The sequence below is a fragment of the Carassius carassius genome, chromosome 46 (genome assembly GCF_963082965.1).
Source record: "Carassius carassius chromosome 46, fCarCar2.1, whole genome shotgun sequence".
Taxonomy (NCBI): Eukaryota; Metazoa; Chordata; class Actinopteri; order Cypriniformes; family Cyprinidae; genus Carassius; species Carassius carassius.
The window spans coordinates 14,304,457-14,592,814 of NC_081800.1; the positions used below are offsets into that span (position 1 = coordinate 14,304,457).

A 288,358-nucleotide genomic window follows, 5' to 3' on the forward strand; every position below is an offset into this window, starting at 1 on the left:
AAATGCACATGAAGTGACACAGAGCAGTTCTAGAAATTATGTTTATGTGCTCGTGTACTCCTATATTGAGGCAGCAGAGGTTGAAAACACTGCGAGCTTCAGTAGGCATGTGTAGTAAATGAAACCATGTCTTTGCCATTAATTTACAGGAGGGGCAGACTGGGGAAAAAAATTCAGACTGGAAAATTCAAACTCATACAAACAAATTCATGGACAAAACTGTATTTTTGTATGGACCTGACAAAAAAGGTTTAAATTTTTAATTTGGGGACATGCAAAATAATTAAAAGTTATCTCCTGAACTGCACCTTCACTTCCATTTTTCTCTTCAGTCTCTTTATTTTGCCCTGTTATCCATCTCTCTCATGACTTTAATACTCAAGATTGAACAAAACTACTTTACAATACAATACTCTACAATACTACAATATCTTTATAGAAAAATCCTAATACTGTACACGAGTCATGTTTTTCCCTTACAAAAGTTAAACATGCTTTTATTAGCCTATATAAAAGTAAAATAACATTTTTTTTTTGCAAATGGATTTGTATTTATTTTTAAATAAATACACTTGTAAAATAATTTTACATTTTTGGTTACCACAGTTAACCAATAGTAACCATTTCTCTGGATTTATAGGTATAGTATGTTAATTTTCGTAAGGGTTGTGTTGTTGTCTGTCAGTAGCTCCCCCTAAACCTATAAAAAAAATCTGATTTTTTTTCAGCTAAATTCCTACTGTAACATTACAACTGATAATAATGATGTCCTTTATATAGTATTTTGAGTGATGACTGATGAGCAACGTGCTGCTGCTTGATTAAATAAATAAAAAAACAAAGACAAAAAAGCATCTTTACAGATGAAACTGACCTGAAACCCTGAACAGGAGTTCTGCTTCTCTGCTCCAGCAGTCCACTGTATTCTCTCTCTCTCTCTCTCTCTCTCTCTCTCTCTCTCTCTCTCTCTCTCTCTCTCTCTCTCTCTCTCTCTCGCATTGATTACTCTGAGTCTGATCCAAACCGTTTGGTGGAGGCGCGGAGAGCGCGCGAGTCACAACTAACACTTCATGACTTATTAGAGATTTAATTATCAAATGGCGGATTCGCAAATGATCGCTTTAGTACATTCGGCAGGCAATTATACAATAATGATATTAAATAGTGGGGCAAAATCGGCTGCCAGGACTCCGGGAATTGTCCCGGTTCTCCCGATGTCCATTCCGCGCCTGATTTCCACAGACACGCAGATTGCATTTTTGGGGCTTTATATTCACAGACACTAGTCCATGTCATGTTTGATTCAAGTGTACTGACCTACTTTTGATTTAGTCATCCAAAATGCGGCATATTCCGTCCGCGTTAGGCATTCCATTTTTATGACTGGATTCTACGAACCAGACTGTATTTCCGCATCCGGGAAATTATTAGGGCGGTATGTCTCAGAATAGTCAGTGCAATTTGGGAAATAAATCAGTTAAATCTGTACGTGGATGTGTGTAAATATTCAAATGTAATCCCCTTTGTAATCGTTAAAAATTTCATAAGTAACTGTAATTTAATTACTCATTTTTTCTTAGTAACTGTAACTAATTACAGTTACAATAATTTTGTAATTAAATTACGTAACGCCGTTATATGTAACTAGTTACTCCCCAACACTGCCCAGAACACGCAAGGTTCAGAAACTTCCAGTAGCTTGATTTGAATTAGACCGTACTGTATGTGTATAGGAATAATGTGTAATGTAAGTCTGAACAATGAGTAAGCCTTTCCATTTGATTTGTTCAAATGGTGGTCTAAAGCTGATGACATGGATATTTGTTAGTTGCTGAATAAGGCATCAGGTGATGAGAAGCATGTAATGGGGCTGTTTTTATGTATGTGTTGAATGAGATGTGGGTTGTTGTTTGTGTTTTCCTTTGTGCTGGAGAAGCAGACAGCTGCTTCTCATTCTGCATTCTGGTCTCTCTTTTTCTCTCTCATCAGCATGACCACCACAGACAAGACTAAACTTAACCAAACCACCAGCCTGATTAGGCCAAGGAATGACAGCAAACAGGTAAGTCTCATTTTCAGCATCTCGGTATTTTGATGAAAAGCTAATTTAATTATGAACATTTTGATTCAGAACTGTTTGCATAAAACATTTATACCAATTATGTGCTAATGGTTTATAGTACATAAACATTTATTTATTTAGATATATTTTTGTTGTATACTGGATTATACAGAGGCCTCAAAAAGTAAGACACATAAAAACGAACAAAGTTCATTTTCAATTCCAGATACTGTACACAGCAAAATCCCCAGTGTTACAGTTAATGAGATAATTAAGTGATGATTGACCATTATTGAAGATGCCTGATGTTAACAAGCAGAATCACCAAAGGAGAATATAAAGAAAATATAAGTCAACATTTAAGATTTTTTTGGTTATTGTAATTGTGTTATAACAGTCAGACAAACCTGAGGGAAAGTGATAATGTGGTGTTGATTATGCTTTGAAATAATCATCATGTAGAGACCGGAATTACCGAGTTGTTTTTTTTATTATTAATTATGCCAACACCGTGAACAATATCAGATCTGGCATTTCTGGCAGTTTTAAAACCTACTTAAACTCCAAAAAAAAAATCTTTATAACTTAGACACAGATATCAAGAATCGGCATGAGAATCACAACAATGGTGACCATCAAAAAAAGTCCAAAATGATATATAAAAGCATAAACAGATTATTCCCACAGATGCTTTTGAACATTTGTAATGTTTTTAACTCCGCAGAGAAGCTGATTTGGGCAGGGTTTCCCCTTCCATTTGTGTTGAGTGTGCTGAAGTGGTCAGGACGGAAGTGGTGCTTGAGGTCAGATTATTAGATGGGACTGCATGTACCTTGTAGCTCTCAAATGATACTCCCAGCCCAGCCAGTTATCATAATATTTCCATGCAGTTTTCAATTCTGTGGTCTTTGGTTGAAACATGATCAGTGCTTGGCATCACACATCAATTAATGTTCACATTTCTATCCCAGATGATATCAAATCACACGATCCAAACCCTTTCATACATGAGTATTCTCTAATGTGCAAGAGTAGTGACACTGCAGTTAATGGAACTAATTTGACTTGCTTCAGTCAGGGACAGAAGGTACTCTAATAGGCAAAATTTAATATAAACCTTAGATTAAATCTTAAACTTAATTTTAACAAAATCCTAACCTAATCTTAATTTATTGGAATATTTTGTTTTAAAACAGAAAATTAAGATTAACATAAAATCTCATATGACTTACTGAATCTATGTATTTCAGTAATTAACGTGACCTCTGAGCAATACATGTAATAAGCCTTTTTGGCTGAAGTTTGGACGAGTTTGGATCTCTTTCATCTCTCCATAATTAACATGTAAAATCCACAGTTCTAGCTAATAAGATCCAATTTCCCTATTTTACAAATATCCACATCAAAGTAGTAAAACACATTTTAAGAAAGACAGTCAATCTCACGAATCTCACTTATGTAACATAAAACAACAATAAACTAACATATAATAAATTAGTAACCAAAATACAATAATTTATAAATGTAAAGTTTATCATATAAATACCATATTTATTTATAGGAGTTTTATACTGCAAGCCTTTACGGGGACAGTGAAAAAAAAAAATATTTAGAAAATAATATATAATTTTAAAATAAAATGTACAATTATATTACAAATATGCATTTCTTTTCCAAATTACACGCTTCAATATGAAACACATAAGAACTACTATTAGTGTAAGCACTGCGATAAGTCCTGCAATAAAACCAATGTGCAGAGTTTTTTTATCAGTCATACTTGAGGAAGCATCTGTTTATGAGGGAAAGCAAGAAATAGCAAGTCATACTGATGTCAATCATGTCATAAGCAAGCTGCATGCTTATTTTACATATATTTCTATATATATATATATATATAGGAATTTTTGTGATCTATTCTTACCCCATGTAAGGACCATTGGTTCTTGAAGACTGCTGTGCTTTATTTGACAGGAGTAGTTGTGTGTATGATCAGATAACAGAGTTATCACCTGAATTTGGTATGTTTGGTCATGATTTGGCAGGGAGCCTGTTGATATCCCATCTAAGACTGGCTGTCCATTAACCATCCACTCTACAGTGATATGTTTTGGGTAAAATCCCGTCACCACACAGATTAGAGCTCCAGCACGCTTATGACTGATCACAGCTTCAGGGCGAACTGTAAGCGCAGATGACACAAACAATAAAGATGATTACAAAAATACATTAAGCTGAGTACAATCTGTTTTTTTTTTTTTAGTAAAACAGCTTTATCAACCTGGTTGGTTGGATGCATGAATAACTATAAACAACAACACTGGATACATTTAAAGATACACAAACACACTTGCCTTTCTGATCAAGTATTGTTCTACTGTGTTTATAAAACTTCTTGAGTCGAGGAACACAATCACGATGAATGTATATGAGATTATTGTGATTCCAGAGCTCAAACCTGTCTAGAATGTTCTTAATGTCCAGATCCTGTGGCAAATATGAGTACCATTGAGGGCTGTCCATATCCATCGAGAGACTATACTCTCCGTCGGCTGAAAAATGATACAGTCCACTTGACGTTCCATTATGGCTCAGCTGACAGCCATACATTAACTGCAAGAGAGGACCTAATAATACAAAATCATCACTTAATTAGAACTGGAACCATTTTTAGGAATCTTTTTCATTCCTACTATGCAATATAATATTAGTGGAGGACTAATTTGCTGCAACGTTGCGGAATATTGGGCTTTATTAAAAATTCAGACAACAGCTATTGTGATTCTGAGCATGGTGACTCTCTAGTGCCCATTACACAGTCCTAGATTAATTTAATATTTGAAGTTATTAAATCTACTGTGGAGAAGCTGATAAATTAGATGACACTGGGTTTCCAGCTTTATAACTCTTGAATGACAACCATACTGTGAGCTTAAACAGTTATTTTATTTCTGCAATCAAACCCAACTAAAAGTTTTAAATTTACTATTGAATATTTGGAAGGTTATACAAGTTAAAACTCTTTTTCCTTTTTTATAATAGATAAAAAAGTGACTTTGATTTTGTTTGTATAATCATAGTTGTGAGAAACTTTCTTCAACATACATTTCTGTACTCATTTTCCTTACATAATCATTTTGTCATTTTATTAATATTAAAAAGTGTTTCAAGAAATCAAATGAGTAAAATTGCTTATTTAATCCCAAAAGATGTCTGATCAGATTGGTGCTGTCTCAAAAGGCCACGACACGACCTATTTAGTATATCAGGTATTCATATATTTATTTTACACTGGTTGATAGTTTTAGACAAGTTGTAGTACCAGAAAGACACTTCCAAACCTACCACTCAACCCCAAGGTTAAATTTGCATATCTTGAAAACAGGTTGAAATAGCCCGTTTTAAAGTTTGTGCAATCCCTGAGATCTCTCCAGACAGTGGACAGAGATTCCAGTTGGCCAAAGGGATGTGAAAATACATCAGAGGTGCTGTCATAAGTAAACACTCTGTAATCATCAAGCATGCCATATGATGAGTATTTAGGTAGATATTGATGACTGGGAGCAAATGTCACATATATGATCAAACTATGATGTCCTGTGGGGGAAAAACAGACAAGAAAAAAATTATACATTGCTCATGTGAAAAGTATTTTATAAATACTTTGCAGTGCTTATGAACTTTTGTGAAGCTTTGAATAGTGATGATTATCTCTCATTGATTGCTTAATCATAAATGTAACATGGACACTTGCAATTAGTGAAAAGGAAAGGACATTTGGCAACCCACCGGAGTATTCAGCATGCAAAGCCACCAGGGAGGACAGCAACAAGAACTGTAATAATATTCAGGAAAATGTGTAAACAGAATGAATAGAATGTAAATATATTAATTCTACTCATACACCTACAGTACCTCCTGCAAACGGATCTCCCACCAGCACCTTAGTTCTTATTAGCCATTAGAAAATTATATTGAAATTAATATATTAATATAGTACTGTTGAAGTGTTCATCTTGTTGTAAAGCTGATTGTTCGTACAATGTAATCATTTATTTTTTCTTCTTAGATGAAGCTAATAATATACAGCTTAACATTAAAACAGGCTAAATTTAAGCTCAAATCAATGTCATTATGTCCATGTATTTATTTATTTGGTAAGTAGCCAAAGAAAAACAAACCATCAAGATTTAAGACTAAACTTCGAAAAATCAATCTATAATTACGGAAAGGTGACAAAAAAAAATAGACAAGATAAGCTTAGTTTTGGGATTATTTTTAAAATGTAACATGAAAAAGTTAGACCCCATCATTATTTACGGCAGGTAGGTTTGCACAGATGCTGTCAGTGTCATCTGTTGTTCAGATATGGGAATAAGCTATCAAGTTCCACACAACACAATAGCTTATAAATCTGATGACATTTTGTCATGCTTTAGACTGCTATATGCCTTCTTATATATGCTAATACATACAATACATTTTATCAGGTATTTTAGTGGATTTGCTAAAAGGCTACATGATATTAAATTATTTAGGTAGCCTAACTTAAGTTGCCAAACCTGTTTTAATTGTGTTGACATCGTGTTGGAACATCCACTGCAATACAGATACTTTTGTTTTCGACGTCCCAATTTACAAAACACAAACTGCAGTTTTACCAGTCCATAATCTGGTAAATAACCTGAGACCGTTGGGACACTGATAGCCTAAACTGATAATCGCTCTGATGTCTTAACCACTGAGGCAGCTTCTAACCATCTTATAATAGCGTATAACAAGTCCATCCTGAGATGTTGCTTTGGTACAAAGTGTTGTTAGAAAGCAACCAGCGTCAACTTTTGCTGAAATTGTATTTGTCAAACGCTCTGGGGTGCGTTTCCCAAAATCATCTTTAGCCAACTATGGTCGCAAGTTCCGTCGTTACCAACGTAGTTCAACGATTCGGTGTTTCCCGTAACCATAGTTCAAACGAACATTCGCAAACGTGTGTCTTTGGAACGACAACTCTTCACCTGTGGTTAGAGGCATTGATTGAGCCGCCCCTGGGGTGTGTATGGCGAGTGGAATGTGCCATGATTGCATGCCGAAGTCGACAGTCGTGTTATGAAGTGTGGAGTCTGACAGATTTAAAATATATATATATTTTTTATTCAAGCAGAAATCATGCATTTCCACTCAGTTTTCTTTTACTGTCTATGGGTTTTTGAAGGCAGCATAGATGTATCCTTCACTGCCTTTGATATCCCACAATCCTGTGCGTTCCATTCTGTGAGAGTTAAGCCAAAAATTAAAGATGGTCGGTGGTCAGTTCGTGTGTAAATGTATGTTTCTGAACAACGTTTTCCACTTTTTATGTAATTTCTAGCGAGAAATTAATATTGCAGTAATGAAATATCCACTTAGTTATGACCAAAGCTCTCTATGTTTTGCTGTAGATCATTAAACCATTACTCCGCCTCAGAAGCCTGTCCGACATCAGTTTCGTGAGGTGCCTTCGGGCAAAAACGCTGCCTGTAAAGTCATTGCCTGATTAGACAGCAAAGTCACCTGCCTAAGTTTTCGGATTTGTCTCAATATACGTCGCCTCAAAAGACGGCTGATATATATACATCGTCTCAGTATACGTCGCCTTACACGAAATGTAAAGTTTGCATTACAGTAGATGTATTTGTAACAGGTTGTTACTTTTATTTAGATATTTCCCAAAAAGTGGCAATAGTGCATAATAATTACTGCATAATAAAGCCTATTTTATGTTTGATAAATTCTGTTTATCTGTTAAGTTGGTGTTGAAGTGAAGTACAGCACATTAATGTTCAGTTTGCTTGGATGCTACAAAAAGTAGGGGAAACTGAGAGGAAATGCATGATTTCTGCTTGAATTACATTTCTTTCTTGTTTCCTTGTGATCTTGACATAAAAGAGTGTAATTTTAACAGAAATAAAGTTGTATTTATATTAGATATTCTTTAGACATTCGATCTGTAACATTAAATTGCGTCGAGAACAAAGTCGTTCTAAGCAAACATGCTTAGGTTTATTCATTTATAATATTTGGGACGCTAAGGCTGTGATATTAATGTTGTCCACTAGATGGCGCCATGGGATTGATTTCAAATATTTTTCTCGAAGTTTTAATCCTTGTGAATTGAAACAAATGCGATGATCTACTTAATTTGCATAACTATGGTGCGCTTACAGTATAGTTTTATGTAATTACAGTACATAGAAATCTTTGAATTTTATATTTATCATTACATTAACTTTTATAGACATCCATAAGACATAAAACATTAAGATAGGATTAAATACAACCCCAAATCAGAAAAAGATTTTTAAAATGCAATAAAATCAAGATCTTATAATAAAAACGTAATTCTATTGTTTATTTGATTGGAAAAAGTGCAAAGAAAAGATTTTCAATGTTTTCACTGACCAAATAATTGGTCATCTGTACATATAAGATAACTGGGACAGAGACATGTTTAACACTGTGTCCCAGCAACTCTCTCTTTAATTACAATGTTTAATTGTTTGTAAATCGAGGATACTAATAGTTTTTTTTACAAGACTTAAGCTGCTCATCAGTCTGTGGTCATCATTGCCTGGATGTCCTTTTCATGATGGGTCATACATGTTCAATATAGGAGACAGATATGGACTGATCTAGCACATTCACCCTGTCTCTACCAAACCATGCTGTTGTAGCACATGAATGAAAGAAGGACAGAATGAGAGCTGGCGTTGTCTTTGTCTAATAACCATGGACTTCTCTTGAAAGATGTCATCTTGATGGCAGTATATGTCTCTGTACAATGCCAATGACATGTAATGCCTCCATGTCAGTGTACCCTTACACATGCCAGTCACCCATGCCTCTTGCTCTGATAAACCCCCATTCAATAACAAATGTTTGCTTTTGCATCTATCACTGGTAAAATTCTGGATGGCCCATTGGTCTTTGGGACTGAGAACTCATCTGTTTTTCCCAGTGGACTCATCTGAGCACATCACACATTTCCATTGTCTCTGACTATCTGAGAGAATCTGTGGCATCACTGCATATAATTGATGTCTTTCTGATGAGTCAAACCTGATAGCCTGACCTATTACCAATTTACTCTGATTATAGACAGTTTGAACCCTTTAAGCCCTGAGGCATCACCTCAGTGAAGGTATTGTTTTTGTTTTGACATACACAAAAATAATGACTCATAACTCAAAAACTGTAGCAAGGAGAGTCAAAAGGATGGTATCATTTGATAGAAATCTTTCTATATTTTTAGGGGAAAAAAATATTTGCCCTCTGAATATTCTCATGTGGAGAAATAGATGATAAAATGTAAGAGAAATTTGCGAGGTCAAGGGATTTTTTATATCTCTCTTATTTGGCATCCAATATCTCACAAGATAAATCGAGCACGGTGTTAGTCCAGTCAGGCCACAGAGGCAAGACTGTGACCATCTGATGCTGTCAGCTGTCAAATCGCTCCAATCACCACCTCTCTCCTATTAGACACGGGACATGGCACTACTGCTTGGTAAGTATGCTCAACGGCTCGCAACCCCCCCCCCCCATTATAAGCATGAGCACATTATTGTGCACCTTCTGGCTGTCGTCTTCTTTGTTTCAGATCACTAAGGCTTCCTAAATCTTAGCTGGTATGGACCTCACTGCGGAGAGACACCCATCTTCATAACCAGGCTACAGGATAGACATACCACTGCCACATCCACATGATTATCACTGTTTGCTTTAAAGACTTTATTAAAAGTCTTATTGTTATGTATTTCTAAATTCATGGTTCCAGGGGGTTAATGTTAAAGCTCTTGTATGTTCAATTATTCTGGGAGCAAGAACCCCCATAAGAACCATACCGCCAAAGATAAATTGTGTTCTATATACTCAAGTAAACTTGCCAAAGTGGTTCCTGTCTGAAATAAGGTAGGAGAAATTCATTTTTGGTGATGTTCTACATGATTCATTCATGTATGTGAATTACATTTTATGGTGATATCATGAAGTAATCAAAAGTCACAGCATTTGCAACCAAGGTAGCCTTTCTCTTAGTCCTTGACATTTAGACATTTTTGTTTTGAATTTCAAGTTTAGTCAAAGTCCTAAATAATTACACTTGTTTTATTTTACTATGAGACCTTTCAAATTACATATGAGAAAGACTAACTGAGCTGTATGATGTTTCTGACATATTAGGGTACATGGCACAAAAAAATAAAAGATTTTATTTCTTTAATTATATATAGTTATATAAGTTATATAAAAGATAAAATACAGAAACATTCTAGGTTTTATATTCTGCTTGCCAAGTGTTCAAAGGATATTTCCAACTGATTTCTGTAATTCATGGGTTTAGGTATTATTATTCACATGAAAGACGAAATGGGTTGTTTTGATTTTAGACTCATTTCAATCGTGAGAATCTGCTGTAAATAATGATATGACATTTTCCACAATCAGAGCATGTGTTATGACATGACCGGCATAAAAATCCATGAGAAAGTTACACAATGTGCACACTTGTAGTTTATAATTCGATGATGAATATCTTTAGATCTATGACAGATTATGGTAAACTCTTTTTAATCAGGAGAATTTCCTAAAAATAATGACATCCAATTATGTGCATGTTTCGAGAAGTTACGAATAAAAACTTGTAGCATTGGGCCTTTTTTTCTTTGCTGCGCCATATGTGCCCCTGTGGCCCCGTCTGATTTAATGTGTTATGCTTTATGAGGAATATCTATCTATCGATCTGATCGACTGATTATGGTAAATTTTTGATTATTAATCAGAAGAATTTTCTGAAAAGAATGTGCCATTTTTCAAGATCTATGCATGTTTGGCAAGAGTGCAACCTCTGATTTTTATTTTATTTTATATATTATTTAATAAATTTATTAATATTTTGCTCAGCTACATGTCATAATTAATTTTTATGTATTAAAGCTTTATGAGAGATATCTTAGGATCTAAATGATGGATTTTCTGCAAATAATGATGTTCCTTTTTCTATGATATATGATGTTTCATGAGGTTACAAACGAAATCGCCATTACAGATGCCTTTGATGTTTTTTTTTTGCCAAGCTCCTGTGTAGTTTAATGCGTGTTATAACTTCATGAGGAATATCTTTAGATAATGACGGATTATAGTGATTTTGGGCTCTTTTTAATCAGGAGAGTCTAAATAATGGTGTTTATTTTTGTTTTATGTTTTATAAAGTTATGAGCCAAAAAAAAATAAAGCCCCAAAAATAATATTACTTACATTCATTAGAGCTGAGATATTCTAAGCTTATAAATATTTTTTTGGTTATTTCATTCAGGGGTTACTTACTAATTTGGTTATTTTTCATGCAGGAGGTGTCTTTAATTTTTATTACATTTTTATTATTATTATTATTATTTTGCAGCCATCAAAATTAAAATGTGTTTATATTTACAAAATATATTTAATCTTTTAAACTCTTTTATTTGTACTTTTGTTAATTTAATTAAATTTAACAAATTTTAAAACAGTTAAAGATTAAAGATTTTATTGTAAAACATTTACAAAAACTCCAACCGATAAATATTTGTTATTAAATGATTAAACTTTCATCTGAAACATCACATGGTTTTCTTGTTGTGACTTTTACTCAAGTTTAAATATTTAATAACCATTTTTAAAAAATGTGTCTATTTTGTATTTAAGTCATCAAAACAGTTGGATCATAATATGAAAGTATACTTTGATTTTTATTCTTAGTTTTTTTTTTCATTTATCTTGATTTCTCTCAATCTAAAATTATGATTCAGTGAATTGTGATGGCTTTAAGACCTCTTCCCACAATATTAAATAAAGCAGTGTCAATTTTTTATGCTTTGCTTTATTCCATGAGCAAGCAGAGTACGAACAATGTTTAAGTAATGAAATCTGAAAACAGCAGAAGTCAACAAATTAAAATGGGGGGAAAAATACCAGAAAATAAATTGATAAACTACTAAAGTGACAAAGTGGCACTTCTCCGGGTGTGTGTTCACTGTACACTTCGGATGGGTTAAATGCAGAGCACGAATTCTGAGTATGGGTCATCCTTGGCTGTTTATCATGTTATCTCATCTCTTTTTTTTTCTTTTTCTTTTTTAAATGAGTACAAATATGATATGGAAAAAGTATTGGATTATAGGAAAGTCTTAGAATAACTTTTATGTTCCACAGAGGAAATAAAATCGTGCAGGTTTGGAAAGACATGAAAATGAGTAAATGATTACTCGTGATTACTTGATTATGAAGTTCTTGATTTTGGTGAACTATCCTTTAAGTAAAATACAAATACATCCCTTTAAGTAAAATCAAATACATTACTTTATGCATGAAAGTATACTTAAGATATTATTTTTACTTATATCACTGGATTATAGAAAAACATGTTCTCTTTCATTTTATTACTGTTTAATACTTGGTAAAATTACACCTCCGATGATGATGTATTATTTAGAGGGTAAGTGTGATGCAGAGATGTACTTAACAAATAATTTTTGTAAAAAAATTTTTTGGCAGACATCAGTTGAGGCGGCGTACTTATCACGCGTCAGTTGAGGCGGCGTACCCTTCTCACACGTAAAAGTACACGACTGTCGACTTCGGCAGGTAATCCTGTCACATTCCACTCACCATAGTCGTGTACTTTTGTGTTTGAGAAGGGTACATCACTTCAACTGATGTATGATAAGTACGTCGCCCCAGCTGACGTGTCGCCTCCACAGTGTGCCAAAAAAAATAAAAATTGTTGATAACAATAACCAAGGGTCCATCTCGAGGCCACGAGTTAGTATCTTGAGGCCACAAGATAGTTAGAATTATTATTTTTTGACAAAGTGGGACCAGAGGGGCTCCGTAGGAATCTGCAAAAAAAATAAATAATAATAATTCCTCCTCACAGTGCCTTCAAACAAAACCTACAAAACCCATATCAGCTTGTTTGGTGTTACTGACTATATTTCATGTGGCTTTGGCTATACAAGAAATTGTGACAATTTTGGATGTATAAATAAGGCAAAATTACTTTGCATCATTGCGCAAAAAAGGAAGTTCTGTTTTAGGACATTTCAAAGTAATCATGTGATTAGCCTACTGCTCAAGTGAAAATAGAGAAATCCGCTCTGATGACACAATATTGATTAATATTAATAATCTCTGTTACAACTATTTAAGGTATTTAGTAGGCTACCGGAGAATTGTGTGAAAATTGTTTGTTCATTTAAAAACAGTGTTTTATTTTACCATGAAAAAAAGAAAAAAAAATCTGGACCTTTGATTCTGTGTAGACTACTAACTACACTCCAACAAATTCTTTGCAGTACAAATTCCAGTTCACCAGAGGACAGATTTACACAGTGCTACATAAGTACAGTCCCCTAACATTACCTACTTAGTCTACTGTCTTTTTTGTGACTGAGTTCAAAGGAAGACTTAAGTATATTATGGTGTGAGTTTAATTTAGCATTTGTGCTTACCAAGAGGAACTTATTCACCAGGATCGTGAGGAGTCCTGACATCTCCGAGTCCAGTTTTTGTTGTCGCTTTGTTCTCTATTCCCTCCCCTCAGCAGGGTTCTTAGATATTAAATATTATTCTTTGTGAATAAGAGGCTGAAGTTTAGTGGATAGACCGGAGATACTCTCTCTGTACCAATAGATGGGAGACGTAATCTGTCCATTGCAGCATACTTCCTCTGTCAAACATTCCCACCCAGAGAAAAAAAAAAAGAAAAACGGTAAGTGGAACTTTTACTTAACATCTTTAATTATGCAATGTAAATGCACTTATTCATTTCATGCATCATTTGGTTTAAATGCTTTTATGTAATCCTAGCCTATATGGAAGCCAGTTTCCGCCACAGTTGAGAAAAATATGATTCTGTAGGCTAAGAAACTTTCTCATAATTATTACTTAGTATCTCGTTATATTGAAAAACTTTCTTGTAATATTGACTTAGTTTCTCATAATATCGACTTAGTTCCTTATAATAACGACTTTGTTTCTAATAATAATTACTTAGATTTTCATATTAATAAGAGACTTTCTCATAATTACTTATAATTATCTTGTTATATTGAAAAACTTAATTTCTCGTAATACTGACTTAGTTTCTTGCAATAATGAGGAAATTACTCACAATAATGACTTAATGTTTCGTAAGAATGAGAAATTTTCTTATAAAAATGGGAAAGTTTCTCGAAATAATACAGAGCCGGGACGTCACCTGTAGGAGAAAAATATATAATACCTGGCGATGTTCCGTCCCTCAGTTTATGAACCGTACTCACGAATTCTTAAACTTTTCCCTCGTTTAACAACCATACCCATGAATTTCAAATCCGAGCACTCAGATTTTGTAAACCGTACCTTCGGTTTTTGAATCCGTACGAATTCATAATCCGTGCACACGCTTTCGCAATCCGTGCACCCCGTGGTACTGCGCATGTGTCCACGCTCATCTGCAATTGAGTATACTTTTGGAAGCTGTGTAGACGCGGCTGTGCGTGAGATGGAAAGGAATGCTGAATGTGAAGTGTATCCAGGCCTTAAAGGGTTAGTTCACCCAAAAAAGAAAAATGATCCAAAAAGGAAAATGAAGATTAGAGGAAATTCAAAATGACCAAAAAAAAGTGCCCACCGAGCCTGCCTGGAGAGGAGTCTTTTGGCAGTTCTAATATATTCTACGTTCTTGTGATCGGTCCAGATGATGAAAGGTACCCCCGACCCCTCCAACCAATGACGCCACTCCTCCAATGCAAATTTTATGGCCAACAACTCTGTGTTACCAATTTCATAATTAAGTTCGGCAGGAGATAAACGATGAGAAAAGTACACGCATGGATGCATCACTCGGAGAGGGAGTGGAACGATGCGCAGCATTGGTTTCGCCCACAGGGCGGTCCTCCCGGAGAGTAGAGTCAGTACAAATGCCACCTTGGACTCCTCGGTATCAAATGTGCGAGGCTGCAGGAAGAAATGCACGGAACACTTATTCAAAAATGTTCTGCAGTAGTTGGGCTCACCAGAGTAGTTCTCCGGCACAGGAAGGCGTGATTCCGGCTGGTAGTGGGTTTCGGCGCAGCGAGAGTGGTCAGCTGTTGGATCTGCTGGGTGAGCTTGGACACCTGTGTCACCAGTGCTTGGACAGCGCGTCCAGCGTTGACGATGCTCTCCTGCTGCTGATCCATGCGAGTCACGCTGTGAATAAACTTGGAGAGTGATGTGAAACTTGCTGCTTCCATGATGGGTCAGAGCGTTCTGTAATGTTAAATGAAGGTGAGGAAGCAAGTGCAAGTAAATAGGATATTTAATAAACACAGTCAGAAACACGAGTAACATAAAACAGGATAACAGGTGGGTGAGGCGAAGTCCGATGGCAATCCGGGAAGTAACAATGTCTGATGGTGATCCAGGAAGTGGCGATGAGGAGATGCAGCAGGAGAGCGTGACACAGGAACTGAGATGAGCGAGCCGTGGGGGTGAGAGATATAATCCGTGGGTGGTGAGAAGTGGATGGGAATACAGAGACACAGACGATCCAACGAAGAGAAGAACACAAAGAACAGGAACGAGAGACCAGGCATAACACGGGGAACTGCAAACAACGCTCTGACAAACACAAGACGAAATACAGGGCAATAAGTAGGGATCAGGTAATGAGTAGCAGCTGGTGTAGATGAACAAACAACGAGGACGCCCACATGAAACAATCAGTGCTGACGCGAGACACACACAAACTCCACCCACATGCAAATCCCGAGGCCACGGTTTACCAACCGTGACACCCACATGTTAAAATGCCCAAATTTACAGCGGAAAAAAAACATGTTTACAGTCTAGAGGTCTGCAAGCACGTCGGGTCCCGACGTCCATTTGGGTCGGGCTCGGGCTTATTTAGCTTCTCTCCTTTTATTGTACCCATATATGCGCAGAGCACACATAGGCTACTGTATGAAATACTGTTATAATGATTATAGACTATTATAAATATTATACATCACCTATGCAATACGCAACACACATACACATGCATTAGCATACAGGTGACAGTTGACCATGCAGAGCATCAGGAGAAATTGGGAGCGTGGGGAGTTAGAAAAAGTTCCCAATGCTTCAGGAAAACTACTGGATATAGCAAACATTTATCTAGGTTTAACTTTGAAATATTAAACGTTATATGCTCTCTATAGATTTTATTTTAGGCAAGTCGTGATGATTTGAGGAAGCTAAATTGATCGAACATATACTGTATGATCTGGTTAGCCTACTGTCTGTCACTGGCCATTTTACACACACTACTTTTTTCATAATGTTTTTCGAAATAAACTTAATAAAAAAAACTAAACTAAATTTAATCACTTTGCCATTACATACAAAACTTAATATTTTTTGATAGCTGAAACAGGCTATAAGCTGTTTTAGGAGAAGGGAGGAAAAAAGGCAGGCTCGGGTTGGGCTCAGGCCGGTAATGCAAAAACTTTCGGACACAGGCCGGGCTCGGTCCTGAGCATCTCGGGCAGGGCCAGGCTCAGGCCTAAATTTGAGGCCCGTGCAGGGTTCTATTACAGCCTGATACAAAAAGTGGTTTTGGTGTGTATAGCTAATTTTGCCCTTCATGACAACTGTGAGGGGGGTGAATTTTTTTTTTTATAACTCATCTGTTTAAATTATATTAATCCATTAGGTTTTGCATAATTAAAGGCGTGACAACTTGAGTGACAGGTAGATTGTTGCTGCTGCATCGAGCTAGGTGGGCGTGGCTTCAGCAACCAGCTCCCGCCCTTTTGCCCATTTTCGATTATCCGAGAGTAATGCGCTGCCAAGATGGCGACGGCCCGCTCCGCCCATTTTGAGCTTCAAAAACACTCAGAAATCTGGGTGGTGGACTGTAAGGATTAGTGATGGAACTAAATCATCTCTCTTTAATTTCACTAACATTACTTATTTAAAAAGATTAAGTTTATCATCACTTTATTGTAAGTATTTCATAGCTTACCATAAAAATAACAGGTAGCCCATTTAAATGATATCACATTTAGTCCATCCATCTCATAGTATCCTACCAAAATTTTATTAACAGTAGAAGTGAAATCTTATTGTATTCTTCAAATTTGGGTACTGTCATATGTTTTAAAATCATTTACAGAGAAAGTTTGGTCCCATCAGGCTAATGACAGTCAAGACATGTGTGTGTGTGTGTGTGTGTATACAAGCTATATATTATACTTTAAGAGCTCATTAATTAAACACTATTTGGAATTCGCATTCACATTATTTTGTGTTGTGTCATTAGTTGTCTTAACTTGTTTAATAATTATTACAAAGATGCTATTATAAAACTACCTTTCACGATCTTATATTCTTCATTATTGTCTGTATTATTGTCTGTATTATTCCATCCTTGATATTACATATTGTTTTTGCTATTGTGGCAGACTGGATAAGTTCCCTCCCCTGTAATTAGAACGACAGCCTATCAGAACATGGTACTGCTGATATAAAGGCTGCAATTAGGCTACCTGGGATGCGTCATTTGCTAGCTCTGCCCTTGGTGTGTGTGGGTTCTGCTTAAAGCTGGAATTCCATCTGCTTTGCGGTGGTGTGTAAGGCTGCCATTATTCCCGGCTGGGTTTGAGTTCATTCATCTTCAAATAAACTGTTGAGAATTGTGCTGTGAGCAACTGTTTAACTTGTGTCTCCTGATGACCAAAATCTGGACTATCTTTGGGAGCATTCCGTCCTGTTGGGGAAATCACTTCCTTCATAAAACAGGATTACGACGACGTTGCTGTTTTGCTGTGTGTTTGTTTATTTGTCCTTCCCATTCTTGGCTGTAGCTGCTCCAACTAACTCCACATTGTATGTGTTGGGCTGGGTGCTTCGGCCTGCCCTCCCATCCTAGAATTACCAGCTTTGTATAAGCGTGTTTGTATGGTTTCTTTGGTTTTGGAGTTTGTTTGTTCCCTTTATACTGTTTGTTTTGTTTATTGTATTGGTTTCTTTATTGATTTGTTTCTTGCTTCATTTGATTTGGCTTATTTTGTAATTTACTTTTATAAACCCTCTGTTTGTGTATCTTTTTATTAAGTTACAATTGATTTTCAGCTGAATCTTGTTCATTTGTAATTTAAGAATGCCATATGTCTCCAATCAGGCTTTGGTATAACTTTGCTTGCATTTTGATTAATTGTTTTCTCTTTTGTTTTAGGCTTCTGAGCAGGGAGGCTAGTTCTAGTACCCTGGTGGTGGTGTTTGGAGCACAAAGTGTGGATTGCCGTGTGTGTGATCACTTATCTCACTGTGTGTGTGCGTGGGTCAAGAATAATCCCTCTACGGCTGGCCTACCCTGCTACAGTTAAGCCTTAGTCATTTTAGTTATGTATGTGGTGTACTGCGTTGTAGTTGTTTAACCCATAGTTATATCTTATTCTGGTCGTTTTAAAGTGTCTTATCTGATTATTGTGAATTTAATAAACATTTTGTATTATGATGCCCATGTCTCTGCCCTCCATGGTAACGAACCTGTGTGTCCGTGTTTAGTTCCCCTTACTTGAAAGGGGTGGCGTAGTCAGCATTAAATTAATTCTTGTTTATTATTCATTGTGCCATTTACTCCTCTGTGGCCACGCTACATTCTGGCGTAGTCGGCAGGGTTCTGTGTTCGGCAGGGGCGCGGGTATCGGTGGTGGTTTGTCGTTATTCATATTTTTTTGGTACTCCGGCAAAACAGCAGCGTATGTCTGGTGGATTCTGATCTTTGTTGTGGGTCTACTTAATCTTGTTATTGCAGTCAAAATTATGGAGGAAGAATTGCAGGAATTGAGGGAAGTAGTAGCTCAGTTGCGGGCAGAGAATGAGCGGTTGCGTCAGGAACGTCTCCCTGCACTACCTGGCCCTAGTGACTCTCCTATTGTTCCTGGTCCTTCTGTTGCCCCCCCACCTCAATCAAGTAACGCACCGGCGGTCCTGCCAGAAAGATTTGTCTTTGTTCCTCGAGACAGGAAATGTCCAAAATTTAATGGTAGGGTTGGTCTGAGTATTGACGAGTGGGTTGAAGAAGCCCGAGCTTGTATGCAGGCTCGCCACCTGTCGGTTTCTGATAGGGCTTTCTTTTTGGTTGACCATTTGGAGGGGGAGGCAAGGGAAGAGATTAGGTATCGTTCAGAGATTGAGCGGAATGATCCAGATAAAATAATTGCTGTGTTGCGAGAGTTGTATGGTTGCTCACAGTCATATGTGTCATTGCAGGAGGCATTTTTTTCTAGGAAGCAACAAGAGGGTGAGACTTTGCTGGAGTTTTCGCTCGCCCTGATGGGCCTCCTGGAACGGGTGAAGCAGCAATCACCTTATGCTATGCCAAATTCTCAAGTCTTGTTACGTGATCAGTTTATTGAACATGTTTGTGACCTTGCCCTTCGCCGAGAGTTAAAACAGTTAATACGTCATCAGCCCACATTAACGTTGTTAGAGGTTCGGAGTGAAGCTCTTAGATGGGAAAGGGAGGGTATGTTGGGGAGTACGAGGGGACGAAGTCATTCAGTTCCATCTGCCTATGGGATTCAGTATGGTGTGCAAGGCGAGTCATGTGTTGATAGATTTTCCCATCAATCTGAATTGGGTGAGCTGAGGGAAATGATGAGATCACAGCAAGAGCAGTTAAATAAGTTGACTCAAAACTTTGCTCGCTTGCAGGTCTCTCAGCCACGTAGTCAGTCCCCTCATCGTGGCCCTGTTATATGTAGGAGGTGCCAAAGACCTGGCCATTTTGCTAGAGAGTGTAATGGGGAACGTGTACTCCCTCGCCCTCAATTCCCTATGCCCGCTTCGTCAACTGGAGGTAGAAAGCCTGGCCCAACTGAGTTATCGGGAAACTAGTTCCCACCGTGTCGCAGGGCCAAGGCGCGGTTGGGGCAGTGACCGGCTCAAGTTTAAGTATGTCTCATTTAATGTCTTCATGCCCACATCTTGCGGTTCAAATTGGAGGAGTTCAGGTTCCATGTTTGGTTGATACTGGCTCCATGGTGTCTACAATTACTGAGAGTTGTTTTCGTGACCATTTTGAACCATGGGGTCAGGATCAACTCAAGTCGTGCCAGTGGTTGCAGCTTCGGGCTGCTAATGGTCTTTCAATTCCATATCTTGGTTATATGGAATTGGACGTTGAATTGTGTGGACAGGTCATTTCAAAGTGTGGAGTGCTTGTCGTCCGGGATCCTCCTGGTGGCATCTGTACCCAAGTCCCAGGGGTACTGGGGATGAATGTACTAAGTCGTTGCTACCGGGAGCTATTTGGAAGACATGGCCATGCTCTTTTTGATTTGGCAGTAACCGTTGATGCCCCTAGTTTTGTCATGCAGGCATTTCAACATTGTCACCGAATGGAAGATAGGGGTTCAGTAAGGCATTCTGATCTTGTTAGGTTGCGAGGTTGTAAGTCATGTCGCATCCCAGGTGGCATGATGAAGTTTGTAGCAGCAACCTGTTCTGAGAAGTATGCAGAGGGGGTGGTGCTGTTTGAGCCCCCAGAGTCTGGGTTACCCGCTGGCTTGTTGGCTTCTCCGGCACTGGTGCAGGTTATAAGAGGCACTGCCTATGTACCGGTGGTAAATGTGGGAACTGTTGATGTTATGTTGCATTCTAACACTGTCTTGGGAATGCTAAATAGTGTCTGTGTAGTTAGTCTGCCTGCTGGGATAACTGAAGTTAAGCCTGTTGCAGCTACAGTGAGTTCCCAAGCCATGACTGTGGCCCCTGGTGTACAGGAACAGATTGATGCAGTAGATTTGTCTGTTTTGCCAGAACTGGAACAGGGCCAGGTGAGAGCCCTTTTATACAAGTTCCAGTCTGTGTTTTCATCCCATGAGACTGATTTAGGATGTACCCATTTGATTTCCCATGACATCCCTCTGCTGGATTCTGTTCCTGTTCGGCAGCGCTACCGGCGGATTCCACCATCGGAATATGAGATGGTAAAGTCTCATATTAATCAGTTGTTGGAAGCCAGCATTATAAGGGAAAGTTGTAGCCCCTATGCTTCCCCTATTGTTCTTGTTAAAAAGAAAGACGGTGGTTTGCGTATGTGCATGGACTACCGTCAGTTAAATGCAAAGACAAGGAAAGATGCCTTCCCTTTGCCACGTATTGAGGAATCATTGGACTCCTTGACGGGGGCCTGTTGGTTTTCTACTATGGACTTGGCTAGTGGATACAATCAGGTCCCCGTCACTGAGAAAGATAGGCCTAAGACTGCTTTTTGCACCCCTTTTGGGTTGTTCGAGTGGAATCGAATGCCCTTTGGGCTTTGTAATGCCCCGAGTACCTTCCAGCGTTTAATGGAACGGGTGTTTGGGGATCAGCCGTGCAGATCATTACTACTTTATCTTGACGATATCATAGTGTTTTCTTCCTCAGTGGCACAGCATCTAGAGCGATTAGAAGTTGTCTTAAGCCGACTGGAACGTGAGGGGCTAAAAGCCAAATTGGGAAAGTGTGCATTCTTTCAACGTGAAGTGAGATATTTGGGACATGTGATCTCTGCACAGGGAGTTTCTACTGATCCTCGGAAGATTGAGGCTGTAGCTGAATGGCAGCGCCCAACAAGTGTGTCAGAATTACACTCATTCTTGGGTTTTGCCAGCTACTACCGCCGCTTTGTGGAGGGGTTTGCAAAGCTGGCAGCCCCCCTGCATAAGTTGGTGGCAGAATGGACGGCTGTTAAGCCTAGGACTCAAACAAGTCAGACTTTCTCTAATGCCTGGTCTGAGCAGTGCCAGCAGAGTTTTGTTGAGTTGAAGGGTAGACTTACTACCGCTCCAGTGCTTGCTTATGCCAATTTCTCACAGCCCTTTATCTTGGAGGTAGACGCTAGCCACGGGGGTTTAGGGGCAGTTTTGTCTCAGGAGCAAGATGGTAAAGTGCGACCCATTGCGTATGCTAGCCGTAGTCTACGGCCCACTGAGCGCAACATGTCCAACTACAGCTCCATGAAGTTGGAGTTTTTGGCGCTCAAGTGGGCCATGACCGAGAAATTTAGGGAATATCTGTTAGGGCAAAAGTGTATTGTTTTTACAGACAATAACCCCCTCAGCCATTTGACTACGGCTAAGCTTGGAGCTACGGAGCAACGTTGGGCTGCCGAGCTTGCAGTCTTCGACTTTGACATCAGGTATCGGTCAGGTAAAAATAACAAAAATGCTGATGCATTGTCGAGACGAGATCCCCCTGGCTTGCTGGAGGTAAGGGAATTGTTGCCTGGGACTGAGGTCCCAGCTGATGTAAAGCAAGCACTGGGGGCAGATAAATTTGCATCAGCGACTCAAACTGTGATTTCGGCCTTGCCTAGTTTTTCAGGTGACATGAGGGCCTTGCAGGAGGCAGACCCGGTGATTGGGGAGATTTTGGGTTTTTGGAGGCGGGGAATACGCCCTACGTTTGAGGACCGTAAACTGCTGTCTAAGACTGCTTTGGTCCTACTTCGTCAGTGGGGTCGGTTGTTGGAAAGGGAAGGGATTTTGCATCGTCGAATATTCCGTCCAGATGGGGGTGAAGAGATCTTCCAGTTGGTTCTTCCATCTGTCCTGCGGGGAGAGGTCCTGACACAAATGCATCAGGGACATGGGCACCAAGGTATTGACCGTACCACTGAGTTGGTGCAGCAACGTTGTTACTGGCCAGGCCTGACATCAGATGTAGTTCAGTGGTGTCGAGACTGCGAGAGATGTCAGGCTGCCAAGGACTCTCAGCCAGTATATCAGAGCTTTATGGGCCATTTGTTAGCATCTAGACCGAATGAAATCTTGGCCATAGATTTCACCCTTCTTGAGCCTTCCCGTTTGGGGCTGGAGAATGTCTTGGTGATGACTGATGTCTTCACCAAGTACACAGTTGCAGTTCCCACTCGGGATCAAAGAGCAGAGACGGTGGCACAGGTTTTAGTGATCGAGTGGTTCTATAAGTTTGGTGTCCCTGGTCGTATTCACTCCGATCAGGGACGCAATTTTGAGTCCTCCCTCATCCAACAGCTTTGCAGTCTCTATCAAATTGAAAAGTCCCATACTACCCCTTATCATCCGGCGGGTAACGGGCAGTGTGAGCGATTTAACAGAACCCTGCATAGTCTTTTGCGTACCCTACCAAATTCCCGAAAGGTAGATTGGCCTTCTGCGCTCCCTCAATTACTCTTCTGTTACAACACTACCCCTCATCAAACTACTGGCGAATCTCCTTATTTCTTAATGTTTGGCCAAGAGCCTCGGCTCCCTGTTGATTTTTTGTTAGGTAGGGGGCAGGAGCGTGGGTCCAGTAGTATAAATGAGTGGGTTTTAGAGCATCAAACAAGATTGCAAGTGGCATTTGAGGGAGCTCGAGAGCATTTGAAGGCAGCTGCAAATCGTCGTAAGGAGAAGCATGACTTGCGTGTTCGGGATGCACCACTGGGAGAGGGCCAGCTAGTTTATCTCCACAACTATGGCATGAGAGGGCGCCGTAAGATCCAGGACATCTGGAGCCCAGTGGTGTATCAGGTGATGAGGGCACCTAAAACAGGAGGTTCTGTTTATACTATAGCACCGGTAGATGACTTGAGGAGGGTAAAGCATGTCCATCGCTCTCTGTTAAAGACCAGAGTACAAAAGGATTCCCCTGTTCCTGGCCCTACATATGTGTCTGAAGTAGTTGAGGCACCACCACTGGAGGAGTCCCCATCGTTGGATGAAGTGGATTTGTGGGTATTGGTATCTGAAACTCCCCACTTGGGTGGTAGGGCAGTAATGCAGGACCCTGCATCTTTGGGTCCCGCTCCACCGCAGGATGCAGCCGAGGCTATTGGACTAGTTGCCCGAGGGGATCTGGGACCACCTGGGGAAAGGCTAGCCACTCCACTTGTGGTAGAGCCTGTGTCAGTGGATCAGTCCACTTCTAGTGAAGTTTCTGCGCGACGTACAGGGAGAGTTAATGCCGGTCAGCATTCTAACCATTACCATCTTCCACGGGCAGCAGGTGAAGTAGTGGGATTAGGGACAGAGACTTCTGTACTGAATTCTGTTTCAGCCCTGTTTAGGCCCTGGAATTGAGTTGTATGGTCTGGTTGGCATTACTCTATCATCGGGACGACGATTCAATAGCTAGGGGCAGATTGTGGCAGACTGGATAAGTTCCCTCCCCTGTAATTAGAACGACAGCCTATCAGAACATGGTACTGCTGATATAAAGGCTGCAATTAGGCTACCTGGGATGCGTCATTTGCTAGCTCTGCCCTTGGTGTGTGTGGGTTCTGCTTAAAGCTGGAATTCCATCTGCTTTGCGGTGGTGTGTAAGGCTGCCATTATTCCCGGCTGGGTTTGAGTTCATTCATCTTCAAATAAACTGTTGAGAATTGTGCTGTGAGCAACTGTTTAACTTGTGTCTCCTGATGACCAAAATCTGGACTATCTTTGGGAGCATTCCGTCCTGTTGGGGCAATCACTTCCTTCATAAAACAGGATTACGACGATGTTGCTGTTTTGCTGTGTGTTTGTTTATTTGTCCTTCCCATTCTTGGCTGTAGCTGCTCCAACTAACTCCACATTGTATGAGTTGGGCTGGGTGCTTCGGCCTGCCCTCCCATCCTAGAATTACCAGCTTTGTATAAGCGTGTTTGTATGGTTTCTTTGGTTTTGGAGTTTGTTTGTTCCCTTTATACTGTTTGTTTTGTTTATTGTATTGGTTTCTTTATTGATTTGTTTCTTGCTTCATTTGATTTGGCTTATTTTGTAATTTACTTTTATAAACCCTCTGTTTGTGTATCTTTTTATTAAGTGACAATTGATTTTCAGCTGAATCTTGTTCATTTGTAATTTAAGAATGCCATATGTCTCCAATCAGGCTTTGGTATAACTTTGCTTGCATTTTGATTAATTGTTTTCTCTTTTGTTTTAGGCTTCTGAGCAGGGAGGCTAGTTCTAGTACCCTGGTGGTGGTGTTTGGAGCACAAAGTGTGGATTGCCGTGTGTGTGATCACTTATCTCACTGTGTGTGTGCGTGGGTCAAGAATAATCACTCTACGGCTGGCCTACCCTGCTACAGTTAAGCCTTAGTCATTTTAGTTATGTATGTGGTGTACTGCGTTGTAGTTGTTTAACCCATAGTTATATCTTATTCTGGTCGTTTTAAAGTGTCTTATCTGATTATTGTGAATTTAATAAACATTTTGTATTATGATGCCCATGTCTCTGCCCTCCATGGTAACGAACCTATGTGTCCGTGTTTAGTTCCCCTTACTTGAAAGGGGTGGCGTAGTCAGCATTAAATTAATTCTTGTTTATTATTCATTGTGCCATTTACTCCTCTGTGGCCACGCTACACTATTATTCATCTATTGTTATTTATTTATTATTGTTGCCTATTATGCATATAATTTGTATTATTATAAATCTATTATATCACTTGCTTTTTATATTATTGTAACAACCGCACGGAATTCAGGGGGCAGAGATCAGCACACTCGGATGTCAGTAACACACAATTCTTTATTAACTGTTAAAACATGACACCATCACATAAAAACACGTTACCCCCCTTTTTCAGTGTATTGGTCCACAAGCAGACGAGCTCAACGTCCGACGAGGAGGAGACACAGAAAATCCCCTTCCACGTTTGCGTCACTCGACAGACACAAGTCAAGCAGTCTCGGCAGACACAAGCAGTCTCTCCAGTCTCTCTGTAGTGTACAGTTTATGGGTGCATCGATCAGGAGCTCTCCTAGCCGGCAGTCGTTCCCTAACTATCTGACACATTTACCCCCCACTAACTGTCTGTCTTCACCGCCGGAGACACTAATTATCCCGAGCGGCCGTCTAGCGTGTCCCCACAAGTGAGAGCTCCCCCGACTCTCTCTCTCGAGCAGCACTCAAAACGTCCTTAAATAATCCTCATCTCCTCCCACATCAGCTGTATACACTCATTTAATTACGCAACACTCATTCATTGCGATGAAGGGGGGCGTGTACATTAATTACCCCTAAATTCCCATCATTTATTTCTATTCATCACATTATTAAGAAGAAAAGAGAAAGCAATGAAACAATATAATTTAATGTACATTCAACTTATATTACATTTATATGTCACGACTACACTACATTAATATTAGAATTGTAAACCGAAAAATACCAACGAAATCCAGTAGTGAGACAAGTGTGAGCGTTCACAATTTTTTACGAAAATGAACCCCGTTTACTTCCTTTTCTTGCCCTCACAAACATGGCGGACGCGTTGACGTATCGCAGCAACGGCTCAAAGCGGCCAGTGACCGAGTTTATAATCATAGACATTATATACGTAGACGCCTCATAGACTGACGCTGCCTATTGGAGCAAACGTATCAGCGCGGCGCCATCTTGGATGGGTCCCCAATGCGCCGCCCGCCGCATTTATTTCTACTGAGGAAGGTGTATCCTCAACTACAATGATCATAACTCCCCGAGTTTTTACCGGATTTTCACACGGTTTGGTTTGTTACAAACGGCAGAGACTTAGTTATGATACAGGACGCTGTCACACATTGAAAAATTCTGCTTTCATGTTGAAAGACTTTGTATTACGCTCTTTAACAAAGACATATGGTAGACTATGGCACATTGATAAATGTATAAATGAATGAATTTTAAATTTTAATAAAGAAAAAAGTTTGATTGTTCATTTGAATTTATTTCTCTCTCACACACACAAACAATGGCATATTGATAAATGTATAAATTAATGAATTTCATATTTTAAAGTTTGATTGTTATTTTGAATTTATTTCTCCCTCACACACTCACACAGGAATATTGATAAATGTATAAATGAATGAATTTTATATTTTAATAAAGAAACAAGTTTGATTTTTCATTTGAATTTATTTCTCTCTCACACACACATACACTCTCACACACTCTCTCTCACACACACACACACACACACACACACGCACACACTATCACACACTCTCACACACTCTCACACACACACACACACACTCACTCACTCACTCACTCACTCACTCACTTTCTGTAACACATATACGTACAAGCTTCCCATATATACTGTACCAGCTCAGATTTTTTTTTTAGATTAGATTAGATTCAACTTTATTGTCATTATGCAGAGTACAAGTACAGAGCTAATGAAATACAGTTAGCATCTAACCAGAAGTGCAAGAATATAGTGTTTTATATACATAAAAGTGCAGAGTAAGTGAAGCTATGATATACAGAATGTACAGTGGAGTTGCTATATACAGTATTGAGCAGAGTATGTACAGAATATAAATAGGAATGCAAATGTAGAGATTGTATGTACATTATGAACAGAGCAATGTAGGATTATATATGCATTATGAACAGCAGCAATGTGAGAACAGTGATAATAAATACAGTTGGATGAGTGTGTAAAAGTATTGTTAAACAATGTATTACAGTATATACAGAATAACAGTAGTGCAATGATGTTTTTATAGAAATAGTTTACTGTGCTTTGTACAGTAACAGCTTTAGACAGTTTACAGTAATAGCTAGAACAGTGTGCAGTTTGTGCAAAATATGATTAGTGCAAATGCATGTGTGTAAAGTACTGTGACCAGTGCAGTAAAAGAGCAGGTGCAGGTTAGATTGGTGGTGTGGCGTTTAAAGGCCTAAAGTAAACGTTATAATTCCAGGTCATTCCAGCATTTTACATTACCCTGTCAGGCTTGCAACTGGGACTGGGGAGCTAAAATCCTTTAAAAAGAACTGTTTTGCACAGCTTCTTGCGTATGCTTGCACTCTGTAACTCCAGGATAGTTAATTTTGCGATGTGGTGCAGCCTTACTTTGTGAAATACAGACACCACAAATGACACAAGCATAAAATGATGGTTCTCAATTCCAAATGAATGTCAGTGAAAGAAGGTGTGTATTTGTTCATGTGTGTATTTATTTAATTATAACATATACTCATACACATATAAGTGTATGAGTATTTCTAAAAAGAGTTGCAGAAAGCAAGGGAGAGATTTTGATATGATGCTCACAGCTGTATGGGACATATCAAATAGCTTACAAATACTCACATCATTGGGCTGAGGTTCACTTTCAGGAAAATGCTGAGAAAGACCCAATGGTAGGCTCTCTTCAGCTTTCCTTGAAGTTTTTGTTTTCCTCGTTACTACAGGCTAAAATATAATAAACATAATACTTAAAAACATGTATTGTGTATTTGAATACACAATACATCACTAATACATGCTGAAATATCTAACGGTTTTACCGTTTTTGTTTTACATATGAATCATAGACATCTCTGTTAGCATGTAGAGTAAAACACACCTACTCTTTGGAGATGACATGGGAAGTTGAAGACAGATGGGGTCACACCATCTCGAAGCCTGACAATCTGACCCGTCCTGTCAAAATCATCAGGCTTGAAGTGTTCACTGCAGAGCTTTGACGGCTCAGTCACAACAAAACCCTCCCGTCTTATAGCAACTTCCCATTGCCTCCTCAAGCCTGTATCACTGGGAAACCTTGTGTGTGAAGAGAGAAAAAAAACAGGAAGAGATAATGAGAGAAAGTTACCAGTTCCTGCTGAACGTTACACGTAAGTAACGTTAGTTACGATGACATAATTGTATAAATGGTAAAATAACCTAAATTATTATTCAATCTTACTTGTGAAATGTAATCCCCATGCGATCTGGTATCAATAATGCGTCGGTTATTGCAACCATAAGCTGCACAAAATACGGGCATAATTGATCGCTCTCCGTTGACTCCGATTGACTCTGGTGCTAGCGTTGAGTGGAGAGACCCAACCAATATGGCGGCGACGCTGGATCACGCTCCAGCACGTCATGAGGCGTCTACGTATATTATGTCTATGTTTATAATAAGCTCTTTACTCCACTGATAACCGTTCTCTGAGCGCACCTGACACACTCAAAGACGATATCAGATCGACTAACAGAAGACATAAAGGCGTCTTTCAATATGACAAGTTGGATGATACATTGTGGATTTTAAATTGTAATAAATTGGCGTTTGGGGTTTTAGGACTGCAGTTTTACACCACAACGAAAAGAAGAAAACAATTAACGTTATTCTATAACTTTTTTTATTGTTTTATCTGCCACCATGGAGTCTAATAAAAAGGTAATGTTACCGTATATTGCCTTTCTTATAACACTAGTGTAGTGATAGTTTACCAGTATAGGCTACCTGAGGAATATAATTAGATGAAAAACAAATCCTAGTTTTGTCTCCAGCAATAAAGATGTCATCAGATTTAATCCCTTAAGTAATGGAAATGCGTAGTAAAACCTTCCAATAAGACCTCTGAATCCACAGCCTAGGAGAAACAGACCCTTTCTGTCATTGATATAAGACTCATTCATCTGGTTTTCCAGGAAAAGTGATGAAAGTACTTTGTACTTGATTAATGTGTATGCATATGCATTATTATGAACGATTTTGTTTTGTAGAACAATGACATTTGGTTTATTATAACTGTGCTAAAGGGAATTAGAAGAGAAGTGCTCTTAAATTGTGATAATTAAGATTTAAAGAAGTGCTGCTGTAAAGCCTTTGAAATCTAAACCCTTTTAATTCAGTGGCTTAGTTGGCCTTGTATTGCTTATTTTCTATATGTTTATTTTATCAGGAATGTTAAGCTTCTAAGGACTTGAGGATAATTTTACTCCGTGAACATTGGTAAATGCACATCCGTTTAGTTTTCTTATGCATGCATTTTTATTGCAACTGCAATTTATATAATGTATTAACCTATGGTTACATAATATTTAACAAGCTTTAAGTGTTACTTGTAAACACGAGGGCTGCAGTCTGTGGTCGAGTCAGAACTGTACCGAGCCTGACAGCCAGGGGGCGCAATTGTCCAACAGTAAACCTGCCATAACCGTTATTTTCTAATACAAGGAATATTTTTTAAAACAGCGTTTCTGCAGTAGGCAGGGGACAGATTAAAACACTACAAGGCTACTTATGTAAACCTTCTTAAGCTTTAGAATAACTAGTGTTTTCTACATATGACAGGTAGAAGGTTGGATTCCCAGAAAAATAATCAGGATATGTTCCTTATAGGTTTTAGTTGAAGGATTTTCGTTTTTTAGTACACGATTGTAGATTGTTACTCCTGATGAGAACAGAAGTGTTATTTAGGATAAGAATGCTTAGGGGCACATATAAAATCACATGCCGAATTTTACATTGTTAATCCGACCCTTCGTGCTGGATTTCACGATGAAGTCGTTATCTTTGAGCATGTTATATAAAGTCCTGTGGTTGTTGGAGTGGATTGGAATAAGAGGCTGGCGTAGCTGGGGTACGTGTGCATGAGTAATAGGATCATAATCAACAGGGTTTCCCTCATTCAGCATCTTACATGTTGCTGCTTTGTGGGTCTTCAGTTCTGTGGAATAAACCATTGTTCTTATGTAGGTTAGGAAGAAATGTAAAAATAATTTGAACTTTTTTTTAACCAAACAGCAAAGCTGTGAAAGGAATGGAAGGGCCATATTAAATTGACTATTGTTGTATACTGACTGAGTGAAAAAGTACACAGCTATGAATATATATATATCAAGTCTATATGGAAGCCTAAATAAATAAATAATAAAGCTCATTGTAACTTTGTATTTCACTATTCTGACTTTTTTTCTCACAATTCTGAATATATATTGCAAATCTACATTTATATCTCACAATTCTGACTTTTTTTCTCCAGAATTCCTAGTTTACATTTCACAATTTTTATTTAGTTTCTGCCACAGAATATGTATATATATATATATATATATATATATATATATATATATATATATATATATATATATATATATACTATTGTGGGTTTATAACTTAAATTTATATTTTTTTTCTTAGAATTGCAAGTTTATATCTGTTATATATATGAAGAGTTTGGTTCCAAAATGCAATAAATCCATTTTGATTCATTTGAGTAAAAATGTGTTTTCTTTACCAAGAAAGTGGCAAGATGAAAATCACTATTTTCTGTTTCAGACTTTTACATAGCATCTTTAGGTTATAATAACATAAGAAATTCAAATATAGGTTTTGATTTTCAAAGATTTATTATTACCCCCCCCCCCCCCCCCCTCCCAAAATGCAATAAATCCATGATACTTTATTTTTTTCTCAAAATACATGAATTCATTGAATCAATATGAAAGTTATTTTTCATATTGAAACTGATGAAAATACACAACCTACTAAGTTGATCCACATATGACAATAGTGTTAATTTTTAAAAAAAGGATACATTGGACATGTACAACAAATGGACACTTTACCATTAGCATACAAATCCCAGTCATTTCCATAGATCTGGCAAGCCCTATTATCAACAAAAGGTAATATTAATGATAGATAAAACATCATCTGCTGTCCTCTTTATCAAGTCAAATCAAGTCACCTTTATTTATATAGCACTTTAAACAAAATACATTGCGTCAAAGCAACTGAACAACATTCATTAGTAAAACAGTGTCAATAATGCAAAATGATAGTTAAAGGCAGTTCATCATTGAATTCAGTAATGTCATCTCTGTTCAGTTTAAATAGTGTCTGTGCATTAATTTGCAATCAAGTCAACGATATCGCTGTAGATGAAGTGTCCCCAACTAAGCAAGCCAGAGGCGACAGCGGCAAGGAACCGAAACTCCATCGGTGACAGAATGGAGAAAAAAACCTTGGGAGAAACCAGGCTCAGTTGGGGGGCCAGTTCTCCTCTGACCAGACGAAACCAGTAGTTCAATTCCAGGCTGCAGCAAAGTCAGATTGTGCAGAAGAATCATCTGTTTCCTGTAGTCTTGTCCTGGTGCTCCTCTGAGACAAGGTCTTTACAGGGGATCTGTATCTGGGGCTCTAGTTGTCCTGGTCTCCGCTGTCTTTCAGGGCAGTAGAGGTCCTTTCTAGGTGCTGATCCACCATCTGGTCTGGATACGTACTGGATCCGGGTGACTGCAGTGACCCTCTGAACTGGATACAGACTGGATCTGGTGGCTACGGTGACCTCGGCATAAGAGAGAAACAGACAAATATTAGCGTAGATGCCATTCTTCTAATGATGTAGCAAGTACATCGGGTGTTATGGGAAGTGTTCCCGGTTCTGGTTTACCTAATTAATGGAGCCTAAAAATCCTTTAACGGATCTGGATATTAAAAGCATATTAGTATGTTATGTGTAAGCCAGGTTAAAGAGATGGGTCTTTAATCTAGATTTAAACCGCAAGAGTGTGTCTGCCTCCTGGACAATGTTAGGTAGGTTATTCCAGAGTTTAGGCGCCAAATAGGAAAAGGATCTGCCGCCCGCAGTTGATTTTGATATTCTAGGTATTATCAAATTGCCTGAGTTTTGAGAACGTAGCGGACGTAGAGTATTATAATGTAAAAGGAGCTCATTCAAATACTGTGGTGCTAAACCATTCAGGGCTTTGTAAGTAATAAGCAATATTTTAAAATCTATACGATGTTTGATAGGGAGCCAGTGCAGTGTTGACAGGACCGGGCTAATATGGTCATACTTCCTGGCTCTAGTAAGAACTCTTGCTGCTGCATTTTGGACTAGCTGTAGTTTGTTTACTAAGCGTGCAGAACAACCACCCAATAAAGCATTACAATAATCTAACCTTGAGGTCATAAATGCATGGATTAACATTTCTGCATTTGACATTGAGAGCATAGGCCGTAATTTAGATATATTTTTGAGATGGAAAAATGCAGTTTTACAAATGCTCCATTAATGCTCCAGTTCCATTAATGCCAACAAAGTGTTCAAGTCAGAACTATTAGAGAGATACAGCCACGATTAGATGATAAGAGCAGGTCATTTGTAACTCTAAGGAGAGCAGTTTCAGCACTATGATACGGTCTAAATCCTGACTGGAAATCCTCACATGTACCATTTTCTTTAAGAAGGAATATAATTGTGAGGATACCACCTTTTCTAGTATCTTGGACAGAAAAGGGAAATTCGAGATTGGTCTATAATTAACTAGTTCTTTGGGGTCAAGTTGTGGTTTTTTGATGAGAGGTTTATTAACAGCCAGTATCACATGTCTTGTATACGAAATGCAGATTAAGGGCAATCATATTTCATTGAAATATATAATTATGCTATATTCACCACAATATCATGCGCTCCCAGGATCAATTTTCTGAGCAAGATCTCTACACAATAAAAAACAAAAAACAAATAATTTAAACCAGATAGATGATACAACCAGTGAGACATTAAGCTGTACAGGCTATAGGAACGTAGCCAAAATATGACACAATCTAACACGTGGTATTTTAACACTCAATTATTATGATGGCCTCTCTGTAATGTCTGACTATTAAAATGTCATACATCTCAAATGACATTATAAAACCATGTCGAAAAGAAGAGACATACTCATAGCATGTTGTGGGGTAACTTGAAATAGGCATACTATAAGCATGTGACAGTTAAAACATTACGATTATTTTAACTTAATTAAAAAGGAAAAACTGAGTAAGGATCAAGCTTTCACAATGAACTTGATTCACATTTGATACTCACACTCTGATTGTCATCCATCTTCACTGGTCTTCTAATTCAGTAGGTGGTATTGTCACTAAAAACCTAGGTCCTAGAAATGCAGTCCTAGGACTGCGGCCCAGAAAATGAAGCCTCCGTTTTTGCAGGCAGATGCTACTCCGAGTTATTTGTTGATCTCAAAGATACAAAGTAGATGAGGAAAACTAGGATGCCGGGTGTATTCAGAGCGCCACCATTACTGTCTGGAGTAAAAAGGGAGACTGGCGTTTATCACGGTTTGGACATTTTTTTTTTAAAATATGACCATATAAATGGTGTTTATCACGTTTTAGAATCAAACTCTTCATATAATGTTACTTATGTACCTTTTTTTATTCTGTGACAGAAATATGCTTCCATGTTTTAATAATACAATTCTATAAACAGGAAAATTATATATATATTGTTCCATATAAATCAGAAGGATAACATTTTTAATTTGCGAACCAAATTAAAATATTTCTTTATAGTTTGAACTGAAATGCCGTTCTTGTTTTACAGCAGTTGACGCTTCAGCTGCTGATGGCTGCTGGGACCGCTGTGATCGGCTCCTTGCAGTTTGGCTACAACACAGGAGTCATCAATGCCCCTCAGAAGGTGAACAATTTTAAACGTGTAACTACAGACATGGCACATAATTTGTCATAAGCACAAGTATCAGCATATGGCTATTTGACAAATGGATATTTGGGTATTTTCCCCCATATAAATTTTTACAGTATTGTTGCTGTTTATATGTTAGTGTTATTATGTAATACATCTTATTTTTGATTAGCTGTATACTGTATGCTGTATTAATCTTCCTTCCAGCATTGCCTATTAAGATATGCTGATTTAACACGTGCAGAGCATTCTAATAATAGACCAGCACTACTTCAGTAGTAGGCAAATAGATTTCTCTTTTACATTTATGTTGATGTGGAAGTAATAAAACGTCATTAGATTTGCCTATAGTTTGCAACAAATATATTAGATTTTTTTTTTCCGCCATGAACAATGAATTACTAAATGACTTTGACCTCTTAATATACATCAAGTAAGGGTTCTGGGTAAATCCCACATATACTTGAATGAACTCTATATAGAGTGGAAATCATGTGGCATGGTTTAGCTAGTCATTTAATGGGATAAATGGAAAAAGTCAAAAGTCTAGGACAGGTAATGACATCATTACTGTGAAGTAATACTGTGACATTAAGATTATTAGTACACTGCAAAAAAATTCTGACCTCTCCAACTCAAATTTTTCTATTGACTGATCACATCAAAACTTTTCAATTGGCCAAATTGAATTAGTTATTGAAATTTATAAATTCAAACTTTTGAATGGTATTTAGTTCACATATTCAGTGTAATAGCATGCAGAAAATGTTTAGGAGTGAAGAGGTTTAAATATTCTTTTGTGTGCTTTTTTTCTTGTTTCTTTCTATTGTGGAAGAAAGTGTTAAGTCTCAACAATAAGCCTGTGTTTAATCTATCATAAGCCTGTTTTTGCAGTTTTGTATGTTTGATGATTAACTTAATCAAGCTTAATTAAGCAGCTTCTTATGCAGTCCGTTCTGACGCTCCTCTGCTGACTTTAATGTAGAACTGCTGGAGCAAATGACTGTTGACTGAAGTCTGAAGTTGCAATGTCAAATAAAAAAATCTGAATTTATTTAATAATAGAAATAATCCTCCTCCCTAATGATTTTTTCATGCATAGATCATCGAGACTTTCTACAATGAGACGTGGCATAAGAGGTATTCAGAGTACATGCTGTCGACAACTCTAACTACACTCTGGTCTGTATCGGTGGCCATTTTCTCAGTAGGTGGCATTTTCGGCTCCTTCTCAGTTGGGCTGTTTGTAAACCGCTTTGGCAGGTAACTTGACTATTCAGCCAGAACTTTACAAATACTTTACCTTTATCCTGAATTCATGTGTCTTTAAACTTTCTCTTTCTGATCATTTAACAGGAGGAACTCAATGCTCATTGTTAATGTTCTGGCCTTCATAGCTGCTGCATTAATGGGCTTTTCCAAGCTGGCTGAATCCTGGGAGTTGCTTATTATTGGACGCTTCATAGTGGGCCTTTACTCTGGCCTTTCCACAGGCTTTGTACCAATGTATGTCGGAGAAATTGCCCCAACTTCATTACGTGGGGCACTGGGCACACTTCATCAGCTTGGCATTGTCATTGGCATCCTCATAGCACAGGTTAAATAAATAGTTTCCTTTATTTTAAGAACACTTTTAGCAATCATCAAAACTTTTACATTTTATAGATAGATAGGACCTTTGTGTTTTTTGTGTACTTCATTTGGAAACACTCCTGCTTTGTTTTGTAGATTTTTGGTATGAAAGAAATCATGGGAAACCCTACAATGTGGCCCTTCCTACTTGGCTTTACTTTCATCCCAGCCTTATTCCAGTGTGCCCTGCTCCCCTTCTGCCCCGAGAGCCCACGCTACCTCCTCATCAACCAGAACGAAGAGGACAAAGCCAAGACTGGTCAGTTTTTAATACTCAACTTAAGATGTTTCCTAGGTTTTCTCCAGCCAGCCTAACTAACTGATTTCTACAGTGCTGAAGAAGCTCCGTGGCACTGATGACGTGGCTGCAGACATGCAGGAGATGAGGGATGAGAGCATGCAGATGATGAGGGAGAAGAAGGTCACCATCCCTGAGCTGTTTCGCTCATCACTCTATCGCCAGCCCATCTTCATTGCCATCATGCTGCAACTCTCCCAGCAGCTCTCTGGTATCAATGCTGTACGTTTTCTTGTCTATTTCTTTATCTAGGATTTATCAGTAGTTCCATCTACAGTATCTACCTTTTCAACCAAATTCTATTGCTTGTTGTATTAGAAATACCAGCTACTGAAAAATGATTAATCAGAGTTTACCAATATGCCAGTTAATGCGAAAAAAAAATAAAAAAATAAAAATATATATGTCGGTCAAAAGTTCAGAATAGATGGGATTTTTTTATGTTTTTGAAAGTGCCTATTAGAATGATTTGTGATAATGTAACACAGAAGACTTGAGTTATGGCTGCTGACAATTCAGCTTTGCCATCACAAGTATACATTACATTTTAATATATATTCTAATTGAAAACAGTAATTCTAAATTGTAATATGTCACAATTTTATTGTTTTTACTGTATTTTTTCATAAAACAATTAACGTCTTGGTGAACATAAGATACTTTGTTTCAAGAACATTAAAATCGTAATTATTCCAAACTTTTGAGCAATAGCATTTTTAAGTAATGCTATACTACTACAAAAAAATTATGCTTTATGGTTTTATTTAATTTTTTTTAATTCAAAGATACATGCATACTTGCATCCATAAGAAAGCATTTGTTTGATCTTCAGAAATAGGATATAGTGTGTATCAAATAGCTGTAGAGGCAAGAGTGATCGGATGGAAAATTACATTAACTTGTTCATGTGATTTGCATGTTAAGTGCTTGATATTGTGCTTTTCAGGTTTTTTATTTCTCCACTGGTATATTTGAGAAAGCAGGGGTGTCTGAGCCAGTCTATGCCACCATTGGTGCTGGAGTTGTTAACACAGCATTCACAGTTGTGTCGGTAAGTTAGAAACAACATGTTTCCTGTGATTTTGGCCTTTGTTGAGACTCATGACAGTTTTATGGTTGAAAATCATTGTATGCCTCTCTAATTTAGCTGTTCATAGTGGAGCGAGCTGGTCGAAGATCATTACATCTTATAGGGCTGATGGGAATGGCTGTGTCTTCTGTTCTAATGACCATAGCTATGGCGCTACTAGTATGTATATGCTTACATTGATGTACTATATTTCTGATAATGTGTACACTGGTGTTTAATACTGTTTATTCGCTAACTGTCCTTTGCAGGATCAAGTGAAATGGATGTCGTATGTCAGCATCGTAGCCATCTTCAGTTTTGTGGCATTTTTTGAGATCGGACCAGGCCCAATCCCATGGTTTATTGTGGCAGAACTCTTCAGTCAAGGTCCCCGGCCTTCTGCCATCGCTGTCGCTGGTTTCTCCAACTGGTTTGCTAACTTTTTGGTGGGAATGTGTTTCCAGTATGTTGAGGTACGGAAACATGAACACAGTTAAAGTCTTTCTTTTCTCATTGCTCTCAAATCTTTTTAAGTACTCAGTTTTTCTGTTGATAGGAACTGACAGGCCCGTACGTTTTCATCATCTTCACTATCTTCCTGCTGATATTCTTCGTCTTCACCTACTTCAAAGTTCCTGAGACTAAAGGCCGGACATTTGAAGAGATCTCTGCAAGCTTCCGCTCAGGGGCAGAGAAATATTCCCAAGATGATCTGAACACACTGGGGGCAGATTCCCAGTTCTGAGCACTACAGTAATGTAATAAACTAACCAATTGAGTGTCCTCAGCTATAGCATGGTGGATATGTTCAAAATTGCAAACTACTATATTACTTCTAATAGGAATCCAGTAGGTTATGCAATGTTTACTATGCACTTGTGTTGTCACGATACTGGAATTTCTAACTTTATGATACCTTGAAAAACATCAATATTCATAAACATTTTTTGATACCACGGGGAAAAACTGCATAAGATTTTTGATTTTTTATTAAAAGATAAATATGACAATGCTAGAACATGACAATTAGGTATATTCTTGCATTAATGAAAACTTCTTGAGGTGGTAAAACACTGGAGACAAGCTAATGGATTTGCAAATGTTCACTTCTTTTTTGTCATGAGAAGTATTATTTTTGGCATTTTACAGTATTACCCAGAATAGGGTGGTGTGAGCATTATGGAGTGCTATAAACATGTCAAGTCAAGTCATTTTTATTTATATAGCGCTAAACAGATTGTGTCAAAGCCAGCAAGGAACCAAAACTCCATCGGTGACAGAATGTAGAAAAAACTTGTGAGAAACCAGGCTCAGTTGGGGGGCCAGTTCTCCTCTGGCCAGACGAAACCAGCAGTTCAATTCCAGGCTGCAGCAAAGTCAGATAGTGCAGAAGAATCATCTGTTTCCTGTGGTCTTGTCCCAGTGGTCGCCTGAGACAAGGTTTTTACAGGGGATCTGTATCTGGGACTCATCTAGTTGTCCTGGTCTCCGCTGTCTTCAGGGCTGTAGAGGTCATTTCTGGTGCTGATCCACCATCTGGGCTGGATAATTACTGGATCCAGGTGTCTGTAGTGACCCTCTGATCTGGATACAGACTGGATCAGGTGACTACAGAGACCTAGGAATAAGAGAGAACAAATATTAGCGTAGATGCCATTCTTTTAACAAAGTAGCAAGTACATCTGGTGTTATGGGATGTTTTTCCGGTTCCGGATTACCTAATTAATGCAGCCAAAAAATCCTTTAATGGATTTGGATATTAGAAGTGTATTAATGTGTATGTGTAAGCCAGTAATAAGTAATAAGCAAGATTTAAAAATCTATACAATGTTTAATAGGGAACCAGTGCAGTGTTGTCAGAACCGGGCTAATATGGTCATACTTCCTGGTTCTAGTAAAAACTCCACCTGCTGCATTTTGGATTAGCTGGAGTTTGTTTAATAAGCATGCAGAACAACCAGCCAATAAAGCATTACAATAATCTAACCTTGGGTTCATAAACGCACAGTTCCTAAGTGATGATGAAGAATTGACAGAGCAGCCATCAAGTCTTAGGGCCCTATCATACACCCGGTGCAATGCGACGCAAGGCGCAGCGCAAGTGTGTTTGCTAGTTTCAGTCCGGTGCCATTCGCATTTTCCCGTCCAGCACCACGTCATTTAATTAGCAAATGCATTTGCGCCCATTTGTGCGTCCATGGGAGTGCTGGTCCAAAAAAAGAGGTGTGTTCATTTAAACATTCATTTAATGTTATTTAAAGAGCGCGTTGGTAAAAAATGCGCCTCTGGGCGGGTCCACAGTGCGCGTTGATTTTGCTTATTTTTTTATTAGCAGCGAGCTTTTATTTTCCCCGTCTCCTGACTTCATTGTACCTTTTTTGGCATTGTAAAGCCGTTTTTCTGATGCCAAAAGACGAGGACACAATCACTGCTACTTCATCCCACAACTTCTTCAGCTCGGGAAGCTTTTACTGCCAGAAGCGTTCAACTTTTCCGCCATGTAAATAGCGATCTGCCCTGGCGCGAGTGCATCTCGCTCTTAAAGGGAATGGGAGATGACACTTTGATTGGTTTATTGAACGTTACGCCCATTACTTATTAAGAGAATAGGGACAACCCATTCCAAAAATGCGTCCCGGCGCACGGACCGTTTTTCTGCAGTTAAAATAGTGGATTTGGACACGCCCTGAGTACACCTGTGCCGTGCGCTTCAGAGCATTAAAATAGGGCCCTTAGACAGTGTTCTAGGTTACTACATGTAGAGTTTTTAGATCCTATAATTAACACCTCTGTTTTTTTAGAATTTAGCAGTAAGAAATTACTTGTCATCCAATTTTTTATATCGACTATGCATTGCCGCGAAGAAATATAGAGCGGAGTGAAAGCTAAACCGTGTTTCCTGATGATATCTCCCAAGGGTAACATGTAAAGCGTGAAGAATAAAGGCCCTAGTACTGAGCCTTGAGGTACTCCATACTGCACTTGTGATCGATATGATACCTCTTCATTCACTGATAAAAATTTATGGCAGTCAGATAAATACGTGCAATTACCATGCAAATGCACCTCTATTAATCCCAACAAAGTTTTCTAGTCTATGCAAAAGAATGTTGTGGTCAACAGTGTCAAATGCAGTGCTAAGAGCACTAATAGAGAGATACAACAATCAGATGATAAGAGCAGGTCATTTGTAACTCTAAGGAGAACAGTCTCAGTACTATGATACGGTCTAAATGCTGACTGGAAATCCTCACAGATACAATTTTTTTCTAAGAAGGAATATAATTGTGAGGATATTTTTGTGGAATGCAGCATAGCATTTAATACAGTATAAATACTGTAAAATAATATATTTTCTGCCCCATTCTGTGATGTTGTGAAGTGAGTTTGGAGTTGGTATCAGTTTATCGATACTATGGAAAAAGAGTTCTGAAACTATGCACTTATGATTAAAGTTGTTTTAGATATTTCAGTATTGATATGTATAGACAAATAATACATATTTTTGACAACAGTACTATGCAGTTTTCTATTTGCATTGAATGCTCATATGACTTACTACATTTACCAAACTGCAATATTTGACCAGTACACACTGCTTTTCAATAATTGCTCATTATTTCACTGGACTGACAAAAGTATGAATATTTGTATACAAAATTGTATTAAACATTGCAAAATTACCATATTTATTTCTAAAATTGTAACCAAAAACCCCTCTAATGTAAAATATCAGACAATAAGACAGCAGTGTACCATACTCCAGTTTAAAACTTTTTTTTACATACTGTACTATTATTTTTTACATATTATACTGTAAAATAATATGTAGTATACAGTATGGTTTAGCATGCAGTATGCAGGATTTTAGTATTCCATTCTGAATGTTCCCACTGTCTTCAGATACAGTAGACGAACAGTGACACAGGAAGTCCTACTTTTTTGCTCGCACCAACTTAAATCGTTTTCTTAATTGTTTATTTTATCATTCTGAAATGGAGAATATTATCTAAAACATAATAATCACAAATTTCTACGTTTCCATGCATATAAATAAGAAGATGAGTCTACATTTGTTTACTATTTTACTATTTGAATAATTCAATTCACACAATTCAGCTTAAATATATATATATATATATATATATATATATATATATATATATACAAATTTGTATTCATTTAGAATTTTAGAAGGTTTTCTTTGGTATTGTCCGGTCAACACATGATGATTTATGATATATTATGTCTACTGCTGTTATATCAAGTATAATAATGTCAGAAATGGATATTGCTACATTATAGTGTACGATTATGATATACGTGTATTAATAGTTGAACTGTAGCTTTACAAATGAGTATCAAGAGATAAACTACAAAAATAATTCAAACTCAAACAATTTTTAACATTTACATTGCTGTCCTTCTTTTTCAGAAGTGTCAATTAGGGTTCCCTTTCAGTCGGTCACTCTCGACGCCATGTCGGTGACCGACGCAAAAAGGGATATCGCTTCGATAGACCAATCTACTTTGACTGTAAACTAAACGAGCCAATGCACATTGGCATGCAATTATTGCATCCAGCTGCCTCTGATCACAGCGTGAGTATAAGAAGGCAGCTGGTGAAATGCATACCAGCTTTTCACTTCGAAGCCGAGTGACAGTACCGTTCTGCTTACCTCAACTGTGTCTACTGTGAACTGCGAGTTCAGCACGCTCTGGGAAGCTTCCTGTGTTGGCGAGACGGCGTTTCTGCAGCGGTCATTCCAGTGTCGAGTGGGTTGCACACTTCAGGCTGCACTACCCCATGTCGTGTTGCAAGCGGCCATCTTCCCTGTGCGCCTCAGCACTAAAAGAGCATTTCCTAAGAGCAAATTTCCTCTAAAAGAGCTCCACGGGTGCGTCTTTATAAAGACGATGGATCATCCTTATAAGAATGCCGTTTCACCCATGCGTTTCTGGATGCGGTCGTTACCTGGCACCGGGTGATGGTCACGATCGCTGCCTCTTGTGTCTGGGCATCAAGCACGCTGAGGTGGCTTTCGTGGATCCGTCATGTTCTCATTGCGGGAACATGACCATCTTGGAGCTGCGAACAAGGCTCCGCTACCTTCAGAGGGCACCTTTTACTGCCAGAAACTGGTCGGTGGGCTCCTCCTCCCTCACCACCTTTGATGGCGGTGTAGCGAAGGGGTATTCGGGAATCCCGTCGGTGGAGCGGAAAGTAGTGATGCAATTGTGTCCTAAGTCCGCATCCTCCTCGTGTGGAGACCCGGTGCTTCCTTCCCAGGCCTGTAGGCACTCGTCGGGTCTGACTGGCAGTGCCTATGTGGCTTGTGGGGAAGCTGCTTCCGCCTTACACTGAAGGACCTGCACGAGGGTGGTCACAACCCAGTTCTAAAGGAACTCCGAAACCGCCACTGACCTCGAGCTCCGAGCGAGGAAGGTCACCGCGAGTTCCCTGGGCCGTGCGATGTCCACGCTTGTGGTCCAGGAGCGCCATCTCTGGGTGTGTCTGGCAGACATGAGGGACACCGACAAGGTCCGGTTCCTCAATGCCCCTGTGTCTCAGACCGGCCTCTTCAGCAACGTGGTCGAGAGCTTTGCCCAGCAGTTCTCGGCTACCCGGAAGCAGACTGAGGCGATACGACACATCTTGTCCTGGCGGGCACCATCTGCCGGCCACAGTGCCAGGGGGGCACGGAGAGTTGCGGACGGCCAAGCTCCAGACCTCACTCATCCACCTCCCTCGCCAGATGGCAGCAGCGGGTGGTTCGAGAGCGTCAACAAAGGCACTACTCACGCACCGTCTGCCAACCCGTAGAACCAGGAGAGCCCTGCACCCCACACGCACACCACACTCCGGCCTGCTCACAAGCCGCCCGAGTTGGGTCCCTGTGTTCCACCTCGCTGCCCCACTGTGGGTATGGCTGTGGTTCCGCTAGTCCCGCTTGTACGGTTTTTAAGCGCCTGGTCAGCGGTACCCAGCCTGTCTCGCTGGCTTCTGCGGACCATCAGCCTTGGGTATGTGTTTCAGTTCGCCCAGCGTCCCCCCAAGTTCCGCGGTATCTGCTTCACTACAGTGAAAGCGTCCGATCCCCCTGTTTTGCAGGAAGAGATTGCAGTCCTACTGGCGAAGGACGTGATAGAGCCTGTCCCTCCAGCTGATATGAGGACGGGGTTTTACAGCCCTTACTTCATTGTACCCAAGAAAGGTGGTGGGTTACGACCGATCTCGGATCTGCGAGTTTTGAATCAGTCCCTTGACCGGCTACCGTTCAAAATGTTGACACAGAAAGGAGAAAGCATTTTCAGGTGTGTCTCACCCCAAGATTGGTTTTCAGCGATCGACCTGAAGGACACGTACTTTCATGTATCCATCCTTCCATGCTACAGACCTTTTCTTTGGTTTGCGTTCGAAGGACGGGCATATCAGTACAAGGTCCTGCCCATCGGGGCTGACCCTGTCTCCCCATGTCTTTACGAAAGTCATGGACGCAGCTCTTGTTCCCCTCAGAGAGCAGGGTATGACGGGCATGCAGTCTAAGGGGTTTGGACGGGCCCGCAGCTGCAGTGGCACATCAATTGCCAAGAGTTGTTAGCAGTGCACCTTGCCTTGAACCGTCTCAAAGGTCTCTTACGAGGCAAGCATGTGCTGGTCCGAACGGACAACACGGCGACCGTTGCGTACATCAACTGACAAGGTCGGAAGGTTCTGAGGTCACTTCGTGCCGTTCACATTCCGGGCCTGCTCAACTGTACAGCCGACGAGCTGTCTCGAGCAATGCTCCCAGGAGAATGGCGACTCCATCCCCTCCATACTGACTCAGAGACGGGGCACCATTTGGCACCTGTGTCCAGACGTTTGGAAACTCCATGTCTGGTCCCTGGAAGGGATGCTGAGGTTCTAGGTGACCTACCCCAAGAGGTAGTGAAGACCATCACTTTGGCAAGAGCACCATCTATGAGACACGCTTACGCCTTGAAGTGGAACCTGTTTGTCGAGTTGTGTTCTTCTCGTCGAGAAGACCCCCGAAGATGCCCGATTGCGGTCGTGCTTTCCTTTCTGCAGCAAGGGCTGGAGCGAAGGCTGTCCCCCTCCACCCTCAAAGTCCAGGTTGCCGCTATTGCTGCGTACCATGACCCCGTGAATGGGAAGTCTTTGGGTAAGCATGACCTCATCGTCAGGTTCCTAAGAGGGGCCAGGAGGTTAAATCCTTCCCGGTCCCCCTCTATACCTTCTTGGGACCTGACTCTAGTGCTTAAATCACTACAGCCCATTCGAGCCTTTGCATTCAGTTGAGCTAAAGTTTCTTTCATTGAAAACTCTGCTCCTGCTTGCACTGGCCTCCATCAAGAGGATGGATGCATGCATTTTCGACTGGACACAAAGCTTCAGGACTTCAGACCAGCTCTTTGTCTGTTACGGAGGCCGGCAGAAGGGGAGCGCCGTCTCTAAGCAGAGGATGGCCCACTGGATTGTGGATGCCATAGCCCTGGCTTAGCAGGCTCAGGGTGTGCCCTGCCCGTTCAGGTTGCGAGCTCACTCAACTAGAAGTGTTGCATCCTCCTAGGCAGATATTTGTAGAGCTGCGGGCTGAGCGGCCCCTAACATGTTCGCTAGGTTCTATAGCCTTCGTGTAGAGCCGGTATCCTCCTGTGTTCTCACCTCAAATGTGTAGTGGCTCTGAGAGGCCCTGGTTAGTGTTGGCTTGCTTAAACTGCTCCAGAGTGTCCATACTGTAGACCCTGTTGAGATCCTCCATCACCCTAGGCAGCTGGACTCGGCGGAACATCCGGCGCCAGGCCTTCATGATGAGTCCGTGAGAACCATGGATGGCTGGGTTCCATATTAAGACCTAAGTGGAACTCATATGTGTATAGTCCACATTATAGCCTTAGAGCAGTGTTTCCCCGGCAGACTTCTGCCTTCCCAAGAGGGTTTTAATCACCTCAAATTTCTCCATATACTCCTAAACAGATGCTATATGTGTATTTGCCCCCGAGACCTCCTTCGGGAAGGATGGGGCTTCCGCAGCATCCCTGTTTCAAGCGGAACGGGTACGTTTTCCCAGTGTTATCCAATCTCACTCAGTGAGGTAGTGCTTTGACAATGGTGAGTGGAACTACTTGTTCCGAGCCCCGGCCTACACCTAATAGGGGCACAGGTGGCTCGCACAGGGCACTGGAAGGGGCAGCACCCATGGCGCTTTGGTAGATCCCATTTTGCGTCAGTCACCGACGTGGCGTCTCCGTTCCCTCCTTCAGGGAACGAGGGTTACCATACGTAACAGAGACGTTTCCTATACGATGAGGTTTAATATCCAATCATATTTTGACCTCCAGTAAATGAACTCAACTAATATATTTGTTAACCTATGCAAAAAAAAAAAAAATATATATATATATATACATATATATATATATATATATATATACATATATATATATATATATATATATATATATATATATATATATATATATATACAGTACAGACCAAAAGTTTGGAAACATTACTATTTTTTATGTTTTTGAAAAGTTTCTTCTGCTCAACAAGCCTGCATTTATTTGATCAAAAATACAGAAAAAACTGTAATATTGTGAAATATTATTACAACTTAAAATAATAGTTTTCTATTTGAATATACTTTAAAAAAAAATATTTATTCTTGTGATGCAAAGCTGAATTTTCAGCATCATTACTCCAGCCTTCAGTGTCACATGTAACATCCAGTCTATCACATGATCATTTAGAAATCATTCTAATATTCTGAATTATTTTTGAGTGTTGGAAACAGTTCTGCTGTCTAATATATTTGATGAATAAAAGGTTAAAAAGAACTGTATTTATTAAAAAAAAAAAAATCTAATAATATATATTCTAATAATATATTTTCTTTACTATAACTTTTTATCAATTGAACACATCCTTGCTGAATAAAAGTATTGATTTTATAAAAAAAAAAATGACTGACCCCAAATTACTGACCAGTAGTGTTTATTGTTATTACAAAATATTTACATTTTAAAAACATAGCTTCTTTTTTTTTTTTTTTACTTTTTATTCATCAAAGTATCCTAAAAAAGTATCACATGTTCTGAAAAAAATATTAAGCAGCAGAACTGTTTTCAACTTTGATAATGAATCATCATATTAGAATAATTTCTAAAGGATCATGTGATAATGATCCTAAAAATTCAGCTTTGCATCACAGAAATAAATGATAATTTAAAGTATAATAAATTTAAAAACAATTATTTTAAATTGTAATAATATATCACAATATTACATTTTTTTCTGTATTTTTGATTAAATAAATGCAGGCTTGATGAGCAGAAGAAACTTCTTTCAAAAACATTAAAAATAGTAATGTTTCCAAACTTTTGGTCTGTACTGTATATATATATATATATATATATTTCAGCTTTGTGCATAATGTTTAATGTGTGTGTGATGAGGAGATTTTAGTATTGTTCATTTGTCAGAACTGCAATAATTGTAGACATCCTGGCTATTTATTTCACATATTGCTAAGAATTATGAATGAAACAGGCTTCTACTATTTCTTATGTAAAGATATATATTTATTTTTTGTGTAAGAGTGTTTTCAATTAACATGGCATAGATTGACACAGAGCCATTCATCCAAAGGATGTAAATATGTTCAGGTTTACTAAAGCAAATTGTTTTAATAGATGTGCTTATTATTTAGAATTTTTTTTAAATCTTTCTAAAAGATGAGATTTGGTTTCGTTCGGTGTGTCAGAGAAAATGTATTAGAAATCCTAGAAAAAATGTGCCAAGACATGTACTTGCTGGGTATGCTACTTTTTCTAAATAGTGAATTTATAGTTGGAAATAAATCATATAAACAAAACTGCAAAGTGTCATTCTTGTAAATTTTCTGTTTGGATCATTGCTTAGCAGAAATGTCACATAAAGGTGTTTAAAATGCATAAAACAACAATTATGCTCGACCAAAAGATGGCAGCATTTCTCACTGCAATAGTACTGGCTTTTGATTGTGGAATGTACAAGAAACATTTGGTTCTTCAAAGGAACTGATTTGGAGAATTTTAACATTACATCACTTGCACCAAAGGATCTTCTGCACTCAATGGGACACCATCAGAATGAGAGTTCAAACAGCTGATTAAAAAAATCACAGAATAAATTGTGAGTGCATTTTCAGCAAATTTACATTTTTGGGTGAACCATTCCTTAAATGTACAACCCATAATGCAGGAAAGCATCGCAACAGAAATCCTCTATCTTGTGATGGAAGAAAACGTGTATTTGGACCTACTGTACAGTTTAGTTGCCAGTCTGCCGATTGCCACCAAAATCCTATTAATGTAATGGACAGAGAAAAAACCATCGGGTGTCTTGTGATTTTGCCATAAAGCGACAGATTGCAGCATCATGCCAGAATAATAATGGGATGTCAACAATTTTATTGGGAACTAAATATTACATTATAAAATCCAACAGTTATCAACGTACCGTGAATTTCCTCAGGGATAAAAATCAATTAAAAACAGAAAAACTACTGTCCATTCTATGCCATATTAAAGACAAAACAAAGCATAAACATGCAGACACTACAGATGGAATGCTGACATAGTGTACATAACCTGAATTGATTTTTCCAAATAAAATAAAAAAAACATGAAGAAGAAATCCATTAGTTTGCTTGCTGTGCAGTCATGCAGACACAGTCTCCTGAAGAGATTATTAATTGCTTTTTCTCTCCAGCTCCTGTTCTCATTTTCAGCTCCACTCCATTTAAAATAAGAGCATCGTAGCCAAACTCCCACCACATTACAGTTTCATAGCACCGGAAAATATTTTCTCAACCCTTTTTAAGATGATAGAGGAACAAACAAACAAAATCCACTAATTTACTTTAAGTAAAGGCTATGCCTTGAGGCAGAACTAGGCCACAGAATGTATTGCATTGTGTATAATGAATCTAGTGAGAGAGTTGCAGTATGACTTCGATTCACAGTCTGCTAATTAAATTTACTCCTCAGTTGGATGTACAGCTCAAGACATGGCCCTACTTTTAATGAGAGCCTGATCTTTTCACACTGATCTATCCTATGACAGACAGACAGACAGACTATAGTACCTAAGAGAGAATTGTGAATTGCATTTTGCTTTATATTACAGCATTCTCTCAATTTCAACTTTTGCTTCAAGTTTTATGTATTATTTATTTATGATTTTGTGAATTAACTATTCATAGTTCAATGTATTATGTCTAAACATGTACAGACATCTTCAGTACATGCATTGAAATTTATTTGATTTAAAATGACATTCTTTTACATCTTTTAGTTTGCCTTTTATATCATAATTAATATTCACATGGAACATATTTTAATCATTTTATTTACAGTTGAAATTATTTACAGAACCTTTCATATTTTTGTTTGTTATACCACTCCCTTAATTGAGAATTAGGAGAATTATTTTTAATATTATATATACATAACCGGTATCTGTCAATGTGGAAAAATAAAGTGTGAAAAATAAAAGTAAATACAAATATTTGTATTAATATTAGTATGCTGCTGTGTACTTTATAAATATGAATTAACCAATTTAACTTTGTTACTGACTGGCATAATGAGAGATGTAATGCTGGATTTAAATGCTAGTGATCTGAATCATTTGTTTAAGTGCTTTACTACAAATATCCTTCAGCCATGTGAAATTCCCAGAAGCCACTTCTGATCACACTTCATGTAATGCCAGAATGAGATCGCTTCTTGATACAGATAAATAATATCATATGACATCTACTGATCTTCATGTGATCTTCAAGGTAAATTTATTTAAATTAAATGTGTTATTATGAAAAATGTTTTCATAAGGGTGTTGAATTAATATTTTTTAGTCTGAAGATTGGAGTGTTTTGATACATTGGTGCTTATAGTACTATTCAAATTTGAATACAAAACTCAAGTGCAAATACTAAACTGTCCAGTGAGTCAAATTCAGTAAGATTAAAATTGCTTTGTTTTAGGCACCATGACTGACTTGAAACAAATCAATGGAGTATTGTGGTTACTTTATTCAATCTCTCAGAAAGAATATAAATGTAAATTATTTGTTAAAATCAGATTGCAGCCATGACTTAAATATAAAAAGCTATCTTTGCTGGAGATAACTTTGATCATTACTCTAGAGCTTTATTTGCATATGAGGAGAGGCTCGTTGCATCTCCACAGAGCTGGTGGGGCACATAGATGATGCACTTTCTCTTGACCAGATGCCTTTTTAGTTGTTCTTTATTCCAGAGATATGTTTTTGGGTGAGCATGCACGTATGTGGTTGGGCATTTAAATATTTCATGGTGTTTTCAATATTTATGAAACCGCAAGAACAGTGTGTGCTTCCCGCTCTCAATTTCAGCTAAAGGAATTCATACCTATTTGCTTTTATGTAATCGTTGTCTCTCTAGCTGTTCATTTCATTCACTGTGTGAATTTATTCTCTATGATTTCACCCTATAACAACAAAAGGCATATTGAACATTACAGGAATCCAAAAACGTTGTAGTGTGGAAAATTTAAAACATGCTTAAATAACTGAAATGACACAAAGAGACAGTGGAAAAAACACTAAACTACGCTTCACTTAAGTTCATTTTATAAATAGCAGCAAAGGAGAATGCTATATATTGAATTAATACATATATTTATTTATTTTGCTTTTGTACAGTATATTCAAATTAACTGTTAACATAATTATTTATATATATGTTCAGCTCTATAGCCAGGCACAGTTGGATGGAAAAATGGATGGAAATTATCTAAAAGGACAACAACAGTCAAAATAGACAAAATAGAAATATATACCTAATCACAAATACATTATACATCAGCACCAAAAGCTGTTTAATGACTAATGTGCTTGTAAGCACTTTTGCCAACAGTTGTGGTGCAAATGAATTCACTCTTTTCTTCACAAGCATCAACAATTCATAGTGCAAGTGCCTTTTCCATCAAATATGCATTAAAATAGGCCAGTCTGTTTTGGATTGCTTCCTCTCAGGGAGATCTGGGTTGAGGATGAATGATGTCCAATGTTAGTAGAATAGGAATGCTTAAAACAGCTTGCAATACAGATACATGCAGAAAAATAATATAGATAATATAAAACAGAAAAACGTCTCTAGGTTACGTATGTAACCCTAGTTCCTCGAGGGAACGAGACGCTGCGTCGAAGCGCTTTGGGGAACGCGTTCAGCATACGCGACTCTGAATATCATGTGTAATCAGTCCAATGGAAGGGCGTGACGTCACCGACGTGGTGACGTAAGCGACCAGGAAGCTATAAAAGCACGTGCCACGCAGCTGGCGTCAGCTTCGAGTACCAGAAAGCGCCGGCAGGGGTGCCGGGGGTATGGCTCCGAGACGCAGCGTCTCGTTCCCTCGAGGAACTAGGGTTACATACGTAACCTAGAGACGTTCCTCTTCAGGAACTCGAGCTGCGTCGAAGCGCTTTGGGGAACGAGTCCTAACGCCGCCAGACTACCAAACCCCTGCCTGGTGTGTATCCGAAGAGCACAGCTCAGGACAGGAGGACAGAAGCGCCTGGAGTGACTGGCATATCTAGGCCATAGAACCTAACAAATGTAGAGGGCGTGGACCACCCCGCAGCGTTGCAGATGTCCAGCATGGATACACCTGCTAAGAAGGCCTTAGAGGCCGCCATACCCCGAGTAGAGTGAGCCTTGGCTCCCGACAGCGGGGGACGACCAGAGGACTCATAGGTGACGTTGATAGCCTCGACTATCCAACGACTAATAGTCTGCTTAGAAGCAGGAGAACCCCTCTTGGGGGGACCGTAGCACACAAGCAATTGGTCAGTTTTTCTCCACAGGGCAGCTCTGTGGACGTATGCGTCCAGTGCTCGAACCGGACACATACAGTTTAGCTTCGCCTGGTCGGGCTCCCGAAAGGGAGGAGGACAGAAGGCCTGCAGCACTACAGGTCGTGGTGTAACAGAGGGAACCTTGGGAACATATCCCGCTCGAGGGTATATGAACGCTTTAGTCATGCCTGGTGCAAACTCAAGATAAGAAGGGGCCATTGAGAGGGCCTGAAGATCTCCTACTCTCCGCAGAGAGGTAATAGCCAACAGAAAAGAGGTTTTAAGTGTGAGATGTCTGTCTGAGATATCTTGAATAGGTTCAAACGGGGTTTGCACATAGCCTCTAACACCACAACCAAGTCCCACGGGGGAATACGGGACCGTACTGGAGGTCTCAGCCTCAGTGCACCGCGGAGGAAACGTGTAACTAGGGGGTGTCTTCCCAGAGACTGACTGTCGAGAAGGGTGTGGTAGGCCGCAATGGCCGCCACGTAGACCTTCAGAGTAGAGTGGGTCAACCCTGCAGAGAGCCTGGCCTGTAGAAACTCCAGAACTGTACCAACTGGGCAGTTTGCTGGGTCTAGCTGGCGGTCTCTGCACCATGAAGTGAAAAGCTTCCACTTCAGGGCGTACAGTTTCCTCGTAGAGGGAGCTCTGGATTGGAGTAGGGTCTCCACAACCTCAGTTGAGAGACCAGCTGCTACCAGTTGTGCCCCCTCAGGGGCCACACCCACAGCTTCCACAACTCCGGGCGAGGGTGAATTATCGTGCCCTGCGCCTGTGAGAGTAGGTCTGTCCTGATCGGTATCTCCCACGGAGAGCCGTCGAGGAGCGAGACTAGATCTGAGAACCATACTCGGCCCGGCCAGAACGGGGCTACTAATAACAGACGGACCCCGTCCCGGCGTACTCTCGCCAGAACTCCCTGAAGCAGAGCGATAGGGGGAAAAGCGTACAGACGAAGCCTCGGCCAGGTCTGTACCATAGCGTCCAGTCCCAGAGGAGCTGGATGAACTAGAGAGAACCAGAGGGGACATTGTGACGTCTCCTGAGTCGCAAATAGGTCTACTTGAGCCCTGCCAAACACTCTCCATATCTGATCTACCACCCGTAGGTGAAGTCTCCATTCCCCGGGCCTCGGCCCCTGCCTCGACAGTATGTCTGCTCCCATATTTAACTTCCCAGGAATATATACTGCTCTTAATGAGAGGAGTTTGTTCTGGGACCACACCAGGATCTGGTGCGCCAGCTTGTACAAAGGGCGCGAACGCAGACCGCCCTGGTGGTTGATGTAAGAGACCACTGATGTGTTGTCGGTGCGCACCAACACATGGTGACCTCTTAGGTCTGGGAGGAAGTGCTTCAGTGCACGATAAACTGCTAGCATTTCTAGACAATTGATATGCCACGTTAGATGGCGATCGCTCCACAGACCACGGGCAGGGTGGCCACTCATGACCGCACCCCAGCCGGTGAGGGACGCGTCCGTCGCTAGTGTCACACGGCGACAAGGAGCTCCCAGCACCGGGCCCTGATTCAAGAACCAATGTTTCTTCCACATGTCTAAGGCACGGAGGCAGCGCCGCATGACCTTGATAGTGCGAAGCGGATTGCCCCTCGGGGAAAATCCCTTGGTCTTGAGCCACCACTGTAGGGGTCTCATGTACAGCAGGCCAAGAGGTATCACGTTGGACGCAGCTGCCATCAGACCCAACAATCTCTGAAATTGTTTGACAGTGAGTGACTGGCCTTCTCTGACTCTCTTGACTGAGATGAGGATCGACTCGATACGAGCAGGGGACAATCGTGCCTGCATCGCGGTCGAATCCCATACTACGCCTAGATAGGTGGTTCTCTGAGCCGGAGAAAGTACACTCTTCTTGGCGTTCAGTCTCAAACCCAGCTCCCCCATATGTGCGAGAACGACATCTCGATGTCGAACCGCAATCTGCTCTGACTGAGCTAAAATCAACCAATCGTCAATATAATTGAGAATGCGGATGCCCTGCGTGCGCAGGGGGGCCAGAGCCGCATCTACACACTTTGTGAACGTGCGGGGTGAGAGTGCGAGGCCAAAGGGAAGTACTCGATATTGGTAGGCTTCGCCCCCGAAAGCGAACCTCAGAAACTTCCTGTGTTGAGGAAGGATGGAGATATGAAAATATGCGTCTTTGAGATCTATCGTGACAAACCAGTCCTCGGACCTGATCTGAGCTACAACATGCTTGATTGTGAGCATTCTGAACTTCAGTCTCATAACTGAACGATTTAAGACCCTCAAGTCTATAATCGGACGCAGCCCCCCATCCTTCTTTGGAACTATGAAATACCGGCTGTAAAATCCGGACTCCCTGTCCTGAGGAGGGACCACCTCGATGGCCCCCTTCTCTAATAGGGTTTCCACTTCCTGTTCCATAACCAGACCCTGCCCGGGGCCCACTATCGTGTGAACCACCCCGTTGAATATAGGCGGCACGGAGCCGAACTGAATGCGGTAGCCTTTTTCTACTATATGCAGGACCCAACGAGATACATTTGGCAGTAGTTTCCACGCTGCTAAATAATCTACTAAGGGAATCAGTCTCTCGAGACTGACCTCTGGTGTAAGAGACCCCCGCAGGGGCGGCGAGCGTCCCAGCCCCGCTACGCGCACGGGCGGAGGATACTGAGAACGATGCTCGCCCGGGGCCGCTGCGCCCTGGAGCACTGGCAGGGTTGGCAGAACGACCCCTAGAGGGCACTGCGGTGTGTACCGTTCTACCCCAGCAGAGGCTGCCCTCTGAAACCCCGGGCCATTGGCGTCAGGGTTTCTTGGCCGAGGACTTCTTAGCTTCGATAACCGCCCTTAAATCTAATTTGGGCTTAGAAGACCTCGGCCTAGAGCGTCGCTGAGACTCTCGTTCCCGACGCGGAGGAGCACGAGAGGCGACGCTCTGCTTCTGGGCCTCGCGGTGTGAGGAGCTAGGGTGCGGCTGGGGCATCTCCTTCCCAGATGCCCCGAGGGAGCGACGAGGGAGGAAGTTATGGAACGCCGCCGCCTGTTTGCGGGCCTCCTGGAACCTGTCGACGACAGAATTAACTGCGTCGCCGAACAGGCCAGTCGGCTGGATCGGGGCGTCCATGAGGCAGACCCTGTCCCGTTCTTTCATATCGGACAGGGTCAACCATAAGTGCCTCTCCGCGGCCACCATAGCTGCCATGGACCGCCCAATCGCTCGGGCGGTCTCCTTGGTGGCGCGGAGGGAGAGATCAGCGGTCCTTCTTAATTCAGAAATATCATGGGACTTGATCTCCTCTCCCTCATCTAGCTCCTTGAGCAGGTCGGCCTGGTACGCCTGTAACACTGCCATGGTGTGCAGACACGCACCAGCCTGACCTGCAGCCGCATACCCTTTGCCCACCAAAGCCGAAGTTGTTCTTAGTGGCTTTGAGGGCAATGCCGGGGCCTTCAGAGACGATGCCGCGCCAGGGGACAGATAGCTCGCAAGCGTCTGTTCCACCCGGGGCATCGCTCTATAACCGTGCTCTCCCATCCCCACTTCATTTCCGTAGTAATCAGACGAGGGGATGTAGAGGCGGGCCGAGAATGGACGTTTCCACGACCTGGCGATCTCATCATGCAGGTCGGAAAAAAATGGAAGGCCCCGGCTGGGAGGTGGCTGACTCGCGCGCAGGAAGCATTCATCCAGCTTGCTTCTCTGCGGTTCGGTAGACTTTTCGGCGGGCCAATCGATACTTAATTTGGCCACCGCGCGAGTAACCACCTCTAAGAGCTCCTCATACTGTAGCGAGTGGGGTGGCGAATCCCTATCGAGCGACTCCACATCGACCTCCTCGGAGGAAGAGAGGCAGAGCGTCGATCCCTCACCCTGAGTGGAAGGAACCGCTGTGCGTGCTTCCGACTCTAGGGATTGGGTGCCGGATCTGGCAGAAGTGGAAGGAGATAGGGACTGGCCCGTCTCCATTCCCTCTACCAGATCGACTTGCGAACCCCACGAGTGCAGCCGCCGTTCTGCCTCGACAGAAGCGGGACCAGCACCGCGGGGAACGCTGGCGAAGGCCCCCTCCTCGAAGAGGGCCCTCCGGGAACGAAGCAGCCGCACCGACATTCGCTCACAGTGCGGGCAGTCGGCCCCCTCGAGAGCCGACTCAGCGTGCTTCGAACCCAGGCAAACCATGCACAGGTTGTGTGTATCCCCACCCGTTATATATCTCGGGCAGGGAGGAACACACAGCCTATAACGCGATTTGGAATCGCCATCTGAGTGCTTAACTTTCGCCTTGCTTTTTGGCATGTCTAGGAGCTCTTTTAACTGGACAGACAACAGTAAATAAGACTCACAAGACGGACAAATGACATTCACACACAGAGCGCTTGCTGAAAGACGCGAAGCTGACGCCAGCTGCGTGGCACGTGCTTTTATAGCTTCCTGGTCGCCTACGTCACCACGTCGGTGACGTCACGCCCTTCCATTGGACTGATTACACATGATATTCAGAGTCGCGTACGCTGAACGCGTTCCCCAAAGCGCTTCGACGCAGCTCGAGTTCCTGAAGAGGAACTCCTCAGTTCTTTATTCATGTATCAGGAGCTAAATAAAGTCAGATTTGTTGCCTTCGCACAATTGCACTTGTTCAGAAAGGCAGTCTTGATACTGACAGCCCTGTTATTATTTCCTGATAATTACAGGGCACGGTAAAAAAATAAATAAATAAATAAATAAATAAATTTTATATATATATAAATATAATGGTTTGGACACACCTTCTCATTCAAAGAGTTTTCTTTATTTTCATGACTATGAAAATTGTAGAGTCACACTGAAGGCATCAAGGGCTATTTGACCAAGAAGGAGAGTGATGGGGTGCTGCGCCAGATGACCTGGCCTCCACAGTCACCGGACCTGAACCCAATCGAGATGGTTTGGGTCACCTACTGCCATGGAACAGCAATAGTTTGAAGAGAATCTTGCTATGTAAATTCGTTTTGTTTAAGCAACTTACAGGTTCAAAACAACAGTGATCATTCAGTGGTTGCTGCATGATTCAGATTTGGTGTGGCCGTGGACAATTATGTGATAAACTGAACCATCCACAACTCTGATGGCAAATATGTGGGCATAGCTGTGTGGAAAAAGAAGACATGATTTTGCAAATATGGCAAGACAAAATTAAAAGAAATGAAAACAAACATTTCTGCAAAAATGGTCTTAATGAAGATTTTGACATAAAGCCATTCTTATGAGTACATTTGTGTTCGAGCCATGCTTACAATGAGTGCATTTGTGTTTCTGCATGTAGGCTATGTATGTTGATTGTTTTCTCCATACAACTGTTCCCTTAATTGAGTAATGAGTGGGGTTATTATGACTTGTAATTGTCACATGACTTGTATTTGTGTGTGTCTAATTAAGGTGATCACCTGTGTCTATTTAAAGGTGATTTCACTTCACATTGATATTAAGCCTGATGAAGACCTGAGGGTCGAAACGTTGCTTGTTTTTTAATAAATTATGGGAGTTAGCAGTGTTGCGGACATTACATTTCTTCACCTCTTTTAAGCTTGTCACATTACTTTTTCTCAACCCCTTGTCAAGAGCATAGACCTTCCTGTGTGACTTCAAAATCCAAAAACATATAAATGAAACAAAGAATTAGCTGCTTCTTTTTACATTTGAAGAATTGTCAGAGATACAGCCTACTGTGGAGACAGTTCCTGCCATTTCAGAGAATGATGCCATTTTCCTGGAAAAGTAAATTATATCTAATGTCTCCACCTTAACCGCAAGTCATAAAGCATGCAGAATTAACTCTTCACCTTGTTTTTATTGGTACCACTGATCATTAAATCAAATGTCAGAGTTACTCAGAGGGGTTTAGTGGGTCATTTCTCCAGCTCAGCACTCACCTCAAAACTGCAAAAGATGCAACCCCTTGACATTTGAAATGTCAGCGGCAGTGGTGATGTCATGTGGTTGCAGCTTGGGTCAAGAATTTTTTTAGTAACATACCTGAGGATTTTTAAAAGAAGAGAGCAACCAAGGATGCATTATTTCACTCATGGATGCAAATGGATTACATTTGATAGGTTAGAATTTAATTTTTTTTTTTTTTATGATTTAGAAATCTGAAATTCAGAGACAAACGCACTTTGTAGTGCAAGTGTATGTCCCATTTATATATGGACTGAACTGTAGTACTTAAACCCATGAAAAATAGCTTATGTTTCAATTAACAACACAGTGACAAAGATATGTGACCCTGGTCTTAAGTCGCTGGTGTATATTTTTAGCAATAGCCAAAAAACTCATTGGGATATTAAGTAAAGATCATGTTCTATTAAGATATTTTGTAAATTTCCTTTTGTAAATACCATATTTTTTTTCCGGATCGGACTATAAGTCGCACCTAAGTATAAGTCGCATCAGTCCAAAAATACGTCATGAAATATCAAAACCTAATTCTTGGTTGGTAATATGCATTGCTAATAACTTAATTTGCACAACTTCATAGGCGACTTTCTTAGTATTTAGATTTTTTTGCACCCTCAGATTCCAAATATTCAAATATTTGTATCTCACCAAATATTGTCCTATCCTAATATACCATACATCAATGGAAAGCTTATTTATTCAGCTTTCAGATGATGTATAAATCTCAATTTTGAGAAATTGACACTTAAGACTGGTTTTGTGGTCTAGATAGATAGATAGATAGATCCACACGTGACGATATCATCTGTTTCTTCTAAGTGTTTATACACACTCATCTGCCGCTTTAAATTATTGAGCTCATTCTGATTGGGTGTCAATGCTTTTATCATTCATCAACTGGAAAAAATTGATTGAAAGTGATTCCAACGATATCCTTTCTTTGTGCCTTTATTGTTGTAGTTGTGGTGTGGTCGTTATCTTTATATTTATCATCCTTGGTGTGAACAGGCCTTAACTGATGTGCCAGTAAAAAACAAGAAAGAGTTTATTTGTGAGGAGAGCAATAACATTTATTTTCTATAATCCAGATAAAACTCAACACCTCAAAAGTCCAATAAATCAATGTTAACACAACCGCCTCTAAACATCTATACTCAAGTCTTGGTGAAGCATAAGTGCTTAAAAAGGGCTAAAGTTAACCAATATCCTTCAAAAATGTCTTCATTATGACAGATAAATAAAATAATGTTAAGTAAAAAATCAAAGGCTTCTTGCACTAGATGTGCTTGTTTCGGCCTCATTGCTGGCTGCAGTAATGTCCTCATCTCATACAAAACACCAGCGATTAACAGCTACCTGCTAATGCTCTCGCATTCAAGAAGCCTTGTTGACAAGTTTTGGTGAGTAAGAGCAAAATACACAAGATATAGTACCTTTAATGCCGTGTAGGCAATATTGCTTATTTTGCAGCAGAAATAAACTGCTGCATTAAAAGCTAGGTGCAATACAAAATGAGAATTGCATGACTCATTACAAATGTAGTGGAGGAAAGAGTACATATGGCCTACCTATTAAAAAAAGAGAAAAGTTGCTAATTTTGATACTCTGTAAAACTACAAAGAAGCCGATAAAATACTCAAGTATATGCAACATATGCATCCTGATGTTTACATCCAATGGCTTCATAAAAACACATTTTAGGTTGAATCCCAACATCCAAAATCTCATTTTGTTTGGTTTGCAGAGCCCCTGCATATCAAAGCCGATAAGACAATAGGTCTGTTAGTATAATTTGTTTTGAACAAGTTTCTGACCTTTTCCACTTAATGCTATTTTGCAGAATGCTCTTACTGTACTTCATGGAAATTTGTAAATGGGTTCTTAAAATGGATGTGGGCTTTCAGATGGAGGACTGTAAGGAGTTAAATTATTAATGGATATTAAGTCATATAGATGCAATTGTCACCTGGACTCTGGCTTTTCTTTTAGTTAGTAATATATTCTTATTAAGCACACACCGTATATAATGTATATTAGCCTATAAAATAAACCGTGTATAAAAAAATTGAAGGGATTGGATGTCTCAGGGTATATTATTCTGACAATCTAAAAAGCCAGTGGTTCGGACTCGGATCAGGGCTGTCATATGTAGATGTCTCAGACTCTACGGTGTCAATCTGAGGAGAAGTAGACTACAGTTGTATGAAAGGAGGAGGAGAGCTCTGTATAATTCAGTAGCTACATCGCTGAACCTTCCTGCTACTGTCAGACTGTAGCAGAGCATAAATGGAGCTTTCCGTTGCTTGTGGTCTAGTTTAAGCGCACGGTGAAGGCACTAGACTTCAACAACAACAAGAGAAGTAATCAAAGAAGACAGAACAAGGTAAGCCGACATACTTTTTATGCTTTACTGTAATGTGAAGTGAGATATGGAAAAAATAAGGCAGAGAAATACAGCTTACACGAGAGCATTGGCTTCATTTTAAGCTTTACCTGTAATAATACGAAAAAAATATATATATATTCCGGTTTGACGTCTATCGGCGTTATTTTATTCGCATGACTGTGTTTTAAATATAATAAGCTGCTTACACAGACCGTGTATTTTTTGAATAATTTCTGATAATCGTGCGTTTACTGATTTTGAAAATTTTGGAAATAGCCCATTTCAAGCGCCCAAACATGCTGTCTTAGTTTTGAGAGACCGTCTAAATTCGAATGCGTAGACTGTTGCAGGATTATCGTAGATGTTTCTAGTAATGACAGCGTGGCAGATGAATTTGGGTTATGAGGGTAGACTCTACCTGAGGCTGGTTTAATTTGATTATTGTCTCATTTTGACTTACAGGGTTAAGGCATGAGTTTCAGATGCTTAAGCCGTTTTTTGACTCATGCAGTGCACTACACAATACTACACAATTATACTTTCTCTATAATGTTTATACGCTGTTGTGTGGATTATCTCAAACAATTTACAATATTTTTGAGTGGTCTACCATTAACTGCCATCTTAATTTAGGATGAATTTATTGTTTTTCCTAAAAGGACCCACTTTATTTTATGTGTGAGATTTATGTACTAATATGCATATAGCGGATAAAATGCACTTATTGTGTACTACATACATGGTTTTATGTTGTAGCCTGCTTAAAAATTTACCTGCATGTAATTACATCTAATTAATTACACTGTTGACCCTACACCTTAACCCACCCATGAAACTAATCTAAACTGTATCACATCTCAATAGAAACTAAAGTGTTTTTTCCCCAATCTGTACAAATTCAGAAAGTATATTCTATGATGACTTGTATATGCAAGTACACCGAATATAAAGTGTGACCATTTAAAATATTAATCTATGAATCATCCTGACTGTTGGGTTGCATACTTTTTAAGGAATGGTTTGTCATTATTACTCATCTTTGCCTTTTCGAAAACATCTGACTTTTCATGCAGAATGCAAAAGGTTATTTTTCTGAAAAACACCCTGGTTGCTATTTTTAGTATAAAGAAACTGAGTGAGGACTGGAGCTAATAAAAAAAAAAAAAGATAAATAAATAAATAATTAATTAATTGTAGTGCATCCAAAAAAGTAGTTCATATGACTCCTGTGCTGTATTTCAAGTCTCCTAAAGGATCAGCAGACATTGTGTGAGGAACAGGGTGAAATGTTAGTCGTTTACTGATAATCTTCACCTTCAGAGAGAACCGCTGTGGCTGGAGCATCTCCACAACCTGATCAATCACAATGGAGAATGAATCATTTAGCCTGTATAATGGTATAAACTTTGCCTGTTTCTATGAAACTATTACATGACTTCAGAAGAAGTTTTTTTTGGGCATACTTTTTCAAGCTTGGTACGTTTCAGGGTTTGGAATGACATGAAGGTGAGTAAATGATGACAGAGTATTTCTATTTTTGAGTAACATAATTCTTTCAACTCTGTTCAGGTAGCAGTCTGTAATAGCACAAACACAGTACTTTTGTTGAACTAAGTTTGCTCCTTTTTAAAGATTTCTGAATTCCTGTGCTTTCATGGAGAGACTGGGTTTGTAGTGAGTGTTTTGGTCCTTTCTGAGCATTTCGGTTTGATGCTGGATTCATCTCATCTCAGTCACTACACAGACAGCAGAGCTGCCTTTTGCTTGCACTGTCAGTGGTATTTCATTAGGGAAAAGGCACACTCTTATATCTGTCTTTTTCCATTCCCAAAACCATCTCAACTGAAAGGATGAAGGAAAATTAGAAGGTCTGTGGGTTGCTTTCCATTTGCCTGAATATCAAATGTAGCCTATGGAGAATGTCCTCTATTTGCTGCTGTTGTTGAACAGTGTTCCTTTATTAATTAGTGGTTAGATTTACTAAAATTGATTTTAGAATGGATTTAATTCAGTCAAGTAGTGGAAACTTTCTCTTTGATTAAAATAAAGCGAGCAATAATGAATTCTTTCAAGATGTGAAATATTGACATTCAAACTCCCTTGAGCGATGTTGCTTTGTGGATACTGAATCTACAGTACATTATATCTATATGAGACAAAGATACACACATCGAGCTGTTGTGTGGAGCAGAGAATTGTGAGACTGTTTGATTGGAGACTGTGGATTGAAGGAAGTGTACTTTTCTTTTGCTCTGATGCTCAAGCTTTAGCCTTGAGCTTTGCCGGTTTTCCAGAAGCCACACGAAAAAGGTTGAGTAGTCAAGATAAAATTTTAAATATACAATTTATAAATAAAATATTGTTTATCAAATGTGTAAAGTATATATGTAATTATATATAAATTATTAATAAATCAATCAATATTAATAATATAATAAATAATTAATATTATATAATAATAATAATAATAATATAATTGATTGTTAATAATAATAACAATAATAATAATAATAACCTTTAAATTAATTTTGTTAAATTAAAAAAAAAGCTTTCAAATTTTCAAAGATATTTTTAATGTATTTGAAATTCGCTGAATGTATATAAATATATATAAATGTATTTATTAAATTTATTTATAAAAATAGGCATGTAATTATGTAATTGTTATATTTATTAATATTATTATAGATATTTGAAGGAATAAGATTGCTATAGAATTGCACAATATTTCAATAGACACATCACCCCCCCCCCCCCCCCCCCCCCACCCACCCAATGTTTCACAGTCCAGAAATAATCATCTATTTAATTAAAAAAACCTTTGAAGACTCCCTAATTAACTCTTTTTATTCCAAGTATTCATAATTTCGGCGATGACAGAATTCAATTTCACTTAGGGTCAGTGTAGATTACATCCCTCTGCTCTTCTGTTTGATTAACATTTAGAAATGAATCTCTTGCATATTCAGCATAATGCTTGTCCCCCGGATATTCACAGGCTGCAGAATGTAGCAGAATCTATAGAGTCTGTGTTGTAAAGATGGCTGAATTTGGACAACTGAACTAGCTGTAACTTAATGTGAATCACTGGAATAGACTGTCAGGCACATATCTAAGATATCCACACTCTTTGTACATAAGATGGAGGCTGCATCTTTAGTTACTATTTCAAGTGGATATCACATGGTGTAGGACATCTGCTTCCCTGCCTTTTGTGCTCAGCTGTGATTTTGATCTAGCTTCAATGGCAGCACAAGATCTTAAACAGTGTGGCTCATCAACAGATAGTCTGACATTCTACTTCATGTGTACTTGTGTTTTCCAATGACCAAATCATTGGAAATTCAAATATTATTTCTTGAACTGCTTGCTACTCCTTTTGTCTCATTGGTTATGAAAGTGCAGCTTTCATCTAATATACAAACCTGATTCCAAAAATTGTGAGTAAAAAAGGAATGGAATAATTTACAGATCTCATAAACTTATATTTTATTTACAATAGAATATAGATAACATATCAAATGTTGAAAGTGAGACATTTTGAAATGTCATGCCAAATATTGGCTCATTTTGGATTTCATAAGAGCTACACATTCCAAAAAGTTGGGACAGGTAGCAATAAGAGGCCGGAAAAGTTAAATGTACATATAAGGAAATGCTGGAGGACCATTTAGCAACTTATTAGGTCAACTGGCAACATGATTGGGTATAAGAAGAGCCTCTCAGAGTGACAGTGTCTCTCAGAAGTCAAGATGGGCAGAAGATCACCAATTTCCCCAATGCTGTTGGCGAAAAATAGTGGAGCAATATCAGAAAGGAGTTTCTCAGAGAAAAACTGCAAAGAGTTTGAAATTATCATCATCTACAGTGCATAATATAATCCAAAAATTCAGAGAATCTGGAACAATCTCTGTGCGTAACGGTCAAGGCTGGAAAACCATACTGGATGCCCTTGATCTTCGGGCCCTTAGACAGCACTGCATCACAAACAGGAATGCTAATGTAATGGAAATCACAACATGGGCTCAGGAATACTTCCAGAAAACATTGTCGGTGTACACAATCCACCGTGCCATTCACTGTTGCCAGCTAAAACTCTATAGAGTAGGTCAAAAAAGAAGCCATATCTAAACATGATCCAGAAGCGCAGGTGTTTTCTCTGGGCCAAGACTTTTCATTTAAAATGGACTGTGGCAAAGTGGAAAACCGTTCTGTGGTCAGAAAAATCAAAATGTGAAGTTCTTTTTGGAAAACTGGGACGCCATATCATCCTGACCAAAGAGGACAAGGAAAACCCAAGTTGTTATCAGCGCTCAGTTCAGAAGCCTGCATCTCTGATGGTATGGGGTTGCAGTGAGTGTGTGTGGCATGGGCAGCTTACACATCTGGAAAGACACTATCAATGCTGAAAGGTATATCCAAGTTCTAGAACAACATATACTCCCATCCAGACATCGTCTCTTTCAGGGAAGACCTTGCATTTTCCAACATGACAATGCCAGAACACATACTGCATCATTTACAACATCATGACTCCGTAGAAGAAGGATCCGGGTACTGAAATGGCCAGCCTGCAGTCCAGATCTTTCACCCATAGAAAACATTTGGCGGATCATAATGAGGAAGATGCGACAAAGAAGAACTAAGACAGTTGAGCAACTAGAAGCATGTATTAGTCAAAGAATGGTACAACATTCCTATTCCTAAACTCGAGCAACTTGTCTCCTCAGTCCCCAGACGTTTGCAGACTGTTATAAAAAGAAGAGGGGATGCAACACAGTGGTAAACATGGCCTTGTCCCAACTTTTTTTTAGATGTGTTGATTCCATGAAATTTAAAATCAACTTATTCTGTTTTTATTCACAATTTGTACAGTGTCCCAACTTTTTTGGAATGGGCTTTGTATATATATATATATATATATACAAATATATATATATGATACATTTTTTTTTTTTATTAACTAATTTTTTTTTTGGTTGCCTCAGAGAATGTGTCTGAATTCAATAAATATATTTTATATATAACCCTAAATAATGCATTCATATATACACATATGCATATATACACACTGACATATTTCCACGAAAAGAGAACTTGTTTTGTCCCTTTTGACTGCCCAGCATGTCATGAGATAAAATGCTTGTCTGCCATACAGTGCACTCAGCTCTCTGCCATGTTTGTACGCTCATCTAAGAGACAAGTCCTCCGATTTCTCAGATTCGCAGGCTCTGTTAGGACAGCTGGATGAATAGTGCTGCTGTAGGTGGTGTATGAGTTTGCAGTAGCTTGCTTTTCATCAGAGCTGAACTTTATGCAGGAACAGATCTGTCACCCTGGATCCTGTCTGAGATGCATCAAGCTGCCTCAGGGCTTCAGCTAATTGGCTGCTGGATCTCTCCAGAGAGACCTGAGGTGGTACGCTGGAACCTTAAGAAAACGCTTCTGAATGAAAGAACAGCACACTCATACTGTAGCCTTAACTGACTCTTATCTACTATTCAGTTGGTCCCAGAGTTATTTCAAAATAATGTCTCTTGCGATTATGTAGTGTATAAATCTCAGCCATTAACACCTTAAATTTTAAAAACGGACATACTGTACAGTACACTATGTAAGTGTCCAGCAGGCTGATGACTAACATCCTTATCGTTATTTTCAGGCCATACATCTGTTTCTCTGTATTGCATTGATTTATTGTGCTTTCTGAGAACACTTGCTCCCTCTTTGATAAATGTTGTCTTTGCGTTCATGGCACCTTGCAAGTTTCTTCTAGATGCTTAACATCTGTAATGAGCTCTATAAATCAGTGTCTGATAAGAAAACTGCTGTAGAGGTTATTAGTTGAAATATTGTACTGTAGCTTTGTAATAAAATGAGATTTAAACACTTTCACAGTTACTTCTTAATTGCTTATTCAGATTTTAAGCATATCGTAAATGGCTTTTAATTTAGAAGTATTTTTGTTCCTTTGTTTTTTAAGTCTCCCTTTTACACACCCTGAAAAATGTATGTGGCACAACAGGTCATGTATTCCATAAAAATTACATTACACACTTAAGACTGACATAGTGCCTGGTGAAAATTAGAGAACTGAAAAATAAAATTTCCCTTAATATTTTGCCACGACAAAATGAACTATGAAAATTTAAAACATCCTGTAAGCTTCTAAACTCAAAATTGTCTTGTTAGTTTAAAAACAGCTTTTATTGAATCTAAGCTCAGAAATTGACTTGTTTTGCAATGTGCCACTTTATGATGTAATAGTGTGGCTGAACCCTGCCTCTGCAGGAGAAGATCAGTGCCTGCTTCTACATCACTGCCTCTTTAGCCCCGCCCACTGATTTTAGGAAAGAATAGAGGAGCAAATACAGGATTTCTCCATCAACAGAGCCATACAGATGACATTATAAGATTGCAAGACACTGTGTAGTGCAAGTTGTGAAAATAGTCTTTCAATTGCCTTTTTTGTGATCCTTTTTCAAATTTCCGGGTTTCTCAGAAACAGATGTCATCATAGTTGGGTGAACTTCTATAGCAGTGAATGGGAGACTACCACTAATTTATTTGCATCCCCATTTACTCAGTTAGCAAAAGAAAAAAAAAAACATCCATGATAATGTTTTCATGACTTTCAAAAAAAGGAAAAATATAGAGACATTATATGTCACTCCCATTGACGCTGTATTAGAAACACCCTTGCATTAGTGTTAACTAGTTTTTTGTAATTTGATTTAAATGTAATTTAGTTCAAAATATAGTTTTATAAATGTACATACATTTAAAAAAAATGAAGATATAAAAAACTGTGGAGGATTTATGATGCTGATGACCATTGAAATGCATCATCACAGTCTTTTGAAAAGGGTCCATTTCCAACTCCATAAAAGTGAATTGTGAAGTGCCTATTTTTCCTCAGATAAATAAATGTAATAAAATTTCCTTTATATTTTTTTTTTCTAAAAACTACCCTAGTCTTATAATTTGGATGATAAGCCCTTAAAATCAGCCAAAGTCATTTACTGTTTTGAGTATTTTTATTACCGGTATGTTCTTGATTATGAAGTGTGCAGTTCAGAAGCTTGTTCATCTGTATTCATGGATTCTAGCAGTGATGTGCTGCCAATTTCAGTAAGCAGCTTGGCTCATTGCGGATCCCCACTGTAATGTCACTAGTGTAAGCTATGCCATTTGCACTTCGTTTCTTCAGCTCTTTGCAACTGCAGAGAAAAATTAAGTCAGCATTCATGTCATCTCTGTCTGCTGCATGAGTAAAGTGAGCAGATGGGATTGGAATCTAATATTATTGATTGTATTTAATTTTCAATATTTAGTTTGCAGTTCTCATCATGTTTTAAGTAAGATTTCATCCTGTCGCTTAGATTTTAAATGAGACAAAGTCTTTGAAGAAGCGCAAGGAAGGTCTGAAGGAGTGAAGATCTTTTGAGTTCTCTTTAAGTGGAATATTTCATTCAGCATTTTTATTCTGCTGGCTGGCAAGCAAACAGGGTGCTTTATGTAGCTTTGGCATTTTAAGAAATTAAATTGCCTGTCTAATTGCCAGCAAAGCACTTTGTTTGCGATGTGATGTTTTCCTGGTTAAAAATGCCAAATGTTTCATTAATAGAATGAGTTTGTTGGCTGTAGAATGTCTGTTGACATACGCTCTCTGCAAAAGCTTATTCTGTGGCCATTGGAGACATTTATTCAGCATTGATGTCAACTTAATTCTTTTGAAAAAATAAAACAATCTGACATTCTGTTGTGATTGCTTGGAGGCGGGGCCAATTATTATAATAATTTTAGAAATTCTTGCACTGATCTGCTGCACTTCATTAAGCAGCACTCTTGTTCTTAGGATGACAAAAGCTTTAAAAGTTAGATTTTTAACCTGGTCTGTCCTAGTGGTCTAACAGCAATCAACAAAATCAAAATGACTGAGATCAATTAAATTAAATTAAATCAAAGTAGGCGGGGTATACTGTTCGCAGGAGCAGAGCACAAATTACAGCACGTCAGTTTAATGTTGAAAGAAAGAGAGGTAAGGTGGAATTTAGAAATCATTAACATTAATTAAATGTTTTACAATAGAAATGTTTTTATTAATGAAAGTTGTGGGGCAGCTTTGACAACAAATTTCTGTGCTCCTGGATGAGTCTGTGTTTGCACAGCATGATCTCCAATCTCTTTAAATTCATAAGATGAACAGTCAGGAAGTATGAGTGTGTGCTTTCATCTTCATGAAGTTATCAGAATACAATAGAAGAACAGTGCTCCAAGCCTTCAGAGCTCTGAGAAAAATGTTGTCATTTTATTTTGGAAAACTTCCCAGCCAGAAAAGCAACAGTAGGTGAGGAGAAAGCTGGGTAAACTGGATGGCATTCGGAGAGTGACGGCCTAACTGAAAATCGGATGGACAGACTGCAGCTGACAGATAGCTTCTACACAATGCCCTGCCCTCTTTCTGGGCTGAAGAGCCTGCTTTTACTGAATGATTCATTAAGATTACACTTACACAGGAGCCAAAACCTACTGGCAGGCTTCAGTGATGGACAGTCCAGCATGATGTGTCTTCCCTGCATATTCACTTTCTTTGGCTTTTAATACTTGGCTGTGTCCTGACTTAGACTCTCCTGAACCCCACATAATTATTTCCTGAAGACCGATCTGTGTTTGACCTCAGAATACCGCAAGAGCGATTTGAAAGCATGCAGAGCAGTTTGCTTTCTATAGCTCTCGCTGTACTTTAATGTCAAACACGGATCGGTGTGCACAGCACTGCTTCGAGTCGGAACACACTACAGTTGATTTGTGACGAACATGATGCGGAGCAAAAACTCTCTGTGATGGAGCCTATACAATGTAGTTATCAGGTTTACCACTGGTCTTTCGCCTGGTTTTCATTTTATTTGTTAAAAAGGGGAGTTAAAAAGTCTTGCAGACATCCTGAGTTATATTCCCCCAAAATTCAAGAGAATGGGGCAAAAATGCCCTTTATGAGTTTTTGTCTCATATAGCTCTATCATACGGTAGAGTTAACACGAGTGCTGTTTTTGTCCCAAATAGCATGAGTGCAAATTTGATATTGATTTAAACTGTGCGTCTCTGAGCAACACACACCCTGTGTCCGAAATCACCCCCAAACACTTAAATAGAGCACTATTTGGAGGGACAGGCATTTTTAGTGGTGTTCAAAACCTTAGTGGACATTATCGAGTGCACTCATTCACTCCTACAATGCACTGCAAAACCGAGTGTACAGCTAATGAATGCTCAAGGCTAGAGAATACCCATAATTGGATGAAAACCATACTCATACTTGGATTGCCCTAAAAAACAACAACAACAACAACAGAAAACTGTGGCCCATACAACTTACATATGAGCTTTATTTCAAGACTTTCAAAACCAGACCGAATTTACTGTAAATAATGTCTTAAAATCTTTTTTTTAAAATTTATTCACTTGGAATATTATTGTAATTTATCACTAAAAGTTGCATTTATTTTCCACATGCTCTCAGAACTGAATGTTCTTCTGTTAAAATCTTGTGTCCATGTATCTCAGAGAATTCATCCACATACTCTGTGATCATGCACAAACAGCATAGCACTTAGCAGTCATTGCAGTTTGAGTCTGTGAGTCAGAGACTACAATTTAGTGCACATGCATACTCACGCATCACTTTTCCTTGTAGTTTTTAATGATCTGCCAGTAGGTGCCAGTGTTACCCTGAACAGACTGTACTGACAATTCTTCAAATGTGTGTACAAATGTAAATGTATTGATATAGGAGTCGTACATCTGTGTGAAAGAGAAGGACTGAGTTGTCATCCTCCAAAGAGAGAGAGATGAACTCTGGTTGTGCTTTAGCCTTTGGCTGTAGGTCTGTTCTAGCTGGCATATGAGTATCGATGTACCAAGCATCCATTATTACTATAGTAGAGCTTCTCTTCAAAACACTGAAATCGATGGGCATTGGAGATGTGATGAATTCTGAATCTGTTTTAGAGAATGCCTTTTCTTAGCATTCTAACAGTACACATGACAGAAATTGTGTAACGTGTGTCTGTAATGTCTATGTGTACTTTATATATGAGAGGATCATCAAGGTGCATTTTGGCAAAATTCAGATGAGCCTTAATGTTCTTCTTGGTTGGCAATGGTTTTTGCTTCACCTCTCTTTCATGGATGCCATTTTTGGTGAGTGTCTTTTGACTAGTGGAGACATGAACAGTGACCTCTACTGATGCAAGAGAGCCCTGCAGTTCCTTCGATGTTGTCCTTTGTCTATTGTGAATTCTTGGATGATTTGTCGCTGTGGATTCTTGGAATAATTTTGGAAGGTCAGCCACTTCTGGGAAGGTTTGTTGAGTTTTATCCATTTGGAGATAATGGCTCTCACTGTGGTTTTTTGAAACCCAAGAGCCTTTGAAATACTGTAGCTTTGTAACCCTTCCCAAACTGGTGTATTCCAGTAACCTTCCTCATCATTTCTGGAATTGGCACAGTTTGTTAGTATGTAAGATTTTTTGAATAAGTTCTATTTAAATGTTGATTTAATTGAAAAGGGTTGTCAATAACCAGACCAGCTGAACCTCATTATGAATGCAGTTTCATAGGCTGTGTCCAAAAGCTGCTAAAAAAGTTTCTAGGTAAGCTTATGGTGTGCTTGAACAACCGTTTCTTTCTCAGTGTGTCTGCAGTAGTAAACAGAGCTCCAGTAAAGGGGCGCAGTGTGCAGGGGGCCATGTCTGCTTCCCTTGCTGGGACGTGGGGTCATGTGGACACTTCTAAACATCTAGTACATCTACGGCCTCTTTAAACATCACAAGCCCATGACTGCCTGTGAAAAGTATTTCTGTTGAATTTTTTCCATCTGAAACAAGCTCCAGACACCAATCAAATGGAGTTTTTATGAGTAAAGTTTTACAGAAAGTCGTCTTGTTTTAGCACGGCTGACGTGCAGTGTGAAAGTCTGATAAAAAGTCTGATAAAAATATTTTTTAAAACAATTACCTTTTATACCTGCCCCCATTAAATCATCTCTTCTCCATTTGAAATATAGTCTTTGCCTCGGTCGAACCTCTTTCATATGCTGTGGCCATAAGCAAGGTGTTTATAATGAGACAAAGTAAATGTTATGGTGTAATTAAAACTCCCGTCTGAAGGGAAGCAAGCTGAACCTTTTCATGCCGCAGGGTCAACAGCTCATAAACAACTGCACCACTGTCTACACTTTTTCATTTGAGCTGAAAGCAGATCTTTGATGGAGCTGTACTTTTCAGAGCCTCTTTGTTATTACAGGAGATTTCAGACTACACCCTATGAATTTTCACCTCCTTTCACATTTTGGTCTTGTAAGTTCAAACCTTATATTAATGCCTTGGTCTCACTGTTGAAAATCCCATTTGCTCAGGTGCTGTAAAGGACATGAGGGTTTATTGGCTTTTAAATGGGACCTGCCACATTCAGTTGTTTGAGATGTGACTGATATGGCCTCTGTTTGCCCCTCAAACAATAAGCATTTTCTGTGGAGCATCTGGGTCTGTCTCGAGCCTTGAAATGATGAACAGCGGTGGTCCAAAGAAAAAACATAAGAGCTGCGTAAACAGTATTGTCATTTGATCAATGTCTACCTGGCAGTTTATTCCCTAAGAGCAAAAGTCTTTCAGTTGAGAGCAGCCATCTGAGTCAATGAGGACAGCCTGTCCACTCTGCATATGGATTGACAATATATCATGGCACATGTCAGGGCTTTCATTTAAAGGAAACTTTCTTCAGGTGGATAAATCCTTCTCATTTGGTTGGCCAGTCAGCCACCAGAAAGTTAGATTTGAATTGAGGACTTTGCCCTGTTTCACACTGCATGTATAAGCAGCACATAAGCAGCTGCAAGTATATGTACAGGTGCTGGTCATATAATTAGAATATCATCAAAAAGTTGATTTCACTAATTCCATTCAAAAAGTGAAACTTGTATATTATATTCTAGGCAAAATCTAAACATTATAAACTAGGGAAAATCCCAAATTCAATATATCAGAAAATTAGAATATTACTTAAGACCAGTTCAAAGACAGGATTTTTAGAAATCTTGGCCAACTGAAAATTATGAACATGAAAAGTATGAGCATGTACAGCACTCAATACTTAGTTGGGGCTCCTTTTGCCTGAATTACTGCAGCAATGCGGCGTGGCATGGAGTCGATCAGTCTGTGGCACTGCTCAGGTGTTATGAGAGCCCAGGTTGCTCTAATAATGGCCTTCAGCTCTTCTGCATTCTTGGATCTAGCATATCGCATCTTCCTCTTCACAATACCCCATAGGATTTTCTATGGGGTTAAGGTCAGGCCAGGATTTTCTATGGTGTTAAGGTCAGGCAAGTTTGCTGGCCAATTAAGAACAGGGAGACCATGGTCCTTAAACCAGGTACTGGTAGCTTTGGCACTGTGTGCAGGTGCCAAGTCCTGTTGGAAAATTAAATCTGCATCTCCATAAAGTTGGTCAGCAGCAGGAAGCATGAAGTGCTCTGAAACTTCCTGATACACGGCTGCGTTGACCTTGGACCTCAGAAAACACATTGGACCAACACCAGTAGATGACATGGCACCCCAAACCATCACTGACTGTGGAAACTTTACACTGGACCTCAAGCAACATGGATTGTGTGCCTCTCCCCTCTTCCTCCAGACTTTGGGACCCTGATTTCCAAAGGAAATGCAACATTTACTTTCATTAGAGAACATAACTGTGGACCACTCAGCAGCAGTCCAGTCCTTTTTGTCTTTAGATGTTTCTGACACTGTTGTTCAAGAGTGGCTTGACACAAGTAATGCGACAGCTGAAACCCATGTCTTGCCTACGTCTGTGTGTAGTGGTTTTTGAAGCACTGACTCCAGCTGCAGTCCACTCTTTGTGAATCTCCCCCACATTTTTGAATGTGTTTTGTTTCACAATCCTCTCCAGGGTGCGGTTATCCCTAATGCTTGTAAACTTTTTTCTACCACATCTTTTCCTTCCCTTCACAGAGCTCTGTGAACAGCCAGCCTCTTTTGCAATTACCTTTTGTGTCTTGCCCTCCTTGTGCAAGGTGTCAATGGTCGTCTTTTGGACAACTATCAAGTCAGCAGTCTTCCTCATGATTGTGTAGCCTACAGAACTAGACTGAGAGACCATTTAAAGGACTTTGCAGGTATTTTGAATTAATTAGCTGATTACAGTGTGGCACCAGGTGTCTTCAATATTGAACCTTTTCACAATATTCTAATTTTCTGAGATACTAAATTTGGGATTTTCCTTAGTTGTCAGTTATAATCATCAAAATTAAAAGAAATAAACATTTGAAATATATCAGTCTGTGTGTAATGAATAAATATAATATACAAGTTTCACTTTTTGAATGGAATTAGTGAAATAAATCAACTTTTTGATGATATTCTAATTATATGACCAGCACCTGTATATGTGTGTGATATAAACATGTATAATATTATATATATATATATATATATATATATATATATATATATATATATACATATAAAGAATAATTAAAAATGTCATTGAAAATACTATATGTTATATATACAATTTTTGAATGTTATAGTATAAATATAATTATATAATATATACTAAAATATAATGATTAAATATTTAAAAACATTAAGAATATATATCATATAAAGTATAATATAAAGCTCAACATGTGTCTTTTTTAAACAGTGGGTAAGTGGTTTGCTGTATTTTATATAGCTTTTAAATTAAATTCTGCTAAAAATAGTTTAAAAGGTTCTGCTGATTTCAGCAAACTGTATACAACCAAAATAATAAACAATGATACAAAAAAAGTTCTGCTATCTAGCACTTTATAGTGTATGCACACAATGTTAACCTGTTGTACCTTTATGGATGCCACATAGGCATAAATATGAGCTGTTTACATGTGCAGTGTGAAACAGGCCCTTTACTAGATGTCTTTGTGTGAATGAGTTTCATCTTACAGATCTTTGAGTCAGTGGAAAGTGCCAAGTATTCATTTTATCAAACGTGCTGTCATAATCCTGTGTTTTACCCATGAATCAGCAGTTTTACACTCCTTTGTAAGTGTGATTTCAGCCGCTGACTAGATGTGTTTTGGTTTGAGAGCAGCACGTCAGGGTCGAGGAGCTTTTGCGTTCTTTTTAATTTCAGAAGTCATCCACTCCTGATAAAGTACAAAACCTTGTACCAGCAAGAGTAGAAGACTCTAAACTGTTTAAAAACAGATAAGTCCTGAAACTCAACCATGGTGAGCAACTTTGTTTCGCTCAGTAATCAGAGAGACGTTACTGCCAGACTCAGACTTTACTGTGCCCCAAGACCTTTCGTGCAAAGTCTCTTAATGACTGACTTATAGATAGATACACTTCTCCTTTGACTCTGTTCAAGGCTTATTTATTAAAAATGCTCACAACAGAGGAAGTAGGTATGTGCAGCTAGGTAAATAGTTAAGTGGCTTTGAAAAATAACACAAGCCTGTGTCAACAGTTGGCACTACGCTTTTGTTTAAGCAGTTGTTACTACGATCCCTAGTGTTTTTTTTTCCACTAGCATCGCCAATAATTTTAGGGATGCATGGATACATGATATATTGGTGTAATGCAGTACTCCTGTTTTATATCCTTCCATCTCCTCCACGGGACTCGAGACCGGTGGGTCGAGCAGGTGTCGCTCATTTCCAATCACTCCACCGGCCTCGCTCCATGATATATTTTTCCCCCGTTCATTTTAACATTACTATTTCTTTATTTATTTTTGATATTGACCATTGAGTGGTTATTGCCCATAACAAAAAACAATAATCATCTATAAAATTAGTATTGGCTTTTTTGTATTAGCGACAATTTTAATATCAATGCATCCCTAATTGACTGTTTTGAAACAGGTTTCCAAAAACACACCCCACCTCTGCAATTGGTCAATCAATCTGATAGTCCTGCCCAATTGGTTGAGGCAACATTTTTGTTCTGTTTAAGTTTCCATATATTCAAAAAATTTTATATATTAAAATTTCTTATTGATAGATTGATAAATAGCCATTTTAAATTGTTTACTCAATTCATGTTTAAAATGTAGTTCCAAGTAATGGTAAAATAATAAATCACTTTTCATATTGACAGATGAATAGACATGAATAGAACGTGATCGTGAATAGACCGAGGGGTCAGCTAAGGATGGCCCTGTACAGTATATGTGTGTAAATATATAATATGTGTGTGTGAAAATAAAATGTATATTTTGTATACATACATATATATATATATATAGAGAGAGAGAGAGAGAGAGAGAGAGAGAGAGAGAGAGAGAGTTTTTTACAAGAATAAATGAAAAAATAAAAGTACAAATAAAAGTACAAATTTTAATGAATCAAACATTTAAATGTTTTATATGGTGTATACATGATCCATGAAACCAATAGTTAAAATCATGCTATTGCAATGCAATGTTGCTGTTATGGGCTGGATAGGTGAAAAAAAAAATTATTTTAATTTTTTTATTTTCCTTATTTTATTGCAGTGTCTATCTAGTGATTTTTGCGGTCCTCTACCTGAAATCTCATTCAGATGTAATGAGTGTATTTCAAAGGACATTATGAAGACATTAGGTACTGCTCTATTTCTGCCTGTTTACAGTAGTGCTGATATGAATGAGAAGTGAGGAGCGGTTACCGGGGTGACTGAAAGTGGACAGAGCCAGCGTCTCAGTCCCTTATTTGCCAAGGAGGCATGAGAGAGAGGGAGCCAGGGAAGTGGAAAGGAAGGACAGCGTGCTGCATGTGTACAGTTACACACACACACATACATTCACGAACACATACCCAGTCAGTCCAGGGAGACAGAGGCAGTGCTGGTGTCTCTGTAGAGTTCTGTCTCTCTGTTTTTCACAGCTGTATGCATTAGCCAAGATGCCGCAGAGAAAGAGGAGTTTCACTTTTGGAGCATACGGCGGGTAAGAGCAAACGCTGTTTACCAAAACATTTTACATTCACTTGTTTTACTCTGTGCTGTTAAGAGTGATTATAAATGATCTGTTGGGATATCAGCAACTGTGGTTACGGTCTTAGTAGAGATATATGATATCAGAATGTCTGAATGCTAATGCGTTGTAAAAGTGGAGTGTTATCACTACAAGCAGACTTGATTTCATCACTGGTATATATTTGAATGACAGGACTGCTCTCTCAGAGTGCAGTGCATTACGGCGGCTCTGGTGAGCTGTTCTCCTGCTAGTAAACCCTGCTATTAAAGGCCATTATTGCGGAGTGGGTAATAGAGTTTGGATTGAATTAGACACTGCATTGACTTAAATGAACACACATCCAGGCAGAAACCTTGTGTCTGAGAAGCAGCAAGGGAAGTTAATGTAATCACGGGCTGTTTACCCTATCAATGAGGCCTTGAGGTTTCGATTAAGCCCGCTTTAAGTGATCTGTTGATTCAGTAGGGAGGAATTCAAACCCGAGAATTTGTTTGTCTGAATACCCACAGACTCCAGTGAGATTCCTCTGTTAAGGGATCCTGTCTGCTCAACAGGTGCAAGGCTGCAATATTTCAGTTCTGTGTTGTCAAGGACAAGTGTTATCTGTGTCTGCATGGCTGATCTGATCACAGGAGTGCTGAAGAAGACACATTTAACCTGTCCCACCAGAACTGTCCTTAAATAGATGTATTACCAGTAGGGTTGGGTACCGAAACCGGGTGCCAATATGGCAGATTTCGGTGCCTCATTTCGGTGCCTCATACAGAAATATTTGTCCTGGTTCTCCGAAATGTACAGAAAGAAACATGGGCATCGCTAGGCTTTTTTAGTGGGGCTATAGCATTAAACTCCATAAACTGTACTCAAATTCACAATCGCCTTTAAGAGTCAGTCACCTTAAATTTCATATGAAAACGGCGGCAGACCTGTCTCCTTGTCTTTCAGCGTGGTCTTTAATCCGCAGACCGCGGCGGAGCAGCGCAGGCAGACTCAAACAGAAACAAAGGACACAAGGTGTGTTTATCGATAGATTGTTCGAATATCTGAACCTGTGCAGTTATTTGTCATAAATACAGTTTACAAAAGGTCACGAGGGAGCAATCGGTTTCTCATCTACTGTAAAATTTTCACTCCGTTCACTGCTCATCACACCACTGTTTCCTCCAGCGAAAATCTAGCCCTTAACACATATGAACGCATACTTTAATCATACTTATTTAAATATACTTAATTTAATTATACGTACTTTATACATACACTACTATGCAAAAGTCTTACGCACGTTAGTTCTTTCACCGTGTTTGGCCAGTTATTTATATGTTTTGCTGTAGTGTGTCAGTAGGAAATATCAGTTTACATTTCCAAACATTAATTTTGCCATTAATTTTAATAATAATTTAGTGAGATTTTTGAATGCACAAGCAGTCTGAAAACAGCTGGTGCTCCACATGGAGATCTGATCTCACCATCATTCAAATATGTCTGTGATTACATGAACAGATGAAACTGAGACAAACTAAATTCAGAAGAAAGATAAGATATAAATTATATAAATAACCTTTTTTTGGAGTGGAAATACTAATGTGTCTAAGACTTTTGCATAGTACTGTTCACTTACATTGTTGCTACTTTATAAAGATTGACCATACAGTCATTCACAGAACTGATTAAAGACAGTGACAGACATATATTAACTAAATATCAGAGTAATTGACAGATACAGTAGAAACATTATGTGTGGTGTTGTATTAAACAATGACCCAGATCATGAAAGATCACATTTATTTGCCTTAGAGTAAGGAAAGCTTGGGAAATGAGAGCATCCAAGGAGCGTGTGAAAGCTATGGAATTATTTTAAATCTTTTAAATGTTCTCTAATGTTATCCATAGTTCTTTGTGTCTCTTTTTTACATTTTTTAAAAGTATCGGCTCAGGCACCGTTTAAGCACCAGTACCGTTTTAAAAGTACCAAAATGGCACCGGTATCGTAATAAACCCAACTGATACCCAACCCTAATTACCAGTCAAAAGTTTTTCACTGAATTTGTTTTTCTTGGTCTGTTGATGTAAAAGTTTATGCTTAAATTATTGAAAATTGTTGAGAACAACAATATAAATTGTACATATATATAAATTCCTTTTTAAAAAAAGAAGTGTGGCTGTGTTTTGACATTTGCTTGGTCCTGAAGATTGTGACATCTAAAAGCCATCAATTGCTCCAGGTGTAGATAACAAGTGATTTTGCTTTGCAGGTGTTTGGTGTTTACATGGCCTCATTAACATGCACATGTTTACAGAACCCAGACAAAATAAGTATCTCTTTGAGATGTTTATGTATTTGCCCTTGATGACCTTATGCTCCTAACCTACACTACAAAGATAGTCCTGAACAATGATCAAGGGTGTAATTCATGGTGGCTTTAGTTTCTGACCAAGATATTAAAGCCACATCCATCTCCATCCCAAAAAAACAAATATTTAGCTTCTGTAAGAATGAGAATCTCAATATCCAGGTTCAGAATACGGATTTGCATGTAGACGGTCCCCTCAGGTGACCTCAGAATGAAATGTCATTTTATAAAATGAAGCCTGGTGATACTATGTTAGCCCATCTCTCTGGCCTCATGAGTCAAAAGGAATAAACAGCAGGCCTAGGCTTTGCCCAGATCATGAAATGCTTTTCCTTTTTGTCTTTCTTTCTTTCCTTTAGTTAGGCACCTGGGTTGAGTCATAGGACTTGACTCCAGACCTGTCAAAAAGACTCTGAGTGGTCCCTGTTCAGAAACAGCCATGTGGAAAAGCTACTTGTTTTGCAAGCAGTGGTGCCGATCATTGTTTTTTGGAGGTCAGCTGATTTTTTTTGACCAGTTTCAATGTTCCAGTGGGGCAAAGAATGGGACAGGGAGCAAACCGAGAGGGAAAAAAATGGTGTAAAAACCATTTTCACTCAGAAATTGCTAGTCAATTTCACAAATTGTTACAAAGAAATGGCAAGTAACACAGTGCATTAAAAGAGAAACTTTGAAGTAGATAGTATTTTAAACATACTCCAACAATCTTTATTTTACTTCGAAAAATAATTTTTACAGTCTTGGTATGAAAGTTTGACTTGAGGACAGGAAATTCTTCATTTTCCTTTGATTGTACCATGTTGGTTTTAGTTAATGACAGATTTAGTTAAATGACAAAGATTAAAGGTGCTGGTCAGCATTAGTTTTTCTAATCCTGTTTGTTTACTGATTGGCATTTTAAAGAGTCAGCTGAACCATTTTCATTATGTTTTATCTTTGCATTACAAAGACCATGTGTGCACCTCTCAAGGATCTGTGATCACTCATACGCCTCTCTCAGGAAGGTTGCCAACCCCTCTCTCCTTCATCTGATCTTCATCTGAATTTACAGTCACGTTCACATTCAGTGGCTGTATTGAAGATGTGACTGAAGATCGCTGGATTCATTTTAGTGTTATTTGAGGAGACAAAGACTGTTGATTAGTCCTGAAGGGCAGCTATTAGACACTTCCTGTACTCACATAGATGGCTGTAATGCCACATAACTCATTTTCAAGGGGGTGGGGGGTATGGGTGATTTCCTTAGAATTGCACCCAATAATAGTTTTTTTCTTTTTTTTTCTTTTTTTTAATAAATCTGTTGTTTATTTAGCAAAGATGCAAAGATGAAGCGACGGGAATTCTTTTTGTAAGCGAAGAAAACAAAAATTACAATATAACGTAAATAGCGCAGGCAGTTTGAGTGATATGGAGAGACATAGAAGAGACTTTTGATAAAGGAATTCTTGGATAAAGTCTTTATTTTTGTAATATATATATATATATTACAAAAATAAAGACTATATATATATATATATATATATATATATATATATATATATATATATATATTACAAAAATAAAGACTATATGTATATATATATATATATATATATATATATATATATATATATATATATATATATATATATATATATATATATATTTTACAAAAAGTCTTCTCATCACTTCATAACGTTACGTTTAAAACACTGATGGCAAATGGACTATTCTGACAATGCTTTTCATACTTTTCTGGACTTTGACAATGTAACTTATTTGGCAGTCTATGGGACTGTCACGAGCCTCCCGGTTTTCATCCTAAATATATTAAATTGTGTTCCGAAGTGGAAACAAAGATTTTACATGTTTGGAACGACATGGGGGTAAGTGATTAATGACAAAATGTTCATTTTGGGGTGGAGTATCCCTTTAATCAGTACTGAGCATAATTTATATTTATTTATTGAACTTACCCCAGGTCAAATTTCAAAATGCTGTCACACCTGCCGATGCATTCCAGCCCTCTCTGTCAAATGACAGGTGCCGCTGCTGTTTTAATGGGTCTCTGCACCTGTGCTGTTGTGTAACAACTAATGTGGACATTACAGCTAGGAGACACACTTCTGCTGAAACCTGAAGAGCTGCGAGACAGTCTGCATGTGTTGAGACACCTGCATGAATTCATCTGGCTATCACATTGTAGACATCCACTGCACTGTTACTCTTTACTGTATTTCAGTGTCTGCTTTCAGATGTTGAATGTTGCGCTGGATATTGATGTCTTTCTCACTTTACACTTTGTGGTTTTCATTTGATGTATATCACTTGAACATTATTCATTATTTCACAAGGAGACGGACACTAAAACATGTGCTGTTTATACACATGCTCATTTTGCTGGTGTATTGTTCCTCTGTGTTCCAGTGTCATTAAAAATTGATGGGTGTTTATGTAAGGGTCTTGTTATGGTACACAGTGTATTGGCAGTGACTAGAGGGCTGTTCTCTTGGTTAATTTCTGTTCCCATGACAGCAGGTGTAACTCCTTCCTCCTTAAACACTCACATACTAAAACATTATAGTATCTGTCAACAGTGACATACTGTTTCCGCACAAGTCCCTTGCATCATTCTTAAAACACAACAGTATTCAAGAGTATGAAGAGAAGAAACATCTTTCTTTCTGATGTGATATATCAGGAATGTCTTATGTTTACCATATTGAAAGATTATTGGCTGTACAATATGCTTGGTGTACTGTATATTCCTTCTAAGTATACAATTTTTCCTTTCAGATTTTTTATTTAGAAAGTAATTATTACTAATATTCAGCAAGGACACATTAAATTGACAGTTTAAATTGGCATTAAGTTGAAAAAGGTGACAGTAAAGACATTTATAATGTTACAAATGATTTCTATTTCAAATAAATGCTTTTTTTTTTTTTTACTATTCGTCACTAATTCCAGACCAAAAATGTATCACAGTTTCTATAAAAAATAGACAGTTTTCATCATTGATAAAAGAAATAAAGAAATGTTTCTTGTGCCCTAAATCAGTATATTAGAATGTATTTTTCAATATTACTGTTTTTACTGTATTTTTAATCAATGCAACCTTGGGAGCATAAGAAAGTTCTTTGAAAAAAAATCTTTGAACATTGTTTATAGCACATAGACATGGAAAACATCTTTATCGGCAATCACAAACCTTTGTTCAACTTTTTTTTTTTTTTTACTGTTCTTTTGATAATCTGCTGTAATATTGTGTCATTTACTCAACATGACAAAACAATACTAAACCTGCCCACTTTATAAATGTTGTTTGCTCATTTCTCTGTTAATCCATTATATACTGTAGTCACAAAGTACTTGCAATTAAAAAGTAATCCATCCAATTAACCTACATAACATTTGAAGCACAGTATTCAAGACGAAGGAAGCCGTCTGACGTGGTCAAGATAAAGTTCAGTGTGAACCGTTGAGTCACATATTTAATGAATTTATAAGTGCAGATATTTAATTTACAATATTTGCAAAAGAATTGTGATGTCAAAAGATCATTAATATTTAAAAAATATATATATTTGGCTTAGTGTGTGTTTAATACATCTGTTAATTTCAGCCGGCTAAATTAATGCATGCTGTTGAGCCTTAATCCTCTGCGGATATTTTGGCTCAGTCAAAGCTTGGTTTCAGAGTTTTACCACACCCAGACTCAATTTCCCCTTCGTGAGGATTCTGTAACAGAAGAGGAGGTGAACGTGAGTCCAAGGATGAAAAAATATCAAGTTTTATGATTCTCCTGTGGGCTGACACCATGGCTGGAGTTCTGATCTTTTGTTGGCATTGCTGATTTCTGACCATTTGACAATGTCATAAACATCGTAAATATTAGCGCTCGTGAATAGCAAACAATAAAATGGATTGATCTGTCTAGGCATTTATATACAGGTTGATAGTTTGAGTGTGTCATGGTCTTTTGGGTGTGTTTGAGTGATGTGCCGTTTATGTTATGTTGTAACTGAGGCATTTACTGTTTATTTGTGGATATGATGTGAGGCTAATTAAACTGAAGAGACTGAACGTCCTCACAGTACAGACATCAGAACTGACAGTAATTATGTTTTTTAATCCACACACAGGAATTCTGTCTCTTTTTGTCAAACAGATTGTGCGGATTGGTTGAGGTTTGTGGATTGTTCTTATAAATGGATCAAACTATAAAATTAAAACCTACCAGCACACACACACACTAGTTTAGAATACTTGTGTATGCTTAAAAGAACTTACAGTAGTATATCCCAAAATTAAAATGTAAAAAAAAAAAAATTTCTTTGCTGATAATCTCATTTGAGATTTGAAGTGTTTCTGTTTCAAATAAATGCTGTTGTTTTGAACTCTTTGTTTATCAAAGAATGATACACTACTGTTTTCAGCATTGCTAAGAATAAGAAATGTTTCTTGAGCATCAAACCTGCATATTAGAATGATTTCTGAAGGATCATGTGAAAATGAAGACTGGAGTAATGGCTGCCTCGCAAGAGGAATATATATATTTTTTTAATTATATAAACAGAAAACAGTTAATTTAAATTGTAATATTTCACAATAGTACTGTTAAACTCTATATAAATAAATGCAGCAAAAACACATCAACCCCAATATTTGAACAGGAGTGTTCAATGAAAAAATCTATTTATGTTATGCAAACATGTTGTATCAGGTCATGAGGGTGAATAAATGATCTTTTAACTCTAGTGAAGTGTGAACTGAAGGCACATACTTTAGGCTTGGTGCCTAAAGGCAACAGAGATTTAAACCAAGGTCTTCACTGTACTTTAGGTCACCTACACTCAATGGAAAATTTTTGAAAATCTTATGTATTTCAGTTTGGCTGAGGGTTAATTACTGAACCTACAGTGTTTGCTTTTGTTCCAGTAATGAAACCGCGAAACAAAGCCTCTGTTTAATAGAGAGATGGATCTTTTATCAGACTTTTAAATGACTTGGATTAAGGAAGCCATCTTTTGTCTCTCTTTGTAATACACAAAAAATACCAGACAGAAAACATGCCATGAGTCAGAGTGAAGCTGTTGAATGAAATGAAGCTGTGTGGCAGTATATGTGAGACTCTTTCTCCTAAACAAAATACTTTGCTGGTTTTAGGCCACCTTGAGAACTCATGAGAACTGTGACTACAATCTTGTGACTGGCCTTTATTCATTTTGAATAGTAAATCACAAGTGTAAACAGATACAGATCTGTGGCACAGTATCATTGCTAGGTGTATTGCCTGCAAAACAACAAAAAGGAAACAATGATCTCCTGTTTTGAAACCCCACACTGCCTCTGCTTTCTCAGTGCCATCAAACATGTATGGACTTGCAGTGAGAATATACTATAAATAACAGGTAACATAGTTTTCTTTTAGCACTATACTTTTGTAGAAACATCCCTTGATGTGCTTGACTCTGAATGCCACGAAAGGTGTCAGCGTTTAACATCAGCTGTCTTATTGGAAATGAGAGGCTGTCAGAGGAAAATCAACATCCGTGACCTCGATGGTCCTCTTGTCTATTATGAGGAGGTGAGGCGGGATAGTGAATTCAAAGTCCATGGTACCACAGCTGTCAACAAAACACACACACACACACACACACACACACAGTGATACTTTCAGTCCATTTATATTGTGTTAGTGCTCTAGTGTTTAAGAGCATCTCTGCATCTATTTCTGTCTCTACTGTAGGTCTAGAATACCACAGATGTTAGCCAGCATTGTATGAAACCTAATAGTATGTGGCCTAATCCATGACAGACAGGTTCCTGGAAAGATGGATTGGCGTAGAGCTGTGCACTCTACCGTCTGTCTGAATTAGATGTGCACTTTGAGTAAAACACACAGGAAATGTAAGAGTATCTAAACAGCAGCAGGGAAAACACATATAGAACAACTGATGTGTCTGGGAATTTTTTTTTTTTTTACAGTTGCAGAGCATATTGCCTATTTTAGTTTACTATTGAAATGTATGTCTCATGTTATGCAATATAATTTGGTAAGCAGTTTTAATCTTCTGTGTTGCAGGGATGCATGTAAGAAGTGCCTGTTTTACACTATAATTCTTCAGTTGACAATTGAGTGTTGCGTCACAACACAATCTGCTGGTGTCCACACAATGTGTATTGCCAGATTTTTTATATAGTATAAGGAAAAAATTAATTTCAGTCACTGCTAGCTGTTTTTTGTGTTTTTAGTAGAGATAGATTGCTTTTAAATGTCAAATGAGAATAAATGGTTCTACTTTAGAAACAAATTGCTCAAATAATGTTATACATTTTTATATGTTGTTTTATTCTGCGGGCGAAAGGTCACCCCTTAGGATGACTGCCATGTTGAGATCACATAACCCCACCCCCTCCCCCCCGTATCAATTCCCCTATTACAATAAAATTCATTTTTAAATACTAAATAAATGATAAATGAACATGCCTGCAAATTTCTCTGCATTTGTAACCAAAAAGCTATGTGTTTTCAATGAAGGGATGCTGATGTGTTTATTTATATACAGGTCCTTCTCAAAAAATTATCATATTGTGATAAAGTTCATTATTTTCCAAAATGTAATGATAAAAATTAAACTTTCATATATTTTAGATTCATTGCACACCAACTGAAATATTTTAGGTCTTTTATTGTTTTAATACTGATGATTTTGGCATACAGCTCATGAAAATCCAAAATTCCTATCTCAAAAAATTAGCATTTCATGAAAAGGTTCTCTAAACAAGCTATTAACCAAATCATCTGAATCAACTAATTAACTCTAAACACCTGCAAAAGATTCCTGAGGCTTTTAAAAACTCCCAGCCTGGTTCATTACTCAAAACTGCAATCATGGGTAAGACTGCTGACCAGAAGGCAATCATTGACACCCTCAAGCAAGAGGGTAAGACACAGAAAGAAATTTCTGAACGAATAGGCTGTTCCCGGAGTGCTGTATCAAGGCACCTCAGTGGGAAGTCTGTGGGAAGGAAAAAGTGTGGCAAAAAACGCTGCACAACGAGAAGAGGTGACCGGACCCTGAGGAAGATTGTGGAGAAGGACCGATTCCAGACCTTGGGGGACCTGCGGAAGCAGTGGACTGAGTCTGGACTGGAGTAGAAACATCCAGAGCCACCGTGCACAGGCGTGTGCAGGAAATGGGCTACAGGTGCCGCATTCCCCAGGTCAAGCCACTTTTGAACCAGAAACAGCGGCAGAAACGCCTGACCTGGGCTACAGAGAAGCAGCACTGGACTTTTGGACAAATTTTGCATGTCATTCGGAAATCAAGGTGCCAGAGTCTGGAGGAGGACTGGGGAGAAGGAAATGCCAAAATACCTGAAGTCCAGTGTCAAGTACCCACAGTCAGTGATGGTCTGGGGTGCCATGTCAGCTGCTGGTGTTGGTCCACTGTGTTTTATCAAGGGCAGGGTCAATGCAGCTAGTTATCAGGAGATTTTGGAGCACTTTATGCTTCCATCTGCTGAAAAGCTTTATGGAGATGAAGATTTCATTTTTCAGCACGACCTGGCACCTGCTCACAGTGCCAAAACCACTGGTAAATGGTTTACTGACCATGGTATTACTGTGCTCAATTGGCCTGCCAACTCTCCTGACCCGAACCCCATAGAGAATCTGTGGGATATTGTGAAGAGAAAGTTGAGAGACGCAAGACCCAACACTCTGGATGAGCTTAAGGCCGCTATCGAAGCATCCTGGGCCTCCATAACACCTCAGCAGTGCCACAGGCTGATTGCCTCCATGCCACGCCGCATTGAAGCAGTCATTTCTGCAAAAGGATTCCCGACCAAGTATTGAGTGCATAACTGAACATAATTATTTGAAGGTTGACTTTTTTTGTATTAAAAACACTTTTCTTTTATTGGTTGGATGAAATATGCTAATTTTTTGAGACAGGCATTTTGGGTTTTCATGAGCTGTATGCCAAAATCATCAGTATTAAAACAATAAAAGACCTGAAATATTTCAGTTGGTGTGCAATGAAATCTAAAATATATGAAAGTTTAATTTTTATCATTACATTATGGAAAATAATGAACTTTATCATAATATGCTAATTTTTTGAGAAGGACCTGTATTTATGATCACAGTTTTGGGCTATATTGTTAAAAAAAATATTTTTTTAGGATAGTCCATAAAAAGTTTTTTAAACTAAATACCACACAAACAACAGTGATGCCAGGGCAGTAGTTTATTTATTTTTTGTGTTTGGTTGTAATATGTAGAGAGAAAACAGGTGCAAGGAATTTTCTTTTTCTAAAAAAAGGTTTTGTTTCTTGTTTTTTTTTTCTTGTTTTTCAGAGTTGACAAGACATTTTCCAGAGCCAGGGGTTTGTGGTAAGTGCTGGTTTTTTATGTAACTTAGCCATAGCCTGAAAGAGCCATTCCAGAAACCACAAGCTTTTATTCTTTTTTTCTTCAAGAGATTCATATAGCATATATATATATATATATATATATATATATTTTTTTTTTTTTTTTTTTTTTTTATTATTATTTTTACTGTTGGTTGTGACTCCTAAAATCTTAAATGTCAAAATGTGGGATTGTTTGATTCTGCTCGGGGAGTGTCACAAAGCCGTACAGAGCGAGGACAAACATATTAAATGTTTATGATTCAGTCTGAGGTTTTGGGATGAGAATGGTCCGGAGCGCAGAGGATACACTGCAGTCCTGCTGCCTTGTTGCCACAGCGACGGAAGACAGCTCTGCAGTTTTGGCAGGACGAACTGGCTGAGGAGCACATGCGACACTCTCACGCCCGTCTCTGTGACTGAGAGTGTGTGTGTGCTGGCAGGCCTGTGTAAAGGCCTGCTCTGGATGCTAGACGCAGATGGACAGCAGTCTGAAGGTCAGTCCTAACGAACCCATGGGATAAACCAGATTCCAGGCTCAGACAGCATCCGTCCCTCCACGTGTAACCTCAGGACCCTGCCTGCATCAGTCTCCGCCTCTGTAGCAAACAGCCTGCAGGAAGAGAGATCTACCGCATCCATCCTTCCACACTGTTCTCTTCTGAAGGCACAGAGCAGTTTAGGACACTGAGGATTTCTTCAGCAACCTTTAACATCACACTTCAGTGGCTTTGTGATGAGACTTTGATAGTTAGTCCATTGCTGGAATATTTTGGAAACAGGATATCAAATATTATCTATTGTCAAATATAGCAAAGTAAGGTAGAGAACTTACAATTATAGAAAATGTTTTTTTATTATTATTATTATAATGGTGTGTATATAGTGGGAATTAATCAGAAAAATATGCAAATTTATGTATTATACTTATTTTGAGTCTTTGAAAGAGTCTGAGAGGAAGAAGACACTTAACGGAGGAAGATTCATTAGCTTGTCAGAGTGAGACAGGATCTGACTACTGGGATCCAGAATTAGGTCATAATCCTGTCTGTAGGCCTCTTGTAAGTGACTGCCTGAGACCTTCAGTAAGGAACACAGATCTCAATTAGTCTGACAGATCCACAATGCCTTGCTCTCCCTTCCGAATCAGGAGGCCAAAGAAGTTCTGGTGAGTTTTAATTCGAGAAGGTCTTTCAATAGTCACACTGAATATGAAAAGAATGTACATTTTTCACCAGCGGCGCAGCGAGCGCTTGTTTAGTGGTTATTACATATGGATTGTGCTCTTGGATGTGGCCTACATTAGCATGAATGGATTTAGATTGGTTTGCTTAATGAAGGCACCTTGCTTAGTGTCACAAAGCAATCTTTGCCCAGATCCAGTAGGAATGTTTTAATATTCTGCAATGATGCTGCATTAGAGTAATGGTGCTGCTTACTGAGTGAATCAAGACACTTTTATCTGTTGGTAAGGCATCTTTATCTCCCTGTCTCTTTCACTCATGCTTTCTCTATCTCTCACATTCAGACTATTTCTCTTTCTTTGGTACATATGAGCAATCTAGGTCACTGTCATTACGTGCATATAGCAGCATTAGTTTTAGGTCTTGTATTAAAGACTGCATGAAATTGCCTGACTAGCATAGTTTCCATTCCTGTGTTGATGTATTTTGTATTGAAACAGAGTTTGGATGGGACATATTAAAGTGACCCTCTCTTTAAAAAAAATACCCAGTTATCATTAGTTTGTCAGAGCCATGAACCTTGCTACTTTATAGGTCCTGTCCCAAATTGCACCCTAAACCCTCCCGGTTTTCCTCAGAGTCCACACTTTTATAACGCAAAGCCGCTTTGACTGTCAGGTAGAAGTCTGCTGCAGAGCTCACTTCAGTGAGGCAGATGCATGTCTAGAACATTTTAAAAAGGTGGGGGGGCAGGCTGGGGCACTGCATCAAAAGAGGGTGGCCGTAAAATGACCAAAATGAGCATGATGAGAAGAAAAAAAAAGCATTGTAGAATCTATAAAGATTTTACATATTCAATGAATGAAAACACTTGAAAGGGACTTAAAGGCTTCATTGGCAGTACACATGCTGGTTTTGTCTCATATGCTGTGTTTCCCACATGTGGCGGCACTTCCCCTGGGGGAAATATATATGTATATAATGTAAATATAAAACAGCAGATGGGCTTATTGGAAGTGCAAATTCATTCTCTGCCAGCAGGAGGCACTTTAAGAGCAGGAGAACTAGCAGTTTTCCTGGAAATGGATGTAATCAAAACAGCATGAACGCTTTTTCAGGCATTAAAGGAAAGATGAAATGAAAATGACATCAAAGACAAAGACAATCGGTTCCATTCAAAAAAAGATACATTAATATAAAAACACTACATTTTGATTTTGAAACGTACAGTGCTCATGTTTATTCAACAAAGTCAAAGCATTTAGTAAAATATAATTGTGGCGGTCAGTGTTGATATTGTGGCAGGCTGCCACAAATAAGTCAATGTATGGGAAACCCTGCTGAAGGCTACAACACACACAAGTCTTTGTTCCCGTGCTGAGTTATACAGTCGAATCCTCTCATTATAACATACAGAGTGTATACATGATGCAAATAATAAATTGATCGCACAGTGTAGAGATTCATTTGTCATAACAGAACCTTGTGAGATTACAATGAACAAAGAATAAAAAGTGAAAGTTGTGACATTTGCCAAGTATGGCAACCCATACTCGGAATGCTCTGCATTTAACCCATCCAAGTGCACACACAGCTGTGAAAAGTGAACACACTGTGAACACACACCTGGAGCAGTGGGCAGCTTTATATCCAGCGCCCGGGGAGCAACTAGGGGTTCAGTGCCTTGCTCAAGGGCACTTCAGCGATGGGTATTAAGGGTGGAAGAGAGTATAATAAGTATAATACATTCAAAATGTAGAACTTTTGTTTTTCGGCCACACACTTTGCAAAGTTTTGTGTGAGAAAGAAAGGAAATCCGCTTGCGAGTGACATTTTTCATTAAGATAACTCTATAGAAACTGCCTAAAATTATACAGAAAAAAGTCTATAGAAGAAAGACTGCCACTGATGCAGTTAGAAATATAACAAAGTGAGTCGCAAGACATGTGGTGGGGGTGCACCTGGGGTGGCCAACCAGATTTCAGTGGGGGCAGCTGCCAACCCTAGCCACCATGTAGACTCGCCCCTGCAGTGTAGGCTCGGCAAAAGTGCGCATTGAGGGCGCATTATGGCAGCAAAGGGGGCGCTCGCACACTTCTGAAAGCTTAAATGGGTATTGTATGTTCGCAAGAGCACAATTTGGGAAAGGATCATATTAGCTGGACCCTTGCATGTGGTGTTCATCATTGTAGATAGCATGTGATTGGACAAAAATCTGTGTAGTGCAGGATGAGTCATCATTATTTATTGTCTGTATTCCCGGAAGAGAAATAATGCAATTATTCTTTAAAGCAATCAATACCTTTACTCAGTAAGAACACTTCCTTGAACTTCCTATTCATAAAGAAAAAACAGCATCTCAGTTTCCACAAAAATATTAAACGGCACATTGACAATAATAAGAATTGTTTCTTGAGCACTAAATATTAAACACATTAGACTGATTTCTGAAGGATCATGTGACTGGAGTAATTTTTTCAGAAAATTCAGCTTTGTATCACAGGAAGAAATAACATTTAAAAAACATTAAAACAGAAAAAAAATTATAATTTGAATGAAAAAATAGTTTGAAGTAAATTAATTAAAGGCATTGATCTTTTACTCACCTTTATATTGTTCCTGAACTATGGAATAGTAAAGATGTTTCTGTCCATGCAGTGGTTTTCATTGTATGGACCAAAAAAAAAAAGCATTTCTTTATGAAGTTTCTTTAAAGATCTTCAGTGATCTGCAGAATAAAGTCATACCGGTTTGCATAAGGGTGTGTAAATTAATTGTCATTTTATCCCTTTAAGTTACTGATGTATCAAACTACAAACTCCAAACTTTCTCTTTCTCACACTTGTAAAGGAAAGCTCCAGCTGCAAGTTTTGCAGCTCTGTACCATATAGTCCTCCTCTTCACAACAGCATCCCTAATACCAGGCCAGCGCTAAATCCGGAAACACTCAGCACACAATATGGCACTCAGATTACAGGCTGCTGGTCCCACACTATATCTAACCCCATCTCAGGTCAGCTAAACCCATTCAAGGTCCAGAGAGACTCACCTCTCTTCCTGTTGTAGAAATAATACACACTCTATATTAGTGATGCATGGATCACGGATATATACACGGGCGCTGTGGATAATCCGCAGGTTGGGTAATAAATAAATACATTCTGATTAATTGCAGGTGGGTTTAGGGTGGATGAGATAGATCATTAATGATGCAAATATTAACTACATTTTCTTACATTCTCTTTTTTATCAGGCAGCCAGACTGGCTCAACATATTTAATTTGTGTGTGTGTGTGAGTGTGTGTGTGTGTGTGTGTGTGTGTGTGTGTGTGTGTGTGTGTGTGTGTGTGTGTGTGTGTGTGTGTGTGTGTGTGTGTATGTGCGCGCGCACGCGCGTTCACCTGTTCTGGAAGTTGCAGTGACAGAAACTGTGACATTCCAGTTGAAGTCTGAAGGGATTATGCTATTAAGAATGTGTAGGCTAATCTGGCCCAAGAAAAACTTTTGTTTTATATATAAAAGTTCATTTAATAGCAGCCTATGATCAGTCAATGTTACTGTTATCCCTTATGGCTCCGACGAGGTTTTGTTTCTGCCTGCACACAGTGTCAACTCACAACAGAAGCAAAGCAACTGGATTCGTAAGATTTTTCTTGATTTTTTCATGATTTTTTCTTGATCAGCTCTGGTGGTCATGTTGAAGCCACAATGTGCAGACTTGTGCAGTGATGCACAAACCAGTTCTAGCATCACTGTATCTAGAAATGAACCATCCATTCATCATATCATCATGCAAAACTAAGAATTAGAATAATTGTAATGTGACAGTCGGGTGCTGGTTGGGGCGGAAATCTAAATCAGAGAAAAATAAAGGTGCGGGTGGATGGTGGGTGGATAATTTGTTTGAAGCAGTGGATTCGGGTGACTCTATATAATTTTCCCATTAACTCAGTGGACTTTAGCTACTGTACGTGCTTTCATTAATCTCAGAATGACCTGTGGCTATGAGAAGGCTGCTGACATTCTGAGATGTTTGAAAGCAATCAAGTGTCTTTCCTGTTGCACTTTTTTACTACTCTAACATCAAAGAGACATCCCTGGCTTTGATAAAGTATCACTGAAAAAAGTGCAGAAATATGTCATGTCAATACCGAGTTCACAACGGTACATTTTACTCTTCTTTCATCACAAAGTGCAGGTGTCACAGTGAGCTTAGACATGGTTTCCTCAGACTTTCTGCTTTTAAGACAAAGTCGATCATTTCATCTGTCTACGACACACAGATATACAGAGGCTGGTTTAAAATAATACAATGATCCATTAAGGGCACACAATGCTTTCTTGTTCCAGACAGCCTGTTGCAAAACAGGTTGTGTTTGTCGACATTGATAGAGTCATGTCCACCAGAGCAAATAGCCATACACAACCATACATAGACATGGGCAGATTGTTTTTACCATAGGCTGTTGTTTATTTAGCCGTTTTGGCAAATATGGTACTTTCAAGTAATCCTATACAAGTTCGTTTCATCAGCATCACTGCATTTAATTAGGCTTATTTAAATCTAATATCTGATATACGTTTTCTAAAAAAAAAACAAAAAAAAAAAAACATTATTTTAAACTGTACTTGTATAGAATGGTGAAATTGGTGTTATTTGTACTTGTTTCCCACTTATGCGACTGAATGAAGTCATCTGCCCTCTAGTGGTGGTGTAGATTTCTCCAAGAGTTTATTTATATCCTAATCTTCATGTCACTCATGTCAGTTGTTACTTATTAGTACCTAGTGAAAATAGCAGTACCTTTTTTTATAATTGACAACCCAAGTTCCTGTATACATTCATGCATGGAATAGAGCAGCTTGAACATTCCTACAAATCTCCTTTTGTGTCCATAGAACCAAAATCATACAAGTTTGGAGTGACATGAGGGAGTAGACGGTAAACTTTCAGAACTATCCCTTCAGTTCCTCTAAATGAGTCTCAGAGAAACATAATGTTCTTCAATCCTCTCTTTTGTCTGTAATGATGCTCCTGGAGAACTCTGATATCTGCCTGAATTACGTGCTTTCTCAACCACACTCTGTGCACCGCCACTGTTCATACAGTTGGTTCAAAGCAAAGAAGTGGGCTCTGTTCTACTTTAGGACTATATTTGTTTAGTTTTTCACAGTTCACATGCACAAGAACGCATACAGACGAGTTTGCTTGATCTTTCACACTTATGTATCTGTGTGTGTTTTTATGGAAATCTATCAGCTAAAGTTTCAAGGAGAAGGGAGGAGAGAGCTGTCAAACACAATCAGCCCAGACTGTTTCTGTGTGTCTCTTAGATGCAACTGTCTGACTAAATATAGCAGCAATGTGACAAGCTAGTCCCTGATTCTCTGAGACAACATTTATCACATGGTGCACAAAATGCATATTAAAAACAACCTGATGCTTCCATGCCAGGTCAAGATTTGCAGAAATATGCACATTTAAAAACTCTTTAGGTGTATGAAAAAAATGTTTTATGATGAATACACCTTGATTAAGTCTTACTGTATCTTCTATTAATCACGTATTCCGGTTGGGCAATTAATTAATGTTGTAAACGTGAATGTCTGCATGTTTAATTCATGTCTTTGTCACAATGAGAATCTATGTATAATGTCTGTTATCAGATTGGGAGAGAAATCTTTAACAAAGAGAAGACAGGTCATTATTCTTCGTTCACACACACACACACCTTTTGACACATAGCTGTTTTCTATACGGTAGCCAGGGTGCTTGCATATCTCTGTCACAATGAGAATCTGTGTATAATGACTGTTATCAGACTGGCAGAGAATCTTTAACAAAGAGTAAATAGGTCATTATACTTCATTCATTCACACACACACACACACACACACACACACCTTTTGACACATAGTAGCTGTTTTTTATACAGTACAATACAGTACAATATTCTCACATTTTGAGGCAGAAGATTCACTGACTAGCACTTTTGAGCCACAAGTATTTTCTTATGGCATTTTAATGTATGGGAAGCATTAGTAACGAGCCATGGTCAGCATTTCTCCAAACTTCTTCAACGTTTATACAGGCTATAACTCCAATTCCCATTGTAGCATTTTGCTCTACTTCCATTGGATAAGATATCATGTTATCCCAGAAGCTGCTTTTTATTTTTCCTTATGACAAACCACTTAATTTCCATAGAAGACATATAGATACCCAATATCCACATCACTCTTTTTTACTTTTTTTTTAGCTCATGCTGAGATGTCTATAGAGGAATAGTTATGTGAAATGATGATGGTCTGGGACTCGGGAAAAGCAGCTAGTTTATCTGTGTGAATGCCAGCACTCATAAGAATATTAAACCCTAGCATGCTGTGTTGTACAAGTTCCCCCTCCTCAAACCGAAGCTGCCCATTTGGGTTTATTCCATCAAAATACCTTCAGGGGTGTTTTGATGGCAAAGACACGGGGAGATGAGAGGCATGTCAGATTGATGTACCATGCATCAAAGCTCAGTCCAAGCTCACTCCTGGAGGTTCTGGCAGGCAGAGACTCATCTGACCCATTACAGACTCAGTAAGCAAGCAGCTAGTGGAGGGCATTAGCTGTACCCAGAGATAGGCATAAATACATAAAAAAAGTATTTAAAATTCAAATACAAAATACTGTGTGGAAAAAAACATACTTAATTGCAAATTACTTTTGTAAATGCTTTAAAATACAAAAAATTATTTTGTATTTCAAATACGTATTTTAAATACATAACTCTGAAATACTGCTCATCCCTGGCTGTACCCACAGAAAGAGCCAGTTGTGATGGTCGTGCTAAGATGACATGCACAGCACAGCTTGCTAAGATGAATAATAAAAAAAATAATAAATTAGAATTTCTGATTTCTGGCAATGTAAATATGCTTTAATGAGTGCTTGGCTTTCTTAAAATAAATATGGTAGTATATACAGCATTATAATTATATTTTTCCAAAAATACATGTGTATATTTTTACACACAGTCACACGCTCACATACAATATATATATAAATAAATATATTCTGAACAAACATTTCAATGAAAGTTTATTCTACAGTATACTGAGGCCTGGGTTCTTAAAATAAATTAGGGTATAAGTTCTTATAAAAATATTAATATTTTTAAATTCAAAAATATAAATAAAAAGCTATTCTTTAGTGAGTGCTGCTTTTCTTAAAAGCATGTTTGATAACATACACTATATAAGCATTATTATTATATTTTATAAAATACATGGATATTTTTCTGGTTTTTATCACAAGAAATCTGGAATAAATGGATTATATTTTTAGATATTAAAAATATTAATATTTTTACATGAAAAATATAAGTGCTGGGGTTTCTTAAAAAATATATGGTCATTAACATAGCGTACTGACTATATATTTTTCATATAATATATATTCTTATATCAGTGTATTTATTTTAATAAAACAATTTATAATTAATATATATATATATATATATATATATATATATAGCAATTACTTAGAAAAATATATATTATTATTAAAATATATATTACTATATATTATCCATCTATATATATCTATGTATAGACAGATGATAGACATTTTAAGAAACCCCAGCACTCCCTTTATGGGACATCAGATGGGCAGGATGTTGTTGCTGCTTCTGGCCTTGGCAGGTTGAGGAATCTCAGTGTCAATAGTAGCCAGCTTAATATCAGAGCAGCAAGCAGTGCTTGCCTCAGACGCCCTTCTTACTGTCATCCTCTGGGGCCTTTCTTAAAATTTCTGCTGTTACAGGAACCATCTGCAGTAACCTGATAGGTTTGTACTTTTTCTAGTTTTCTTTTGAATAGGCCCTCTTAGAGTAGATTTACTCCAGACAGTTTGCATCAAAAGAGATGTTTGCAGAATTCAGAATTTAAAAGTTGCATAATGCATTTTTAAATAGTTGTTGTCAACCCGAAGGAATTAGGGGTTAATCTCAGATGCTGCTGCTTGAGTTTTTAGCAGGCCAGCTGGGGACAGGTGATGTATAGCTGTTCCCCATCTGTGTCCTCCAGGGGCGGGTCATTCGGGTTCTCATCCACAGAGCCAGAGAGAGGAGAGACTTTAGTTGCTGTAAATGGTGGTTTGGGTTTGTGGGTTCATCAGACATCTCATTCGCGCTCTCTCTCCCCGGCTGAGAGAAGCACTGAGTCATGGTACATGCTCTGGAGATCACATTCTCTTTTTTGCAAAAACAAAGATATTATTAACTGCTCAGTAGTGACAGTTGTCTATTTAGTAATTATGTGAATGTTTTAACCCAGTGGCTCTCAACAAGTGGTTCATCATGGAAAACAATGCAGAATAGAAACCAAACAGTGCAATACAATTATGCGCAGTTAGGATATGCATAACTGTAATGATATTTTGGAGCAAATTCAACTGTTACGTGGTGGAATAAGAAAATTTCAACACATGCCATGGATAGGTTGTGTGAGATGCCCTCATTTTCAAAAAACATGAACAAAACTACTCAAAGTAAAAGAAATTATGAGTCAGACTATATTTAAATGCAGTTTCTCGTGCAGCGAGAATGAACATGGTTTGTGGTGTATTGCTGTTTTTTTAATCAAATATATTTAGCCTTGGTGAACTTAAGTGTTATATATGTGTATGTGTATATATAATACTTTTGTTTCACAATCAGTTGTTATACTTTGATGTCTTCACGGTCCTAAAGCAAAACCACTTGAAAAAGTCCCATCTTGCCTCATTTGTGTGGATTATCCTGAAGCATTACAAAAGATCAGATAGAATAGGCAGAGGACATAATTAATTATTGTAAATCCTTGTCTTCCTGTGAAAGTTCCTCAGTAGAATAGAAAGATGCAATCAATGTCTCCATGTTGCATAGGCGTATATGTACTAGCCACTTTGTTAAAGGAAAACCAATGTATATAGATGGAATGCATAGGCTGGCTGCACCTGCTCATTAAGCAGGTGGAGTCCAGCGTAAATAGGTGTCGTCTTCCCAAAGGGTGTTTACATGTCAATGGGACCTTCAAATCCTGTGTGTTTCGAGAGGTTGTTTCCTGGTCACACAGCATCAGGCCGTCATGAGTTACATCATTCTGCCCTTGAGAGGATGAAAACATGTCACTTCATCATGTGATAATCTTGTCATCTGGCCCCTCTACCACCACACATTACTAGATCATTTTGTATTATGGCTAAAAATGAAATCCCATCATCAGACGTATCCAACAGCCAGATCATGCAAATTGTATAGAGGTGAGATGCGTTGCCTCTGTGGGAATGTTTTTTAAAGCTAACCACCCACACAAGAGACGAGTTCAGTGGCAGCAGTTGTGATCCTGTTGTGTAAATGTTTTGAACATGACTCAGTTTGGCTCCAGTGGAGCTAGTGCTAATGTGAGTAATTTTTACTTCACAAATGCATAAGGGAACTGGGGAGGGGCAGGGACAAAGAGCAGGTGATCTGCTGAGGTAATGCTGCATGAATTTGTCTTAAAATATATGCCAATGTGACATGATATTTGTTCTGGGCTTTATTTTCGTTTTGTTTATTGATTTGTTTCCTTTTTGCTTTTGTTTTGGTTGGGTTTGTTGTTTAGGGCTTTAGCTTTGCTTCTGTTTTGTTAATTAAAGCTTTAAGTCTGTGACAGCTTAAATAGTTCAGTATTAACAGACTTTGACTTGAAAATGAAGACACTGTGCATAACTCTTTTTTATGTTCAATCCATTACAACTGATACTAAAGATTACAACAAGTAACTCTTGTAAATTTGAAAAATTTCAGTTGTTTTTGTTTTGTTGTTCAGGACATTAGTTTAGTTACGTATTGTTGCTCAGGGCTGGAAATGAGGACACAGTGTGCAAACCTGATTTATTTTTTATTTTTCAATCAGTTATAACTGATGCTTCAACGATTATTAAAAGTAGTTTGTGAAGTTTGGAAAAAATCAGGATCATAAGTACCATTCCCTTGGTGATGCATCTTTAAGTTTGCAACTCAAGACTATAATCATTGATTGTATGGCATAGTGACATTGCAGCACAAAAATCTTTTTCCTGAAATTTTCTCACTCTGTCTTTGGATGTCAAATGAGAGAAAGAGAGGAACAGCGTGAACTCCTTTGAGATTTTCCTCCTCTCCTGTGCTTAAGTTTGGGTTGTCACATTATTATTCATATATTCTAAGGCATTTTGGATTATCACTTGAATAGATTAATATTCTTGGAGCATTCAGGCATGCACTTCAGGAGGAAGAGTCTTTAGTAAGCATTTATTAGTCAGAATGGCACAATGTATATTAGTAATGCTGCTGTCAGATTTTGCCACATTCAAAGCACCTAAAGGCTCACATACACTAAATCCAAGTATCGTTTTGAGATCTTGTGGTCTACAGTATGTGATTTAGTTTACAGTTTTAATGTGCCGAATATGTCTTTAGTCTGAGTCATTTTGCGTTTGTGGTTTTGTCTTTGTTTCCCTAAAGATAGATAATGAGATATGAGCAGGATCTATTTTATGGCAGAAAAACAACTTTTTCTCTGAGGCTGTTGTCTAGACTTACTGACTGATCTATGTTTCAAGATCATTTTTTGTGCGGTTCTCCATCTCTCTGAGGACAAATGGAGATGTTGAACACCTGCAAGGCTCAACAGCCACCATTAGAAGAGGTTTAAGTTATAAGGAAGAATTCAAGATCAGATATGAGCATGACAGCTTCTGGGCAGTCTGTATTGATTGCAATAGAGAGTGCAATGTTGAATATTTTATAATACAATTTTAAATAATTACATACATATACTAATTACATCTCTGAAATTAGATGACTTACAATGAAATATCATATAACTGGCATAGATTACTTTTTTGATAGACTGATTTTGACTGATTATTCATATTCTAATAACAGCTCTTCCAGTTTAATGTGATCTTCTTTATTCTCTGAATGAGCAGTTGTACGTGAGTCGTGTTTTTTCAGCTTTTCAAGGCCAGCAGATTATGCTCACTGTCTCTCAGATGGGTAGGAGATTTTCTTCTAATCCTGCATTATCTCTTTGAGTTATGCTGTGGACAGCAGTATTTTGTTGTCATATGGTACACATGTGTTGTGGTTGGAGACATCTGATGCAGTGAGGTACTGTCTGTTTGTTTAGCATTAGCTTATATGACTCCGTTAATTGATGTGTTTGTAGGAGCTTCTTAAAGAAACAGAATCTACAAAAAAATAGATATTCACAGCCTCATGTTGTCTTAAACCTGTATGAATTTCTGTTTTCTGTGGAACATCAATATATATATACATATACACATATATATATATATGTGTGTGTGTGTGTATATAAAGGAAAAACTCTAAATATAATGAAAATATAATAAATATAATAAGCTCAATAAGGGTTTGGGCTGTCAAAATAAATAAATAAAATAATAATAATAATAATAATAATCATGAAAAAGTATCATAAAAGTGTTTCAAGTGTCTATTCCAAGTCTTCCGAGCGCTCTTTTGTGGGTTCATGTGTTTGTGAAAAAAATCATTGTTTTGTTTTGCCTTGCTCTGGTTTGTCAAATACAGTATGCTTTTTGGAGACAAATCATCTTTTTGAGGTGGATCCTTTAAGTGGATACGTTTATCCAGCTCATAATCGGAATATAGCACATGAATCATTTGGACAATTTTTTATACCTAACAAGATTTATACCTAAGGCAATATATATAATTTCTGATTTAAAATTTAATGCAATATATATGTATAATATTCAGAGTACAAAATCAGCATATTTGATTAATATCTAAAGGATATCATGTGGCCTTGAAGACTAAAGACTGAACATCACTGAAAATTCAGCTTTGACATTTTCTGTGTAAATTGCATTTTAAAATATATTAAAATAGAATTATGTTCTTTAAATTATTGTATTTTTTATTGTATTAAAAAAAAATCTCTATTATTCCAACCTTAAATGTGTAGAGCCTATATATAGGCAAATTCACAGATTAGATTACACAAATGTACATTATAAAAAATAAAAAATAAATTGTTGCAAGAAAGAAAGAAAGTCAAATGGGTTCGAAATGAATAAATGATTCAGAATTTTCATTTTTTGGCTGAACCATTGCTTTAATTGTTTCATCTGCGGAACATGTCACCCCTCTTATTTGACAAACCAGGATGCTCTGTCAAGATAATGCTTCCCAAATTAAATTCCCCATTATGCATTCATAAGAAAATTACCTCTGTTTCCATGGTTCCCCATTCATTCATCTAATCCACTTCCTACAATAAGTGCTTTTAATAGATCCTAAACTTAAGAGAAACAAACTCCTGAATGAAACCCCCTGGAGGCTCAAGAGCAAATGTCAGGAGCAGACAAAGAGAAATTTGTTTAAAAAAAAAGCATGTTCAGGTAAGATTACAGTAAGGGATGTGGGACATAATTTGTTAGTGAATTGGTTGCCTGAGCAACAGTCTGTGATGGGGAGGTGTGTGTTTAATTAAGGCAGAGCACGATGAATGCAAATTAAAGCCCCATCAGACAGCTCGGATGGACAGCCCTCAGTGTTTGAGTGAGCGGGGGACGGGCGATGGGACGGGCGTTTAAGAACGAGAGGGGGAGGGTGAGAGACACATAAAGAAAGAAGAGAGAGGAAAAGAGCAGCTGAGTAAGAGCAAGAGAGCGATACAGGCAACAAATGAAGTGATAGTGGGAGGATCAATGCTTCTTTCAGGGGTGCGACTGACTTGAGAAGCTCACTGCTGCCAGATGAGAGAGGAGATCTTACGTCCATCTGCACGCAGTAAGTAATTCCACTGTATATGTGTATAGGAATATGAAGTGTGGCAGTTGTAAGGGGTTTGGTGTGTCTGGCGTGCTTCGTGAGATTGGCGGGACGGCCAGAGCATCTGGCAGGTGTGTGGTGCATGAATGGTGACATGTAGCATATGCTTTTAGAGAGGAGCAGATTGCCAGAGTCTTCATTTACACATATAGAGGGATCCTGGGAGATTTAATATAGCTCTGAGTGAGTCTGCAAGCAGTATGTGACATTTGTTCACAGCTTGTTGTTTACAATTAATTTCCTAACGGGTGACCTACCAACCTCTTTAGTGGGGCTCCAAACATCAGTGCTCAGGAATTGACTTGTGAATTTTTACTGCTTTGTACTTTTCTCCTGCATCACATTTGAGACCATAGTTCATAATTCATTATAGTTCCTCCTTGTTTGTGCATTTCATCGTGCTGTGGTTACCCAGACTCACAAAGGTTGGATGCTAATGAAACATTGCTGTGTGGCAGAACCCCAGGAGTGAATGGTTTATGTAATTTCACACGGAACTGCACACCTCTTTTTCGCAGACTTTAAATATCTGATTTACTCTTAATCGAACTTCACTCAAGAGGAAAGCAGGGGAAAGTTGGGGGTGAGACAGAGAGGGGTTTAATTTGAGTCTTTAGATATTAGCACTTAAGATGAAAAAGATTTCATGTCTTCATCAAATCGACAATTCGTATGTTTAATAATTCAGATGTTCAATAAAATACAAATTATAGATTGAGAGATGTGTATTATGAATTTGTCTTTCATTAATGTCAACTTAACTTGATGCTCTTGTGTAATAGAGATGCACCACTATTAATATTTGTGGTCATACCATGAAACATAATTTTATAAAATTATGATTCTTAATTAAAATAACTTAAAAACCAATGTAATTTTCATGGTCTGTATTTAAATGTGATACTGTTTTGTCTAAATACAACTACAAAAAAAAAATGAATTTGTGTTTTTAATAGAATAAATGAACTTATGCATCAATAATTTGATGTACAGTATGAAAAAATGGATGTTCAGTTTGAGATTTCTGAAAGATATATTTAACATTTTAAAATTCTTGTTTTTTAAGATTATTTTGTGCATCATTATTCTTAAAAGATTATGACTAGTGTGTTTTTGACGGAAATGTTGGAATGTTTTATTGGAAAATTTAGCGTTGTAAACTTTCTTACACTGAACTGCATCAAAAAGAAAAGTTATAATTGAATCTTTGGCACAATAGTAATCGTTTCAACATGATGCATGTAATTTCTATCAAGACTTTTAAATGTCAAAACAGGTTGTGTTTGAGCATTAAATAATGATTTATATAATGTTATGCATAATTTCATGGCTGTATTTGGTGCATGGAATTGGTTTTTAGGCTGCTCAGCTGTAGGGAGTGAAATAATGATCCCAGTTGTGAATGCAGAGTGTTCCCTCAGCAATCCGGTGGGAATTTCTTGCATGTGTGGGAAGTGAATTAGAACATAGGAATTCTAATCACTCCATACTGTAATAAACCAACGAGATCTGTGTCAATTTACCAGTGCAGTAAGATACCACTAAATTATAGTATTTTACCACCACATGCTGAGCCTATAATAATCAATTTTTATAGCTAAAGTGGGATATGCACTTCCATGATCCTTTCCTTGAATTTAATTTAAAGGATGTTCAGTTAATAGAGGATGGTCTAATTAAGGATATAAGCACAAAACCGTATAAAACAGCAGAGCTTTCTGAGGATGTGGGTCATTTATAGAGGTTTTCTTTTATCATTTGTTTTGGAACTGAGCTGGGGTTCATTTAAGGTCTGTGTTCCAGCACTGCTGATCACTCCCACATTACATCACAATCAGTATCCACAGCAGAAATCTACTCCACAAGACATTTCTGGATCAGTTAAAGGCAAAAGTTCGCTTGAACATCCATATGTGACTTATAGGGCAAACTGGAGGTTAATTTAAAACAAGCCTCAAATGATGGTTTGTGGTTATGCATGGTAATGTAGTGCTAAAAGCCAAATGGCCATGTCTTAAAAATCTCATTTACCTTTAAAGTAGCTGTCTGGTTTTGATGGATGGCATTGTTGGAGGGGATAGAATATGCAAGCAATGGGGCAGCTGCTGTATAGCTCAGACTCTGGGTTTATTTCCCACAACAAGCCGTAATAGGCATCACTGAAACTGACATGCGAGATATCGAGGAGTTACAAACTGTAAAGTTGCCTTTTTGTTTGAGAGATTCATCACAGGTCTCCTTTTGACCTTCTCTTACAAACTACAAAGATATCAGTGGTGCACATTTGAAATCGTTCTCAACTTTAATAACACTATTGCAACCCCTCCTTGATGTCAGTAAGAGGTATTTTCCCAGATATGGATCTTCAGACAAGTCTTTTTGCCAATTGCAATATAAGCACCAAACTGATCCTGATGGGCAAATTCAGTCAAGAGTCACACCACCTTTTTACCAGATGCTAAATGCACTGAAACACTGTGTTAAAATAGAAAAAGGAGTCTATTTAAATGGAGAAAAGGTATTAGAAACACTATTTGCTTGGCACATTTAATTGTATTTTTAAATTACATTTTTAATTTTATTTCATTTTATTTTAAAACAAAGAATGTGATTTACACTGTGCAATTTCAGTGCTAATTTGTATGTGCACATTTGCTCTGTTAGCTAATTTGCATAAAATCCCTTAGTGGTACTTTACCAGGTATTCTTATTCAAACCCCCCCCCCCCCAATCTTTTAAGTATTTTTTTATGCAAGTGCAGCATGTGTTTTGTTGGTGTATTAGCATACAGTTTCCTGTAATTGTACTCATTATTTTATATTATATCCATATCCATATCCATTTCCTAAATTACCATGGAGGATATGTGTAGCAGCAATCACAGTTATCTGCTAGAGTTACTGCTAGAAAGTCTATCAGGATACATTTTCATGAAAACATCTAGGAAAGAATAAATTCACCAGTTGTCTTATTATGGAGCATCCAGGGTCATTCTTTAGCTCACTTACATTGCCTTGAACCGTATTTAGCCTGCCATGTAATACAATCTTTTTCTCCTCAACTAAAGTATAATGGGAAATCTAATCATGGCCTCATGTCAAACAATAGGAGTCTGAAAAAAATTAGATTTTACAAGCCCCCACATATTGCACACGTCTGCAACCCCATGGAGCCTTGCACAGATGGAAACACCTGCTAATCTAAATGCAAAGCCTGCTCAGAGGTGCTGTCGTACGGCCAAGTGGGGAGTGATGTAATTGTCGTTACTCAGGCTATAACAATGCTAAAACTTCCTCTGCTGTGACCCTATGGCCTTTGGCCATGTAGAGCAGTGTTTGTCAACTGGTATTTGACATCAAGTAACAAAATGTCCTTAAATTTAAAAATATATTATATTATATTATATTATATTATATTATATTATATTATATTATATTATATTATATTATATTATATTATATTATATTATATTATATTATATTATATTATATTATATTATATTGTACAGTACATTGACTAATGATGGATGAATTTGTGGATACACAAAGTATTTTAATTTTTATTTATGGCTGTAAAGTAACTTATTAATTTAATGTGATTTAATTTTACTGAAAGTACCAAGGTAAAAATTAAGGCAATTAATCATTGACTGACAGGCCAAAAATAATTAGCACTGTTTTCACTGCTGTGACCCTTTTTAGAAATATGACTGGTGTAATTGTGTGTGTGTGCATGTACTGCTTCATTACAGGAAACAGGATGGAGGAGAGCCCTGCTTTTCTAACACACTAGATCCTTCACTGGTCCAGCCCTCACTGCCTCACACCAGTCCTGCGTTCCTCAAGGTAGAGTATCACAAAACTCCTGCCTGCTTGCATGCTGAGCGTCCTCCCATCCTACCAGTGTTTGACTTCAGCTTGCAGAGTCTGTCTCACCTCTTCTGACCCATCTGCTACATTACTGGGAGCCTGTGTAGAACTAATAATGACTTGCATGAGGCCATTGTTTGGAGGCATGATTATGGACTTTTCTGTTTGTTATTAATACACATGATTGACATGCCATGCAGATAAATTAGAGGGATGTAATTAAATACCAGATGCTATTAATGAACTAATGTCAGGCCGGTTTTTCAGACACACCCCTTATTTCATGAGACAAACTAATGGCTGTCAAAATAGCATCGATCAAGAAAGGTCATTTATCCACTGGCAGACTTAACAGCTCCAGGGATTCAGCAAACGGCTCTCATGACCATTAATGGAACTGTTCAAACAAAATGAAAAAATTGTTATCATTTATTCACCCTTATGTTGTTCCTGAATGTCACTGAAAACAAAAGGAGACATTTTAAAGAATCTACTCTTTTTCACGCAGTAACAATGATTGGGGGCTTTCAAGCTTAATAACTGGACTGTCATAAGTGGAATTGTTAAGCGACCGGATCGTTGAGTCTGTGAATTTTAACTGCATGGTTGAACTTTAGCTGATGGGAGACTAAAATCTATTTTTAGTTTTTTTTCTTTTTGTACTGAGCTACTGCATGAATCAAATTTATAGCAATTGAATATTTGCTGATCCACAGATTATCAAACACTCGCAACGGGATCCTAAGAGAGATAATACAGAGAGATAAGCCCCTTTTGAGTTAAATGTTATTAGATTCATTAGTTACGTTGAGCCATATTTTGTTTGCTGATCTTGATGATTGTGTCTGACAAGGTTCAATTTGAGGGTCTGATTCTCAAAGTGCAGGGCTAAAGAATCAGATCCTTTGTGTATTGTGTGCAGTGTGTAAGTGAGTGATCTCTATGTGTGTAGGAGATTTTAGCGCTTTTAAAACTCAGTGCACTGAACCTGCGATTAAAAGGATAAATTTTGAGTGATGTCAGAGAGCTTTAATGACATCCACAATTCTGCTGCATAGCTTATCTACAACATAATGGAAGGTAATCCCATATATATGAAATGGGAGAAAGAAAATGAATAGAAAAAGAAAAGATATCATGTCATTGGAGGTTGTCATTAATTTTGAGTCTATCCTAGTTTTTGGAAAGGAGCTGTGAAAGCATCCTTCATTGTATTCAATTTGATTTCTTATTTACTAAAAGGGTTAGTTCACCCACAAATTTAAATTCTGTCATCATTTACACATCACCATGTCATCATGTTGCTTTAAACTTTTATTATTTTTCTCTGTGAAACATGAAAGGAAGGTGCTTTGAGGAATGTCTGTCTTTGTATTTTTTGTCCATACAGTGAAAGTCAATGGTAACCAAAACTGTTTGGTTAAATAATAATTAAAAAGTAAAATAATAATAATAATAATAAGTTACAAATAATGACATATGAAACCCATAAAAAATTAAAATCACAAATGAAACCCATAACCAACAGAATAAGCACAAAAATTACCCAAAAATATATTATTATTATTTGGATAATGGTCAGATAATTGCAGACTTGGTTCTGAGACATTGTTCTGAGAATTGCAGACTTTTGTATCTTCAGCAAATCCGAACAAATCTCTGAAGAGAGAATCTTTTCTCAGGAGATTTAGGCAAAAATCTTTTTTTCTCAATTTGTTGTCCATTTCATTTCATTGCTGTTGATGAGGATATTAGAAATTATGAAGAGAACGCATTTGTAATTATTATGAGTGTACTGTTTGAGTAAATGAATTACTCCGGGATATTGGTTTGTTTGAACTCAGAGGGAGTGTTATGGGGTGAGGATTGTTGCTTTATTCCAAATAAATAGATTATGATCCACAAATAAATGTAACAAGATTCACAAAAATATATCAAATTCACAAATAAATGTACAGAGTTTCACAAAAAAATATAAAACTCACAAATAAATAAAATGAGATTTGCAAATAAAAATATATATATTTACAAATGTGTTTAATGTCACAAACACAACTCTACCTGGTATTTATTTGTGAACCGCTGTCTGTGCATTTGTAAATCACTGCACGCATTTGTGGATCGGTTCCTGTGCATTTGTGGATTTGAAACACTTCTAGCGTCGACGTGCAGATAAATCCACAAATAAGTGGACTCCACCCACCGTTTACTCAAGCCAATCAAATAACGGCCACATTGAGCTGACCAATCGTAGCACGTTATCGCTTCAACCAATCACGTTTTGGCTTACAGCCGGGGGGGGGGGGCGTCTTGCCTGATCGGCCATGTTGTGCGTACTTGTTTGTAACGTTACTTGTGGACTTGTGAAATGTCATCAGTCGCTGCCCAAGTACTGTTTCCCTTTTCAAAGTTCACATCTAGCCAAGTCCAGTTCAAATCCCCCGATGTGTTCTTGCTCCGCTCCTTTTACCGAGGATGCATGGAGAGGTGACTTGTGCGGACTTGATACGGGCCATAACCCAGAATTCAGCTCGAACCAGGTTAGCATCAATGGCGGAGGAGAAAACTCACAACTGTAAGTTATACATTTCGAAATACTATTGTTGTTTTATCACGAAATGTAACGTAGTTCTAAGAGTTTTGATGCCAGAATGTTGTTTAAACTTCAAAGCTACCGTCGAATTTTGAAAATTTGCTCAGACTATTTCGTTACGAGTTGAAAAGTAGCCTAACCCTCGGCAAGTCCTCCTAAAAAGTAGCTAGGCCCTGTAACATTTTGTAAAATATGGGGCTGCCTGTGTTGATTCTGTAGTGGATAAACATTTGATATATTTTGCTTTGGGTATATCTAATGGGCAATTGTTTTGCCTGAGGGAAAAGTTTCCTAACTAACGTTTGCCTAACGATACTTATATCAAATGCAAACCTTATTTTAGAGTGCTCTTGTCATTTTAACCAAATAGTTTGCTTGTCTTTATTTAAAATTTTTTTACAAATTCTTTTATAATTGTATTATTTTTCATCAACTTAAATTAAGCATTATTTTTTATCAAGGGACTGCTGAGGAAACTCGGGCCTTGATAGAGTGGCGGGCGGCCAACGAAAGGCTTTTCACCGGGAGGCGCAATTCCTCCAAAAGTTGATGGGAGTGAGTATTCATTTTGAGTGCTTGTATAATTCCCTGCATGTCTGAAGGTTTGGAGCTAGATTTGGACAGTCTTCATCCATAAAAATGAATACGTTATTGAAGTGGAATCATGTAAATCTTTATGGTTTTGTTTTGCCTATAGGCATTTTGTTCCACTTCTGGTTTGGCCATAACTGCCAAACAGGCAAAGAAAAAATTGAATAACCTAAAAGATAAATACAAGGTAATCTGCCTGTTTCTCTACTTTCTGTTACTGAAAGAGGCTTACCAAGATGTGTGTAAAGACTTTCCGGTCATATTTGAAACCTAACATAGATGCATTGGCCCTTACATTTTATTTTGTAAAATATAGTTTACTCCGTTTACATTGTTTACTCTGAGACTGTAAAAAGAATAGTTCACCCCAAAATGAACATTCTGCCATTCACCTACAATTTTAAGTTGTTTCACACCTGTATACACTCTTTATTTATTCTTTTTTTTTTTTTTTTGCTTTACACAAAGGAAGAATATTTGTAACCTAAGAGTTCTGGGGCACCACTGACATGTGTAATTTTTTGGTGCCTCAAACTGTTAGGTTACAAAAATTCTTAAGAATATCTTCCTCTGTGTAGAGCAAAAATAAAAAATGTCTAAAAGTGTGGAACAACGTGAGGTGAGAACATGACAGCATTTTGCTTTATTTCAGGAGCTTAGGGACCCACCCACAGGAAAAGGGGTAGAGGCCGGTAGTGTGACTGCTGCAACCTGGCAGTGGTACACTGCAATGGATGCTGCACTCCAGGGGCAGCACTCGAGTTGTTGCATCAAACCCACTGCCACTACAGGTGGCTCAGTCAGCACACCAGGTTCAGCCCCTTCTGTGGAAGCCAGGAGTAGCCAGCAGTCAAGAAAGAGGCGACGGGACAGCCAGGCTCTTCTTTAGTTTCTAAAAGAACAGGCAGAGAGGGAAGAGGAGAGGGAGAGAGAAGCATTGGCGAGAGAAGAGGAGAGAGAGAGGGCAGCAACAGCCAGAGCAGAGACATATGTCTCTTTTTGAAAAACTTAATAAATTCTAAATTAATGTTGTATTTAATGATAAATGATTTTATATAGATTATTTGAATAAAAAAAATAAAAATGAATGTTTCAATTTCAACCCTGGCAAATCATTGTTATAGCAACAGTGTATTCTTTATATTTACAACAAAAACACAAATAATATAAAATAATGTAATATCCAATGTCTATAGTGGTATACAATTATTTACAATCATGCAGTTAAATCTCAAGAAGAACATACCAACATTAAGAAAACGTATAAATGTATCTATACCCATCTACTTGCACATTTATTCATACCTATCTTTCTAATCAATGTCATAGCTATTTCAACTGCTTATGTTGCTCTTTTAATGAACATGACAACATCTGGAAAGGTTTACTGTCTAGATGTAGTACTGTTCAGTTAGACACCCAGGCAGTTCCACGGGAGAAGAAAGCTGAGCAGCCAGACGTCCTCGGAGATGGTTCCCTGATAGGTCCCTCTCACCCACTGCTGCATTCTCACCATCTTCGCTGTCTTCTTGTCCTTGGCTTTCCTCCTCCTCCTCCAAGAGATCACCTCCCATCACACAGATGTTGTGGAGGATACAACAGGCACCAATCACCTTTGGGGCGAACAGTGGCCTGATCTCTAGGGCCCGCAAGAAAATTGCACGCCAGTGAGTTTTTAACATCCCAAAAGTGCGCTCGATGATGTTCCGTGCTTGTGCATAATGCCTGTTGTATCGGGCTTCAACTTGGCCTGTTAATCAAAAATCGTGTAGAAAATGTGTAGTGTATTGCAAATTCATAACAGTAAAAATTTGGTTTATCGTGTGTGTGTGTGTGTCTGTCTGTCTGACATAAAAAAAGTGTTCTTACTTGCGACAGGCTGGCGGTATGGGGTCATGATTGCAATAGGATGCTGCAAGCAAGGGTATCCCCCATCTCCCAAAAGATAGTATCCAGCTGGTGAATACAAAGCCTGCTGGTACATTGGTGATCTGCGCAGCACAAGGGCATCCTGTACAGAGCCTGGATTGCCAATATACACATCTATAAATATGCCTTTAGCATCACAGGTGCCCTGTAGAATGATGGAAGGGAAGATCTTTCTATTTATGTAGCATCTTTTTTGTGGCATTGCAGGAGGAACAATCCTGATGTGGCACCAGCAGCACAGCGGAATGCCTCATGGCCAGCAAGGCCCCCCACCTCATCCATTTCCTCTGCTTTTGGAAAATGAATAATTTTGTGGAGGATGGTCATCATCTCCTCCACAACATTGTGAACAGTCCTACAAACTGTTGAAAGTGGCATGCTGAAGTCATCTGATGTGACCCTGTAGGATGCTCAACAGGCAAGCCAATAAACCGTAACAAGTACTTCAATTTCACGGCTCCATCCATGGGCTTTTTGACGGGGAAGCATCTGTACCAGCATGTTGATGCTGTTCCTGGAGAGCCTGAAAGCTGGCTTTAAATCCTCTCCAGAAAAAAACTTGACCAGGATTGGTACCTGGTCATTGATCTGTGAATACCTGCGAGTGGGACTTTGTTCCTGTTAAAATATATAGATAATATATTAAGAATGTTTTTACTTTTGTTGTATTATGTATTTGTTATATGTATTGCTTTTAAAAAGTTGTTACTATATGTACTGTCGTTGCATTGTATTTATTATATTTTTGGATTTAATATAAGCTATATACTCAGTTGTTTTAAGGATTTTGTCTAAAATTTACTAAAATCTGCCATAATTAAATCTCCCTCTAACATTTGCTCTTTTCGTGAAGTATTTCTTTATACTCTATTTCGGTTTCATTCATTTATTGATAAGCTCTAGCACAACATTCATCCCAGAGTCTAAAAGTTGTAGCCTATATGATTATTATAGATATTAAATTGTCCTGTTTGTGTTAATGCAGTAATATGATGTGCACCTAGCTATATAAAGATGATAAACTATCAACTTATTTGAGCACCACAAAGACAAATAAAAGGTGTGTGAAGTGTAAGCTAGTTAATTTAAATGTTATCAACTGTCAAACCTATTGTACTTGTCAGTTTATTTGGTATACTGAAAAATCTAATGTTGTCTCATTACATCCCTGCAATAGTTTACATAACTTTTTGTGAGATAGTACTTTGTAGTCTGTTGATAGGGTGCCTATATGATACATTATAATAAATTTTTATTATGACTTTTCATTTGGATATACCTAACTAAGTCCACATAAGTATATGGGCAGTTTATGAAGAAAGAATAATTAGAAAAACGTACAATGCTAGAGAGACATGCTAATATGGCACGTCTCTTCGCCATCCTCCGCTGCATCCTGGCTTTTCTTTGAAGGATTCGTCTCCTCCGTTCGGCAGCCTCCTCTTCAGCATCTTGATAAATAGCAATTGCAATGGCAATCCTAAGCTGTTCCATTTTGATTTACACTTATTTACAATTGATTTACACTTTTCAACCGTATTATTTAAATTGTAGCTGAGTGGGTTTATTGCTAGATTGTTCTTAATGAAAAGAGGCAGTTGTTTCCACATATTTTATTTATTTTGAACGACGTAAATATAATCACAGTATTAATGTTACCTGAACCACATATTAATGTTTAATAGTTTTTAAAATAAAAAAGAGACAGTCGTTTAATATTATATTCAATTTCATTATAAATATAAAGTGAAAATAATCAGAGTAGGTAAATATTAGTTTTTTAATACTAATATATTTAATATATTGAAAATAAAAAAGAAGTTAATTCAAGTAAAACATGCATGCTGAGTGAAGCTATCAAGTACGCTGCCGTTCCATTTGTAGAATGACTGGACTCGCGTCCTCCCGTCCTCGAGAGTTCGTTCTTCTGAGTCCAACTTGGCATGTCCAAACTCGGAAGGACGGAAGTCCAGACTCTGCGAACTTGGTATTGAGAAATGCCCTGACTGTCTGTTGTTGGTCTCAAGTTCGGTGTCTATTCCCGCAGTTCCCCTGGCTGTAAGCCAAAACGTGATTGGTTGAAGTGATAACGTGCTACGATTGGTCAGCTCAATGTGGCCGTTATTTGATTGGCTTGAGTAAACGGTGGGTGGAGTCCACTTATTTGTGGATTTATCTGCACGTCGACGCTAGAAGTGTTTCAAATCCACAAATGCACAGGAACCGATCCACAAATGCGTGCAGTGATTTACAAATGCACAGACAGCGGTTCACAAATAAATACCAGGTAGAGTTGTGTTTGTGACATTAAACACATTTGTAAATATATTTTTTTTATTTGCAAATCTCATTTTATTTATTTGTGAGTTTTAAATTTTTTTGTGAAACTCTTTATATTCATTTGTGAATTTGATATATTTTTGTGAATCTCGTTACATTTATTTGTGGATCATAATCTATTTATTTGGAATAATGCAACAATTCTAACCCCATAGAGTGTCAGCCGCATTAAAAAAGTTAACAGCTTAAGTCATTTGTGGATTAATGCTTTTTGGAGACGCAAACCATTTCAAACGATTCAGTTCGATTTGGTGAACTGGTTCAAGAAGATCAGGTTACATCGAGTGATTCGTTCACGAACCGGAGATCACTAATGTTTAACGTTTTGAACTCGCTCACAACAGACTCGGAAGAGAAGACAATGCTGAATAAAGTTGTAGTTTTTGCTATTTTTGGACCAAAATGTATTTTCGATGCTTCAACAAATTCTAACTGACCCTCTGATGTCACATGGACTACTTTGAAGATGTTTTTCTTACCTTTCTGGACATGGACAGTGTACCGTACACACACTTTCAATGGAGGGACAGAAAGCTCTCAGACTAAATCTAAAATATCTTAAACTGTGTTCCCCGAAGATGAATGGAGGTCTTACGGGGTTGAGTCATTAACGAAATAATTTTTCGATGAACTAACCCTTTAATTCTCAATTCAAGACCTGTTCAACTTTATAGTTGCATTGCCAGAGCGGCTCTATGCTGGATTGTGCTTTCAGCAGTTTGATGTCATTTGCATTAGAGACTGCCAAGTCAGAGAGGATTTTAGTTTTACGTGCTGTCTGAGATGCAAGTCTTTTCTCCTCTGACGTACATGCTGCAGGCCTGAGACGCCCTTCTGTTGTTGTTACAAGGATAATGGGAATGTTTCACAATTCTTTTTCATTGTTTTAAAAGCACAAAAATTATCCAAAGTTATGCACAGTAGCAACAATGGCCTGCAGTGTTACCATGTGTTAGATCAACTGTAAAACAGGGAGCATATGGGGACCTTGCCTCCACATGACACTCCACAAGAGAGAATGGACACTAGCAACTTATAACTGAGATGATGGTAGCATCTGCAAAGATCTAAATTAAAACAAATGCATTGCCACAAACTCATGATGCGTAAGAGCTCCAGTTCTCACGAAGCTCTGGCATGTGTAACATTCCCTAGCTCTCTCATCAATCATTTCCTTTTACTGTCCACTATCTAAGAAAAATATGAAAAAGCCCCAATATATATATACAGGTATACAGACCTCTGACACCAGTTTTGAAGCATTGTTTTAGAGGGGAGTGAGCTGCTCTGGGCCTTGTGGCCATGAGAAGAGATATACAGCCTTCTGCTAGTCTGATTGCAGCATCTTCTAAAGTTAGATTTGATTTAATTTGTGCTGAGCTGAGGATGATGGTGGATAGGACAGAGAGAGAGAGAGAGTGACTAGAGGATCACATGAAGGGGATCATTAATTAAGGATTGGCCTGATTTCACAGTGGAGATAATGCCTCTGACATCCATTCTGTAAGTCCATCAGTATGTCTTTTTACCGCTGAGCTCCACTGAAAAACAGGTGATTTTTCACCACATGTTTGTCCAACAAAGTTTTGGTGAAGTTCATTTTGATTTTCTCATCTAGATACAGTGGCCACAAATAGTACACTTTAGCCAATTTTAAAAATGCCTGGATGTCATTACTTGCAGACTAGCTTCACTTTTCTGAGCCATTTTTTTATTTATTATATTTTTTTTTTTGCTAAATAGTCCCAAGATGATTGTTAGTAGATGTATAAAGTAATTGCCCCTCAAGTTAACAGTGTTGGATAACCAGAAAGTTTCCAAAGACTTTCTTTTGAAATGTAATCTGAAACCTGTTTCACTTGAAGTTTGTTTGCGCTGTCATTTATAAAAAAAATATATAAATAAATATCTGACATATTTGTCCGATTGTTTTATCTTTATATTAAATAAATAAGTACTTGTTATTTTTGTTATTATTTGGCTGAGGCTGAAACATCAAAAAACAATACAAGTTTTTTCATAATCATTTCTTTTAAAATTTAGTCACAATTTCTTTTTAGACAAGTTAAATAGATTTGCTCATTTCTGCTGATCCCTGGAGACTTTTCCATTTCCAAATCCACTTGCTAGCTTAAAGCTCTGTTAGAATAGACTGCCAGTTCTGTCTGGCAGGTTGGCATGAATCATAGATAATAATAATAAAAAAAATAAAAAAGTTCCTCCAAACATCTTGGAAAAAAGTCTTCTGTTCACTTTTCTCTAAGCCCTCTAAGCACAGTCACTATAACATTCCAACCCAAATGTGCTGATTCATCTGTGTGCATAGCTCTAAAATGCCACAGACTGCCACTGATGTATTTCTAGTATATTTAAGCTATTTATATCAATTCATTTAATATTCAGAAAAAGATCATTATTATTACTATTATTCCGCCTATTATGAAATATGATATGATTATTCTGCATCTTCAGTGAACCAAAGCTGTTTATTTATTGATTGATTGCTATTTGATTGCAGATTTGGCATTGATTACTGTATGTGTCAATGACTATTATTAGGCTATTTGAATAGGTAGATTGGATTGGATAGTTTAGGTATATTAGGTTGTGTGAGCTTAGTCTTTTTTTTAGATTGCTTTTCCAAAGGAACATGATCATAAAGCAGGATAACTGATCAAGCAAGGTTGTTTCATTTTAAATAGATCAGATATTTTAATGTACAATAATAACAGTGATTCCTATAATTGTTGTGAATTGCTTCTCAGAAGGAAGTAATGAAAGATCAGTGGGGCTCTGCTTGAATCTCCAAGTAGAGTTGAAGTGTTGAAGGCTGATTAGAGTTGACACGGCCGGTTTAAACTGGACGTATCACTCTAATAATAATGTCAAACTAACAACAGACCTGTTAAGCTGACATAATAAGAAGTCTGTCTTGCACTACAATTCTGTGTATCACTCCTTCACATCCTCCGAGATGCTGGCCAACATACTATTCCAACAAGCATATATTGATCACACGCATAAGTGACAGCATATACTTTATATATATATCCTGGATAAGTTCATGAACGTTTAAAATTGTGTGAAAAACAATACCAGTCCTGGTTCCAGCCCTGTTATATTCTAAATATGAACAGTTTAACATGAATTGTTAATAATTGTTGATAACAGTGCTCTGCTCTTACCCAGTATACCAATTTATGATTCAACATATGAGTTGATATGTTGATACCCACCACATTTGAGTTTCACCCGCATGTAGTAGGTTGGTGGTTGTTAATATCAAACCCTGATATTAGATGTGTCACTGGGTTTTCGGAACAGTGTCGACGAGTAAGGAAGATTCTGCTCAGGCTTGTCTGACTGAAATAGAGCAGATCCAGGCTCAGATCAGCTCAATTTTATACTGAACTTCTGCCAGTGAAAGAAAGGAAAAGTGCAAGATGGAGAGAAAGTTAATTCTGTAGGAATGCAACATCTCCTCCACAATTCACTCTGTTCCATGAGAAAGGAAAGACTCCAGAGCACCTGGAGATAAAGGATCTTAATGCTTAAATACACAATTAAACTTCAGGTTACAGACATGCAAGCACCTCCCAGAGCACACACAGCAGTCTAGTGCTGCCCTGCTGGAATTTTTTATATTTTATTGACATGGAACCTGCTGCAGCACTCGGGGCTGGATGTTTCTTTCACTTCTGAGGACAGAGGACTTTGTAGATTTGCAAATTTCAGACAATATTTAGTTTTTTGGCTTTTGAAGATTTGGTTTTACTTTTTGAAAAATGTCTAAAAGTCTACTCAACCCACAGCAAGTGACAGTTGCTCACTGGAAAAGACCTGATGCAGTAAGTATGTGTAATCTGCAGTCTGAACAAAAATACTGGATAAATGCTGGAAGGTAAATATCTGATTTTGTAGCAGAAGGTGAGTGAAGTAGTTAATTAGTCAAGTTAATTCTGTGCAGAAAAACATTGCTAGAAACAGCAATTAATAAATAAAAAAATATCTACATACAATAAAAGATTTTCGTGAGTGTGAAGAGAGCAGGGTATATTTCATTTATGCGAGTTCTGGCATCTCCGAATGTATTTCATGCTTACCTAATACATGGTTCTTACAGCAAAATATCAAAGGCTTTCCTTTTCCTTGCACTGCAATTTTAATGCAAGAAAGAAAAGAGAATATGGATTTGCTATCAGTGCAGATTTTTTCCTCCTTTATTTATGTATTTTTTTGCTGTACAGGTTACTGTAATATATTTAATCTTTTCATTATATTTACAGTATTACTGTAATCCAATAGGTGTTCATCTGTTCATGTTTGTTTAGGGATGATACTGTTACTTTGAACCATTAAGTGCATATGGTTCAGAGTTTAGTAGTATTATTAAATTATTTACGATCGTGTGTTTTGGTAAGTCATTTGGCTGAAGAGGCTCTTGTCATTGACCTTGTGTCATGTTTTATTATCTTATGTGATTCGGTTTCGCTGAAGTTTGTTTTTGAGGCAGCAGTATAAGTAGTGTTTGCCGATGGTGGAGTACTCACACAATGTGTTTAAACAATGTGCTACAGTACACAAAGTATTTGTTGAAGACTGTGAGAAATTCATCCAGTCTTCATCCTTCAAACATCGAAGATAATTGTTTCCACTCTCGTTCACGTTGTCTTTGGGTCCGTCCCAAAGGATGGACAGAACTCTGCTGTCTGTGTCTTGGCGGTTGTCCAGAGTAAACTGGAGTCACATCAGCTGTCAGTACATAAGAATAAGGTAATGTGGGTGGGAATAAATCAAAAGAATAGTGAGAAGATTTAAGAAACAAAACAAATTTATTTGAGATGTAGTTAAATATTACTCTTGATCCTCAGATTTAAAAAAAGAATTGCCTCATGTTGTGAACGCTGTTTCAAGGGCATATGAATATGTGGGAAATGATTGCAAGATACTTCAGCAGCCAATTATAACAATTATACCCAATTATAATTTTAGCCCATTGTAACCAACTTGATCGCTACAAAGACAGTCAGCTACAAGCATTTTATCCAAACATGAGTGCCGTTGATTCAGTTATGTATCTCTATACTTTTTCTCCATACTTTAAAATGACATGCTGCCATCGGGCTAGAGAGGAAATGCCAGTTCCACCATATCCTGCATGTAATGCATATTGGGCCAAAAATTGCTACCCGGGCAATATTGAGTGTACTTTAATTTAATTTAAATTTACTTGGCATTATTAACTCATGGCTGAATCCAAAAACACTATCATGCACCTAAAAAAGGTTGTGCTGATGATAAAATCAATTTTATGTTGTAAAATATGGTCCTTTAGTTCATGTTAGTTAATGCATTAACCAAACAGTAACCAACAATGAGCAATACAGTATGTGACAATATTCATTCATCTTTGTTAATGTTAGTTAACAAAAATACAACTGTTCAGTGTTAGTTCATGTTAGTTCAGGTCCATAAAATTATATTAAAAGATACAACTTTTGATTTTAATAATGTGTTGATACTGTAAATGTTGAAATTTACACTGCAAAGGTGGCACAGAAGCACTTCTGACGTTTGACGTGTCTTTACAGACTGTTTAACTGACTGTTTGACTGTCAGAAGAGGCATAAATACATTTATACAGCGATCACATCTGTATACTTTGATACTGAGGGCTGAGGTGGGTCAGTGCTGGTATAATAAAATCTTTACACTGAATTTTGAAGCAGGCACAGAGCAGCCTTAGCTTGGCTATGTAAAGACATCTTAAGATTAATGAATGCTTTAGAAATTAAGAGTTTGGTTCCAAAATGCGATAAACGCCATAACAAAAAAAAATTAGTTACTGTCAAAATCAGTATTGTGTCTGGTCTGTATTTAAAAGTCCATTTTTAATTTAACGCAAAATGCGCTATTTGCCGAGTTATTAGGTCATGTTTTCTCCCTTTTTTTCCAAACCACAAAAAATGCCAGTCTCCCTTTTTTGCAGAATGCGATATATCCTCTTAGCGCACCACTCCACGCACTCTTGACAGTAATAGCGGTGCTTTGAAAACACACGGCATTCTAGTTTTCCTCATCTACTTTGTACTTTGTGATCAACAAACAAGGGCTGCACGATAAATCGAATGTAATTGTCATATGATTGTGATATTGTTCATGTTCTTGTTCATGACGAAATTTTGTCTGTAATTAATTTATAGCATTAAGAAGATGACCCGCTGAATTCATTTTGGAAGCGATGACTGATGAATGTATTTTTAGTCCAGTGCTTGTATATAAGATTAGTATTGACCAAGTTCAGAGGCTGTCATATGTGGATTAACTTACTTTGTTGTATAACTTTCATATTGATTCAATGGATTTATTGCATTCTGAATTTTTTTTTTTATATAATAAATCTTTGAAAATCTAAATCTGGATTTGAATTTTTAATGTTATTATAACCTAAAGATGCTATGTGAAAGCTTGAAACAGAAAACGTGTGGTTTTCATCTTGCCACTTTCTAACACATTTTTACTCAAATCAATCAAAATAGATTTATTGTGTTTTGGAACCAAACTCTTAATTGTAAATGTTAACTGTTGTAAATTCTAATACAATTTTTAATTTTTTCCAGAAGTTAGCTGATCTAAGGCTGCTATGTTCTTTTTCTGAGAAGCATTAAAGAAGCAGTCTGTGTAAAGACATCTAATTGCCAATTCAGAAGCACTTCTGTGCCACCTTTGCAGGATGAATTTGCCGCAATTTTGATATGTGATGATGTGAACTGATTAATAAAATGCAGTGTGCTGTAAGTAACAGAATGAATGCAGTCTGAATACTTTGAATGTCTGATTCCTGATGAAGTCTGAGTGATAGATGGGATATATTCAGTTAGATGTATCCTGCACTGCAGCGTGTCGTCTGTGTTGTTGGCCACACCCCTCTCATGTCATGGGAATGTAATCAGGGGTCAACACTAAACTCATCTCATCTCATCTCATCTCCTCTCATTTCTTCCAGACACCTGATTTATTTGAAATGATTGAGAAAATGCAGGTAATGTGTTTCTTTTACTTTTTTTCTTTTTTCCTTCCTTCTGCCTTTCATCTCTGATGTAGATATTTTCCATTAACCCCTGAGTCAGCTGTCCTAACTGGATACATAGTTGCATTTGCATGGTTTTTGTTGTAGCCGAAAGTCATCACTGTAAATGATGAGGTCATATATTTATTGTAATCCACAAGAATGGCCCAAGGGTCAGTCACTTACCCAACTAGTGCTGCACTGACACTACACTGCTTCATTTTTATATGAATATGAATTTTTTTTTTTTTTGTAACTGTGGCTATTTGGTTACATTATAGTTTATTTTTTTATAAATTTTTTGGTGGGGCAAGTGAAAGTCTGAACTACAGTTATGGTGAAAAATATGCACATATTTATTGTTGTGCCCTGAATATCACAGTCATACAGTTGCCAAATCTACAATGAGTACGTTTGAACTAGGAAGAGAACAAATTCTCTGGTGCTGAAATACAAGAAGATCCTGTTGTTGGGTACACAGAGACATATTGATCTTAGTCATTTGATATTGCTGCTGTTATCTCTAACTTAGGATGGACAGATGTCTATGCAGGAACTATAATAAGTGCACTAAATGCACCAAAATGCTTCGGAGAACAGCAAGACAATGAAACTGGATCTGATTTATTGTTGGGTTGAAGCTGGATGACATTATAGAGTAAATGAGAAGCTTAGCTAGATGTACAGGATGTTTTAGATAACAAACGTGTTGGTATGTATATCACAGTTGGTCTGCCATAAAGATTATTTGGTGGAATCCGTCATCAGATAGATCAGACATTCGATCCCCACTGCATCTCAAATCTACAACATTAGAATCTGATGAGACTAGCTCCTACAGTATTTTCATATTCACTCCTGTGGGGTCCATCTGAACTTTATAGGGCTTCACTCTTTTGAGTCACTAAGATGGTTTCTTTTTTGATGATCAGCACTTTAAGTTAAATAAGTGGACAAATGGTTTGATACTTGCAGCTTTAAGATTTTATATTTTGTAGGATTACTGTAAAAAAAAACCTGTAAATATTTGAACGTCTTCTCCCTGCATGCTCACAATCACGCTTTGATCTTGTGTTCCACTGTCTGCCTTATTCTTAAAACCTGATTAAAGAGAATAAAAAACAGTTCATTGTCTAAGACAGATCTGTAGGCTTTTTCTGTCTTTCAGTTTGTCTGCCTAAAATAATGTGCTCTTTTCTAATATTGTTTAAAAACATGTGAACTTTCTTTTTATAAAATGTTGTGGTCTTTTATAATCATTTTATGAATGTCATATTATGCCATTTAACTTTTTTCCCCAGGCTATTGTGTGTTTTCCTTGCGCTGACCTTTATTTATGAATTACATAGTATTTTGTTGTCATACTCAAAGAATCATACTTTTATTGTGAAATAATTTCTTAAAATTAATAGCTTTTTTTTAGAAAAACCCTCTTTAAAAACAAATGAATAATTACATTACATTAGTATATTTTTATATTTGCTAAGATTGAGATGTTTTGCTCACTGTGGGCAATATAATCCTAGTTTTTATAGAAATTAAGAATGCTTGCATTAAAAAAAGATGAATTGTTGAAAATTTACGATAGCCTCTGAATTATCTGTGCTTTGTGAATAAGACTCTATATATAAGCCTAATGTTAATACCCATTAATTTAATTGCTCTTAATAATAATATTTCTAACATTTATCCATCATGTGTCATTCTCAAGATATATAATTGTAAAAAAAAATCCAGAATTCCCATCGTTTATAAATTGAGATTTTCTTGCATATGCGCTTCATTAAGTTTTATTTTTAAAGGCATGAAAATATAATCAGATTCCTCTTCTTCTGTAGCTCTTACCTAAGTGTTATTTTTGCTTTAACATGTGGGCTGACAGGGCTGCTAGGGCTGACAGATTCTATCTTTTTTCTTCCAGAGCAACAGAATGGACGAGCAACGATGCACTCTTCCTCCTCCTCTCAAAGTATGTTCACCTCACCGACTCTCTTTTGTCCCTTTATACACGCACACTCACAAAAATACAAAACACTTTTTGTCTGAGGGCAACAGACTGCTGTTTTTATCTGCAGGCAGACAGCTTCAAATAGAAGAGCTAGTTATCAGTCAAGCTGGTGCGTCTACTTTTCAAAGACATCCCTAGCCCACTTTCCCTTGCTCTAATGGAACTGCAATCAAATAAGATAAGCTGGTGCTGAGTAATATTCTCTGGCCTAAAGCCATACTGCCTGTATAGAATCAAATTGAGTACATATAGTGGATTAGTTCTCTTAAATAAACCAGCAGATGAGCAAGCAGTGTGTTTGTGCTACTTGGGTCATTGGAGTTAAAAAGGTTGTGTTGCAACCAAATAAGTCTTCTGCATTTTTTATGTTTTGAATGTCATCTCCTTACAGACCGAGGAAGACTACATCCCTTACCCCAGCGTCCATGAGGTACACCAGTTCAGAACAATTTTTTGCTCTCGATATCTGTTTCGATTCACAACTGATCGTCACCATAATTGTTTTTATTCACTGTCTCTGTCAGGTTCTTGGCAGAAAGAGTCCATTTCCCTTGATTCTGCTGCCCCAGTTTGGGGGTTATTGGATTGAAGGGACCAATCATGAGCTAAGCAATGGGACTGATCTGGACCAGCTTCTGTCTCCCAATTCACGCTTCAAACTGGAGTGCAACACTACCGCTAAGATCTACAGGAAGCATTTTCTGGGAAAAGTAAGGATTCAAAGTACAGTAATAACTCACCCAAACATGATTGTGTCATAATTTTCTTACCATGTCGTTCCAAACCTGTATGACATTCTTTCTTCTGTCAAACACAAAATGTAAATTTCTTGACAAAAAAGGCAAAAACATAAATAAAATTAAAAGTAAAATTGTCATAGAAGTGGTCCATACTACTCATGCACTATATTACTCAATGCACTATATGTTTTGTGCACTACATTTATGCATTATTAAGGGCTTTCCACGCTTGAAATAGTTAACCGTGGTTAAAAGGAATCCAGGATTATCTTGTTTTACATTTCCCAGGGTTTAGAACAATGATAACCCAGGGTTAAGCACCAGGGTGTAAAAAGCCCTAATGTCTTTTAAAGTCAATAGTTTTGTGAGAAGAACAGCCCAAAATTGAATCCATTATTACATGCACATGTGCTTAAGCACTCCTTGACACATTCTTGTGAGTTTGAAAAGTACAGATCTCAAATTATGAACAGGCTATTCTTTTGAGTCAGAACTTTTCAGTAAATCCATTAATCCAGTTCACAAAACTGGTTTGAATGATTCATTCACAAATCAGAATATTTAGTTTCTCAAATTCAACTTAATGACTCAGCGATTTGCCCACAACAGTCCACTGACTTAAGGATTATCAGTGAACAATATGTCTTTAGAATGCTAAATATAGATATGAGCCCCCACAAATGAAGATGATAATGCATAGAAAAAGCTGAACATTCAAAATAAAATCACATTCAGCCCATCCATTTGAACAAGTTTCAATAATGTAACTGTTAACAAATGTAACCTAATTACATAGGCCAATGTGACACTGTAGCAACCAGTCATAATGAAGATTTATTAGGCTTTAGCTTCAATGGGCTTAATGTATTCACATCTAATATCCATTATAAATTAGACTAATGTGCATAAAGAAGTGGTCGGTTAGCCCTTAGATTTGTGGGGGAGTGTTGGTACTTAAAACCTGAAAGTGTGAAGATGAATGTGCACTCACATCTTCGCCTTCTGCTCCTTCATTAGGAACACTTTAATTACTATACAGTGGACAGTGCCCTGGGCCACCTGGTATTCTCCATGAAATATGATGTTATCGGGGACCAAGAGCATCTCCGCCTCATGCTCAGGTGTGACCTCTCTTTTAATACTTCTTTTTGTTCCCCATTTGATCGCTTCTGCCTCTGTCATGTCTTATTTACTTTTCTTGATATCACTTACTTGTCTCCTGGTCTTGTGTCCTTCCAAACGTCTCTATCATGTAGATGAGGGCGGCTTATAAAGGGCTTAGTGTCTGGCACAGTTTCACTACTTTGTTTTGAGCTTTGGCTTTTATTGTGGACTTTAAACGGAGCACACTGATATCTGTTCCTTGACAACAACTGTGAATGTTTCCTGGGACCCACAATAAAACCTCTTTTCTCACAGATTAAACAGGCCAAATGTACACACCACCCTCATTTCCGCATTAGGCACCAGATGGACAATATAGGGCAATGTGAGTGGGTGGAGGGAATACAGCAGGATGTTCCTGTTATCAAATCAAATGTGACACGTTTAATGATGCCACAATGACACTGAACTGAAGGCTGTTAATAAGAGTAACTGTTTTAGAACTGGGCAATGATGTGCTTAAATTCCACTACAAACATTTTTTGTTGTTGCTGTTTTTGAGCTGCCAGGGATGGGGATTTGTGTAATTTTCAATACATTATTGAAGCAAAGCAAAACTGAGAATGATAATAAACAGTATTTGCATGTATTTAGTTTTTAATTTAAATGTAAATGTTGCTATTTTTTTATATAAAATAAACTTTGTCATTGATGTTAGAAAAGTAAGCCTCGCAAAGTTTGATTGGCGGTCTCTAAAAAGGCTGATCTCATAAACCAATCTGAAGCTGACAACGCGCCTGCTGTGAGAGGTTTGGCATGACATGCAGTGGCACTCAATCTCCGTCCTGTGTGGGTAAATTCATTATAATGCAGAAGGTGATATACAATTCGTATTTCATTATTAAATAAATTACAAAGAAATTTGAAAACTAATTTCACAAACAGTGTTAGTGGATCACAGCAAATGGCTTCAAATCACCACATCGTGTCTGCTCTATAAGCGAGCTGCACAGTTAAAACAGTGACACAGTCACTTGTACAATCAAGGCAGTGTTGCATCATCACTAAAGTTTATAATTTGCATTTGTTTTTAAGTCTTGCCAGTGTTTAAACCATTCATCATTTGCATGCTCACCTAGAGACTGTGCACTCATGCACACTCAAAGTGCACATACATATGTTAGTCAACCAAAATGAGCTTTTTACCACGTGGGTAAAATATGTATTTTTACATTTTATTGCCAAAAGAACAGCAGCATTGACGCGTACAAATAAAAGTGCAAAATGAAAATAGTACAAGGCAAATAACAAATTTGTCTGTCTCTCTCTTTTGCACGCCCTGGGTCTCTTTCGGTCAGTTTCTTTGTCTCTCTCATGGACACGGGTATCTCTCATGAAACAAAGCAAATGAAGCAACATTGTATATTATAGTGTATCCAATACTGTATAGTATATGCCGTTGCACACCAATTGCAAAATTCAAACCAAATGATGAATTTATCCTGAAAGAGACACATTGCCTAAACCTGCTCTGGAAGTTTGAATCACTGATCAGCCACCCGACACTGAGCAGAGCAGCGATTCACACCTTTCTATTTCAGCCACCACGATGAAGCTACGAACTGCCCCAAACCTCAACCCTCCTAAAAAATATATTTTGCTCAGTATAAATTGGAAATGCTCTATCCAAAAGAAAAAAAAATGATTGAAGCATAACGTTTAAACCAGTGTGCATAGAACTGCAGAGTTTACACAAAACTCTTTTTATCAATTTGTATTTTTTTAATATTTCTTGTATTAAAAATTCAAATTCAAATAAAAAATTTAATCTAGAAAAATCCAGAATTTCCCTTTTATAGTAGTGTTGTACAGTGGGTTGTACAGTGTTTGACATGCAAGAGAAACACGCTCTTCATTCATCTCACATCATGCAATATCATCATGCAGATCATTTTTGTGTATTTAATATTTTCCAAAGAAGCCATGATGCCAACGCTGATCTTATATCCTTATATGCTTATTACTTTTCAGCCTTACATAAAAATTATTAATATAATAATAAATAAAAAAAACGTTTCGCTGTAATAATAACTACAATCTTTTAAAAGTCGTTTCTTAATTATGAACCAAAGAGCACTCATATATTATTATCATCTTACTGTTGTTATTAGCCCTTCATAGATTCAGTATTGTGATGTATTCTGTAGTTTATTGTGAATATAACCCACAGTTTTGCACACCGCAAAGCTAAACTACACCTTATTGTGTTTTGAAAAAACTAATGTTGTGAATCTGAGGTTGTTTTCAAGTCATTTAGTGAAAAGCATCAAATCTGAGTTCAGCTGATCTGCAAAATTATTTTCACAAAAGGTTAACATGTAAATGGATATGTTATACATATCTCATTTAATGACAAAGTTCTTAAGTTGTATTGTGTTGTCTAATTCATGTTTTATTTTTTACATTTTGAACAGATTCCCCCAATCTGCATGAAACACATAAATGACATAGCTTTCAAATTATTTTTTGTATTCCTATTTTACATTAAATCACACAGGGAATATGACTCCATATGAAAACCTGCTATAATTAATACATTTAACTTCCCATGGAGATTTGAAAACGTGTAAGCCAATTCACAGATATGCGGGAAAAAAAATATATAAACTCACAAGAATGTTTTAACCATTTGATTTCGTTTAAACATGAGGGCCTTTTTTATTGATTTATTCCAGTAATTTAAAGTGAATAGGATAATAAAATAAAATAAAAAGTAATAAACTTGTAAAAGGTTTGTATTATGCATATTATTGTTATTATTTAAAACATGGTTTAATTATTATTTGAAAATTTTATTTAGGAACAAATAAAAAAAATTGATCAACAATTTCTTAATTCGAAGACATTATAATTTTTGCATGCATGAGCAGGGCTCTGTACTATACGGCAATAGATGTTGCAGAAAAGGACAGATAACGAATAAGAACTATGCGTGACCTGCTGAAATGCATCAGCAAATTTTTGTAACGACTGGGTGAAGGAGTGGCAGGAAGCAAGTGCGAGATTAATGTTATTTAATGAAGACAATGATACAGACAGTACTTGAGACACAAACAATGCTGGGAGGAATACACAGTCCAAGATGGTGGTGATGAGTGACGAATCCGGAAGGCAGAGGTGAGTAGGCAGCAGGAGAGGGTGACACAGGGACTGCGGGGAAGCGAGCCGAAGGTAAGTGGTGTTGCTTGGTGGTGGGTTGCGTAGAGTGGACGGGGTTCCGGGGAGAGACGGACATCCAACGCAGAAACACACAAGAAAGCAAAGCATAGGTCATAAACATGAAATAACGATTCTTGTGATCGGTCCAAACAATGAAAGGTACCCCTGACCCTTCCAACCAGTGACGCCACTCCTCTAAAGCTAATTTGACGGCCAACAATTCTCTGTTACCAATGTCATAATTGCGTTCAGCAGGAGATAAACGATGTGAGAAAAACGCGCAGGGATGCATCTTATCGTCCGAGGCAGCACGTTGGGAAAGAACTGCTCCTACCCCCACCTCTGATGCGTCGACCTCCACCACGAACTGCCGTGTGGGATCAGGAGCTACAAGGATGGGAGCCGAAACGAAGCGGCTCTTGAGGTTGGTAAATGCAGTTTCAGCTGCATCCGACCACTTGAACGGAGGACTGGGGAGGTCAAGGCCGTCAGAGGTGAGACTAGTTGGCTGAAATTACAAATGAAACGTCGATAAAAATTGGCGAACCCCAGAAACCGCTGTAGGGCCTTACGGGAATCTGGAGATGGCCCATCTATCACAGCCTTAACCTTGTCAGGATCCATACGTATTCCCTCGGACGAGACGATATACCCTAGGAAGGGGACAGACTGTGCATGGAATACGCATTTCTCCGCCTTGACAAAAAACCCATTCTCGAGTAACCTCTGGAGCACTCATCTGACGTGTTGAACATGTTCCTGGAGAGATGAAGAAAAAATCAGTATGTCATCCAGGTAAACATATATAAACTGATCTACCATGTCTCATGATCAACATGTCATTAACGAGTGCTTGGAAAACCCCTGGCGAGTTGGAGAGCCCGAACGGCATCACCAAATATTCAAAGTGCCCTCTAGGGGTGTTAAAGGCGGTTTTCCATTCATCCCCCTTCCTGATGCGGACCAAATGATAAGCGTTACGTAAATCCAATTTTGTGAATACTGATGCTCCCTGTAACCTCACGAAAGCTGAAGACATCAACGGTAAAGGATAGGTGTTCTTTATCGTGATGTTGTTCAGCTCTCTGTAGTCAATACAAGTTCGCAGAGAACCATCCTTCTTACCCACAAAAAAGAATCCCGCCCCCGCTGGAGAAGAGGAAGGGCGGATGAACCTCGATGCCAAGGAATCAGAAATGTATTTCTCCATGGCCTCCCTCTCCGGAATAGAAAGAGAGTAAAGCTTGCCTTTAGGCGGAGACTTACCTGGCACTAAATCTATAGCACAGTTGTAGGGACGATGCGAAGAGAAGCAGCACGGGACTTACTGAACACCTCCAAGGACTCTGCAGGCACGTTTGATAACACCATGGTCTCTTTCTGAAAGACAGAAACAGGCACAACAGGACAAGCAGAAACCAGACAAGACTCATGATAACTTTCACTCCACAAGGTGACTGTGTTGGAACCCCAATCCATTCGTGGATTATGTTTAATTAACCAGGGGTGACCTAAAACAATGGGAGCTACAGGGGAGTCCATGAGGTAAAAGGATATGGTTTCACTGTGGTTGCCTGTGGGGAACCCACATGCATGGGTTCGTGATCGTCGACGGGACCGACCATGTTCTCTCGACTCGAGCGGCCCCTTTCCAGAGAGACGTAATGGCGTGTAGAACTGACTTGTCTACCCAGGCGGTTAATCCGAGCATCCACCTGGAGTGCCAGGTCGATTAGGCCTTTGAACGTTGGGGGCAGCTCGAGGAGGTAGATCGCAGTGGGAGAGGTGAGTTGATGAATCCGCTGGGTGAGCTCGGACACCTGTGTCACCAGCGCTTGGATCGTGCGTCCAGTGTTCACGATGCTCTCCTGCTGCTGATCCATGCGGTTGACGCTGTGGTGAATGAATTCAGACAGTGAAGTGGTGCTCGCTGCTACCATGTTTGGTGAGAGCGTTCTGTAACGACTGGGTGAAGGAGTGGCAGGAAGCAAGTGTGAGATTAACGATATTTAATGAAGACAATGATACAGACAGTACTTGAGACACAAACAACGCTGGGAGGAATGCATAGTCCAAGATGGTGGTGATGAGTGACGAATCTGGAAGGCGGAGGTGAGTAGGCAGCAGGAGAGGGTGACACAGGAACTGCGGGGAAGTGAGCTGAAGGTAAGTGGTGTTGCTTGGTGGTGGGTTGCGTAGAGTGGACGGGGTTCCGGGGAGAGACGGACATCCAACGCAGAAACACACAATAAAGCAAAGCATAGGTCATAAACATGAAACAACGCTCTCACGAACACAGGACGCTAGACAAGCCAATATATAGGGATGAGTAATGAGTGACAGCTGTTGCTGATGACAATTAACGGAGATGCCCACAAACTAATCAGTGCTGACGCGTAACACACAGACTTCACCCACAAAGTGCAAAACCCAGAGATCACGGTTTACCAACTGTGACCATTTTTAAAAGCAAGTTTCATACCTTTCATTTGTGACATTGATGTGACTGGTGGCAAAATATGTGCTACCACCAGGCCTCTATCACTCATAATCATCCTATTAAAAATAATCCACCTTTTCTATCATTATATTTTTTATGGCATAATGCACACCTCTAATAGTGGCTGATATTGTTCAGTAAAAAGTAAGCACACTTCAAGCACTGCCGTCACTGTAATATTTCACAAAATGAATGGTCAAAATTTGTGCCACCTCGTGGTGAGTTTCATGAGCAAGTTTGACATGTGAATGGGTTTTATTTAACCCCGTGGCCTTGCACGGGTGGTACACGCCTACTGTAATCATCCTTTAATATATAGGCAGGTGTATTAGGCTATAGGCTATTCCGTGCTCAAGCTCACACATAAAGCAATTAAGTGATTATGAATGTGTCTGTGGGGGGAGAAGACATTTTAATTATTTTTTTAATAAACTAGTGTGAGGGTGCAAAGATGAAGTTGCTGAATGCCGACACTGACTCGCCATCTCCACATGGACGTGCCTTTAATAGAAATGCACCTTTTCATACGGACTTCAAAATTAAAGAATTTTACAAAATCAAGTGGGCATGTATTTCCTTATATTTATTTTATTTATACAAAAAAAAGAACATGTGCTTGTGCGACCAACTGAGAAAGTTAGTCGCAAAAGAGCGACCAGTGATAAGAATGAGTCCTGAGCCCTGAATTACCCAGCTCCCCGTCAATAATCTAGCACCCCCTCAGCACCTGTTAAAAATTCTCTGGCGCCGCCCCTGCCTTGATTATATACTTTTTGCAGCAGTATTTAGCTTCAATCTTATGTCTACTAATGTCTTTCCTTTTTTACAGAACTAAAATGAAAACATATCACGACGTGATTCCAATATCTTGTTTGACCGAATTCCCCAACATTGTCCAGATGGCCAAGGTGAGAGTGAATCATGTGAGGAGGGGGTGAATGGGGTCAGCACCATTGTTTTCAGGCCCTTCAATTCATCACACTTCTATCCGAGTGACATGACTGATTGTCTCACTCTCCCATGAGCCTGTTCTGTCCTGCCTGGACAGACAACCATAGTGTTGCATCAGTTTTGCAAGATCAAATGAGAATGAGGAATGAATCAATAAGTGCTTTCTCTTTTCATTATTATCAGCTCGTCTGTGAAGAGGTGAACGTGGACCGATTTTTCCCTGTGCTTTACCCAAAGGTACGCAACCCTACACAACACAATTTCAATCAGTCTTTTTATATAACCCACCTGCGCCAAAGTGATACGCTAAACTCAATAACACATAATTCTGAATCATTTGTCCTGGCTAATTAAAGAGTGGCACTGGGAAATATGCTAGTTTCTGTGAAAGTATTGTTCTGTGTCTCAAGGGTTTGCAGTGCTGACAAAGCCAGGGCCGTAGACATCATTTCAGAAGTGAGGGGGACAGAAATGTCAAATATAATACCGTTATGTATTTATTTATTTGTCTTTTTGCTTATTTTTGTCTTATTTCCTACTTTTAATTGGCTAAGAAATCAAATACTCTACTGGACAATATAATATTTTTCTTATATTATTATACGTATAAAAAAAAATTATTTGTTTATATACTAAAAACATTTCATTTGTCCATTTTTATCACTGAATAAGGTAGAATTTTTTTATGCTATAATAAATGCTATATGAATTAGCACTGCATTATTTATTTTCATTTTCTTTATTTATTACCTGGAGATAACTTGAAAACAGGTGTAATATATACAATATATAAACCATATATTATCACAATCGTGTGTAATGTCTTCACATCTCATCAGTCAAAACATTTCTGCTTTTTATTCAGCTTATACAGCGGTAGCTGGATGTCTTTGTCCATATTAGGGATTTCCTGCCACGTCATAAGTTATTACTTCTATGAGTCTGTCTTGGACTGTGATAGAGCACCCTAAGGCTTTGAGTATGAATGAAACATACACGGCATGAGAGTCTTTAGCGCTCCATAATGTTCATATCGCCTCATTCTGGATTTGAATAAAATATCAGAACATGCACAGACTATCCTATCTCTTTGAATTTAAATCTAGATTTATTCACACAGCCTTTGAAAACTTGACTTGCCCGAACAAAGTGTGGGGGATACATTTACGTGTTATTAAAAGTTTGATGGGGGGACATGTTCTAGTACTTAAAAGACATTCATCATTCTATTGAACACATCTACTCTCCCACAGGCCTCCAGGCTCATTGTCACTTTCGACGAACATGTCATAAGCAACAACTTCAAGTTTGGAGTCATTTATCAGAAGTTTGGACAGGTGAGTCACATGGGACGCCTTATCTCTGTTAACTTCTTCGCAACTGATTTATTCTCATTTTTCGGATTCACAGAGATGAATCAGTGCTGTAACTCACCAACATAATTCATCTTTATTTAGAACAACACCTTCAATCTTTTGAATCAAACAGCTAACAAAGTAGTCCTTCCTCCTCTTGACCTCACAATGGCTCCTCTGCTTAGACAACAATCAAGCTGTTGTCTTAATTTGTTTTTTATTCAAATCATGAGGCTATTGTTCCCAGAGGAGAGCTTTGATTGCATTAAGACAGATCCTTGACCTTTAAGGCTGCAGATAGTAGGCAGAGAGTGAGAGGTGCCAGCAATGCCCTTAGCATAATAGCATGACAGTGGAGGCTGCGAGATGTACTTGAACAGCCTCTTCATCTCACAGATTGGTGTGTTTACACACTCAACCTTTCCTATGTGGGCAGTAAGAACACTGAGGCCCTTAATGGGACATGCTCATGTTTATAACACGCCTTTTGGATCGATTCTCAAAACCTCCGCTTGCCCTCCTTGACTTTAAATGGGAGATTGTGTATTCAGGGGAAAGATTTACATATTCATCAAGCTAATTGACTCATAATGAGCCATTTAGGTTTGCTAATTTTAGAGTTTGCTTTTGTCTTCATCAAGATGCTCTTGTTTTTGTGTGTGTGGGTTCATTTCATTTGGGGTTTATTTAATGTTGGACTTTGTGCTGTAACATAATGTTTCATCATTATGTGTTCTTGTTTTTGGGAGATTTGTGATTTGTGAAAGGCTGAAATACTTTATTTCCTTCAGTAATTGAAGTAATGATAATGCATGAAGCTTCTTTGTTGAGATGACCTTCTATTGTTCCTGATGGGTTACTGTGTCTACTGCCAAGGGCACCATACAAATGTTTGTATGAAACTTATAAGCACTTGATGTGTTTTTATCTGTGTAGACCTCAGAGGAGGAGTTGTTTGGGAATAACGAGGAGAGTCCTGCTTTTGTGGAGTTTTTAGAGTTTCTGGGACAGAAAATCGAGCTCCATGACTTCAAAGGGTAACACTTATAAACAGAACAGCTCTCTCTCTCTCAATATGGCACAAGCAAGATGTAGACGTGCGGGATGAAATGTTTAACAACATAAATTAGTTACAATAGAAGCTTTGGATGTTGGAGTTTTTATTTGTGCACTTCTGATGAGAGATTTCACTAAGAATGAACTACACTTTCTTATTGTGCAGTTTATTTTCACGCACTGTCTGCGTTGTTTGAACTTTCAAATCACACATAAAATGTCAAATGTACATTGCATGTATTTATGCTTCCTCTGATTAAACTAGACTAAACCAGTGTTGTTATTAACTAACACAAAAACTATTTAAAAAGAGTCTGTGTATTTAAATAAAGATGAAATCAAATCAAATAAAATATAAATATTAGACGGAAAAATGTACAAATCTGCACATAAATTTTAAATATTGCCCTGGCAAATAACCAAAACAAAATGTTGAAGCACTAAAATTACTCAGACTAAAGCTGGAATAGAAATATTAAAGGTAAAGTGAAATATTTAAAGAAAAACTAAAACAAATAAACATGACAAAAGCGCATAAAATTACCAAAACTTCTTATACAAATAAAATGAAAACGTGAAAAATAAAAACAATATAAATATGAATAAATATTGTATATGAAAAAGTACTAATAAAATATACTTAAAATATGTAATTGTATATAAATAATAAAATAAAACTAAAGAACAAGGAGAGACACTTAAGAATAACGGAATTTATTTTATTTATATTATTTATTTAATTATTTCTTAAATAAAAATTTAAATAAATCACTTTTAAATGTATGTATTTTAAATAAATGTGATGGTTTAGTTAATGGTAATACATTTTTCAAATTGACAAAATTATAGACATTTAAAACCTATAGGTTTCTTTATATTTCTTTTTATCCTTTTGCATTTTTTTTATTAAATCAATAATTTATTTCTTAATTTTAGTGAGAGACTGAATAATTTATTAATTAATAATAAAACAGTGTGGTGTAATATCATTGTAGAAATTTTGCCCTGAATGTTACAGTATGTAACCTTTTGAGAGATATCTATATTATAAAGATTTGCTACAAAATTTGCAATAATTGTCTCTATGAAGTTTAGTGCTAACAATGCCCTTCATGTTTTCTAATAGTTTTCGTGGAGGACTGGATGTGACACATGGTCAGACAGGCTCTGAATCTGTGTACCACAATTTCCACAACAAGGAGATCATGTTCCATGTGTCAACTAAGCTGCCTTACACAGAGGGTGATACACAGCAGGTACTCACATTTAGGGATGCAGCGATACCATTTTTACAGAACCGATCTGATTCTCAAAATTCTGAGAATTGGCCGATACCGATCTGATTGGATAGCGCAGGTTTTTTTTTTTGGTTTTTTTTTAATAAGTGTAGAATTTCAAAAAATTTTAAACCTTTTTGTGCTGACCTGATAATGACTCTTAAGTGTGTTAAACACAATTTACTAAATATAGTATAGGAGCCGATACCGATACTGAGTATCGGATTGGTGCATACCTACTCACAATGCTGTGGGTTCAGTGAGAGGGTTACTGATAGCACATTTCCCTGCTTCTAGATCCTTTAATCAATACAACTGTGGTAATTATTAGTGGAACAAAATATCCTAAAAAGACTAAAATCAGTCTTTTTAGATACTGATCTGATGCAAAAAAAAACAAGCCACATAGGTATAAGCCATCTGGTTTGGCAGGAGCGGAGAAATCCATTCCTTAGCACTGGGGCAGATGATGTTTCCTGCAACCACACACTGCTGATGTGCTGGCAGACGATTGTTGACTCACAGAGTGACCTTTATTCTGCACCTTCACTGGCAGCGCTGCACCCTCTGAGGAAGATTGTTTTTAGAGCTCACTCCTCAGGGAATCTTCTGCATTTAGAGCACATGAAGCATGCTCCTCTCTCTCTCACTGTCATATGTGCACACAGTCTACAGTGATTGGAGGTTGACAGCAGATCGGGTTGGTGAACTGATGTCCATGTTTAAATGAGCGGCAGCAACCTCTGTGTTTGCCCTTGACAGCCATCTGTTGAGACATGTTGTGAAAAACAACTTCAGCACATGGCATCACTGACATATAAATTAAATCCTAAAATGAATGGAATTTATCATCAAATGTCAGCCAGGAGAGCATTTAATGACACTCATCACAACTCTGTGTTCGTGTATTACATCAAATATATTTGGACATGGCACATTACCATATTGATTGTATAAAATGGCTTATTAAATTAATATTAAAGATGCAACTTTTCATTAAAACAATATTTTTTAAAGCTAAATTATTATGTTATTATTATTAGTGTTCCTGTAGCTCAAGTGGTAGAGCATTGTGTAAAAATTGATAGCCTGAATACACTGTCGCTTTGGATAAAAGCATCTGCTAAATGCATAAATTTAATTAAATTTTTATTTTTTATGTGCTATTATTCTTCAGAAGTATACACTACTGTTCAAAAAGTTTGGGGTCAGTATCTGGTTTTTTTTTCAGTCTTTTCCGAAGACTGGAGTAACGGCTGCGGTAAATTTAGCTTTGCCGTCACAAAAAAATAGATTTTAAAATGCATTCAAATAGAAAATATTTATTTGAATAATATATTAAAATATTAAAATGAAATATTTTAATTTATTAAAATTTATTAAAATTTGAATGTATTACATCAAATATATTTGGACATGGCACATTACCATATTGATTGTATAAAATGGCTTATTAAATTAATATTAAAGATGCAACTTTTCATTAAAACAATATTTTTTAAAGCTAAATTATTATGTTATTATTATTAGTGTTCCTGTAGCTCAAGTGGTAGAGCATTGTGTAAAAATTGATAGCCTGAATACACTGTCGCTTTGGATAAAAGCATCTGCTAAATGCATAAATTTAATTTAATTTTTAATTTTTATGTGCTATTATTCTTCAGAAGTATACACTACTGTTCAAAAAGTTTGGGGTCAGTATCTGGTTTTTTTTTCAGTCTTTTCCGAAGACTGGAGTAACGGCTGCGGTAAATTTAGCTTTGCCGTCACAAAAAATAGATTTTAAAATGCATTCAAATAGAAAATATTTATTTGAATAATATATTAAAATATTAAAATGAAATGTATTTTCTTTTTTTCTCTTTTTTTACATTTCAAAATACATGAAATGTATTTTCTTTAATTTTCTTGTATTTTCTTATCAAATAAATGCAGCCTTAGTGAGCATAAGAGACTTGTTAAAAAAACTATGAAATATTTTTATTGACCCAAAAAATTTTGACTGTATGTAGTTTATTTACACATTAATAGGTGACTTTTTATGAAACTAATGTGAACAAGTGTTTTGCATCATACCTTACTATATTTTGTATTTTAATAGACTGCAGCACTGCAGTCTTGACCAATCAGCGTCCAGCCAGGTCCCACTTTTTTATTATTCTTTGACTTGAAAGCTGCTAATACATTTTAAATTTTGCCAAAGAGATCTCACTTTAACAGCTGTTTGGTATTTGTTGAAAGTGCAAGTGTTGAAGGATTTTAAAATTAAACTGTCTTGTTTTGTTATCACAGCTACAAAAGAAGAGGCATATAGGAAATGACATTGTGGCCATCGTGTTTCAAGAAGAGAACACTCCATTTGTGCCAGACATGATTGCCTCCAACTTCCTTCATGCCTACATAGTGGTGCAAGTTGAAAATGCCTGTTCTGACAACGTCCTGTACAAGGTACATTATCACAGTATAACCGCAATCTAGCGATTCTGTAACACTTCTCTGTGAGTCAGTAAATGATACACCTATCTGTCATTCTCCAGGTTTCAGTAACAGCGAGAGACGACGTTCCATTCTTCGGACCATCCCTCCCCAACCCAGCCATTTTTAAGAAAGTGAGTTGCTGAATCTTAATAAATGGAAGTGGAGTATTAATGCTTTGCACTAGCAACATCATGATCATGGGTTCATTTCCTAGGGAAAGCAATGATAAAATAAATACAATAAATAATCTTTGAATGGCATTTGGTTGTTGGTGGGGGGGTATCTGTTTAATACTGTTATATTCAATTCAAAGGTTTGGGGTCAGTGAGATTTTTTAAAATGTTTTTGAATGTCTTTTTTACTCACCAAGGCTGCATTTATTTGAGCAAAATACAACAAAAACTGTAATTTTCTAAAATATAATACATTTTTTAAAGCAACTGTTTTCTAGTTTAATATATTTTGAAATTTATTCCAGTGATGGCAAAGCTGAATTTTCAGTGTCACATGATCCTTTAGAAATCATTCTAATATGCTGACTTTTTTTATTTTTTTTTATTTTAATGCCTATCACCGTTACTTTTAATCAGTCAAATGCATCCTTGCTGAATAAATGTATTAATGTATTTTTAAGAAATTTATATTTTAAATGGTATTGCTTGTAACAAAAGGACTTTCCTCTTCTTCCAACTGTATTTCTCTCATTTGCTCTCCATTTACACCTTTCTGCGTCTCTCAGGGCCCAGAGTTTCATGAATTCTTGCTTACCAAGCTGATCAATGCCGAATACTCTTGTTACAAAGCTGAAAAATTTGCCAAATTAGAGGTGAGTGTCATTAAGGTGTCAGAAGTCAGTGCTCATGTGTAACACCAAGGTATGGTTTCAAATTTGATGTATTGATAAAATGTATTTTATGATAAATGTGACTTACAAATGCATACATGTAAATGTCCTTAAAATAAATTTACAAGCCTCGTCTAACATTCATTTACTATTTATATTCAAATGTATTTGCTAAACAAGTACACTATCCCACTTTCATCATCATCAGGAGCGTACCCGCTCTGCTTTGCTGGAGACGCTGTACGAGGAGCTGCACATCAACAGTCAGGCGATGATGGGAATGGGAGGAGAGGAGGACAAACTGGAGAATGGAGGAGGGGGAGGGGGCTTCTTTGAGTCTTTCAAGGTAATCCACAAGGACACAGAGCTCTGGGGGTCTCTCTGAGGGCACTTACATCCAGAATAGAGGAGGATGGGGATGTTCGTGAAGCATTACTGTGACAGATGAGTCATTCATTCATTGTAGTGTTATTTTACTATATTATATAATATGTTTTTGTTTTTATAGTTTTAAATAAGATTTTTTTTACATTTATTAAAAAATTTATAATTTATTTAAAGTTCTAGTCAATTTGTTGTGCTTGTCATTTGTATTAGTTTCTGTTTTAATATGTCTATTCAGTGTTAGTTATTCACTTTTATTTACCGTATTTTTCAGACTATGCGTCGCACCTGAGTATAAGTCGCATCAGTCCAAAAATACGTCATGACAAGGGAAAAAAACATATATAAGTCGCACTGGACTATAAGTCGCATTTATTTAGAACCAAGAACCAAGAGAAAACATTACCGTCTACAGCCGCGAGAGGGCGCTCTATGCTTTCAGTGTAGACTACAGGAGCACTGAGCAGCATAGAGCGCCCCTTTGCGGCTGTAGACGGTAATGTTTTCTCTTGGTTCATTTCTTTCGGTTCATGTCAGATTAATTTTGATAAATAAGTCGCACCTGACTATAAGTCGCAGGACCAGCCAAACTATGAAAAAAAGTGTGATTTATAGTCCGGAAAATACGGTAATATAGGTTCAGTTATTTTAGTACTTCAGCTTAAAAGAAACAAACAACAGCAACAAAAATCAGCTGAAATAAAAGAAGTTTACATTTTAGTTTTAGTTGCAGTTAATGATGATAATAACTCTGGTTCAGACTGGTCTTTTTTACCTTGCTGCTATTATTCTTTACGAACAGTAGCAGTTTTTCTCTTTTGGGATTTAGATGGCGGTGTCTTTATGACTCCAGCTTCCAAGTGATGTAACCGATGCTACCTAGATTAAATTACTCATTACTGTAATTAACACTAATTAGTCCCGATAGCACATTGTCGAGCATTGATGCACTCATGAGATTGATCTTGTGGTCTACAGTGTTTCGCTTCCTAATATACTTTGCAAACTAATTAGTACTACATGATTAATCATACCTGATATATTATACACAAATATTTTTCTGTAAATGCAACATCATGCCTGATGAGTATATAGATGAATGTGAATTTTACATAGCAATAATTCATTACAGACAGACTGTTTCTATGTGCTTGGGAGCCGGGTTTATGATTGAAAGTGTTCATTGGTGTTCACACATTGATTGTAGTCATCCAGTCATGAAAAATCAATCAGACTTCTCATAAATCATTTTCATTGTCTTTTAACCTATTATATTTGCTTCCGCATTTTCCACAACCACTTATTCAAAGCGTTTTCATCAGCAGCTGTCTATAGCCAAACTTGTTAGCATAGACACAGCTCATCCGTGGTTGTGGCATTCTGGGATTTTCCCTTGAAATCGGCAGCACTTTAGTGGGTGATATTTAATCAATATCCATTAACACTCTCAGGCAGTTCTGCTCTCTAATGGTTGCTGGCTTCAGCTTAGTGACTTCCTGATAACTTCATATCATCAGTACTCCCGCTGGCCATATGCTTTTTACTTTTACAAACAGAACTGCACACTTGGCTCAGGTATTTTCCTCGGGTTGTTTTAGCAACTTGATTCATTGGCTTCAGACCCACTCCACTGGCCCACCCTGACCTGCTGCAGCTCACCGTGTCTCCTCCTGATCTCTCCCTATGCTATAGCGGGTGATCCGCAGCAGGAGCCAGTCTCTGGACACCATGGGCCTCAATATCAGGAAGTACACAGTCTCCAATAGTCACAGCGGCAGTTTCACCCACAACAACAACAGCAACCACTCACCAGAGTCCCCCAAACCCCCTGGGATAGTAAGTAACCCCCTGCCCTACTGGCTTTCCAATGGGCCAAACTATGCTATTCCCCTCACTCCCCTTCACTATGAGGTAGAAAAACCGGTCCTGGTTAAACATACTTCACTAATACCTGACTACAGATGCTCAAGAGTTGGCAAACTAAGAACAAGCAACACAATGCAGATGAAATAATTAATGATTAAACAACCAACTTCGATTTGATTAATAATTGCCCTCATGCACCAGTCCCTTTTTTTATCCTAATTTTTTTTATTCTCATTCCCATCATGCCCTCTGTCTGTCATCTCTGCAGCCACTAATCTTATTCACTGAGCATTTCTTAAAAGGGTCACTTGCACTGGTCTTGCTCATGTTTGCTGCTCTAGCAACAGTCACTATTTCCTGAGTTAAGAGGGTCAATGACATGAAATTCCTACCTATTCATTTATTCCAAATTCAGCATTCCTGTATAAGCATGTTTTTAATTTCTGTTAAAATTATGTTTGATATAAAATTCAATGTACGGTGAGATATTTGAGTGCCATATATATATATATATATATATATATATATATATATATATATATATATATATATATATATATATATACATACATACAGTCATGGTCAAAATTGTTGGTACCCTTGATAATTATGATCAAAGAAGGCTGTGCATTGTTTATCCATTTAATCTTTCATTAAAAAATCTTTCATTGAAGTAAAAAAATTTATTTTTAATATATTTCTCTCTAATACACAATGACCATAATCACTGGAACCCCTAGAAACTCCTAATGGCCAAAGACTCTCAGAGGATCACAACTGGAGAACTGAAGAAAATAGTTGAGTTTTGGGGTCAGAAAGCCTTTAAAAAAAGATTCACTATTAAACAGCACCTACATCACCACATCCTCTGCTCTCATTTAAAAACAAACTCCAGCATTTCATTTGCCAGACACAACTGGAACTTCAAAGGGGACTGGGTTCTATGTTCAGATGAAACTAAAAATGAGCTTTTTAGCTCATAAAACATCTAAACCTGACTGTTAGAAACCTTATAATGGGCCATGGTTGGATCTTCCATCAGGACAAAGATCCAAAACAAACACCAAAATCAAAACAAAAATGCGTTTACTGAGCACAAAATGAAGCTTTTGCTATGGCTGTCCCATTTCCCTGACCTGAGCCCTAAAGAAAATGAGTGTGGCGAACTGAAGAGAAGCACCACCAACATGGAATGAACCTGTATGAAGGAATGTTCCCTGATCTCTTGCCAGGTGTCATCAGGCATAATAGGAGAAAACTCAGAGCTGTTATACTGGCAAAAAGAGGGTGCAAAAACTACTGAATAAAAGGGTACAGTTAAGTGTGTCCAACGTGTATGAAAAGAAAAACATTTAATTCAAGAGATTTTTAAATTCTCAAAATAAAATATTTTCACAGCCTTCTTTGTTCATATTTACCAAGGGTTCCAGCATTTTTGATCATAACCACGTATGTGTGTACAAAGATATAATTAAAATTAAAAAAAATTAATAGCAACTGATTCACTATTTAATTATTATAAACAGTATAATTTTTCATATAGTATGTCTCTAAAATATCAGATAAAATTAGTTCAGCTTGTACATTTTCATGTGGTGCAAATAAAATATATTTAATACATTTTATTACATATATATATATGGAGAGTTCAGATGCAAAAGCCTCTAAGTGGCATCTGAGATTTTCATCTAAAATTATTTTTATCAGGCCCCTATATTTATGTTCAGTTTTTTCACTTTAATAGCCTGGAAAAGGACTTGCACATTGCCATTAAACGTACAGTATGGAATTTTTGGCCACCAGGGGTCACTCAATCAAAACAATAACATGAGACGTACTTTGATGACGTCGGGAAAGAGCGTAGGCTCATGGGAGTTGTTGTTCATTGGAACACGCGCTCTGTCGCTCCCCACATTCCTCACTCATTTTAACTGAGACCGGCGACACACTGGATGTGTGGCGCAAGCATCTCAGCTGCGTGGCGTGTCAGTTTTTAATTCGGCTCCCATGTTAATAGGTTAGAGCTTGCAGACTGCCTGTGTGAGACGCGTGTCTCAGGCGCGGCTCGAGCTGCGCGGAAAACGTGTGCATGCTAGAAATAGAACCAACACCTATTTTTCACGCGACACGCATGCGTGTTGGAAGCGTTTCCAGGCAAAATATAATAGGAAAATATGTTTATATGTAATTTTGTACACAAATACATATTAATTCATGACATTTTGATGTTTGAAAGTCTATAGGTTGACATAAATTCAGATACAAATGTAATTTAAAAAATAAATAAATAATTATCGATTTTCAAATATTGCACCTGTCAAACATAAGTCTATTTTGCCTTTATCAGTAGGCTTTATATTTATGTTCAACATGAAGTATAGATATTGTTGTCATGAAGACAAGAGCCTGGTCTGTTGGCGGTCTCCCTCTATGTCACCTACAGTAGCAGCAGCGCGCCACGCTTCTGGCACGCAGCAGAGACGCCACGCAGCCAGTGTGTCACCGGCATTAGTATTTTGACAATCATGTATTTTCGAACGGAGAGATATATGAATTATCAGACCCCTATCAAATCAATATTCCATCTAAATAACATCATCGTTTCACAAAATATACGGATAGATATAGTTAGCTGAATGGATGCATACCTGTTTATTAGAATGCAAGCATCTCTCTGTAGTTTCAGCAGTTTCACAGAACGTGCAGGCAAAGCATAATCATGATCCATAACTAAGTTATTGATTGAGGTATAAATACGAATATAAACAATATAAATATAAAATATAATAGTCTCGACCAAGGCTAGCTACTACTTTTTCTTCTTCGTCTCGTCTTTGCTTCTGTTCACCTTTGTATTTGGCGGTTCCGCAGGAAGTTAGATAAACTAGAGGGGTCAAAGTTTATATGACGCCATAGACGGGCGACAAAACGGAAATAAAGAAACGTTTGACCCCCTTTCGCCTTCAGAACTGCCTTAATTCTATGTGGCATTGATTCAACAAGGTGCTGAAAGCATTCTTTAGAAATGTTGGCCCATATTGATAGGATAGCATCTTGCAGTTGATGGAGATTTGTGGGATGCACATCCAGGGCACGAAGTTCCCGTTCCACCACATCCCAAAGATGCTCTATTGGTTTGAGATCTGGTGACTGTGGGGGCCATTTTAGTACAGTGAACTCATTGTCATGTTCAAGAAACCAATTTGAAATGATTCGAGCTTTGTGACATGGTGCATTATCCTGCTGGAAGTAGCCATCAGAGGATGGGTACATGGTGGTCATAAAGGGATGGTCATGGTCAGAAACAATGCTCAGGTAGGCCGTGGCATTTAAACGATGCCCAATTGGCACTAAGGGGCCTAAAGTGTGCCAAGAAAACCAGCCTGCACAGTCATAACAAGGCATGATGGATCCATGTTCTCATTCTGTTTACGCCAAATTCTGACTCAACCATCTGAATGTCTCAACAGAAATCGAGACTCATCAGACCAGGCAACATTTTTCCAGTCTTCAACTGTCCAATTTTGGTGAGCTGCTCATGCAAATTGTAGCCTCTTTTTCCTATTTGTAGTGGAGATGAGTGGTACCCGTTGGGGTCTTCTGCTGTTGTAGCCCATCCGGGCTCAAGGTTGGCCCAACCATCCCTCAAGGTTGTGCGTGTTGTGGCTTCACAAATGCTTTGCTGCATACCTCGGTTGTAACGAGTGGTAATTTCAGTCAAAGTTGCTCTTCTATCAGCTTGAATCAGTCGGCCCATTCTCCTCTGACCTCTAGCATCAACAAGGCATTTTCGCCCACAGGACTGCCACTTACTGGATGTTTTTCCCTTTTCACACCATTCTTTATAAACCCTAGAAATGGTTGTGCATGAAAATCCCAGTAACTGAGCAGATTGTGAAATATTTAGACTGGCCCATCTGGCACCAACAACCATGCCACGCTCAAAATTGCTTAAATCAACTTTCTTTCCCATTCTGACATTCAGTTTGGAGTTCATGAGATTGTCTTGACCAGGACCACACCCCTAAATGCATTGAAGCAACTGCCATGTGATTGGTTGATTAGATAATTGCATTAATGAGAAATTGAACAGGTGTTCCTAATAATCCTTTAGGTGAGTGTGTATATATATATTTATATATGTATGTATATATATATATATATATATGTATATGTATATGTATATGTATATGTATATATATATATATATATATATATATATATATGTATGTATATGTATATATATATATATATATATATATGTATATAGATATATATATATATATATATATATATATATATATATATATATACATATATATATATATATATATATATATATATAGATATATATATATAGATATAGATATACAACGTAGATATAGATAATTTGTAAAATGTAAAAATATTTTAATTTTATTTTGGGAATGATCATGTTTTTTAAATCAATCGTGAATACAAAGAATAGATGTTTTAACCTATACAGTATATATTTTTAAAGTGTTTTCCCTTTGTTTGTTGTGGACACTTTTACTGTATAAACATGTCATTGACCCAAAAGCATGTGATATGAATTAGAGCATTCCCCAGAGAAGGCTGTTACTCCTTTAATGATCACAGGAGGTGCGTGTGTGTTATGGTGGAGTTGAGGTGCTCTGAGGAGTGCATGACATAAAGTGGTCTGGAATGTGTTGCATGTTGTTCATGAGGGAATGAAATACTGTCAGATAGTCTATAAGGGGTCATGTGAGACATTACTTTGTTATTTTCCTTGCAGTGCCCCTCAGGAATCAATATTAGCTGATTTTGAAATAGGATAAGGCGGCCTGTGGCAGTGTTATAGTATAAAGATGGTTGTGAATGTACTGACCTTACCGCATCCCCCACAGGATCAGATGCACATCAGCACATAAGGACTTGCTGGGAGCATTACATATTTATGTGTGTGCATGTTGAATGGATTCTGCTGTACCAGTGTTTTAATATGCAGGTGTCCTGTTGGTAAGTATAATGCTTGCACAGGTTAAGTGCAGAGGCAGCGTCCTCCGGCCTGCCAGCTCAAGCGCAGAGGCAATGAGAGCCATGCTAAGTCCTGCCAGCGCCCCTTCTGAGCACAACTCAGGGACTTGCACTGGAACAGACTTCAGAGTTACTGAGCCATGTCTCTGTCACAGTTAATGTTTCTGTTATTTATAGCACTATCATATGCCATGTCAGTCATATGGACTTTTTGACCTTAATACAAGTAATGCAATGGAGAATAAAAACCACAATGTTGGCACAAATGGTTTTTCAACTATTGAGACTTTAACCCCAAAGGTTACAGGCGAAATAAAAGATTGTGTATAGTGATTCATCCCCCTCTGGTGATTATGTCATAAGGGCCATCAACAGTAATGGGGGGCCCATTATGGTCCTCTGTGACAGTGGATCTCAACTGGTTTTGCTCCAGGACCCAGTGCACATCAACTGACAACCCAACACATACCAAAAATTACACTGAATAGGTACATAGGTCCAATAATATGAACAATTATTAACATAAACTGAATATGAAAATTGACAGTGTTTTTGTACTTTTTTGTTTTGTTTGTAGTTTTTTATTTTATTTTTGTACAATTTTTGTTGTTGTTGTTGTTGTTATTACAAACATCCATGAAACACACTGAGAAGTGTATAGGTCCAACAATATGCAACATCAATGACATAAAGTAAATAAAAACTTCAAAATCACACTAAAACTTGCATAGATCCAATCATATGCAAAAATGATTAACAAACTGGACAGTAAAATTGACAGTTAATTAAATTCTGTTTTTTTTTTTTTTATTGCAAATAAAAACATCCTTAAAGTCAAATTGAAACTGCAAAGTACTTAGGTCCAATAATTTGTTAAATAACATACGCTGGATAGTAAAAGTTTATGTTTTATTCGTTTTGTTTTTTATTTTAATATTTAAAATTGTATTTGATTTTATTTGATCATATATCATATGATATATGTGAACCTCTTTGTCTGACTAACCTGTTCCAGTAATGTTAACCTTAACTGTTAAGCTGTGTACAAATGAAAACTGTCCAGTTGTCTCCAGTTGTGTGCTGTGTGCTCCTACTTCAGCTTTCTTGTCCTCCACAGGTCACCTCCTGAAGTTCCTCTGGCCCTTTTTTCTTTGTGTGGCTACTCTGTTGTGTTCATGACAGCTTTTTTCTTGCTGTTCATGCTTTGATGACTGTCTCTCCAGCAGATGTTTGTAGGCTACTTTGTTTATATAACACATAACCTGCTGCATGGACTCATGATTTCTCTCGTTCTCTCTCTCTTTCTCTGTGGGCTCTGTGCAGTCATTGCTTGTCCCAGGCAAAAGCCCAAGTAAATATGGACGTCGTGGCAGTGCCATAGGAATAGGAACCATAGAAGAGGTTCATGTATAACTCTCACTCCTCTCCCATATGCATCTTTTGTTCTCACCGCATGTTAACAGAATGATTGACACTAGTGTATATAATAATACACCCACTGAACAAACTATGTTTACTCCAGGGTTATTATACAGTAGTTAACTACAGCTAAATCCATAGAATCTTTCATTACTTTCATTACATTTTTTTTTTAAATTGAAATAAAATATATTGAAAATTTCATTTGGTTTCAAATGTCAGTTTATTTAATTTTATATAGTAAAATAACAAAAACTAAGTACAAAAAAAAAAATCTATATAGACATTTAAAACAAAAACGTACTCGGTTACTAAACGTAACCTCGGTTCTCTCTAGAAGAGCGAACGAGTACTGCGTCTTAGCTAAGACGCTACGGGAAAAGTCTCTTTTCACGAAATACTGAAGCAAAAAATTATCCTTAATTTTGTATTTTTGTAAAGCGCATTTGCAGCAGTACACAGCCATAGGCGAGACGGCTCGTTCGCTCATTGGCTTGTTCTGCGGCAACTGCACAGCCTATCGAGCGCGGGCTGATGCAACATCAGACCAATAAGGGCGCTTCGCGCCCTTCTTGCCACTTCCCGCCGAAACGGGTGTGGCCCAACCTATAAAAGGAGCTCGAAAAGGCTGACTCACCTGATTTATTTCATCGCCGAAGCGAACCAGAGTGAATCGTGCGCACGGCAGAGAACGCAGTACTCGTTCGCTCTTCTAGAGAGAACCGAGGTTACGTTTAGTAACCGAGTACGTTCTTTTATGAGAGCTCTCTCGTACTGCGTCTTAGCTAAGACGCTACGGGAACCCAATGTAAAACGCCGTGCGCGCAGGGATCACACACCAATAAACCTGAAGCAACGCCCAGGATTTACAGTGCACAGTCACCTGAGGGACTCACAGAGAGTCCAGGACAGAAAAGGGAAAAAGCCCTCCGTCCCATATCTAGCAGCATCCGTAGATGCGGCAATATGACGTCACACAGCCGAGGCAAGGCCTGACCAATGTGGCAATGCGGGTCTTACGCAATACTGCCCATATAACAGTCGGCAGCGCATAGCGCTCGTGAACTCAGAATTCCCCTCAGGGCCCTGATTCGCCTATACCGACAGCAGCCTTGCTTGCAAGGCGGGAACCTCCAGGTTATAGAACCTGATAAATGTAGACGGCGAGGCCCAACCTGCCGCCATACATATATCCTGCAAGGAGATCCCAGTAGACCACGCCCACGACGAGGCGATGCCTCTTGTGGAGTGTGCTCTGACGCCCAACGGGCACTGAAGGCCCCTGGAAGTGTAAGCTAACGCTATGGCGTCAACTATCCATCTGGATAGAGTCTATCTCGAAACAGCCATTCCCTTGGAACGCCCACCGAACGAGACAAATAGCTGCTCCGTCTGCCGAAAGGCAGCAGAGCGAGACACATAAGCTCTTAAAACCCTGACAGGGCAAAGAAGACTCGAGTCTCCATCCTCCCCTGACACCGGCAGGGCAGACAGGGCAATAACCTGAGCCCGAAACGGTGTGTTGAGGGATTTCGGCACATAACCGTGCCTAGGTTTGAGTATGACTCTTGAGTCATTGGGCCCAAACTCCAAGCACGACTGGCTCACCGAGAGCGCGTGCAAATCACCCACACACTTCACGGAAGCGAGAGCCAACAAGAATACTGTCTTGAACGACAGATGCTGAAGGCTAATCGATTGGATAGGCTTGAAAGGGGGACCTTTCAAGGCCTCCAAAACTGCCGCGAGGTCCCACATAGGGACTGACGGAGGTCTGGGAGGATTCAGCCTCCTAGCTCCTCTGAGGAACCGGATGACTAAATCATTCCTTCCTATTGACTGACCGGACGCCGTTTCAGAAAACGCCGCGATGGCAGCCACATAAACTTTGAGCGTGGATGGGGCTCTGCCCTTATCCAACAGCTCCTGAAGGAAGGAGAGGACCTCCGTCACCTCACAACTAAGGGGTGAATAACCTCGAGCTGTGCACCAGCTGGAGAACACCGACCACTTCGAGGCATACAGACGTCGTGTCGACGGAGCTCTAGCCTGAGTGATGGTATTTAGCACTCTCACTGCGAGATCAGCGGGTAACCATTGAGTGCCCATACATAGATGGACCACAACTCCGGTTGAGGGTGCCAAATCGAGCCCCTGGCCTGCGAGAGGAGGTCTCTCCTCAATGGTACCGGCCACGGGGCGACATCTGCTAACTGCATCAAATCTGGGAACCATGGTTGGTTCTTCCAAAGAGGTGCTACAAGCAGTATTGAACATCTCGTTTCTCTCACCCGTTCTATCACCTGCGGAAGGAGGGAGACGGGAGGGAACGCATAAAGCGGGCAGCACGGCCATCTCCGTGACAGCGCGCTTTCGTTCTTGGAAAAGAACGCGGGGCAGTGAGCGTCCTCGTGGGACGCAAAGAGGTCCACCTCCGCCATGCCAAATCTCTGCCACAACAGCCGGACTGTTTGCGGGTGTAGAGACCATTCGCCCGTAGGAACATTGCCTCTGGACAGCCTGTCTGGACCCAGATTCTGCAGTCCAGGCACATGCACTGCTCTCAGCGAGCACACGTTGCGCTGAGCCCAAATCAGGAGGCGTTCCGTCAGCCTGCACAGGTTTCGGGACCCGAGACCGACCTGGCGATTTATGTAGGACACCACGGACATGTCGTCCGAACGGACTATGACGTGGTGATCCTTGATATGGGGACAAAAGCGCGTCAGCGCGTTCTCCACTGCCAGCATTTCCAGGCAGTTGATATGATGGAGCTTTTCCCATTCTGACCATAGGCCAAAGGACGGTCTGCCTTCGAGCAGCGCTCCCCATCCCGAAGTGGAGGCGTCCGTCGACACCATTTTCACACTCGGGGAAGTCCCCAGGCTTACACCTGATCGGTACCAGCCGTTCGCTGTCCAAGGTGCTAGAGCCGCAACACAGCTCTGATCGACCTTGAAATGCAGCCGGCCAGACGCCCACGCTCTGCGCGGCACCCGAGCCTTCAGCCAGAACTGCAGGGGGCGCATGCGGAGCAGGCCCAGCCGCAGAACCGGAGATGCTGAGGCCATGAAACCCAGCATCTTTTGACAGTGTTTGAGCGACACAGTCGCGCCACAGCGGAAAGAACTCGCTGCACGCTGAATGCCCATCGCGCGCTGTGGTGACAGCCGCGCCGTCATGGAACACGAGTTCAGAACTATACCCAGAAACAGGATCGTCTGACTGGGGTTCAGCGAACTCTTCACCCAATTGACACTGAGGCCGAGCTTCTCGAGGTGATCGAGTAAAACGGCTCTGTGGTCCATGAGCTCCGCTCGTGATCGGGCCAGAACCAGCCAGTCGTCCAAATAATTCAGCACTCGTGTGCCTCTGAGTCTAAGAGGAGCGAGCGCTGCATCCATGCACCTCGTAAACGTACGAGGAGCTACGGACAAGCCGAATGGCAGGACTGCAAACTGGTATGCCTGGCCCTCGAAGGCGAATCTCAAATATCGCCTGTGGTTTGACGCTATCTGTATTTGAAAATACGCGTCCTTCAGATCTATTGACATGAACCAGTCCCCTCTGCGAATCTGCGCGAGGAGCTTCCTGGTCGTGAGCATTTTGAAACTGCGTTTCATCAATGCCTGTTCAGCTGTCTTAGATCCAGTATGGGCCGGAGACCCCCGTCTCTCTTGGGCACCAGAAAGTATCTGCTGTACAGCCCCCCCTCGCTTTGAGACACAGGCTCTACAGCCCCTTTGCTCAACAGTTTTGATATTTCGGCCCGAAGTATGTGTGCTACTTCTGTTTTGACCGTAGTTTCGACGCGCGCTGAAAAGCACGGTGGCCGTCGAGAAAACTGTAGCGTGTAGCCTCTCTTTATAATGCCTAGCAGCCAATCCGAAACCCCTGGAAGCACTGACCATGCATTTGCATGAATGGCTAAGGGCTGGATGCGAAACGCGCTCTGTTGACTGGGCAACGGCGGCGCTCGAGTGTGCTGCGCATCTGAGGCGGGGAGCGCGTTGATCACAGCGGGCAGATCGCTCTTCCTCGACCCCGTTCCGGCGCTTAACCGACTGGAGGGAGGCTGAGCGGGTCCCGTGGGACTCGATATATCTGCGAGTAACCGTGGGCTGCATGTGTGCACTTTTACCACTTTAAACTCGCTGTCTGCCTGTGCAGAATGTACGTGCATGGGCCTCGTTTTTACAGAAGCCCCGCGCCGTATGTGACATAGTGTATGTGGGCACTGGGAAGTGGGCACGTTTACTATGCGGCGCGCTTGACCGATCTGTGTCGATCTTATGTGCGCTAGCCCTGTGTGCAGGGCTGTGCTTATATGTGGAGATGGGCACTGGGTAGTGGGCATCGTCACTGCATTTATAGCACCATCGGCCGTGGCCGGACGAGCATGCACGGGTTTCGTTTTTACAGAAACCACATGACGCGTGTGACATAGTAATAGTGGGCACTGAGGGGTGGGCACGTTTACTATGCAGTGTGCGCGACCGACTTGAGTCGACATTATGGGCGCAGGCCCTGTGTGCAGGGCTGTGCTTACATGTGGAGATGGGCACTGAGGAGTGGGCATCGTCACTACATTTATAGCACCATCGGCCGTGGCCGGACGAACGTGCACGGGTTTCATTTTTACAGAAACCACATGACGCGTGTGACATAGTGATTGTGGGCACTGAGGAGTGGGCACGTCTACTATGTAGTGCGCGTGATCGACTTGAGTCGCTTTTATAGGCGCGAGCCCTGTGTGAAGGGCTGTGCTTATATGCGGAGATGGGCACTGAGCAGTGGGCATCGTCACTACATTTATAGCACCATCGGCCGTGGCCGGGACACCAGAAATTACACCTTTTTCGGGAAATATCTGGGTAGCCGTGATAACGGTTTTCGTGTGCAGGCAAGCGGGCAACCGTACAGGCTTGCGCATTGCAAACAACGCTGAAACAGTCACAATCTCTGGAAACTGAAACAGCGGCGCGCTTAGGTGAGAGCCCGGCCGCAGCGGAACTCGTACACCGGCGCTTCGATGAAGCAGCCATCGTGTGTAGTGCCGACGCAGCGTCATGCAGCATGCGTAGATGGCTTTCCCAGGATGGCTTCGGGGCTCCCGGCCTCACCGTAATCCTCTGCCGCGGTCCCCGCGGCGCGGGGCGACGGCCAGTAGAGCGAGAACGGGGGTCTCGAGCTGCGTTGCTGAAGCTGTTGTGATAACGGCTTTTGTGTGCAGGCAAGCGGGCAACTGTGCAGGCTTGCGCATTGCAGAAAACGCTGAGACAGTCACAATTCCTGGAACTGAAACAGCGGCGCGCTTGGGTGAGAGCTCGGCCACAGCGGAACTCGTACACCTGCGCTTCGATGAAGCAGCCATCGTTAGTAGCGCCGACGCAGCGTCACACAGGAGGCTTTAGATGGCAACACCGCTTTTGCCGCCGTCCAGCAGAGGGCGGACAAAGGTGCGTCGCTATCGCCTGTTCCACCGGCGGAAGTGAGTGGTAGTTCCTGTTTTTAGCATCATCAGTGTGGAGAATGCTAGTGAGACAGACGAACGAGTTCGTGCTGAATATGGAGCGTTCCAAGCCTTCGCCACCTCTTCGTGAAGCTCAGGAAGAAATGAGGCGGGCTTTGAGAAGTACGCTCATCCGAAAGGGAAATACCATCCAGCCGGGAACGAGAGGGGGGGGCGCTGGTGCAAACCACTCGCGGCCGAGACTCATCGCGGCCAACACGATCATTCGCCCCGGCTCCTTCTCGATGTCAGCTCGTCTGCTGGGCTTCTGAGCAGAAGGCGCGAGATCCTCGGAGCTCGCCCAGCCCTCACTGCCCGAAGCTAGCAGAGAGCGCGTGTCCTCTTCCCCCGACGCGGCCCTGAGATCGACTTCCTCGGACGACGCGCCGGCAAACAGCGGGCGCTGCCCACCGGGAAGCGATGCAGGGGGGGGCCGGTGAAGCAGGGCGAACCGGCGAGCTCGGTTGAGCTGAAGACGGTTCCGGAATCCGCTGGAAGCGATGCTTTTACGGCGCCTCAGCGCAGCGGAGAATGCAGGCTCAGAGAAAAAGGCCAGGCTTGTCCTCAGAGTCACCATGGCAACAGCTCGCAGTGGGGGCATCCGCCGTCAGCGAGCGAGCGCTGCATGATCTTCACCCAGGCAGGAGACACAGATGACGTACCGGTCTCCCTCGCTGAGTGGGGCTCTGACGAGCCGCAGGAAGGCATCTTAAAAAAGACGCGAGCTCTTTTACGAGTGTGTGTCGCAGGGCGAACACACACACACACATAAAGAACAGCTTGTATATAACAGGATTGAAAGGATATAGGCGCCGGATAGCGCAGCAGGAACGGCAATGGAAGGCGGCGATGCCAGCAGCTTCAGAATGGCTCGTCCTGCTGATGTGCTTTCTCAGACGGCGCTTGCTTCCTCCGTGATCCAGCGATGCGTGAGCTTCGCTGAAGAGATGAAAAATCAGGTGAGTCAGCCTTTTCGAGCTCCTTTTATAGGTTGGGCCACACCCGTTTCGGCGGGAAGTGGCAAGAAGGGCGCGAAGCGCCCTTATTGGTCTGATGTTGCATCAGCCCGCGCTCGATAGGCTGTGCAGTTGCCGCAGAACAAGCCAATGAGCGAACGAGCCGTCTCGCCTATGGCTGTGTACTGCTGCAAATGCGCTTTACAAAAATACAAAATTAAGGATAATTTTTTGCTTCAGTATTTCGTGAAAAGAGACTTTTCCCGTAGCGTCTTAGCTAAGACGCAGTACGAGACAGCTCTCGTAAGAGAACTGATTAAAAAAGAACAAAAAACTATACATTTCACAGCAGTTTTTATTTTTTTAAATTAAATGTAGCATTTTACCCTGACTACATCTACAAGTCTTCATCTAACATTATAATGACATCTTTTTCATTTTTTTTTAAATTTCAATTTAATTTATTTTTACATTGTATTTTTAATTTGTTGCTATAATAAAATATGGCTGATAACTGATAAATTGTCCATTAAAATTCAATACTATTTTACCTAAACGGAAAAAAAAATACTAAATATAAAACAATAAAACTAAAATCAATAATTTTAAAAGCTAAAGTGAATTTAGGCACCACAAAATTACAGTGTACTATATAAAAAATGGATATTCATTTTGAGATTCATTTAGCCAAGTATTACATTTAAAGTGTTAAATTGTTAACTAAAATTATTAGTATTTTGTAAAGATGAACTTTAAGTGAGCTTAACAAGATGGCAAAGTTCATCCGTAAAAGCAGAGGAAATGGGCATGTTAAATATCCAATATCGGACAATAACTATAAAATATCTTTAATATTTGCAGATAACTGATATGAAACAAATATATTGTGCCTCCATCATTTTAACAGCTATCCAAGCAGATATTCATGCCATACTATCAGGTCTTACTAAACAGATCATTTTCCTAATGTAAGCCACTTTGAAAGTTAAGCATTGTTAAGTCAGAAAGTCATATTGCACATTTTTATATCTGTTGCCACTGTTCTTTAAAATGATCCATGTACATCTATGTGTAGCAGCATTGTTTCAGTGTTTATGTTCATAGTGAAAAGTCAGAGATTTCATCATTGCTCCCCTTTCAGCATCTCTTCCTGCATGTAATGCATCGCTCTGCTGCGTTTTTAATATCCAATGTTACTTCTTGTTGCGTAGTATGTACTATTCGGTGTATTTCTGTACCCTAGTCTGATAACTATACACTCTTTTCGAGCTAATAGCGTAGGAAACACAAAGGAAAAAGGCAACAGAGTCTTTCCGAAACCTTTGAAGACATTTTAGATAAAAGCCTTTTTGGAGGCCTTTCATTTGAAGTCATAAAGCAGTAGCTGTAAAATCCCAGCACTCAGGCTTGAAGAGAACAAAGTGTCCCTAGCAAGAGCACAGTGCCCAGTGAAGCTCAGAAGATCCTGCTCCCATCTTTCATCTCTCAGATCAGGCCGAAACCCTCAAGCTCACACTTCACATCCACCTTGCCAGTCAAGATACGAAACAGTGTCTTTTGTTCTCAAAAAGACTGGAGCATGCCACAGATATAAGAAATAATAGATCACAATTGCAAGTGGTATAACATAGACCTGACCTATAGATGATGTATTATCCTTTCATGACTATATGTTTCCTTTGAGACCACATGGTGACCATCACAGTGTGAAGGTGTATCTGTATGAATCCTTGGCTCACTTTTCTTCTTGTTCTCTCTTACAGTCTTTGATCATTCCTGGAAAAAGCCCAACTAGGAAAAAGTCAGGACCCTTCAGCTCTCGACGTAGCAGTGCTATCGGCATTGAGAACATCCAGGAGGTTCAGGAGAAGAGGTAAGAAGATAAATGCAGCCTTAGTGAGCAGTCATACCAACTCCAAACATTTGAACGGTAGAGTATGTGCGCGTGTTTGAGTTGGAGCAGGGCTCAACAATGAAAATCCCATGATGGCCCAGGCCAGTTTGAGAAAGAGATATAATTGTCAGTATTGACAGAATGGTTATATTTTTTAAATCATACATTTATTGATCATGCATATGTACATGCAAAAACAATACAATACTTATCTTTTTTCTGACAAAAAAACATTTAATTAAAATATATTAGTTAAGGCCCATTCACACCAAGACTGATAAAGATGTAGTCCACACCACAACTACTGTATAATGATTATTACACAGTGGAACGATGATTGGAGTCACTTTCAAAACGATTTTTTACAGCTGATGAACGCTAAAAACATTCAACACTCAAACATAATCTTGCTTGTGCATTTAAAGCAGCGGATGGCATAATTGCAGCCTGTGCTTATAATAAACAGAACAATATTGTGTGTGGACACAAATATAGTTATCATTATAGTTTTCTTTGTTATCGTTCTTGGTTTGAACAAGCCTTTATTGGCAGAACATACAGAAAGCATAATATTCCAACTGAACTCCCTCCTTTTGTGTGTGTTCATATGTTTGGTGAAGAATTGCTGCTCTGTTGTCAGAGGACAGGACAGTGCTCTGTCTTTCTCTACCCAGCGTCACTCTCAAGAATGGGAGGCTCGTCGTGGATCCTTCCAAGTATAACTGTCACCATAGAATGATACCTCTTTAACCATAGAGTAGCTGCTTACCTTACCTGGCCATAGAAATGCATCTGAAATGCTAAGAATTATGGCCTTTCGCACATTATTAGACTGGTCTCACATGCAAAATCAACATGATCAACTGATTGGTGGTCTGCTGATTTTCAGCCAATCAATGTCTGTTTTACTGATTTTGCATGAACTGGCCTTTGTCATATGTGCTGTAGTACTTACAGGCCCTTTGAATGATGTTGCTCTGAATACATGTGTTTCAGTGTAGTGATGTGAATCAGCATGTACTGTTGTATAGAATCTAACCTTAAGCTTGAGTAGACTGCAGTTGGACTCTGTCACCTCACCTTTGAGTGTAGGGTTGCAAACACAATGCTTATGCTGTCCTCTGATGGTGTGTGTGTGTGTGTGTGTGTGTGTGTGTGTGTGTGTGTCTGCAGCAGTAGAGAGTGCTCTCCCAGCACACAGAAGACGCCTGATAGTGGCCACGCCTCCCAGGAACCCAAGTCTGAAAACTCCTCCAATCAGAGCTCTCCTGAGGTTCTCATCACCAAGAACAGGTAAAGTGAAAGCATTAACCTGAGTGATGATTAATTTCATTTGTTCACATATACCAGTGTGGATCAGACTATAAATTTGCATTAAACCATATTTTTAAAGGGTTAATTTAAACTGCTTGTTATATGAAGATTTTTTATCCTATATTTCATTTGTATTTTAATGTATAGGTTTTATTTTTCTCTTTCATTAGTTTCCATCTTAATCAATAAAAATGTATTTAAAAAATGAATTAAGAATTATGAGAATGTGAAGTGATTTTATACATAATGATTTATTTTTGAAACTCATTATTTTATTGAGAATATTACATTTAATAACATATGTTATAGGCATATATTGAAAATTGTTGTGACCATTTCCACCACGACAAAAAAAATTGCCCCATAAGCAATTTCAAATGTTAGTGTACTTGCTTATCAAGGAGACAAACATGTTAATGAAGAGCATCCTTGAGATAATGAATAAGTTCTCTTTCATCATCTCGTGTTCGAGATCCACCTATGGGAAGGGCATCCGTACCTGACCTCTGCAAAAGCATCCAATTGCACCAAGTCTGGCTAGACAGACAGAAGCGCGCAGCCAATGCCAGGTAAGGCCCCACCCCTTACCTAAGGGCATATAATGGCTACGACGCTGCTATTCTCCAGTTGACATTCGCTTCTCACGATCTCTGCACTGACACAGTTCGGTTGGATTACGCTGCTCACTTTCGTGTCTTCAGGAGGATATATCGCCAGATCAGCCTCCGCCAGGCGTGACAGTCGTCTTTTCAGCCTTTTCGCTGTGTTCTGCATTCGGAGCCGCCCGTGCTCTCGCCTTTTTCACCTGCTCCTCCTTCCACGGCTGCCCGCCACGGATTTTTCCGAGTTCTTCGCTGGTATGTCACTGTTTAAACCTTCCGCTTCTCCCGGGAACATCCTATCAAGGGCCTGCCCGCCCGCGTGTGGTGCCCTTATTGCCGCTAAGGATCTTCACCCTTTCTGTGTGGTTTGTTTGGGCCTTAAACACGCTCAAGAAGCTCTGGAGAATCCGGAAAATTGCAGCCATTGCCTTATGCTGCCCGAGAAGCTGTTACGACATCAGAGCTCATTCCACAAGGGGCATAGCCACCTCTTGGGCTTTGTTTAGGGGAGTGTCACTGCAGGACATCTGCTCCGCTGCCAGTTGGGCTTCTCCTCATACTTTTGTGCGTTATTACCGGCTGGATGTCACCAGCATCTCGGTAGCACATTCGGTTTTAGGGGTGGGGTCTTCTTAGCCCTTCCCTGCAACCACGTTGGAAGTAACGAATAGGAGGGAATGGGCCGGCAGGTCACGTACATTCCTGTCACCAAGCATGCATTTCCATTCCTTTCTGGGTGTATTTATATGCACTTTGGTGTTGCTAGAGTTACTATCGTGCGTGTACTACATACAAGTTTCATGTGCTGCATGTGCACAGCAGTCATGTGTTTGCGTCAGTATTGCAGTTTCATGATTATGGGACGTGTCAGGCACCACCTCCCTGGGGCGACCGTCCTTCTCTGGCTTTCAGAACCTCACTGTGAGTGTATTGGGCAATTGGGGAGCTGTCCATGTCTCTCCCAGAGGTGGATCTCGAACACGAGATGATGAAAGAGAACAATAAGTTACTGTCGTAACCCCGGTTCTCTGAAACATCGAGTGGAGAGATCCACCAGCTTTGCCCCGCTTGCCACACGAGAAGCGAATATACTTACTGGAGAATAGCAGCGTCGTAGCCATTATATGCCCTTAGGTAAGGGGTAGGGCCTTACCTGGCATTGACTGCGCGCTTCTGTCTGTCTAGCCAGACTTGGTGCAATTGGATGCTTCTGCAGAGGTCAGGTACGGATGCCCTTCCCATAGGTGGATCTCTCCACTCGATGTTTCAGAGAACTGGGGTTACGACAGTAACCTATTGGTAACATTTTATAGTGTGTTTTGTCCTGTTATTGTTTTTCTCAAATATGCAAAACATGAAAAATATTATGTAAAATAATAAAATATCATTACCACCAATTCCATAATTTTAGATGTGGTGGAAATGTTTGAGAAAAAAGGCTGAAAATATGGACATTGTTAGTAGACAAACTGAACTAGTGAAACACCCTATTAGTGTTACAGTTCCTACTACATTTACCTTAATGCAAGAGAGTCATTTTGTTTTATTTTCTTGCCAAAATCAGTTTTTACTCACATTTGGTGCTTGATAGGGTTTGCTATTGAACCCTTGCTGTGTGTTTTGGTGGATGCAAGTGACAACAAGAACTATAGAAGTTTCATGCTCGTTACGGGTGAAGGCATTAAGAACGTGTTTGTATGTGTGTGTATATGTGTAGCTCAAGCATGTACTGCCGGGCTCCCTCCATTCCTGAGGCTCGTGACCTGTCCCGCTCCTCATCTAACGCCAGCAGCTTTGCTAGTGTGGTAGAGGAAAATGAAACAGAGGCCACAGAGGACTACGACACTGGCATGGTGAGAACAGCACACATATCATTAATGCATTACAGACTAGAATCATCTTAATCAACTTGTTGTATTTGTCCCGTTCAGGAGAGTCTGTCGTCAGCAGATACTCCTCATAAAAGAGACTCGTTCACATACAGCACATGGCTGGAGGACAACATGAGCACTACCGGTACAACCAGCCGGGGGAGCTCTCCTGGTGAGAGAAACAAGCTGTACAAAATAGATTCACTCACACCATTAACATGGTTAGAAAAATAAAACAGTGGTATATTTGTGTAGTAATGTAGCTTATGTGTATTTCTATTAACTACATGTTCTTATTTTTCCAGCTCCTGGCAGAACGGATGGTGGAAAGAACCAGGAGCAGAACCGTACAGACATCCGCATCAAACTTGAGCGACCAAATGACCACAAGTCCTCATCTGTGAGTTTTACTAATCTAGTTTATACATAGTGAAGGGCTTTAGTGTGAAGGTATAGCTATCATTAGAAGCCAATATCTTACTGACCCCAAACTTTTAAACAACCGTGTACATATTATGCATACAGTTTGTACATAAATGATGGCAGCTTCTTTAGTCAAGTACTGGGTGAGTGTGTATACTCTGCCGCTCTGTACTTCTGTCTGTGTCTGGGTGTTAATTTTGTCAGTCATTTTTTATTTACTTTTAAATTAATCTTAGTCTTAGTCAAATATGCACACCAGTAATGTTTATAAAAGCTACTTAAATGTCTTAAAAAGCTTCTTAAAAATATGACTTAATCCCTAAACTTCAGCTTACTTGTTTGACAGTGTTTTCAGAGCATTGTCGGCACTTCCGCAATGATGAACAAGCACATGCACATGATTGCCAGATTGCAAAAATTAAGCAAAACAGCAGGTAGAAAATGTATGCTTTTAACAGAGAATCTCTGATTTGTGGATTTGAACTTAATATCTGGCAACCGCACAAATGAACACTCGGGAAGTAAAGACACGTACAGCAGTCCGCAATCAAATGTTTTGTCTCCTTTTTCTCAGTACATTTTAGTTGTGTCTTTTATCGTCAATGATTTGGCATGTTGATATAGTCACAGTTGCCATTTATTGACCTATTGTCATCTCATCATCATCTCGTTTCAGTCATGAGAAAAAAGCTCATCGATAAACATTTTTTATCATAGATTTTATTACAAGTAATGAAATTAGCAATACTGTGTCTGTTGTAACTCTTTTACTGTGTGTGCATCTGTGCAGAACTGCTAGCTCCTCCTGCTTGACTGCCTCATGGACATCCATCAGCAGGTTAGATATACTATCATGACTGAATTAGTTTTCTTTCATCAACTCATGATGTAATGTCATAATCTTTATCTTATATTATAATATTATGACAGTCTTTTAAAGTTCTGCAAGTAAATGATATTTTTTTTGGTAACACTTTTGATTAGAGAAGTGGAAATAAAACAATAATTATAAATATATAAGATTTTTATTTTAAAGGAATTAATACTTTTTTTCAGCTATGATGCAGTAAACTGATTAAAAGTGATATTTAAGACATTTACAACGTTACAAAAGATTTCTATTTCAAATTAATGCTGTTCTTTTATGTTCTGTCTATCAAAAAATGTAGCACCTTTTCCACAAAAATAATAATCGGCATTATTATTCAACAAAGATAATGATATTTTTTATGTTTTATATTTAATGGTATTCTTTGATGTTTCTTGAGCACCAAATCGACTTATTAGAAGCATTTCTGAAGGATCATGTGACACTGAAGACTGGAGAATTAAATAACTTTTATATATATATATATATATATTCAAACTGTTATTTTAATTTTAATAATATTTCACAATATTATTGTATTTTTGATCAAATAATGAAGCCTTGTTGAGAATAAATCACATAATTAAATAAAATGAATTATTGATAATGTAATGTAGTTTATGCAGTGTACTGTATATGACAACTCTAATGTAGTTTGTTGTTCATGCTACTATAGTGTCAGTGACCTGATTATTGTCCCAAACCTTGTTAACCAAACAGTATTCCCATTAGAAACACCCTAGAGAGAAAACGAGATCTTGATGAAGAAGAGGGCGACGACAACGGTTGGCTGCAGAAGTGACAACATGTACATGACCCAGAACCACAATCATGTGACCATATCTCCATCAGGACACTGAATTCCTTCGCAGACTTGACCAGAAACAGGAAGGAGTTGGTTACAGGCAGCCAGAGACTGCATTGGCCCTCCTTCCAACTTGTCCTTCACCCTCCTTGTGAGTACATCAGTAAATGAATGAGAACCTCCTCTGTAGCAGTGTGTACTGACAGGCCACTGTGCTGGTGAGTGGCTAAACTAGCAGGTTAATTGAGGTCCTAACACTGTGCTGAAATTCAATTCTGTGAAGTTTGTCTCCTAAAGAACATTTCATCTGCTTGCACGGCAAAAGCTTTTTCAGCTGTCCCAATTAGTGGACTCTGCAACAGGGATAGCGCATGTTTCTGAAACCTTAAATGACAAAGGTACATGGTATGACTTCACTGTACAGTACACATCAAATGTGCTATTTGGCAAAGGGCTGTAGAGACCAAACCATTTATCATATTCTGATACTGATGTTCTGTCATTATGATTTCAGGAGTGAAAACCTTTAATCTGATATTTGTTGCAGCATTGCAGTACGTCCTTTGGCATTATTTAAGAGTAACAGCACTCAAAAACTTTTCTTGCAAAGAAAAAATTCGCCAATATTAAAATGTTATACTATTTTGAACAGAAATTACAAAATAAACATTTTAAATGCTACAAGTGAATTATAATGCACATGTTGATTGTTTATCTGTTTGCCACTCAAGCAGCTCATGATCAGGGCTGCAAGGTCTCGAGTTTTGTTTCTTATAGTGACTCTTTTTTTTTTTCCCGAAGGACTTTTTTTTTTTCAAACTGTATAGAAATCCCTAGTGGAGATCCTTTTCCTTATGTTGACTCATTTGGCTCTTCTTTGCTTTGTGTTTGAATGTACAGATGGTTTGATGTCTGAACTGTGTGCCAAGGTGACAGTCCTCTTTTAAAAACTCAGTCTAGACAGGAGTTTTGAGTTAAAACAAATCTGCTGTTGCTAATCTATAAACCAGTCATCAATGCCAAAAATCATTAATTGTGATGTTTGCTCTTTGTTAACGCCAAAAAGCATTGAATGGAGCTTAAATATGGAGGAGTGGTTTGAGGATGCCTTACTGAAAGTGTCAAAATATATGAAGGGAAAAGCTTAGCAGATTTTTTTGTTATCTATATATGATAAATGATTGGCCTTAGTGGCTTCAATTAAACTAGTCCTCATTGCTGATTCATGTTTGTTTTATACATTTCCCATAACTGATCCGTCCTCATGATAAACTCAGACCTCGGCTGTAACCTGAAAAATGCTTTGCAGGATCTGTGGCACTGAAGACTGCCACAACTGCTGCTGAAAATTCAGCTTTGCCTTATTAGCTTATTCGGAAAAAAAGAAAGAAAAAAGTACAAAAAATTAAATAATCTTGTGTGTCTGAAAGCAGTTTCATTATGCCTATGAAGTTTTAGACTGATTAGGCAGCTGCCTGCCACTGTGAGATGTTAAATTAAAATATATATATATATATATATATATATATATATATATATATATATATACAGTACAGACCAAAAGTTTGGAAACATTACTATTTTTAATGTTTTTGAAAGAAGTTTCTTCTGCTCATCAAGCTTGCATTTATTTGATCAAAAATACAGAAAAACAGTAATATTGTGAAATATTATTACAACTTAAAATAATAGTTTTCTATTTGAAAATACTTTTAAAAAATAATTTATTCCTGTGATGCAAAGCTGAATTGTCAGCATCATTACTCCAGCCTTCAGTGTCACATGTAACATCCAGTCTATCACATGATCATTTAGAAATCATTCTAATATTCTAATTTATTATGAGTGTTGGAAACAGTTCTGCTGTCTAATATATTTGAAGAATAAAAGGTTAAAAAGAACTGCATTTATTCAAAATAATAATAATAATATATATTAATAATAATACTAATACTAATAATAATACTAATAATATATATTCTATAATATATTTTCTTTACTATCATTTTTTATCAATTTAACACATCCTTGCTGAATAAAAGTATTGATTTTATTTAAAAAGAAGAAAGAAAAAAAAATTACTGACCAGTAGTGTATATTGTTATTACAAAATATTTATATTTAAAAACATAGCTTCTTTTTTTTTTTTTTTTACTTTTTATTCATCAAAGTATCCTAAAAAAGTATCACGTTCTGAAAAAATATTAAGCAGCAGAACTGTTTCCAACTTTGATAATGAATCATCATATTAGAATAATTTCTAAAGGATCATGTGATAATGATCCTAAAAATTCAGCTTTGCATCACAGAAATAAATGATAATTTAAAGTATAATAAATTTAAAAACAATTATTTTAAATTGTAATAATATATCACAATATTACATTTTTTTCTGTATTTTTGATCAAATAAATGCAGGCTTGATGAGCAGAAGAAACTTCTTTCAAAAACATTAAAAATAGTAATGTTTCCAAACTTTTGGTCTGTACTGTATATATTATAATATAATTATATAATATATATAATTATATAATATAATTTGTTTTTCTGTTTTATACCGCACTAAAATGCTGTACATCTTCACAATAACTACAGGGAATTACTGACATACTAAATACAACCCCTAGAGTCATGGGATAAGTTACCAATAAAAATGTTGGAAATATGGCTTTAGTCAGCTTCTGTTTGCCCTGCGCAGGGTTTCTGTGCCCACTTGTGGTGAGTCATGATTCTAGCACCATTCATTTGCAGTGTACATGTACAGGACTGTAATTGCTGTTCCTGTGCAGAAGTCAGATTTGTTTGGGGAATAAAAGATGCAGCACAAAATCCTTGCTGATGACAGAGTATACATTTTTAGATGTTGTTATGCTTTCCTTTTAGCTGCTGCTTCTGTGACCTTTTCCTTTGCAATCATCATTGTAAATACTGCTTTTTTTTGTACATACTGCCCAAGAAATCTGAAACAAATAAACTTGAGTGTGATATTTCATGGAACATATGTGTCTAGTTTCTGCTTTTGAAATTTAAATGGCTGAATGGCTTAAGATATATACCAATGCTTGTGTATTACTATACCTAATGGATTTACAGCATAGGTATTGGGTATTAGGCTTGTGTGGTCTACTGGCTGTACTGTATGTGGTTAATACAAAGCTTGAAATGCTATGGATGTGTTTTGTCAATTAACTTGCAAGTGCATTCTCCACACCAGCAGAGGGCAACATTTACATAATTCAAAACATCATTTCAGTAATTCAATTCTTTCAAATGCAGGTGCTGAAAACATAAAGTAATTAATAAAGCATGTAAAATAAAACAAAATTCCTTGATATAAAACATCATGTTTTACAGATTCTTCAGATAACAGGCAAATCAAAACACTGGATGTTAAATTAATTTGTTCATCAAGTCTAGACATGATACAAAAACATATTATTGACATTTCTCAAAAGCACCTTTGACGCTCAATAAAATATTGTCATATATAGAGATTATGACAGCTTTTGTTATTTGTTCATTTGTATTGTTATTGTTAAAACAAAAATGATTAACATTATTTCTATGGTAGCTGAAATAAAATATAAATATTAGATAAAAAATGTAATCGTAAAAAAAACTTTAAAAATGAACATTAGAGATGCTGCCACAGCAACTAACTGAAATAAGTCCTAATTAAACCTATATAAAAATAGAAATAAAACTGAAAATATAAAAATACTATTGTGTGTGTGTGTATGCATGTGTGTATGTGTGTGTGTGTGTGTGTGTGTGTGTGTGTGTGTGTTATTGGCTACCAAGCCTAATGGTAATAAAAAAAAGCTATGCTTTCAAAACAATACTAAAATAACATTGCATCATACAGGATTCTCTTACTTTGATATACAGTATCTACTGTCTAATGAATGAATACTTGTTCCAGTATGTCCACTGTGTGTGCACAAGGTCAGAGGTGGGATGATGATGTGGACAGATGTCAGACACAGCTGGTAAGGTGTGAGGGTGGCCATGAATCTCTCTTCCAGCTCTTGTAATGCAGTGCTGTTCTCTCAATCCCCAAACTGTGAAAAGTTCCCCGAGTCAGAACACAGACTTACAAGCAGTGCCTGTCAACACGGCTCTGATGACTAGAGATGATGACAGTTTAGAAAGAGAACAGTGGAATAAAAGGAGCATGATTGTGCACATATTTACCCTTTTGCACTGGCAGTGTATTGTGCTTATTTCTTTAACTTTGTAAAAGTAGATTCAGTGGAATGGGTTCTGTTTATAATATTCATACCAGTGAACAGCAGGAACTGGTGCAAATCACATGATCACATATCACATGATATACTATTTGAGTTCGGTACATTCCTTGAATAACATAATTCTCATACTGTCACAGAAAGGCCAGACTGCACATCTACACCGCATCTTCCAAACCTGTTGACCCTGTTATAATGTGATCTCCTGGTACGTGTAAAACTAATAACCCCCGGCTGTTTCTCTCTCTAGGTTTGACCCTGACTTAAAGGAATATTGTGGGTTCAGCAAGAATTATGCTAAGTCACCCACATTTGTAGCATAATATCGATTACCACAAAAATATATTTATTTCAACTTGTTTTTGAGGTTAAAGTGAGGCACTTACAGTACAATGGTACAATCTGATTGTGCAATACAATACAATTTTGAGGATTTTAAAAGCAGAAATGAGAAACTTAATATATTAAAAATAATTGTACAGAGGTTTTAGGGTTTTACATTGTCATGGCAACATGGTATATCAGGCATATCATTACAGAAAAGGTTCAAATGTAATATTTTCATGCTAAAATCATGCTAAGGCATATTTGTTTAAATTTGGAGGCTGTTTTTGAGTTAATATTTTACATTTTTCAAGGTTACGACAAGGCACTTACAATGAAAGTGAATAGGACCAATCTGTGACCAGTCTAAATAAATATAAAATAAATAAACATATTTATACTGATACTGACACTTAAATTATATGGAATCAGAAGATTTTACTGTTTAACCTTTTTTGTGTAAAGTTATACGTATTTAATCTTTTAATCTTTACATTTCTTTTTTATCTATATAATCCAAAAAGTGCCTCACTGTAACTTTGAAAATATGTTGAAATATATATAGAGAGAGAGAGAGAAGTGGAAATAAATTTTTAGAGGAAATCAACATGCTATGCTACAAATACTGATAACTGAGCTAAATTTGTATTGAACCTGGAATTTAGTGTGAAAATTTTACTTCAATTTATTTTTTTACTTTTATATAATTTTTTCCCTGTAAATTTATACTTCATGGCATTGTAACACTTAAAGTCATACAACATTAAAATGATTTAAACATCATTGCAAATCAAATAATATGAAAGTTTTGACAGAAAATAAATTTTCAAGCTTCATATTTCTGCTTTTAACTTATTCATCCTTGAAAACAAGAACAAGTAAAAACTAATCAATATTTTTTTGAGGTTATCAGCATTAGGCTAAATGGTGTCGACTGAGCTTAACTTGCATTGAAACTGAAATTTTCCTTTAATATTCCTTTATTCCACTTCTTTTAGTTTGCCAATGAAAACAGATTCACTCCTGTTTTGTTCACAGAGTATGGATATCACACAGATGCAAGCAAAAAAAAGGGAGAGCTGTTACATACGTTTGTGCTGGCATGTGTGTTTAGGCAGAGAACTGAAGGTTTGAGTCCATGTGTTTGGAGTGTAGATGTGCAGGATGGAGCCAATCATTTCACACTTTGTCCCATAATATAATGAATAATTCACACTGCTTTCATCAGCCCCCATTTAATGGCTCGTTTGTCCCCTCACACCCATGAAATCCTTTCTCACACACTCTTCAACACCTCGCAGAGTCTGGAGGACTATCAAGGCTAATTAAGTGGCTTTTTACATCCTTTAAAATGTTTAATTTTCATCACAATATCATTTTGCTTCTCACTTTACCATTAGAGCATTTAAGCAGACACAGAGGTCCTCTATTTAAACCAACTGATCTCTTCAGTTTTACCTCATTTATACATGCTGTCCAAAAGTCTGAGATTACTAATTATGATTTGCATGCACTGATAATATACACAGAGAGAGTGTGTGTGTGTGTGTGTGTGTGTGTGTGTGTGTGTGTGTGTGTGTGTGTGTGTGTGTGTGTGTGTGTGTGTGTGTGTGTGTGTGTGTGTGTGTGTGTGTGTGTGTGTGTGTGTGTGTGTGTGTGTGTGTGTGTGTGTGTGTGTGTGTGTGTGTGTGTGTGTGTGTGTGTGTGTGTGTGTGTGTGTGTGTGTGTGTGTGTGTGTGTGTGTGTGTGTGTGTGTGTGTGTGTGTGTGTGTGTGTGTGTGTGTGTGTGTGTGTGTGTGTGTGTGTGTGTGTGTGTGTGTGTGTGTGTGTGTGTGTGTGTGTGTGTGTGTGTGTGTGTGTGTGTGTGTGTGTGTGTGTGTGTGTGTGTGTGTGTGTGTGTGTGTGTGTGTGTGTGTGTGTGTGTGTGTGTGTGTGTGTGTGTGTGTGTGTGTGTGTGTGTGTGTGTGTGTGTGTGTGTGTGTGTGTGTGTGTGTGTGTGTGTGTGTGTGTGTGTGTGTGTGTGTGTGTGTGTGTGTGTGTGTGTGTGTGTGTGTGTGTGTGTGTGTGTGTGTGTGTGTGTGTGTGTGTGTGTGTGAGAGAGAGAGAGAGAGAGAGAGAGAGAGAGAGAGAGAGAGAGAGAGAAGAAGAATGTTTCCATGTGGTCTGTGCAGTAGTAAAGCCTGAACTGAAGTGGACACGTAACTGAGTGCACGGACATGGAAAGACATTCCAGGAACCACATGGACAAAATAGCATGTAACTTTACACAGCTGATGGAAGGGTATATTCTAGCAGTCAAAATATACATAAAAATAACTTCTAGCCAACTATGTGAGAGACAGAATCTGATGATGTGGGCAGAGTTTGCAGTTACAAATAGACCAGTCTGATAAAATGATGTACTTGAAATGCCAAGACACAGACATTTCCTGAATGTCTAAATACAGTCGGACGGACAGGATGGTCTTACAAGAATATGACGTAGAGGACCGTATTGGTCCAAAGACAGTAAGTGCCAGGTGGTCAAGGCTTAGCTGGTTAGCATGGCCCTGTAAAGTCTCTAATGATCAACATGGTTGCATTTATTTTTACAGTTAAATCAGTAATATTGTGAATTTTACAGTTCAGGACCATTTGTAATGCAATTTTAAATAGAATTTATTCCTTTCATGGCAAAGCTGAATTTTCAGCATCATTACTCCAGTCTTCAGTGTCACATGATCCTTCAGAAGTCATTCTACTAAGCTGATTGTCTGCTGAAGAAACATTTTTATAATTATCAGTGTTGATTAAATATCAGTTGTGTTACTTAAAAGTTTTCAGATTAAAAAAAATATATTAACTATTTTAACTTTAATTATTTTTCTTTATTATTTAATTAATTTTTTCATTAATTTATTTTTGGCAATTATGCAGGGGAAAGCATGCTTCAATATTGATCAATATTGGTTTTTCATAAGTAAATGCATACTCTGGCAATAATATTAATTAATTATTTAATTAGTGATGTCACAAACCCAGGAAGAAGCTTGTTGTAGCCCCTACAACCTTTTGTGTGTTTATGTGTGTGTGTGGGGGTGTGTGTGTGTGTTTGTGAGTATTCCTTAAACAGCGATTTCTTTAAAAGAAAATATCTCCCCTTGCATAGAACTTTGTGCATCATAATTTTGCAGACATTGTTTATGCTCTAACAGCAACATTACACACAGTTTTAAAAAAGTGAAATCATAATCAACCACCCCTTTAACATCAAACAGCTTTGAATAAGTAATGAAGAGCCCACCCACACTGTCTCATCAGAGTTTACAGATTACACGGCCTCCACTGACTTTGATTTAAAACCATTGTGTTGTTAACCTTCATGTTCACCTCTCTCACAAAGCACTTTTCATAACATCTGGCTTAGATTTTCTCCTTATTTCTTCCATTTTGGGCAGAATTCAGCAATGTCCACCTCACTTTAACTCAGGTGTAGGCTTCCTTATTTGACACATGCTCAAATTAGAGAACGTCTAGACGGCATCCATACTGTTTGCATGACAGGCAGGAAAGGCTTGGCATTTACGGAAGGGAGCGCACATGACGCCGTCAGGGAGAGCTGTTGTGGTTTGTGTGCCAATAACGGCACAGGGAGTGTCTGGAGGTTTAGACAAGACTATCCACTCTAAACCTCCAACAAAAGCAATGCTTCCCTGCCCCCTTCTTGCAGGTCAAGAGTTCCTTCACCCATCTTGTATTTGTCTCTGTGCATGAATATCAGGTTGGCGGCTCTGAAATTTGAAAACCATTCCCTTGAACATTCCAGACTAAATTCAGCATCTAAGTCTCAACCTCCGACAGGAAAATACATCACATTTGTACAGCGGCTGAGGTGACTTTGAAGTAAATGAACCCTCCATTACAGAGGAAGGGGTGAAACGCACATCTCGCTAAACCTCCACACAGTGTGTGGTTATAAAGATTTAATACTGTCAACTGTGCGCTTCACAAAATTAAAATAAATTTGGTAACACTTTACAATAAAATTAAATCTGTTAACTTGTTCCACACCTGTATGAGTTTCTTTCGTCTGCGGAACACAAAAGAAGATATTCGCTGGTAACACATTAACTTCCACAATGGAAGTCAGTGGCTACTATCAACTCTTTGGTTATCAAACAGTATTTATTAACATTTATTAGTCTAGATTAATGTTCATTTCCACATTTCAAGAAAAATGTATGTTATTATGAATAAACATAAATTGAACAATAGTGTAACAAATTTAACATTATCCAACTTATATATCATATAATATAGAAGTGTTTGTCTAGACTTTGTAACTTTGGAAACAGATTAAAAAAAAAATGAACAAAAACAACACGCTTAGTCTATTATGCAATATGTATTTCTATTTGTCTGAGTTAAACGCGCAGTATGGAATTTTTGGCCACCAGGGGTCACTCAATCAAAACAATAACATAAGACGTACTTTGATGACATCGGGAAAGAGCGTAGGCTCATGGGAGTTGTTGTTCATTGGAACACGCGCTCTGTCGCTCCCCACATTCCTCACTCATTTTAACTGAGGCCGGCGACACACTGGATGCGTGGCGCAAGCGTCTCAGCTGCGTGGCGTGTCAGTTTTTAATTCGGCTCCCATGTTAATAGGTTAGAGCTTGCAGACTGCCTGTGTGAGACGCGTGTCTCAGGCGCGGCTCGAGCTGCGCGGAAAACGTGTGCATGCTAGAAATAGAACCAACACCTATTTTTCACGCGACACGCATGCGTGTTGGAAGCGTTTCCAGGCAAAATATAATAGGAAAATATGTTTATATGTAATTTTGTACACAAATACATATTAATTCAGGACATTTTGATGTTTGAAAGTCTATAGGTTGACATAAATACAGATACAAATGTAATTTAAAAAATAAATAAATAATTATCGATTTTCAAATATTGCACCTGTCAAACATAAGTCTATTTTGCCGTCAATACTGTTGACGGTGTCCTTTATCAGTAGGCTTTATATTTATGTTCAATATGAAGTATAGATATTGTTGTCATGAAGACAAGAGCCTGGTCTGTCGGCGGTCTCCCTCTATGTCACCTACAGTAGCAGCAGCGCGCCACGCTTCTGGCACGCAGCAGAGACGCCACGCAGCCAGTCTGTCACCAGCCTTAGTATTTTGACAATCACGTATTTTCGAACGGAGAGATATATGAATTATCAGACCCCTATCAAATCAATATTCCATCTAGCTAGTAGTAATATATGTTAAAAAAAACAGTTGCCTTTCGTTAATAATTATAATTAGGCTACGTTTATACTATGATATCGAACAAGATAGTGAACTGCATTTGAAGCTACTTTATCCAGCTAGATATAGAACACATGTAGATTTACATTATACTCTACATGAGAGCTAGTCCGTCTGCGTTTTACACAAGACATCATCGTTTCACAAAATATACGGATAGATATAACGTTAGATAGCTGAATTGATTGTACCTGTTTATTAGAATGCAAGCGAGTTCGTCATCTCTCTGTAGTTTCAGCTTGTCACGAAGCTCTCTCTATCTTGGAAATGCAACTCCAATATTTACCCGTGTCTCGTTTCTTCTTCGTCCCAAAACCTTCTCAGGTCATTTATTTCACCCGTACGTTTGCGCTTCACAGAACGTGCAGGCAAAGCATAATCATGATCCATAACTAAGTTATTGATTGAGGTATAAATACGAATATAAACAATATAAATATAAAATATAATAGTCTCGACCAAGGCTAGCTACTACTTTTTCTTCTTCGTCTCGTCTTTGCTTCTGTTCACCTTTGTATTTGGCGGTTCCGCAGGAAGTTAGATAAACTAGAGGGGTCAAAGTTTATATGACGCCATAGACGGGCGACAAAACGGAAATAAAGAAACGTGCCATGTCTTCTAATTAAACTATAATTTTCTCGGGATTTTAAAGTTCGTGGAAACTGTCGGGATAATGTAAGTACACAACAAAAAAAAAATATATAACATAGATATAGTGATATCTGCTATTTTTAAAGCAGAAAAATTACATATTGTGCCTTTAAGAGAGGAATGCATTGCTATTGCAGTGTCCTCTTAATTACACCGGAGAATTAATAATAGACATGAGATCAGCATACAAAAGTGTTTGTCCATTCAGATCAGAGGTAATTCACTGCATACACTTCAAGTCTCACAGTGGATTACGTATTTACTTATTTAACTGTTTTAATGATAATAATATTTCATATATTTTTGCTTTGTTGCATTTTTGGTCACTATATAATTATTATTATTTATTGTTTTATTTTTATTATTTTTATTATTTTAGGACAATCAGTTTGGAAAATGGATGGAGAGATGGATGTATTATTTTTATTAACTTTTGAATGTTACATTATTACATTATACATAATATATTTAAAACCAGATGTTTAACATTAACATCTAAATGTTAGCTTTGTTTAACATTTTTGGTCATAATTCCACTTTCATTTCTCATCTTTTAAAAAATGTGATGCTTTTACTGCTATTTTAAGAAGTGGAAACAATTTGCAAATTATAATGAGAATGAGTAGTGGCCAAACGTTTAACTGGTGGTTTAAGTAGTGTATATACTTAAAATAGTTATTTTATCACCTCTATACCTTTAGTTTGTCTGTAGTATAAACAGTAAAACTTTATTTGACATTCTTGCTTAAACTTTTTTTGCACAATTGCTTGTTTAAATTCTCATGGCCCTCGACAATCATCAGAGTTCATGAATGGAAAGCAGCGAAGAACATGAAAGCAGACATTCAAAGGAAATATCTGTGGTCTTCCCTTAAAAACAGCAGTGAGTGAGTGAGTGAACTCTTTCTGAACGCTCCAACTATTAGATCATGAGAACCTGCAGCACCGGCACTGCCTCATTATATCCAAAGAAAGCAAGAGGAACAGCTGCAGGCTGCAACAGTCCTGACATACTGAAACAGAGACAATCAGTGAGTGAAAGAGAGAGAACCAAAGAAAGAAAAAGGCATTGCATTTGTCCTCTAATTGCCTCTTCAGCCAGGGTCACAACCCTGACAGACTGTACACTAGATAGACTCACACTCTCTCTGCCTCTCCTACCAGACGGGAGCCCATCTGAAAGCCTGTGTTTTTTGGCACACTGGAAAAGTTATGATTGGACGTACAGTCTGTGAGAGCAGTGATGAAAAAAAACACTAAGGGCTTAGTTCACCGCAGTAACACGTGGCCCGTATTATGAACTACAACAATTTCAAACCCTTTATTCTTTCTATGTATTTCTCAAGGTGAGTAGCAATATTGTAATGACTCTGAATATGTAAAATATTCCAACTCAAGTATTGACATTACATTCACTAAACTGTGCGGATTTACACAGTATATAAATATAAATGAGAGGAAAGCAAGTCTGTAGTGAATGGTGTTAATCACTCGACTTTCATGGTTTGCTTCACATTTAGTTGTGATAGCATGTATAAACAGGTGACATGATTTTGAATTCAGATGTAGTGATTTGGGTTTATTGTTCACAATACAGTTTTTTGTTTAGGCTACTTCCATGTTTCATTTCAGACTTGAATGCATGACGTAGTAACAATGAACGCCTTGAGGAATGTGTTTTCCAGGTGCACTTAAAAGCTACATAAGTCAAGTCACCTTTATTTATATAGCGCTTTAAACAAAATACATTGCGTCAAAGCAACTGAACAACATTCATTAGGAAAACAGTGTGTCAATAATGCAAAATGATAGCTAAAGGCAGTTCATCATTGAATTCAGTGATGTCATCTCTGTTCAGTTAAATAGTGTCTGCATTTATTTGCAATCAAGTCAACGATATCGCTGTAGATGAAGTGTCCCCAACTAAGCAAGCCAGAGGCGACAGCGGCAAGGAACCGAAACTCCATCGGTGACAGAATGGAGAAAAAAACCTTGGGAGAAACCAGGCTCAGTTGGGGGGCCAGTTCTCCTCTGACCAGACGAAACCAGTAGTTCAATTCCAGGCTGCAGCAAAGTCAGATTGTGCAGAAGAATCATCTGTTTCCTGTGGTCTTGTCCTGGTGCTCCTCTGAGACAAGGTCTTTACAGGGGATCTATATCTGGGGCTCTAGTTGTCCTGGTCTCCGCTGTCTTTCAGGGCAGTAGAGGTCCTTTCTAGGTGCTGATCCACCATCTGTTCTGGATACGTACTGGATCCGGGTGACTGCAGTGACCCTCTGAACTGGATACAGACTGGATCTGGTGGCTACGGTGACCTCAGCATAAGAGAGAAACAGACAAATATTAGCGTAGATGCCATTATTCTAATGATGTAGCAAGTACATCGGGTGTTATGGGAAGTGTTCCCCGTTCAGGTTTACCTAATTAGTGCAGCCTAAAAATCCTTTAACGGATTTGGATATTAAAAGCATATTAGTATGTTATGTGTAAGCCAGGTTAAAGAGATGGGTCTTTAATCTAGATTTAAACCGCAAGAGTGTGTCTGCCTCCCGAACAATGTTAGGTAGGTTATTCCAGAGTTTAGGCGCCAAATAGGAAAAGGATCTGCTGCCTGCAGTTGATTTTGATATTCTAGGTATTATCAAATTGCCTGAGTTTTGAGAACGTAGCGGACGTAGAGGATTATAATGTAAAAGGAGCTAATTCAAATACTGAGGTGCTAAACCATTCAGGGCTTTATAAGTAATAAGCAATATTTTAAAATCTATACGATGTTTGATAAGTGCAGGGTATAGGCTAAGCTAAGATGCTATGCTTCGCTAGTGGTAGCCTAAGTTAGCATGCTGAGCAGTTGCCAAAGGTAAGCTATAAAAACATACTATTATATACTATTTTATGTAACATATCATTTTATATAGACATATCATATCATTATCATTTATAAGACATTAATGGTCATAACAATTTTAAGATAGCATCATAAAGGCTGCATCAAGGCTCCATCCAAAATTGCATATTAAGATAAAAAAAAAGTATGTGAAAAGAGTTTAAACGGTTTTCCTGCACAGATGACTTATTACTTCCTTTGAGATGCTGAAGTGTGCATCTGATAAACATTATAAGTGAGTGAATGAAGTGGCGTGTGGCCAAGTATGGTGATGACCCATACTTGGAATTTGTGCTCTGCATTTTAAGTGCACACACACACAGTAGTGAACACACACACACACAGAGCGGTGGGCAGCCGTATTGCGGCGGTGCCCAGGGATCAGTTGGGGTCTTGCTCAAGGGTCTCACCTCAGTCGTGGTTTTGAGGGTGGAAGAGAACGCTGGATATATTTACTACCCCCACCACCATCAATTTCTGCCGGACCTGAGACCCAAACCTGCAACCTTCGGGTCACAAGTCCGCCTCTTTAACCATTAGGCCTCAACTGCCCCAAAAAGAAGCAGTGTGTTGTGAAGTGAAGCAACTGACACTGGTAAGTCACATGACAATGACAACATGCCGGATGTAGTACACACACTGTATAGAACATACTTTTTTTAACAGTCACAAAGTGATATTTTAAGATTTCTAATCAGGCACTAAAGTATCTTCAGCCAGTGGAATCACTTTGGGGTCCTTGGTGGGCAACGGTGGACCAAATCAATGATACAAGCAACCATTGCTGATTTCAACTTAATTCTAATGAGCAGCAATATGACAACTGTGACCTCCATACAGCATTTCAAGTGCACCTGGAAAACTTGTACCTTAGAGTTGTTCCTCAAGCATTTGTTATTATGAGATGTCACACATTAAAGTTGGAAAAATAACATGGAAGAAGCCAAAAAAAAAACATTCATTATAATTAACTACAAAATTGATTTCAGCTCACTGATCTCTAGATTATAGATATACAATATTAAATAGCTAATATTGTCTATATTATAGATAAGTATTTCCGACAACACACCCCTTCCTACGTCATCTAGAATCCCCACCCACACGTATAATTGTGACTCTTCAGATCAGCCCAGAAGTGGGAGGGGCTCAAAACATTAATAATCACACATATTTCAGTGGGATCAACATGGCTCTGTCATTTTCTGGGCAAAACTGGGCATGGAATTACTGAAAATGTCGCTATGAGTCCACTTACAGAGTGTCGCAGACAGTTTTCCAACTGTCTTAATCCCTTCACATAAATTGAGGCTGCCTTCTTTTTATTTATTTTTTTCAAGTATGCAGGACATGTTTGGTGGCTGTGGTTCTGGGTTGCTGGGTGACGGTAAGTGGGCCTAAGACTCAAACAGAATGAGGTTTAGGAGAGAAGGACCTCACCACCTGCTTGTTAAACAACCAGTTTGACAGCCCTCTAGAGTTTGCTGTTACAGCAGACTAATGTTTTCAGTTAGCAATGGAGCATGCCATGATAATAGCAGCTCTAGCATGAGAGCTAGCTGCACAGGCATGGAACTGAGTGCCCTGTTTATTCAGTTGGGTCAGGGATAATACCACTGACCCGGTGTTGACACTTACTGTCAGATGACTGTTATGATGTGATGCTGTCATAACAAATAGCATGATAAGTTTCTTGCGATGTAAGCAAAGTACTACTGAACATTTTTGAGGTAGGTCATAGCTCTTTGGTGCAGTGAATGTCACAGAACTATGTCAGCATCAATGTTGAGGGGTAACTAACTAAATTTAAGGACAATAGCATAGATATTAAGAGTAAATAAATTGACAATAAATGTATTTAATATACTGTATATAGCGTGTAATATGACTAGTACTTGTCTTCTCTTTTTTTGTAAAATACTGTATAGAACTGTCCTCTTCATTCTCAAACATTTCTTCTTTGTTCCCATAACATAATAATTACATAATCTGTTATATACTTTTAAATATAAGTAGTTTCAAAGTAGTTCTACTTTTAGTTAGTAGCTCAGAGTGTAGTTAACTACTTTATCATAATGACATTATAAGGAGGAGACAGTTCTTTATATAAAAAATGTCTGTACTCGCGTACCTAGAAAATCCCTGAAATCACATACAGTATGTACTTCTTTTGATTATTCTATATGCAGTATTAATGTCTGTAGTTTGAACTTGATGCGGACGTACTACATTTGTCACATTGTCATTGTCATGTGACCTACTAGAGAAAGTTGCGTCACTTCATTGCAATTCACAACACCTCTCCCATAGCCTCATGAGATGGTAAGCTGTCCATTGGATGTGCTGTAAAGAATTTTGTTAGGAAAACAGGGAGTGCTTATACAAAAGCAAGAGATGGAATAATGACTTATTAACAGGACACCGGTGAACTGAATGAACTAATCAAGGGAACTAAGAAAAACTAGGCCATGAAACAAAACTAAACAGGATAACAGTAAATGAAACACAGAAGTCCATAATTGTGACAGTAACAGAGTAAACTGTTTTCAAAAAGATCATACTGACACTGCCACAGCAGGAGGGTTCTTCAGAGAGCAGTTCAGTGGGAGCTCTGAACAGGGAAAGCCCATCTCATTAGTAGCTAGCCACCAAACCACAGCAGGCCTTCTGGGAAACAATGCTCCTAAAAGAAACCTCTTGTTTGTCATAAAAATGTCCATAACATTCTACTCCTTAACATAATGAATTTTTGTAAGGCTGTCTGCGAGTATTATTAAAGACAGTGCAGAGGCAGTGTGGTCATAGTGCTGGGTAGGGGTGGGACGGTTCGCTGAAAAAAAACTGAACAGTTCGGTTCTCCAAACACGGTTCAGAACGCGCTGGGACCGCGGTTTAACTTAAATCTGACAAAGCATCTGTAATATGGTTTGATATAAATAACATGTAAAAAAAAAACAGGGTTCAGCATATATTTGTTTTCTGTTGATGGATGCATATTCAGGCTTCCCAGACATTACAACAACAGTGGAAAAAAAAAAAACCACACCTCAGAACGCACGCGAATATTAAGCTCTCTCTAAAGTAACGTGTTTAAATGGACAAATTCACACAAAAATTATGTCAAAATGCCCGTATATGTAAGTATCCTACAGCAGACATAGCCAGCTGAGCGTAGTGCCTACTGTATCAGTGCATTCTCTTAAAGTGACAGTCTTTATATTAATCCAACAGCAAAAACTAAGAAATCATTCACTGCTCTTGATTGAAATGCTTTTGTAACTTTATAAAGATTAATCTTTAATTTATACAGTCCAGTATGCAATGCTGTTTTACATTTGATTACTTTATTCAATTTCTGTACCTAAAAATTAATGCTAGACCTCCCTAAAAAATAAAACTGAAAGACACTGTTTATTTTATTTGTATCTTTACTCTATTGTTTTTATTTGTGCTGTTGCTTGCAGTGTTTCTTATTTTTTATATTCATTTGAAATATATAGTTTTTCCATAAACATAGCACATACCGAACCATACCGAAACCGTGACTCTAAAATCGTGAAACAACTGAACTGTGAAAAAGTAGTTCCGCTCCACCCTTGGTGCTGGGACATATTCTGATTCAGCTATAGTCCATAAATCCATTAGGATTTCATAGGAACAGTTTAAGTATTTTAAAGCCTAAACTGAGTAATTGTAACTTAAATTTTGATTTGCTGTTGACAAAAGACTTTAACATGTAGTCTTATGGACTACTTTAACGGTACTTTTTTGCTATTTTGGAACTACCCCACTCCCCATTCACTTTCATTATAAAAAGACTAGTCAGGATGTTCTTCTGAAAATTATTATTTTGTGTTTCACAAATGAAAGAAAGTCATATAGGTTTGGAATGACTTAATGTGACGACAGTTTTCATTTCTTATTATTCTTTTAATGCTGTTTAAGCCTTTTTCTCGCCATCCAAAGTAGACCGTGTTCCCATCTGCAGTGAACCGTGATTCTATTTGCAGTGACATGCCCTCTATTCTCTCTCAGAAACATGATCTCACCTTGGCCACATATACTCTTGAATGAATTACCATCACAATAGTCTCTATTCACAAACATTTACTGTCATCCTTTAAATTATGTGCTGATCTCTATTTTTCCCTCCACTTGAATAAAATCGCTTTTGTCCTTGTGCATGAACCCATGGCTCTGTACATGGTTCCATGTGGCCACATTCACCGCCCCCCCCCCCCCCCCCCCCCAAAAAAAATGCTATTGTGTGAGGCTGGGGTAATATTCATCCAGTAACAGAAAACAACTGTATCCTGTGTGCGTTCTAGAGTCATCAATTCTAAATCATTCACAGAAAATGAAGTTTGTAAATATAAAGTCTAAAACCTATTTACTCTAATGCATATTAAATGCAACAGAAAGAACCTCTTCTTCTCAGCTCCTTTATCCGGAGGTCATTATTTGTTTACCATCTCTAGCCACACAACATACCAGCTAAAATTTTCCCTGACCATATGATGTGCTGTCACTTGTTTATGAATACAAAAAGGTCAGAGGTCATTTTTAAACTTATCACTGGAACGATGGCCTAGATTTCATTTCAATACCTTTACTGTTTCACCATGGATCTCCAAACTCCAAACAAAAAACAAATCCATGGTCTAACTTAAATAATTCTGCATTTTAAGTATGGGCTTCGGTATAGGGCACTCTGATGACCTGCAGAACATGTCAAGAAACTCATAAGCATTTCTACATTTTAAAAAATATAAGTAATTTTAAATTAATTCTATTTTTTATTAATTTTCAAATAAAATTAATAAAATATTACGATATAAAACAATTGTTTGGTTTAAATAAAGTAAAAATAAATCAAATAAAATACATTTTAAAGCTAAAATAAAGTGAATTTAGGCTTCAAAACATAGTACAATGTGGATCTTTTTTTTTTTTTATTCCAAAAAGTTCTAGAAGTCATGACCTGGAGCATTTGGAATGTTTGAACATAAATTATAAATGTATTAATTTAATAATGCCTAATTGACTTGTAAGGCTCACATATCTGAATGAGAGCCTTAATTCATGAGGTCTTGTTGACTTGTAGCAGGGGTTCAACAAAGAGCATGTAAACATGGTAGACACAGCTGTTATCTGGAAAGCCAACCATTTCCAAGAATTTTGTGCAGCCTGCCTTGTTTTTGTTATACACAAGCTTTGATAGACCTCTGTAATGCATATTATCTTTATTAAATTAGTCCCAATTTTTTTTTAGACTTAGACCTTACTATTTGTGATTTGAGCATAGACCTAAAGATGCTATGTTTTGCACTATGCTACTCTACAGCATTGCCCTATATCGTGTCATATCCTGTGTTTGTAATCAGTTCGCCCAATCAAATAACTGTGCCAGTGCACTGGTCCAATAAAAAGGATTGAGTTCAATGAACCAAGGAAACCTAGGACAGCCAGGGTGATATAACATTTAAGAGTTTCACAGCCAGGTAAACAGGCTGACATTGCGAACAAATTTTATAGTCAGTCCGATAAAAATGCAATTACTGTACCAAGCAAAAAGATACACAACATAGACACAAGTAATAGTACATAACATTAAGTGAAAGTCGTAAAATCATAAAAACAATCTACTGACATTTATGGTGGGAACATTCCATCTTCCACTGCAGTTTATAAATAATCATTTCATGAACCATGCAGCAGATCAGTGTATTCCCTTCAGAAATTCCTTGTGCATTGTATACAGGTACCATATTGGTACCAAACAAACCTTGACAAAACCTTTTAAGCCTGAACTACACTGTAAAAACTGATTTGTCAAAGTTTAAATATTATTGGAGTACATTTTACAAGGAAATACTAGTTTTTCCTCATGTGAATACAAAAAGTATCCATTACTATATAACATACCCATAATGTTGTATGTATACACAATGTTGTAATTGTGCAATATGTGTAATAATGCATAATACTATGGCTACATTTGATTCCTCATGTTGACCATCTATTCTGCAAGTTCTAGAGAGTTTTGATGACAATCAAGTGATACATTTAGTCTGACCATATGACTAAATTATCGTGGCGCAAATGATAAATGAGTGTGACAGTAAGGACTCTGTCAGATAATATCTTTACAACTCATAATGAATGACGCAGTCCAGCCCAGCTATGAGACAACTAACCTCTGCCCCATAACAATTACGTCTGCTCTCTACACTTTCAGAGGTTGCACTTTATTTTACAGTATGTGTACATACATGTACTTATAGTGTACTTACAGTGTATTTATCTAAGAAAGTTCTGGTAATACAAGGTAACTACATGGGGTAGAGTTAGGTTCAGGGGTAGGTTCAGGGTTAGTACCTAGTTATTACATAGTTATTGTAATTACTATAATAAGTACATAGTATTTACACTAGGAACAGGACTGTAAAATAAAGTGCTACCCTTTCAGAAATAAAGGTACAACAGCGCACTTAAAATATGAAAATATGAACCTTACAAGCAGAGTTCCGGAGAGTTAATCTTAACCATCTCACAAATAACCAAGCTTTAACTATTGCTGCAAAGACCATTAAAAGGCCATACAGGCACCCACCTGCATGCATATCACGTTGCACCCATATCTATCTACACATTTGACTGCAAAACACAGTCCTTCTGTCTAAAGTTACTTACAATGTCCCTCGGTAAAACATGAGGTACACCAGAGCATGAGTCTCAAAATCATACGCTCATGAGCAGAGACTGAGGCAAAAGATTACATCATATAGGAAGGTCCATATTACAGAAGATTAAACTGAAAAATCCCTAGGCTTTGATCAGATAAATTACATCTTTGCTTCCGATCTGGTGTTCAGGCAAAGGAGGGAAATATTATATGTAGAAATCTAGCTGTTAATATTCCCATTTATACACCACCTGTGCATTACAATGTAGACTAGTTAAAACATAAAAGAGCCCTAATTTGTACATGACTAAATACTGAGTATTGCACCATTATGCTTAGTCGAAAATTAACCCTATATACAAACAGACCTTTAAAAACATGTACTGTATCTGAAATCTTTAAATGCAAATAGATAAAGTTTTTCTAAAATTAGGTTGAAAGAAGACATGTTATGGAAATAAAACAGCCCAAAATCTCAAAATGGACCAGTACATGGAAAAACAATGGTCTTGCCTGTCCTATCTTGCTTTAAATATAGTATTTAGATACTCTTTTGTTGAACACAAAAGAAGAGACTGTATTTTTTTAACAATAATGGCAACCAAACGGCTGACTTTAACCAATGACTTCAATATTGTTTTCCTAACTATGAAAATCAATGTTTACCGCTAACTTGTTCACTTTAGGAACAACTTGAGGGTGAGTAAATGATGAAATTCATTTTTGGGAGAACTATCCCTTTAACAGGAAATCTAATTTAACAGTTTTTAAACTGCCTTCAATTTAGAAAGCTTTTCACATATCTTTTCAAAGCTATATGGCACCTACTTTATGCCAGCAGGAGCTAATGGGACTATGCTAACCAGATCAACCACGACCCCTCAGTTTGGCCTTATTCCATTACATCACATTTTAAAAGAACAGACTATTAGCAATCTTTTTAGCATGCCAAAACACAGTCTAGCATAATTTTCCATACCTCAGTAAACATAGCATACTAAAAGAGCTAAGTGGCTCTGCATGCAGTCACCCATTTCACATGGTACTGGTCATATCCAGCAGCTCCGAATCCAAGGCTGGGGAGACCAGACATCTTCCAGCCAATTCATGGTGAGAGACACACAGCGGGTCCTGCCCATGCCATCCCATCCGCCACACTCTTTTGCATGGATTAATGCAGCTAAATTGCAATTTGTGGTCAGTGCAGTGAAAATAGCAAAACAACATGTTGTGGTGTCTGGCTAGGCGTTGTGATGTCTAGCCGATGGGAAGAGCTGTGAACCACAAAAGGCTGTGAATAATTCAACCACAGGAAGCAGGCCTGTTCACATCAGCTCCCAAATCTTTCCTCTACCTCCTGCTCTTAAGCACATGTTCTCAATCTGCACTCGCAAAACAAAGACAAGAAAATTTATTCAGATCTGCCTGGGATGAAAATCTAAAGGGGAAAATCATTTCGAGCTATGTCAGAGATTGACATACGTTACGTATGTAACCATGGTTCCTCGAGGGACCATGTTGTCTAGGCAGTGATTTTTTTCGATATGATTCAGAGGTGGAACTTTGTACAGTAGCACAGTCATCAGACCAAACTCCTTCATGCGATAAAAGCTGAAATGTTTAATAGAGGCATGATTCAGAAAAGGGACTTTACACAGTAGCATGGCTACTTTATTCTCTGAAAGGGATGGTCCATAAAAAAAAGAATTGTCATTATTTACTCATGTAATACTTAACCTGGATGATGTTTTTTTTCATGGAACACAAAAGGAAAAATGCAGAGGAATTACACTGATATTTCCTTTATTTTTTTTTTGGGCAAGCTCTGAAAAGGACCAAAAAATTAGCACAACATCTGTTGGGTATAGGCATCTTTTTTAAATAAAAATAATTTTACATACATTCCAAATGAAACATCTTATGTAATTTTCTAAATGTCTTTTTAACTTTTGGCAGGAAACATTTTAGAGATGTATTGCAGATGATTAAACATCCTGGATCATAGTTAAATAATTCTGCACTAAAGCTCTACTAAATTTACAGCAAAGCAGTGCAGTCTAACTCCCAAACAAATGAGTGTGAAATTATAAACTGGTTCTTTTTAGCGAATCAAACACATAAAAAACAAACAGTGTAGTCCGACTCCCACATGAATGACTCTTGATTCGGTTCATTTTAGTGAACCAAACACAAAACGCGCAACCAGTATAGTCAGACTCCCAAAAAGAATGACTCTTATGATTTGGTTCTTTTTAGGGAATCAAAGACATAAAAAACAAACAGTGTAGTCTGACTCCCACATGAATGACTCTTGATTCGGTTCATTTTAGTGAACCAAACACAAAACACGCAACCAGTATAGTCAGACTCCCAAAAATAATGACTCTTATGATTTGGTTCTTTTTAGGGAATCAAAGACATACACCACAAGCAGTCCAACTACCACTAGAATGAATCTTGTGACACACACACATTTTATAAATGTCCTAAGTAGACTGTGAAAGTCATTTAAGGCCTGGTTACTTCATCATTTTGCAATAAAATTGAACTGTTTCCTGAATACACAGTTTCTGCTGGTGTATGTAATGAAATTTCACTCTTTATTCTCAGCACAATGGCCTCAGGGCTCATATAGAGCCAACAATTACCAAATACTGTATGTCCTTACTAAACCTTTTACTCAGAAGCGTGTCATCGAAAATGCTGTATCATCTTCCCTCCTACCACACAAACACTTAGCTCACGCCCGAATGTTTAACAAAAAGATAGTTTCGACCAAGTCAAACATTGCATTACTGTAGTGAGTAAGTCGGTTAGTTTTGATGAATCAGGGGAATATACTGAAGAAGCTGCGGCTGTCTGAACCACAACCTCCCTACACTCTACAGCTATCATTCAACTGTCTGACACTCACTATCACAGCATCACCCATACCCTCTACAGCCTCACACATATTGAAGGAGTGGAGTAATTACTGCTGCTAACTATGATAAATTGACTGCCTAATTAAACGGGACACTTAACAAACAGCCTCTTTACTAATCAGTCTTGTTCTCTTTTTTCCACTTTCAAGTGGGCTCTGGCAGCCATTTGTGGTAATTACACTCTTTTCCATGACTGGGATTTGCCACTTTATGCTCAGGGGTGCACCAGGCGTGGGTGGTAGTGCTCTAGAAGTGCCCTTGAGCTGGGCAGACCATATGGTCAACATTATCCATCCCATTTTAGCTTGGCGTTAAGGTGCTAAATTGTGCAAAGAGCACCTTTTCGTCATGCACAGACCTCTAGAATGAGGAAAATAAAATGAATTGTTTGCATTTCAAGCATACTAGTAATTACATTCATAAGGAATTTGATGATTGTGTCATGAATCAATGCAATGTTTGATATGGATATCAAGAGCTTTTTTTTTTTTATGAATAAAAATATCTGGATCCACAGTCAAACATCACAATAAATGTCATTTGATATCTGACTGAGAGAAGAGTTTGTTTGCAGATATTTTGCAAACATTTAAAACATAATTTGAAAAAATAATTTAATAACTAAATCTATTAAATAAACATAAAATTAATAATGCTTCAAGAGTCAGTGATTCCCAACCCAATTTATTCCCAATATATAATGATTATTAGTAATAGCATTTTTTATTACCTGTAGTAAAAAAAAAATATATATACACAAATATTTTACAAATATTGAATAGTCCTTAACACCAAATATAAAACTGATGGTCGCAAACATTAACTAAAAGTATAATGAAAGAAAATAAAAAAATTTAACTGAATTCAAAATGAAAAATATTTTTATATAAATTATACCAAAAGAATGCCAAATATAAGAGAATACAATGCTATGCAAAAACAATTTGATTGAAATAAGTACCGTACCAGTGACTAATTTAATAATATTCATGATAATGCTAAATAATCCACTATATTATGAGGTAAAATGAACACATTTCTGGTTTGGTGTCAATTAAACTGAATTTCAATTCAAAAACATGTAATATAGGACAGACATTGTCCTATAATTATGCTGCTGACCCATTTTTCTCATCAAATCAACCCAGACTAAAAAAGGGTCAGACTGTACTTATGCCAGGTTCATTCATACCTGGCAGCAGTGATGCCCCTGTACATTCAGGGAAGGGAGGGAGAGTTGGAGCAGCAGATGGTACTAAGGCCACAGTGACACGGAAGCTTTATAACACTTCCTGTTTGGCCCCAGACTCCAAATGCAGACACCATTTCAACCACCAGGACAAAGTTTGGCCCGTATCTTAAGTCACAGCATTTTATTCCCAAACACGTCATGGTTAACCTACATTGACCTTGATTAAATGAAAACAGCGGTTACTGATGTTTGACATTTTCAGCAGTTGAACTGTGACAGTCCTGCTGTCCTAGTACATAAAATATGAAATGATTACCTTTTAAAGTTTTAAAACTTATCTTAATGGGCTCAGCATGTGCACATATGGATTTAGAGCATAACGGAACATCAAGACGATCATACATTTCATCATTTAAAACAGTCTTGAGATCGGACATGCCACGTCATGTGCTCCTGCTGACATCAAAAGGCTGATAAGAATCAGATGCAAGGTTGAGATGAATCACAGGGAGTGCTGAATCTCTTAGCTGCTTCATGAGAAATCATTGAGTGATCAAATACGATTTGAAGGAAGCCAAAAATATTGCTCATCTTTTTGCCCCTATAAGCAAGCAGGAAGAAAAAGGATGGTAATTTCACACATTCATAGCCAATGAATTTGTTGCACAATTCCTTTTCATATGAGGGAATTTCAGTCTTTTTAGGGCCAAGGACTTCCAAATATGATGATTGCCTTTGTGGTTAAAGAACACCTTCATTAGAGAAAATATATCAAGTTTCATCAAGTCATGATTACTATTATTGATTTATTATAGCTTCACTCAATTTAATGCTGGGGAATGGTCTGGTAAGGTTGCATTTATATGAGCAACATATAAAGATGTTGGATAAATCCTTTGCCTGGCACAGGGAGAGTAGATGGAGTTGTTTTGGGGGCCCAGGCTCTTAGAGGGGTGTCCCTGTTTAGGAGGCAAAGGCCCTGTGAGGCCCTATTGGCATGGAGCTCAATTCAAGTGTGCCAAGAGAGCAGCTTGAATCTAAAACCCTTCCCAGCCTCCATGACTACTCACTCCACTATGAAGCATCAGGCACTGGCAGCAGCCATGACGGACTTGGCAGGTGTTGGGGACATGGATGGCGTGCCTGGAAGACAAGAGAGAGGAAAAAGAGACATTCTTTGGCACTGACAAACCAAATGAAATCTCTGTTCTGTCCGTACTGTCTATCAGAAACTCTCACTAGACTTCATATTTTCAGTCTCAGCTAATGATACGACACTCAATCAGTCATTTTTGAAAAGAGCCAATAATGGGTGGCAAAAAGACAAAAATATGTGTTGACTGAGTGAGGAAACCTGACTCATTTTGAAGATATTCAGTGGAGGACTATCAGTTTACCCATCTGTTATCACTGAGCAGACCTATAAAAAAAGTGATTTTTAATATTCTGTATTCACAATATTCAGAATATTTGTAACATGACAAAATATTTAGAAAAAGACCATTATACACAGAATGCATATATTGTTTTCACAGTAATTATTTTAACTGAACAAAAATACAACTGTAACTTTTACATTATTACAAAAATTATATTTCAAATAAATGCCTGTTCTTTCTATTCATCACAGAATCCTGAAGAAAGGCACCACAGTTTTCAAAAAAAGATTAAGCAGTGCAAATGTTTTCAGCATTGATGAGAACTGTTTCTTGAGCACCAAATCAGCATTAGAATGATTTCTGACACTAAAGACTGAAGAAGACTCTGGAAGAGGATGACCTGTCAGCATTCTCCTTCAAGGAGACCAGAGAGAGCAGATTCTCGGGTAACTTATTATCATTCTTCAATGAGCTAAATTCCCCGACGATAGTTACAGGTCAGCTATGGTATTGTTTGTGCAGCTGGGACGGCTTGTTCACACAGACTTTGAGACACACAAGAGCCTTTCCACATGTATTCTATCACTCTCTGCCACTTTTTCCCCTCTGTCTTTCTTTTAAAATTTCACCAACATATATCATAGTTTGGAATCCATATAAAAAGATCTACTGCCAGCCCATCTGATGAAGTCTCCCTCCCTGATATGGCTCACTCCCAGCACTGCAAGTGGTAAATGGCTGTTTTCTTTTTCACTGTCTCTCACTTTACCTCTTAAAACCTTCACATGGTAATGATTTTCAGTGTCTGGTTTAATCTGGTACCCCTTCAGGCTTCAGCCCATCTGGAACAGTCTAGTCTAAACTGAGAGATTTTCCTTTGATTCAATCTTCATGCATGAGTGTTGCTCATTTATATGTCTACATTGTTTTATTTGAAACTACAGAACAGGATCGTACAGAGTAGCACAAACTGTATCATGTGAATATAACCTTTTTCACTCCTGAGAACACTCGAGGGACCAAAAATATTTACACACATGCCCACAGGACATATCAGATTAGTGTCTGAAGTAATATTCTTCCAATCACACATTTCTGTCAGTGCAAGATCTAAAATTAGTCCAGTGTACAATAACTCATTTTCTAAGTTGCATTTTGTGAAAAAGTTGAAGATCCTGCATAGGAGGCTTAACGCTCTCTTTGTGCAAACATTTACATGTAAACTATGCTCTTGTCATACAGTACAAATGGGTACCAGTTCAGCAAGTATTTAAGACAGGAGACCTTTAGATACTTTTTGTTTCATTTTCCTAGACTAATCTAACAAAGAACAGTCCATGTCGAATATGCAACCACTAATGCTACTCAGAGCAGAAATGGCACCATTATATGCCAGTCACTTTATGGGTAGGAGTCATTACTCTGTAAAAACAGACTGGCTTCTCAGTTCTGTAGCTGACAGACAGAACAGAGTGACAGTTTTGAGGTCTCATACATCCTCTGATTTGGTGGTTAGGCAACAGAAGATCCTGTATTCAAAGAATTATTAACAGGAAAAGCTTTTTACACTTAAACTTTTACACTTTTTTCACTTTTAATGCTTCCTGTGATCTGCACCCGAGGCCAATGAAGCTCAAGGAAAAAGTTTCTAACCATTTGCATGGTTTCCTGCAGCTCACAAAAATAAGCATGGTGCTAATGCTGAGGTCATGGGTTCAATTGCCAGGGAATGCATATACTGACTTAAATGTCTTAAATGCGAAAAAAGTTGCTTTGAGTAAAAGCTTCTCTCCTAAGCATAAATATAAATTTGTAATAAAAGTGCATTTTAGTGGTTAAGAGCTACAGTAGGTGGCCATCCAAAACGCCCCTTCTACCACCGCGGCGTCTGTAAAGAGCATTTGCAGCTTTTGACCGCTTTATCAAACAAGAACATCAAAGCACATTTTCGCAAATAGACGTCAGTTTTGCCTTGCTGATGTGTTACATCTGACGGCTTCAGTCACGGAAAATGAAAGAAAAACACTATAGTTAAAATATTTAATATATTTAATATTTAATATTCACATGAAAGTTTGGTACTTATGAAGTTATGTGTATTTCTTAGAATGAATTCAAGCAGGATAAATGTCAAGCCTGTGACTGAGCATGTGCTATATATTTTATTTTTCATATTTAAGATTTGACACATTTAAAAGGTGTGCAGTAGTATTTATATTATATGAATTGTGTGTTATATTATTCAAAATAAATTATGGTTTACTTTGCATCTTAGCATTAAAAGTAGTAGCCTATTTTAGGGGGGTTGACTACATGGATTAATATGCAAAATGTCAATATTTCAAATATTATGCCTATATTTTAATTTATATTTTAAAATTCCTTTAATAAAACAACATGCATTTTTGTTATTCGTTACCTGTCCTTTATTTTGACAGATAATTTCTTGGGGAAAAGACATTTGTCTGTACACTGATTAAGAAATTGTTGCATGTTTAGTAAAAAACGAAGTACTGGTTCCCATTATTTAGGCCTAATTAGCCTAAAACAAGAAACGAATAAATTAAACCTGCACGATTAAATCTTTGAAACTCTAAAGAATGTACGGATTAATAAAACGTCCTCACGATTAATCTCAAATTCTCTCATTATAATCAACAAAATGCCCACAATGTAAAAAAGAGCTTTATTAATTGACAACTTAAGTGATTTTAAAGGAGCCTTCTTTACTTGCTTTTAGGGCTGGGTGATAGCATATGGCCTAAAGAAAACAAAAAAACAAAAAACAAAATGAAGCTGCAGCAGTCATCTTAATTTCGTCGGGTGAAACATCTCTCTCACTCGGCAGTAGAGTCTGTAAGCGGCAACAATTTCCCCTCCGCGCTCACTGATACCAGAAACACGCTCCGCCTTCACTCCGTGGATAAAGTATTTCAGTATGTTTGAAATGTTATGTTCATAACGTAGCCTATAAAAAAATTAAAAATTATAAAAATAACGGGAGAGTTTCAAAGTGGCTTATCACATGCCAAACTAATAAAATTGTAAACATTAAATATTTAATTTCTGCTTTCTAATGTGCAAATTTTGATTGTGATGAAAATAACAGTACATTTCTGTCAGTTATTTTATCTAAATAGATCAATGAATTTCTTCAAGATTTCAAAATCAGATAATGGATAATGTAGTAGCACTGTAAGATTACATTCGTTGGAATGCATTATTGCTATATTGACAGGGAGGCGCCCTCTCATCACTTTATTTTATTTTATTTTTTTCACTTTAATTTTTTCCTGATAATGAATTTACTTAAAATTGTGGTGTCTCACATACATTAAAAATATATCTACAGAAAGCTTGAAATGTCTTTTAAACGAAAGCATTGTGTAATCTGTGAATGTTACATTTGACTGCATTCCGCCTTGCCTAGTCACAGTTATGGTTTCACACCAACACAGGGACCATTTACCAAAAAAATGATGGTATTTGTCCATGTGAGACATTTATTATGCAGTCTACAATGAACACATCCCACATAGGACATATCATCATGCTGGAATGGGCCATTCTGTCCCTTAAGCATCCCACTGTTCGCCTTCTAGATGAAAAGATCACCCCCACTGCTGCAACATTCACTGTACATTTCAATTTGTTAACTTTATTTTTATTTTATTTTTTACTAATTTTGTATCTTAAATCTTGAAAAAAGGTTACTTATTATATTCAAGATTTCATGAATTGGCTTCTAAGTAAACTAGAATATATTTAGAAAACCAGATTTTTCTGAAACAAAAAGTTTGCAAAGTTTTTTTTTTTTTTATCAAGTAACATTAACATTGAAATTTACAGCGAGACTGGCAACACCCAGCAGACACCAGACACTCTATAAATGCTTTACAAGGTTAATTCCTAACTCCTGACATTCAAAAAAAAAAAAAAATAATAAAAATAATAAAAGTAATATTAGTAAAAAGCTTGTTTCTAACAACTGGTTCAAAGAGTCATATGGTGACGGAGACAAAAAGCGGATACGCATCATATTAGTACATGCTGAAGAAACAAACACAGAATAGCAAGTTCCTTGAAACATGACTTCAGTTCATCACAGTAAAGTCCACTGAACCTCCTGAACCTACAATAGTTCTTCAACCGATAACACATTTCTTCAGTTATAAGCCAACTTGGACCCATTTCTCTCATAAAAGGTACACACAGAAACTCCCAACCTTCACCATTTTTAAAATATTAGATGGAGGAATGTGCCGTTCCAGACACCCAAACAGCACACTGTTCCAGCCAAGCTGCATACTTGAGATGAGTGACCTCATGCTGAAGCTCCAAAGCTCTGTGTATGCAAACACATTGCCATGGCAACCGCCAAGTCAGGATGACAGTGGGAACATTGATATGAAAATCAACTCCATTACACACAGCAACTCATTTACCTGGGGCTTGCCGCTAGCCGAAGATTGCTAACCTGAAACAACTGTCAGAGGAGATGCTGTTTGCTTGGAACAGATTTTCCTTGTTCTCATCTCGCTCCGGAGTTGTTATGTCTACAGATAAAGTTTCCTGTGTTTATGTTGGAGAAATGAATAAAACGCTTACGGACACCAACAAAATAAGTTACTGAAGAGACGTTCTTTCAAGCAGATGTAGCCTGTTGGTAGGGTCACCATGTATCATCCAATTTAATTTCCGTCTCTGGTGTTTTTGTAAATAGTGCAATATTCTACAATAAGAGAAAAAGGTTTTTACTTGACATTATCAATTTGACCATTTTATGCTGGTTTACACTAGAAGTCATTTGTAACCTTCTTTATATGGTTATATTGTTGATAGTATTAGTGAATGAATAATTTAGCTACCTGCACAAAGATACCCCAGTGTATTTGTCCATTTATATTTGACAGCTCCAGGGCTTTTCATAGATATTCTGAAATTATCCTAGTGTATTATGGGTGTTAAAGGTTCCTACCTTTTTTACTGTTTTCAGTAGTCAAATAGCACAGATTTATCAACTTTTATATTAAAAAAAAAACAATTTTGCATGCCTACTGCGTACACAGCCAACTTTTATTAAATCCATTTTGTCAGCAGTGAACAAACTCTTTATCGGCAAGACAGAGAAATCAAATTTGGCTTTCAGTTCATGTCTGTTTGCTTTGACCATTTTATTTTTAGGAGATTAAAAACCACAAACGCAAAGGACTTCAATTATAATAAACTTTATTAGATAGTTACCAATATTATCTACATCAATGAATACAAAGAGATGGTGGTCTGCAGGCAGAAAGTATTTAAAAACAGAACCAAACTATACCCCTCATGCTCAGCAAAAAGGCTGCAAAACATGAACTACATTTACACATCTAAAAGACTAGAATGGGGAGGAAACAAACATTTGGATAACAGGACAATCAGCAATTTTACCTTCTCTGCATAAAGACTTTAAAAGAGCAAAAAAACATCAACATTTGCCTTCGTGTCACTTTTGACATGGTTATCTCATAGACAAGGCACCACACAGCAGTGTTAATATTCCATCCCTGCTTTTCTCAAATCAACAAGTTAAAAACAGTCCTCAAGAATAAAACAGGCAAACATTATTTGTAGGATATGGGTGTTCACAGGATTTTAGGGGCCATTACAGAAAGTACAATATACAACCTCTTTTTGATTAATGCTACATAGTTTCACAGTGATGCAACATTTAATTTCATATAAAAAGGACTTCAAATCATGGCTTTCTCTTAATATACCAGTATCATGAGCCAGGCACTTCAGATATTGCAGTGTGATTAAAGGCAAGGGAATTGTTGAGTGATTTAAAAAGCTAGCATAACACTAGCCGTGGCTGTTTCCATGAATGCTAGTCTTTCAACTCCCCCCTCGTAGACGTCAAAGGCTGTTTTTCCAGGCCAGACGGTCAGACTTGCAGCTAAAACCAGGCTATTTTTAACCTGCCAAGAGTGAGCAAGGGAAGACATGGTCTTAAGTGTCGTCTACTTGCGAACCATGGCCACAGATCCAAAGTTGACTCAGCTAAATTATTATACAGACTGCAAGGGTAAAGACAATTGAAAAATGTATAAAAATGTCTGTTAACATAAAAACTTGCTGGTTGTTAAACCTAAAGGTCTTGAGAAGGTAATGTATTTTGCATTGCCTGCAGAGTGTCACTATATGGACCCTTATGTTAATGACAGTAAAGAAAGCTTAATGTATGCCCCCCCCCCCCAAAAAAGGAGTAAAAAACAAAACAACATTAAAAGGAAAGGTCTTGATAAACAGCTGAAGTTTGGAGAGGAGAAGGGTTCTTGTTTTCATATCTGCCATTAGATTCCGGCGAAAGCCTTCAAGGTGGATTTCCAGTATACGAGTAAAGCAACTAGAGACCATGCCACACTTGATCCTGAAAGCATCAAGCAAGAGATGTCCTCAGTCTGATTTGTAAAAAATATTATTGGTACCATGCCCAGTGACCAAGAATGGCACCGAAAACAAACAAAGATGTAATGAAACAGGCTTGCCAGAAAGATGATTAATCCCAGAGAGAAATACAGGTGGACACTATGCCTTGAATGGTAGTAAAGGCACTACTATCATCATTGGTAGAGCAAGTAGTTCTTAAGGGAAGCAGGTAAGGGCAGTCCATGGATTTCACTCAGTCGCTCTCTTCCCAATGCGACCCGCACAGAGCGCCTACAGAGGTCCATTAACGGCAGAGGTTCAGCTACAGGGGGAGAAAGAGACAGACAGAAGAAATTCATTAGGAGGGATCACTCACAAATACTGCATGAGCTTGTAATGCCAGGTGTAGGCTGTCCTTCCTAGTAAGATCTTGGGGTAAATGCCATGACAGACTGTACAACGGGGTTGTGTGCTAGACTGGTTGTTTTATATCAATCGTGTTCTGACATTCTTATTTACACACAAAACTGACATGATAAAGCAGAAGCCCAAGACCTTGCACAAGTGTTAGGAATGCCCGGCGTCTGTGGCTGGGCGTATAAGGAGCAGACATGTGGACTGTTTGTTCAGAAGGTGGAGGGAAGAAAAAAAAAAAAAAAAACCAGGAAATGGAAAATCAAAACGTTCTTGAGATTTACACATAGGTTTACAATAAAACACTGCACGTTTCAACACTCAAGTCAAAACTACCCAGCCGGCATTTCAACGTTGATTGAAGGTTGAAACAACGTTGAATTACCTTTCGATTTTGCAAATTGGATCAACGTTGATATTGTAACGTTGATTCACTGTTATATCAACGTTGTTTCAGCGTTAAAACAACAACTGACCTTATTTCAAACATATTTCAACGTTGAAAGTTGGTCATGGGCAGACTGTTTTTCAACCGTACAGCTTTAAACGTTGTATCAACGTTGTTTCAGCATTAAAACAACAACTGACCTTATTTCAAACATATTTCAACGTTGAAGGTTGGTCATTTGCCGGCTGGGTAACCCATCGGTTTAAAATATGAACTACCCTTTTCTACTCTTCTGAAACACCTGGATTTGAAATCTGGAGAAATATTACATCATGATTAACATTAGCCATCATTCTACAAACTGCGTCTCACTGCAACCAACGGTGGACATCCAACCCAGCCCACATCGTAATGCGTGACGTCACGCTACACCACACACACACACAAATACATACATGACACTATACTTTGTATTATATTACCTTTGCATCAAATTATAAAAACTAGTTAAACTAGTTACAGCGTCTATAAGGGTTTGACAGTAAATGATTTATAAACATCGTTCTCTCTACTGACTGCTGTTATCAGTCTCTATTTTTATTTTATTTAAAATCAACCAAAGCAAGCGTTTTACCTGATGTTTTGATGACAAAATTAGCTCCATATTTTAGACTTCAACCAAATTTGAGCCATTTTACCCTAGACATCCTTTACAAAAATAAGAAAATGTGTATTAGTAAAATGAAAGATAAAATTTAATTTGATTTAGATCCCCAAAACTGACGTAAATTGCTTCAACATCTTCACACTTTCCCCTGTTAGCAGCATGAAAACATGTCATCTATTGGTGATTTAAATATACATAAAGTGATCAAAGATGGTTCTCTTTATTATTGCTGGAGCATCCAATTCAACACCTGCCCTGAGTGAGCAGTCATCAGTCCGAGATGCAGACAAGGAGGACTCCTAAGTGATTGAGGGGTTTTGTTGTTGGATGTAATCATGAACATAGCAGTAGACATTTACTCCCGACATCGCAGAGGATTAACTTACGTTTGGATCTGAAAGAAATGCACCCTTGATCTACTTAAATGCGTTTATGTTCACCCGAATCATTCATGATCCACCCTCACCTACAGAAGTAGTGAGTATAATGTATTTTAATGAATCATTGCAAATTGCCTTTCCTAATAATGTGCTAATTAGCAAGTTTCACTATGAATATGGCTAAAGTAAACAGTCTCTCAGAGAGCAGATGGAAGAGAGGGGAGGGGTCAGCAAATCTAATTAAAAGGAGAATTCCACAAACCAGCATGTTTTGAAAAGGGTAAAAAACTTGTTTTTTAAAAATGTGTTTACCACTGAGAAATTTTAAACAAACTATGTTACAGACTTTTCATTAAGAGCCTAAAGAATCATAATAACTTGTGGAAAATGGGCAATATATGACCCCTTTAAGAGACTTCCACATGTAATTAATGCTCATTTCTAATGCAAAGATGTTAGCCAATCAGAGCAGTGAGTGTTTATTGGAAGGGGCATGTCTGTTGGGAGACTGCAGAGCGTTCAATCAGAGGGATAAATTTAGGCTAGAAAATGACTAAATTTTATTTTTTTCCATTCCAAAAAAAAAAAAAAAAAGTACACCTCAGGGAATTTTCATAACCCTTTTAAAAGCAAGCATGTGGTACTATAACGTTATGATATTACATTGAAGAAATTTTGGCCCTGTGTGACAATATTCACAAAGTTGAAGAAATATTAATTTATGTATGATATTTGACCCTTAGGTTACAAAACTGACAAAAGCAATTCATCAGCTGATGCAGAGTGAATAAAGACTGCAGATTTTACTTTTACACTTACCAAGAAACGGTCCAAAAAAAATACATAAAAATTCCTTGAGTGTGCACCTGGCTTAAAGTATAACAAGTTTCCTCACAGGTTCCCTTTAGTCCAGCCATATAACAACCCCAAGTACTTCAGACTTTTCAGAATGGTTTCTCGGATGTTGAGATTCCTTTATAAAATGTACACTTTGCAAACGAGACACTCGGGAAACCAAAGAGAGTGATGTAAGGGATAAATAACAGCACAATTATACCTCTGTTGACCGCAAGCATGACGAGGAATGCATTAAAAGGCACTGACACAAGACAGAAACAAAAGGAAGCCAAGGCCTTGGAGTCAGAGGCTGAGTAATACTCTGGCTACTCGCTCACACATAGAAGGGATGAGAATTCTCCGAAAAAGGGAACACCTGTGTCCTGACCTGAAGAAGCATTAAGGCTGCAACAATACTTCCAAGTCAGACCTTCATTTAATGTTGCTAAAAATGCCACATTCAGGAAAGACATCTTCGAGTCATCCCATCACCTGATGGTATGCAAAACATCAAGGTGATAAAACATGTAATCCATTGGACAGGGCATCATGAGTGGCCCGGAGACTGTTTCCACAGAGCAAAGTTGGTTACAGCTGGCCCCGAGAAGCCCAGACATGAGCAAGTCTGGCCCTCACCTGCATCCTTTCATTATATGACCACAGAATGATAACATCACCAGAATGTCCTCCAAAACTGACTCATTACAGCACGCTGGGTTGAGGAAATGAGTCAGATTTGCAGAAACTATATGCAAAACAAAAATATATATTGTAACCTGGAGAATGCACAATTTTAGGAAAGACATTTTCACACTAGCTAGTTGTAATTTGCATGACTGAGTAATATTTATAACCTTTTACCTTTCTCAAGAAATTAAACTGGGGGGTGTGCATGCATACTATTCATCTTGGCTTCCACGTCAGCCAGATCAAGCAAGGGTTATTAAACTTTCCACGCAAAAGGACCCCATTACTAAAATGCAGCTATACATTAGTGCATTTTTACAGTGGGAGTAAAATATTAGGTGTGATAAAAGACATGTTCCCAAAACTTAAATAATTGCCTTTGACTTCAGTATACTAATGTCAAAGAATATGGTCTAGAACAATTTACATTCAAATTCATTTCGATCAAATACACATTGTAAGTTATATTTTCAAAATCACCATAAAACCCAAAGAATGCTACAAAATACTTTTAAAAATGAACAAAACTTAACGCAGTTTTGTTATATTTTAGTGTGAAAACTAGAATGCAATTAAGACGATGTCAGATTACGAAAATGTGTTAGGATTTTAGTAATACCAAATGAGAAATAATAATAATTAAAAAATTTGGTAATTTTACATTTTATTTATTTTTACACACCATCAAATCCTTAAAATAAAATTTAAAAATTAAAACCTTTTTATATATCTCAACCATTGAAACCACTGGCATAACAGAGTTTTTAAAGACTTCTGTTAAACAGCCATAGTTCTCTCACAACCTCAAATAATTGGCCTGTCCAATCACAACTTTCCCGTTAAACAAAAGCCTGCTGCTCTATAGTAATGGATAACACGACTTACTAATAGCAAGAAAGTCTGTTCTTAAATATTCCACAGGTAGTGGAATCTGATCAAGACGTAATGAGGACAGAGCACGGCAGAGTGGCCAGTTTAATGATTAGCTTCCAAGACGCGTCCAAGATAATGAATGACATCATGGTCTTGATCAGGTAAATGGAGCTGGTTTCACATAATTAATGAGAAACAAAGCCTTCCAAAGACACACTAGCTCCAGCCACTTTCAACGTTCAACAAACGCTAACCTTGTTATTCAAGAGACGACTGGAGGAGCCATGCAAAGACAGACACATAACATAGGCAAATTCAAACAAGCAGAAAGGATGATACTTACGATCAAGTCCATTGATGTACCGGATTCGGATTTCACAGTGTCCCCACACAGCACTCACTACAGGGTATAGCTTCTTTCCTTTTAGTCCTCTGAACGCAACCCCTAAATATTGTCCGTCAACAATAAAACTTAAAGTCCCCTCATCCATGTCCAGGACCACCAAAAATGAGTCTGGGACGATAAAGGTTTCATCAGGCTCAAGAAAAGCTGGATACGTCCTACTGGGCTGGTTCTTGCCATTGTGATGGAGTTTGTTACGTCCCAGGTCCCAGCCCCAGGACTCACTATTGTTTCCTACAAGTGCAGTGTATCCTACAGAATGCAGCGGTGCTTCACCCGTCGCCACACCAACAACTGCATGGGTGCCCCGCTGGCGCATGGCCCAGCTGATCTCCCACACATGCAGTCCCCGTGTGTATCCCACTTGGGCCCGGATAGCATCTGTACTCTGTGCTACAGGGTGCCGGTGGAATACGAGTTTATTGTCCTCTTTAACAAATATGTTTAGAGAGCGGTCATCGTTGTTCCACGAGTGCTGAACTTGGACTTCCTGTGAGGCTGATGGCATGTCCAACAACATATCCAAGCGGGATGGCTTGATGTAGTCCAGGGCCTGCAGCTCCAGCTTGAGAGGCTGAAACGCCGGGTCCCGCATGTCCACAGTCTTTATGCCTCCCGGAACCTTCTGCCCCATGCTCTGGGTGGTCTTATTAGCACCTTATTCCCCCTCGTTATAAAGTAAATAACAGAGAAAGGTGGCAGTCAGTGTCCACTCCTTCACCTATGCCCCTCCGCCAATAAGGAGGCCAAGGCCGCTGTTTTTATGCCAGTGGTTGCTGGGAAACCAAGTCAAAGCAGCTGCTAGTTAAGCTCACCTGGGAAGATTAAAAAAGGAGATAAAAACGAGAGGCACAACGTTAAATGACTGGGATAAATCAATGTTTACACAGCCTTTTTCCATAATTAAATAAAAAATACAGGATTATCATTATCTTGCATATTACCATTAATGGAAATTTCATAGTTTATAATACACAAAATTATGAATGATGATCATGTACTATTAAATATAATTTAATTTGCAGGGGTGCACATAAGGCCTAAAAAAAAAAATTGTTTGGTTCTGGTTTCCGACCAACCCTGTCAATTTATGTGCGACCCAAATTTATTTTATGAGACTGGGGAAGAACGGTCTTTCACACATCGTTAATTAAATTACAGTTTTCTTTAAATGCTGTTTAACACTTAAGTAATCCGTTAAAAACCATTAAGTATTGCATCAAAACCCTTTAACTGTCAATTCCTAAAGTGAGCTATAACTTAAGGTTTGGAAATCGTAACATTAAGAGAAACACGGGGGGAGGGGGGAGTCAACAATATATCGCGGAACAGAGAGGGCACTGACAACATGCTGACAGACAGGACATTAACATTACCAGCTTACTTTTAATATGAAACAAAGTCTCATTTGGTTATTTCACCTTTCAAATGTGGTCATTTTTTAAAGAAATGTAAACAATAAATACCGTTTTGTGGCTCTTGAATGTGTCGAACAGATCGCTGTAAGTTAGATCATCAGTTAAAACTAACTGATCGTCTCTTGCTTCTAGTTAATTTATAGCATTAAAATCAAATAAACCACATAAATGAACAAAGAATGTTGTTTGACTACAAAAAGATGTCTGTACACTCCGTTTTTCAAGTTCAAATCCTCCATGTTAATCTACTATGAGATCGCCTGTCAAACTCCCGCGAAGGCTTTTTGTGTGTGTGTGTGTGCGTTTTGCGTGTCTAAGGCAACAACAGACTTTAAACGGGAATACAGAATCACTGTCGTAAAAGTACCGGTACACACATTTAAAATCAGCGCTCGTGTGTGTGTGTGTGTAAAACTGCCACTGGAGAAAAAAATAAATAAATTAAAAAAAAAAAAAATCCCTACCAACCAATGACCTCAACTGACAACCAACCGGAACCAAACTTTTTTTTTTTTTAGGCCTAAGTGGTCCGCATGCATGTAAAAAAGTTCTGACATGACGTGCATTTGCGTACCATCATAGTTGACAGCTGTTATATAAGATTTCGATTCAATCTGTAAACCTTAAATCTAGACTACCCCATTCTGAATTTCAAAGCACAATGCAAACCTGTGACATTCATTCTCTGAAGCTCAGCAGCAACGCTATACCCAGAAGCGCGTATACATACTTGCCAGCAACCCGCCAAAATAACAGCCTGCTGATTTTAAGTTTGAAAAATATGAAAACGTGTATTTTCTCTCTCTTTTACGCTTTTATGCAAAGCGACTTAAATTTGGGGAAACAAAGCGATCCTTCTTAAAGAGGCAAAAAAATAAAAAATAAAAAAAAGGAGTAGTAATTTTAAGTTTACTATAAAATAATTGTATTTGTATTTAATACTAGGCCTACCTATTAATTTAAAATAGGATCACACAGTCTATTTTTTTTTTAAGTGCAATTACTATTAATTACATTTTTTTTGTTAAATGTAATTGGTCCTCATACTGCATATAGCGTGACCCAACTAAATCTCCAGGTTCTCTTATGAGAACCAGGCTGGAAAAATGATGTGCACCCCGTATATACACAAACTGTACTACATACATTTAAATGCAGTATAAATGATAAAGTAGCAAATGGTGAAGCTGCAAAAATTTTTTACATGCCCTCTATAAACTCGGCTATTTGATTCTGTAACAAAACTATTCTGAACTAAGGTTACACATTTTTGTTAGATTCGAATGAGAAAACGCTGTCTGATTTTCCTGATTCGGACACATGCACACAAAATAAGTCAATCTACTACACTCCTCTAGAAACTCAGACAACTGTGGACTGTTAATAGCAGAGCAACTGTATTATTCTGTCAGTTGCATGCTCAATGCCTCACTTGTGAGCGTTACAATACGGTTTATTGGTCCAAGGACCTTTTCAGGCCCATTACATCTCATGACAAAAGCAGAGAATAAATACATTTCTAGCTTTACCACAACCAACCCGATACCGTTTCACACAATGCCCTTTAGAAATAGGAAATAAGGGAGAGAAAAAGACAGGCCATTTCCTCTTTTAAACTAGTCTAGTCTGAAGAGAACAGGAAGAGCAATAAAAAGTCCTTCAAGAATATGGAGCAAAAATGTTTTCAGTAAAAACTGCAAAATTCAGTTAAGTAACATTCCGCCAGACAGGACAGGGACATATTGCAGTATGTGGAATCCCCACCCGATTTCTAACAAAATTCTCGCCCTCCTAAATTACATCACATTTAAATCTGATATTCAACAATTAGGGCAGTCTGCTACAAACAACTAAAAAAAAAAAAAGGTGTGTGTGTGAGGGTTATAAAGTTCTTCTTCCCATACGGTGCATAAAACTGTTAAATCGAAAAATAGCATTTCATAACGAGCTGCTGAAGCGCCCCAAGGGTAATTGAATTGTAGACAAGAGTTCATTGAGGAACATCTTAGCCCTTTCTCTGACACAAGTAAACAACCTTTTAAATGGGTCACGCCTCTCCGTCGCTGGCCTACCCGAGGCTGAGGAACACCAAGAAGTGGGTGGCAAGTTTGTGAATGCCAAACAATACAGTCTTCAATGGCTGTCCAACCTTTACAAAGTAGGAAACATGTTAATTTGCACACACTCTATGCAAGGAGCAATTAAGCTCGGTGGCAAAGCACTAACAAACACAGACAACAGACCTTTACAGTTCTATCAGAAACCAATGACCATTTTTAATAACACATTTCGTGATATTTAGGGGTGAGGTGATGTCTTTCAGCAGGATCGTCTCCACTCTTTGCGTGGTTTTGACAGTGCCTGGCCTGTGAGATGGAGGTTACACAGTTACTATTATTATTTAAGTTTATGCAGAGGGGCTTTGCAGGTGGTTTGCCCCATCTGTGCAGAGCGGATTAAAATGTGAATGTGGGTTCTGGGTGAGTTTTTTGGGCCTGGGGAATAGAACTTGCTTTTGTCTCGACCACTTTTAATACTTAAGCAAAACTGGGCTTCCATTGACTTTTCTGCTCCTATAAAACCTGTGATCTGCTGAAACCCCAACCTTGCACCAACTTGGTTGCAAATATGTACTTCTAACCTAAGATTTCCTTATGTGCCACTTATAAGTGCCTGTAAAAATAAATTGTGTGCATCACATTTCCTCTTTACATTATGTAAAGTAGTCCGACCAACAAGTAGCTGCACAAAATTTCCACCATATATATAATTTTCTATACTATTTATGTAACAAAATGTGATGGGCTTACAGTGCCAATATCTCCTGTTTTCTTTGCTAAAGTGCAGAAATATTTTCAAGATGAGGGACGCCACTCTGAAACGGGGACATTATCTTCAACAGTGTCATGTTCTAATCATGACACTGAGGCATCTGGCATGCAGCTGTGAGTGAAGGGCAAAGCAGGACTGGGAAAGATGACGACAAATCATTGGGTCAACCAAAATGCCACACGGCGGCTCTATTCAGAAAGTGGGCAGACGGGGTGAAAAATGGCAGGCAAACGGTACTTTAACACTGCTCGATTTAAAAAAAAAAAAAAAAAAAAAAAAAAAAAAAAAACTTACCTGAGACACTAAAACTCAGGAAGATATTCATAATAGAATTTTAAAAAAAAACATAAGTTTTCCCCTCACATAAATTGTTTTCTGTTTTTCAAACTGTAAAGGAGACCAAAAGCTGCATCTGAAGGGGTATATAATGCACCACCAAGAAGGTGGCATAAACACAGTAGCTACGACAGCACAAATAAATGTTACAAAATGGGATTAAATAATGTTGGAGCAGAGACAAAGGGTTGTGCATAGTTCATGCAATACAAAAAAAAATGTTTGCAACAGCATAAAAATCAAACCAACAAGAAAAAGTATGAGCAATAAGTTTGAGGAAAAGCATATGATTCTTTTTGAAAGATAATGGGTGTCTTTATATTGACACTCCCTTCATGAACTTGGACTCACCCTGGATTAAAGTAATCATATTGTTGAATATGAGAAAACAGGGGAGCTCTAAACTAGCATTTACCCACTAGACTAGTCCAACAGCTCTAGGCAGAGCCACAGCAGGTGCCATCCCGTTTCATGCTCCAACAGAAAATGACAACACCCCTGTTCAAATACACACCATAATGCAATCTGATAGGAATCTTCCGAACGTTGCTAAATAGCACACACTCCTGTAGTCAAAACAGGTCTATGTGGAGACCAAAACTGGGTGATGCAGTTTCTGCCATGATGATGGTAGTGGAGACCTCCTGTTTTTGATGGCCCTGTGTTACCCACTGGAAAACCAAGTCTATATTTCGGAAATGAGTCACATCAACTCTAGACTGAGTTTTATATGAAGACATAAAATGGCTCAGAGTTTAGAATTTAAGAACACAGCAACCAACACAAAAATAAAAACTCATTTACTCACCCTCATGTAGGGCTGGACGATTAATCGAAAAGTAATCAAAACCGAAATTCATAACCTCTAACCGACGTAATTTTCCCACGTCGGTTATTTTGTTTTTTTAATCCTGTTAACACTTCCCCCTTAAAAGCATACTACCGTGTGTGTAGCCACATGACTCTCTGCTCTCCAGTCAGTGGCATAAGAGCAAAACACGGAGGTGGACGCCGGTTCAACAACACATAGTGACGGCGTGCGAGTGCGGGAGCTTTGCGTCTTCACTAAACTTTATCAGTTGTATTTGTTTTATAGTTTGGACATTCAAGCGATTAGAAGATCGGATGTGTATTATTATATCAAGCAACCACGTTCGCGCAGCTGCATTGTGGCACGAACACTCATAAACAGTAGATGAGAAGATCGCACGCACAGAGGAACACAGAAACTAGTTGTCAGCGCTGTCCTGTGATTTATCACTAAAGTAGCTTAGAATCTCAAAACTTATTATAGCACGTTTGTGTGCAGCGCACATGAAGCACAAGCACGTGCATAGAGAGCAACGGTCGGCGGTCGCGCTGCGGGTTCCCGGTTTGTGTCCGATCTAGAGCTTAGATTCTCTGCCCGAGCCCGAGCTCGGGCTCGACCCGACCTGACCCGCGGGCCGGGCCGGGCCGATATTTCCCGCCACCGTCCTCGGGCCGTGTCGGGTCAGGCCCTTGATAAAGCACGTCACGTGTCATGCGCAGCGTCTCGTCCACTCGCAGTCCCGCATGCGTGACACATCACACCTGCTGTGCGTGCTGTACTATTCAGTAGAATAAGTGCAACATGGAGCTTGAAGAAGCAAAGAAAAAAATTAAAACAGGAGAATTAACTGAGCAAGTTTGGAGGAAAATCGGAGGTATGGAAACATTTTAAACTAGTCGTGGGGAGTGACCATATGTGTTGGCTTTGTCTCGTGCATTAAATGCGGCACGCATATATATATATATATATAAAACTGCGCAGCTCCCCCGTAGCCTAAATGATCTAACACAGCAGCACCTGCGGTAAAAAAAATAAAAAAATCTGGCGCTGCCCCTGGTTTTAACGGCCCACATATTAAAAATGGTCGGGTTTAAATCGGGCTCATAATTACAGTGAACATGTCGGGCCGGGCCGGGCTCGGACACAACGTGCTCGGGCTCGGGTAGGGTCGGGCTTGATTTGTTGGGCCCGATCTAAGCTCTAGTCCGATCTCGGACTGTTTTGTGTATTTTAACTGTAGAAGAGGTTGTTCCAAGTCGAAACTACGATACAGAAAACTACATCAGTATATCATCATAAACGCAGCCATTTTTGTCTTACGTGAACATAAACAGATGAGAAAGAAAACACATGTGCAGTATTATTGCTTAAAGAGACAACAGCCTAATAAATGATCGAAAAATAATGATCAGAAATTAATCAAAGAACAAAAAATCATTCACTGATCTTGACTGAATATATTTCATAACTTAACTTGATTGATTAATCTTTATTTTATTTATAAAAGAAAACTATGCAGTATTTTTACAGTTTCTGTACCTGAAATTTTGTTTAGTTGTATTTATGATATTGCTAATTGATTTGTTTGTTCCCATTTTATTACTGACTGTTTACTTTTCTTTAACACTTTAATATTTAAAATTTATATTAATCTAGTTTGTCAGTGAACTATGAGGGCAAAAAAACAAAACGGAAACAAAATAATCGTTCATTAATCGTAAGCGAGGTAAAAATGTTCAATTAATCGAGGTTTTGTTTTTAGGCCATAATCGTCCAGCCCTACCCTCATGCCGTTTCAAACTTGTATGACTTTCTCCTACAAAAAATGCAATTTCCAGTGTTGTTTTGGACCCCATTGACTTTTATTGGATGGACAAAGATTTTAAGCAAAAAAAATAGTGTTTAACTTCCACAGAGAAACCTCAGTCACAAAAGTAAAAGGTGACGCAGAACAGGTTGATGCAAAAAGCAACTCGACTTTATGCAGGTATGGGGAATACGGTTTATGAAACCAGGAAGTGAGAAACATGGGTGTAGAATGTGTTTTGTGGGGGACAAGTGTGTTCACAGAGAGGTTTTCATAGATCAGTGTTAATAAATCTAGATTTAAAATTAAAAGAGAAAAGATAGTCTATGCATGACCTGGCGTCAAAGAAAGTGGAAAGAAAGTGTAGTATGAACAGGAAAATCAATTGCCATTAGAAAAATATAGAAAAAAATAAATAAATTGTCCAGCAGTGTATTTAGCCAAGAAGAAAATTTAATCTGTCAATTACTATTAGGGGAGGGATTACATTTGACCCCCTTACTTCTAAAATGGCTATGCCCTTGGTGAGAAGAAACTGAGACACCAAATACGAAAAAAAGAAAAAAACTATCACTACAATATCGGTCACATATCACTTACTTAGACATACTTATGAGCAGACATGAACAGCTGCTGAAGTCCCAATACATGAAAAATTCTCACCCTCAACTGCACCAGTTACAAGATATGAAACTACACTTCAACTAAGCAGAAATAAAAATAGATTTAGTACAGCTAAGCATTCCTTAGATTACAGTAACGGCTGCATGTCAAGACCAGCAGTATTGTTAGCCTAATGAGTTGTTTTACCAAATTAGTGAAGTTACGTAAGCAAGTTAAATGCTCAGCGTCAAAGCCAATAGAACAGATCATACAGTTCAAAGAACCCCAATGATCTTCATTTATCAGACAGTACTGGAAGCTTAAGGTTGCAACAACAATAGCAAAAGTTGCGTAAATTTGATCACAAATGCAACGTTAAGCATAAGAGACTGGTCAGATAAGAGAAAAACCATTAACATTTTTAACAGAAGTGTATATTTTATAGATGGAGTGAGAGAGTGAGACAGTAAAGCATCTAGCCAATTGACTCCCAAGTTTAATCATCAATAAAAAATAAAGTATTAGTCAAATACCATAACATCAAAAGATTAGTTCACTTCCAGAATAAAAATTACCTAATTTACTCACCCCCATGTCATTGTCATTCAGTGGAGAGAAATTAAGTTGAGGAAAACGTTCCAGAATTTTTCTCCATAAAAATGGACTTCAATGGAAACCAATGGGTGGAAGGTCCAAATTACAGTTTGAGTGCAGCATCAAAGGGCTCTAAACAATCCCAGACTAGGAATAAGGGTGTTATCTAGTGAAACGATTGGTCCTTTAAAAAAAAATACATGTTTTTTTTTTTACCCACAAATGCACGCCTTGCACTAGCTCAACTTACATTACGCAATTACGCTGAATTGAAAAGGTTACACGTGGTTAGCTTTTCGTCTGTGTACTTCAGTTCAGAAAGGTAGGGTGAAAAACTCATTTTCTCCAACTTAATCATCTGACATCACTGTTTTTTACCTTGTTTTGTAAAGGGTGTTTGACTTTCTTTGTATATTCGCTTAGTAAACACTGGGTTGGTACTTCTGTCTAAGTCACATGTGACCTTTCCAACGTGACTACTTAATGCATGAAATCAAGCTAGTGCAAGACACGCATGTGTTTGAAAAGTATAATTTTTTTTTTTTTTTTTTTTTTTTTTTAAGAAAATGGGCAATCGTTTCACTAAATAAGACCCTTATTCCTCGGCTGGGATTGAGCAGATCCCTTTGAAGCTGCAATGAAACTGCAATTTGGACCTTCAAACCGTTGGTTCCCATTGCGGTCCATTATATGGCGAAAAATCCTGGAATGTTTTCCTCTCAAACCTTAAATTATTTGTTATCTTTTTTGTTGTAAAGTTATCTACACAATAACTTTTATCACAAGTAAAACAAACAAGCATTATATATGTATGTACAGTATATGGGTATATATACACTGTGTACAGTATACATATATACACACATATATATATATGTGCGTGTGTGTATTATGTATGTATATGTGTACGTATGCATATGTGTATACATGTATGTTTATGCACGTACATTGTTTATGCTTAATTTCTGATGGGTAGAGGTTTTGTAAATAGGGTAGGCGTAATAAGCCATCGGCTTCAGCCTACACCTTTTCGGTTACCCTGTTTGTTTGTATTGTAGTTGCTGTACTTACATTTTGTCTTAAGTTTTGTAACCGAATAAACCTTCATTCATTCATCTAATTCCTTTAATATAATTTAAATGTTACACGATCTTTCCATAGACTGTATAAAAACAGATGTACTGTCCGTGACGTCACCCATTGGTTTCCGAAGAGTGTTGTTGAAGCCAAAAGTGGGCGGAGGCGGCCGTCGCCATCTTGGCAGCGCGTTACCAAGTGTCACTCATGGATAATCAAAAAGGGGCAAAAAGGCAGGAGCTGGTTGCTGAAACCACACCCACCTAGCGCAACGGCGGTGACGGCAGCGGCAATACACCGGTCACTCAACAGGCTGAGCCCTTATTATGCAGAACTTTAAGGTTTAATATAATTTAAACTAATGAGTTATATATAAAAAAATAAAAAGTTTATCCCCTCACAGTTGTCACGAAGAGCAAAATTAGCCATATAGACCAAAATTATTTTTTGCACCAGGCTATAAAAAAAAAATTCTGCAGTGAAGTTGGGCATTTTAACATGGGAAGTCTAAAGGATCGACATCCTTTTGGAGCCAGCCTCCAGCGGCCTGTAGATGAATTGCAGTTTTAGTCAATTCTGTGTTGGTTTCGAGAGAGGGAGCAGAAAGTTGCTGCTTGGATCTTTCCCAAACATTCTAATATGCGAATGTTTTCATACATAATGAGCCACTTCAAATTGTTAAAGTTATCAACATTACTGATATTCAATATGGTAAGCAATCAATGCTTGGTTAATGTCTCATATCGGTGTTTCTCGTGTACCTTTGTTTCATCTCTCCTTTTGAATCACAAATATATAGGCCTACTATTGATAGCTGCTAATATAGACCGTTCATTTCTCTCACACATGCTCAGAACACACATGTTAGTTTGCGGTCAGCTGTAGACTGTGCAGTGTGTTCAAACATAGCGTTTTGGTCCGACGCGAGGTGACAACACTATCCCGGGCCAACCTTTAATGTATGGGAAGGAGAGCAAATCACAATTAAAGTTATTAACTTACAAGCATGGGCTTCAATATGCCATTAAAAAAAAATAATAATAATTTGCGATTAGCTCCATAAACTGTACACGAATTCGTTAACGCCTCAGTCCCCTTTAAATTTCATATGAATTTAAATTCGATTGGCTCTTCCCAATCTTTCAGCGCATTGTTTTTCATTCCGCATGATTCGGCAGACCGCTGCGGCGCAGAGCGAGGGACAGAGGACAAGGTGTGTGTTTGTAGATAGTAGGGCTGCACGATATTGAGAAATATATGACATTGCGATATTTTATTTTTCTGCGATATATATTGCGATGTGAAATCTAATCTAATTTTTTCTTAGAAAACAAAAATGGGGTGAACAGATTTACATTCTCATTTTAAATTAGGGATGGGCGTTTTCCACAAATATCACATTCGAATATTTGAGCTCACAAAAAACGAATATTCGTTTATTTAAATTAAGTTTAATGAGTCAGACGTTATTTTTCAGCAACATTTGTTTTCGTCATTTTGAACAAGCTTACAATAAGCTTGAACATTACACATTGTGTTTTGTAGCTGCAAACCTTTAACAATGCGTGCAAACTAACAAAAGTACAGATTAAAAGCAAAAAAAAAAAAAAAGTGAAGTGAAAGTTTTTTTCCTTCTTACTTCTCTCATGTTTTCATCGAGAAACCAGAGATGTTTGTGCCGAGGGTCTAGGGCAGACGCGAGAAGAGGAGTTTTCACTGCATTCTCCAAGTTAGCGGTGTTTATTCGTTGCTTGAGAGATGCTGCAACAATGTTCTTGTATCACTTTCTGTGATTCTCCACGGCATATTTCAAGTACTAGAAGACCGCAGTTCTTTTAGGTGGCGTTCACATATCGCGTCTTTTGCATGCTCAAGTTCGTTATTTCCAATGTAGGCGCGCGGTATGCGCGCTCATAATGGAAGCGACGCGGTCGCGATGCGCACGCGGTGCGACGCAGTCCCGTTTTTTCCAGGCGCGTCCGAACAGCAGAGTTAAAAACATCTCAACTTTCAGAATGCCGCAAGCGCACCGCAGGTCATGTGACAAGAACTAAACATTCAGCTTCATCCTTTCCTGTAACAATGTTGAAAGCTCAGCCAAGATGAAGGAACAGCTGATCATAGCTGTATATGGATTGCCATTTTGAAATAAATTTAGTAGCAGAGCTACTGAAAGCGATTTTTTTTGTGCTGCAAATCCATTTATCCTTTGCTGAAATTTCCGAGTCTTCATGGAGAGAACGCGTCGCTTCAGGAGCGCTTCTGCCCGAGCGCTTTGGAAAGAAGGAGAAAGCGGAGCGCATAGCCTTTTCCATGCCTTATTAGGCGCGATATGTGAATGGCCCCTTAATCATTCATTAATTATTTTTTGCTTGCATACACCTTCAAATATGCCGTGGAGAATCACAGAAAGTGACCAAATTAGGTTTTTATTGTGAACTTTTTTTTTTTTTTTGTGAAATTCGAATATCATTTTTATTTTTCGAATAATTAGAGCAGAACGAATATTCGAATGTTCGACTATCCGTGCACATCCCTATTTTAAATGATTTAAACATTGACACCATCGTGTCAATTGATTAATATGCGCGAGGGAGAGAGAGCAAGACAGTGCTCATGTCGTTTGAAGCGCTCTCTCTCGCGCGATCTCAGCGAATCACATTCGTCAAGGGCCGGGGAGCAGCTGGCCCGTACAGTTAATGAATAACGGATCAACTAGGACAGCCTACATCGCACATCCTGCGATGTGACTATCGTGGATTCGTACATCGCAATATCGATGCTTAAACGACACATCGTGTAGCCCTAGTAGATAGATTGATACAATATCTGTATCTGTGCAGTTCTTGGCCATAAATGCAATTTACAAAATATCATGGGGGAGCAATATTTGGTTGAGCAATATTATCTAATGCAGCCTACGTTTTTACTGCATTCACCCCTCATCACACCACAGCAGTTTCCTCCAGTGAAAATGAAGCACATATGAACACATACTTTATTAAACAATCATGTTGCCATTTTCATTTTGAAAATTTATCTTTCAATATAAATGACATTCCAGTCCATGTGTGCGTGTGGCAAAGAGGTTTGCATACTTGAGCTACGGAAAGAGGGTTGTACTAGAAATGCAAACAGTAAAATTGTGTTTGTACAGTAAACAGGTTGTGTGTGTGAGATCATGAAGACTTGAATTTGGCTTATTAATTCAAATGTTATACCCATCTATGCAAGACAGTGGAATACTGCAATACATTTAGTACATGACCCCAATAAATAATTTTTTTAATCTCATTGTTTATATATACACTTTATTATTAGGCTATTATTATTATTATTATTATTATTATACTCTCAATGGGGGCTGACCCCCCACCTAAAGTGAAAATCCTAGAATCATCCCGCTTACAACATTCGCACTGTTGTAATCCAGGTCAGTTCAGTAGGATGTCCTCTAAAACACAGTGTCAGAGGAGATACCTGTTATACAGGCCTACAAACATCTGTGTGCAGTCGGGAGCATTTACTGTAGTACAGACAGTTAAATCCCTCCAGTGACGAGAAAATCAGTGCTACTGTTCTGGCAGACACAAAGGCAAGGTTAATCTGCCTTGAACACATCAACCAGAGTTATCTGACATTAAATGGATCAAACACAGAGCTGATGTCTCTGCAGAACATCTCAACACACTTTGATGAGAAACCCCTTACAAACCGGTTACCATAAACCAAAGTTTCAACCAAAATACTTGCAAAACTAAAGATTGAGTTGCAGCAAACTATGGTAACTTCATATTTATGGCATATGACTTCAAATAAATGACAGTGACAAAGACGCTGGTTGACAGGAAGACTTCTGTATCTTTAAATATACAACGCAAGATATTTTGTGTTTAGTTTAGTAATTTATAAAAATAAAAAAAATAAAAAATAAAATAAAAAAAACTTTCACTTCTCCGCCAGTGAAAATAGTGCAAAAAGAAGCCAATGCCTTAATTGCTTCTTATAAAGCAACAGATCAAAGTACGGTCTGATACATCATTTGACTGGAGCAGGGACAAAGATTTCCCCCTTTCCCCTCAAAGCGTTCTGACGTCACTCCGCTTCAATTCCACCCCGTGTTTTTAGTTCTCCAGCTCAGAGAGATCTGGGGTGAGTGAAAAAACAGCAATGCTGATCTCAAAGGCCCACTCCCAGCTGCAGGTAAATGCACGTGATTCCACTTATGTTACAAAAGAACAAATTACTTAAAAAATAAAAATAAAAAAAACCTTCCCACTTTATTAAAAATAAAACCGTGCTAGTTGTAGTTTGTAAACAAATCTATGACCTCATTTTCATTTAGCACATAAGTAAAGATAGCTTAACACAAATGCCTCCAGACCAAATGCATTAGGTCTTTAAGACCTTAAACCGAAAGTAAAGCCCCTCCAGCACTGTCTGGGACAAACATCTTTACTCTCGTGGAGTACAAGTTGAAACCCTGTTTTTATACAGTCTATGGTTGAAACGTCTACGATAACAATTCTCATGTACATACACCAAAGTAATTAGTTTATTGCGGCTAACGTTACCTGGCCTTTCGCAGAGAAGGTAAATGTAAGCAATGAACAATATAATCAGACACAAATCTCCTGATGCTGCTAAACTAGGGTTGGAAACTGTTAAATGTACGTCCACGAGACATCTATGTTGGCTTAAAAATCAATTTCAGGCTCATTACAAACGCAGGAAGTGGTTGCTGCTTATTGCATGTTAATGTATTATTTACACTGAGATGCAATAGGAAACGAGCCACAATTCATCGCGTTTATATCGCATTTTCCGTTTTATAACTTAGGCTTGTTGAATGAGCACATCGACTGGATGTTTGTATTGGTAAAGCTTGGAAAGCCGCGAGTGTCTGCATGTGAACACACAACAAAGAAAAAAGACCGACAAATGTGTGAAACCTAATTATTTCAGTCAACTGATACATACCGGAAAATAAAGCATAGGCGAAAGAGTGGAGTGAATATGTTCCTTTCAGTCGTTATTCCCGTGCAAATCCATGACTAGTCTGTTATCCTCTCTCTATGTGTTTTTAGCATAGACTTGTATTGGGTGAAATGATGGCTGCTAACAGCGATAGAAACGTCTCTTCAGTCACGTGGTCAAATAGCTTCCAGCTGCTGCTAAACGTCCCTCCCAATTGAGTTGAGTTGTTGTTTAACTCATTTCTCCTGATAAAACCTGCTAATTGTAGACTACATATAATGATGGCATATTTATAGTTTGTGTGCATGCCAGATATACAATTAGTTGCTAGAACCGTCTTTAATTTTTTATTTTATTTTACCATCTTTGTAGTCCTAATAGTTAGCAAAGCAAACTAAATTGTTTTATTTGTGAGCCAGTTGTGTAGCAGGTAAACCCTGTTTATTAATTATCTCAAATTTGATATATTTCATAATATTTTTTTATTCTTTATAAGTAAGGTATTTTCTTAATTTAAGTAATATATTGTGCATAAATACAGATAGCATTTTTCGATACCAGTTTGATTACTTATTTAGAAATACAACAGTATACAAGGTTGACAGTCTATTTAAATCAATTCAGTCATTTGACAAATGAATGCTACACTGGTTGATTTATGTAGTTAGAGGAAATATTCTGTTTTGTTTACTGATCATCTCAAATTTTATTTGTTTCATAATATTCTATTTGAGGAACTTATATTCAGTTGTTTTGTTAGTTTAAGGAAGATAATATAAATCTTGTGCATAAATAACGAAATTTTAAGTTTCGTGTTTAGATTTTTTATGTAGCAGTTTGATTATTTTAATTATACAATATAAAACTTTTCATTTACATTCACTTGAAAAATAATGTATTTATATTACTTTCATTGAATCATTTGACATAAATGGATCCTAATAACAATTTATTTTTACCAGAGGTAAATATTTCCTTTTATTAAAATAGTTATTTTCTGACATCTTATTTAGCTAAAAGTAGTGATTGATTTATATTGCTTTCCAGTGACCTCCAATCTTGAATACTTGTCCACAACCTCTTTTTCTATCACTGTAATGTCTGCAATTTCATATTCACTTTCAGACTGAATGCACTCCGACCTAGAAGTTGTTGCACCCTTTTGTGTGATGACTGCATTTCCATTAAAGTCACTGATTCATGTGGCTCCTCTCTATATGACTCAACAGAGAATGAGGCATCTTGGCAACCCAAACTGTCTGGAGACACGTAATAACTCCTCAATACACCTTACACAATGTATCACTCCTCCTGAGCCCATTTCTGTGGTCACTAGTGTCTCTCAAACCATTCTGTTGTAGGGTGGAGTAGATATTTTCCCTCTGATGTAGACTGGTGAGACAGTGATGGTAGAAACAAACAGCAAGTTATATTAAACTAGCTAAGAATCACATTCTTGCCTTAACCATAGTATAACCGTTGAGAGACTTGTGAAGTATTTCACTGTCCCCTTGTGTTCATTCTGAATACTCACAAATCCAAAGCTTCTTTGACATGCCTAGAACAATCACATAACAGAAAGGCATATTATTTACCGACAAAATCCCAGATCTTACAAATTATTTTATTTCCTTATGGTTTTATTGGCCTTTCTTGCACTGGTTTATATTGGTTTAGCTTTTCAGTAGTTTTCAACCTTCTCAGTACCAGGATCTCATAGACCTTCAGTGTAACAAAGCTTCCTCAGAAAAACTTTAAATTTGTATTAAAAACATTAAAGGAATTGTTAACCCAAAGTTGAACATTGAGAAATTCAGCATTGCATCACCTTCTCACCTATGGATCCTCTGCTGTGAATGGGTGCCATCAGAATGAGAGTCAGACAGCTGATGAAAACACTACTATAATCCACAAGTAATCCACACTCATTAAAGTATTTTTTTAAACTTCAAATTATTTCTTCTGGCTAAATTGTAGAATGATATTGCCTTTTCCAGTAAAAAAAATGTATAAAATAAAAAATCATGTCTGAATCAGGAGAGAAATATGCATAGATCACGTGCAAGTTAACGCAGGTAAAACCAATTCTAAACAAATATTTTTGATTTTGATGTGAGAGGACAAGAGGGGATGGAACTGGAGGAAGCTATAATAAATTATGGACTGATATGTTGCTATTAAAATGTCCGAATGATGGATTTGTCTCTTACAAACATGCATCTTTTTGTGTCACATAATGTTAGTTGATGGACTGGAGTCATGTGAATCACTTGTGGATTATTGTGATGTTTTTATCAGCTGATTGCACTCTCATTCTGGCAGCACCCATTTACTGCAGAGGATCCATTGGTGAGCAAGTGACTTAATGCTACATTTCTCCAAATCGGTTCAGATGAAGAAACAAACTCATCTAAATCTTTGATGGCCTGAGGGTGAGCAAATTTTCAGCAAATTTACAATTTTGGGTGAACTATTCCTTTAACGAACATTACATATTAGATACAGATATGTTTAAAATTGGACGATATTAGAAATGTATTTAAAATGTAGGTTTAGTATGTGTTTTTAATTTAAACATCTACTTGGACCCCATGGAGTACTTTCAGAGATCCCTGGTTGACAGCTCTTGGTTTAGTTGTTTAAGATTTACATGATGAGCCTCAGTTCTTCATGCCAAACCAAGTGTGTTTCAATAAAGCTGAATAATGGCAAGCATACTGAAGTTGTAAAAAACCACTGACATCTAACAGCCACTGCTACCTTTCACATGAGAAAAAGCCAACACATTCATCTTAGCTCTTTGTTTCCTGCTCGGAAAGCCACACTATACATATTAAACTAAATAAATGTCACAAACGGTCAGACTTGGACTAGTGGAAAAACTGTGACTGTGTACTTTCTAAGAATGATGCTGCCAACTGTAGAAAGGCATTACACAGTTACAGTTTAAATATTTAGGAAATAATTACTTTTAAATCAGTCAAACAAGTCTTAAAATGGTTATACATGATATACTGAATCCTTCCTAAAACTATTGTTACATTACAGTACACAGAAAAGTGAATTTTTTTGTCCTTTGGCACCAGCTCTATTGTATTTATACCATTACAGTTTGGTTTCCTTTCCTAACAGCAGCAACAAACAAGTGCTTGATTCTGAGGGACTCACCTGCTACGTTTCCTCACCAAAGCTCCAAACATCTCTGGACAGGCTCCTCATTCTTTTCAGGAACTGGAATTGAGAACAGGAATGTGAGCATGAGTAGCGTGTCATAAGGAAAAGGAAATTTACTGTGAGCTAATCCTACCGTCACAAAACACTCTGACACATTCACTCTCCCTGTGCACTGAGTCATTCTTACAGCAGGCTGGGTAAACTTTCTCCAGCACAGATGCTGTTTATTTCATATGGAAGCCATAAGTGAGGCCATGCTGTGAAATGAAGGACTGGTGTACTGGTGAATGGATATTTCACTTTGTTGCCACAGAATAGTGTAAAACAGGCTGATATTTTATTTTCAGACTTAAGAGTTTTAGTTTGGACTGAAGTATTTGCTCGTGTAGTTTTTTCATATATATGCGCTTATTGTCTTTACAAAAGATTGCTGTTAATAGCTCAGCTTAAACCCAGATTTGGTGGGCAACATATGCAAGTTTTTGCATTCATGTGAAATATATGGGCTTTATTGTTTCCCTTTATCCTAATAAGCTACAGTGCAGTCTAGGCCTCATTTTTACAGGCTGATTATTTGCTTAATGTTACTACTAGGTTTTGACATTCAAAGCAGCTTTGGAAGGTGAATGGAGGTGATGCAGAAAAAAGGAGAATTTGTTATATTTCATTTTGTTAAGATTAGTCAAAATCATTGTTCTTATGATTGTCATTATGAATGAACTCTTGAGCTAAAGAACAATAATGCACTGTGATGGCTTAAAACAGAATAAATAATGGAAAGACAGCCCTTTGCTGCCACCTTGTGTTTAGAGTTGCATGGCACAACTGCAGGAAGCCTTCAAATAGATTCTTAATGTCCTGATAAAAAAAATATGAAAGAAGCACAGAGAGTAAATGGGTTTTTAGATACCAGATTTGCCATGTTAAAAATCAAATAGAACGTAGAAATATTTAATTAAATCACAATAATGTAATTATTAATTAATGATTTTTTTAGTTTAATAGATTTTATGAAACTATTATAATTTATTATGAAAAAAATAATATTTTATCATAAATAATATTTTCAGAATAGTATTTGAAAATAAATACAGTACAGACCAAAAGTTTGGACACACCTTCTCATTCAAAGAGTTTTCTTTATTTTCATGACTGTGAAAATTGTAGGTTCACACTGAAGGCATCAAAACTATGAATTAACACATGTGGAATTATATATGGAATTATATACATAACAAAAAACTGAAAATATGTCATATTCTAGGTTCTTCAAAGTAGCCACCTTTTGCTTTGATTACTGCTTTGCACACTCTTGGCATTCTCTTGATGAGCTTCAAGAGGTAGTCACCTGAAATGGTCTTCCAACAGTCTTGAAGGAGTTCCCCGAGATATGCTTAGCACTTGTTGGCCCTTTTGCCTTCTGTCTGTGGTCCAGCTCACCCCTAAACCATCTCGATTGGGTTCAGGTCCGGTGACTGTGGAGGCCAGGTCATCTGGCGCAGCACCCCATCACTCTCCTTCTTGGTCAAATAGCCCTTGATGCCTTCAGTGTGACTCTACAATTTTCATAGTCATGAAAATAAAGAAAACTCTTTGAATGAGAAGGTGTGTCCAAACTTTTGGTCTGTACTGTATGTACAGGGAATTATTAGAATATAGTTTGTGTAAAACCTGGTAATCATGTTATGCAGCATGATTTGAGATTGATCTGAAATGCATCTTGTGCTTTAATTGAAATGAGAACATTTATTTTCTGTCATAAGATTTCTTTAATATTACCTTGTTCAAAATCATAAAACTTTCTGTTCATTTCCAAGTTTGAATTAGGTTTTAAACCACTTTTCCCTTTCGTGAACATTTGAACAGAAATGTCTTTGTTTTTATACGCATTTGCTGATCATATTTCTGCTTGAGCATTTTTTAGGAATAGTGTACAGCATTTAGCATATGTAATTTCTAACTAACTGCTCTTATTTGTCAGTCATCCTTTATGATCAGATGAAAGGTTGTGTGGTTTTGAAGGTTATATGGCTCGTTTTACACTTCTGGCTGAGAGAGAGAGTCCTGAATTAAATTACCCAGCACTCAGCTGTCTCTCAGTGAAATTCACATTTTGCTGTGCAGTGTTAGCACAATATGATGCAGATGCTGATTACTGTCGGTGAGCATGCAGACACTGCTGCGAGTGGGCAGCTTACATCTTCTCTTTTTCGCTAACCTTTTAAAACCAGTAATTTCAAGCTAATCAATACACAATCCCACCGGGCAACCTGCAAATCACTCCCCTCTATAGCGGAGCATGTGTGGCTGACAGCGGGTTTGACAGCCCATAGTAAACTATCAACCCCAGACCCGGAGCAGATAGCTCATAGTAAAAAAGCTTTTGTCTTTCACATTGTGGAGTTACAGATGCTTTTCTTGATGTGCTAGGAGTGTTTGAATGCATAACATGATGAAACCCAGTTTTAAAAATCAATCTGCCTTGCTTATTAAACAAAACATAGAGATAGTCAATCATATTAACATGGTAAAAATATTTTAAAATCCTTACTATTGCTTGTTTTCTACTCAAATACACTATGAACTTGAGAAGCACATTTATCTAGAATTAAAGAAATTAACTGTTTCTCTTGCTCTTGGCATAAGCCTCACTAAATTTAGTTAGATTTATGCTTATTAAAAAAAGAATACAAACAGTCACTGAATGCAAGTTTGCTCAGTTAAAATTCTTACCTAATTTAAAACAAAAGTCAAATGATCTTGATAATACATTTTTTAGCTTTGTTTTTTTCTTGTTTTAAGCATAAAACCTTAAATAGATTTATGCTTATTTAAATGTTATTACATTTAAATTTACTTAGAAACATCACCTTATATAATGCTGTTCAATCTCTATTCATCTTGATAATACATTTTCACATTTTCTTGTTTTAAACAAATCTCACAAAATGTTGTATTGTATTACATTTAAAAATATATCACTGTACACAGTTTCACTCAGTTTAAATGATTAAATTAATTACCTAATTTAAAATAAAAGTAAATTTTTAACTGAAAAGCAAAGACATGAAAGTACAAACTATTAATTTTTTTATGCTTTATTCCTGTTAAAAGACCTGTATATCGTTCAGCAAAGACAAAGTACTTCCATAATATTCAAGAGTCTGTGCTCAGTGCTTCATTGTGAAGATTACAAGTGATGGAAGTGCTCACCCAGAGCAGATACCTCAGCTTTAGGCTAAAGCCAGAACATCAGTGCAGCATTGCAGCTGAGAGAGAGCGTGTGAGTGTGCATGCATAGGGCTAATGGTATGTTGGATGTTAATCATAGCAGGTTTCGGGCACGTGTGTGGGATGTGTGCTGCAATAGAGGCATCCCCCTCAGCTTGGATCGTAGCTCATTTGTCAAATTGCCTGCAGGACTTGAATGCTGCATTGCTGCTGAGAAAGAGAGATGCGATCAGCTTTTCTCCATGGTTGGGGGTGGAGGACCACAGGAAGGCCCAGGGCAGCATGCTTGAGCAGTCTCCTTGCTTTAAAATGTGCGGTGGACACAGAATTGGTGGCACTTGTGTGAAGGTCACTGCCAAGCACATAATACTTTGATGCAATTCCATCAATTATTCCTGTGCGTATATTTGCTTCTCTTCTACATGTGTTTTTTCCTTTCTTTCTCTTGTTCCTTTGTTACTAATTTTTTGCGTCCTTCTTTTTTGTTTCATTCTTCCATTCTTTTTTCTAGTTTTTTTTTTGTGCTATTTTTCATCTTTCCCCATGACAATTCCCTATGCCTAATTTCTTCTCTTTTCATCTTTTATCTCTTTATCTTCATATCAGCAGATAGAAGACTCATATTAAGTGTGTCTTTAGTGCCATTGCCAGTTAGGATTAGTTTAAGAGCAGCTCTGTGGATACAGTCCAGGTGCAAGTGTGCTGATCAATTCAGCTTTGGTGTTTTCACATTACAGCAGCTGGAGCAGGTGCCAACTGTGCGGTACATGCACAGTCCTGTTACAAAAAACCACCTCTGCAATGTATGACGATGAACAATAAATAGGTTTTTGTCCTCTGTTAAAATCTAAAAAAAGCAATGTTTTAATCTTCATAAGGTGTGTTGGGGGTACTTTTGCAATTTAAAAGCATTTTTGTTTTTCCATTTAGGCATGAAATGGTTACAAAATTTTAGCAAAATGCATATTCATAACACTGAAATATCTGTGACCTTCACTGTTGCAATAATTCTCCTGTTAAAAATGACCTCGAAAAGGTTCAAAGTGCATAATTAAATGCACTATGAATCTTAATTTTGATTACAGCCTCTGGTTTTCATACACTAGAAGAGAAACAGACAAAAGACTTCATGAGTTTAGATGAGAATGGTCTATTTATTTAAGGGAATTAAATAATTGAAAGTTGTTTAAGTGAATAAAGAAAAAGAAATCAAAATGGAGATATTTTAGGTCCATTTTTAGCTGTGAATGATTCAAAACAAACTATTTATTTACTGAATAATATTTGATTTTAAAATAGAACAGTTTGGATATTTTATAATTTTTCACTTCTGTTTTTCCTCTGTTCTGACTCTTTTGGAGTGTCGCAGCCATCACAATCGAAATGTGTTGATATTTACAGAATATAATTAAGTTAATCTGTGAAACAATAGAAACCTTTTCTGTGAACTTGTCTAAGTTAAATAAATGTTAAAAACTGACAAAAGAGATTGCATCTCTGGGTACTATTGTTAGTCCTTTAACATTCCTACTGTAAAACTGTAAATGTGTGTGAAATATTAAATGTTTGTTTAGCTACATCTTACCGCTGTGCTGGAATTTGTGCTTGGCTCCCATAAACAGTAACATCTGTCTTCTTTGATTTGATTGACAGTATAAACCATTTAGACACTGATGAGCACTGTTAGAAGGCAGACAAGTCTAAAAATGTAACTTTTTAAACTTTTTGTCATCCTAACAACAATCAGAGTGCTGAGTAATGTGCAGCAGAGCAAAGTCAGAAATATAAAAAAATTTGGGAGGGAAATTTGGTCATTTCTATGTACTGGGGGGGCTTGTCACATTGAAAGTCTAAAACCGTTATGAGGAAGAAGAAACTGTCAAAAATATATTACTATTTAGCAGTCTTAAGACTCAATGTGACAACAATGCTACTACTATTAATAAATATTAATAATTCTTTATTTTTAAAGGAATAATCACATTTGTTTTCTTTTTAATTTTAACCGTAAACCACTGTTGTGCAGCACTTTGTTTGCCAAGAAATAAAAGGGTTTTTAATTTGATTAGGATAAATTAAATTGTTTTATGCCTCCATCTGATTACCAGAAAAATTAAGAAGAACATTTTATATGGCCCTAATATTGTTTAAAAAAGGACCCTATACAACAACAACAAAAATACAGGCCTGTGGCTCTTAATTTCATTTTATAAATTCACCATTTGTAAACTGAAATTTTTAGATTTTAATAGCATTTGTGTAAAACATGCATTCACTGAATGTAATAAAAAAATTATATAAAAAAAATCGAATCGAGAGCTTGTAAATCAAATCGAATCGAGACATCTGAATCGATACCCAGCCCTCGGCAGCTCCCTGTTCTCCTTTAATGAGCTACCTTACTGTGGCACATTTATGCAAATACATTCTGTGCAGGTCATTCCAGGCAATACTGTACTGTCCCTTTAAGTATTGTACTGCAAAATGTTCTCTCTTGATGGTCCGCAAAGCAGCAGAACTGTCCTGAGCTTCCTCGCTGGGGAAAGACAGAATTTGTAAAGGAGCAATTCTTTGCTGCATGCCCTTGAAATCTATTGACTCTCTCATTTTATGAACATATATTATTCTCATAACGGCCTTTAATGTGGATCATGCATTATTATAATGGCATTATGTTTGCATGTGACCTGCTATGTGATTGTGACATGGTTCATCTGTGCAAAGCTGCATCAGCTTAGACCCCTGGAGCACCGGCCCCTTTAAGAGAGGTTAAAAGGGCCCCATCAAATGCTCTTACCATCTCACGCAGCTCTCCAAGATTAATGATGCCAATCACATTTACAACATTCTTTTAACTTGCACAGAAAGAATGTGACTTGCAAGATGATTTTTACTCCCCTTAAGTTATTATAGTTAACTTTATTTTTATTTTGTTTCATTTTATTCTCATTTTAAAAGATGTAATATTTTTTAAATTTAATTTTAAATGTAATGTTTTTAGTTTAATTTCACGGGAATAAATCTTTTTATTTTATTTTGTATTTATTTTCTTCTGTCTAATTTCACATGTAATCTACTTTTTCATTTTAAATGTATTTATTTATTTGTTAGTTTGTTTATTTATTTATTAATTTCACTGTTCATATGATTTAAATCATATAATTTCATCATATAATTTGTACTCAACCCCAACAGTAGGTCAGTATTGTGCTTATGGGTCATTTTTCGGATGACCGTTTGATGGTCATCCTTGAACATATTCTAGGCCTATTGAATCTCTTTGAACTGTAACTCCACTGCTGTCCTGGAGAGGGAGTGATAATGTTGTGTGACTGTTGAACACGATGGCGTGTGATGCAGTTCTCTTTAGCTCAGCAAGTATGGAGTAATCACAGACATTCATGCATCTTATTGAATAACTGGCATAAAGATATATATATTGCATTAATGCGTACATCAATAAGCTGCATTGTAGACATGTTTTACACTCCCTCCCCATATATATATATGTGTATATATATATGTATACTGCATAAATATATAATGTATGTTTACTGAATCTATACTGATTGTACAGAAATGCTGAAATGCAATTAAGCGAGAAAAGCTGCTGCTGAGGCTGAATTAGCTAATGACTCTCTGCAAGCATTGGCTCCATGAAAAACAGCTATGTGTTTGTCTTCATTAAGCTCCCTTGTGTTTAATACAGCTCATGTGTCAGGCTAATTCGGGCATGTAATATCAACTTTAAAAATCAATGTACTGCCAGATATCATGAGAGGTTTTAAATGACCCATGACTGCTTGTATCATCGAGAGCGCTGTGTTTAATACTCCAAAAACACAAGAAACAAGGGAATGCGGAATATTTTGCTGTCAAAAAATTACCCCGTACCTCGAAAGTTATTTCGCTCCGAACATTTCAAAATTATGATTTGTTCAAATCAGGGATGTAAATGACTCAAGCTTTGAAAGCTCATGGGATCAAATGTAATTTTGGGGCAAAAAGAAGCCATATACTTAAGTTTAGCCAGTGCGGGGAGGCTGATCCGTCATTAGGGCGTAAATCAAATGTGCAGACAACTGCAGGCAGCCATTCTTCACCACACACATGACTCTGACACCACAACAATCCACTCCAGCCATCCACCTCCTCAACCAAAGCAAATTAACATGCTGCATTTATGATTTCTCTAGGTCAGCGTCTCTCTAGACTTTGAGATAGGGCATGTGTTTCAGACATCTTTGTCGCACACCTTCAGGCGATCACTGACCTGCCTTAGTCTGTTTTTTACGGAGTTAATGAACATGGCTTTTTGTTTTTTGTTCTTCTATGGCATCACTTCCATTTGGAACCTTTATTTTTAGGAGTTTCTAAGATTAATGAATTTTAATTTAGCTCTAATATGCCCACTATATTTCTCAAACTTGTTCATGTAAGCTGTGTGAGGGGGTTGAGCGGTTAGCATGCTAGTTTTGCTGCAGTCATAGTCGTAGATCTAGCCTCCTTCAAAAAACAAGGTCAGCTGAGAGGTGGAAGCTCATTGAATTCCTGCTCTCTGTCAGTTAGTTAATCCATTCAGCTGGTAGTGAGAGGTAGGGATGGGATGAATGAGAGAGGGAGAGGTGAAGGGGTGCTCTCATGGGGACAGCTGGCTCTGTCAGACCAGAGCGCAGAGCGGGAGCTGCAATTGTACACAGATGGGTTTTCAGTTTGAGATCTGAAGATCAAACTCAGTGATCTGCCGTAGAGAATAGATGTGTTTTTTTTCTATTTATGTCTCTGTTAGTATTACTGTTAAGTATTCCAAGCTCAATTTGCATTATATGTGTTTCTTCAGCTGTAGGCACTTTTGGCTCTGTGCACATTTAGGAAATGAAATTAAAAACATGCTTTTCACACTCTGAGTAGTTTATGAAATTTGTCCATTAACAACATCAACAAGATTCTGAAATGGAACTGACAGTGGCGGAATAAACATTAAGGATAAAATGGCTGTAACTTTTGTTCTGAGATGGCTAGGATTTTTATAGCTGGTATTTTACACTACTGGACCAGGCCTGTAAGAATTTTTTAATAAGTTAATACTTTTATTTATTAAAGGTTGCATTCAACTGATCAAAGGTGAGAGTAAATACTTTTACATTGTTAAAACATTGTTCTATTTCAAATAAGTGCTGTGTTTTTGAACTTTCAAAACATGTTTTCAACATTAATAATATTAAGAAATATTAGCTTATTAGAATGATTTCTGAAGGATCACAATGAAGACTGGAATAATTGCTCCTGAAAATATCCACCTTGCCATCACAAGAATACAGTTCATTTTAAAATATATCAAAACAATCTCGTGGAGAGAAAGAGACTTCTTTCTAAAACATAAAAAATTAGTAGTAGTGTATTTATGCTGTAGTATATATATACAATAGTTTTCATACTTTTTTAGATTATTTGACAAAATAGGGCTTGACTGGTGATACATGATACATGATTAAATGAAGTGTTTTACCACTACTGTTTTCTTCACACATCATGTCTTATCACGTTTCATCTCAAGCATACACTTACAGACACTGTTGTCTCCTTGGTAACCAGGTACACTAATCATTGAGTAAACTTTATTATGGCAGAATTGTTCATTGTGGAGGACATGATGATTTGATGGCTGTAATTTTCACATATTAAAATCAATTGTTTATGTCAGTTTAAATCATCCTGAAGTATCAGTGCATCCAGTATTTTGCTGGCTGTGAACAGTTATTGTATGCTGGTGATGAAGCTGCTCCCCTGGGTTCACAACCAGCTCTAATCCCAGAGCCGTGCGCAGGCGGAAGGGGACACTCTGACAGCTGACTCAGAGAGCGTCAGGTGAGGCGAGGGGAAATGTGATCACCAATGTAAAAGGGCCCTTCACTCATGTTTTATTTATCAGTGGAGATGCCATTACTGCACCCAAATGAAGGAGATGCTGGTGAAGGCATTTCTATCTGTGTCAAAGTCAGCACAGGATGCTCAGCCGAGAGATGCAGAGCCCCAGCAGGACTGAAATGCTGACAGGTGCATGTGTACAAAATAGTTGTGGCCCAATATGAGTAATTTTTTTTAATTAATGGGCAATGTTGATAGCATTATGGCTATGATGATATATTAAACAATTAATACTACATGTGACCTTCGACCATAAAACCAGTCTTAAGTCGCTGGGGTATATTTTTAGCAATACCCAAAAAAAAATTGTTTTGGGTCAAAATTATCGATTTTTTTTAATGCCAAAAATCATTGGGATATTAAGTAAAGATGATGTTCCATGAATATATTTTGTACATTTTCTACCGTAAATATAGCAAATCTTAATTTTTGCTAAGAGCTTAATTTGGACAACTTTAAAGGTGTTTTTCTCAGTATTTTTATTTTTTTGCACCCTCAGATTCAAAATTTTCAAATAGTTGTATTTTGGCCAAATATTGTCCCAAATATTGTGCCAAATATTGTCCCATAACAAACCATACATCAATGGAAAGCTTATTTATTCAGCTTTCAGATGATGTATAAATCTCAATTTCAAGAAATGTACACTTATGATTGGTTTTGGTGTCCAGTAAGTCGCTTTGGATAAAAGCGTCTGCTAAATGCATAAATTTAATTTTACACAACATGTACTAATACTTTATCAATAAATATTTGAAATACAAATGTCTAAATTGCCAAATATCACATGTGTAAGCTATACCCATGCGATCTAATTAAACTGAGAAAATCTGTAGTATTACATTCCATATAATTAATATGCCAATTTTTATTGTTTAAACACGTATTTAATGCAATATAAATTTTCTCAAGAAATATTTAAATAAAATACAAATGTCAAAATGGCAAAATATCAACTTAATACGATTATTAAATTAAATGAAATTTTAAATAATAAATAAATAAATATTCCTTGTTTGCTATTTCTCACTTGCATGGCTACTATAGGCTATACTTATCTGAACAAACTTTGTATTGCAGCACTTCTCACGTTACTGTTTTCTTAGGATGAATTGCTGATGTTGGATTCTCATTGGAAAGTCGGTTTGGATAAATGCATCTGCTAAGAGAAATGTAAATATAAAATATGAATGTATATCACTTTTCCACAAAAGCATCAGGAGGTGTATTCATCCAGGTTCTGTGTCCATGATGAGCATCTTTATTTGATGTCACAGTTGAGAGAGAGGAAAAAAAACACCATAAATCATTTAAACGGCTCATTGAGGATGTGAACGTTTTAGGATGTTTCATTAATACTTCCTCAACCCCCCAGAGTACGATTAGATTTTTTTTGGGGGGGGGGGGGGGGGGGGTTTGAACGATTTGGAAAGCAAACTGGAAAGTGCGCTCACAGGCATGCAGATGTGCGAGATCAGCACAGAGTTTGTGCTCGAAAGCTTTCTGTTCCACTAAGCAAACTCACAGGTCACCAATCAATACAGTTATGATGACATCTGCCATTTGTACTAATCCTCCTCAATGGATCCCAGTATGCGGCAGCCATTTATATATTCTCCAGAGGTCATGGTCTTGTGAACTCAGCGGACTTGACTCACATTTCACTTCTGGTTATATATGCTATATATAATTTTGTATGTGACGAATAAAAATCTTGAATCTTGAATCTTCTTGAAACCAGTGCACTCAGGGTCATGTATTTCCCGTATTTCATAGAACGGGGTAAATGTAACTGCTCAGTGGGCTTTCTGCAGTAGTTTCTGAGGCACTTGTAATAAACGCTTTCAGACTCAAACATCAAGCTTTACAGAAAGAGAGCAGGAAAAATCTGCAGCAGGGTTGCAGCTCCAGCTTTGCTGATGCAAAGAACTGCAATTGATTTACTGTACATGGTGCGGGTCAACCCTCTTAAGACCCCCTCTGCTAGAAGTTGCTGTAATGTCAGATCTCTCAACATGTAAGTCAGGATTTAGAACATATGGCAAATGGAACATGAAGCCTCAATCATCCTGATTGTCAAAACGCTTCGTGGTCTGTCCAATATATTATTGCACACTGCTGGTAATGTATCTCTCTAACTCCCAGACAGTTGACCTCCTGGTTGCAATGGAAGCAACGATACACCTCAAACACCCCCTGATCTGGTTTCCCAAGATTCTGGTTTTGTATTTCAGTTTTTTTTTTTTGTCACCATCGGTACAAATATTTTCTCACAGCCAGTCTTTCATTCAACATCAATCGTTTTTAAATTCACCTGATGAAATCCCCCATGTAGCATTATTGGGCAGATCTGGGCCACCGTCAGTGGCTAAGATGGATGGTGTCCGCACTACAAGCATAGCACGCTTTAGTTTTAAAAAGGGTCACCTGTTTAATCTGATGGAATTGAGGTAGTTTCTACCCCCCAACCTCTTTATATTCTCCCCACCTTTTTTAGGGAATGTCTTGACCAGCTGCTGTGGGGTAAAGTGGGGGCGGTGGGGGGGGGGGGGGGGGTGGATGATGAAGCACACACTGACCCTGGAGGTTGCATTCCCCTTTAAAAGTCACGGCACACTCGGATAAGCAAGGCTCATGCAGGAGCTGCTGCGGCAGTGGGAGAACACTGCTGAGCTGTGCATTTTGTCCTGCCAGTGAGCGCGCAGAGAGGAGGAGGGGGAGCGAGATAGAAAAAGAGAGAGAGAGCAGGAGAATGAGGCAGGGAGAGAGAGCGAACAATGTCATTCCATTCAGCAGGCAATGCTGCAGTCAACTTTACTCCACCGGAGGAGAAGACACGGCCGCTTGTGCATCATCCCTGCAAGACCCGGAGGTGAGCGGAGCCTGAGTGCGTATGTAGAAGTTTGTCTTTTTCTACAAGGATAGAGGACGCATGTTGAACTTTTCAACTGTACATGGGGGGTTCAGCTGCGTGGGATGTTTCTGTCCGATTGCAGAATTATTCACTCACCTGCTCTTAGGTCTTAAAGGACCAGTTTGCATTGACTTACATGATGAGTGATCTTCTGCAGTCAGGCTACTGATACTTTAGTTGTCATCTCCTTAACCAATACCGGCTGGTTGTATTTAGCAAAGGAAGAATAGATGCACTAGCTGGAATTAGGATTAGTATCAGTACAGAACTGACGCCTGCAGACATAAATAAAAGATGTAGGCCAGACCTATTCAGCTTCAGGGTGCTTTACTTTTTGTTGTATTGTTTAGCTTAAAGTACTGAAGATGCAGTTTATCTTGCATCCAGAATGCCAGGAAGCGAAAGAGTTAAAGAGCTTGCAGCAGATGGGAAAGTGGAAGTAATATTTTCGGATGGCCTAGGGAGGACAGAGTGCGGTGTGTGAGTGTGTCAGCTAGCAACTGTCACTGCCATAGACTCTTAGAGCTCTCGGACAGAAGCTTTTGACAGGATGGTTTAGTCAGGTGCATAAGGGTCTCGGCTTCAAGTGTGTTTATGAACGTGTGTGTTTCACACTCACGGAGGGATGTTGCAGCACTCTTGCTAAGCGTCCCATCTGAGAATGAGAGAGAGTGACTGAAATAAAGTGGTGGGGGGACTCATTACTCTTTCACTGCAGGTCTTTTTCAGCTTCAGCTCACTCTCTACTCAACTATATATTACTAACATGCTTGAACATGGGAAATGCAGCATATTTTTGAGACTGTTGGAATTCTTGTTGGTTACAGTTTGACCACCTACATGCATGAGCATCTAAAGTGTACTAGAACTGGAGCGCAACGTTTATGTTTATTCCACCTAGCACTTTGAAATGTAATTGGGTTATGTCATAACACCTTAGTGATTTGTGTAGGTTGCAAGTTGAACGTACCACTCATTACCGGCACATGAACCCGGAGATGATTAGTTCAACTCAGGTTATGTGCATAGCCCATCCATCCCCACTGAATGTTGAAGAACGGCCGCTGTTGCCTATATAGCAAGCTATATGGCAGGATTAGATCTGTATACAGCAGGAATGTGAGGAGTGATCTATCACTGTCAGATCTGCTGCCTGACATCATTAGCAGAAACTGCAGTTTCTCATGGCGCTCACCAAAGGGGGGTGGGGGGGTCGCTGCTGCTCAGCCAAAAAGCGTATTGCCGCACTCACCTGATGTTCTTAACACCCATCCTCCCATCTCCTCTTACTCTTTCTCCCCCATTCTCTCCAGAGATCTGCTTCGAGGTACAAAATGATGTGAACGCACCAACCTTACTGTTTTTTTCCCTCAAAAACGTCTACTTTTTCTTCATCACCATTTCCTCCTGAAAAGTTACAGATGGAGAGGAACGAGAGGGAGAGCGGATACCCTGCAGTGTCCTGCAGCACATTTCCTGCAGTACTGCCAAGACGTGGCAGCAGCTGCAGCAGCAAGAAAGACAGGCAGCTACACTGTCACGTGGACGATGAGATAAAGAAACAGAGAAGGCAAGGTAACGGAGAGATGATCTGAGAGTCTATTGCTCTTGTCTAGAGTTTGGCAGCCTGGAGTGTGGATATGCCCTCCTGACAGGATGAGAGAGAGAGAAAAGATAGAACAGCTAGTTTAGCCTGCTTACTCCACCACCTCCCCCCACCCCCCAACCCAGTGGTGCATTGTCCCGTACTAGTGCTCTAGTTCTAATGATGTAATCAATGCAGCAAGCTTTGATCTTGCTGGAGTAAGGATTCCACGCTTGCCCCCCAACCTCTCGTAGCATTGCAAGCGTAGTTGCACATGATGTTTGGGTATCTCCTTTATGTCAATGGCACAGAATTAAGTGGATTTCAAACATTTCAGGTTCATGAAAGGATTTTTTTGATGACTCAAATGAAACGAGGCTCCAATGCAGCAGAGAGTAGGCCAGTGAGCGCCCTCTAACAGCCACTGCAGCATCTGCGTCTAATAGGCATCAGTCAGCTCTGACACACTCACATGCTCTTGTAAAACCAATAGGTACTGTACATGTCAAGCATTCAGACAAGGATAGAAAGAACAAAATGGGGTGAAAAAATTCAGAAGATGAATAAATGATAAGGATGAAGGTGAAAAAACGGGACAGCTTCAGCTGATAGAATTGGAAACGCTGACATTTGTGACTGTTTTTTTTATTGGTAAGGTCATCAGTCTTGGACTGCTGCAATCCAGTGAAGTCTAGTCCTAGTACTGTAACACACAGCGGACCAGACTGCAGAGAGAGAAAGAGAAAGAGAGAGAGAGAGAGAGGCCACAGTGTTACATTTGCTGTGGTGCTGAGCTGTGCGGCTGCACTGCAACTCTGCCTGGTGATGAAGTTTCTCTAGAGCGCTGTTCTGTCTGCGTTACTGCTCTGGTGCCTTACTTTAATTAGGGGTTGTGTTTAATTGCTACATAAATCAGTGATGGCTAATGTCTGAGAAATTATTTTGGGGGATGCGTATTCCACTAAGGATTCGGGTAAGTGTAAATATTTCTGTAAAGGTTCTCTGTGAACATTTGATTTGATTTGATTAAGCAATGCATAATGGTTAATTTTCTGTTTAGCCAAAATATTGCAAATGTAAAAAATATTTGAAACACGCTATCTTTTTCAATCTTTTTTTATGTTGTCAAACTGGAAAAGAAAAGTAATAAAAAATGAAATCATTGAAATGATCATTTTTATTATATACTAAATATTTTAAATACTTATTTTATATTTATATTATAATTATGAAAAATAAATAGTTAAAAACGCATTACCAATTTAAATGTATTATTACAAATAGTATTTTTTAATATTTCTATTTTAATTTATAACTTCTGTTTTTGTTTGGTTAAAAAATAGCTTGAACCTCTAAGTAGAACAGGACAGGTCTTCAGTTTGAACTTTGGTGCAGTAAGAATTGGCCACCAGGGGGAGAAGTGCAGGGCCCTTTAAAATCTCCCTTGGGGAACAAACTGAACTTGCTGCGTGTCATTGACAAAACAGATCCCCTGTACTGTACACGATTAAAAGTTACTGCATTAAGTGTAGACACTCACTGATCTCATGCTGTCTTAAATAAAAACCTAGATAGTTTTAATAGACGTATTAATTGTACTACAATTATCTTATGCCCTTATGCCTTTCTTATTTTATCTCTTGAACTAGTTTCATATGAAATATATTAATTAAAAAAATAAAACTATTAAAACAGCATAGTGAAATATATTTTTTTCCTTTCCTGCTTTATTAAACCTATTTTGAAAATATACGAAACAAGGTGAGCATAGTGAAATATTACCATTCAAATGTTTATGTGGCAAATATTATTCATGTGTAATCTTATGTTATACTTTGAACTTTAATCCCAGTTGTGTGAATGAGTTGAAATGTTTGTGTACACAAATAATTGTACTTATGACTGAAATATAGTAGGTTTAACAATGTTAATAATACCCATCATGTTACTGGCATAATTGTTTTCTTTCAGCGTGTCTGTACGTAACACATCCTGTCTGAGTCACTTATTCATGTGTTGTTGTATTGTGCAGTGAGTATCTGAACATGCTCCTGCCTGTAAAGATAGTAGTCCTACAGTGACCTCTGAGAAAGAAGAAAGTATCTCAGATTTGTCCTGTCACCTCTGATGGAAGTCTTCTCTTCTCTGTTTGCTCCTCCTCCAGTTTTTGCTACTGAAGCAGTAGAGCAGAGGGCGCTGTGCAGAGCAACAAGAACATGTCTTGACTTGTACCAGCTTGTCAAAAGGGAGTTAAGGCTTGTGGTCAGCACCAGTAACTGTATTTGCATTGTCATCCAAATGACCGGCGAAAGACGACAGCAGCATACCATCCACTGTAGAATATATGGATACTGGGACAAACTGAACTGACAGGTAAGTGTGTCACTTCTCATGTGTAGCTGGTGTAAGAATAGAAGTGTTTTTAGTCCAAACGCCGTTTTGCTACTGCATACAGTTATTTTCTTAATTGTAAATTATTTAGATTTTTTTTGTTGTTGTAATTGTTGATTAAAAACACATTAAATAGGAGAAACAAAACTGCATGAGAAAAAAAACGTGTTGTGTTTATAGAATATATCAAAATATATCTTGAATTAAGTTGATTTTTCTTACGCCATTGGCAGTTTTTATTGTTTTAAGCATGACTCTAACAAAATGTAAAGTTTATGCTTAAAATGAGTGGATATGTATACATATATATACAGTACAGACCAAAAGTTTGGACACACCTTCTCATTCAAAGAGTTTTCTTTATTTTCATGACTATGAAAATTGTAGATTCACACTGAAGGCATCAAAACTATGAATTAACACATGTGGAATTATATATGGAATTATATACATAACAAAAAAGCGTGAAACAACTGAAAATATGTCATATTCTAGGTTCTTCAAAGTAGCCACCTTTTGCTTTGATTACTGCTTTGCACACTCTTGGCATTCTCTTGATGAGCTTCAAGAGGTAGTCACCTGAAATGGTCTTCCAACAGTCTTGAAGGAGTTCCCCGAGAGATGCTTAGCACTTGTTGGCCCTTTTGCCTTCTGTCTGCGGTCCAGCTCACCCCTAAACCATCTCGATTGGGTTCAGGTCCGGTGACTGTGGAGGCCAGGTCATCAGGCGCAGCACCCCATCACTCTCCTTCTTGGTCAAATAGCCCTTGATGCCTTCAGTGTGACTCTACAATTTTCATAGTCATGAAAATAAAGAAAACTCTTTGAATGGGAAGGAATGTCCAAACTTTTGGTCTGTACTGTATATAGGTATGTATGTAGAAAATATTTAATCAATATTTAAAATAAAAATACAAAGATTCAGAAATATTTTTGCAGGCTACAAAATCAGTTTATTTGTACAAAATGCATTGATGTTTATGCTTAAAATGAGAAAAACAATTCGCCTGTGAGGTTGATTAAATGTACAGTATCTTGTTTACTTGTTTAGAAGTACTCATATTTCTACTGGAAAACAAGACAAAATATGGATACAAATATAATAGAGAGAGAAAAATATTGATATGAATATTTTAATGAAAAATATTTAGCAGTGTAATTGGCAACAAAATAGATATATTTTGATTCATGAGCTGCAGTTAAGTTGCTATAAAAGTAATCTTCTCCATCAAACTTTGTCGTCAAAGGTCAAACTTTGCCAGTAATTGTTTTCTTTAAGAATCACATTCTTTCCACCTCTGTGTCTACATGTAAGCTGATTTTCATAGATATTATTGATAAATTGTTCAGTGACCCTGCACTCATCACCAGTGGTGCTCCAGCCTCCATCCATGAACAAATACTGCTGACTGCATAAAAATAGAGAGAATCGAACTAAAGCAAATGGAAGAAGCACTTTGTTACTCAGTCTTATTTGTTATTCAAACACATATATGAACTAACTGTATAGCTGACTGTATAAAGAGGGTTGTTTTGTCTTTAATTGAACAGTCTCAGCACTGGATATCCCTTCTCTAGAAGATCCCTGACTTCACCACGGCTAATTGGTCTACTGATGACATGACCCCTGAGAAAAAAGGTGAGAGGGTTTGCCTATTTAGTTTTATGGACTGTCTGACATCTGTACATTTATTTGGCTACCAGAGTGATTACTTCCGTGAACCAGTGGTTAACTCACAAGCACCTCTGCTGTTGCCAGAAGCATCAGTGTGCTGATAGTAATGTATTTCACTGGCTGAAAGGTGGGCTGTGTGAATTATTAATGCTTTCTAGCTCTACAAATAGAGCTTGCATTGATCAACAGTCCCTTGAGTAAAGTGATATTGTTCAGGAGTGCAATGTTTGCACTTTGTCTCCCCATATAGCCTTGCAAAGACTTCAGGTTCTAGCTTTTTTTTTTTTCACCTGTCAGCCCCTATGACTTTTTCCAGTTTTCCCGGTCTCTTCTTTTATTTTAAGATTTTTGTTTTCAGTACTGTTGATAGTGAAATGTGGTGGTCCTCACATGTCAATAAAAATGTTGGCCAATTTTTAGTAATTCTTCTTCTGAATAAAAAAAAAAGCTACCAGACCAGTATCAGAACTAAATAAGGCTCAGGGCAAAAATGCAACAGATTTTTATTTAACTTCATCAAGTTTCCAGTGACTTAACCTACCCTTGTTTATTGTAAAAAATATTATTTTTTTATAAAACCAAAGTACCAACTACTTACCTAAAATCACAGAGGGGAACTTGCTGGCACAGAAATAGTTTAATTAGCCAAATAAAGGAATTTTTGAATTATGCTCAGTGACATTCAGCAGTACTTTCCCTTTAAGATGATTAAGTCAGAGGAATGAAATGACTGCTGTTCTATAGACAGAGTGACACAATCGTGGGAGAAAGAGGGCAAGAAAACAACAGCGCAGGCGGTGGTATAAAAGTGCTTCTTTTACAGAAACGTATCCAGATGTCCTGGAGAAGATGAGAGACCCTGTGTCAGCAGTAAGGTGAGTGTCTGATCCTAGTTATTCGATATGTTTAATCTCCTTGTTGATAAACATTAATCTTTCTGAGATTAGTTTCAGTTCTAACTTTAGCTGCATTCTGATTCTGACATTATGAGATTTATCTATTACATATGGTCACAAAAACAGTTTGATTACCAACATTCTTTTTGTGAACGTTTTTAATTCAAACTAGTAAATTATGACATACTATAATTCTTACCTTTGGGTAAACTATCCCTTTAAGAGATGCTATATACATTAGATGCATAGATATCTGCTCCTCCACTACTGGTTTCACTCCATTTAATTTTAATTTTTTACATTATTTAGACATTCAGATCTTTCGTGTTCACTTAAACAGGTTACATAGTTGTGCCCTCTCTGTATAAATTCAGGCAAACTTTGTGACCCGTAAGCACATGAATTCGATCTGTTAGTTAATGCAGCACCCTGTGTATTTTGGTTCTGAATCGTGTCAGAGGTGTACAGGCACATGCCAGTGCCAGTTGGCAGAAGTGTGTGTATGCGTGTGTGTTTTTCCCCTGCTTCCTGTAAGCCTGTATTAGAGATTACATCAGGCCCAAAGCAGCCAGGAATTCCTGCCATCATGTGGTCTCAGCAAGCCGTCGGCCTCACGAGACAGACACAGGGACACAACACTGCAATTTAGCAACAGCAGCAGAAACCAGATCACAAGGCGTGTGTTTGTGTATGAGTGTGTGTGTGTGTGTGGGCATGTGGTGGTCTGAATGCACTGCATGTGATATAATGATTTTCTACATCTGTGCTGATTCGGGTGGCACACATTCAGCTTTTCTCTGATTCTAAAGATCATCAGACAGCTGTGTGTTCATCCACGGGTGCATGTGTTTACGTTTGTCTGTCCAAAGAGCCGATTAGATTTCCTCAAAGCAGCCTTCAGATGTGGTCTAATGATACTTTTGTCTGACAGAATTCAAAGCCTTTAATCTGATAATAAGTACCAGTGTTGGAGATGTCATTTAGTGTGCATCCTGTCATGTTATATCACATAAAACACCATACACTGTGACGTGATCGACACATCCAGTATCTAAAAATCCAGCCAAGCAGGACTGACAGAATGGCAAGTCAATCAGTTAATCAGTATTTTTGTTTTATGTTTAATGTTAAATCTTTCAAATAAATTCCTCAAAATAACATTTACTTGAGAAACAAGCCTGCAGTAGATATTTGCATAAGGAACCCCACCCCCACCATATCACTATTCATTTTATGGTTTGTTTCAATTTGGGTGAAATGTCAAAGAAAGGGAAGCTGCTTGAAGTTTCTTCTAGGAAAGCCTCACCCTGATTCTGTCCCCCTCCCCCTTCAGTATTCATGTGAGGTACTGTAGCAGTCAGCGCAGGGATGTTACTGAAATAGTCTCATAATTACAGGTGTTGCTCAGACTCAGATAATGCCGAGGACACAACGGAATACTGTATCAGCAGTTGCTGTAAAAAGGCTTCACTGGTGCCTCTCGCTCAGACTGAAGAGTAAGGAACGAAGATAATATCACATTCACTACTTAGCCCTTTCTTGACCTCAACCTGTTTTCATAGGCAAATGCTTATTTCAAGAGCTAACACGCATGTGTGCGGATGGCCGGCGCTCGCATCATGTGGACTTTTATTACATGCCATAACTTGTCACCAAACAGCACTGCAGTAAAAAAAATAGCTGGGTCACAGTATCCCTTGCTTTGCTTCAGTATGGGATTTCGAGCGTCTGATGACAGTGACTCAGCCTGGTGTGGTGCGCAGCTAATGCTGCAAATGCCTCTACCGCATTTGAAAACCCTGATTTGATTTTACTGTCACCGGCAGCCACACAACTGTTTTTTCAGCAATATCTTTCACTTTTATTTATTTTTAATTGTGCCTCCACTTTTTCTTCCTCACTCTTCCGCTCTCCCCCGCACACGTTAACTCTCCCACTCTCTTCTAAGCCTTCTTGCTAAGCGAGCAGAGGCCCTTCTTCTCTGGCAGAGCCCTTAGGGGAGAAGCTGCCTGCCCAAAATAGCTGTACTGTTGGGAATACCAACAGATAGGATCTTCACACTGCTTGTGTAGGTAAACAACAAATCAGGGACCGGGCTGACCAACCCTCACCACCACCCCCCCCCCCATCATCTCAATCTGTACAACATATGACACACACATGCTAACGTCTGTGCTCTTTCACACACATCCATTCTCACAGTTTCTTACAGACAAATATAGGCTGAACCCTTTGAACCTATATTCCGTGTTTATTTGAGAATAAGTGAGTCACGGCTCTATTTGCGGTGTAGAGGGTGAGCATAGTTCATTTAGTAATAAAGGAAGGTGTGCTTTCCCCTCCCTGAGGTGTGGCAGCCTCTCAAACTCTCTCTCTCTCTCTTCATTTTTTGTAAGAGTTGAGTCTTTCTTTTTCAGATGTAAGCTTTAGAGGCTTGTTTACATTGGAGGGACAGCATTAGCAAGCTAGCGTTACTGTCGTATACTGTAGTGTAGAGAGAGCTTTACGTCAGTGTATCCTCAGGGTTTGTTTTTATCTTGTGATTATTGAAGGTAAGTATTGTGGGTTCTGTCAGAGGTTACTGCTGAATGCTTACCTGGAAGTCGATGCCTTTGTGTGTCACACAGTTATGATGAAATTACATCATATGGGCCCTGTGGATTTTTGGTACTTTCTATCCTCAGTTATACAGTCATCATTGTCCCTTTGTACTTTGGTTTCATTTATGGTTTCATTTATCAGTTACACTGCTAAAAATACTTTTGTTTTCTATCTTATTTCTCTATAAATATATATGTGTGTATATGTATATGTGCATGTGTGTGTACGTACTACCTTTTCCAAGTTTGGGTTTAGTAAGTTTTTTTCTGAATAAAAATAATACTTTTATTCAGGAAGGACATATTCAATTGGTTAAATTTAACAGTAAAGTAATTTTTTTATGCTTTATTGTTTTAGCCACTCTATTTCTATTTCTATATATATATATATATATATATATATATATATATATATTTGTTTTATTTATTATTATGGTAAACAAATATATATTTTATATATTGTAAATTGAATCTGAAATCTGAAGCGTGAATGCTGTCATTCCCTGTGTTACGTCACACAGTTCTCTTTTCACTTGCAGCGGTGGTGAGGTGTAATAAACTGGAAGTATGAGATGTTTTCTGTGTTTTCAGGAGACCTCTCACCTACCCTCATCTCTTGGAAAGCAAAAGCAGAACAAAGACTTTTTCTTTAAGGGGAAATCTACCTCTGTCCCCAGCTGTCATACAAGTACTGTGTGTGGACATTCCATGAGCAGAGTATTAAAGTGTCCAGAGCTCACCCGCAGGAGACAGGAGAGTTATACGAGGAGCCTTTACAGTCACCGACAGCTGATAGTGAGAGATACTGAAGTGATGGAAGAGAAGAGAGCGAGTGAGGGATGAGGGCTGCTGCTGTGAGTGGTTCTTTGGCAGTGTCTTAGCTGGTTGTTGTGTGGAGTGAGAACGAAGCAATCAGCAAGTATACTGCCGCAGAAACTCGTCACCTTGGGAGGCCCATCCAAAGACCCCGCTCACGCACTCAGCTGTCCACCCGCGCTCAGAGGCTGGTGAGAGAGACGACAAAAGAGAATTCATTATTGAACTTGTCTTCCCATTCATTCTTCTTCTAATTGCGAGTGTCAGCTTTTGTTTATTGGCAACGCTGCTTGAACACTCACAGCGACTTGAGATTTTCACGTGAAAGACTGATTTATGCTTACGGTATGTTGGATCATATTTTCTGTGACATTGTAGTCATAGTTTAGATCAATCCATTCGTTTTCTTTCTTTCATTTCCATGAGATCTGGAGTGATTCAGTCAAGTGTTATTGTGAAAATCAGCTGACTAGATTTCGCAGTTTCAGTATTGCCATGACATGGTGTGGCCCGTTTATATTTGGCTTACTTAGCTTACAGTCCTGTGACATATTCATATTGTGTTATGGTGTGTTTATTTAGAAATTTGCTAATTTACCAAAACATTAATCCTAATGATTAACCAAAAATACTTTTCATTCTGGTTTGAAAAAAATATGTAGAAAAAAGTATTGGGAAATGGAATATATAAATGTATGTGTGTGTGTGTGTGTGTGTGTGTGTGTGTGTGTGTGTGTGTGTGTGTGTGTGTGTGTGTGTGTGTGTGTGTGTGTGTGTTTAATAAATATAAAAAATGTTTTGTAATATTTGTATAAATTAATATTTATTTGAATTTTTTTTTTTTGTAGACTGTATTTTAATAGTAATTACATATGAATGCATTTTTTTCCAAATAACAGTAAAAACAAAATACGAGTTTTTCAAATGTTGTCGCTATTGTCATGTTTTATTTCTCTACTTTCTAGTGCATGTTTAGACTTTAAAGTGGTTTTAAGTTGAGTTTCATTTTCAGGGAATTTCATTAGTGTTGGGGTTTGTTAATCATCAAAAGGGCAGTTTGTTAAGGTGAATGAAATGCCTGTAACTCACTTGAGGTTTCGATGTAATAACATCAGTGTGGCAATAAGTTTGAACTTGTCTGTACTCTGAAATGCTGGAAATCAATTTAGTAAGGTCTTTTACAACGTATTAAAGCACTTTGTTTTAAATAATATCCTAAAAGTGTGATTATAATGCCATGCAGGGTGTAGCCTTCACAAACTTAATGCAAAGGTATGTTGAACACCTTAATTTTTTTTTTTTTAATGAGCAATTATAGCAAATTAATCCAAATTAACTGTATGAATAATCTCAGATATTTGTCAGTTTAGTCACTTGCCTAGATTGGATCTTAACTGACAATGTCAATTAGTTTTTTATGCACAGAATGCATGATAAATGCCTGGGGCAAACTCCCAACAAACATCTCTATAGTTGTTTCAGTTGTATGATTTACCCAGACTTAGGCAGACAGTATTTTGCATTTTATTCTAGTTTATCTCTGGAGTCTGGATTGTATTATGTCAGTGGCTCCGGAGTTTAATTTTCATGTATTATCTATGATAACAGATCCAAACTGAACTTGAAATTATCAGTATATAAAATAGATGCTTTTACTTACAGTAGTCCTTCTTAAATGTATTATACATTTAATTACACAACATATAATACAATAAAATGTGTTACACAACATAATAATAAACAACTCATTTCAAATATAATGATTCCCTCTGCTGAAGGCCTCATCATTTATGCTGCATCTTCACACTTACTGGCAGAATTTGGGAATTCATTTAATTAATTATGTATGGATGCATGGCAGAAGAATACAGAGTGCTTATGTCAAATTTATGCTGGTGAAGTCTGTCAAATGTAAAGGTATTTTTGAGGCAAAAAAGACACCATTGCACTTTTTGTAATCATAACAATCACATTGAGTAATGAAAATAAAAGACACTGAAATTCCTCTAAATACCACTCTGAATGCACAGCTCAACGTGAGGGGAAGAAAACTTACAATTTGCTTTTAATGGAGGATCAAGCAAAGCATTTATTTTTCTTTTATCCACTTTCTTCTCTGCCTGAAATAAAACAATGCACTGCATTGGGAAAGAATGCTGCAGTTCTACGGAAAAAAGTTTTCTTAGTAAGCATTATTGCTCTTCTGGTGACATTGTGATAAAAGGAGATGCATTTACCTAAAATTAATCCTGTCCTAAATAATAGACTCACATCACACTGGATGCTGAAATATAGGTTACTTGTGTGTGTGTGTGTGTGTTGCAGGGGCGCTGCACAAGATCCCGGGCCCTATGCATAGGCAGTCCTAATGCCCCCCCCCCCCCCCCCCCCCTTGAAAATATATATTCCAGACTTTTCATGGGCCCTCTCTTCCTTTGGGGCCCTGGTAAACAGTACTGTTTTTACCCCCAGTCCGACGCCCCTGTGTGTGTGTGTGTGTGTGTGTGTGTGTGTGTGTGTGTGTGTGTGTGTGTGTGTGACAAAAACACCATCCCTTTCCAAAAACTTTCAGTAAGATATATCAAAAGATGACTGAAATAAAAAGGTTAAAGAAAATAGACCAAGATCTTGAAGCTTAATAAAAGTTCACATTGCGCCATCTAATGGCGTATTATAGTGATTGCATGTATTTAACTGTCAATACTTGCAGGCACATTTACAATGCCGCTTTGCCTGCACACATAATTTTGCATAACTCTTAACACAGTTCCATTTGGAATGTTGGAACGCAGTAACAAATAATAATATTTCCGTTTGAATCAAATTTATTGACAAGGTTTAACGATCTGACCAAAGATTGTTGTAGGCTCCTTTTTTTCGTTCGTGAACGGATCAATTTTTAAAGTTAATCAAATGTTTCGTGATTTAAAAATAAAACAGTTGATCTGATTTACTGTCGTTTGCGAAGAAAAATGTTAAACGTTCCCTCTGGAGTCTCTTTAGTAAAGCACAATGAGACTTATTGTGTCGAGTGATTCAAGTGTTTTTAAGGAATCGACTGAGCGAATGGCTCGGTCATCATCCGTCTGCGTGACGTTGAAACCAACAGAAACAAAAACAGAAATAGTAACTGCATGAATGATACAGTTTGAATCAGTTAACGATTCTGTATGAATCTTTTAGTGATTAATTCAAATGATTCGAATCACTTGATGAATCAGTCCCCAAAACTAGCGAAGTAACCTTCGGAGTTCGTCAGCTTAGATTTCAAGGCTGGGATACGTTTAGTCTTATTTTATAAAGTCAGTCAGGTATAATGACACATATGGATACAAAATTCAACGTGTTTTGATTTGTTGTGACATTGTTTCACTGCCTCAGCAGTTGTGAAGAAGCTGTTGGCTCGTGTGAAGCTTCTCACACCGCTGGATCTTAAAACCCGTCGAGTTTTTCATGCTTTGTCAAGAGAAAAGGGGACTGGAAATCTCTTCGGGTTAACTTTACAAGTGGATTCGATACTTCAAATAAGACTTTACCAAACATTGATCAAAGAAGCAATCATCGAGGCGCAGGTACATTTTAAAGTCTTACAAGGGGAAACTATGGCTGAGACGAACCGGACCGAGGTTCATGTTTACGAACAGGTTGTTATCCTGTCATCATGTGTACTTTCGTTTTTTGGGTCACTTTTAATCATATGCACATTTGCAAGATGGCCCGATCTGAGGACCACACCAAGAAAACTGCTCGTGTATCTGTCTGTCACTGACCTTCTGTCTGCACTCTCTTACTTTTACGGAGTTTTAAAGAGTTTTGAATCTGATTCTGGGTATTGTATTGCGCAAGGAGCAATTTCCACATTCGCCAACACCAGCTCATTCTTCTGGACTGTGTCTATTGCCATCTACTTATACGTTTTTATTGTTAAGTCCAGCCAGAGACAGGCCAACAACTTGGTGCTTTACTTTCATCTTATCAGGTAAACTCTCTACATTTCTTCACAGCACAGCCAGGAAATCCTTAAAGAAACACTTCACCCCAGAAATATTCGCTCGAAATTCTTTAAAAATGTACTGACCACGGTGATCTAACAAACCTGTACTGTACTCTTTTTTTTTCTTCTGTGGAAAACAAAAGCAGTCGTTTTAAGAATGAATGAGTCACTGTTCACTTTAATTCGCGGGGAAAAGGCGAAATATCCATTTAAAACTTTCAGTGGTTGTTTAAAGTTCCAATTAAACTATTTTCTTAACATTCAATTCAACATTCAACAGTCAATTTAATGCTAACATATTTATTAATGTATAGTATTTATTAAAATAGTTTACGTGTAGTTCAAGCAGTTTCTCCTTTACATAAAATAAAATGCACAAATTTACACAATTCTTTTACATAGGCCTTCCATTTGGATATGGAACAGGCTATTTTGTACTTTTAAAAATGGTATTAGTCATATTTATATGTATGTAAATTATATAGTCTAAAATCTTAATGTTGAAGGGTTCAAATGTTCTTGTGCATCTCATGCTTATCTTTTATTTTAATTTACAGGTAGACTGGAGATGATTTCCTATATTACAGCACTTTATGAAAGGAAAGGAGATTATTTGTATTCCTTTTATGATATTTTGCCTTTTGAATCATGTTCTTTCAGTTACACAAAGAAAAAGGGTTTTAGACGGACCATATTCGATAATTTAATAAATATTTCCTGCGTAATAAGGGAAAGGTTTGGTTTTCATGAACTGGCTTGTGCAGCCTTGTGGATGTCTGTTTGCAGTCTGATCTTGTGATTTGTGGTTTGTGTCAGCTGGGGCGTTCCTTTCGCCATCACTGTGGCTGCCCTGTCCCTGCACAAGATCGGCTATGACGCCTCTGAGGTGTCTGTCGGCTGGTGCTGGGTGAATATCCAGGCCGAAGACCGTGTGCTGTGGATGCTGCTCACTGCGAAGATCTGGGAATTCATTGCCTATGTTACACTGCCAGTCCTGTACATGCTTATAAAAATACACATTCACAGAGCAGTAAGTCCACTGCGGCTAATCACAGACAGTTTAACATTACAGCTTAGCAGAGGGTTGCATGACATTTTCATAAACTCATAATATGTGCAACGGCCAAGTAATTTCTGGAATAATGTCCAGAGCTAATGTATAAGGGAAATATCATACCATCATTAGATAGTGCTTTCTAGGCCTGGAAATGTCATGAATATTACTAAAATCTTAAAGGTCATGGAAGTTTGGGTCATCAATAGATTTTACTAGTTATGCTGACCTATAAAATATCAAAATATAAATTAAAAAAGGCTTTTAAAAATCAATTGGATAAATTATGAAAATTCACTTGTAAAAAGTGATGGGAAGTGCATTGCTGAGAAAATGAAATATTATGCAAATAAGACTGGCCCACATTCTTGTCATAGTAACAATTGTATTCCGGAAACCACATCCAGTGTGACAATTCTGTTTCCTCGCAAACATAAAAAAAATTAAATAAAAATAAAAAGTCTTATGCCCACCAAATCTTAATTTACAGTAAGAACGGTAATATTATTCACTATTATTACAATTTAAAATAACTGGTTTCTATTTGAATATATTATCAATAGTAATTTATTCATGTGATGCCATTACTCCAGTCTTCAGTATATGCTGATTTGATGCTCAAGAAACATTTCTCATTATAAATGTTGAAAAGAGCCGTTTGTAGTTCTTTGCTTGATAGAAAACTAACTGTCCTTACTGGCACCTTTGACCAATTTAATGATCATTCTTTAATTTTGTATTAATTCTTGCTGAAAGCATTAATTTTATTCAATTAAAAAATCTCATAGACCACACAGCTTTTTTTAGGTGAGCTTTTTCTGTAAGACTAAAGAATGCTGATCTCTATTTTATGCCATTTTTCTCTGTGATGTATTTAAGCATACAGCCCTGTCCGAGTACCGTCCCATCCTGACCAGCAGCCCTGTCTCTCAGTCGCCATCTTCCATGGCAGACATGAAGCTCACCATCATCCCCATCATCTTCATCGTGCTCCGCATGTGGAGCACCATCCGCTTCCTGCTCCTGCTGACTGACTCCCCTGCAGGACACAACCCAGTGCTGGTCACCTTGCATGTGAGTCACCCGCTTCCACTTAGCCCGAAATGAACTAAATTTACTTCCACCTGAAGTCCCATTCATGCAGTTTAATTGTATACTTCATCAAAGTCATTTATCTGTAATTGCCTTTATTGTATTCGGCAACCCAATAATTCTAAATTCATTTTTTTAACAGGGTATTGGAAACACCTTTCAAGGAGCTGCAAACTGCGTCATGTTTGTGCTGTTGACTCCCTCAATTCGCTCACGTCTGGTGGCTCAGCTGTGCTGCAGAGGTCAGGACAAACAATGGCGTTCACAATCAGTGTCCCAGAACAGGGCAAGTGCAAATACGCCTTCACACAGGGAGGAAAACACCAGCCCCCAAACCTGGGAGAACAATGAGGGGTAAAAGCTGCTATGATCCTGCATCTGAATGCATTTTGAATGCACAAGGCTGGAGTGAAAGCTCTGACTTTACGGCTCTCTGTTGTGGTTGTTGGAGTAACATCAGAGCCTTACACTCAGCCTTCTTGTTTGACCAAGCGCCTTCACGGATTACAGGGGACTGCGGTCACATGCACAAAGCCTGCAGAGCACGGAACATAAACGCACTTTCTGTTGCCGGTTTAGCTCAGCACTTTAGGCGAGTAAAACAGTACCTTCTGTTTTCATTCTGCTGCCGCAAATATCTCATGTTCATCTAAATAGAAATGAGATCGGTAGCTCAGGGGAAGCAAGAATACAGCAGTTTATTATCTAGTGACCAAAATGGCAAATGTACTGTGAAGTGTTTTTTACAAGGGATCTTTCCCCTCTTTCTCCCAACAAAGCACATGCATTCTTAATGCAATGTTATTACTTTAAATTACAATTAATATGTATTTTTAAAGCATGATTTATGTGTATTATATGCTGTATTTATATGTTCAATGTATTGGATTTCTTGAATGTATTATGTCATAATCACATTCTTCTTTTTTTTTCACTTTTCTCTGTGTAGAGTCACATGCACCTAACAAGGACACAAACCGCAACATGCACATTTATTGTTATTTCACACAGTGCCTTAAAAATACCTTTTGAAACAATGGGGAAGAAGTGGCTTTTAGTCTTTGTATACGTAGTTATGGATTTGTATTATAGTTATATTTTATCAACTGATTTCAATAAAGTGATTCATTACCTGTCAGATTCAGTATTATTTTTATATACTATTATTTGGTTTCATAAATATTTAGCTTTTGTTTTTATATTTTCAGTTTTCATTTTTACTTTTATTAATTTTTTTGTAATTTTGTTGTGTTTTGTCATTTTTATTATGATTGTATTATTGTTTCCAGTGAGGTTTACTTTAGTTTTATATATTTCCAGTAACTGGAAACTCCAGTAACTATATATATATATAAATGATTTGAGAAGCCCTGCATACATCAGCAGGAAAAAGTCTGTCATTTTGATGAAACATTACAAGGTCAAATATTAAAAACAAAATAATAATAAATAAATAACGTCTTTGAAAAGTAGACTGAATTGTCATTTCATGCTGACTTTAAGATAATAAATTCATGAATTTTTGTATTTATTTTAAAGTATTGCATTTGTGTTATTGGCTTTATATCTCCAAACAATCAAAGGTGTCTACCATCACTGAACACTCTTTCTTGGCCATAATATGGGTAAGGTTATGGAGAATCTGCTTGGTAATTATCCGTAAATTATTAAATGATTGTGCCGGCACATTCCTTCAATCCTTGACGTTCCGTTGAGTCTCCTTTGAATTTGCCTAATATGTCTCCAATATAGAGTGGAGCTGAGCCGTATCTGAGCTTCTCCAAATATTTGATCATGCATGCTGTATAAGAGAATCAGTCTAATGCCAGTTTCACCAAGGTCAGAAGACAGAGCGACTTCTCCATTATCTAAGCTTGATACCAGATCTACTTTTAATGAGACAAGAAGAGGAACTAGTCTGAGGAAAGCCGGGAAAAGGGCACAAGCTGAATACAATGGCAAATTCTGTGCTGATTGGTTATGTGAGCTGAGGGAAGAGGATGTTTGAACTCATAACAACAGTTTATTGACAAAGTGGAAACTGGAAATATGGTTCAACAGTCATTTTTGAAGCATGTAATATTCATTTTGGCATGAACACAAGTGTAGTGTAATGTTTTACTGGCAAGCTAAGACAAAAAAAAAAAAACAATCACTTGATTTTAGTTATTCTTTTTATGGGCTTGGCACTTCATTAACAAAAGTGTCATTTTAGAAAATAGATTTACCACAATGATAAACAGAATATTTATTGGATTCACACTTCCTTGGGATTTAAGCACTTCATGGAAGTACATAGTTCTGTAATATGTATTATTTGACTGCTCTAGAGTTTAAAAAGGAGTGTGTGTGTGTGTGTGTGTGTGTGTGTGTGTGTGTGTGTGTGTGTGTAGTTGTTTGTCATTTGAGAATTCTGATTTCCAAGTTTTAAGAGTTCATACTTATATATAGCCTAATATATTTTTTAGAATTACTTTAGTTGTTTTATTTAATACATCATGGTATGTACTCTAAATTTGATCATTTGTAAAACAATTGAAATTCAATCTTAAAAACAGAATGACATTGTGTGGATAGAGCCTTTTTTATTTTTAAAGATACTTTTTTATATTTTCATATTAAAATATATTCTGACTTAAGGCTGTTTTTTGGTAAGTCATTACCAAAAAAATTACCATTTCTTGAACCTTCACGTTCACTTCAGAGTCCATTGCTTTTGTGGGTATCTGCAATGACTGCATATCACTGAAGAGGACAACAACCTAAAGAGAGAGCTTTTTTAATCCCGCACAGACCTGAGTGTGAGGACACACACCTCATCACAATCTCTAGTGGTGTGTTCAGCCCTCGACCTGCTGAAATAAACAGCTGAGGATCTCTGTTTAAGTTGATGAGGTCCGATCAGTTTGATTAATGAGTTGCTGAAGCAGGAATGGGAATGAGAGAATCTGCAGTGCTGCACTGCAGGAGGAAGCAGATACTGGTCAGACAGAGACCCCTGCTGATCAAAGTGTTTGGGGTTGCTGCTTTTTCTCAAAAGTGGCTCTCTATCTTATAAAACACATTTCATGGAATAGACCTGATCTCTTTGAATCTTTTGAAAATGAAAATAATAATTGAGTTATTTATATGGTGTTTTTAAAATGTAGAGTTCCATGATATGAAAAAGTCGCGTTAATAAATTGCAATCGTTAACAAACAGAAATTAAAATAAGATTTAATTTTGCATAATGTGATCTACGTTTTGCAGAATCACGTTTTAACTATGCAACGGGCGTCAACAGTCAATAATTAATTTGACATCTAATTTCCAAGTTTTTTTATATTTATATTATTATTATTTTATAGCTGTTCTGTTATCAAGCTGGCAGCATAAGAGGAAATACCCTGGATCATGCCTCTTGCTCGTGTCTCCGAGTTATGTCCCTGGATCATGTCCCTTCACTGTGTGTCTGGATGACTGGCCTGAGTGCCAGATATTATTGGTAGCTATGCAAACTTCATTAACTAGCTTCACAGTAGTAAGATGCCCATTTTTTTGCAATGAAATGGTAAACTAAATGATCCAAATCTGTTCGAGACTCGGTTCTGAATCATTCAGCTTGTTTTTATGTTTACTAAGGCAATGAGGCGTTTGGAAGGGTACGATACTTTTTAAGGTAGAGAACAAAATGAATGCTGGATGAAGTGGATTATTTGCTCACATTCCACTGAAAACATTTGTGGACTATATGATGTCATCTACAAGAGATGGAGATTTTTCAGGGCAACACTAAACAACTCTGTAAAAAGCAGGGAAAGATGTTACAATAAAGCACATAAGCATAGCAAATTTAGGCATGTACTCTTTGGACAACGTGTTCTTCAGCATTTTCAAACCACTGCAATGTGAATACTATGTACATCAATATGGTTATCAAAGATAATGAGATAATTATTGGAAATAAAAGATGGTATGTTGTTGTTGCTGTTGTTTCAAAAGGCATATGCTTTTCTAGATGTAACCAATCGCCCAGCACCTGTCTGATTGGATCACTGTAGGGTAATACAGGAGATAATAATAAATCACCACCATCACCTGTTTTCCTCATATATTAGATTTGTGCAGAGACCTTTTTTGGGGGGGAAGCAATTGAATATTTTAATGTAGTTTTTGAGAATTTAATAATTAAAGGGTAGTCAAGGGATTTATTATTTTCATAATTTAGGTGTAAACCAGCTATCTTAATTATAAACAGGATCTTAATTAAAATATGCTAATTTGCAGGTTGTGTGTGAAGTATGTAGGCCTGTTAGAGCACAACCATCATTTTTTATTTTATTTTATTTATAATTTTTTTTCAGAGAACTGAAAACACCAATAATTCATTTAAAATGTTAATTTATTTATATATTTTACTTGTTACATGAGAATAGTTTGAGTTACATATTTGAGATGAGGCAAAAACTGCTTGTCCTGTATACTTGCATAAACAATTTTCACCTATGAGGGGCGCAAATGTTCTCCAAAGATGTATGTTATTTTTTTTAGTCTTTATGAATTCTTTATGAAAAATAAATTAAACTACATGCAAGACAAACTAAATACATTGTTTGCTATAATCTTTATTCATGCCAGCATTACCTTTTAATTATTGCCCTGAAGGAACCCATAATACACATGAGGAACAGAAAGTCTATTTGTGACATGCATTAGTCTGTACATTCTCCTCTGCTCAATGTTTGCAGCAGGATATCCTCTAACCATTCCTTAGCACAACAATCATAGTGTGCATGCACATATAAACCAAGATATAGACCTCAGAACATCAAAAAACACAAGGGTTAGTCAATATGAGATCTAAAAATAGACAGGAAATGGCACAGAAACCGGATGTCGACTGTAGTTAGCATAAGATAGCACAAGAAAGCATGCTTTAAAATATCTTGCTATTTCAAAAGTAATTGCATATGGTTACATTACTAAAGCAAGATCTTTCTAACTTTCTTTTGTCTCTGAAATTATACATGCACACACACACACACACACATATATATATATAATGGAGTAAAACAAATATAAAGGAGTATTTTGTTTATTTAATGTTTATTTCAAGTTTAAACTCTCAAATTCTGTTTTACCTTTTTTCTTTGCTTGAATATCACAAAGGTAGGAATTTAGGCAAAGAAAATAAACACTTGGAAGTACCAGAAGCCCAATAACTAACATGATTAATGGCATGTGTTTTTTTGTACTAGGTGTAGATAAGTCTTACTTTTATCTGCTTATATCAGTGGCTTTAATAGCAAACAACTTTAACCTTGGTTTTTAGGGTCGGCTCCAATGTCCAAAGTACCATATAAAGATAGAGCTGTCATTTCTTTTCGCTGGTGTTCTGTCTGACCGTGTTGTAGATTTAAAGCATGAAGGAAAAGATGGACATGGAGAAAAGTGAGAGAAAGGGGGTAAGAACTTTTGACAAAAATATATTTCTGCCTCAAAATTGCTTTATACTTATTTTGGTTTGGTAACAGATAGACAACAATCCACAAACAATATTTTTTTTTGTCTTTTCAAATATACTGAAGCTGCTTCCATATGACTAAAAATGTATTTTTAATATATAATTTTATTGGCATTTATATATTTCTAAAATTAATGCAATTTAACAGAGAGTGACGCTGATCCTGGCTGCAGCTTCTCTGATCGCCGGATTTGGTTCGTCTTTTCAATATGGATACAATGTGGCTGTGATCAACTCACCTGCCCAGGTACTGACTTTATATTATATTATTATATTGTGTTATTTTAATTATATTCTTGCAATTTTAAACATTCATCTCTGATCAACTTAACTCTGATATTCTGATAAAAGGAAATGAAGCTGTTCTACACCCGAATATATGAGGATCGTTACGGTCCAATGACAGACAATCTCCTGACCCTCCTGTGGTCCGTAACTGTGTCCATGTACCCACTGGGTGGGTTTTTTGGATCTCTCATGGTAGCCCCATTGGTGAACAAATTCGGGAGGTAATTTCCTTTGAACTGTATTGGGTTGTAAAAAAAATATCAGTTGTTTTTGTCAAAACATTGCATTGAATCCCAATTATCATTCACTCTAACCAAGGTCTTTTTCTTATAGAAAAGGCACACTCTTGTTCAACAACATCTTCTCTATTGTTCCTGCAATAATGATGGGTGTGAGTGAAGTGGCAGGGTCATTTGAAATCATCATTGCTGCACGCTTTATAGTGGGCATCTGTGCAGGTCAGTAGAATATATGTAGTAGTCAGTATGGATCAGCTATTATGTTTAAGCATGGCATTATGTGACTGTGTTTTCCAGGCCTGTCCTCCAATGTGGTGCCCATGTATTTAGGAGAAATCGCACCAAAGAATTACAGGGGGGCCATCGGAATAGTGCCGCAGCTTTTCATCACTGTTGGCATCCTTGTTGCCCAAGTGTTCGGTATTCGTAATATCCTGGGAAATAAGGAAGGTAATGCACAGTCCGCTGGATAGGGTCACATATGTGACCCAGGACCACAAAACCAGTCATAAGGGTTAAATTGTTTTAAATTGAGATTTAAACATCACATTAAAGCTGAATAAATAAACATGATCTTTACTATCCTTATGATTTTTGGCATAAAATAAAAATCTGTAATTTTGAGCCATACAATGTATTTTTGTCTATTGCTCCAGTTGGAGAAACATGCCCCTGCTGCTCGTGGTGATGTGTGATGTTCTCTCTCTAGGCTGGCCCATCATGTTGAGTTTCACAGCGATTCCAGCCGCCATTGAGCTGCTGCTTCTGCCTTACTTCCCTGAGAGCCCACGCTACATGCTCATACAGAAGGGGGATGAAAAAACTGCCAGGAAAGGTACAGAAGGAGTTATTTTAGTCTTCCATGTCAGAGCACACAAAGAAAATGTGAGGTTTACAGTTGGATGTTCACCAACGATGAACTCATCAAGATTGCAGGAGTTTTATGGTGGAGTAGAGCTGGCTTTATCAATTGGGCTTATGTAATTCATTTACAACAAACTGGACACTTTTCATCATTTTTTATTTAAGAGAGGACCTTGTTGGATTCTTTTCTGAGTAATGTTAATGACGTACATGGGGCACCTTTTAAATATTTTACAATTGCTTTGCATAATGAAGAGATTTAATTTAGGCTTTTAATGTCAGTTACGAAGCAACCAAAATATTAACATCTTGCTCATTCAACTTTTGTATTAAGTGCAGTATCACACCCGTAATCGGGCTGTTGATCTAAATATCACCATGGGAGATGTTGCTTAAATGAAGACTCTGATGTGTTGTGTTTTAGGACTGCAGAGGCTGCGTGGCTGGGAGGATGTAGATGAGGAGCTGTCCGAGATGCGTGTGGAGGAACAGTCAGAGCGAGCAGAAGGTCGGCTCTCTGTGCTTAACCTCTTCACCTTCCGCTCGCTGCGCTGGCAGCTGCTATCTGTAATCTTCATGAACATGGGGCAACAACTGTCAGGGGTCAATGCCGTAAGCACCACTTTAAAACATCACACAGATGGTTCTTTTCACTACAGATTATTTCTGAAAGTGTAAGCGTGGGGTTATAAGTTTTAAATTTTTTGCTCAACTGAATCCTAATTTTATCCCAATCTTCAGATTTATTATTATGCTGACAGCATCTATAGCTCAGCAGGAGTGGCTGACGATCACGTTCAGTATGTGACGGTGGGAACAGGAGCAGTTAATGTCTTTATGACAATAGCAGCCGTAAGCCACTTATAGCTTCGTTTTTTTTTTTTTTTACTTATTAATTCTCATAATGGTTTGATACCCCTTATGAGGAGCTCAATTACTTCACAAAGAATATGACTTTCCGTCTGTGTAGGTGTTCATTGTGGAGAAATCTGGTAGAAGGTTGTTGTTACTGATCGGCTTTGGTGTCTGCTGTGGAGCCTGTGTTCTCCTGACCATAGCACTCTACTTCCAGGTATAACAACACTGTTTTCATTAAATACAAACTACAGCTGATCAAATAAAAGATGGGAATATTACTACTGTAGTTTAGAATGATTATGGTAGATATTAGTTTTATAATTAGATATACATGTATACTGACTAATATTGTACATTCTATTGTGCATGCTTATTTGCCCTGATTTTACATTATCTTTGCCATCACCTTGATGTCAATTTATGTTAATCGTTAAAAACATTAATGATATAATAATAGTTAAATGTAATCTTAAACTAATTTCAAAGTGAATTTGCATATTTATGCTGTACATTTAGACAGAATATTTTACAATTAAAATATTATTGTTTTAATGATGTCATAGTCAATAGGTCATTTATTGGTTATTGACCATAACATAATGATTAATGGTTTATATGTATTGTAACATAAGTGCAAAACAATTCAAATATTTGTGTTTTATTATTAATATATTTAAACAAACTGATAGTATATTTAGACAAAGTATTATTTTAATATTAAAATTTGAAATATTTTTGTCCAAGAAATGTCATAGTAATATTTCAATGTAAGTAATTTATTGGTTATCGGCCAAAACATACTAACTAATAGTTATTAACAGTTAAAAAAAAAAGAATAATAGTTTTGGTTTCCCTATTCAGATTAGAGATGATTATTATGACTAATCAGATTCACTATAAGGGGGTTTCCTTATGTGGCCCATTGTGGTTGTAGTAAATTCTTGTTTACAGACAGACAGGTGTTATAAGCATTGTAAAATATCAAACCCAGTGGAGATTTTCACTTTCCACCCACAGACTACACTGGACTGGATGCCCTATGTCAGCATCGTCTGTGTCATTATTTACGTCATCGGACATGCTATCGGCCCAAGTGAGTTCACACCAATCCCGTAGGGGCATATTGCAGATGCATGAATTCACTCCCTGCCTTTCATTTGTTGTATTCCTTGGTGGGAATGACAATAGATTTATGCTGCACTTTCTGCAATTTTACATTAAAACCTTGGAGTGAATGTGGGAGAAGTGCTTTAAAGTGGCAGTAAAACAGATTGTAAAAGCAGCATAGTGTTTCAAGCGATCTCTTTTCTCACTGCCTATTAAAAATCTAATTTGTTTGATGATAGAATATCCAGATCTGACAGCTTTTTCCGCATCCCTCCATGCAGGTCCTATTCCTAATGTAATCACCACAGAGATGTTTCGGCAGTCTTCTAGACCACCAGCATTCATGGTGGCTGGCACAGTTCACTGGCTCTCAAACTTCACAGTCGGCCTGGTCTTCCCCTTTCTAGAGGTCAGAGGTCAAATACAACTCTAACAAAGAGTCACCGAATTGCACTAATAGATACTTTTGTAAAGTTATCAAAGGAATAGTTCACCCAAAAATAAAAATAAAAATTTGCTGGAAATGATGGAATGAGTTTGTTTCTCCATCCGAAAAAGATTTTGAGACATTTAGCATTGCATCACTTGCTAAATGGATCTTCTGCTGTAAATGGGTACCGTCAGAAAAATGTAAAACAACTGATAAATATCAATAATCAATAATCAATCATCAAAATATCAGTGATCAATAATCCACAACAATTAATCTATATGACTCCACACGACTTGTGGATTATTGTGAGGTTTTTAACAGTTGTTTGCACTTTCATTCTGTGGCACTCATTCACTGCAGAGCATCTGAGTGATGTAATGCTACATTTCTCCTAATCTGTTATGATGAAGAAACAAGCTAAGTGAATAATTCATGATTTATTCAATGTTTTAATGGATTCAGTGCAAATCCTTTTACAGTCATGAAACTCACTGAATCATCAAAGCAAAAATTTAAAGAGGACTTCAGTTAAAAAGAAAAAAATATCCTCTTTTTCTCATTTGTGTCCACAGAAAGGCCTGGGTGCTTTCAGCTTCATCATTTTTGCCTGCATCTGTCTTGCCACACTTAACTACATCTGGGTGGTCATGCCAGAGACCAAAAACAAGACCTTTCTGGAGACCAGCAAGCTTTTTGCTCATAGAAACAAGGTGGATATTGTGGCGGAGGCTGGGGACTCTGAGATCAAAGAGACCGACGGGGAAAGCGGCAAAGAGGAAATTAAAAACACATTTCTCTGAATGGATAAGGGGTCGTTTACACAGGACATGTTCTTGTGTATGTCTGCAATGCTTCGAACTGTTTTAATGCATTTTATTTTTCAGCGTATGCCAGGGTTTTGAGAGCAAGAACAGGTCATGTATTTTAACATCAAAATATTGTGCCTTTTCATTGTCATCTGTATTTAGGGTATTGACATATACGATTATTCAAGAAAGGAAAAACATGTTTTAAAAATCAGGTTTAAAATGCATGTCCCAAGTTCTTGTATTCATAGTATTATCATATGGTTTTGAAAAACTTTTATACTAAGTTCAACAAAAAATTTAATTTAATGACAACTGATGTAATCATCAAGTGTAAAGTAATATATGTTATATATATTTTTATGATATAAAGTATTGTGTACAAATTTTCTTTAGCATTAATAATTCTTTATAATAACTGTCATTGCATATTTTATAATAATGCCATGTCATAAAGGTCAAACGATCTTTTAAGAGACTTTTTGACCTCAAGGGTCTGCAGGTGTCCTTCATAGAATATCATTTTCTGTTTAATGTTTTTTGCATTTTTCTAAATGTTTGTTGCATCATATGACTTTGATTTGGTTTGATTTGGACAAACATTTTTCAGATATTTATCTATTTTAATGAAGGTGCCTCACAGCTAAATTCCTTTTCTAAGAAGTAATAATTAAAGATTTTATTATTTAAAAATGTTTTTTTGTCATTGTGATTTATTTTTCCCCTGCATTTTGAATAAATGAATAGATTTGGACTGTTAAGAAGGTTACAATATTGTTTATTGAAATTCTTCAGATATGATTTACATTATTCAATTGGGTAAATATACATTGAAATGCTTTTATTTAAGATACAGATTGAACAGAATATATCTTTCTCAACTGCAGTTATTCCCGTGGGTGAGTATACAATTCAGGTTAGCAGAGCCAATATTGCTGATATTGTCATTCATTTAAAAAAGCTCTTAGCCTGTGGCAGCCTCTTTCTCTTTCAGTGGCAAACCTGCTCAGCGTGCAGCTGAACTCCTCCAAACAGACTGAGCGGAGTGATTCCCCAGCTCAGGACGTTCCCTTTCACCTTGCCATTATCACACAACATTTGCTCCTTAATCTCTGCCGCAGTCAGCACATAATCCCACACATTTACATCGGTCATGTGCCCTGCAAAAGCATCATTGGCTGAGATCCCTAACAGGCCATCCTGGTCCTTCCCCAGAATGAGGGTTCCTCCAGCTGAAATGGTGTATCCTGTCTGGATGTAGCGCTCTTCCCCGACCAGTCCGTTCACCCACAGTTCAGCCCCTCCTGAGTGTGATGCCCAGGTAAAGCAGTAGTTTGTCCATTCCTGGGATTGAAGATTAAATGGTAAATTCACAAACTGATCTCCGATCCAGAGACCCACTTCAGAGCCCAAAGTGACCCTGAGCTCGTTGTCATGTGATGTGGAGTAAGAAAGCACAGTGAGGTCTTGTAAGGCCGGTATACGGACGTTCATGCAGGCTGTGAAGGACTGGAGGTTCATGGGCTGGGATAAGATCACCAAGGCATAACTTTCCAAATTCTTTTTTGGGAAGTAGAGGATGAGTGGCGATATATGTTGCAGGCCTTGAGAAGGAAAGATGACATAGGTTGATAAATAGAATCTCGCTTAATTACGTTAATTGTCATGGTATATTTAAATGTCTAAGGCCCTAAAACTAAAGTTGGACCCACTGCAAAAAAATATTCACCTGTACTTGTAAACAATGGTCCTTGAAAAGACCAAATATCAATGTCAAAGCTTATTTTAATTCAGAGACAGATTAACAATGTATACTGAGAATGTCACATATCACATTTAAAGAGATAGCTTGCCTAAAAATTCTTATACTTGTGTCAATGCAAAACTGTATGACATTTTTTCATGAAACAAGTTGAATGCACGTCTGAGCTGCTCTTTCAAAGAATGAAAGTGCATGGTGAACCGGATTTTCCAAAGCTTTTGAACAATGTTGTTTTTGTAAACTAAAACAAAATATTTTTAAAAATGTCATTAATTGAAATAAAATAAAATTGCCTTTGCAACTAATTGAAATAAATACTAAAATGACTGAAATTAAAATAAAAATAAATAAGAAAAAATGAATAGAAAAAAATAAACAGAGAAATAAAAAAAATAAACTAAAATAAATAAAAATAAATTAAGCAAAATTACTACAATTTTAAAATGGTTCTGTAGCCATACGGCAGTTTGTATGAGGAACAGTCACTATTTAAGTCTATATTCATTGAAATATTTGCTCGACAGCTTTTGGCACCATTCCCTTTCATTGTGGGGAAAAAGCAGCGTGTACATTCTTTTACAAATAACTCCTTTTCTGTTTCGCAGAAAAAAATTCATACAGGTTTTTTAAAAACATGAAGAATTTAAATTTTGGGGTGTACTATCCCTTTGAGATTTCCCTGTAATCTTGACATTTCTCATCAAAAGTTATACCTGGAACCATTTTTTTGTCTAGTGACACAATAAGGCTCTCAATCCTTTTAAGCTTAGCTTCAATCTCTTCCTGACGGCAAATTCCTGCAAGAAACCACAGAGAAGAGAATATGCTCAGGCACCGCAGGCCTAACAAAGATCGTTTTTCATAACTGCTGGAAAGGATGAAGCCCTGCCCTAACCTCCTTTGCTCAGACGTGGGAGGAAAGAGGACTCCACCACTCTGTCATTCAGAGGCTGGGCTATGCGGTAGTCGTTCAACAGGGTCTTATTTTCATAGTCCATTAATGTGCTCTCCAATTTCCTGATCTGAAGGTCACCACATTAAAAGGTAAAGGAAAAGCAAAAAAAGATGACAACTTTTTCATGAGAACTTTGGGAGGCACCTGATTGTGAGAGAGGGTGATGGGCGAATCAAATACTGTCCACAGAATGCTCTCATGGCACGGCGGCGTGGTGAGAGAGCCCTGGTATCTGAAAAAGAGATTGAGATTCTCTGGAAGCATGGAGCGTACGTTCAAGTTAGTGATATACATGGCCTGGCCTGCAAAGAGAGAAAAATCAAGAAAATTAAGTATATATACGAGGCTGCACAGAATGAAATATTTTTGCAATGGTCATCCAAACTATATTGGATTACCTGCATACTTGATGTTTGCCAGGTTTGCAATGAAATCACTGTAGTACGTGTTCTCAAAATGCCCATCCTAAAAACAAAGTATCCATATATTAAATACTGTATAAGGCAAACATTATATTTTTACTATTACATAAAAGATAAATATCATATAAAATGTATTAAAAAGTCTGAAAAAATGATAAATATGAATATACTTTTTTAAATGTATACAATATTATAAATTGTATTCTTTTTAACAGTGAGTTGAAACTAAAGGAGGTAGTGGCATGATGTTGCCAGTGAACACACTATTAGCCAAGCAATTACAGAGAAAGACATTTGCAACTGCACTACATATTGCAGCAGATTAGAATGCCTATGGGTCTGTTACTAAAACAATGACCTCCCCCATACAATGGCATTGGGAGCTTGTGAACTGCACACATGCTTGTGGGAACAGAATATCAGGCAATAGGCCACCACACAGTGGTCTGATCAATTAACCCATTTAGTTCAGAGAATACAGATGTCTATCTTTACTTGTGCTATGTGCTTCAGGCAATGTGAGGTCATCTGGTGCAGCCCAGCTTTTTTCAGGAGGATTCACATAGACAATAATTAGAGTTTTTCATTTTCATTGTTTTTCTTTGAAGATAATTTGCATTGCCTTGTACCCGTTAGATGGCAGCACTGCACCACAATGAATAAAAAATAAATAAATTAAAAATTAAAAAGAACCATAAAAAATAAAATTAACATTCTAATTTCAAACAGGACGAAAAAGATGGTTACAGCCAGTCTTACCTCATAAAAAAAGGCTAAAACTGCAAGACCGTCTGGTTTATCTTTGGCCTCATCGAAGCTGCTGTACTTATCAGAGTTGTAGTGAACCACATGCAGCTGTGACGAAAGAAACCAAACAGGAAGGTGCTAGAAATTACACTTCAAATTGAGTAATGCGAACTTCAAGTTCTTCCAAATTGCTAAATTAAAGTTTCTCAGTTTTTCAACACTTTTGAGCAAACTAAATGCAGGAATGCTATTTATAAAACAATACAATTTATAAAAGAAGAAGAATAACTAAGATTTCAGGCACATGTCCAGCATCACTTGAATCGACAAGCCCTCACCCCTACAGTCACTTAACAGCTTTGCTTTATTTACATCTAGGATGTCTCTAAATGTGTTTATGCATTCATGTGTTGGGCTAAAATGAATTATGTAGATACTTCTGCCATGTAGCGGATGCCGTCCACTGTGTGCTCTGATCCACTGGCCTCCAAGTCCCAGCCTCCCCAGTGCAGATGCATCTGGACAGCAGTGTAGTTGTCTGGAAACCCCTTTGTAATCTTCATAGTCTCTGGCAGATGAATTTCCACTGTCAAAAACAAACAAGATTGTGGGCTATATTCATGGAAAGCTAATCTACCCTGTTAAGATTACACAGACTGAAGTAGTAAAACGGGAAGCATGCATTAAATAAAGACAGATGCTATAAAAATACCGTTAGTACAAAAAAGATAGCTATTTTGGCCACTTTTTAACAAAAGGGGGTGACAAAAATCAACGTAGGCATTATAGATAACAGCCACATAACAATAGCAGGCAATCTATATTAATAAAAAGTTATGATAATAATAAAGAATTGTCCATCTATTTTGAAATGGTTCTAATATAAGAATCCATACCAGAATGTCCATTGTTTTTCATGGGAAACCTGCCGTGCATGTCGTCATATCCCGTCAGCTCGAGCTGGAGCAGCTGCGGATTGTAACGCACTTTGCGCCGCTGTATGTCAATGGGAGACTGCTGGTCGCCGCCGCACTCAGGAAACTTTTCTGCCCAATGCTTCTGATCCATTTCTCCTTCTGTATGAAAAAACGAAAGGCATTTAAGCAGAGCGCCACAAATTTCACCATTAAACTTTGCCGATTGTAATATTTGGTGTTGGGGGGGGGGGGCACATATATAACTTATCCATTAAAAATATTATAAAAAGGCTTTAACTTCTGCATAATTAATGGCGTGTCACTTGAGTGTCAATTTTTTGATAATCCGGGAGTGATGCGCTGCCAAGATTTTTAACTGAGCAAAACAAATGAAACGTGAGAAATTAGAGAATCTTTAGGCTTTAATTTGGTTGTATATGGATTAAAATATATATTGAAACATCATAAAATCCACATTTTGTAAAAACATTCATTACTATGCGGATCAAAATGACCCGGGAGGGACACATTTATAACTTTTTTTTTGCACCCATTTAAACTCCTGAATCCACTACATTTTATGTGTGTGTGTATTCCCGGTGCAAGTGTGACAAAAGTAAGGGAATTTTGGACTGGTCAATCAACACACGATTTTTATAATAATAATAATAATAATAATTTAAAAAATCATAATTTTCGGGTCAAAATGACTGGAGGGATGGATGAGGGTTAAATAGGATTTAAAGGAAATAGCAGCGAGAATTTCTGCTAACGAAAAAGTTTCTGCTAACAGCAACAGTGGCTTACATCACATGCCTTAATTCCACTGAAAATCATTAAATTCATAATTTTTTACTTAGAAATCTTTTTTTAACCAGGTTAGATCATTTTCTTATCTTTCATTATTGTCTTTCATTGCATGCCAGCCTTCTATCTTTCCTATCCTCAATTTTCTTATTTATTTAGATATTTTTGTGTATCCTTTTTCTGATAACTACTCGTTGAACAACACAGTTCACTGTCATTTGACAAATAAAACTTTGCACAGCTGCTAAAGTAGGACCAGTAGCTTGGCTACTGGTCTTGTAAGATTAATGGTAAATATTTGTTTAGAAAAGAATGCACTTGCCTGAATATGTCCATTTATTTCCATCTATTCCAGCTGATGCGAAATTCAGCAATCCGGTGAATAACAGGACTACAAACAGCTGCATTCTCAGCGTGCACTGACTCTCTGAGTGTGATGTATGCTCTTCACTGACAGGATTGTGCAGAGGTGCTGAGAGTGACATTGATTGCAACGGTTGACACCCAGAATGCCAAGGGCGTGTAGTAACATGGTCATTTAGAGAAGTTTTGACTATTGGCAAATGACTCTTTGAAGCAGCTGTATTTCTCAGGAATCACTAACAGGCCCGTCTGGTTTTGTTCACTTTTTTTTCTTTCTTTTTTTTTATGCTCTAAAGGTTGCACTTTTTTAAATAATATTTGAATTGGAATATATAGAGACTTTACTTACCTATAAAGGTGTAATGTTAACATGTCAAACTGTTTAAAATGATGACATGAGATGAAGACTAATGAAAGCTGATTTATTTTAAGTGATAAAAAATTACAATGCTAGTAGCAGGTATTTCAAGGAAATAATTTTCTGCAAATCAATATAACATAACGTGACTATTTCATTTTATCAAACTATATATATATATATATATATATATATATATATATATATATATATATTGTTTATACTGGCTAAATCTAGATCTTACGCTAAATGAAGTGTATAGATGCACTCATGAATAAAGATGTTTAACAGCTCTAGACACTAACAGTTATGATGGCTGTCACAACATGTTTTTACAAGTTGTTCTATAGAGGAGCGGAAATTTGAAGAAGAAACTGGGAGACAAGATAAGGGAGACTGCAGTGACAAACAATACAAACTGTGTTTATATTATATGTTTTTATATTAAAAATATAAATCTTACATTGGATACTGTGATTTTTCATTACAAAACATTCAGTCGTATAGAAAACTCTTACCACAAAGGTCAAAGGTTACTTTTAAGACTCCAGAGTAGCTGATAAAGGAGTAAAGGTGCTCCACTTGGTCATGTCAAGAGCTTTCCATAACACTGTCCAGAACTCTGTGAAAACATGTCTGTAGTTTGCAAAAAAGATAATAGCAGCACAGTTGTAATGAGGAAAAAGATCAAGATGTACCTTTCACATAAATTCAGATCTACCGGCCCTGCTGTGGGAATGTTTTTAGTCAAGATCAAAAACTTAAAAACTCTCTTAATCTGACATATTTACTTTTTATGGATTTCAACATCAATGCTATAACTAAATCTAACTGACAGTAGGCTATGTAGTATATTTTGTGTATATTTGTGGAGTATTTTTCAGTTTGTTTTTAGATTAAAGCACCAGGGGAACATCAGCCACACTAGGGATATTATCAGTGTTGGGAAGTAACTAGTTACATGTAACGGCGTTACGTAATTTAATTACAAAATTATTGTAACTGTAATTAGTTACAGTTACTACGAAAAAATGAGTAATTAAATTACATTTACTTATGAAATTTTTAACGATTACAAAGGGGATTACATTTGAATATTTACACGCATCCACATACAGATTTAACTGATTTTCTTTCCCAAATTGCACTGACTATTCTGAGACATACCGCCCTAATAATTCCCGGGATGCGGAAACACAGTCTGGTTTGTAGAATCCAGTCATAAAAACGAAATGCCTAACGCGGACGGAATATGCCACATTTGGATGACTAAATCAAAAGTAGGTCAGTAAACTTGAATCAAAACATGACATGGACTAGTGTCTGTGAATATTAAGCCCCAAAAATGCAATATATGACTTGCACATTCTGCGTGTCTGTGGAAATCAGGCGCGGACTGGACACCGGGAGAACCGGGACAATTCCCGGAGTCCTGGCAGCCGATTTTGCCCCACTATTTAATATCATTATTGTATAATTGCCTGCCGAATGTACTAAAGCGATCATTTGCGAATCCGCCATTTGATAATTAAATCTCTAACAAGTCATGAAGTGTTAGTTGGGACTCGCGCGCTCTCCGCGCCTCCGCCAAACGGTTTGGATCAGACTCAGAGTAATCAATGAGAGAGAGAGAGAGAGAGAGAGAGAGAATAAAGTGGACTGTGGAAGCGCACAGCTGGAGCAGAGAAGCAGAACTACTGTTCAGGGTTTCAGGTCAGTTTCATCTGTAAAGATGCTTTTTTGTCTTTGTTTTTTTATTTATTTAATCAAGCAGCAGCACGTTGCTCATCAGTCATTACTCAAAATACTATATAAAGGACATCATTATTATCTGTTGTAATGATACAGTAGTAATTTAGTTGAAAAAAATTCAGATTTTTTTATAGGTTTAGGGGGAGCTACGACAGACAACAACACAACCCTTACGAAAATTAACGTTTTAATATTTAACTATAAATCCAGAGAAAATGGTTACTATTGTTTAACTGTGATAGCCAAAAATGTAAAATTATTTTACAAATGTATTTATTAAAAAATAAATACAAATCCATTTGCAAAAAAAAAAAAAATTACTCAAGGTTATTTTACTTTTATATAGGCTAATAAAAGCATGGTTAATTTTTGTAAGGGAAAAATATGGATTATATATAGGATTTTTCTATAAATATATTGTAGTATTGTAGAGAGTATTGTATTGTAAAGTATAGTTTTGTTCAATCTTGAGTATTAAAGTCATGAGAGAGATGCATAACAGGGCAAAATAAAGAGACTGAAGAGAAAAATGGAAGTGAAGGTGCAGTTCAGGAGAGAACTTTTAATTATTTTGCATGTCCCCAAATTAAAGATTTAAAATAGATAAAAAATAGTTTTGTCCATGAATTTGTTTGTATGAGTTTGAATTTTCCAGTCTGATTTTTTTTCCCAGTCCGCCCCTCCTGTAAATTAATGGCAAAGACATGGTTTCATTTTCTACACATAGGCCTACTGAAGCTCACAGTGTTTTCAACCTCTGCTGCCTCAATATAGGAGTAAACGAGCACATAAACATAATTTCTAGAACTGCTCTGTGTCACTTCATGTGCATTTTACTTATTTTGAGAAAACTATCATCATATACAAAGAGACAGCAGTTTAAAAGAAACACCAATGTTTAGGATTTTATTACACAGAATACGTCACATGCTTATTAGATAACTGTATTTAAGTTGATGTATATGCTTTTATTTATTATTCTTTAATTTTCACAAATTTACAAAAGTAATCAAAAAGTACTCAAAAGTAATTAGTTACATTACTTTAATAAAGTAATTGAAAAAGTTACACTACTATTACATTTTAAACAGGGTAACTTGTAATCTGTAACCTATTACATTTCCAAAGTAACCTTCCCAACACTGGATATTATACATTATGCATGACATCAAAGCTGACAGTTCCTAAATGAAAATGACCAAATACATTCATCCAAATCTATAAATCTATAGCAAGGGCACAGAGAACAGGAAAATAAGGGTACATAGACAGATAAAGATACCTAGATAAAAAATATTGGAGAACCTAGCGTGCTACCAGTCAAAGACATAAAATAAGAAACTGATACAGTTAGAGGTTACTGTCCTTGTTCAAGTGATAATTGTCTGACCAATGTGTTTTTCGATGGTTGATTGGTGTAATTAGAAGGAGAATTTATAAAATGTTGAATTTTGCTGTATTTTGCACTAATAAGACAACAGATGTTTTTGTTCTAATTGCCTTAAGCCTTGTCAATCTTCAGTGGTTTGAAATAAAAATGAAATTTCTGTGTAACTTAGTGTAATGAGAGAATTAGTTACATGCCAAGTCAAGCTATATGGTCACAGAGTGGAACTCCACAAGATAATGACAAGCATCCAATAGATATACTACCATTTAAAATGTTATTATTTTTTTACTCAGCAATGATGCATTCAACTGATCAAAAGTTACAGTAAATACATTTTAATGTTACAAAATATTTACATTTCAAATAAATGTTGTTCTTTTGAACTTTAAAAGAATCCTAAAAATTGCATCATGGTTTTTGACAAAAATATGAGGCATTAACTGTTAACATTGCACAACACTGATAATAATAAGAAATGTTCCTTAAGCACCAAATCTGCATAATATAATAATTTGTGAAGGATCTTGTGACACTGAAGGCTGGGTGCTGAAATTTCTGCTTTGCCATCGCAGGAATAAATAGCTTTTTAAAATATATCAAAAATATATCAGTTATTTTGACTTGCAATGATATTTCACTATATTACTGTTGTGAGAAATCTCCAGTAGCCTATATTCTGAAAAACAAAAAAACAAATTCAAACAAAAATATGTTTTATACATATAAAATGATAACACTGTAGTTTATAGTCACCAAATTCATAGAACTATAGAAATGATGTACTGCATGTCTGAGGACTTGAACCACCATCTCTTACTCGTGGTCTGATGGTTGTTACCCAAGGGTCGCGGGTTTGAGACTCAGCACTGTGGATTGTATGTGGGGGGAGTGAATGACCAGTGCTCTTTTCCACCCACAATACCACAACCGAGGTGAAACCCTTGAGCAAGACCCCAACTGCTCCCCAGGTGCCTTAACAAAAATGATTCAATATATATATATATATTTTTTAAGATTCAATAGCTTTATTGGCATGGTAAAAAGTATCTTTACATTGCCAAAGGATAGAAACATTTTTTTTTTTATGTAACACAAATACACATAAGAATAGAAGTATATAGCATATAGAGCATATAGAGTATAGCATATACAGTATATGCAGAGGTGGGTAGAGTACCCAAAAACTGTACTCAAGTAAAAGTAAAAGTACTTCTAGAAATATTTACTCAAGTAAAAGTAAAAGTACTAGTCTTGAATAGTTACTTGAGTAAGAGTAAAAGAGTATCGGATAAAAAATCTACTCAAGTAGTTAGTTACTAGTTACTTTGGGTCATATATACTGAGCCTATTTTTATTTAGATATATAGATAAAATGTATGTAATGTATGTGTGTGTGTATAAATGTATATATTTCATCATCCTTTACTCCAATTTATGTAATTTATTATAAAAGCTTGTCTGTTTACTTAAGTAACAGATATAGGTGTCATGCCATAACATATTTTTAATACGACTGACTTTATATTAAATGTGAATTTAACATTGAAAGTTAATGTGATTTAAATATTGCTACTAATCTTTCATTGTTCAGAAAGAGAGCAAATAACATTTACATTATTAAAGATAATTTTCACTGACAGTAGAGCTGAAACATCGAATCGATTTAATCGATTAAAATCGATTATTAAAATAGTTGTCAACTAATTTAGTCATCGATTCGTTGCTAAATAACTTTTATTTGCCGTAAGCGGCTCATTTCGTGCATATTTCAAATCTGCGGTGACCAAAGTGTGGCAGTAATGAGCCACCGGAGGTTTTACTCAGCCAGTACAACAGGAGAAGTAGCGAATAGCCAATAGCTGGCCTTGTTTTATGTCACGTGCTTCCCGAGCAGCGTCTCTGCAGCCATAGACTATGTCTGCAGCATTCAGCGTGATGTGGGAGTACTTTACATTGAGCCTTTAAAAAAGAAGAGTAACCTGTAAACTCTGCACTACTGAACTGTTTAAGGGGACGTTCACATATCGCGTCTTTTGCGCGATCAAGTTCGTTATTTCCAACACCGCACCGCATCGAGTTAAAAACATTTAAACTTTTCAGAATGCCGCAACCGCACCGCGGGTCATGTGACAAGAACTAACCAATCAGCTTCATCCTTTCCCGTAACAACGTTAAAAGCTCAGTCAAGATGAAAGGAACAGCTGATCATAGTTGTATATGGATTTCCATTTTGAAATAAATTTAGTAGCAGAGCTACTGCAAGCGATTTTTTTGAGCTACAAATCCATTTATCCTTTGCTGAAATTTCCGCGTCTTCAAGGAGAGAGCACGTCATGGTTGCTTAGCAAAGGCAGACGCCTCAGGGGCGCTTCTGCGCGAGCGCTTTGGAAAGAAGGAGAAAGCGGTGCGCCTAGCGTTTTCCACGCGTTTTAGGCACGATGTGTGAACGGCCCCTAAGACTTTCATTTGTGCAGATTCTCCAGTACAATGTTGTTTGCAAATGTTTAGTCGTAAAAGCTGATAACATTGCTTTTTAACAGTTAACATTTAAAGCTTTACAAACATGTTCTGTGATCAGTTTGTCGTTTACCAGTTCAAAATTCAGTCGTGCAGCCTAATTATGACTGAATGAGAGAGGTAAATGTAGATATTTGAAATGCACTTTTTTTTCTAAGTATTCACTGCTCTTTTTCACACAGCAGGTTTTTTGTGTGTGTCCTATTTTTTTTCTGGACAACCTTCTGATGGATTTTATTTTAAATTGTGAGTTCCATTCAGGTTTCATGCCATTGGCACTTTTTTTGAAGGATTGTTTACAATTTCACAGCAAAAGCTATAAAGCTGTTTCCCAGTAAATAATAAAATACAATGCACTGCAATTTTATTCTGTTTTATCCTTATTCTTCGTGAAAATATGTTCTGAAAGATTCCTTAATAAGCTTTGTTCAGGATGTTAAACTACTTTAGGAGCTCTAAGGACTGCCATGGTGAAAACATTATTTGAAATCTCCTTGTGAAATTTGCTAGAGTATGGGTCAGTGTTCTGATTGCAGAAGAGTTCAACAAAAGAATTACTAACACAATAAAACAACTCCAGGTATATTTTTGATGAGGATATGACAGTGCAAAATGGTTAAAATCTCTTAAATCTATGCTGAATGATAAAGACCATTTATTAATAATTTACTTGGGGAAAAAAATGGAAAAAACTAAAATATAAGTACATAAACCGATTAATCGATTAATCGTAAAAATAATCGACAGATTAATCGATTATCAAAATAATCGTTAGTTGCAGCCCTAACTGACAGTCTAGATTTCAATCACTCTCAGAAACTCCCATTAAAATCACTGAAACTGTTAACACTGTGAAATCAATATCTTAATTAAAGATTCGTACACACATCTGCACTTTGTTGTTTCTGACGAGAGAATTCGCCAGAAAGAGGTATTCAGTCAGTGAGCGAGTGAAGGAAGCACCGGCATATTAGCGATGACTCATCTGAACGCCTCTGATTGGCCAATGCTTTAATAAGCTCAAAAGAATCATGTGTGATTTGTTATAATGCGCAGCGCTGTATAAACGCATCTATCTCTGGCTAAGCGCCAGCAAGCAATCACAGATCTGAATTTAGCAGCTGACTTGCACCAGTGTGATTGTAATAAAATTAATAAAATCTTAATCGGCTATTTTTTGTCTTTTGGAAGCTGCATTCAACTTGACTCCCCTCTGTTATAAGCCACACACGTACAACAAACTAATGTCACAGTGGTATCGTGTACTGTAATCGAATGTAGCCCAAGTTATTACCTGTTAAACAGTAGACAGCACACGCGGTGTTCATCTAATAAGGATCTCCATCGCTAGCAAATAATAACCTTTGCAGATTTCAATTCAGTGCAGTTCCAGCCACGTTTTCAACGCTCTTTCTGTTCTTAAACGTTACAACTCCGAGTGAACCACTTCAGATGCTCAGCGCGTGCGGCAGGGAACTGAACGACTCATTCAAACTGATTCATGAACCAATTCACTCGTTTGCCAATTGGTTTGATCAAGCCTTTGAACAGTATTGACTCAAAAGAATGAATCATTCGCGAATGGGCATCGCTCATTGTCCAGAGAAAAGTAGACGGCGCGTTTGGAACAAACTGAAGCATTTATAACATTTATTGCATTAAGATAAAGTAACGAGAGGAGCGTCGCCCACAGTAACGAAGTAAAAGTACAGATTTTCCCCCAAAAATTTACTCAAGTAAGAGTATAAAGTACCCATCTTTAAATATACTCCGAAAAGTATTCGTTACCCCAAAAAATTACTCAAGTAAATGTAACGAAGTAAATGTAACTCGTTACTACCCACCTCTGAGTATATGTCTGTATACAGTAAAACGAAAGTACTAATACAAATTCTAATAAAGAGACAGGAGAAGGACTGGATCCTGTCACATCAGTTTATGTGTGTTGTACAGTGTTTTCTTCCAGCTGTGGTTCTGTTCTACTGCTTGTCCTTTCATCATGGCAGGGCTTGACGTACCTTGCAGCCAGGTTAGAGCTTGTTGAGGTCTCTCTCTCTCCCAGAATTTATGGCAGTTTGTCCTTTTGTTGTATCTGGTTGAAGTCTTTGTGCTGGTTTGTGAATTGGGGGAAGAATGTGTATAATTTGTGTATAATTAGGGCATGTTGTTAAAAAGTGCAGTTCTGTTTCCACTTCTTGTTGTGTGCAGTGTGGACACAATCTGTCTTCTTTTTGTAGCCAGGTCTGTCTATGTCTGCCTGTCTCTAGTGAGGTTATGGTCACTGAGTCTGTACATGGTCAGGACTTTTCTTAGTTCAGGGTCTGCCACTGTGTTTAGGTATTCTGCCAATTTATATTCTCTGTTTAGAGACAGATAGCATTCTGATTTACTTTGCTGAGCTGTTGCTGCTCTCCAGTGTTTCAGATATTTCTCTGTCTGTGTTTTAATGATTTGATTTAGTCTAGCTGGGGTTTTGGATTGTAAAGTCAGTTCTGAGACCAGCTGGCTGAGGGGGGTTTAAGGCTTTATGGTGGAGGGTCTCAGTATGACAGCTTTTTAGGTGCGCATGGAATTTAAAATAAAAAAATAAAATGCTTTCACTGACTTTAATTTTTACTAGTTAGGTTGAATTAATTATATTTTGTCAACAGGTTCCACACAAATTACTTCAGTAAACTCAACATAACATTTGTTAGTTCCTTTAATTCACCAACAAGAGTTGTCAAAAACACAACTGTTTCAAATTCAGTTTTACAAAAGAGAGAAAAAACAAAACATACCCATGAGCAGAAGTATTTAAGGTTGGTTCTCTTTACCTTAGAAAAAAAAAAACCTGCACACGCTTTACATGCATGTCAGTGGTGCATGTCACTAAAAGAAAAAAAAAAGTTATGAACTTTCAAGTGTTTTTCAATTAAATAGTGCAAAGCAGGCATTTATTTAAAACTTTTAAGTGCTCAATGTTGGTTCACTCAGTTTGTTTCTAAGCATCTGTACACGCTACATGACAAAAAAAAGTCACAGAACAGTGTTGTGTGTCATACAAAAAGAAAAAGTCGTGAAGCACTTCAAACACCCTCAATAACTATTATAACATCAGTGGTGGTGGCATCACCTTCCTCAGCATTGATGTTGTAGTAAAAAAACACTCTGCACACGCTTTAAGACAAAGAAACATGTCACCCAGAACAGTGGTGTGTCACAAAATAAAAGATAAAGTATATAAACTTTGAAAACAGTGTTTTGTCAATTAAATGTTTTCCACGTGCCACACGTTCAATGTTGGTTCACTCATACAGTTTGTTTCTAAGGATCTGTACCTTGGTTGAGAGTTTGGTAGCATCTAGCTGGAGAAAGATTTTCTGAAGCACCTCAAAGAACGTTTTCAGTTCCTGAGGATAACTGAGGTTCACTGCATAAATGACACCCATTAAGAGTGCACATGCAGAAGCGAAGTCTCCCAAGTCGTGAAGCACTTCAACACCCTCAATCACGATTCGAACATCAGCTGGAATGGTGGTGACATCACCTCCCTCTACATTAATGCTGTAGATGCCAAAGACAACATGATCAAGGTCCCTCTGGGCAGCACAACCATCTGAATCCTTTCCACACACAAAAAAGGACAACAATGAAATTACCAGCCAATTAATTCCAAAGAGTTTTGTTTCAATAAATGTTTTAAAATAAGGCTTGATTACTAACTTTTGGTCCAAACTGATTCCTCACAATTTGTACTCACTGGCCACTTTATTAAGAACACCTCTATGAGCTGATGTCATCTAATAGCAGCTCTGCCATATGTTCTACTTGTATAAGATTATAATTTTTACATTTTTTAAGGTTAAAGTATCAGAAACATGATTTTGGTCTAGACTCAAATTGCCATAGCCCACAATGTTAAATGGATATTTTGACATTCTTAAAAGTCCTAGGATAGTTACTGCTGCAGTATTTGTTAGTACCTACCAGATATTCTTTGAAGAGACTGCTTGGATCTTCATTCATATATATACAAAGTGCCCTGAGGAGGCATTCCCGCTTCTTTTCAACAGTTTCATTCTAAATAGAAAAAAGTAGCATCAACATACATAATACAAACCTATTATACTTCTATAATTATGTGAAATGGGTGAAACTTTAACTATAAAAGTTGGCACATGTACAATGACCATTTACTTAAACATTATCAAAGATTATACAATTATTCAATTACAGAGTACACAAGTAGGACTGTCACCATAACCTATTTTTTGTTGTATGATATATTGCAACAAAATTATTTGCAATAAATTAAATTGACATTTTAAGACCATTTCATGCCACTGACTTCACAATGACAGTATCCACCTGTCTTCTTCAGCAGTTTTTGGAGCTGATCAGCATGGTTGTCAAGTTGTGCAAAAAATGTTGTGACGAGGGGAACAGTGGTAATCCTCATAAATTCTGCTTCAACCTGTAAATAATGTCCACAAAACCTGTTATTTGTGTATGAATTATCAATAGCAACTGATAAAAGTAAACAGAAACAAGCTACTAAGAACTTAGTACACAGAACACACAAGACACAGTATTTACATTAGTAGATGTTGCAGATCTTACCTATTATGAGAAAAGCACCTTGGCAGGAACACAAAACACCTTTCATTAAGGACCTGAAAAATGGCAAAGGATAAAAACATAATTTGATAAAGATTGTGAAATTGAAATAATCTGAACTGAAAAACTACAAACAAATAAAATAACACTTTGTAATTTTTATTGAAAGTATATATATAAAAAAAAAAAAGTTTCAAAACCGTTAACCACTTAATTTTGACAGCATATTTTAGTTTAGTTTTAGTCGGGTGGACACCTAGTGGTTGCAGTTTCAACGGAGAATGACTATAGCATTGTTTTTCAAATTAACAAGTATGTTAACTTAGTACGTTTCTTGAATATATCTGCAAACATAGTACTTTTATGCTATAGTAGGGTCAAAAACTTACAAAACTTAAACGCTACGGTCAGAAAAATTAAAAGGTAATTTACAGTGTTCAGGTATACATTTTGACATTGTGTAATTCTATTTATTAAATGTGTAGAATAATTTCCAAAACGTTACATATAGCATTATAAATGTTGCTTCCAGGCGTTCAAGATATAAAAAAATAAGCAGAATAACTAGAATAACTTTTAAAAAGGCGTTTCAATCCACTCTAGGATTTGATCACATCCCCCCCTTAGCAGGCTGAATACACCTCCGCTTTTCAAATTTTAATTAAGACATTACACTATTTGAGAAATGTAATCCTAATTACAACCTTAAAATTATGAAAAGTGAATATACCGGTAACATTAAGACATTAAGGACAGACAGGACAGGAACTCTGCAATTGACGGAAAAAAACGTCGTAGACTAGCTCCAGTTAACGAAAATCCATCGTAGCGACGGAGAAATTTAATCCATTAACTCTCTTATTACTTTTCGTTTCACCCAAATAATAGAAATATGCAGCGGACCAACCTGCGCCACGTGGGTAAGCTAGCATGCTAACTTCATGTCTAAGATGCTAGAACTAAAACTAAAACTAAAACAGGCCAAAAATAAAAAATTATCTCTTATTAGAATTAAAAAATGATAATGGTGAAAAAACAAATATCCCCCTACTTTTACATGCTGTTGAAAATATACGACGTCTCTCTTCTTTGGGGTTTCATAGCAGTTGGCGTCGCACTATACTGCCACCCTCTGGATGTAAGAATTTTTTACTTAACATAAATGGTTTGTGTTTAGACAACGCGTTAGGATTTTGTAGAGCTAAGTTGAGACATAATTACGTGGACCTTAATAGAAAAAAACATTTAAAGTCAACAAACACAATTATTATAAGTAAACTGAATATACATATATTATGTCAAGTGCACAACCATCCTAGTTCATTTTTTTGAGTGATGCAGCGTTGTTCACCTTGTACGTGAAGAATATTTTTACAGAATTCTGCCTGCAAAGTCTCTATTGGTTGTTGGTCCCATTTGGTGAAGTCTTGGTTTGTGAGTGGACCCCAGACCTCACATCCATAGAGTGCGATTGGTTCTATAACTGATTGGATTATTTTTAGCCAGATTCCAATTTGGATGTCAAGTTTTATATTTTTCTTGATTTTTCGAATTTGTCTCCGCTTTTATGAATTGGGGTGATGAGGCCTTAGTTCCAAGTGCTGGGAAATACTCCTGCACTAAGGATGATATTAAATAGTTTAAGAATGGCCAGTTTGAATTTTTGGTCTGTGCATTTAATAATTTCATTCAGAATTCCATCAATACCACATGCTTTTTGGGATTAAAGTGTTTGTATATAATCGCACAGTTCTGCTGGTGTAACAGGATAATCTAGGCTGTTCTGGTACTCTTTAATGGTCTGTTGTAATAGTGAGTTTTGTATGGGTTAAATGTTTAAATGCAGAGCACACATTCCGAGTATGGGACACACCAAACTTGGCCACACGTCACGTCACTTTCAGTGAAAACGTTTGAAGTGGCAGTCCTGTGATCAGCCATGAGATGGCGCACTATTAATCTTGCTCAAGGTCATTCAGCTGCCATGGTCGATGCTAGAATGTGCGCATCACTTGGTCCATCGTGTGCGTTTGAGAGATGACATTGAGAATGCATTTTTAATTGTAAATGATAATGCTTTCATACTGTGAATATTATTCTGATAATGCTTTCTTACTGTAAAACAGCATATATTATGATATGCTATTGAATAAAGAAAATAAACCCATCTAAATAGACTTGAGAAAGAAAAAAAGAAAAAAACGTGATTTTCTATTTCATAAAAATGAATGCATTGACTAAAAACAAACAAACAAAAAGTTCTCAGGTCTTAAATGGATTAAAGTATCATTTGAAAAACACCAGTTTAGTATATTCAAACAATATCGCTATAAAAGATCGTGTAACCTACATATTTCTTATAACAATATACCCTTTGAAACTAGTGTGCAATCGAATGTTCATAATTTTCTAGAGCACTGTGTAAACTGAGCTTAAAATATAAAAATCTGTCCACTCATGTGCACAGTCACTGTTAGTGACGCATCTCTGGTAGTAGGTGATGCTTTGCACGTACTCCACTATGCACCAGTTTCCTGCATAAAACAGGAAAATATAATGCTGGGAGCTTTAAACGAAATATACTCTAATAATATTTCAGCTAACGTCAATGTCATGCCATAAACAGCCTTGAATTTAAAAAAATAATTTTTAGTCAATTAATTAAAAGTTCCGCATCCTTGTCGAAGGCGGAGTTTCGATGGTTGAAAACGTGCCAATCTTATTAGCGTGCCGCGTGAGGCGCGTCTGACCAATCAGAGCACGAGAAACGCGCTGGCGCTTCCTCATGCCCTACATTTACAAGGGCGCGAGAGCAGCAGGCTCACGCTTTCTCTGCTTTCTGCACCACGGTCAGCTCTCGACTGTCTTTGCGCTGGCTAGGCCAAATACGGTAAGATGAATATAGGGCGTATGTTGTAGCTTTGATATTTTAGCAGTTAATAGTATATGTCATTAAAAATAAGATGTGCTAAATCAGTGGTCGTGATGTTCGACTGAGTTATGCAATGCTGATGAAGGTGATGCTGTCCAGCGGTGACGTCCTCTAGAATCTGAGTGTACGACTACTATTATCTAATAATTTTAACATTGCAACATTTATGTCACGCAGAGTTGTTTTTAAGAAGAGATGCATATGTTCTCGTGAGCGAAATACGTTTATTAAAAAATGTAAAATAAAATAAAATAAACGTTTAGCGTACAAAGTAATTGGTCTTAAGTTACAGCTGCTGTACACGGCATTTTGTCAGCAAATTTTGTCAGGTTTGAGACCTGATATTGGAAAGACCTGTAATCGGAGACTTTGCTGTTATTTATTTTTTAGCTTTTAAATGTTGCAAATAGATTTAGTCTAGACTGAATTAACTATATTTGATTGTCAATGTGACACATTTAATGTGGTCATCACAGATGTAAAATTAAAATATTTTAGTTGAAGCTAATTTTCATGTAATTCTCAATAGAAGTCTTTTAAAATTGAGAGCAACGCATTCTCTGTCCACTGCAGTCACTTGTTCCTGTCTGTCTGAGTTAACCCAACCCACTTGTTGTGGCCAGTGGGAAGTTTCCACAGACATTTAAGGCTACAGGATTTTCCATTGGTCCAGATTAAGTGTGTGTGATTTATTATTTTTATTTATTTATTATATATATATTTTTATATACATGTTAGCACATAATGTTGACAGGGCAGGAAATGGTGATGATAAGGAAATGGGTCTTGTGATATCCATGGGAAAGTTTTTTTTTTTTTTTTTTTGTGAAATTTATGTTTTTTTTATATGAGCAAATAAAATAAATAATTATAATAATCCTTTGTTTTATTACACAAAAGCTTCAGAAAAAAAAATATTTTTAAGAATAAGTAAGTAATTAATTCATATGACTGATGAATAAATCCTCTACAGACACCTTGACACCCACTTCTTTTTTTGGTAGTTCAGTGCTCCTGTAAAAAACAATAATACTTATAAGATAATAATAATTATTATTATTATAATTTTTATGAATTCTACTAATAAGAACAATATAAAAAACACTGAGGATTAATAAGTTGCTGGGTTCATGAATATTAATCAGGTTGTGTGCATTCGCTTGAACTGATTCGCTGAAATCAAAACAGGGATGATGATAGGTGAGCGCCAGCCAATGAAATTGCACATTAGCTCCGCCCACTATGGGAGAAAGCGGCAGTTCTTAAAAGCTGAAGAATTCCAAAGGAACTGTGTTAGTTTGATTGAATCAATTGTAAATGAGCTTGAAAAATTAAATGTCCAATATCGGTTGATTCAGATAAAATAAAATCAGTTCCTCATGTTTTTGTTCTTTTTTTTTTTTTTACGTTTTTTTTCAGAAACTGCAAAATGTCCATCCTGAAGATCCATGCTCGTGAAATCTTTGACTCCCGTGGAAACCCCACTGTGGAGGTTGATCTCTACACCAAGAAAGGTATGTAATGCTTTAAAAAATTACCTTAAAATATAATTGTTTTTCTTTGTAATATTTACTTCAAATGTTTTTTAATACAAAAAATTATCACATTACATGTATGCTGATTTGATTATTCTTTCAGGAAGTTTAATCCATTTTGTAATGAGCTAGCAAATAAAAAATGGGACCATTTCAGAGATAAAAAGCATCATTCATCACCACTGTCTCTTCAACCGCAGAACAGTCTATTACAAGTTCAACATCAATACAAAGCGACAATAATTGACATTGTATGTGGTGTTATTGGGGTGTACAGTCCTGAATGCTGTGCCAGTTTCATATGGGTGAGCTTCTGAGCTGCTCTCTTCCTATTCAGACCCTCATGTCGGTGTCCAATAGCTCAGAGTCGACGTATCAGGTTGGTAGGTGATTATAAATAGCCGAAGTAGCACATACTGTACCAGTTGGACTGCATTGCTACAGTATGGTAGTTTGCACATGAACACAGAAAGTAATTAATAAGTACCGTATTTTCCGTATTTTCCGGACTATAAGTCACACTTTTTTTCATAGTTTAGCCGGTACTGCGACTTATAGTCAGGTGCGACTTATTTATCAAAATTAATTTGACATGAACCAAGGGAAATGAACTAAGAGACATGAACCAAGAGAAAACATTACCTTGTACAGCCGCGAGAGGGCGCTCTATGCTGCTCAGTGCTCCTGTAGTCTACACTTGATATCATAGAGCGCCCTCTTGCGGCTGTAGACAGTAATGCTTTCTCTTGGTTCTTGGTTCTAAATAAATGCGACTTATAGTCCAGTGCGACTTATATATGTTTTTTTCCTCGTCATGACGTATTTTTGGACTGATGCAACTTATACTCAGGTGCGACTTATAGTTCGAAAAATACGGTAATACGTTTGTGGTTAGTTTTATATACAGATATATATATAAATAATTTTTTAAAATAAATAAATAATTTTAACCAAGACGTAATAAATTAAATGACAATAAAGACTTTTTTGATGCTTTTAAAATAATAATATTTAAAAGGTTTTTTTTTTTTTTTTTATTCATCCAAAAATCCAGAACAAATGTATCACAGTTTCCACAAAAATATTAAGCAGCTAAACTGTTGAAAAGATTTCTGACAGTTCAGCTTTGCCATCACAGGAATTAATTAATTTTTTTAATAAATTAAAATAGAAAACAGTTATTTAAAATGAAATAGTATTCCATAATATTAATGTTTTACTGTATTTTTGATCAAATAAAAACAGCTTTTGTGAGCATAGGAGACTTGTTTTTAAAAAAACATGAAAAATATGTAATTCATCCAAAACATCTGAATGTTAGTGTACAACATTTAGACTTTTTGCCCCATTGCGTCTCATATTAGTGTTTTGCTCATTTGCAACAATGTATAAAAGGAAATACTTGATTTGGTAACTTTCCTTTTTGTCTAATGCCCTACACACAAATGTATCACAAGGCATTGCCTTGACCACAAACACATGCCCGGAACTTTAATTATGTTTAGTGAATGACCATTTTGAAAGATTGAGGCTGGCAAGAGAACTGCACTCAGTTCGCCTATTCAGTAGGTTTGGATACTCTACCATTGCTTGGAAGAAATTATTGGTTAGGTACAGACTAGGGTTGTAACGGTACGTGTATTCGTACCGGACCGTTTCGGTACAGGGCTTTCGGTACGGTGCACGTGTGTACCGAATGACCAAATGCAATATTTTGTTTGCGGAACATAAGTACATTTTCGTGTTTCCAAACAAACATATTAAGTGGTGGAAGTCTCCGCGTTCAGCGCAAATCCCGCTCTGCAGCTGATTCTAAGGCCTGTGACACACTGGCTGCGTGGCATGAGCGTGGCATTTCTGCTGCGTGTCAGTTGCGTGACGGCTGCTTCGCGTTTTCTGTGTCTTTACCCCTCTTTCACACCGCAAGCATGAGCGGCGCGCAAGCAGCGCATATTTTTTTCGGCGTCCATGTTAATCAATGAGTGCATTCACACCGGGAGCAGGAGCAGCGCGTGAGCGTCAAGCAGGAGCGTCTCGTGAACAGCAGTGCAGCGGGGGTTTCGGCATCCGGTCTATTTTTGCTGTGCTGCTCACGCTCCATTAAAGTGAAAGCACACTTTTGATGGACAATAAATGTGATTTAACACAAAACGTGCTCAAAATGCACAGAATAAGCATGTCAAGAGTTTTAACAACAATGCCAATGTCTAGTGTTTTCACAATTATGCCAGAAAAGAAAATTAAGTATAACATATATGTATTTACCCATTTAAACTTTTTAATTAATCGTTTTGGGTGAAAGAATGGTGTATTGTTATAAAAACAAATGTTGAAAGGATTATACCCATTGTTTGAAATGGTTATACGGTCTGCCGAACACGCTTTGCAGCCGCTGCTGTGATTCTGTACTTATACGCTTCCAGTGTGAATACTTGCGAGAGTCTGCTGCTGTAGGTGACATAGAGGGAGGCCGCCGACAGACCAGGCTCTTGTCTTCACGACAACAATATCTATACTTAATGTTGAGCATAACTATAAAGCCTACTGATAAAGGACACACTGCAATATGCCAGTGTGTCATCGGCCTAAGGTTTTCAGAAGGCATCACGTGAGTGTGAACATCACTACAACTAGGAAAAAACGACTGTAATTCAAACGCAGCTCCCGTCACATTTTAAACAGACCTTTGCTCTTAATTCTGATCGGTCCAACGCAATAACGAAATCTGAGCAGGTCTAAAAACTGAAACTGTTGATGCTGCACTTTACACTTTGGAAAAGTTATATATATTTTTTAAATATGAGCAGGCCTACAAGCTGGGATTGGTAGTGTTGCACTGTAATCATAGTTATTTATTTATATTTTTCATTATATTTTATTATATGATATTGGTTTGAGACTTAAAGTATTTTATTTAGTGGAGAACTTTGCAGCAGTATTTTATTTCTTATTCTTTTTTTATTTTATATTTTATTAAAAAGTATTAAAAAATTGAATATGCATGTGCAGATTTGCCACACTCGGTGAGTTGAAATGTGCCATCATGTAGTCCACGTGTGCCAGTCTCAATCAGGGGGTGTCCCTCTCAGTTGGTTACATCATAAGAGGAAACCCCCTTAATGTCACTTCCTAAATTGAGTTTAGGTGATAAAAAATGCCTTGAGGTACCATGCTTATCAATTAAAATCAATCAAATTTTAATTTTTTTTTTTTTTAAAGATATTATATACTATATATTGACATGTAGTCTGATGCTGGTCTGCCGAGATTATATACATTAAGCCCTTTCACACATACAGACTTTTCCGGAAAATTACCGGTAAATTGCCGTAAAGAGATCATGTGTGAACAGGATCTTTTCAAAAATACCGGTAAATTCGTTCCGGCAATTTACCGGTATGAGAATTTGTAAAATTACCAGTAAATTGCCGGAATTCTGCTGTGTGTGAATGCAGAAGGAAAATTACCGGTATGAGCACGTACGAGTTCAGAACGCAGTGACGTAAGACGTCTACTCCGGGCCAATCATAACAATGTGACGCATTCGCGCACTGTTTAAGAAAATAAAATAAATGTCATCCAACTGAAGCGACAGTGAAATTAAAGCGCTTCTCCTTATCCGGGCGGATGAAGAAATTTTTCGTCATCTGAGAGAAACTGTTAGTGATGCAGTAACGTATGATAAAATAACTGTTAACTGTCTCCGAGAGCAATGCATTCACAGGACAAAGTCAGGTCATCAATAAACTGAAAACATTGTGTCTTAATATCTAAAAAAAAATAAAAAAATAAACGACCATCACAAACGAAGAAGTAGTGGAAGTATTTCTTGTTCCTATTATGACTTTTGTCAATCTATTTGGGGGTCCTGCTACTCCACAAACCCTGTAGCTCTAAACCAGTGGATCTCAAAAAATAATAATAACTTTAAGTTTTACAACTTATTTTAGTTTTTACATAGGGAAAAACACATAGGGTACAAACGAGAAGTCGGAGCAGTGGAGAAGAGTGCTGGACATTCGGCATCAACTTTCGGTTTGCCCCGCAACTCACTTGAGGATGTTCAGCCCATCTTTTTTCCCAATTCTCCCAAAACAGCTTCTACTACTGTTTCAGCTATTAAAATAGTTCAGTTTTGTATGTTTGGAGCATTTTTTGATCGTTAAACAGGCCTATAAGTTTTGTTTTAAAGCGGCCAGCACAGAGAGAGAGTTTACATCAGGGTTTGAAATGACTTGGGACTCTTGGGGGATCTCCTAAAATTTTATTAATTAGCAAACAAATGTATGATCAAAAAAGAGAGAGGTAATCGAAGCCCTCACCCCGCTGCAAATATCTAGATACTTACATCCCTGTCCCAATGAAATTCTGAAAAACTATCCATCACTTCTTCTTGCTTTACTACTCCTTCCAATACTTGCATATATAAATGCAATAGAACAAAATACATGTGAAATAAAGCAGTGCTTTTGGTTTTTCAGGTAAATTAACTGTATTAAGTAACAGAAATCGAATAATCAAATGTAAAATAACACTACATTCAATGTATACATTAAATATGATTCATATAATTAATACAGTTCATCTTTAGCTACAAAAGTGTATTTTCTTTTTCTCTTTTGTTGTTTGATTAACTTTGGTGACACAAACAGCTGCAGGTATATTGGGTTGCTGTCCCTTTAAGACGAATGCATGTATCTAATACCGCGAATAATGACACGCATCCGCTTTCTTTCTCTGACTGCGTTCACAGGGAAACTCGTTGAGACGGGCACTTTGACTTCTTTTTTCGAACAAATCGTTCATTTTTTTTTTTTTCGTTCAATCACCGATAAGAAAGACAAAGGAATTCGGTGTTCACGAACTTCTGTCTGCGACTGTGTGGCTCTGTGCACCGACAGACAGACCCGTCTACATTTGGATGTTTAACATCAATATATAGCCTACAGAAACAGCAAAGACAACATCGGCAGTATTGACGGCAAAATAGACTACAGCATATTTCGTTCTGTATTGACAGGAAGTTTTTTAAAGCAGAATTTGATGCAGTTGCAGATATCATAGAGAGTAAAAGAAACACTAGGCAGGAGGCGCCGAAAAGCGCGCTGTTTTTGCATCCCTGATATCTACAATTTCCCCCAACAACAGCCATGTTATCACATAAGCACAATTTACACTTGAAAAAAAGTCGGTGATCTTTCCTTTTCCTCTTTTTTTTCTCTCCATGTGCAGGATGCTAAATTTAAGAAAAATAATATTAGCTTCCTAGATTGCTTACCAAGCTCTCATGTGCAGTCATGCTCAAATCACATTCACATTAATCAACTCACCGACTTGAATTAAGTCCTGGTTATCTTTCGTAATCACTGACTGGACAAGTAACGTTAGGTTGTTAAGCTAGCTTTGAATAACTAGTCTAGCTGCTAGGTCTGCTGTTAGCTGGCAGATCTTGACTTCATACACAAGTTACACAGCTAGCAAGAAACGTTGACAAATGTACTCTTCTACATTACACTGGGTATCTAGTTAATGCAACTTTTGATATAGGAACTCGAACTCCTAATATCTTACTATAAGCAATTATGGAGCTATAAACACAATCGAAGCACTTACAGGATTTTCATTCAGGATTTCACTCTTTATGATGTCTCTTTTTGCCGCGTTCATCTAGTACGTGTCTGCGGGAGCATCACAACAATCTGTGACGCTGTATAGGAACTCACTTGGCTAATAGCTGCACTGATTGCTGCCTCGCGCTAGGAAATCAAATAATTACCGTTATAAATACAAAACGTCACTAAAACCTAAAATTTTCACAATAATTTTTAATGTTAAAATTTATTTGTCGGGGCTAATAAGCCTAATGACTTATGGAGGGTCCGGGACCCCCCCAGACCCCCCTCATTTCGAACCCTGGTTTACATAGCCTATGTTTAATCAGTTTAGCCTTCTCAAATCATCACGAATTGTCTAAAATAAAATCTAAAGATATAAAACAGTTCAAGCATGTAACGATGTTTTAACGTTAAACCCAGATACGCGCTATATAGAATATTTTGTGGGGAGAGTGCAAGATAAAGCACGCTTTTTTTGGGACTTATAGGTGCCAGCGCGATAATAATATAAAATAAAGAAATATAAAATAAAGAAAACAAAAAATGCTTTCTGCCATTTCGTCTTGAACAGGAGAGCTTACAAAAATAAACCGAAACTCAATAAATACATGCCTCACAGACATGATAAATATATCTATAGAAAGCTTTAAATTACTACTTAATGAAATAATAAAAACAAACAAACAAACAAAAATCTCAATACAATTATAATCCGTACAGAAGGCACGTCTAATGAGGAGATGATGAGTCAGGCAACTTCATCCTTTGCACACAGACTCAGAAAACACTAGTTTATTAGTAAATAATTCAAATATATTTTTACTATTTCCCTCTGTCACATTCATGGTAATTACTTTTTCCGGTGCTTTGCGACATCTTTTGAACTCAATTTGAATGCAGAACTGTTTATCTGCACTGACAGACTATTTGATATAAATTTGCATCAGCATAGGCTACATTTTCTGCAATGTCGCGCGTCTTACAGACTGCAATTTACATTTGCAACTTCATTGTGCTATTAATCCTTTCAAGCCAATTTTCAATAAATTGATCAGCTCCCGACAGCATCGGGTGTTTTATTAATGGTGAGTATAATTATTTAAACCAGTCGTCTATTACGATGTCTCCATAACAAAAGCAGTTGCATGAATACTAAAGGTTGAAACAAAAATGAAACCAACAAAAATACTGAACACGTATTACCCTCCATGTTTAAAAATACAAGCACAGCTGTTAAGAGGTTAATGACGTCACATAATTTACCGGTATTTTGGAATGGATGTGTGAATGGCGCTTTTCCGGAAAAAAGATGGAATGTTGTTGACTGTGTGAACAGCGCATTTTTGAATTTACCGGTAAAGTCGTTCTGGTAATTTTACGGCAATTTACTGCTATTACTGTGTGAAAGAGGCTAATGGTAATCTCTTCTGCAGTGAGGAGGTGTGTCCTATGATTCATTATATGGTAGCCCAGCTGTGATTGGGTCTAGCAGGAAATTCTGGAAACAGATTTCTGTAAAATTAGCAGGGTTGTTTGTACATATTTATAACCATTCACAGGTTTCCATGTATTCATTGTTCCACAGGTCTCTTCAGAGCTGCAGTGCCCAGTGGCGCTTCTACTGGCATCTATGAAGCCCTTGAACTCCGTGACAATGACAAGACACGTTATCTGGGCAAAGGTTTGTATTTCAGATATTAAGTTTGTCAAATTAATATATCAAAGCATCACTATTCTTTTTGAGATATTAAAGTTTCAAATTGTTTAAGCATTTTATATATTATTGCCTGACAAATCTAATCAAGTGAAATGTATTGTTTTAGACAAAAATATACACTACTAATCAAATTTTTGGGTTTTGTAAGAATTATTATTATTTTTTTTTTATTAAAACTTTTATTTGAAAAAAGACACATTAAATGGTTTAAAAAGTGACAGGAAAGACATTATATATGTATGTAATTTTTAAAAACTTTCTTTTAATCAAAGAATCTTGAAGAAATGTTTTGTGAGCATATGAACATTAGAATGATTTCTGAAGGATCATGTGACACTGAAGACTGGAGTAATGATGCTGAAAATACAGTTTTGCCTTCTCTAGAGTAATTTACATTTTATTTCCCTTCCTTCCTTACATTTTATATTCCTTTTGAATCATGCTTTTAATGTTTTAAAATATACATAATTTTGAATGTATATTTCATATATCATCATAACTTTATTTTTAAATATTAATTGCTTTATTTTATATGTGAAATCCATAATTTCATCATTATTTTTTCCCCCTATGGTATCCATTTGAACTGCAGAGTTCTTTTCTCCTCTCATCCTCTCTTTCTTCTGCCATCTTTTCTCGTCTGTCAGGGGTGAAAAGAGCTGTTAAATATGTAAATGAGTTCTTGGCCCCTGCTTTGTGTAATCAGGTAAATTAGCGTGTGTATTAACTGAAGTGAGGAACTTAACCCCTTTTGAAATAGCACAGAAGCAGCATGAGTCTTTGGGTTAGCTTTGACGACTAACCATAGCAGGTATTTGTAGATGATCACAGATGTTCTCATTGACAATAAAGCACTCATGTGCTCTGTGATCATCTAGTCATGTCTGCTCTGCATGTTCACCCACTCCTTGGCCTGGATCAGTGATGGTCTGCTTGTGTCCTTGCAGGTGTCTCAAAAGCTGTTGAGCATATCAATAAATCAATTGCACCTGCTCTGGTTAGCCAGGTAGGAATATTTGTTCTTTGACTAACATGATAATGTATACTGTTGTTGAGTTGTGGTTATTCATAATATACAAGAGAGGTACTGAAAGATTATTTGAGAGAATTAGATAAGTCTGGGACCATTATTTGAAGTGGTAAGTGTCTTGTTGTGAATATTAACTAACATTTGAATTAAAATGAGCATTTTGTCATTTCTAAAGACTCCCCCCCCCTAATCTCACAGTGCTGTGAATGCTATAACGTTGCATTTGTTCTATGCAAAATGAGGTTTTGTGAATATCATTCTCCTTGAAAAATGATTGATAGCGTCAGTAATCAGTCTTTTGTGCTTAAACAGAACGTGTCAGTCTTGGAGCAGGAGAAGATCGATGAGCTGATGCTTGATATGGATGGCACTGAAAACAAGTGTAAGCATATTAATATGATGAAGTGTTTTGTTATAGTTACAATTCCTTGAGTTGCCATAACAGAATTTATTCACTGTATGAAAGCGTAATTGATCACAGCTCTTCATACTGGTTTGTAAAGACTGAAATATGCACTCATTATTTTAATGAATGTGCTCACTTGAATCCACAGCAAAGTTCGGTGCTAATGCCATCCTGGGTGTTTCCCTGGCTGTGTGCAAGGCTGGTGCTGCAGAGAAGGGCGTCCCACTCTACCGCCACATCGCAGACCTCGCTGGCAACCCAGAAGTCATTCTCCCCGTCCCTGTACGTGCTCACAATAATAAACAGAATAATCATCAGTCTTTACTGCTATGTATTAAAGCGTTTGGACTGGTTTCCATCCACCTATTTAATGCAAATTTTGGGATATCACATAAAAATGAACACGTTTACTCAATCAATTCTGTATATAATGTAAATATAAAATGTATATCTTAAAAGTCATGTGACTTAGCCCTGATAAAGTCACGTGACAGAATTCATCAAGAGCATTTTGTCTGCACAGTTTTATTTGGTAGTAAGTTAACACTTTTTTTAATTAAATTTAACATGGATGAAAGTTTAAAATTTTTTTTATTACATTCTAAGTATTATAAATACCAGCTAATATGGTGCATACTTACATTTGGTCTAGAATAAATGCCCCATTACATAAACCATAAACATTACTGAAGGATGCAAACTATGGCACACTATAAATAGACTGTCTGTTTTCAAAGGCCTTCAATGTTATCAACGGCGGCTCCCACGCCGGCAACAAGCTGGCCATGCAGGAGTTCATGATCCTGCCTGTCGGTGCCAGCAACTTTAAAGAGGCCATGCGCATTGGTGCTGAAGTTTATCACAACCTGAAGAATGTCATTAAGCAGAAGTACGGCCAAGATGCCACCAATGTGGGCGATGAAGGTGGCTTCGCTCCCAACATCCTTGAGAACAAAGAAGGTGAGAGTCTGGAGTTTCATGAAAACAGGCCTAGATCTAGATCTGCCTCCGTTTTATGGAGCAGATTTTTAAGAATGTAAATACTACAGAATTAGTCACTGTAAATATAAATTATATTCACGGGAAAACATACTTTGGGAATTAAATGAAAACAATCCGTTTGATTTTAGAAATGATATACATTTAGAACCAAATACATTTTTTGCCAAAGCAAACAAGTATAGATAAGCACTATACAGTACAATATGTCATAAGATAAACAGATTGGAGATAGTGTAGACGCTTGGGGTAACTCGAGGAGTCAGATTATGGTTATCTTGATTATAGATAAGTGAGTTTACAAACATGACCTTTGAACAACAAAATGTTTGAGTTACTATGAATTATTACCTAAACTTCAAAACTAATTTCCATCGAACAACAAATGGTTTTCATTTTAACATCTGGTGAATTGGTGTAATTGAATTGAGCCTAGTGAAGTTCTGCAGCTGTGGCTCACTCTCTAGGGAATTCTGGGAATGCGCATGACCTCTGTGCTGCCTGCGAATCACAGTCATAACATCTGCCCATTTGCAGATGTATTGGGCATTTGGCTTGAAATGCTTTTGGGAAGTTAACATTCTACAGACTACACTGAATGTTTGTATATTTAAAACTGCATGTGAGGATAAGACTTACAGTAGTGTAAAAAGAATTCACGTGAAACCTAAAACATATACTTTACCTTATACTTTAATATACATTTTAACCTAAAATCTTTGTTGATTTAAAAAAAAAAAAAAAAAAAGTTATGCATCAACTACTTATCTTTTTCAGCTCTGGAGCTGCTGAAGAGTGCCATTAGCAAAGCCGGCTACACCGACAAGATTGTGATCGGCATGGATGTGGCTGCCTCTGAGTTCTACAAGGGTGGCAAGTACGACCTGGACTTCAAATCACCTGATGACCCCAGCCGTTATATCAGCCCCGACCAGCTGGCTGACATCTACAAGAGCTTTGTCAAGGATTATCCTGGTCAGTGTCCCTGATCTTTAGTGTTACTGTGTGTGAGTATGTGATACTCTACTGTGATCCTCAGATGGCCAGTCACAACTGCTTAGTGCTAAGGTAGACAAGTTATGTGAAAAATAAACATGAAACAAATTCAGTTAATAATAATAGCTATTTGTTAACAAAGGATCATAGTGCATTAACTTATGTTAAACCTTTTTGTAAAGTGTTACCAAAAACACATTTTCCTTATCTAAGTGTGTTTACCCAAACACAAATTCTTCCCTCATGGGTTGGGTATCTTTAGATCACCTAAAAAAAGACCAGTAGTGAATGAAACCCTGTTGTGGGGGTGAGAGTCTTAACAGGGGTGATTTAACCCCCTTGAGGCCGGTCATCGGTTCATTAGATATCTATAGAATACATTATATATAAATAAACCCTAGTGCATTAACCGTGGTATATTTATTAATCTCTTAATAAAAAAAAAAACATTGCAGGTACACTATTGTTCAAAATTTTGAGGCCGGTACCTATTTTTCAGCAACAACATTTTATACTTTTTTTTTTATTATTACATTTATATACTTTTATTTAGCAACATTTATAATGTTACAAAAGATTGCTGTTCTTTTGGAAAATCTGTTCATCAGAGAGTCCTTGAAAAATGTCTCACAGTTTAATAAACACTGAAAATAATAAGAAATGTTTCTTGAGCAGCAAAACAGCATATTAGAATGATTTCTGAAGGATCATGTGACACTCAAGACTGGAGTAATGACCACCACAGAATATATTCAAATAGATAAGTCATTTTAATTGTCATAATATTTTACAGTATTACTGTTTTTACTGTATGTTTGATTAAAATAAATGCGTGATTTTTCAAAATCATTCCAAACTTTTGAGCAGTAGTTTACTCCAACAGTTTAATAATGTCAGCTGTTAACATTAGATCTGACCCTGACCCTAATTCCAGTATCAGTAAAATTTCACAGTGCAAGACAACATAAACTAATCTGCAATTATATAAATATTATCAAATTAAAAAACAGTGACGTTAAAGTATTTATCATATGCTATCAGAACAATGCTCAGTGAAATTAACATTTCACAGATCTGTTCAGCAGCATTTAAATGAAAACCTAAAAAAAAAAAAAAAAAACTTCCAAATCAATGATATGTGCATTAATACTTCACCAGGTGGATACTTAAAGGTGCTGTATGTAAGTTTTTGACTCTACTAATGCATAAAGAAACCATCATATGTTTGCAGATATTTAAGAAGTTAACATACTTGTTTATCTGAAAAACAATGCTACAGTCAGATATTTTCTTTAGAAAATGTGCATTCAGGGCCGGAATGTCGATCTTTGTTTTGGTTTGTGAAACCCACTGCCAGTTTACACAATTGTATTTCGTCACCCCGGGTTGCCAGTTGACAGAAAACACAGATGTCATCAATCTGGCAACCTGCATATGCCTCAAGTCTGAGGAGGAAGAGCCAGGTGGAAAAAAAAACCCTCTGCAGTATTTTGAATTTGGACTGCAATACCTAGTTCAATCCTACATACAGCACCTTTAAACTCCAGCTCAAATCAATAAAGTTTTATCTTTTGCTTCTCAGTGGTCTCCATTGAGGATCCATTTGACCAGGATGACTGGGAAGCCTGGAGCAACTTCACTGCCAGCACTAACATCCAGGTGGTGGGTGATGACCTCACTGTGACCAACCCCAAGCGCATCGCTAAAGCCGTGTCTGACAAGGCCTGCAACTGCCTGCTGCTCAAAGTCAACCAGATCGGATCCGTCACCGAGTCCCTTCAGGCGTATGTATTGCTGATGTCTCACACTAGGGGCATGGGTTTTTTTCTACAGGAACTAACTAAAATTCAGGTTCATGTGGTTTTTTATGTAATGTGTTTTGTGTCTGTTTTCCTTTTTTAGCTGTAAGATGGCCCAGTCTAATGGATGGGGTGTGATGGTCAGTCACCGTTCTGGGGAGACAGAGGACACCTTTATCGCTGACCTTGTGGTCGGACTCTGCACTGGCCAGGTTCAAAGCTTACCAAGCATCATATTATCTAAGGTTGACCAATGCTGTGTAGGGAATTACAAAGTATATTGTCTTTTTTTTCCTCTCAGATCAAGACTGGTGCTCCCTGCCGGTCTGAGCGCCTGGCCAAGTACAATCAGCTGCTGAGGTGAGCGCTTGCATTTCTAAATCATTACATTCTTAAACAAGCTCTCTGTCTGGAATACTTGATTCTGATTGGTCAGTTGTTGGATCATGCAATCAAATTTTGCACAATTTTGCATAACAACTGTACACTATATTTGACTACTGTCTCTAGCAACCAAATGCTCACTCATTGCCCTCAACTGTCATTCTTCTCACATAAAATGCACTACAGTTTAAAAGGCTGAGGTCAGAATTTTTTATAATAAATCAATATTCAACAAGGATACATTAAATAGATCAAAAGTGCCATTTACTGTATAATGTTACAAAAGATTTCTATTTCAAATTAATTCAGTTGTTTTAAACATTATTCACTCTTTCCACAAAAATATTACTTGGTTGGCACACTGTTTTCAGCATTAATAATAATAAGAAATGTTAATTGAGCAGCAAATCATCATATTAGAATGATTTCTGAAGGATCATGTGACAATGAAGACTGGAGAAATATTTAACAATACAAAATTTTTGATGTATCAAATAATTTGTGAGCATTAGAGACTTAAATAAAATCCTACTAAACTTAAATTTTTACATGGTATTGTAAGTTCGGCTCATTAGTGTTTTGTGCTCATTTATTTACTGAAGCTCCATTCAAGATGCAACATTTTTTTTTCTGCATTGTTTCTTATTACTAATCATCAACACTCTGATTTTGGCATTGTTTGACTTCTGCAGGATTGAGGAGGAGCTTGGTGACAAGGCTCGTTTTGCTGGCAAGAACTTCAGGAAGCCCATCTGAAGCGGCAACCCATCATCAGTCTTAGTGTGATCATTGTGCTTACTCTCCCACACATAACGCCAGCTCCTGTAGAATGGAGACTAGATGGAAACAGTGAATTCAAAGGTCCAGATCTACAGTCAGTGGCACAGAACACTGCTCTCCGTGACAGCCCCTGTCCCCATGCCCATCTATGCTTTAGTATCCAAATAGCATCAGTCTTTTAATTGTGTCTATTGTGTTGTGTGAGAGATCTTTGTTTAGATGCTTGTGAGTTGTAGTGATTCTGGTGCTCCACTGAGTATTTTAGCATAGAGCTAAAGCTGTTCACACTGTGCTGCCATGTGCAGCATGAGGATGTGCATTGTGTTGCTTTTGAGAAGTGTTAGTTCTATATGCGTGGCATAATAAATAAATAAATTATCCCTATCAAAATGGAAGAGTGTGGGTGAAGTTTATATATATATATATTAATCTAAGTGTTAATTATTATTGATGACATTAATATTACAATATAATTAAATACCAAAAAATATGAAAATATTTTTATTATATATATATATATATTTCGATTTTTTAATTATATATACACACCATAAAAAATAGTCAAATTAAATAGTTGACTACATTTTTTGATTTTTGTTTTTATGCACTTACGTTATTAGTTCATACAGTAAAACATCAATTATCCATTTATTCAGATAAAGAAAGTGAACTAAAAAGCCCTTTCAAATATATTAGTAGAGGGTGGAGGTAATCTAATGGTTATGGAGTTGGGCTGGGTAAGGCTACAGTCAGATGGCAGAAATCATTCTCTGGCTTTCAGGGAGACCATATCTGCAATTTAGTGTCTGCTGGGTCCTCCTGCACAGAAAGCATTTCTGACAGTCAATCGGGTAACTTTTGAGCTCTTCAGCTAAAACTAAAATCCCTGTTGATTTGGGTTTGACAGAACAGGTCAGAACCTGAAGTGGCACTCAAACAAGAGTATGAGTTCCAGGTGACCTGGTTACTGCTCAGTCATGGAAAAGCTAGAAAAGTCAAGGAATTGAATCAAATAAATAAAAAGAAGAAAAAAGAGGACAACAGTTGCCCTTAGTGTAAACTCTCAAAACGTAATCTGTTGGTCACAAACAGCTTGAATAATAATGGAAATTACTATAATCTGAAAATGTTATGGAAAAAAGCCATGGAAATAAATCGAAAGATCTTACATGAACCTTAATCTTAAGACTTAGAGCACACTTATTACAAGTATTCAAAATCAAAAATAAAATGTAAACATTTAGAAGTATTATGTGGAAATTTTGTCTATGCCAAAAAATCCCTGTTTATTCCAAAATTCATTACAGAAGCCTGAGAAAGACTTTTACTTGTACATCGATCTTTAACAACGTCATTAAATTGGTTTTAATTCTATACCCATAATGAGCAAACAGGATATGACTGTAATATGAGACAAACGCTGGAGCATGAAAGACAGAAGCGCCACCCAGTGGTTAAATCAGTCATAGTTCCGCGTAATCAGTATGATGCAGTCTACAGTCTGACAGACATGGATTTTAGTTCTTTAGTGCTCAGATTTGCCATCTCCTGTTTTCACGAGTAATTCATTTTGTCCTCAAGCGATTCTTTTATCGCGGTATATATGTATACTTACATGTTTTGAGAAAGAATATCGTGATTTATTCAACACTGCCCTCTGTCGTTGTTTTAGTGTAATGCACAATCTTGGCTAGTATCATACTATTGGGCTTTTCTTGGCTGCATGTACCACGTGCCAAAACTGACTTGTTAAAGCAAACATTTTACTGATTAAGCAACTGTTTCAGTACAGTTCTGTCATCATTTCATGGTCATAGTATTTTTTT

General features: G+C 37.7%; 7 protein-coding genes and 1 long non-coding RNA gene across 32 annotated transcripts; 6 read left to right on the forward strand and 2 right to left on the reverse strand.

Annotated features, from left to right (window-relative positions):
* Positions 1-29,064: 29,064 nt before the first annotated feature.
* LOC132129531 (solute carrier family 2, facilitated glucose transporter member 1-like) lies at positions 29,065-38,553 on the forward strand. Its single transcript, XM_059541160.1, has 10 exons — positions 29,065-29,252; positions 34,201-34,296; positions 35,405-35,565; positions 35,659-35,899; positions 36,031-36,193; positions 36,267-36,454; positions 37,179-37,283; positions 37,380-37,481; positions 37,571-37,774; positions 37,858-38,553. The coding sequence occupies exons 1-10, from the start codon at positions 29,235-29,237 to the stop codon at positions 38,044-38,046; spliced, it is 1,467 nt and encodes a 488-aa protein (XP_059397143.1). The 5' UTR covers positions 29,065-29,234; the 3' UTR covers positions 38,047-38,553.
* A 20,860-nt stretch (positions 38,554-59,413) lies between these two features.
* On the forward strand, positions 59,414-160,470 carry LOC132129025 (rap1 GTPase-activating protein 1-like). Of its 22 annotated transcripts, none has more exons than XM_059540434.1 (27): positions 59,414-59,505; positions 86,227-86,262; positions 104,087-104,180; positions 118,664-118,699; positions 120,648-120,695; positions 121,126-121,164; positions 121,259-121,444; positions 122,492-122,595; positions 129,127-129,205; positions 129,432-129,485; positions 130,502-130,585; positions 131,540-131,640; positions 132,786-132,915; positions 135,229-135,384; positions 135,474-135,545; positions 136,154-136,240; positions 136,467-136,604; positions 138,335-138,478; positions 144,851-144,928; positions 153,178-153,287; positions 153,929-154,024; positions 154,482-154,601; positions 156,942-157,077; positions 157,156-157,267; positions 157,401-157,495; positions 158,309-158,356; positions 159,119-160,470. In XM_059540434.1, exons 4-26 carry the CDS (start codon positions 118,682-118,684, stop codon positions 158,315-158,317), a joined length of 2,196 nt encoding a protein of 731 aa, XP_059396417.1. In that variant the 5' UTR covers positions 59,414-59,505; positions 86,227-86,262; positions 104,087-104,180; positions 118,664-118,681; the 3' UTR covers positions 158,318-158,356; positions 159,119-160,470. The 22 variants fall into 22 exon arrangements, with proteins under 22 accessions (XP_059396417.1, XP_059396418.1, XP_059396421.1 ...); XM_059540421.1 differs by lacking the exon at positions 59,414-59,505 and adding an exon at positions 75,317-75,498 and having other exon boundaries at positions 159,107-160,470; XM_059540422.1 differs by lacking the exon at positions 59,414-59,505 and adding an exon at positions 75,318-75,498 and having other exon boundaries at positions 154,485-154,601.
* A 30,615-nt stretch (positions 160,471-191,085) lies between these two features.
* LOC132128911 (SPRY domain-containing SOCS box protein 1-like) lies at positions 191,086-210,492 on the reverse strand. 2 transcript variants are annotated; one of them, XM_059540311.1, is made up of 3 exons: positions 210,305-210,492; positions 195,787-196,661; positions 191,086-191,519 (listed from the first exon to the last, which is right to left on the reverse strand). In XM_059540311.1, exons 2-3 carry the CDS (start codon positions 196,478-196,480, stop codon positions 191,392-191,394), a joined length of 822 nt encoding a protein of 273 aa, XP_059396294.1. In that variant the 5' UTR covers positions 196,481-196,661; positions 210,305-210,492; the 3' UTR covers positions 191,086-191,391. The 2 variants fall into 2 exon arrangements, with proteins under 2 accessions (XP_059396294.1, XP_059396295.1); XM_059540312.1 differs by lacking the exon at positions 210,305-210,492 and adding an exon at positions 199,300-199,322.
* An 18,845-nt stretch (positions 210,493-229,337) lies between these two features.
* On the forward strand, positions 229,338-237,274 carry LOC132129198 (uncharacterized). Its single transcript, XR_009428450.1, has 4 exons — positions 229,338-229,506; positions 231,076-231,163; positions 232,023-232,074; positions 235,287-237,274. It is a non-coding gene; the product is annotated as an uncharacterized LOC132129198 (long non-coding RNA).
* Positions 237,275-238,720: 1,446 nt separating this feature from the next.
* LOC132129350 (G-protein coupled receptor 157-like) lies at positions 238,721-242,789 on the forward strand. Of its 2 annotated transcripts, none has more exons than XM_059540906.1 (4): positions 238,721-239,490; positions 240,322-240,535; positions 241,439-241,633; positions 241,794-242,789. In XM_059540906.1, exons 1-4 carry the CDS (start codon positions 239,114-239,116, stop codon positions 242,007-242,009), a joined length of 1,002 nt encoding a protein of 333 aa, XP_059396889.1. In that variant the 5' UTR covers positions 238,721-239,113; the 3' UTR covers positions 242,010-242,789. The 2 variants fall into 2 exon arrangements, with proteins under 2 accessions (XP_059396889.1, XP_059396890.1); XM_059540907.1 differs by having other exon boundaries at positions 238,722-239,155.
* A 4,163-nt stretch (positions 242,790-246,952) lies between these two features.
* On the forward strand, positions 246,953-252,335 carry LOC132129093 (solute carrier family 2, facilitated glucose transporter member 5-like). The gene is made up of 12 exons (XM_059540539.1): positions 246,953-247,096; positions 247,304-247,402; positions 247,507-247,664; positions 247,777-247,901; positions 247,980-248,132; positions 248,392-248,517; positions 248,971-249,158; positions 249,288-249,398; positions 249,517-249,618; positions 250,422-250,497; positions 250,793-250,920; positions 251,517-252,335. Exons 1-12 carry the CDS (start codon positions 247,055-247,057, stop codon positions 251,742-251,744), a joined length of 1,536 nt encoding a protein of 511 aa, XP_059396522.1. The 5' UTR covers positions 246,953-247,054; the 3' UTR covers positions 251,745-252,335.
* A 191-nt stretch (positions 252,336-252,526) lies between these two features.
* On the reverse strand, positions 252,527-257,826 carry LOC132129448 (carbonic anhydrase 6-like). The gene is made up of 9 exons (XM_059541060.1): positions 257,683-257,826; positions 256,533-256,712; positions 256,074-256,222; positions 255,649-255,744; positions 254,866-254,932; positions 254,612-254,769; positions 254,408-254,534; positions 254,226-254,309; positions 252,527-253,354 (listed from the first exon to the last, which is right to left on the reverse strand). Exons 1-9 carry the CDS (start codon positions 257,765-257,767, stop codon positions 252,741-252,743), a joined length of 1,560 nt encoding a protein of 519 aa, XP_059397043.1. The 5' UTR covers positions 257,768-257,826; the 3' UTR covers positions 252,527-252,740.
* A 13,262-nt stretch (positions 257,827-271,088) lies between these two features.
* Positions 271,089-286,922, forward strand: LOC132128931 (alpha-enolase). Of its 2 annotated transcripts, none has more exons than XM_059540338.1 (12): positions 271,089-271,229; positions 272,691-272,785; positions 280,007-280,102; positions 281,086-281,144; positions 281,481-281,550; positions 281,723-281,856; positions 282,312-282,534; positions 283,351-283,548; positions 285,152-285,353; positions 285,472-285,580; positions 285,670-285,728; positions 286,445-286,922. In XM_059540338.1, exons 2-12 carry the CDS (start codon positions 272,701-272,703, stop codon positions 286,506-286,508), a joined length of 1,299 nt encoding a protein of 432 aa, XP_059396321.1. In that variant the 5' UTR covers positions 271,089-271,229; positions 272,691-272,700; the 3' UTR covers positions 286,509-286,922. The 2 variants fall into 2 exon arrangements, with proteins under 2 accessions (XP_059396321.1, XP_059396320.1); XM_059540337.1 differs by lacking the exon at positions 281,086-281,144 and adding an exon at positions 280,786-280,844 and having other exon boundaries at positions 271,111-271,229.
* Positions 286,923-288,358: the final 1,436 nt, after the last annotated feature.

What these genes read in the sequence shown, in the direction of transcription:
- LOC132129350 (XM_059540906.1), top strand. Translation starts at nt 239,114, where the DNA reads ATGGCTGAGACGAACCGGACCGAGGTTCATGTTTACGAACAGGTTGTT. An exon ending in CTTTACTTTCATCTTATCAG is followed by an intron (nt 239,491 to 240,321) that starts GTAAACTCTCTA and finishes GGTTTGTGTCAG; the next exon opens with CTGGGGCGTTCCTTTCGCCA. An exon ending in CAGTGCTGGTCACCTTGCAT is followed by an intron (nt 241,634 to 241,793) that starts GTGAGTCACCCG and finishes TTTTTTTAACAG; the next exon opens with GGTATTGGAAACACCTTTCA.
- LOC132128931 (XM_059540338.1), top strand. Translation starts at nt 272,701, where the DNA reads ATGTCCATCCTGAAGATCCATGCTCGTGAAATCTTTGACTCCCGTGGA. An exon ending in GACACGTTATCTGGGCAAAG is followed by an intron (nt 280,103 to 281,085) that starts GTTTGTATTTCA and finishes GTGTCCTTGCAG; the next exon opens with GTGTCTCAAAAGCTGTTGAG. An exon ending in AAGTACAATCAGCTGCTGAG is followed by an intron (nt 285,729 to 286,444) that starts GTGAGCGCTTGC and finishes TGACTTCTGCAG; the next exon opens with GATTGAGGAGGAGCTTGGTG.
- LOC132128911 (XM_059540311.1), bottom strand. Translation starts at nt 196,480, where the DNA reads ATGGGGCAGAAGGTTCCGGGAGGCATAAAGACTGTGGACATGCGGGAC. An exon ending in GTACATCAATGGACTTGATC is followed by an intron (nt 191,520 to 195,786) that starts GTAAGTATCATC and finishes CTCCCCCTGTAG; the next exon opens with CTGAACCTCTGCCGTTAATG.
- LOC132129531 (XM_059541160.1), top strand. An exon ending in TCATCAATGCCCCTCAGAAG is followed by an intron (nt 34,297 to 35,404) that starts GTGAACAATTTT and finishes TTTCATGCATAG; the next exon opens with ATCATCGAGACTTTCTACAA. An exon ending in AGCTCTCTGGTATCAATGCT is followed by an intron (nt 36,455 to 37,178) that starts GTACGTTTTCTT and finishes TGTGCTTTTCAG; the next exon opens with GTTTTTTATTTCTCCACTGG.
- LOC132129025 (XM_059540421.1), top strand. Translation starts at nt 75,455, where the DNA reads ATGCCGCAGAGAAAGAGGAGTTTCACTTTTGGAGCATACGGCGG. An exon ending in AAATGATTGAGAAAATGCAG is followed by an intron (nt 118,700 to 120,647) that starts GTAATGTGTTTC and finishes TTTTTCTTCCAG; the next exon opens with AGCAACAGAATGGACGAGCA. An exon ending in GTTCTCATCACCAAGAACAG is followed by an intron (nt 154,602 to 156,941) that starts GTAAAGTGAAAG and finishes GTATATGTGTAG; the next exon opens with CTCAAGCATGTACTGCCGGG.
- LOC132129448 (XM_059541060.1), bottom strand. Translation starts at nt 257,767, where the DNA reads ATGCAGCTGTTTGTAGTCCTGTTATTCACCGGATTGCTGAATTTCGCA. An exon ending in TCACCCTCTCTCACAATCAG is followed by an intron (nt 254,535 to 254,611) that starts GTGCCTCCCAAA and finishes GGTGACCTTCAG; the next exon opens with ATCAGGAAATTGGAGAGCAC. An exon ending in AGACAAAAAAATGGTTCCAG is followed by an intron (nt 253,355 to 254,225) that starts GTATAACTTTTG and finishes TTCCTTCTCAAG; the next exon opens with GCCTGCAACATATATCGCCA.
- LOC132129093 (XM_059540539.1), top strand. Translation starts at nt 247,055, where the DNA reads ATGAAGGAAAAGATGGACATGGAGAAAAGTGAGAGAAAGGGG. An exon ending in TGATCAACTCACCTGCCCAG is followed by an intron (nt 247,403 to 247,506) that starts GTACTGACTTTA and finishes TTCTGATAAAAG; the next exon opens with GAAATGAAGCTGTTCTACAC. An exon ending in CCATAGCACTCTACTTCCAG is followed by an intron (nt 249,619 to 250,421) that starts GTATAACAACAC and finishes TTCCACCCACAG; the next exon opens with ACTACACTGGACTGGATGCC.